At 39.9% G+C, this 285943-nt stretch overlaps 18 protein-coding genes across 39 annotated transcripts in view; 10 read left to right on the forward strand and 8 right to left on the reverse strand.

The window, feature by feature from the left end:
• LOC145493294 (DNA polymerase epsilon catalytic subunit A-like) overlaps positions 1 to 6524 on the forward strand; it is a 45153-nt gene extending 38629 nt beyond the window's left edge. Inside the window, exons 60-66 of the mRNA XM_081472723.1 lie at positions 399 to 537; positions 937 to 983; positions 1817 to 1904; positions 3193 to 3275; positions 3732 to 3870; positions 5147 to 5256; positions 6046 to 6524. Coding sequence (XP_081328849.1) covers positions 399 to 537; positions 937 to 983; positions 1817 to 1904; positions 3193 to 3275; positions 3732 to 3870; positions 5147 to 5256; positions 6046 to 6115 — 676 coding nt within the window. The 3' untranslated portion in view covers positions 6116 to 6524. The remainder of the gene's footprint in view (positions 1 to 398; positions 538 to 936; positions 984 to 1816; positions 1905 to 3192; positions 3276 to 3731; positions 3871 to 5146; positions 5257 to 6045) is intronic.
• A 100-nt stretch (positions 6525 to 6624) lies between these two features.
• On the reverse strand, positions 6625 to 13593 carry LOC145493323 (uncharacterized). 2 transcript variants are annotated; one of them, XM_081472766.1, is made up of 3 exons: positions 13493 to 13593; positions 11914 to 12097; positions 6625 to 9352 (listed from the first exon to the last, which is right to left on the reverse strand). In XM_081472766.1, exons 2-3 carry the CDS (start codon positions 12091 to 12093, stop codon positions 8066 to 8068), a joined length of 1467 nt encoding a protein of 488 aa, XP_081328892.1. In that variant the 5' UTR covers positions 12094 to 12097; positions 13493 to 13593; the 3' UTR covers positions 6625 to 8065. The 2 variants fall into 2 exon arrangements, with proteins under 2 accessions (XP_081328892.1, XP_081328893.1); XM_081472767.1 differs by lacking the exon at positions 13493 to 13593 and having other exon boundaries at positions 11914 to 13482.
• Positions 13594 to 16867: 3274 nt separating this feature from the next.
• LOC145493321 (uncharacterized) lies at positions 16868 to 19330 on the reverse strand. Its single transcript, XM_081472764.1, has one exon. The coding sequence runs from the start codon at positions 19152 to 19154 to the stop codon at positions 17646 to 17648; it is 1509 nt and encodes a 502-aa protein (XP_081328890.1). The 5' UTR covers positions 19155 to 19330; the 3' UTR covers positions 16868 to 17645.
• A 3233-nt stretch (positions 19331 to 22563) lies between these two features.
• LOC145493291 (uncharacterized) lies at positions 22564 to 37178 on the reverse strand. The gene is made up of 2 exons (XM_081472719.1): positions 36769 to 37178; positions 22564 to 31741 (listed from the first exon to the last, which is right to left on the reverse strand). Exons 1-2 carry the CDS (start codon positions 36991 to 36993, stop codon positions 23483 to 23485), a joined length of 8484 nt encoding a protein of 2827 aa, XP_081328845.1. The 5' UTR covers positions 36994 to 37178; the 3' UTR covers positions 22564 to 23482.
• Positions 37179 to 37250: 72 nt separating this feature from the next.
• On the forward strand, positions 37251 to 61107 carry LOC145493289 (uncharacterized). Of its 2 annotated transcripts, XM_081472715.1 has the most exons (4): positions 37251 to 37489; positions 40799 to 41170; positions 47782 to 58119; positions 58477 to 61107. In XM_081472715.1, the coding sequence occupies exons 2-4, from the start codon at positions 40886 to 40888 to the stop codon at positions 58777 to 58779; spliced, it is 10926 nt and encodes a 3641-aa protein (XP_081328841.1). In that variant the 5' UTR covers positions 37251 to 37489; positions 40799 to 40885; the 3' UTR covers positions 58780 to 61107. The 2 variants fall into 2 exon arrangements, with proteins under 2 accessions (XP_081328841.1, XP_081328840.1); XM_081472714.1 differs by having other exon boundaries at positions 47782 to 61107.
• Positions 61108 to 62569: 1462 nt separating this feature from the next.
• LOC145493319 (uncharacterized) lies at positions 62570 to 83695 on the reverse strand. 7 transcript variants are annotated; one of them, XM_081472759.1, is made up of 3 exons: positions 82413 to 83695; positions 81070 to 81137; positions 62570 to 65732 (listed from the first exon to the last, which is right to left on the reverse strand). In XM_081472759.1, exon 3 carries the CDS (start codon positions 65698 to 65700, stop codon positions 64000 to 64002), a length of 1701 nt encoding a protein of 566 aa, XP_081328885.1. In that variant the 5' UTR covers positions 65701 to 65732; positions 81070 to 81137; positions 82413 to 83695; the 3' UTR covers positions 62570 to 63999. The 7 variants fall into 7 exon arrangements, 3 of the variants coding, with proteins under 3 accessions (XP_081328885.1, XP_081328887.1, XP_081328886.1); XM_081472761.1 differs by having other exon boundaries at positions 81070 to 81168; XR_014050123.1 differs by lacking the exon at positions 62570 to 65732 and adding an exon at positions 70689 to 76032.
• A 3026-nt stretch (positions 83696 to 86721) lies between these two features.
• Positions 86722 to 107289, forward strand: LOC145493290 (uncharacterized). Of its 2 annotated transcripts, none has more exons than XM_081472718.1 (2): positions 86722 to 87441; positions 98539 to 107289. In XM_081472718.1, exon 2 carries the CDS (start codon positions 98623 to 98625, stop codon positions 107206 to 107208), a length of 8586 nt encoding a protein of 2861 aa, XP_081328844.1. In that variant the 5' UTR covers positions 86722 to 87441; positions 98539 to 98622; the 3' UTR covers positions 107209 to 107289. The 2 variants fall into 2 exon arrangements, with proteins under 2 accessions (XP_081328844.1, XP_081328843.1); XM_081472717.1 differs by lacking the exon at positions 86722 to 87441 and adding an exon at positions 88070 to 91102.
• Positions 107290 to 113886: 6597 nt separating this feature from the next.
• LOC145493292 (uncharacterized) lies at positions 113887 to 130572 on the forward strand. Of its 3 annotated transcripts, none has more exons than XM_081472720.1 (2): positions 113887 to 114678; positions 118704 to 130572. In XM_081472720.1, exon 2 carries the CDS (start codon positions 118791 to 118793, stop codon positions 127236 to 127238), a length of 8448 nt encoding a protein of 2815 aa, XP_081328846.1. In that variant the 5' UTR covers positions 113887 to 114678; positions 118704 to 118790; the 3' UTR covers positions 127239 to 130572. The 3 variants fall into 3 exon arrangements, 2 of the variants coding, with proteins under 2 accessions (XP_081328846.1, XP_081328847.1); XR_014050116.1 differs by lacking the exon at positions 113887 to 114678 and having other exon boundaries at positions 118197 to 127394; positions 128226 to 130572; XM_081472721.1 differs by lacking the exon at positions 113887 to 114678 and adding an exon at positions 118450 to 118477.
• Positions 130573 to 131620: 1048 nt separating this feature from the next.
• Positions 131621 to 144024, reverse strand: LOC145493561 (uncharacterized). The gene is made up of 3 exons (XM_081473060.1): positions 143833 to 144024; positions 140373 to 140861; positions 131621 to 139393 (listed from the first exon to the last, which is right to left on the reverse strand). The coding sequence occupies exons 1-3, from the start codon at positions 144022 to 144024 to the stop codon at positions 131744 to 131746; spliced, it is 8331 nt and encodes a 2776-aa protein (XP_081329186.1). The 3' UTR covers positions 131621 to 131743.
• Positions 144025 to 148352: 4328 nt separating this feature from the next.
• Positions 148353 to 154427, reverse strand: LOC145493331 (uncharacterized). Of its 2 annotated transcripts, XM_081472775.1 has the most exons (4): positions 154206 to 154427; positions 154008 to 154090; positions 152796 to 152825; positions 148353 to 149705 (listed from the first exon to the last, which is right to left on the reverse strand). In XM_081472775.1, the coding sequence occupies exons 2-4, from the start codon at positions 154044 to 154046 to the stop codon at positions 148434 to 148436; spliced, it is 1341 nt and encodes a 446-aa protein (XP_081328901.1). In that variant the 5' UTR covers positions 154047 to 154090; positions 154206 to 154427; the 3' UTR covers positions 148353 to 148433. The 2 variants fall into 2 exon arrangements, with proteins under 2 accessions (XP_081328901.1, XP_081328902.1); XM_081472776.1 differs by lacking the exons at positions 152796 to 152825; positions 154008 to 154090; positions 154206 to 154427 and adding an exon at positions 150981 to 152783.
• Positions 154428 to 161921: 7494 nt separating this feature from the next.
• Positions 161922 to 173468, forward strand: LOC145493387 (uncharacterized). The gene is made up of 2 exons (XM_081472848.1): positions 161922 to 162708; positions 163306 to 173468. Exons 1-2 carry the CDS (start codon positions 162472 to 162474, stop codon positions 172636 to 172638), a joined length of 9570 nt encoding a protein of 3189 aa, XP_081328974.1. The 5' UTR covers positions 161922 to 162471; the 3' UTR covers positions 172639 to 173468.
• A 69-nt stretch (positions 173469 to 173537) lies between these two features.
• On the reverse strand, positions 173538 to 176953 carry LOC145493351 (rhodopsin-like). The gene is made up of 3 exons (XM_081472813.1): positions 176393 to 176953; positions 175856 to 176276; positions 173538 to 174591 (listed from the first exon to the last, which is right to left on the reverse strand). The coding sequence occupies exons 2-3, from the start codon at positions 176227 to 176229 to the stop codon at positions 173946 to 173948; spliced, it is 1020 nt and encodes a 339-aa protein (XP_081328939.1). The 5' UTR covers positions 176230 to 176276; positions 176393 to 176953; the 3' UTR covers positions 173538 to 173945.
• Positions 176954 to 179807: 2854 nt separating this feature from the next.
• Positions 179808 to 189613, reverse strand: LOC145493326 (inositol hexakisphosphate kinase 1-like). Of its 2 annotated transcripts, XM_081472770.1 has the most exons (7): positions 189427 to 189613; positions 185663 to 185885; positions 185455 to 185543; positions 184244 to 184315; positions 183482 to 183571; positions 182645 to 182820; positions 179808 to 182018 (listed from the first exon to the last, which is right to left on the reverse strand). In XM_081472770.1, the coding sequence occupies exons 1-7, from the start codon at positions 189611 to 189613 to the stop codon at positions 181443 to 181445; spliced, it is 1413 nt and encodes a 470-aa protein (XP_081328896.1). In that variant the 3' UTR covers positions 179808 to 181442. The 2 variants fall into 2 exon arrangements, with proteins under 2 accessions (XP_081328896.1, XP_081328897.1); XM_081472771.1 differs by lacking the exon at positions 184244 to 184315.
• Positions 189614 to 189823: 210 nt separating this feature from the next.
• Positions 189824 to 203052, forward strand: LOC145493378 (diphosphoinositol polyphosphate phosphohydrolase 1-like). Of its 2 annotated transcripts, none has more exons than XM_081472837.1 (5): positions 189824 to 189966; positions 199498 to 199608; positions 199751 to 199795; positions 199910 to 199982; positions 202300 to 203052. In XM_081472837.1, the coding sequence occupies exons 1-5, from the start codon at positions 189826 to 189828 to the stop codon at positions 202398 to 202400; spliced, it is 471 nt and encodes a 156-aa protein (XP_081328963.1). In that variant the 5' UTR covers positions 189824 to 189825; the 3' UTR covers positions 202401 to 203052. The 2 variants fall into 2 exon arrangements, with proteins under 2 accessions (XP_081328963.1, XP_081328964.1); XM_081472838.1 differs by lacking the exon at positions 189824 to 189966 and adding an exon at positions 198852 to 199403.
• Positions 203053 to 207497: 4445 nt separating this feature from the next.
• Positions 207498 to 217898, forward strand: LOC145493359 (transmembrane protein 164-like). The gene is made up of 6 exons (XM_081472821.1): positions 207498 to 208065; positions 209264 to 209313; positions 209645 to 209711; positions 211374 to 211455; positions 212638 to 212738; positions 215871 to 217898. Exons 1-6 carry the CDS (start codon positions 207727 to 207729, stop codon positions 216057 to 216059), a joined length of 828 nt encoding a protein of 275 aa, XP_081328947.1. The 5' UTR covers positions 207498 to 207726; the 3' UTR covers positions 216060 to 217898.
• Positions 217899 to 220087: 2189 nt separating this feature from the next.
• LOC145493308 (uncharacterized) lies at positions 220088 to 235681 on the forward strand. Of its 2 annotated transcripts, XM_081472749.1 has the most exons (8): positions 220088 to 220632; positions 220775 to 220889; positions 225835 to 226572; positions 227118 to 227279; positions 228305 to 228430; positions 229583 to 229691; positions 232656 to 232909; positions 233597 to 235681. In XM_081472749.1, exons 2-8 carry the CDS (start codon positions 220817 to 220819, stop codon positions 234397 to 234399), a joined length of 2265 nt encoding a protein of 754 aa, XP_081328875.1. In that variant the 5' UTR covers positions 220088 to 220632; positions 220775 to 220816; the 3' UTR covers positions 234400 to 235681. The 2 variants fall into 2 exon arrangements, with proteins under 2 accessions (XP_081328875.1, XP_081328874.1); XM_081472748.1 differs by lacking the exon at positions 220088 to 220632 and having other exon boundaries at positions 220677 to 220889.
• A 2576-nt stretch (positions 235682 to 238257) lies between these two features.
• Positions 238258 to 272587, forward strand: LOC145493348 (protein Wnt-4-like). 6 transcript variants are annotated; one of them, XM_081472806.1, is made up of 6 exons: positions 238258 to 240520; positions 244072 to 244823; positions 260982 to 261128; positions 261288 to 261517; positions 262771 to 263063; positions 270190 to 272587. In XM_081472806.1, the coding sequence occupies exons 3-6, from the start codon at positions 261049 to 261051 to the stop codon at positions 270652 to 270654; spliced, it is 1068 nt and encodes a 355-aa protein (XP_081328932.1). In that variant the 5' UTR covers positions 238258 to 240520; positions 244072 to 244823; positions 260982 to 261048; the 3' UTR covers positions 270655 to 272587. The 6 variants fall into 6 exon arrangements, with proteins under 6 accessions (XP_081328932.1, XP_081328934.1, XP_081328931.1 ...); XM_081472808.1 differs by having other exon boundaries at positions 244072 to 244134; XM_081472805.1 differs by having other exon boundaries at positions 238258 to 244823.
• Positions 272588 to 276104: 3517 nt separating this feature from the next.
• On the forward strand, positions 276105 to 284846 carry LOC145492170 (neurocalcin homolog). 2 transcript variants are annotated; one of them, XM_081471510.1, is made up of 3 exons: positions 276105 to 276365; positions 277574 to 278078; positions 282364 to 284846. In XM_081471510.1, exons 2-3 carry the CDS (start codon positions 277835 to 277837, stop codon positions 282708 to 282710), a joined length of 591 nt encoding a protein of 196 aa, XP_081327636.1. In that variant the 5' UTR covers positions 276105 to 276365; positions 277574 to 277834; the 3' UTR covers positions 282711 to 284846. The 2 variants fall into 2 exon arrangements, with proteins under 2 accessions (XP_081327636.1, XP_081327635.1); XM_081471509.1 differs by lacking the exon at positions 276105 to 276365 and having other exon boundaries at positions 276957 to 278078.
• The last annotated feature ends 1097 nt before the right edge of the window (positions 284847 to 285943 follow it).

Here is a 285943-nt window from a genome sequence, read left to right on the forward strand (position 1 = left end):
ATCTTAGAATAACAGCTAGTGCTTCGCTCACAAAATGCAGTGTGGACAAAAGTCCAAACCTCTTGATCTGCACAGAAAGTAGTGTTCTAATGTAACTTTTCAGGATCATGTGTACTAAAGGCATCCATGGTATCAATTGACACTTGATGGACATCTCGATCGATACTCGGTTGACACTCCATCAACAGTCTGCAATAAATTAGTTGACTCTTGTCTGACTGTTCAATTGATCAATTGACGGAGATGTTGATAGAGTGTCAACTGAAGTGTTGATTGAGATGTCCATCGAGTGTTGATCCAGGGTATTGATCGAGGGTATTGATTGACACTCGACTGCAGAAGCATTTAGTACACATGATCCACTTTTCAATAAAGGAATATCATTGTTTTTTGTGTAGGGTAACACAGAAGATACAACACACTTTGTCAGGAGACCGATCCTCAAACACAGACCCTAGTGTAGAGTTCCCTCTTCTACCAGGATCCCATCTTCCTTTGAACAACCCAGCCTTGGAGTTTGTGAAGTTCATTTGTAAGGTAATGCTGGTTGATCTGCTGGTTTACAATCTGTGTTGCAATAAATATTGATCACGATAGCTTTGTAGCAAGTGGTTTGCTGAAAACATATTCCCAAGAAATTACATGTCAGCTTTCAGTGTTGGTTGTCTTATGTACCATCCGGGATGAAGAGGACTTAAGACGGTTTCAGTGTCAGTCAGGATTCACAAATAAGCAAGATCAGAATCCTGGACAGGCATGCCTACAAATTTTAGGGATGGAAATTATTTTTTAAGTATGCAATTTTTGAGAGAAATTTATGCTGATTGAACCAAAGATTGCAATGTAGGGAAAAAGATTTGATTGGCCTCACTTTGATTGATTCTTTTTTTTTTTCATAATTTTTTTTTATTTAATTATTTTGTGATTTTTTTCCAGGTATTGTCACTAGACTCCAACACACAGCATCAAGTGAACAAGCTAAGGTATACAAACCTCCTTTCCAATATCATGCTTTTATCAAGAGTTCTAAGATTTAGTTTCTTAGCAGATACCGTAACTGACTTAAGAACCATACTCTAAATTATTTAATCCTATGGTGTCAGCAGTGAGATTCTTTTGTTATACAGTAGTTGAATTTGTGCAAGAATGATCAACATTTAATTTCTCTTTACAATATCAATACACTGTCATGCAAAATGGTACTGAGAATAAAGTAAATCATCAACTACAGGATATTGTCTTGATGAAATGTGGCCAAGTGGTTTAGGGTGCCGATCTTGTAATCCGGAGTCCTCGGTTCATGCACTCCACTCTTGCCTCTAGCTGGAGTTTTTCCTCTGTGGTGCCAGGTTCCTCCTACCAGTTGAGATTTTTAACAATTGTATGTCTATCTGAGATATTTATTTCACTGTTTGTTTCCATTGGCCCTGAAATATTGGGGAGTGGTCAATTAGAACAGTTTTAATTTGAGTGTCAAAAAGTAATTGGTTTTGTATCACTATGCTACACAATTGACTTAAAAACCTTGCACCACTCTTTCATTCTATCAGAAGTAAAACCTTGTTTGCTCTTGTTTTCCAGGACTTTGCATCATCTAATTTTCTTAATTACCATAACTGATATCTAACGAAATGTATGGAAACCAAAGCGGAAAGTGAATATTCAGCACAGGGCTAAAAGCTTAAAGTTTTCAATACCAATCCTGTTATTTGTATCAGCTATTATGTTTCAAGGAAGACAAGCGGAAATCCCAATCTAGCGCTTACTTCTAGTGGGATGTTTAATCAACTAACATGATGCTCGTGTTCATCTTCAGACGTGACTTGTTAAGACTCCTTGGTATTGGAGAATTTTCTTTAGAAGCAACATTTAGGGATCCTTGCTCTTCACTTGTGCTTCCAGAGGTACGCAGACTCACTAGTTACATTTCAATGTTAACTTCACCCTTAACTCCTGGATATTTTTTTTGGTTTCACTTTGGTATTTATTGTTGGGATAATGGTAACAGCACAATATTGTTGCTCAATATTAGTGGTACTGGTGGTTTTGCAATTTTACTTTTGTGTGGTTACTTGAGGTTCGGAGTTTCTTTCTCGTACTTCTATCTTCTTCCCAGCCTACACAGATGCTCTCTGTGCTCATCACATGCTCCACCACCAGTTGTATTTGTTGGCAGTTTGCCTTTGTTTTGAAGTAACCAATCAGCACTTGTCTATTGAATCACATTGTAGCCAATAATGAGCTATGCTAGCATGGAAATCGACACCTGTAGAGTAACTTCTGCAAAATGATTTATGGAGAGGAGCACATGACGAGCACAGAGAGCATCTCCATAGGGGGCTATCTACTTCCCTGATAGTCTATCTGTTAGCTCTTACAATTGTGCTGTAGTGTGTTGCGTGAGTAACAATACATAACACACTTTGCATAGACATGTCACATGAACATGTCACTGAACTCTGAACTCTGGTTTCTGAAGAAAAAGTGACAAGGAGTGTTGCATCTCCCTCTCTGGGGATGGTCCATCACTGGTTTGCTGTTTCTTATCAGCAATTTTGCCAGGTTGCCCAACATCATATTATGATTTACCACTACCCATGTCTTCTCTTCCTGGGTTAGATAACTGTGATTCTGAGGATACAGTATAAAACCAGTCAGTCACCTGGGTTCAAGTCAGTGTGCACCAAAAATTAGTTTTCCACCTACCTTGGGCTATTGTAGATGACTTTCTTTGCATGCTGGTTCAAGTAGCATCTCAGCCCCTGGGGTAGATTTGTGGGGGAGGGATTGGTTGCCTAATCACCCCCCTTTGAAGAAGCAAAACTTGAAAATATTGCAAAAGGAACTGTGAATATTGTGGCAGAAATAGAGGCAAACTCTCTGGACAGGTTCCTCATTGTAATTTCTACATTGTGACATTGCTACTATTTTTAGTGAAATAATTTTCAATTAGTTTCCAATTGTCAAATTGCTACATTTTGGGGACATGTTTCATTGATTCTTCAACCTCAAGGTACCATACACCCGTCCCCCTGAAAAATCCTGGATCCACTCCTGCAATCCTCAGTCAGTTGGAGAAAGTCTTAATGCTCAGAGAATTCTTCAGAAGCTCACTATGAATGATTTTGGAGGTTCTCCAGTAGCCACCTTGACTGAAATGCTTCTAATATATTGTTTGACATCTTCCAACAGGTTATTTGTCTGTACTGTAACTCATGCCGTGATCTTGACTTGTGCAGGGACCCCTTCATAACTCCAGTACAAGGAAACAATCCGTATGTAATGCTAATGTAATGTAACCATATAAACTCTTAAATTTTTTTATGAATTCTTTGTTACTCTTAAAAATGGGCAAAAACTTGGTGATTTTCATCTCAGCTTCTTCCAAATAGTAGGCGCATGACAGTATTTTACAGTTGTCACAAAATAAGAGTTTATATGATTTTTTTGTGGTAGGAGGGGGGTGCTGTTTATGAGGACTTTTAGCTACATTTCAAAGTCCATAACGTGGTCTCTGTTCAACCTAAAAACATCAAACTTGATCAAACTACCAGTCTCAATGTCATCTTTTTGGTGGTGGCGTCAGGTTATCAATATAAGATTTGAAACTCATCCCAGTTCCTTGCACAACTCCAAAATGGCTGATAGACAGCATAGTTACAGTGGGATGTCACAGAAAAAAAAAAATGAAAAAGTTTGAATAAGATTTTTTTTCCTTTCTGTTTTTACAGTGCATGTTGCAGATGTGCCAATTTAGAATGTGGCAGTGAATATGACATGGACTTCATAGAAAGTCAGCTAATTGACATGGTGCAAAAACAATCAATGGCATTTGTTCTTCAGGACTTGAAATGTGGCAAATGTCATGGAGTGAGTATTCTGGCTTGTGCCTGCTACTTATTTTGCTAAACATTACATCAGACTCTTCTCTTGAGATGGCTTGAGGGAGGGCAACAGACCAATTTCGATACATTAAAATTCAGCCTAAAACAATAGACCTCAGTACAAGGCTATGCGGAATAACTGCAGAGTTTCTGGGGTTTATTCCCCACAGCCTCATGCCGAGGTCTATAGTGTTAGGCTGAATTTTAATATATCACAATTGGTCTATTGGCAGGTAATGGTTCTCTCAACCATACAGGGAGTGGAATACCGGTAATTCACTCCCAGGGGTACTGCCAGTAATAGCCTTTACAGGGAGGTTCTGCCTGAAAGGGTTACCTTTTCCAGGCTTCAGGTCTAGAAAAGGGTAGGGATTTCATAGGTTGAGGTATATGAAAGGGTAGGGAAATATATTATTTAAGTCAGATTCAGATTTTAGATTTTTATTGTTTTGCACTATTTACAAAAATTGAAGGGTTTCACGCAAAAAGGGCGTATGTAGCATTTTGGGCCGATTTTTATTTTTTGCAGGATCAAGCTAATTTTTGGCAGACTGACTTGTTTTGACATGAAAAGCATCGTTGCGTAATTGTTTTTGTTGATTTGCGCTTCGTTATCGAGAAATAACGTATGCAAAAAACTCAGTCTGCCAAAAATTAGCTTGATCCTGCAAAAAATAAAAATCGGCCCAAAATGCTACATACACCCTTTTTGCACGAAACCCTTCAATTATAACTTTAAGTCCAATGTGAGAAAGAACTACATATAAAACTCTTGTTGTCTGGTGAACATCTCTTCTAGTTATGAAGGACTGTGATGTAGGATTGTTCACTAAGTTAATTGCAAGGGTTTAGAAAAGGGATACAGTGTCGGTATTTAGAAGAGTACCTTTTTTCAATAAAAAAGTATATGGGGTACCTTTTTTGTCAAAATGGTTTACAAAAGGGTAAGGGGTGGGACCTTGGGAAAGGGCCTCCCGGTATGAAACTTTATAGAATACCCCTCTCCCTCTCCCTTGGGAATTTGCTCTGATCTAGACATGCCAAACTTGAGGTTTCATGGTTTAAACTTTTTAAGAATGGGATAAGAATGTAATGGAACATGGCTATATTATATCATAATACTTTTTTATACTCTACTCAAGAGTATTATTACAAGAGTCTGCATCAGGCCAATAACTGACACAGTCGGAACTTAACCCGGTTTCTGTAGGATGGAGGGACCAGAAGTATAGGAGTATTGACTGATATATTTTTAATTACAGGTGAAAGCTACCAACATGTCAAAATACTGCACATGTGCTGGCAACTTTGCCTACACTGTACCTATTGATGACTTTTTTGACAAGTTAAAGACATTCAGGAATGTGGCCAGGTATTTATAAAACAATACTTCAGCATCTTATATACGAAAATGGGTTTGATAAGCCTGTCAATACAGTATGGGATCTCTGCCAGTTGTTATGCCACTGAAGATACCAATAGTGCAAACCAACAGGTGTAATTCTGTGAAGGTGAATTAATCAACATGACATGAGCGTGGGACAAAGAAAAATTCTGAGTCCCCGACAGGAATCGAACCCATGACCCCCCAACACCGGGCGGGCGCTCTATCCACTGAACTACGAGAACTCATGGAGAGCAAGGTCATTTAACTGAGTTCATATATGATAGGTGTTCTGCATACTGCTAGGATCAACGCTATCGAATTCATCGTGAGTAGTGATAAGTTAATAAAGATGGTGAATTTTAAGCTCGGTAATGAAATGTGAAGGTGAATTAATCAGCATGACACGAGCGTGAGACAAAGAAAAATTTTGTCCCATGCTCGTGTCATGTTGATTAATTCACCTTCACATTTCATTACCGAGCTTAAAATTCACCATCTTTATTAACTTATCAGGTGTAATTCTGTTTACATCTGTGGGCCAGGGTTTGGTATACAAAGAAAAAATGTTATATGTATGTAGTTATGTAGTAGTAGTGATATGTTAGAAACTTAAAGTTCTTGCTGTGTGTGTGTGTTTTGTGTGTGGTCATTTTGTCTTCTGACCATAAGGAATATTTTTGGAATGTATAAGAATTTTTTTGTCAGCGTTTAGTACCAGTTTACTGCTTGATACCTGGACTTACAATTGTCTTGTTCAAATCTGATCTTTTTCAGGCATTACAAGTTGCCACTTCTGGAAGAAACTGTCAACTGGATTATGCAGAAAAATCCTCATATTTCATAATAGTCTCAGGAAGGACTGCAATGCCCGAGAAAGTTATCTCTGTGACTTTTGTGATGTCTTGTGACATGATCGCCAGGGCCTTCAACCAAGGCCAAAATAATGATAATGAGTAGATAACAGTTCAACTCTAAGACAGGCATTCATTAGCGACAGCTCGGAGACACACTAGCGATCGCTAGGAATATGCAACTGGTATAGGAATTTTTTTTTTTTCATTACAGGGGAGAAAATGGGTGTGCAATAATTTGGCTGCCTTCTCAGGCACTTTTTCTAGAAATAGTGATGTGATTGTGGAAATGGTGTATAATCACAAGTTGTGGTACATGTACAGATGCTGACTAAATGTGTGTAAATAATATATACCAAAGCAAACTTTGCTGCTTCTGTTAATAAAAATGTTGTTACACAATGTTGTGCTCAATCTGTCAAAATTACTCTGAATTAAATGGGAAAATAATACAGAATTACATTAAAATACATAAACTGTAAACTGCAGTGCAACAAATTCTTTCCCCTATGACACTTCATGATCATAATCAGAATTTTATTTCATAAACGTCATCAAAATCTTATTTAACAGTTTGGTGAGAGATACTAATAAGTTATCTCTCTAATAAATTAATAGATTAAAATTCATTTTAATTTTAATTTCCTATAAACTTTGCAACTTGTTTTCATCAAAACAGATCTGGCATTTTTTTTGTAGAGTTTTGTTCACTAAACTCCCGGCAACTATGCACTGTACAATGAGTTGAGCTCAAAAGAAATGTTTCCTCCAATCTAGTACTGTTGCAAAACTTTCTTTTCTGGAGTTCTTTAGGTGATGTGCAAATTCAGAAAAGAAAGTAAAAAACAACAAAAATAATTTGTATAAAAAAGGATATGACCAGTTAAAAATATTGGTCATGTATCTCCAGATCATCTGTAGAATGTCCATACTTTTGCATATAGTTGTTCACTGAAATCAATAATTTATTGGTTTCCTCAAACATAATTATCTGAATCTCTGAGTTCCAGGAAAATATTGGTCAAAAGTAAACTTTCATGTATAGAGGTGACAAAAAATTTGAAATATGGAGGACAATTAGAAGTAGCGAAAAACAAGTTTGTAATGTTACTGCTAAAATACACTCAGTTGAACCCCGCTATCTAGAACTCTCAAGGGAAATGAAAAATAGTTCAAAATAGTGGGAATTTGAAATGGCTGATAGTAAATGACTGAAGATCACTGGCCTCATTTACCTCAGATTGAGGTAACAGGGAATTCAAAATAACTGAGTTCAAGTCTGACTACAGATGATAGAAAACGATGGAAAACAAAAATGTATAAAAAATTGCATAAAGTGTCAGCTAAAATGTCAGATATGATATGTAAGGTAAAGTCGGTGTCAGGCCAAGTTATCCATAGGGCTGGAGCTTATCCCACTTTCCTTGGCATTAAGCAACTACAGGTAGTTCTAAGTATTAATGTTCTTCTCCCCCCTGGGAGGAATGCTAGTCCATTGCAGGTTTACTCCCTCCCCCCTGCATTAAATTTGCAAGTGGCGTGCCCATTTACATTACAATCCTAGGTGGAGAGAGGAACTCAGAGTAAAGTGGCTCGCCCAAGAACATAACACAATGTCCCTTGCCAGGGCGTTAACCCTGACCATTTGATATGAGCTCCAGCATGATAATCTTAGGCCATTGCTCCTCCACAGGTGTGAAATGTACAGTGTATAATATAATGGCTACTTTGACTTGACATTTTCTATCACCATCTACACGTTCAATACCAAACATGTTGGGATTTTAGTGAATTCTGATAGTGCAACCTTATTTTAAAAACTTTGTCATGGAATTCAGGAAGCAATAGCAAAAAAGGCAAAGCTGTGGTGAGGAACAATACAATTTTTCTTTCAGCAAAAGCTGCTCAAGCAACTTACAAAATAGTTTTGCTTCATGGGTATTCTAGTTAGGTCCTTTTGAAGAAATCTTTCTCTTCCCTTTTTCTTCGCTCTTCCATTCAGCTTGAATGCAAACAAACTCACTGTAGTCAATTTCTCCATCTTTGTCAGCATCCAGTATGTCAATGATTTTATCCACCTCGTACTGTGTCATCCCAACGTGTGATTTCCGCAGACCTTCGGCAAATTCCTTGACACTCACTTGCATGCTGCCATCATGATCTAACTTACGAAATAAGTCAACCACAAGTACATGTTCCTTGGCAATGTAGTTACGGAGAAGTGTACCTGGGTCGGGTTCTTCTCGTTTGCTTCTCACTTCAGGTGTCTCATCTGTGATGATTTCAACCTGCTTCAGTTTTCTCAATTCATCTGCAATTAAGTTGAACTCCTCTTTAACGATGACACCGGTGAGGTCAATCTTGGATATTCTACTGTCTCCATTTTTGACGATGGAGTTCAGTATGGCACAGGCTCCATTGTTTTGCAGGTTGTTCTTTGAGAGTCTTAACACTTCAAGTGATGAATTGCTTTCTAAAGATCTTGCAATACTAAAAACTCCTGTATCTGAGATTCTATTGCAACTTAAGTCTAAAACTTGCAGTGTTCCATTTTCAAGCAAAGCTGCAGCTATCGCACATGCTCCATCATCTGATAAACCATTCCATGCCAAGTTGAGAGATTTAAGCTTCACGTTTCCTCTCAGTCCTTTGGCAAGGGCTTGTCCTCCTTTCACCTGAATATGGTTCCAACTAAGATCAAGCTCGCACAAGGTGATATTCTCATCCAGAACCTTTGTGAAGAACTCACAAGCTTTGTTAGAGAATTTATTGCAGCTCAGATCCAAGTTGCTTAGTGTGTTGTTTACAAGCAGTGATTGGCATATCACATCAGCATCTTTGTCATCCAGGGAATTTCCTGCAAGTCCAAGCTTTGTCAATGTATTGTTCTCTTTAAGAGTTTCTGCTATCTCAGCAATGGCTCCTCGACCAAGCTGATTTTCTGACATATCCAGCTCCACTATAAAGTAGTTTTCTCTTAATAGCTTAGCCATGATTGCGCCTCCTTCCTCTCCGATTCCGTTATCCCTTATGTTCAGGCTTGTAACTTTTGTGTTATACAAAAGTGCCAAAGCCATTGCACGAATACCTAGTGGACCAAGGCCATGATGCATCATGGTAACAGTTGGCTCAATCATGTGTCGCACAAAGTAGGAAGCTGGAATGATGCCGAGTTTCTGACAAGCTCGCTGATAGAGAGTACGTCCTGTGGGGTCATACTGTGGCTTACACTGAAAGAAGAAATCTTATTTAATTAATTACAAGAAATTACTATGGACACGTGTAACGTGACATCTGACTCCAGCTGAAAGCCATCTTCCTATGTTCTCTGGTATAAATCTACTAGCATTCTATCACAAATGCCGTCCTCTGATTGGTTATGCTTCTCACTATATATTCTGTCATAGATAGTGAGTAGCTCAGCAGTGTGCACTAATATTAGCAAACTCGTGGCCACTTCTCGCATTTTCAGTGTCTGAAGAGAATTTAGAAAAAGTTTTGAATGACTAGTAGATTTATACTAAGACAATTAGATTATTCACACTTGATTTCTATGCGTGATAGTTGACCCCTCATCAACCCCCTTTATTGATAGCTGCACCCTCATCAACTATCATGTGATAGAAATCTCGAACTCATAATCTAGTTGATAAAAACAGGGAACTCTAATATGGGGTCTTTGATAGGCCTGGGGTGGTAGAAAACACTAATTAAAAACACTCTGGAAAATTTGCTTTTTCCACAGTAGTTACACGTATTATTTTCTCTATCTCTTTCACTTGCATTTCAATAAATTTTCTTATGCCTCACAAGCAGTTGCCAACTGATGACTGTGTCATTCACAAGAGTGTCACGCAGGGATCTCATTAAACTAAGAGCCAGGCACTGGGTAAATTGACTGGCTGCGAAAACAATTTTGCGCGCTTGGTTTGACCATCTAGTGGAAAGTTATTCTGACTTGTAAAAAAGTTCAGTGCAAAAAATTTTACCTGCCTGTGAAAACCAGTTGCCCTCCTGGTAAACATGTTAATGAAATCCCTGTCACGTGTACAAAGTGACACACAAAAAAATCCCAAATGTTTCATTTTTGCAAAATATTTTAAAACAAACAGTGGCACAAGAAAGCAGAGCTCAAAAGCACTCATTTGAAAGTTTGCACCCTAGCCTTTCATCTGTCACAAAATTAAGACATAAGCTAATAGATAATACCATGTGACATGTTTTGTTACGCGTAAACTAAAATGTTATTGCATTTTGGCTATAGAGATGTTTTCAATTTAGTGTTTAAAGTAATCAGACATTTACATTGTACTTTGGTTTTGATTTTGGTTTTACTACGATTTGAGATTGGCTATGTAGTCTACAGTTAAACCTGTAATAAGCGGACCCCATATTAAGCGGACACATTTTTTCCATTTTTTCTTTTCCCACATTCACTGTAAAAAATACCTGTATTGAATGGACACCACCATTAAGTGGACGTGGACAGCTTAAACTTGACTTTTATGGTAATTTCTGTTGTTTGAAACCTGTATCAAAAAGTTTGCCGACAAAGAGCTGTCACAGAAATGCAGAAAACCTTCATATAATTCAAATATCAATATAGATACTGTTGCTATATATTTAAATCACTCTATTGCCTCATATACTTGTCACTGTTTATGGAAAAACAGTATTTCAGAGTTATCAACCATTCACAAAAATGCTACTTGACCCTTTCAAGGTCTTTTAATACTTAGCTCTTATTAACCGAGCAGGAGGTCTGTATGGGAGAATCTTGACCGAGGTCGTGAGTACAGACTGAACACAGTGAGGTCTGTACACATGACCGAGGTCAAGATTCTCCCATACAGACCGACTTAGCTCGGTTAATAAGATGTTTATTATATGGCAAAGAAGAAAACTTTAATTCATTTAATGTAACTGGTTTGCTGACATTTTGCTTGCGAACGGCAATGAGCTTAACTTAAACCTGCCAAAATTTGCTCGTCCTCTTTACCTCTTTTTTTTTGTCATCAGGCTTTTTGGCACTTCCATAAATGATTGAGAAGAAAATAAAAGAAAATGGTGAACATTTTTGTATTTTAGTTTGCTACTTTTTCAATGCAAAATGAAACCAGTCTACAGATGCCGGTCTAGATGGGAAAATCTAGACCACGGTCAATATCGATTTCAGCCAATCAAATTCGTGAATTCGGTAGTTCCCAGTCCTTGTGAGACACAGCCATATAATAATGACCAATATTAATAACCATTTTAAAACGAATTCTGAGGGAACCTGCTGTCAACGGACACTCTGTATTAAGCGGCCACTAGCACGGGTCCTGGGGGTGCCTGCCTAATACAGGTTTGACTGTAATTAGTAAGTAATTGGTTTGGTTTTGGTTTTACGCATTCAATTGAAAACTGTGCTAGAAGAGTTAATGGATCATGTGCACTGCATACTAAAAGCATCTGTGGTCGAGTGTCAAACAATATCCTTGATCGATACTCTTGATCAACCCTCGATCGACACCCAATTGATACTCCATCAACACCTCAGTTTACACTTGATCAACACTCCATTGACAACTTGGCCGAGAGCCAACTAATTTTTGATCAATGCTTATAAGTCTGGCGAAACTCAGCCAGCTATCGACCAACTGTTGATCAATTGCCAATCAAGTGTGGAAAGAGTATTGATCAAGTACTTATCAAGGTGCCGAATGAGGGTATCGATTGATACTCGACCGCGGATGCCTTTGGTACTCATGATCTGAGTTAATAACATGTTTTGTGCAAGCTTGGTTACCTCTTCACACTCCAGGTCAGTTTCCCATCCATCAGAATCATCGCTGTCCTCACTTGCAATGGCTGGAGATACAGCCCCATGTTTCACATGATCAGTGTTTGGAGTGACAGACAGCGTCACAGAACTTAAGGCTTGTAATGTCTTGTCAACTTTCTTCACTGTTGCATTCCGTGCATGCATTGCCCTAATGAAAGCAAGTCTTGTTAAATGCTGGTTATTTTGGGAAACCCTTTATGCTGATAATTATTGTCTGGGGCCATTTGTTAGCTTGGTGAAAGAAAAACTATGACAAGTTGTCATCTGGAAGGTGAAATAATTGATCCTATGCAAACATCCACATCACAATAAAAGAATGTCTAGGGTAAATTGTTAGTTTAGTAGAAATAAAGCTATCAAAAGCCTTCATCTCTAAGGTGAAATAATTGATCCTGTGCAAACAACTTTTGACTGTGTTCTACAGAAAAGTGAGGTGTGATTTTTGCATTTCAATTAAACATGAAACTTCCTTACTAGAATACTACCCAAAACACCTTTAACCCTGCAATGGACTAGCATCCCATCCAGGGGGGAGTAGAACTACTCCTAGTCGCTTCATGCTACCGAAACCCGGATAAGCTCCGGCCTGATGGGCCACTTGGCTTGCATGCAGACTTTACCTTTACCCAAAACACCAACTAAAATTATCCCTCTCTATAATAATATGAACAATGTAGCTTGATAAAGGACCATGAAACCATGAGAAACAATTCACTCAGCCCCCCAAAAAGCAGTGACGAGATTTCGTTTGGAAACAAATCTTTGTTTACCCTACCGTCTACTCCTAATACGTACATTGCCTCAGAATGTTCAGTGCATAGCAAAATCAAAATAATCCGATTTCCTGATTTGAAACGCATTTAATTGTTTACTCTCACAATATTTCATTCCAGTTTCAAAAGATGTTTTGCATTTTTGTTATTGAATTGTGAAATTTTCTTCCTTCGAGAAAGTTGAATCACTTAGCATTTAGCATTAACTGGAAAACAAGCTCGTATATAAAATACCTAGTATTTGTGCCCACGAATTGAATGAGCTCGTCATTTCAAATCCTTTGAAGTCTTAACGCATGAACAATGTTCTCTCACCTGAACTGCCGTTACCATAATGATTTCACCTTAGCCCAAATATTTACCCCAAGATCTTTCCGAAAGCATTGGCATTTGAAAGAAGTAAGAATTGAGGAACCGTGTTAAGTTCGATATAAGCTCGATAAAGCTGACTTAAAGTTCGTTTACGTGATCGATTGTGTCGAAGTCAGCGTGACGGATTCACCACCTTTTGTGAAACAAATTCGACCGCTTTTGTTTCAGTCAAGATATAATCCACGGCATTGATACCTTCGAAGAAGAAAAACTCACGATAATCTACACAAAACTGCATTTAAGACAAGATAGATTAGTAACGGGTAAATTGTCTTCAACGCAGCCACGGAGCCATTTTAAAAAGCTTTAACGTTATTTGGCCACCATGTTACAAATTAATTATTGAGAAGTTCATAAAGCTAAACTTTTGTAACATTAGTCATACGAGCAGACCTTACCAAATCCTTAGATCTCCACTGTGAAAATCTAACTTTCAAACACCATGATCTCTTAACGTGATAGAATATTCAAGATGACCACTGATCTTTTCCAAAATCAGGGAAATACTTGGCAAGTCCTGACGAGTCTTCGCGAGTCATTTCCATGACAACGTTTTATCCCTCGGGAATTTGCTAGGCACCAAGCTGATCTGAGCTCTACATCTGCGATCGGTTTCTTCTTCAGTAAAAATCAATCAGAAATCCTTCCTTTACATCTGGTGAAAACGGAATTTGCACTTTTATCTGACTGTTGGAAGCATCAAAAACATTACAAAGTCTCTTTGAAAAGGCGGGATCTCGCGGGATTGAAAGCTCGTTTCGGGACGCTGTTTTGCAGATTTGCGAACATTTGGCGGGATTTTCAATCACCACTCCATGCGCAGACGCAGCCTACATCTGGAAGGTACGGATCGAGTTTTTTTCCCATCAATTTATGGTCCAAGTGCAAGGAAAAACGAGGATCTGTAACTTGCAGTACGAGCGAAGAGACGAGGTTAGTAAGATGTTTATTACATCTCTACTACACTGTGTGTCTGCCGGGTTCGGGAAAGATTTCTATTCACACGGAACGGCTTCAAATTTCTGACGGATGTCGAAAGCAAAATGAGTCAATTTGTCGCTAGCAGGTTTTAATACACATTATTATATGACTAGCTCCGTAAGCGGGCAAGATGAATCAAATCCTGCGCTGTGATTGGCTACCCGAGCAGGCAAGATGGAGCTATCTTGCCCACTCGGGACTACCCGCCGTGTCCCGCGAGAAAAATTTCCCCGAAAGCCATATAATAAATCCTTTATTGACCAAGCTTGTTTGGTCAAGATGGCTGGATATTGGCCTCATTCTTTTTTTTCGAGTTTATGGACCTCGACTCCGTCTCGGTCCATTAACACGCAAAAAAAGAACTTGGCCAATATCCAGCCATCTTGACCTCACACTTGGTCAATAACCCATACATATTTTAGAAGTAAAAGAAAGTTTTAAACTTTTTCTTGCTGTAAAAGTTAGGAACACTTGGCAATAAACCACAAAACATTTTGACAACAAAAACAGTGTAAATTTTGGCGGGTCGTACATGGAGTACAGTGGAATGCGGCCTGCTAAATTGACCAATCACAGCGTGCTTACCTGAGAAATATAATAACGTGGGTTATTTATGGGTAAATCTGTTTGTGACGCAAGGCTACTCAGTGTAAGAGCATTACCTTGTTTACGTCATGTGTGTGGACAGTATGTGGCCTGATGTGACTTGTTTTCTGGGTTTATGGAGTAGAAACAGCCTGCAGTGAAGTTTATTTCTCATTGTTTGTCACAAGTCTGATAAAATTCTACCTTTCTGCTGAATTGTGGATTCCTAACAGATTGGATCAGATGCCAACACATACATTTTCAACAAGCACCGGAGTCAAGGCAATCATGTATGTTGCTGAAGGCAATTTCAATACTGTGGTTCTTTTGTCTCGATTTCACAAGAAGACTTTTTCTATGGCCTATTACATGCTGTTTTCTTAATACGTGTGTATGGAAGTAAACTTTTACATATTCGAGCAGGTTAAGTAGGCTACAGGTAAAGTATGTATTCTTATCTTTCAAACACAGAGGGATTTCCGCTCAAGGCGGCGGCGTACATGTAACTGAACAAGCAGCTGAGAAATCTGCGCTGCTAAGTGATTCCTTTTGAGACTGTTACCTTAACTTGGTGGGGAGGCTGGGTGGTAGGGAGGTTTGCAATCAAGAAATAAAAATCATATAGCATCTAATGTTTAGAGTATCACTGCAGCAGGAACATCTTAAGTTACGAGGCTGCATTCACCCAATCTTCCTGAGTAGTACTCTTCTCTCTCCCCCCCCCCCCCCCCTAGAGCAGGTGAGAGCAAGAGACCCTGACCAGGGGATCACCAGCCAAAAACAAGAACATCAGGAGGGGTCCCTTACGATGATTATTCTCCCTCTCTGTCTCTCCAGAGGGTGACAAGATAAGAAACCTTAGAAAACAAGGCTGATATTAATTATCCATGAAACACCAAGGGTTCATAATGCTTTGGTAACATGGTTTGGAATAAAGAATCACTGTAACATATTAACTATAGAATGGGATGCCCCCTTGGCACATAATTTTGGTCTCCAATGGGGTGCAAGCAGTCTCTCTTGCTTGAAAATTATTCTGCTAACAGTCTAGGGTGATGCAAAGGCACTTCTTAATAATAATAATAATAATAATAATAATATAATAGTAATGATAATGATAATGATAGTAATTAGAATATTTAAACAAGGAGCCCAGCTCACTATAAAGTGCTCTTCAGTGGAGCCCTGCATATTAAATAAATATTAAAAATATTAAATATTAAAAGTTAAGATTTTCTTTATCATATTTGATGTTGAATAGGGTATTTTTGCCATATTTGTTCTGAAATAAAACAATTCTTTGCCACTTGGAGTCTGAAACTGATAATTTGAATGAATTCCTTACCTATTTCTGTACCTGAGTTGATCATCTTACAGTTGTGCTGTAGTTGACTTTTAGCCTTTTTTTCAGCACTATATACAGCGGATTCTCGATTTTCCAACCCTTTCATTTTTCTGACCTCCTGATAACTTGAACTAAAAGTCACCTCCCCCCCTCCACCACCTCCCAACCCCGTACAGTTGGACACTCATTCTACCCACAATTTCTCAAACCACCTGATTGTTCAAACCAATTTTGTTTCCCTTGGAGGTTTGAAAAATTGGGATTTGACACTACCTATGCAATTGCGACTTGTTTGGCTAGTTGAGCAGTGTCATGCAACATTTCTTTTCAGGTTACCAGCACTTACGCATTATTTAAAGCCCTATTTAATGCTGAAAAATCATGATAAATATTAGTCTACCTACACTTCACTTCCAGTAATTTTTGGAGCCTACATTCCTGGCTAATTTAAGCTAGTGAGGGCAATGGAAACCACTCCAAAAATGATGAAATTGAGCCTGTAATCCACCCTTATAATTTTTTTGAACTTAGTTTTATTACGATCATTTTTTCACACAAAATGCATACACAATAAAATTATATAAAAAGTGGAGTGAACTTTTTTATACAATACTGTATAAATTTGTTTTTCGACAAGTGAAAGAAGTACATTTAAATTTGATTGAAGGGAAGAATTTTTTCTGTTTATTTTTATGAACGTTTTTGGGGCAATTTTGCTTGGCTATTAAGATCACTATTTGATAAGTACTCTAGTTAATCATGGCTTTCACTCTTGAAAGTGAAGGTTTTATCAGTTTTAGATCTGATCATTGATAGATTAACTGTTTCAGTGGCAGATCCAGACTTTAAGCTAAGAGGGGGGGGGGGGGGAGGAGCAGTTTTGTTTTGCTTGCGCTGCCAGCTTTTCTTCCTTCCGTGATTACTTCTTTTTCACCATAAATAGGGGGGAGGGGCTGGTGGGCCCCCAGGCCCCTCCCCTAGATCTGCCACTGTGTTTAACAACAAAAGATCTTTCCTGAGAGTAACAAAAAATATGCTAACGGCAATAAGGTTGTTGAGATTTGTGAAAAAATATTTTAATGAATAGAAACGGAAAGCTGTTGCATTTCACGGTGTAAAATTAGATGCTCAAGGGATTCTTCTAGCTCAGTCAAGGTATTTTGAGTTATTTTGGCCACGTACAAAATTGCCTTAAATTGAAGGAAACCTGAAAATAATAGCTCACTAAGATAGAAGAACACCAAAGAGATAATAAAGAACCACGAAGGAACAAGGATGGTCAAGGATGGAGAAGATTGACACGGATTACAAACGACGAACTTGAAAGATTTAGGTTAAAATTTTTGAGATGCGCAAACCGTGAAGTACCTCCTTTAAACAAAATGTACATAAAGGCTTAGATGCTAGGCCCGTTTAATTAAAACCTTAATCGTATATATATAATTCTATACCATCCCTTATCATGCTGATTACAGCCTGTGAGCTTAATACCACCTGTTTGTTTACATGCGCAGTTGGAATATAAATTCTCCTCAGTAATTGCTACACATTTTCTTCACTGTTTGTTGTGAGAATTTGGCTGTACATCAGCCCAACAGTTTTCACGTTATTGTTAACAAGTTAAAGAACAATCAAATGCTCTAAACTTCGTTGACGGCAGCGAATTCCCCGTAATCGATTTCTCCGTCTCCATCTTTGTCAAGAAGGCTGATCAGCCTTTTGAGCTGCGCGTCTGTAAGCGGCACTTTGAGTTTTTTTAAACCCGTGAACATTTCTTCAGGGGACACGCTTTGCGTTTTATCCTTATCCAAGCAGTTGAAAAGATCCACCGCGCGCAACCTTTTCTCCGACAGGAAAGTCTTCAGCGCAGTCAACAAGTCGTTTTTCACCCTTCTTCCGGGATCGTTGTCCTCGTTGCCATAGGAACTAGCCAGGGAGCCTCGTTTACTGTTGTTGTGGCTCGAGGCACCATACGCAATCTGGAAAGCGGGCCGGTTCTTTGTAAACTCCTCCAAGAGCACTAAAAAGTTTTTCTTTACTGTGATATTGTCCAGGTAAAGCTCTTCCAAAGCTGAGTCAGCGTTAGCGTTGAACGCTTTAATGAGCGTGTAAGCGCCAGTGTTTCCGAGAGGATTAAATCCTATTTTTAGAACGCGTAATGTTTTATTGATCTGCAGACCTTTCGCCAAGCCTAGCGCCCCCTTCTCTGTGATGCGGTTGTGGCTCAAATCCAGCACGAGGAGTGTGTCATTCTTTTTGAGCGACTCACCCATGGCCTCAGCGCCTTCATCCGCGAAACCATTCCAGGACAGATCTAAGATCTCTATTGAGCTGTTTTCTCTCATGCTTTTGCAGATTGCAATGGCACCTTTCAACCTCAAGTGATTCCAACTTAGGTTTAGCTCGGTAATACTGTTATTTTCCGCTAGAGCCGGGCCTATTAGCTCTCCGCCTGCTTCGCAAAAAGAGTTCTGACTCAAGCTGAAGAATTTAATGCTTGTATTGCTCATCAAACCGTCGGCAAGTGGTTTGGCATCCTTGTCAACAAAGTTATTAAACGAAAGATCAAGCCACTGCAAGTACTTGTTTTGCGCGATAACACTCCCCATCACTCGCGCCCCATTTGAGCTCATCATATTCCCAGCAAGGTTCACCCACTTTATGAAACAGTTCTCGAGGAACATCTTGGCGAAACAGTCCACCCCTTCCTCGCCAAGATTGTTCTCTTGTAAGTCGAGTTTCTCCACTGTGGTGCTTTTCACAAGCGCCTTGGCGAGCGCTCTTCCACCTTGCAACCCCAGGCCGTGATGTGCCAACGAAATCTCCGCAGTGTGAATCGTATCAACAATGGCAGTGACTGGCGAAACCCCAAGCTTGCGACAAGTTCTCAGATAGGCTGATTTTCCAGTGGCATCTGCTCCTCTGCGGTTCTTGTGTGTGTCTTTTGGGGGTGCCTCTAAATCAGTGTCCCAGCCGTCGCTGTTGCTGTGTTCGTCAAAAACGTCGTTCTCAACCCCTTCGTTACTTTTGTCTTCGTTCTTTAGCTCCATCAACGTTTCGTCAACCTGTCGAACGGTGTTCTCAAACCGAACGGTAAACGTCATTTTCGAGGGCTCACTTTCCATTTTGGAAGTTGTCTCACGACTCATAATTGTTTCTTCTGTTGAAACACGCAGTTTTCTGAGTTTTCCGGTTTTTTTCTCTTGCTTCTGATGAAAGCACGATTCTCTTCTTTCTGGCTTTTATTCTAGTGTTGTTAGCTTTTGTCTGGATAACTATCGCTTCTACCACCAGCCAAGCACCAAGTGTATTTCAAGTTGTCCTTATTAACACGTAGATCTGTAGTAATAAACTTAGCTCAATAATTAAGCTCAAAAGCTTTGTTCCTTAATTACGTAAAGGAAGGCCTTTGGGGATCTAAATTATCGCTTTGTACATTTGATTATAGGTCTTTACATAAAGCGACGACCATACTAGTGAATAATAGTTCACGTTATTCTTAAAAAAATGTACACCAGCAGCTAACTTTGTTCCTCGTTGGTTGCGTGAAAATAAACCGCCGCTTTTTAACGCCCTTGCTCGTGTAATGGGTGAGAAGGAAACAACAAGCGAGTCGCCATCGCCCCGCTACAGCCTTTCTGTTACCAGTGGAAATGTGTTAACACTTTAAATGACCAATATCTCGTAATTAAACTTTGTAAATATTGGCTATTCTGTTCCATAATCACATATCCTTTATCTTTTGTATTTCCTTTCCCTGATTAATTTTCTTAATGAGGCATTTCCTTTTTGCAGGGAATCGAATAGGCAAAGAAGCTAAAAAAGAAAATTTCAATTGTTTTACAGGACCAACAACTATAAAAGGATGCTTAACGTTTCAGAAGTAGTTTTGATAAGTTTTTTTTCCAGTAATTTCTACAACGATACCGAATAAACAAAATCCTTAATTCACTATTGGCCTTTTAATTCGTCCATTTATTTGGGGTCACGTTGTCCTAGAGATGAAGTGAGTGGATTGTCTGGCAACGAATCAACTATTGATTCTGATGCGACATACCCGGATGGAGGCAAGGCCGCAAAAGGCCCACTGGCCCAAGAAACTAATGCAAAAGTCGTTGCCTTATTCCCGCATGTAAGTCACGTGACTGTCTACCATCAATGGTTGGTTTTCACTGGGGTACTGCAGAACATCGCTTCCAGGGTCTAGACAAGTGACTCTGGCATATCGTTATAAAAAAATCTAGATCCTACCAGTCCATGCACTGTGATTGGTGGGAAGTCATGCACTAAAACTTAATCGCAATCTTACTTAAAGACATTAAATTAAAGAGCGTTTATTTTATGAAGGAAAAGGAAATTGAAAAGGTTGATTTGTTCTTGTTGCCTAAATATGAAAAGACGCGTGGGAGTTTCAGAGGAGTCGGAAAGCCACACATGTCCACCAATGGTTCTTATCCCGTCAATCCTCCACTTGTATTGCTACCTTAGCTCCACAGACAGAGACACGGAAAAGGCTGCAAAAGCTTTGTACAGTCGAACCTGTGTATAAAGGCCTTGTATTAACCGGCCACCCTCTATTAAGCGACTAGTTTTCGAAGTCCCGATTTTTCGCTCATACAAACGCTGTATTTGTTACCTGCATTAGGCGGCCACCCTATAGCAGTCCTATGTTTGTCTTCCTTGCTTATTTTTACCTGTATTAAGCGGCCACCTTAAAAATAAGTCACATGTCATTTTATGCGGTATTTTATTGTGTTTAAAATGCGATCCATCATCACTATTTAACAAATAAAGAAGCCCAAGCCGTGTATTACACTGATAAAACACGACGGGCATTTGGCAACACGAGGGAAATGTAGAAAACATGAGCCGCAGGCGAGTGTTTTCTACGTTTCTCGAGTGTTCACAGTGTTTTATCACAGCGTAATACACGGCTTAGGCTTCTTCATTTGCTTTATGATATGCACGTAATGTGGTGAAAAACAATAAAACACGCTTTGTCTATGTTTTTACTCTGATAAAACATGGGATTTCGACAATTCAGAGCGTGCGCAGGGTCCTATCTATATTATAAAAAGAAAGAACATGAACAAAGCTACTCTAGGCTGATAATCGGCCGTTTAGCATCGTTAACACTTTCCAGATGTCCGCGATGTGTTGAAGGGAGCGAGGTTAAAAATCAATCTTGCATGTCACTGGGTGAGGCCTTTTAAAGAAACAACTGTTTCTGAATCATTTGTTTGCCGGGATAACAGACCTGCCACAACCGCTAGACTACCAAAATGGGAAAATCGTCGACCCTGAGAAAGTCTACCCAGCAAGTTGTTAAATCTTGAATAATTCGTGCGATAACTTGGGAGGGTTTAATTTGAGACTAACAGCATGTGACAGTCAAACCAAGTGAAGCGTACCCCTCGAGATTACATTAATGAATTGATTATTTGAATATTGAACCCGCTAATCATTTCAAGAATGCAATAATGAATAGATTATTTGAATATTGAACTCGCTAGTCATTTCAAAAATCAATATTAAATTGATTTTTTTGAACATTAAACCTATTAGCCGTATTTTTGGAACGACTAGTGGGTTCAATTTTCCAATAATCAATTCATTATTGCATCCTTGAAACGACTAGCGGGTTCAATATTCAAATAATCAACTCATTAATGTAATCTCGAGGGGTACGCTTTACTTGGTTTGACTAAATTATTTAAAAAGTAGTTAAAAAAAAAGAACGTTCTCTGGTTTAAAAGATTAAAACATAAGCTTTCGTCTATCAGTCTATAGCCTTTAATGAAAGAAAATGTTGGCGCGCGAATGGAAAAATGACAAAAAAATATTTCCATTCGCTGACCAGCATTTTCATATAGACTGATAGCCGAAAGCTTAAGCTTTTAATCTTTTTAATCAGAGAACGCTTGTACTACTATTAAATATATCCCGTCCTTGTTACAGCTCTATTTTTGATCGTAAATTATGTTAAAATCTCGTCTCCTACGCAGCCACTCTTATTAGTTTGTCACGCAGTCCCCACCAAAACGTATCGCGACGGCCCAAATAAGGGCCAAGAAAAATACTGCTACTTCAGACGCATCACGCAACTGGTTCTTACTATTATTATCCCAAACGATCTCGGAAGCAAATACTGTCATAAACAATTGCTGTTAGCATCGTGCTTCGTTCTTTCAAAGGCGTTCTTCCCTGGTAAAAGTAATTATTTTTCCTTCTCTTTCGTGTCACGCCCCTCCCCCCCCCCCGCCCTTTCCAGTGTAATGAGCAATACATCTAAATTTTTAAGACATGAAAGAGTAGAAAGAGTAGGAAACATCAATAATAAAAACAATAATAAGCAGTAACTCATCGACAGAACTGAGACAGCAGTTCATATACTTCGCACCGAATATTTCGGTCGTCACGCAACGCCGATAGCATAGACGTACTGCGTGACTGAGAAGAATACTTGCGTGACGTTTGGTATTTAACGCAGGTGAAGAAGACTGTAGCTCGCGTTTGAGTAGTGGCCACAAAATAAATACAACTACTGATTTTAAGATGCATTTATTAGTAGTTTTAAAAAAAGGTGTAACACACTTTTAGTTGCACTTATTAAGCTAAACACTGTTAGTAGCTACTTCCAATTTAATATGAAAGCTGCAGAATAAACGTTTCCTATTTTCATTCTGTTTTACTCTACTGTGACGGAGGACAGCTATGATTTCCTATTGAGCGTTGTTCAGCTCAACCAAACCTGCTTCCTTTCGAATTCTCATTATGTTTTCGTCGGCTTTTCCCGGCTCGTGTTGCCAGAGCCAACTGCATCTTCTTAAATTATGTTCCTAGTAAGGACACAAGTAAGCTGGCAAGATACTACTTTCTATAACAGGAAACATTTGAAATTCAAGCTACTTATACAAAACACATAACAACTAGCTTTTTTGTTTCGATTTGACGGTGTGGACCTATTATTAAACTGGGAAAACTTAGTCCATTTTGTTGTCGCCGCTTAATCAAGCATTTTGTTCAAGAATAGAATTGCAACGACCAGTCAAACGCACCGCGTCACAACTAGAAACTTAAACCTGCCATCTTGCACAGTTTTCCCAGTTTAAGATTGCACTCTTATACTGTCAGGCAATAAACGGTAATGTTGTTAAACATTTATTAGAAAAAATATTAGAAAAATAGTGTTTACTTTTTACGGAAACTTCTCCATCACTTGACTGTTATAGCGCAGATGCTAAGGAGATTCAAACCTCTATTTTTACCAAAAAAGTTAAGAGTGTGGTGCAAAACTAACCTTACACGCCTTCACCTAACGCAAAAGGCTGAACATTTGGCCTATTACCCAAAAAACATTCTAAATGATCACTTGTGACAATTGTTAAGCAGCTACTAGCTAAAGTTTGCAGAGTTGAAAAATGGGATTTTAGTTTTCATTCGCTCAAATAATAACAAACAGTGTCCTTGCATTTCTTTAGGATCTCGTTTTCCTTAAGCTCTTTACCTTCACGGTACGGGTGGTCACGGTTTGTTCGCCCCCCTCGAAATCGTCGTCGTCGAGCTCAAATCGGGTGGATTCGGCTGATGGCCCGAGGTCTGCGTCACCGCCACCTCCCAGGTCGAAGAAAGATTCGATTTGCTTTTTCGTGGATGAGCTGTACCCCTGCGTCTTTAAAGCTTCATTTTCACGCTGTAACTCGTCCATGGTAAGCTTGAGGGACTGGAGTTCTCCAGAGCGTTGCTGTTCTTCCAAGGTCCGGGCGCGTCTGTAGTCATCAATTTCAGTTCTCAGAACATTGATTTCTCCAGCGCTTTCCACGGCCTCTGCATGCTTTCTGGAAAGCTGCCTTTCAAGGTCTTCCTTTTCGCGGCGGAACGATAGGCTGCGTTCCGACAACTCAGAGATCTGTTTGCTTATCTCATGTGCATCAGCTTCTCCCTTGTTGTGCATGGCGGCCAACTGGAGTCTCAGGCTTTCCTTTTCTCGTTCGGCATCTTCAAGTTGTTGTTCAAGGCGCGTTATTTTGTTGCGCTGGTTGGTAACTTCAACAAGCACAACGGCCTTTGACTCTTGGATGGACGCGTTCTCTCGGCTCATCTCCTCCATTCTCTGTTGTAGCACTGTCAGCTCGTTCTCCATGTCCTCGTTTGCTCCTCTGTTGATTTCATACTTCTCCTCCAGTTCTGAGAGTCTCCTCTGGTAGCTGACAACTTCGTCACGTAGTGTCGCACTTCTGATGGTCTCGGTGTTGTAGGTGATTGTCAGCCTCTCAATGGTCTCGTGTGCGCCGCCTAACTGGTGTTTCAACTCTCCGATAACCTTATAGCAGGTCAACAGCTCAGCTTGCACCTCGTTTTCTCTCTCTTGGCTGCGTTTGTATGCTTCTTGCAGTTTGGCATAAGCGCCGGAGTCATCATACTCGTGGCGAGTGCTGATGTGGATTTCATACTCGGCCTCGATTTTTGTGATCTTCTTTTGCAGTAGGTCGTAGTCTATTTTTAAGGTGTCCTTATCGCGTCTTGCAGAGTCCAACTCGGACAACAGATCAGCAATCTTTCGTTTGGCTGATTCCAGCTCGACAGTCAACCTGTTCTTGTCGGATGTTAGGGTCTGGTTGCTGTGCTCTAAGTTATTGATAGTTTTCTGCATGGAGTCTAGTTTGTCTTCTAGGCGTTTCTTGTCAGCGTCCAAGTTGTCGTAGCTGTTTACTAAAGTATTGTACTTGTTTTGCCAGGAGGAAACATCACTGCTAAGACGGTCGCGTTCGCTCTTGGTTGCTTCAAGGTCAGAGGACATGTCAGGAAACATGTCCACACCAGCTTCCAAACCGCCGCCTGAAACTTGACGAATCATTGGCTCTGGCTCGCGTCTGGCCTCTTCCAAAGCTCTCTTGGCGTCCTCTAGTTCCATTTGAAACCTGGCCTTGTCTTCCAAGGCCCTCTGCAGTCGACCCTCGAGGTCCTCAATCCTTGGATTCATTTGATTCAACTCATTTTGTAAATCGCGCTTTTCCGTCGCCAAGTTGTCGAAGTCGTTCCTGTAGCTAGCCAGTTCTCGCCTTAACTTTTCCAATTCGGCCATCAATTCGGCGTTTTCTTTCTCCAGGCCATCAATGGTGTACTTTCGTTCTGACCACTCTTGTACCTGCGAGTCATACTGCTGTTGCAGTTCCCTCAGTTTCTTTTGCAGCTTTGCGATTTCCAGTTTGAGGTCTTCGTTCTTTATCTTCACTTGGTCAAGAGTGCCTCTAACGTGAGCGTGCTGTTTGGCTTCTTTCTGGAGTTCATTATCCAGAGCCTCGATCTTGTCTCGGAGGGTCTGTATCACACCGTTCAGTTCACTCTTGCTGTTCTGGCAAGACTTTGTGGCTGCCTCGAGATCCGCTACCTTTTTGTACGCTTCCATCAGTTCCTTCCGCTGATCTTCAATTTTATCTTGGTCCTCTTCTGCCTTTGCCTCTAGCTGGGCTATCCTTTCCCTCGCCTTTATCAAATCTTCGCTGAAGTCTTTCACCTTTCCTTCATAAGTTTCGTTCTTGGCCTCGAGACGGAATATCTTGTTCTTAGCAGCGTCCAAGTCTTGCTGTAACTGAGTTATTCTGTTCTTCCATCCAAGAGCTTCATCGGAATCAACCATGTCTTTAGACTGTAGATCCTTTAGCTCATTTTCAAGCTGGTCTATCCTCTTTGTCTTCCACATGGAATCTCCCTCTAGTGCATTTTTGGCTCTGTTGGTATCGGCGAGTTCACTTTCTAGTTTGGCTATTCTGCTTCTGAGTGATGCAGTATCTTTAACTCCATCTTCCTTTTCTCGAAGTACTTTCTTGTACGATGATTCCAAGTCCTTGTACTTCTTGTTTGGCACAGAGTCATCTTTAAACTGGAACGTATCTGGAGCTGACTGAAGACTAGGACCAACACTCTGTACGATAACCTCGGACCTGAAGGTGTCCTTTACTTGACGATTTGCTTCCAGTTGGATCTTTTGTTCCGAGATGGTCTTCTTGAGAACGGAGATCTCCATCCTGATGCGATTCTTGTCTGCTTCCAGTGTTTTGATGCGATTGTCCAGGCTTCTAATCTTCTGTATCTTCATGTTCAGTTCGTTCTGTAATCGTTCGATGTCGTTCAAGGCGTTAAGGTACTTCTTCTTAAAGTCCGCCGCGTTAGCATTAGCAGTGGCCAGGTCTCTTCGTAGCTTTTCGTTCTCATCTCGGAGGAGAGTCGTGTGGTGCTCAAGATCGGCAATCTTCGCCTCTTTATCTTGTATCTGCGCGTTCAAGTTGTCCACCGTTTCGGTAAGGTTTTCATTAGCTTCTCTCATGTTATCCAGCTTTCTCTTCAAAGAGGCTATCTCGTCCTTCAGCTGGCGCTCGTTGCTAACATGCCAGTTGATCGTACTCTGCCTATCGTCTAGGTCCCGCTTCAGGGATTGGATTTCTCCTTGTAGGTCACGCACTTGCATCTTGGAGCCATCTAATTCACTGCGTGCCCTTTGCAAACGCTCTCCTGTCTCAGCTAATTCTCCGCGCAGGTTGGCTTGCTCTTGCAGTGCGCGATCTCGTTCAGCCTCGATAGCAGTGTTGTTCTCCTGTGCCCTCAACAATTCCTGGTGGAGATTCTCGTTCTGAGTATTGGCCATGTTGAGCTTGAGTTCGGCCTCGTTCAACTTCCTCTTTATCTGGTAAAGGTGGTTCTCGACATCTGCACGGCGCTTCTGTGAATCATTAAGGCTTGCTTTAACAGCTTCGAGTTCTTTCTTCAGCATCTGGTTATCCCGTTCCAGAGCGTCTTTTTGTGCGCGCAAAGAAGCAACAATGCCTGGAGCATCAGTCTGATCTCCGGTTTTTGAAAGACGAATGGTGAGCTCTTTAATACGCCTCTCTAGGTCCAATATGGTTTCATCGTTATCCTTCAACGTCTTGTCTTGAGTTTGTACTTGGCCTTGCAACTGAGCTTTTGAATCAAGAGCCTGTCGTAGTTGCTTCTCAAGTTGGCCATTTTTCTCTTTCAGGTCTTCCAAATCTCTCTTCAGAAGTTCAACTTCAATTCCACCTCCGACATCCGATTCAACAACGTAGCTTTCTGATTCCACGAGAATAGAGGGTTCCATTGCTGGGGCTGATTCCAAGTTGACAATTTGTTCTTGGGCTTTCAGGAGTTTGTCCTGCAGTTCTTGGCCTTTATCTTCATTGATCTTATTAGCGATGTCCAGTTCTGCGATCTTTCGCTTCAAGCTAATATTTTCCTCATCGAGACGCTTAGCCCTGTCACGATTGCTGTCACTCTTGCTTTCAAGCAATGTCGTCCGCTCATTGGAAGATTGATAAGCTTTCTCCAGTTCTCTTATCTTTTGACGGGCCGATTCATTTTCACTCTCCAAGCGGCGCAAGTTCTTCCTCAGATTATCAAGCTCCTTTTCTAGCACTTCGTCTTTGTTCCTCAAATCAGCTATGATCTTATCTCTGTTCTCAACCTCTTTCGTCAGGAAAGTGATCTTGCCCTCAAGTTCTGTTAGCTGCTTGTCAACATCCATTCTTTCCTCGCGTAAATTATTTAGTTCCTTCTTCAATTCTTCAATCTTCTCTACGAGTGTTGCCCTCTCGCTGTCCAGGACTCTGATATGCTGCTCAAGATTGGCGATTTTGTCTGCATTGATCTGGGCCTCGTCGAGTGCTCGATCTCTCTCCCCTGTCAGTTTAACGATGCGAGCCTCCAATTCGTTTATCTTGTTTTGCAAGTCTAGAATTTCATTCTGCTTACGAGCATCTTCAGCTTTCAATGAATTAATCTCGTCTTGTGCGTTGTCTAAGCTGGACTTGGCAGCGTCAAGTTGGCCTTCTAAGAATTCTTTGCTGGCTGTTAAGTTCTTGATTTCGTTATCTTTTTCTGTCAGTTCCTTTTCAGCTTCCTCGAGCTGTATCTTGTTTTCGACGATGGCCTGTTCGAGTTCGAGATTCTGTTTTCTTGCCTTCGCCAGTTTTTCTAGGGCATCTTCCAGCTGCTTCTTGAAAGAGTCCTTTTCTTTTTCTTCATTATCACATGCTACCTCCAGATCAGCCACCTGGTTGTTGGCAGCTTCTAAGTCTCCTCGAATGGCTTGCTTTTCCTTGTCACTACGATCGCAGGCAGCTTGCAGGTCGCGGACCTTCTTGTTTAAGGCGTTAACTCTAGCTCGGAGATCGACGTTCTCTTGTTGGACTTTGCGATAGTCAGACTCCATCTTCTCCAAGCGTACTTTAAGGGCTTGTAGCTCCTGCTTCCACCGGTTCTCGCGGTCCTGGCTAGCCTTGTAGAGAGTCTCAATCTCAATATATTGGGTGTCGTGAGTGGAACTGGTTCGGTCTCGTTCTTCTCGCTCCCTATTTAAGTTTTGAATAGTGACTTCGAGCTTATTCATGCTGAGGTTGACTTGTTTAAGGCTGGTTTCTAAAGATTTTATCTTGTTCTGGGCGGCGTCGAGGGCATTTCGAGTTGTCATCAGTTCTTTCTTCAAGTTAAGGAGTTCTGCGTCCGCTGCGGCCTTCGCAGCTTTTAGTCGTTCAATGACAGCATCTTTGTCCTGTATCTCCTTGATTCTTGATTCTAAGTCCTTTTCCAATCGTCGTATCTCGGTTTGGAAAGTCAAGTTTTCTTCCTTGAGCTTCTTCAAAAGGTCGCTAAGGTTTGAAACTTCCTCTTTCAAGGCATTTCTTTCTTTTTTAATACTGTTGAGCTGAGACTCCATGAGCGCCAACTTATGCGTCTTGTTGGAGAGGTCAGTCTCCAGAGCATTTCTTTGTGCCTTCAGATCTTTTATTTCCTGGTCGAGTAGCTGAATTCGCTTCGATTGCTCTTCAAGTTTACGCTCCAAATCTTTCTTGTCAGACCTGAGGCTCTCAGCTGTTACGTTTGCAGCAATAACTTCCCGCTTAGCATCGGCCAAGTCGCTTTGTAACTTCTTTATCTTGTCATTGAGGTTGGAGATTACTGTGTCCTTCTTACTATTCAAGTTCTTTAGACCGTCATTGACTTTCTCCAATTGGGATACTTTAGCCTGAAGGTCGTTGTTTTCTTCTTTGGCTTTGACGATCTTGTTGTTGGCATCCTTTAAGTTGTCCTTCAGTTGAGCATTTTGCTTGCGTTGAGCGGCCAGTTGGCTCTCGAGGTTGTCGATCTTTCCTTGGACATTGTACAGGTCGTCCTCGGCCTTTTCTTTGTCTCTATCAGCAGCTTCTAGGTCAGTCTCCTTCTGTGCAAGGTCACTTTGCGCCACGAGGATGTCACGTGCAAGGTCATCTTTCTCACCCTCCAGTTGCTGGATGCGATCGTGTAACTTAGAGATTTCCTCATTGGCAGCATCGAGTTCCGCCTTTAGTTGCTCGATTTCTTTGGATTGATCTCTATCCTGAAGCATTTTGATCTTCAATTTGAGGGACTTGATCTCTTTCTCCAGCTGTGCATTTTTTTCTTGTTCTCCTTCAAGCATGCTATCCTTATCACCAGCCAAAGTCATGAAGTCTTGGTAGCTGCTCTCGACATTCTGCACTTTGTCTGCCACCACAATACACTCGCTTTGTAACTCTTCATTTCGTTTGACTGTAATGTCGATTTCTCCTGTCAGACGGTTGATTTCTTCGTTCTTCGTGTTCAGTGCAATTTGAAGTTTTCTCCTCTCTTCTTCGACGGCTGCAAGTTGTGTTTTTGTCTTGGAAAGTTCCGCTCTTAAATCGTCATTTTCTTTATCCAAATCATTAATCTGAGATCTGAGAGCAGCGATTGTAGCATCTTTAGTGTCACCCTCTCTGCGATAGGAATCGATTTGACGTTGAGCTTCAGCAAGCAGGCCTTGAAGGCGGTTTATTTCGTCGTTAAGCTTGGTCACAACGGCATCGTGTTGCTTAGCATCTTCCTCGAGGACTGCCTTTTTACTGAGGGCGTCACGAAGCTCCGCCTCCACGCGCGCAAGATTTTGCCGCAGATTTAACAGCTGCTCTTCGAAGTCTCTCTTTTCTTTCTCAGCCGACTCCAGTGCGTTTTCCAAATCGTTGTTAGCCTTTTGTGCGTTCATGAGATCTCCCTCGGCGTTCTCTTTGTCTTCCAGGGCCTGCTTAAGATCTTCCTCTAGCTCCGCCAGTTTCTTATTACCATCCATAAGCTCGTCGTGGATGTCGTTCTTTTCATCTTCGAGCATGTTGTTTTGGATGTTGAGCTGTTGGACGTCCTGTTCTTTCTCGTGGATAGTTCCCTCGAGGCGGCGGATTGTTTCTCGCAAATCATCGATGACCTTTTGCTTCCTTGCGTTGTCGTTTTTGTACTTGTCGAGGTTACGCTGCGCTTCTGCCAACTGGGTCTGTAACGCAGCGATCTCTTTCCTGAGTTGAGAGCTCTTGTCCTTCTCAGCGTCCAAGTCTGCCCTAAGCTGAGCTTTAGCTTTGTTTGCTGCAATGAGCTGTGCTTCCAGGTTCGAGTTCTTAGCCTTCAGTACATCAATATCCCGCTCCAGCTCGTCACGCGAATTTTCGCTCCTTTCCAGAGCCAGTCTCAACTCCGAGATCTTCTTTTCCAAAGGAGCGATGCGCAATTTGAGGTCGTCTCTCTCTTTGGAAGTGATGGAGTGGCGGGATTCCAACTCATTTACTTTGCTCTGGTGTCCTCCTACTCTGGATCGTAGACCGTCGACCTCGCTAATGGAAGAGTCGTACGTGGACTGAAGCTGTATATACTTGGTGTTCACGCTTTCAAACTCGCTCTCCAGGTCGTGGATGCGGGCACGGCAACGGACCAGTTCATTCTCTAGTTCTCGTACTCGACTAGTCATCTTACCATTCTGACTCTCGAGCGTGGTCACCCTGCTGTTGGATATTGTAAGCTCGCGTTGGAGATCTTCGTTGGTGCTTCTGAGGCTCTCGATCAGTGCCTCCTGCTCAGCAACCCGCCTGTCGGATGAGCGGATCTCGTTCTCGAGGTCTTTCACGTGTTTGGCTTCCACCTCTGCGCGCATCTCGCTCTGAGAGAGGTCCTGCTTTAGCTGCTCAAGCTGATCTTCCAGTGCCCCGTTTTTCTGCTCCAGGTTGCGGATTTGCCTGTTCTTGCCCTCTGCCTCATCCCGCAGTCTGTCAGCTGTCCTCTTGTTGTTCACCGCCTCCGTCTGTGCACTGGACAGTGCCTCCTTACTCTTCTTCAGGTCGTCTCTTAGCTTCTCCAGCTGCCTCTTGAGGTCCTCTCGCTGCTTCTGAGAATTCTGCAGTTGAACTTCGAACTTCTTGACCCTGAGGTCGCACTCCTTCTTGGTAGCGTCCAAGTCTCGAATGGCTCTATCGTAATCAGCCTGCAATCGCGCAAGCTTCGTCTGGAGATTCAGAATCTCCTCCTGTAACCCCTCCTTTTCATCTGCGGAACTCTTCAGGGTGGCTTCGTACTCCGAGATCTGAGTGTTGAAGAACTCCTCCTCCATTGGAGCCGATTCCTGAACAGTGGTCACTGATTGGCTCACAACCATCTCGGATTTGATTGTTTCCAGTTCTCTTTGTAACGCCAACTTATCGGCCTTAAGAGACGAGATGATGTTGTTCTTAGAAGACAGTTCGCGTTTGAGTGCCTCCAACTCAGTCTCTCGCATCAGGAGCCGTTTTCTGATGGACACGAGCTCTTCATTGAGCCTGTTCCTGTCACTCTTGCTCTCTTGAAACTGCTCCTCTACTTGTCGTTTCTGACGCTTCAAATTCTCGATTTCCAGCTTAAGCTGTTGGACCTTCGATATAACAAAGAAAAATTAAAACGTTAAAAAGACCATTTCTATCACATCGTTTTTGTGTTGTGCCATATATCTGATATTTTTTTTGTTTTTATTTGCACGCTTGTTTATTTGTTTTTGAGGAACTTAACCTGACGCGGGTCTATCCATTTAAAAAGTGTTTTGGCAAATGTGTTAAAATGATCTCTGAAGTATCGGCAGACTGTTTGCAGCATCACTGTTTTCTCGCTTTCCCTGCGATAATCCCTGTGAAAATTTTCCGCTCGCTACACGATCTAAAAATATGGATGCTGTGAACAGTCTATCGATGTACCGTTGGAACAAGCGACCCTGAATGCAACAATTCAAGCGCCGAAGCCATATTGTAAATCCGCAAACAGTTTGTAGTCTCTGAAGTGAGAAGGAATCTATTTGTTTTCGCTTTATTTTTGCTTATACATCTAGACCTTATCACGGTTCATCTTGACGGGTAGGCAAAGTGGTCCGAAATTGAAGTGTTTGTATGGGAATGCAATGGCCAATAACTTTTCCAAAATTGAATTTGTGAATCGCAACGTTAAAACACTAGGCAGATGATTGTATTCACCAAGTTTGTAGGATGGAGCTAGGCTACAAGACGCTCACTTAATTTTTCTAATTTTCTATTTTTTGCGCGCCATTACCAGATTCACGATGCGTAACAAAACAATTCCAGTTCGAGCGAATACTCCCGGCAACTTGTTCCCAACTCTTTCTCTTATGTCTTTCGAGAAGGAAGACACACGTGTACAACTGAAGATAACTGAGCATGCATGAGAGGCATGGCCGCTGTACATACCGATTGTTACCACATACCCGCCGTTTTGAATCTGCTCTGGGTATGGGGGAGGGGTAACCCGAAAACAATGACCCCCGGTCCGCGGACTACCCTACGGACCGATTTCTTGAAGTCTGGACCCCGTTTACAAAAAAAAAAAAAATTGCATTCAAAATGATATCCCGTATTAGAAATAGGTCAATTTGTAATACCCCGTTCTATAAATGGCTGCTGATAATTTGATGAGCTTTCGTGCGTTCGAAATAATATATACCCCGTCCTGGGAAACGTCCCGAAAATGGATAACCCGTTCTAGATCAGGAATCCCTAAGTCACGACCCCGTTGGGCGGCACATACCCGTATAGGTATTGTAGAGAAGCCTCGAAATTTGTGTTCTCTCCCCTCCGCCATTTTGTTCAGCCCATTCTCCCGTGGGTTCGTGAACTCGTTCCAGGTTTCACAATTGCAGGTACAAACAAGTTTAAAAGACCTAAAAACAAATCTTTCATAGCAAGATTGAGCCACGAATGGGAGGTAAGAATTTTCCTTCTTTTTTGCCATCGACGAAAACAGCTTGAAGACGTTATTTTGGGGCTTTTAAAAACCCAAGTGAGTTACATTTGCACTGCGTAATACTCGGAATTTCACCGGCATGAGTAAACAACTCATAAGTGAAATCTTTATTACGGGGAACCATTTTGAATGCAAATTCTTTTTAAAAGAGGTACAAATTTGGAAAACCGGGTGGTAGACCAAGCACTTCCCGGGCCCGGAGGCTTCACGGTCTTTCATATACTGTACTGTAAAGGAAATGGCAATGTGTTATGAATAACTTGCGCCCGAGCCTGAACCCATTAGTCTGTTACAACGTAACGTAGTCTTCAACAACGTAACGTTCGAAATTTCGCGGACACAAGTAATCCGTTAGACAACCCGTAAGTGAAATATTTATTTATTACTTTTATTCCATTTTGGGGTGGTCCGTCGAGGGGATCCGTAGGGGGAGTCCGTGGACCGGTCCGTAGGGTAGTCCGCGGACCCGGTCCGTAGGGGGGTCCGTGGACCGGGGTTCAGTGTTTTCGGGTTGCCCATGGGGGAGGGTGATCGCCAGAATTACGCTATAACATTGCAGGTTTGTAACCATCGAACTTCTTGACAGAGGAATCATCTCTCTATTGTTTGTATGTTTATTTTGGCAAATTCGGCGATTTTTGAGAGATGTTTTTTTAGATTCAAAACCCCAGAGCATTTTAATACATTTGAATTTAACATTAAACAAATTTGAAAGTCATGCTTAAAGGTCACGAGGTATCAAAGGGCTTTTGTCATCAGCGATTATTTCATCGAAAATCTTGCAGGTTTCATAATGTATAATCGCCAGTAATGTAAAATACAGAGCGTATTATTTATAAATTAAACACACCCCAATTAAGGAGTGTTTACTTTCTTATATTACGTATGAAAGAACAACCTCTTTAGATTATTGTCTCGCAATAATCGCAAAAATACAAGGTAATAATGATTAAAGCCGATTGCGAGGCAATGTTCAAATTTAGCAAATAGGTCGGTTGACTTCACGCCTCACAACTCAACAGGTCATGTTAAAATTGAAAAACAAGAACGAGCCTTGAGCTGATCGCACAATTCTTGTAATGGAGTTTCACATACTGTGGAAAGTTTCTATAAAGGGCTGTGAGAGATAAAAAAAATATATATATACGTTTCTTTGTAACAGGTTCGCGTGCAAACGTTTTGAAAGGGCCAGTGTTATGTTTGTGTCAATTTTACTGACGTTGCGAGCGCGTCATGTGCGAGACGAATCGGAACTAAAGTAGTGCATATTTAACAAAAATAAACTCTTCGCTTCTTCTTCACAGGAAGCAGGAGTCTTATTTGGCCGCATTTCCAGCTAAATTCACCGCAACCCGCTCAGACTAATGGTACTGCGTGTCTAACCCGGCGAGTTTCACTTTCCCGAAACGCTAAACGACGCCCTTTGTTTTGCAGAGACGCGAATCCCTGCGTAGCGTTACAAGATCGCGTGACTCTTAGACGAGCAATTATTTGAATCAACAAGATTGAAATTCAGCTGAAATCACGACCAAATAAGACTCCTCTCCTCCTGTGCTTCTTATACAGCCACGGTAATACTAGTGTCTGTCGCGCCAGCTTTCCTGGCTCAAAACAAAACAACCCACGCAGTTCCCACTTATTTACATAATTTGACAACAGTGCTTTTGTATCATTTTGTTGCTTGCGTGTAGCCCGATTTTGTTTGCACCCATGGTCCGCTGACTATATGAGCCGCATGCTTTCCTGTCAAAGCGTTGTTGACTGAGGAAACATATGCCCTTTCTATTATTAGCTCTTCTATTTTTTTTTCAAAAACCTGTCGCGTCAGAAGAATCAACGCTGTGTTGTTTAAGCGTTGTTGATTTCGTGGAAACTTATGCGGTTTCTATTATATTAATCTTTTAGCTTCAAAAACCTGTTGCGTCAGCGGAAACCACACGTGAACCTATTCTAAAAAAATTGACGCATTCTTGTTTTAGTGTTGCTGACCTCGTAGAAACTTATGCCTTTACTATTATTAAATATTCCGGCTTCAAAAACCCCCTACGTGAGCGAAAACCATTCGTGGATCAATTCTTAATGATGCGACTGTCTTCAAGTGTTTAAATCTCAAGAACTCTTAATCCTCGGCCAAGTGGAAAAAATATTTGACTTATACTCCGATTTCGTCTTGTTTTTAACGAAGAGAATTTTTTTTGACGCACAAGATAACCGCTTGAAGATTTCAGCTTGAACCCGCTCCATATGTTTAATTAAGTATTGGGATGCAGCGTTTCCTACTTCACTTTACGAAGGTGAAAGGAACATTTAGTACATTAAATCCCTTGTATTTAGAGGATGATTTCCTTTGCCGTATGATAATTTAAAGACAGACACGACAAACGTAAAATTATTCATTTATTGCACAATGTTCGCGTGAGTGGATTAAAGCATCCGCTCTTTTGTTCCGTTCTTTTCTTCACAGGTCACTTGGGATTCCCTGGGAATTAATACGCGACGTTGAGCCGATGCAACGCATATATTAAGATGGCGTCCCTTTAAATATTATCGTGAGAATTGGCATTTTCTTATTCCGCCTGCTCGGAATGCTTGGAAAAATGCTAGAAATTAGAAATTCTGCTCAGAAATGTAGTCATGAACCAATTATTCTTCTCCGACAAAGCTGTTTTGCTTGGAATTCCGCTCAGACAACTTTTATGCTCGCATTCTACAGGGAGAAATAATTAATAACCTTAGTTACTGAGTTTTTTTCTTTCTCTGTCGCAACCTCGGAGATCGCAGTATTCCCAGGCGGAATTCTGATCGAAAATTCTTTGCAGTTCGCAAAGGATCGAAATAGCCCATTCTCCTTGAAATTTTACCAGTAACGGCATCTTGGCTCAAAGTTTCTTTTCATTATAACAGATTTTTCGCTGGTGTAACGCTTTCTCTTGCTTTAGCTCAGCACGTGGTTACAGAATAAATACGTGCTTGTTGTTAGCCAGCGACATACCGACGCATTTGATCTTTGGTCTCCATGAACGCGCGCAGAGAGGCTGAATTTCAAAGCAACATAACGGTGACAACTGACATATTATATTTCCTAGCGACGCTTTGCCCGCGCGAAGGTTTTCCCCGATCGAAAACCGAGTACACTGGGGTAACGTTTCAACATCGATGTAGCTTCCCGTGCAGAAAATGAACAATCCATTTCGAGTCATAAATTAAACATTGATTTAAAAGCCTTATTAAACCCAGTTGTGTCGAGCGTTGACAAGCGAAGTTGCTCAACCCTTTAGCGAAAATAATATTTACACACGCCAAGTTTGAGCTTTAGTCTGTCTAGAGGGTCACACTAAAGCTGCCGCGGCCAGATTGATTCTGCACTTTGGGTGTGACGCTCAAAGCCCAATTTGCATTAGTGTTTTACTTCAAGCAATATCTCCGTCTGCGATATACGAGAGCGGACTAAACGGAATTAAGAAAGAAACCAATACTTTGTTTACCCTAAGAATAATCGAATGGAGGTGTCGAAATAAAACTTGAGGGAAAGTTTTCTGCGGGAAGCCATAGGCATTAATTTGGAGTGTATGGACACATGTTAACATACTTCAGAGAAACGTTATTGCGCCTACTTTGTAAACATATATGAACGATGTACAAAAAGCAACTTACCTCGCTCGCATGATCTCTTTTGAGGCTGTCGATCTCGGCCCTGTGCTTTCGGTACATCTGCTCAAATTCATTGAGGTAGCTTTTCGCTTCGGAGATGTGCTGGATTGTGATGTCGTTTCCTTTAGATGACATTGCAAGCTCGGACGCCTTGTAAGTAACAGTGCGGCGAACAGAGGCAGAACCAGTGGACGTGACTTCTAACCGCGTCTGCTCCGCCTCGGACATCTTTCCAGTTGGTAACGGCTCCTAAACTCCTGTAACAGTTTCCAAAATGACCTGGTGTCAGCGACTATACCGAGCAGTAGTTTCCTTCGTGTGAGAAGACGCCCTTTTATACTCGCACACACTCAACTGTTCAAGTCAATGCTAAGCTTCACTTCACTTGCGTTGGTGACTGTGCGTAATCGTGCAATCTCGCGTTGTTTTGTACTCACACTAAGTCATTTGCATGCTTTATAAACCGCCTGTCAACACGCCCAACGCTAGCTGAAATACAATAAAAGATAGTCAATGACCTAGAAGTTTCTGATTATATTTGGGCAGGGCGCAGACTTAATGGAATATAACTGGCCAGTCGGATTGTATTGGGATTGTTTTGGCGCACAATGGGGTCGTGACACGACTCGCGAAATTACTCAGGCTTCTATTTCTGTTACGAGGCGCGTTTGAATATTGAGCAAACGAACTTTCTGGCCATCTTATGCGCAAGGCCTATCCAAAGGTACGTATAACAATTTCAAACTGCAAGTTTTCATGCTTTCGTTCAGCTTCGCTGGCATAACACTTTAGTGCGTCATGACAGAACAGACGCCCTTTCACCATTTGAGTTTTCCGTGTGTTTATGGGAATTTAGTTTGGTCAAACGTCCGGGACTTTTCAAGCGTGAAGTGCTAACAATGAAAAAAGCTTTGCTGTACAAAGTCATTATCTAGGAACACTTAGAAGCCATTTAATCAACCAACCGATTGTTGAACTCGCTAGCCGTCCTGGGAACATACCTCAGTGCACTGTTGTTCGAAATTGTCTGAGAAAACGCTGTTGCGGACAATTACACGACGTAAGAATTTTATCACCGAATGTGGCGTGTTCATGTTGACATCACACCCCAGTGCACATCCATTGTTTACAACTGTAAATTGCTATGCTAATGATCCTAAGATATAGCTATGGCGTGGGAACTTTTTTCAATTCAACTTCTTGAGAGATAACTTATGCTTGAAGTGAAGTTTTAATCAATCATTCGTCTTTTTATCTCTTGTTTTCCGTAGTGCTCTTTTTCTGTTTGGTTTCCTTTCCAGACCAGAGTCACGCGAGAGGATATATGGGCCTTGATTTATTCAGTACCTATTTCAATGATAATGATATTTCCCACACATTTCCGGTGATTAAACACAATGCTAAAGGCTTTTATGAAGTGCTTAGTAATTTTTCTTCCAAGTGGAAAACAGCTATTTTTATAGAATGTGGCACTATATGAACTGACCCTTGTTCTAATTATGTATAAATTATCCCTTGATCTTTTCCAATCTGTCAAGGAAAGTTCTGCGAAAATACGCAAAATAAACATTTCCTGTGCGCAACAAAACCCGGAAAATTCTACACAGGGCTACAAAAGGACTTCTCGAGTTAAAACCGATCGCGTCTTGAGCATCGCGGTTCACTGGTTCGTGACAAAAACAATTTGGTTCATGAAACGTCGATTTTACCTCTGCGTCAAAGAGGCCTGTCTAAAGGCTAAATATATTACTTTCCCAGCTTAAATATCATGAAGCTTTTAAATGGCACAAAACGAAATTATATTATTGAAACGTTGTATAAGAGCTGTAGGGTGTTGTTTAACCTCTTGTCAGGGGCTTGATAAGGATTAAGGAGCTTTTGCTCGGTGGTATTGCAACCGTTTTCATAGCCTCGGCCAGGATTAAAACATGCTTTGCCGAGCAGTTTTGGAGAATCGCAGATATCCAACAGTTTTTTGCTTCCCTCAAGAAAACATCAATTTCCGGTTCACCTACAGTGATGTTTCATGTGCGTGTTTTCTCTTTTCTTGTCCCTTGAGAGCTAGAAAACGCGTATTGCATTCCTAGAAATATTGGCTTGAAATTTTTTCGATATATATTTTTTATGGAATCACAGTGTGCTATATACCTCGCTTTTAACCCCCTATCGGTGTCACGAAAACTCTAATCACAAACTATCAAAAGTATTCTTATTAACTGAAGTAGAAAATGTTGGACTGCACTATATCTGGGGATTTAAAAATGCCTCCAGATTTTTGCTCCCTCTTCAATGTTCTCGTTATCTTGAACGACCTTGAACAGCGACCGTGTAATTTAGTGCTTAACTCAACAGTGCCGTTTTTAATTCAATATTTAGAGATATATTTACACCCGTCCCTTTCTTAACACCTCTTTTCAGATGATATTGCTTCACAGCATTATTAGAGGTAATTAATTGCTGAAGATTACTATGGCTTAAAATCCACGTCGCAAAAACTGAAAAACCTGGGTACACGGAAATCGAATTTTATTCAGTTCCCTCATGTTGGACCAGAGAAACAAAAACACCTAAATTAGGCCTTGTTGTACCCCCCAAAAATGTTGAAAAGTAACATCCAATATATTTTCTTTGTTTTACTGATTATGAAGGGAAATGTACCAAAGAACAAAACTCCTCGCCCTTTCGTGGTCTAATGTTTTTATTGACTTTCATCCACTCAATATAACCCACGGAAAATTTGAAACAAAACGTTAATGACTTCATCGCTTTTGTTTTTTGTTTTGTTATTTTACGTGATTTGCAAGTTAAAAATCTAACGCCCCTTTTGGAGTCGAGTGTCTCCTAGCCTCTTAAAATTATTAGGAAAGATACTTGTACATAGTTGACAGGTTCTTTCTGCCCCAGATACTGTTTTTGCTCGTCTTTCTACGCTGAAACAAAATTTTGTCTTCTAATTTTCACATGGAAAGTGCTACGTTTTGACCTGACAAGACTGCATTTCCATTAAACTCATTTTGAACCGAGAGCTCTTTATAACTCACAATTATGTTCCATTATTAGCACTAACTTAAAATCAAATGGGCTGTCTGATTATCCAGGCCGAAGGCATTTAACTGCGACGATCATTGTCTCAAAACACAAGCAGAGCTTGCACTGGCGCCAGAGCAAATTTACACAAAACAGGCGCCGAAAAAAAAATCAAGCGACCGTAAAATGAATAATGGGCTTGTAAAAAAAACAAAGACGCTTGAAACGATGCGAAGGGTGTGCCAATTCCTTCGCTTTGCCTCACTGGGTTTGCGTGTCGTTCCGAAGGACTGAATTTTTGGAAAATATTGCTTTTATGTAGCGTCTAACCAGGCGAAATTGTTTGATTTTTTTTTCTTGTATATGTAGCGATCGCTTGCCAAGGCCTCTCTATTAATTAAATTTTGATGTGTTCTTTTAATTTTTTATTGTAGCTACCTAAGCAATAAATAATTTAATGGTCGCTAGATGATCAAAACCTGATCAAACTTGTTCAAGTGACATAGAGAGCGCTAAGTTAACTGCACTTAGGAGCATCGGCCTCCTCACCTTAAGATAAACGATTGAAGTGTATTCCCGCAATATTTGATTTCCGTATCAGCGAGATATCAGCCTTGAATATCTGTGTTTTCAATTGTCGCACGTCGACCCTTTTTATTCATCTTTGAACATGTAGGTTACAGTCTTCGAGCTCAAACGATAATGATGCGCGCTAATAACTCCTACAGAATTAAAAACTTTTGGTTCTAGGCGACAGAAATTTCCCTCCGAGTTTGTTTACGACCTTTCATGTCGCAGACCCTCACACCCTTCGAATGCACTGAAGCGATACGTGAAGTTTGCCGAATTAGCATATTAGTTATACATGTGTGTTGACTGTTGGGCAACGCCGCTTGCTCAGCGAACTTGTCATTACATTAGCATAGAATTTACGTGCTTCGGAATGTTGTTAGTGGCATAAATTAAGCAAGAGAGCAGAGCGTAAATACTTGTTCTTTCCTTGCAGGCGTGATCTGTTGTTCGCCTGCATGACAGTGGGCTCGCTACCGACCACACTGCCACTATTGCCAAGAGGTCACCCACCAATCTAACGATGAGCACAAAGAAGGGAGCGAGCAGTTTCTCGAGTGTGTCTGGCGCTGGCGAGCGAACAGAGTCTTACAAGAGCGACACGGCTGAAACTACGAGTAAAACCAAGTTTGGAGACGATGTGTATTCGTACACTCGAGTCTCGAGGATTTCACAAGGGTTCTTCGACAACGACGACCTGGCTTTGCGGCACTATGATGAAGCGAAGGACACCTTCACTGCGCTGGAGGCCGCTTACAAGAGACTTCTTCTTCAAGTGGAAGCCACCAAAGAAGAGCGAAGATTCGAGGTAAATTGTAATTATTCCTCCTTTCGTTAACTTACTAAATTTTAAACCCCTCAACTGAAACCGAACTTTAGCAAATTTGTTTACAAGTTAAAAATTGTAACGGTGAACGATAGCCACATTAAGAATCGTGCGTTGCTCAAATTTAAGTGTTCTAAAGTTTTATTCTCACGACATTTTAAAGTTCTTTTGCAATTTACTGTTGGTAGGTTAATCCAACACATTTATATTAATTCAAGCAATTCACTAGGGACTTCGTGTCAGTGTTTTGTTCATAAGCGTTCTTACAAAAGATTACTTTATTCCCGTTTAATTTGTCAGACAGTTCGTGTATCTTGCATTTCATTGCTTACTTTTTTCTGGTGTGATCGATTGGAATTATATTACACATTGTAACACCTTCCTTTTCTAAAACATTCAAAAGCGTGTATTTAATCATTGCCAATTAACTTGTCAGCTGAATTGTTAATACCAATGCAATGTCAGTGATCTCTTTCTATCGAAAAAGAACCCATTTACTTTTGTATATGCCGTGCGAACGGTTTAATACAATATTGTGCACGAATACATTGAGTCAATATAAATTAGGTGATAATTGAATTAGATAAACTAATGTGGACGCAGTATAGAGTTTTAAGAGATAGAAAAGTTCATATTCTATTCACAAAGTTTTAAAAGAAACTTATATTCAGTTAAACAAGGCGAAGTAATGAGGGAACCCGCTGGGTCAATACTAAGGGAACAAATGATCAATTTCTAAAGCACGCCAAGAAACGTAATATTGATTCTATTCGGAGTACGCAGACCTTTACTAACTTCAAGTTGGGGAAAAAATTCAAACGTAAAAGATGACTGCATATGGTGTTTAGTGTTGTGTGACACGTTTTTGAAGCTCGTCTCTGATTGACATATGTCTGCACCAAATGGCTTTCCGTACTTCAGTTACTTTAGAAAAGTTGTTTCTATCTGTTGTAATAGCTTCACTTTGTTTCTTATCTGTCGCAACTTACCCTCAAAACTCTCTGACTTCTTTTACTTTAAGACTGAACCACTTCAACAAGCAATGGTAGACTGAATATGCAAGTGACTTTGAAAGAAACTGTACTGAAAGCTTCAGCTAATGGAAAAAGAATGTTAATTGCACTTTCTCGCCATTTTGTTAAAAACACAATTACATGATAACGAAATAAACTAGAAGAAACGTAACGCAACAAAAGTATGGCAGCAAAATTTAGTCCAATAATCGATGAACAGTGTTTTTAAGGATTAATTACACGGCTTGTATGCACGATCAGCGTCTGTCTACTTAACTTCTTATCGACTAGAATTTGACACGAAGGTAAATAGGACATTGTTTCTACATTCTAATCTAACATGTTACCTGCTAAAACGAGTGAGCCATCTCGTCAGACGTTGAACCACTGACAAAGTAGCGAAATGGTTTCCTTTGTTGGGGGAGGTTTAATCTGCTTGAGATTATCAACAGATAGACATTTATTCAGACGTAACGTATTTACTCAAAAACTATTTACATAAAAGAAACATATGCCTCGGCATGTTTTAATTTGTTTCCGCAGAATATGAAACTCTAGTTCCTTTTTAACTGGCGGATAGTGACAGAAACCTCCGTGACATCTTTATAGTTTTTAGTAAAACTGTATTTTTCTTTTCAACTTGAAACAATTTAGCTTTCCCTGTTTTAATTTGCTTTCAACCCGAATTTGAGAGTTAAGAGCTTAACTTCCACCTTTTTTTTAAAAGTTATTTGCCACCTTTTCCTAAACGTTATTTGCACAAGGGTTGAACTAGAGAGTTGGAAACTTCTGCTCAAATATGACATGATTTTCTAACAGAGTTCCTATTACAATGCTAAATTCAATTCAAATCTTTTCCGGGCTGGCGAGTGAATGATCCGATAGAACTCTCCGTTGAAAGGTAGATCACATATCATTGTCAAGAAAAATTTTCTCATAAAGTGATGTATTGCAACCTTCGAATGTCACTTTCGATACCTTACTTCCTGAAAAACCTGCTGGATACACCTGCTTAATCACGTTTTGAATCTGTTTTTTCTCTGAATACAGAATTCGCCTGGCTAAATCCTTTAGATGGTTAAATTTTGGGCTCGTGCCTAATCTTGGGGATTGCTAAATTTAGTGTTTGTGAGAGAATTGTTTTACCTCTTTGTTATTAATTGTCCCTGGTCGTTTTAAGGGAATGTGTCTTTCGGTCACGCGCGTATTGCACAAATACTGCAGGCGTATTAGAACGTCCATTGTTTTAAGAGAACAACATACGTGCGAATGCAAACTTGGTCTCGAAACAAAAGTGCTTGACACGAAAATAGATACCGGTTCAGGTTGCATTTAGTAAACTTAATTTACTTATTAGCTTTGGGGCCTAAATTTTACATTCTTAGGAAAGTTATGCCGAAATAAGGAGCATTGTTTGAACATCCGCCAGCATGGTTGTGCAATCGCTTTAATGACCCTTAATCACAGCTGTGGATAAAGCTATTGTTTTGTTTTGTTTTGTTTTGTTTTCCCTGATGAATCGTCAAGTGCACAAAACTCGAACGTCGAGAAGATTAGCTGCAGAGTAAATAAATTTGCTGTTATGTAAATAGGACTAAATTGAATGCAGTTGAAACTCTAGACAGGTCTCACGGTAACTGAATGCGTTAGGTCACGATAAGCTACTCTCTTTTTTTTAAAAATAACAATATTGTTTTTCCGGCTCAGGCTGAATATTCTTATTTTTCTGCCGATTTTAGGCTGAAAATTTTCTTGTGAATATTCTTAGATCATGGCGTTTTCCATTTCCGTTTTATTGACTTTGATGGTGTTAAAGTAATAATAAATTGAGCCACAGTTCAGGCAATAAAGCCTAATGACACGCACAACTTATTGCAGAAGTGTCATGAGCATCGACAGAAGCATATGCTTCTGGCATCGAACATACGGCTAGTGCTTTTTTGTTGTTTTTTGACTAGTTTTACCGTTCAGACAAAGAGAAATTTTTATGCTGTTTAGTTAAAAAGATGTAATTGTATTTGTATGTACAAATTTTCAACACAATTTTTTTTCCCCAAAATTTCAGCCTAGGGTTTTTTCTTAAAATATCCTTAAAATTTCGCAAATTCTGTCCGCGATATTCTTATAAAAGATATTCTTATAGAGGAATCATGAGTGCTACATGAGTTAGAGCCAAAGCTGGCAAATTGAGAGAAACCAGCAAACACGATTACAGTAAATGTCGCGAGTTACTTTAGTCTGTTCCGTTCTTAGATCGTTTGATTAATTTTCTATGAATCGTTGAGATACAACGTACTGTTTTTGCTTTTGTATGCCAAATTTATTGGCTTTAAAAGAATTGTTTTTCTCTCAGAGATTATTCATGAGAAATAAATGAGGTAGCAGTTTTTTTTTTCGACCTTAAACAAGTCCTTTGAAGTTAAGTACTTTTTATTTCTCTTTCCGAAGCTCTGCAGATGTCACGGGTATGTCGTAATACGTCACGCTTGAGTGGAGCGTCTTTCATCATATTTGTAGTCATTTTTCTCATGGGCAAGACTGAAGATTCTGTTCTCAATGTAATCAAATCTGTTACTGAAGCAACCAAGCGTTTCACTAAGAAATGAAATAATACTAAATTTGGTTAGAATTTAAATTAAAATGTAAGCACACTGACAGAAACAACGGCGTTAGAGAACTGCTTTATGCTTGTAGTCCCTTGGAATTTGTTAGCCTACGTGTAGGCATCTGATATTCCCTTTCACACGGAAAAAGTGAAGCGTAACAGTACACTTCTGTCTACACGCAGTAGACAGTAATTTAGTTATTGTATATCTGTAAATGCCTCCAGCAGTGGGATTCCATTCTGTAATAATAAGATTTGTTTGACCTATCAGTGAAGTGATTCGCTCTAGTTACCATAGAGACAAGGGGCGTGATCAGGGTGTATAGAGGGCGCGTCCACTTTGTGCATGATTTACTCAGGCACCCTCCACCATACCGGAGAAATTTGAAAACGGAAGTTTTTACTATCAAAACGCAACAAATGTTTTCCGTCCACACTACGCTTGAGGAATTTAAAATTAAAACGCAACAATCACTGGCCATTTTGGATTTGTTTTTAAGGAAAACTTGATCAGAGAAATCGCATGATTATCGTGACGCCATCGGAAAGTTCCGTTTTCAAAATGTTGTCCGTCCACACGAGAATGAAAAGGCGGCGTTTTCAAATTCGTCCGGTTTGAGGAGCGTTTTTCGAAAAGCTCTGTTTTCGTGACGGTTTAGTGTGCACGGTAGGCCTAACCGTAGAAATCAAGCTGCGTTTTCAACTTTCTCCGGCGTAGCGTGGACGCCCTATGAAATCGGTTTTTTGTTGTGGAAATACAAAGCGAAAGCAGATTGGTTTCAACATAAGTTGCCGTTCCCATGAAAGATTTCTAAAAAATTAGACGGGATTTAACACCCTATATGACAACAGAACTTTCTGGTTTCCAAAGGGTCTTGATAGTAGCAGACAAGTCCAGAATTTTAAGAAAACGACAAAGCGTTTGAGTTCATACAACATGTTTCGATACTGAGTTGCAGACAAGTCAAGAACTTTAACAAAACGACAAAACGTTTGAGTTTATAAAACATGTTTCGACAGTAGCTTCTCTCATTCTCAGTTAATCCAAGTGGCAATATCAAACTAGTCTTTTCTTCTTTTAAGATTGATAACATGTTTGGCGTGAAAGACCCTACACCTGGCGGGCTCCGTTCACGTGTGGTTTACAACGGTTTGCATGTCCGGGCTGTAATGCCTGTTACGTCGGTGAAATGGTCCGGCATTTTTCCACACTTGTGCAAGAGCATTTAGCCAGTGATAGGGCCTCTCACATTTTCAAACATCTGCAATATTGTCACGCCTGTGTTCAGCAGATTGTTTCCATGTTTTGGATCACGCCTCCACCAGTTTTCAACTTAAGACAAAAGAGGCTATTCGTATTCAGAGAGAACAAACCTCTTTGAATCAACAATTATACCATATTAATCTGAAATAATCTCTAATAATTTTGAGCGGTTTTGGTCTGAAAATGGGTATAGATTTTGACCATTTTGGTCTGAAATGGGGTGTGCTTTTTACTCTGGCATGGCATTGTCTATTTTGTTTACAAGAACTATTTTTTCGGCATCAGGTTTGCCAAATTTGTCGCCCTTCTCAAATGTTTACGCAAATGGAAGCATTTCTGGTTAGCCGCGGTCATATATTAGAGCCGCGTGTTAATTCTTGGAGGTCTGAAATGGGGCATCGATTTTGGGGGAATGGGGTATTCCCCTCCACCGGGTTTTTTGGCCTATTATATATGCGTGTCTCGTTTCACGTGTCTCAAATCAATCATATCCCATACAATTTGCATGAAATTAGCGAACCCGAAGAGCTAGTGATACTCTTTGTTCAAACAATGCATTACATTGTAGTGAAATGCAAGTGGATTACAGTATTATATTTCGTGTTTTTTTAAAGGAGGTCGGCCACGGTGTTTTGGGTTATTTTGACCACTTACAAAATTATCTTTAAACTGAAGTAAATAATAGTTTAGTAAGACAGAAAAACACCAAAGAGATAATAATAAACCACAAAGGAACAAGGATAGTTAAGGATGGAGAAGATTGACACGGATTAGAAGCGACGAACTCGAAAAATTTAGGCTAAACTTTTCTAGATGTGCAAACCGTGACGTAGGTCCTTTAAATGCGAAGTATAAAGTAGGCGTTCTAGAATATTGAAGTCTGAACACAGTGGTTTCAAGTTTCAGACGTTTCCATGGTTTCAATCAAGCTTGTAGTGGCTTTTGTGAGGAAAACAGAAATTACTGGAAAGCTAAGAAAAAGAACGAGTAATGAAACTTGAATAATGCCAGAAAAAGATTGAAGAAGATTGTACTGCCATAATATCTAAATTTAATTTATGTTTAAAATATGAAGTTTTTACTCTCAGCTTACAATAATTATCTTTGCTGCACCATTTGAAATGGTTTTCACGAATTTTGAAAGGTTTGATTGACAATTTCTGTATTTGAACATTGTCACGAGTACACAAGAAATAGAGAACAAATCGAACGCGACCAAACTGATCAAAATCTGTTTTCTTTTTGTCAAGTAAATGATAATAGAGTATAGAAACTCATCAAGCGCAGTAGACTGTCCTAATATACCAGCTCATTGTCCTAACTAGCATGAAACAAATGTATTGTTCTTGTTCTTGTGTTATTTTTGCCATTGATAAATATATTTACAACATATCAATGTAGAAGGCAAGGAAGCCTAGGGAAGCCAATAAGGCTTATGTAAAGGACTAACTTAAAGATATCTAAGACTTAACAAAAGAATAAAAATGTTGTCATCGTCACACAAAATGATCATAAATTAGGATAAAATGTAGTTAAGCAAAACTAAACACGCTAATGCGCAAAAGCAAAGGAGGGGAAAATGTGTAGCAGTACCTCTACATAAGGGGAATCAATATGCCAAGTCCGCATTTTTCGAAGGACTCTTGGGAAGTTGCTCCAAGTTTGCCCCTGTCCTTGTTTAAAATCCAAATTTTATTTTCCCTTTTTCCAGACTGAGAGATGGAAAACCAAGGTTGATAACCTTACTCGACAAAACCAACAGCTTCAAGAACAACTGCTCGACTTCAAATCAAGGTACAATAAACAACAGGAAGAGCTCTCCTCCATGCAACGCCGGCTTCGCGAAAGAGACCGGGAAGTAGAGTCCCTACGACGCGAAGTAAACACCAAGAACAGCAGCATGGAGAAGCTCAGAACGGAGAAGGTGGTCATTGAGAAGGAGCTCATGATAATGCGAGACCAGATGGCCAGTCAGGTTAGTCAGGTGCAGGTCCTGGAATCGTCTCCTGACACAGAGTCTTCGTTCCTGCAGGAAACGATCTCTCAGCTGGAAATTGATTGCAAAAATGCGGCGGACGAGAGGGACATGCTTCAGGGCGAGCTGTCAACGCTACAGACGAAGTTTAACCAACTACAGGCAGACTGTGACAGGTACCGTAGACAATCGGAGATGGCAGGGAAGACAGGTAACTTGACCATCAGTAGGTATGAGATGCAGGTGCAGACTGTAGTGAAGCAGAGAGAGTCATTCAAGCAACAACTGGATGACCTCCGCGAGGAGCTCAAGAAGGCCAGGGAGACAATTTCTCGATTGCAACGTGAGGTACTGCAGAGTCAGAATGACGCTAACAAGTACAAAGAGGAATCCATCTTGAAAACGCACAGGATAGAAACTCTTCAAAACCAGAACACGACACTTGAAGATAGTCTGGAGAACGTTAAAATGGAGTTCTCTAAGTGTCAAACAACGGTGGATGTACAGAATCGGCAACTGCTGACACTGCAAGAAACGATCACGCTTCACGAGAAGACCATCCAAGAATACTCAGTCACGGTGAAGAATCTACAAGAAGAAAAGGAGACTATCGAGAGAGAGCTGGTCTTGGTGACTGGAAAATTTTCCAACCTTGAGTCATCTCAGGCTAAGCTTCAAGAGCGAGTAAAGGAATGGGAGTCGGTGGAGGTGCAACTGCGGAAGAGGGTAGGTGAACTGGAGACGGAATTGGAGGTGAAGAAAGAGAGAGCTCCCGACCAAGTTGATGGGCAGCTCGTCAGTAAAGTTGATGATCTCCAATCAAGGCTAGATGAGTCCGTCATGTCAGTGACCGACCTTCAAGGAAGATTCGACATTGTCATCAAGGAACGAGACGAGCTCAGAAAAGTTGTGGAGAATCTGAACTCCAAAGTGGTAACAACAACTGACTCGCTGCGTCGTGCACAAGACGAGAAAGCAGAACTAGAGCGAACGGTGGCTGCAGACCGTACCAAGATATCAAGGCTAGAAGTTCAATTGGAAAGTGTTAGTAAAGCGAGAGACAGATTCAAATTTGAGTTTGATTCGGAGAAGAACAAAGTGACGCAGATGAAAAAAGAGCTAATGGTAGTGCAGCAGGAGTTATCTGAAAGCCGGCGAGCCATAGAGCGGCTGAACGGAGAGCTAGACAAACGAGACAAGACGATTGACGAGCTGAAGACCAGAGTGACCTCTCTTGAGGCGAAGGTTGATGACTACCGCGAGGAATCAGAAAAACTGGAAAGGCGAATCCATCTACTGGAAAGCGAGAGTGAGGAACTTCGGTCTGAACAGATGGAGCTCCAGAAGAGGCTAGGAGATTCTGAGTCCAATTACAAAATCACAGCGGAAGAAAGAGATCGAATCAATGAAGAACTTCAAACTGTATACAAGGACATGTCAAATTTGCAGTCTAATTTTAACATCGTGGAGCAACAGAGAAACGAGTTAGAGCATCAGGTGACGGTGCTAACAAACAAAATCGTCAAGCTAGAAGATGAACTTAGCAAGGTTAAAAGAGAGAGCTCTGTTTTAGATATCGAAGTGCAAGAGCTGCGGTCTGTTAAAGCTCGGAATGCAGAGGAAATCGAATCGTTCAAGAGTAAGCTTTCAGATTTGAAGAAACTAACAGAGGCTTACAGGAAAGAAATTGTGGAGAGAGACAACACAATTGAACGATTAAGAGGAGAATTAGCTGACGCGACATCTGACAAGGATAACATCCTCGCAGAAGTAAATCGACTAAGAACTGAGAATGACTTTGTGAAAGAGGAAAACAAGGCACTTCAGAAAGAGCTCGATGCAGCCAAGGAAGAAATCTTACGTTTGTCCTCTTTGTATGATACCGCAACGCAAAGCAAGGAGTTGCTTCAGACAGATTTTGAGGTGGTCCAGACAAGGGTGTCTGATCTTGAGTCGACGTACATGGACTTTGAGGAGCGTGGTAAGGACGCTGGAGTTCTTTTGGAAGAGGAACGAGCGAGAAATGCGGACCTAGAGAAGAAAATACGCGAACTTACTGAAAAAGTGAGATCACTGGAAACCCAAGTCAACGACAGACAAAGGGAGATTGACAAGTTGGAGAATGACATGGACGTCGCTGAGGAAAAGATGCTCACGTTAAATATCGAAATTGAGCGAATCAACGAGGAGAAGAACAAAGAGTACCAAAAACTACTGGCGACAGAAAGCAAGTTGAAAGAAGTGGAAAAAGACCTCGACACTGCCAGAGTCGAAAAAGATCGGGCTGAAAAAGAGTTGTACAATCTCCAAAACAAGATATCTAAGCAAGAAACTCAACTTGAGACCTGCCGTAGACAAATCACCCAACTTCGAGAACAACTGGACGCTGCCAACAAGAAGATTTTTGACAGCCAAGAACGCTTCATTCAAATTGAAAGCAAGTCGGCGCAGCAGGAGAAATTTGGTGAAACCCTTAACACCATGATAGCACGAAAGGATAAGACAATCGACGAGCTGAATAACAAAATAAGACAGATTCAAGATGAGTTGGACAAAACCAAACGACAACTGAACAAGAACACAGCAACATACGACATATTGAAGACTGAAAAGGAGGAGCTGCAGAGGAGGATTGTCCACTTACAGGGAAGACTTGATGATACTGAGCTGGAAATTAGAACACTGAAGCAAAGTCGCCAAGAGCTCCTACGTGATGTAAGTTCAAGAGATCACAAAATCACCATCCTTGAGACACAGCTCACTAGCGTTACCAAGGAGAGAGATCACTATAAAACGGAAGGTGCCACAGTAAGAGAGGATTATCGTAAAGTGAAGGAAGAGCTGATAACCACACGAAACAGTTTAGTAGAGAAAGACCGGCTCATCAACAACCACGTAAAAGAAATTCAGGACAAAGCCAACTTGGTAGACACTCTCAATAACTCTAAGAAGAATCTCGGCGATGAGTTGCTGAGCCTGAAGAAGGAGCTTGAGACAACTCGGTCTTCCAGTCAAGAAAGGATCAGAGATTTACAAGGCCAACTCCAGCAAGCAAATATCAACATTTCTAAGTTGGAGGTTAATGTTACAACGTTGAGCAGAAAAGGTGAAATTAGCGAAAAAGACCGCAAAGAGTATGACGATAAGATATTTGAAGTTGAAAACTTATACAAGTCCACCCAGGGTCGAGAAGCTGACTTGAGAAACGAGGTCGTAGCCTGTAATACCAAGATCCTGAAGATCGAAACGGATTTCAAAAAGTCGCAAAAGCGCGTGTTTGAACTAGAGCACGAGACAACACAACTGGAGAGGACCGTGAATGAGCTGCAAAAAACACGGGAACGAATTGACCGAGAGAAAGCTGATTTGAAAGAAGAGCTTGTCAATGCCAATACCAGGATATCAGAATTGGAGCTGAAGTCTGAGTACGATGACAAGGAGATCGCTTCCCTGAAAAAGCAGCTAGACGGTACACTTCAGAGATCTTCCGGCGTGAGTAGAGAGGATTATTTAAAGCAAGAACAGCAGCTGGTCGAATTGAAATTGATAGCAGAGACAGCTCAAGACAGGTTGAACGAGAAAGACAACCTCATACGACAGCTGGAATCGGCGAGAGCTTACCTAGAGGACCAACTGGAGTCCGTAAAGAGTGTCCTTAAAACTACCGAAGAAGACTTTGAGAGACTCAAGGACGAGATCGGCAACTTACAGGCGGAAAATATCGAGCTCAACAAAGTCATCAACGAGCTTCAAGGAGATGTAAGGAAGTTGACGCTGGAGAAAGAACGTCTTCAAAGCGAGCTGGATAACCAAGTAAATAGGTTTACGTCCTTGGAGGAGCAACTAGCACAGCTCACTCGAACCGATGAGACAAACAAAGAAAAGATCGCAGAGTTAAGATCTTTACTGAACGAGAGTCGAGAAAAGGACATGATCCAGCAAAAGACCATTAACGAACTTCAAAGCAAAGTTGACTACTTAGAAAAGGACATGGATGACAAAAATAAATTCATTGAAGATCTCAAAGACGCGAAGACAACCCTAGAAATTGAGATAGATGAGTTGAGAAAAGCACTCCGCGGGTTGCAAAACGACCACAATATCGTGGTGAGAGACAAGGAAGATGTGGAGAACAGTTACAAGCTCATCTCCGAAAAAACAACATTGATAGAGGATTCGTTTGAAACCAGCAAAGGTGAAGTTAGGAGACTCACGGAGGAAGTTAATGTTTTACAGAGACGACTCACCGACGCAGAAAGCGAAAATAGAGTATATCAGGACAAAGAGAGAGATCTGCTAGAGAAACTTAAGAACTACCAAAGCCAGCTTTCCAAACTGGAGTCGACTAACGAAGTTCAAAGTGAAAGAATCATGGTGTTGGAGCAAGACGTGATATCGCTGAAGGAAGAAATCGCCAACCTCTTGAATGACCGCGACCGGGCAGTAAGAGAGTTGCTGGTCGTAAACAAGGAAATAGAGGAAAGAAACACGCAGCTTTCACGACTAAAGAAAGAACTTGATGTCGTCAACAAAGAAAAAGCGGAAATGGAAGTGCAAATAGAGGAACATGTCAATGTTGTGTCTCAAAATGAAACGCAGCTTCTTAACGCTGAACGCCAGCTTCAGGAGTGGATGGTTCGTGGTGATGACACCGATGCCCAGCCGGCGGAAAACATCAAAGCAGAAAGAGACTCCCTTCAAAAAGAGGTTTATGTTCTCAGGCAGGAGATGACCACTACGAAAACTACGCTGGACAAAGTTCAGAGGAAGAAGGACGATTTAGAGAAGGATAATTTTTCACTGAGGAAGCAAACAACGGAGCTCGAGATGAAAGTCAAAGCTCTAGACCACGAAAACGAAGACCTGAATCGTGAACTAATCAAGGATCAGAAGAGAATAAGTGTTTTAGAAGGTGATATTCATCGGCTCAACGTAGACAAGAACAACTTGCTCAGCGAATTGGAGAAAGCGAGGGGCACGCTGGACAAACAGCGTGATGAGAATGTGATCCTTCAAAGAGAGATTTCTGAGCTCAGAGCCATTGTGGATAATTTCGACAAGGCCACGGAAGAGAAGAACAAGCAGATTGAGTGGTACCGTTCTGCTAACAAGACCCTGGAAGAAGAAGTGACAAACTTGAAGCGAAAGATTGCGACTTATAGAGAGGACTTCGATAAGGCTCAACACGAAGTAGCAGCCCTTACGTTGAAAGTACAAGAACTTGAATCCAAAACTGATGGACTTCAACATAGCCTTGAACTTTCAGATAACGAGAAGAACAAACTCAAACAAGAGAAGACGACCCTCCTAACCTCCTTGAATGAGTATAAGACCAACTTTGCAAATGCCAAACGAGAGGTAGACAGGCTGCAGAACGAAATCCTATCAATTAACCGCAAACTGACCTACCTCCAAGCACGGAATGAAACACTAGAAGAAGAGAAAGATCGTTTGAAGAAAGAGATTGCAGAATTGAAAAGGGAGAACACTGAGCTGAGAGCTCGCCTCAATGCTCTGCAGTCGGAAAGAGATCGATTGCAAACTGACATCACCATGATAAACAAGAAGTATGTAAATATACAAACTGTACAGTCGGACAAAAGAGAAAAGAAACCAACAGATGCAGCCACTCTAAGAAGACTAAAGGACTTAGAGGAGTCGTACCAAAGAGTTCTAAACGAGAAAGAAGACGCGGAGAGAAGGTACCTGGACGGAAAAAGGAGAGCATCAAAACTTGAGTTGGAGCACGGAGATAGTAGTCGAATTATCCAGTCATTAGAGCACGAGCTTTCTTTGAAAGTGAAGAGGATATCTGACCTGGAGGACAGCCTTTCGGAGCTTCACGGAAGGGATGTAGTGGACGAGGGAGACTACAAAACGTTGCGTAAGAAGGTGGTTAGTTTAGAACAAGAGTTGCAATCTGCCAAGAACAAAGTGTTCCGTTTAGAAGCCTACAAAACGTCCTACGAAGAAAAGCTGAAGGACTTACAAGACGATCTCTTGGCCAGTCAGCAAAAGACCGCCCAGACCGAGACGATGTTACAAACCAGTCAAGATCAACTGAGCGCACAACAGAAGGAGCTTCTGGAGGCCCTCAAGAAGATGGCCGACTGGGAATCGGCTTACAAGTCTGCGAACAACGCGAAGATAGAGCTTCAACGTACTGTGCAAACTTCACAGAGCAAGATCATATCCCTTGAAGAGGAGCTGCAGAACCAAATGAAAGAAAACGCCCAGCTCAAGGGATCTCTCGACCAAATCAGAGCTTGGAATGACACACTCAGAGAGGAGATCTCCAACCTACAGAAAAAGTTGATAGAACAACAGAAGTACTACGAAGAGCAAATTCGCGAGCTGGTGGAGAAGAAGGCGATAATCGAAAGGCTGCAGGAAGAGAACGAATATTTAGAAGTCGACAGGGCCGAGCTGAAGGAGGAACTCGATCGTGTTCGAACAGAACTGGAGAAAACTGTCATGGAACATCGCGACACGAAGTTTGAGCTTCAAAAGCTTCAGATTCAGTACAGCGAACTAGAGGGTACTGTGCGCATACTGAAGGATGAAAACGAGAGGCTTAAAATGGAGCTTGCGTCTCTCCAGAAGCTTTACGATGAGCTTAAAGTTTCCCGCGAAGAGACCATCCGTGTGCAAAGCATTTCAACTGTCGAAGCAGCACCTGACATGTTTTCTGTGGATCTTAGCGCTGAGTATGAAACCATTAAGGTAGAACGAGATACCCTCAAAAGAGAAAACGACGCATTGCGAAACAAAGTCAGTGGATTGGAAAATTCCCTCGAAGAGGTGAAAGAAGAAAGACGCAAACTTCAGGAGAAGATCCTTGAACTACAGAAAACGGTATCTGAGAGAACCCAAGAAATACAGATCTTAACGGCAGAAAACAAGAAGGTTACATTAGAACTTCAAGCACTAAGACGCCGTTTTGAGGACCTGCAGCAAGAGGAAACAGAATGGGGACAGGAGAGGGACCTATTAGTGAAAGAAGTTGAATCTATGCAGAGAAAGCTTCACGACCTTGTGTTGGAGAGCCAGAAAGAAAAAGTCACTGAAGTTTCCTCAGAACAGATATTTTCTACCATGGAGGCTGATTTCAAGAAACTTCAAGAACGGGAAGCTCAGTTGCAGCTAGAACTTTTAGCTGCGTTGAAGAAGGTGTCCACTCTGGAGCATGAGTTAGAGACAGAAAAAGAGAGGAACAATGGGCTACAAGGTTCAAATCGAGTGCTTGAAGAAAGGGTTACCACACTCAAAAGAGAAGTTGTTGAATACCAAACTAGGATCTCCAAGGTAGAGATGGACTACGAACATATCCAGGAACGAAATAAGGAGCTTCTCAACCAGTTGGCCGAGCTTGAAGTCCAGCTAGAATCTATCAAAGACTCGAGCAAGTTGTCCCAACAAGGAAAGTCTGATCTAGAGAACGAGGTAATTTCCCTCAGGACTAAGGTGAAGAAATTACAGATTCAAGTTGAAGAGGACAAAAAGGTACAGGAGACCTTAAAGGCTCAGCTCGCCGATTATAAAAATATGGGAGACAACCAGTCAAGAGATTTCGCAGATCGTGTCAACGAACTACGAATCGAGATTGAAACGTACCGCAAGGAAGTTGTTGACAAAGAGCGCATTATTAAGGAAATGCAGAATAAATACGCTGATTTAGAGGACGACATCCATAAAGCTCGAAGGGATTTTCAGAACAAACAGCTAGAATGCGAGGATTACATCCGAGACCTCGAAGGAAGTAACCAGCAAAAAGCAGACATGGAAATCGAAATCAACACACTCCGTGGACAAATAAGAAACTTCGAGATTCTTCTTGAGGAGCACGAAAAGGACAAGAGCGAGCTGAAGCAGAACATCAACGAGATTGTCAGCAAGGGAACCAATCAGAGCAATGACCTTAGGAAACAAATTCAAGACGCCACGAATCAAGTGGAGATTTGTAAACGAGAGATCATTGAAAAGGAAACCATCATTCGTGAACTCCGAGAGCGGGTTAACCAAGCAGAACACCAGCTTCACATCACCAAGAGTGAGTTAGACACAAAAGAGAAGGACTGCGATGATTACTGCAAAGACTTGGAGGATGCCAAGAAAGAGAAGGCGGATATGGAAGTAGAACTTCTTGCGCTAAGAAGCAAGATTACTAAGCTGACGGTCCACATCGAAACTGAGAGAGCCGAAAAAGCGCAACTTCAGGCGCAGTTAGTGGACGCGAGGACCCGCGGCGATAAAGAATCAAGTGGTCATGCTAAATTCGTGACTGAGTTACAGACCAAGCTTGACAATGCCAAGAGAGAAATCAGCATCAAGGAAGACGAAATTGAACATCTAAAGTATGAGTTGGAAGTAACCAGAAGAGACCTTCTTTCCAAAGATGGCGAGTTCAAGATATCCTTAGAAAAGATAGAGCAGATCACTAAGGAAAAATCTGAGCTGACTGTCGAAATAATGTCGCTGCGGGAAAAGGTCATCATTCTGGACGGCGATGTACAGAAAGAGAAGGTCACTAGAGAGGGCATTGAGAGACAACTCGTTGATTCCACAGCTAAAGGAGAGACAGATGCCAAGTTCATGAGTGAACAGATCATTGAAATCCAGACGAGGGTGGAGAGCTACAAAAAAGAAATCATCGAAAAAGAAACCATCATAGAGAAGTTGCGATTCCAAACCACATCATATGAACAGGAAGTCGACCGGCTCAAGAGAGATTTCTCCTTCAAGAAAAGCGAATGCGAAAGATACTTGCAGGACATCGAGACGCTGAAACATGAAAAGTCCGAACAACTGGAGGAAATCAGTTCACTTCGGAATACAATCAACAAGCTGGAGATTCACGTAACAGATATTCGAAAAGACAAAGAAGTCGCAGTCGCCCAAGTGGATGAGCTGAAAAGTAAAGGCGAGAGTGAAGCCAGCGTCATGCATGAACAAATCATCGAGATTCAAACTCGCATCGAAGAGTACAAGACAGAAATTATCGAGAAAGAGACAGTCATCGAAAGGCTCCGCGTCCAAATTTCAAACAACGACGGCGAGATTGATAAGCTGAGACGCGATCTGAACACCAAAGAAATCGAGTGCGAGGGTTATATCCAAGAAATCGAGAAACTCAACCAAGAGAAGTACGACCTCGAGGCACAACTTTCCACGATTCGAAGCAAGTTTGACGTACTTGTAAAGCAGATGGATGAGGCGCGTGCCGACAAGAATCAAACAGATAGTGAAACGAACGTCTTACTGGTAAAGATTACCGAGATCGAGAGCAGAATAGAGGTGTACAAAACGGAAATCATTGAAAAAGAGACCTTGATCGAAAAGCTACGCATTCTCAACAATTCCAACGAGCAGGATTTGGAAAGACTGAAGCGAGAACTCAGCAACAAGCAGGTGGAATGCGACGGTTATATAAGTGAGATCGAGATCCTGAATCAAAAATTGGCAGAGTTAGACATCGAGCTTAACCATCGAAACAGTCGAGTCTTAAAGCTAGAAGGATTTTTGGAAGACGAGAGGAAGGACAGGGACATCCAGATCAAGAATGTAAGATCGACACTCGAAATCGACATCACTTCGTTGCAACGTGAGCTTGAGACGAAGATCCTTGAGTGCAATGGCTACATTAAAGAAATCGAAGAGCTCAACCAGGAGATTTTCCGGCTGAAGGGTCTACTGAGACCAGAGAGGGAGGTGGAGGCACACTACACGACATCCTACATCATGCCGCCGAAAGGAGTTACGGTAACCCGAGAGGTTGTCGTTCCCCAGGAATCCACGCAGACGGAATCGTCGTCTTCCACTTTCGGTCACACTGAATTTATGGTCGATGTCAAGGAGAAGACGAAGCCAATAGAGATTTCCAACTACGAGATGAACCCCAAACGAATGGTCAAAATCAGAAGCCCGTTCGAAGCGGGTAGACAAGACAGCGCGGGCAGCAGCGAGCAAAGCAGCACCAGCACTGTCACAACAAAAATTACCCGAATTCAGAGAAGTGTCAGTCCAATCCAACGCATTCAGGTCGGCGCAGGATCTGACGAGCCGTCCATCACTGTTGTAAGTAATAACGGTGAGACTAGTAATACTCCACCCAGCGGCCCTATTAAAATTAAGCACCTGGAGTCGAGTACCAGTCCCAAGGCTAACGTCTTCCTAGACCCCACAAAAACATCAAGCCTACAACGAACAAACAGCAAGCCTACTACGTTAAATGTTGCAGACATTAGAAGCCAAACCACAACTTCCACCAGCAGTTCTGTTATGACCAAAATTACTCAGTTGCAGACAAGTTCTATGTCAGGCTCAAACTCTTCATCTTCCCCGACCTTGTTAAAATTACAAGCGCAGTCCCCGACGGGGAACAACTTCGAGACAACTGAGAGCCAAGAAAACAATCAAACTGTCATTTCACAGGTCGAATCATCTCACGGGTCAGCGAGCCCCATTCGTGTGAAAGTAGAGGCGGAGGAGAAATTACAATTTGAGCCGGTGCAGTTTCACGTTGACAGGAAGCCTTTGCAGTCATCCTCTTCCAGATACCAAACGGTGAGCACACACTCCTCTACGGGTGGCGAATCCGCATCGGGGATGACCAGGGAAACTAGCACACGAACAAGGAATGTCCCCGAGTTGAAAGAACAGCGGGTCGAATTTTCGCGAAGCAGTTCAAAAAGCAGCAGTCGTCAACAGGGTTCCAGCAAAACGTCAGAGCTGTAAAAAGTAGCCGCTTAAAAACATTATATTGAAGGGAACACTTGGGTATAAGGAGGAACACGCCGCGCAGGTCAGAAATAACCATTGTGGAGTTGGACTGCGATTTGGACATTGAAGGATTAAATGTTATTGCCTTGGTCGCAGTCTTATGACAGTTAAAATGGACCGTAAGGAGCTGTTAAGGTGCCAAAAAGTGAGCACACGTAAGTTATTTTCAACTTGGAGATGACAAGGTAAACAGTTACTTTTGACCCCCGGCTTTTGACCTGCAATAGATCGTAACAGTGGGCTAAACAAACCAGAACCATGCACTATGTTAATGCGCTACTATGCTCAAAAGAAAAAAGAACATTTTCGTTAGGATGAAAACTGCTTGCGTTTTGAGTTTTTCATTTCTTTCCGAGAGCGAACCAAATGACTTTAATCTTTAAATATCAGCTGTGTTAATACCAAGCAGAATAAGATTGCGGGTACATAAAGCGTTCCCATCTGTTGATTTTAGTTATTGGCCCTCTTAGCTGCCTCAGTCGTATGATAACTTACCTTGTCACCTCCAACTTGACATTAGAGTAAAAGGTATGTGTTTTGACAAAGATACGTCGACAAAATACGCCATAATTCATGAAGGTCCGAGGGCTAGGTATGCTCCAGTTTACAGAACAATTAGGGTGCAGTGCAAAATCATTTTCTCAAGAACATCGACTAATAATATGCCAAATATGGGATGCAGTCATAAATGGTGTAGATAAACGTGGTTTATTGAATTTTTTGAAACACTCCTATCATTTTAGATCATTTGAAATTCACAAAGGAGTTCAAACAGATCACTGCCTTAAAAACGTTTCAGAGGGACAAAACCGTAAACAAACAAACAGACCCCGAGGGCATTACTAGTGAAACTGACGTCAGAAGTAACATCACCAACTGTGAGATCAGACACATTTCGATGCAAACAAACAAACGAACAAACCAACAAATGTATGTATCTGCGACTTGACAATCTCTCGGGGTTAAGAAACGTTTGTTTACGGAAGTTCTCTTTGTAGTTTAGCTTAGTGTGACATTTCTCAATTCTTCCCACTCTAATAATAAGATTATTACAACTTAAAAGGTAAACTGATGTATCAACGCTTCGATAAATAATGCTGCGTAGTTTAATGGACGTAAGAAATTGAAGTTTCTTCAACTGAGTCAACGTCATGAAATTAGTCATTTTAGCTTAGCTATTTATTTTTCTAGATCTAAACAAAGTGCCTGATTATTAGGGCATTATTGTAAAATTCAAAGTTGTTGTAATTTAAAATCTTACTTGGTGTCAATTTCAAACCATGCAGAGGATCATGAGCCTCTTCAATTCGGGGTGAAAATGTCGAATCCATTGGTGGTTCTATCTTCATTTCCTCAAATGAAATCTGAGCAGTCCTCTTATATGGCGTTTTTCCACTCTGAAATACTCGTACAAGGTTTCCTCGACAACAAAACATCGTCTACAATTTGAGGTGATAGACGCGCCTTTTATTGGTGCAAAGGCCTGTTTCAACTGATCACTTTGATGGTTCACAATTTGACACTGTGCAAATACTAAATGTCTACAAAATTTCTCTTTCTTGTATATTGTTACAAGCAAAAAATTAGAGGTTATAGGCAAGTTTCAACTTTGGGAAAATTATTAAAACAGGACTTGTTGGGCTAAATGGCCTTTACCATAACACTAATAACTCCAAAATTGGAATGAGCCATAACAGCCTTAAAGCATCCTTTAAAACTGAAAACACACAAAATTCCAATTTGTAGTTTGCAATGCTTCAGTTGCTTGTTAATTTCTTGTGGAAACCTGGCAAAACAAAACTCAGTGCAGACAGTTAAAAACAGGTCTACACAGTTAAGTGACCGCTTGACTTTTGCAGACGATGACAGAGGAGCTTTAAAACAGTATAACTCAAGGTAAAACAATTGGGATTGTTTTTTGGGATTATTAAGATTTCGTTATTTAAATATAGATAATGTAAAAGCTTCGTCAAATGTCCAGCTTCATGATAGTTTATATGTGAGAATTTGAGATTTGTTGCCTCAGTTGCAGCCCAAGAGAATTGCTCACAAACATGTAGTGAACACTGTCTCTTGCGGCTGAACTATTTTAAGAGAACAGAGTCCAATTCACCAGATGTTTCTCTCATAAAATGATTTAAGATATTTTCTTTGGAAAGGGAAATTTAACATTGGCTTAAATGTTGTAAGTAAATAGGGCGGCCACAAAACACAAATTAAACATTTCTTGGTATATATTGTTAGTGTCAACAGGTGTAATAAAAGATTAAGAGAGGATTTAAATTTGGTTTCTGTTTCTGTTTTGGCAATGTCCCACTCTCCCTTTATTCCTTTACCCCCTAAGGCGAATGGCAGTTTTCCTAAATCAGCAAATAAAGACTCTCTGCTTGGGTACAATATACCATTTGAAAGGTAATGTCAGCTTATTTAAGAACTGACATCAGCAGTTATGAAAGAGAGTAATCATTTTGAGAGAAATTGTTTTAAAATGTGAAACTGAAAAGCATCCAACACATCAATTCTCAAACATTATAGGTATGCCCCTGACCTATAGCTTATTTAGCAGGTCTTAGTACATATCTTGATGTGAAACAAGTCTTGCATTCTATGTGCATCTCAAAAAAGAAATTGGAAAATAATGGGGGTGGTCAACCATGCCTTAGATAGGAGGGGGTCACAATTTTATGCCTTCAATGAGCAGATCTTTACAAGGCAACTTTCGTGGCAAAAATTCATAGAAATCTCTCAAATATTCACAAAGTTATGACGTTGTGTGCCAAATGGCACTCTTAGGGAGTAAAGGGTTATAGCACTCTTGCCACTGGATTTGTCACACAGTGCTCATCCACACCAAAGGCGACGGGTGTAGACTGTAACCCTTTTGCTCCCAAAGTTTCCCAAAGAACAGCACATGCAAGGTACAGAACCAGTTTACTTTTTTTCAGCTGGACAAAAATGTGAACTACTGTACATGTACTGTTAGTTAATGACAAAGTGACAGGCAAGGATTTTACAAGCCAGAAAGCTGCAAGCGATCGAGATGTTGCTAGACTCATTCAAGCCTGAATTTTTTTCAGGCTTTAATTTCACATCTGCTTAAGTTGTGTGTATAACTGTGATGATGAATCATTTCATCTCTTTCTCAACAGTTCAAATATGATCTTTCATATATTCACTTGCAGAAAGCAGCAATGTTACAAAGTCCTTTACAATTATCTAACTGTTGTAAACCAAAACCCTGGGTTTTACCTCTATTATCATTACTCACTGTCTGAAATTCAAGATGGTTGTATAATAGGTAAATGGGCAACTCATTGAAAATGTATTAAATTTTCAAAATAGCAAATTGCTAGAGTATTCATTGCTAAAAATTACATGTTTACTCAAGTCAACTGTGGCAGCAATGAAGGGAAACCTAAACATTACAGATCATGTGCACTGAAGGCATCCATGATCGAGTGTCGATCAATACCCTCGATCGACCCTCGATCGACCCTCGATCGAGTGTGATGTCGATCAACACTCAGTTGGTTGAAGCAAATGACCGTCACAATGAATGTTGTACCGACAATCAGATGTTGGTTTGCGCTCCCGTGACAAGACGCTAACAACTGAAAATTTGCGCACAGGTTTTCCAGAAGTGCGTTTCATTCCCAGAGAAGAGAAAAGGTATTGTTCTGAGGTACAAACATGGCTGCTGTGACGTCACATGAAAACCAACCATAGTTATTCATGCACTGATGGATTTTTTGGGAATTCTCTCCATAATTTATTACCTCACTATTCATTTATCTATTTATTCATTTATTTTATTTATTTGTTTATTTATCTATTTGTTCACTTCTGTACGTGTGTTTCATAGCGATCAATTTTGCAAGACCACAAAGTTCATCCGGTGTAGCACCTGTAAACTTTAAACTACTTTTTAAGTTATATATTTTTTAAAGTATTGTCGTTTTATGTATTAAAGAGAGTCCACACCGTGCCTTTTGACCGACAGAACCGCGTATCAAAGATAACGCCATTTTGATGTGCATGGGCGTCCACTCCTGATAAACGCGATGACATCTCAGTTGTTGTGATGGTCACAGTGCCTTCATGAAACTATAATACAGATACGACCGTTCGCTAGCAAAACTAACTAGTTTTATAGAAACCGTGCTATGATGAAACTGGACGTTAGAAATGGTGTTTTAGGAAGCGCGAAGAAAACTAAATAGCAAAAAGAGAACTAACACTGAACTAATCCATATGCGATCAGTTATTTCCTAGCCGACCCCATAGTAAACAATTATCTTGCGAAATCGTGCGAAATATGTTAACATATTTACCGTTCCCAATGTTTTGTCGAAATAAAATTTGGTATGCGGAGTGGGTTCGCCCTTCATTAATCCTTTTCGCAACAAATGATTGTTTGCGCTTTGAGAAAACCTCTCTCGATGACCTTCCTATCGTCCTTGATCAAGACGTTACATATAGATCGTGAGAGTAAGCGGGCGAGACCATACATTATTATACGGTTGTCTCACAAGGACTGGGAACTACCGAATTCACGAATTTGATTGGCTGAAATCGATATTGAAAGCGGTCTAGATTTTCCCATCTAGACCGGCATCTAGACCGGTTATGTTTTGTGGTGAAAAAGTTGCAAACTTAAGTACAAAAATATTGACTACTTTCTTCTAACAATATTTTTTTAACGAAGTGCCAAAAAGCCTGATGAGAAAAAAAGTAAAGAGCACGAGCAAACTTTGGTAGAATTAAGTTCAACTCATCGCCGTTCGGAAGCAAAATGTCAGTTCCCTACAAACCAGTTACATTAAACGAATTAAACTGTTCTTGTTTCATTGCCATATAATAAACATCTTATTAACCGAGCTTAGTCGGTCTGTATGGGAGAATCCTGACCTCGGTCGCGTGTACAGACCTCACTGCGTTCGGTCTGTACTCACGACCTCGGTCAAGATTCTCCCATACAGACCTCCTGCTCGGCTAATTAAGAGCTAAGTATTCAGCTGAACAAACACTTTCTTTTTACTAAAAGTCGCTACTTTTCAATGACTTGTCGTCGTTTTTACTCTTCCACGACTGCAGTCCAGCCAGAGACATTTTTGGATTTCATCTGTCAAAGTAGCTTTGTCACATTGATCAAACGTAGAGACGACCGCAAGACCTCTAAGCGGAAAATAACTGAAAACAAAGACAACCAGGATTCTCTGCGTATTGTTTCCTTTCCTGGTATTCTGTCTCCCTCAAAGCTGTCAACATCTCATTTAAGCGGTCAAATACCTCGGGTACACACCAGTCACTTTCATGAAGAAAATGAAAGTAATTCTGCAAAACTTTCTTGGAAATTGGGTCTTCTTTGAACAGGGACTCAAACCTCTTCATTTCAGGAATGAAACACTTGTTTTCCTCATCAGAAGGATCGCTTTGAAGATTCTTGTTTGCAAGCACGCCTTTCGCAGAGTCATACTTCTTCCAAGACTCTCGTAGTTGTATGATATAAGGTATAAAAAAAGCCGAGATCTGACTGCAGTTGACTTTCATGCAAAAATTAAGAATGGCATAGACCTCGCAAACTCGGTTGCCCAGCTGATCCACGGTCCACTTCTCGTCGTCGGGATAGTTATTTGCCATGAAGAGAACGATGTTTTTAAGAGCAAACGACGTTACGAGACGATCTTTGCATCGCGAGCAGTTGCCCTCCTTCTGGATAGTAGGCATAAAGAATTGTGCAATGCATTTGGCACACTTGAAGCACTGGAGGCGACCATTTTCGGGTCCATACTTGTTTAATTCTTCGCGCTCCTTTAGAGACATTGCAAAGCGGACCGTGTTCAAGGCATAATCCAAGTTGTAGTCTTTGGGCAGTATGGCGTATAACTTCATCTCGTCATCAAGGCAATTGTCCAAGAGGTAGTCCTTTTGTTGGAAGTAATCACCTTTCTCTTCAAGCGTTGACTTATGAATGGGTACCCAAAAACAGATATCAATATCCGCAATAAATCCATCTGAAAGACGAGTAAGATGGAATGTTCTAGCGACGCTTTGTTCCTCTCCAAGGCAACTCAATTCCGAGAGCTTCCATCCCTCCGGGATAAAGTCTACCACATACAGAGACCAAATGGTCTTCATTACTGACTGGAAGTTTTCTTGCACTTCCTTGGTATTACCTTCCGAAGCGATGTCATTCGTGAGGGCGACGTAAGCAGGATCATCATACAACAGCGATTCGTCTTTCTGGAAAATTATTGGGAAGAGTTTGTCGAAATGTTCGAAGTATGGAAGAACAACGGCGTAGTCAAACTCATCTGCTTTTCCAATTTTCGTGTTCTCGGCCATACTGCCCACTGGAATAACGTAACATTGTTCGAAAACAACGTAGCATGATTCTAGCCTTTTGGATGTTTCTCTCACCATTTTATTCATCTCCTCGAGGATTTTCTGGCTCTCGATCCCAATAGTATTTAACTGCGGTTCCATGAACCGAAGGAGATGATACAGCGGCGCGTTATCATCAAGAGGAACCGAGAGATCATCTGCCCAGTGGTCCGGCTCGAAGTCTTGCGCCTCGTCTAGCTGAACAGGTTGGCCTTGGGCAGATTTGTCATGTTCACTCGCCAATTCCAACGACGAAGCTGCAATATTCTGAGCGCGGCGATCAGCAGTTGTGTCACAGCTGTTAGCTGTGTCTCCATTCTCATCTTTGATCGGGATATTCGTGGTATTTGGCTTATCATCAAATTCTGGAGAAGTAGAATCGCTTCCTTTCCTTTCACATTCCCTCTCGATGCACGTCCATTCTTCATATGGCCATTCAGGCCTGACATAGCTCTTGTAAGTCTGACATACATTGGCTTCTTTACCTTCCATTTTTAACCAGATCTCAGTCCTGCTGAACTAACCTAGTGAGGACCACAACAAGTTAGCCTTAGAAACTATGAGAGAATACCAACATATTGTTTTACGCTGTCGAGAATAACGCGCTTTTACTGTGCAAGCTGTGCCCGCGACAGTACCCAGCATTTTTACGAGCGTTAGGCGAGCCATTTGCAATCTTTACCAGGGTTTTCCCAACATTCTATTAAAAAGTCGGTCTATTGCTTTTAAATCACAATTCTATTTCAGTGTAACGCGGGCGGGTTTCTCTCTAGCAATTCACTTCTCGGGTAAAGATGAGTGAATTCAGCTCTCCTTCCAACTGAATTTACAACGTAATGTCTCATTTCTTCTAACCTGTAAAAAAAGGTTAGAAGAAAAAATTAACTCAGATCAATCAAATCGTAAACAATTGGATTTTAGGTGACAATCGTCCCATTCTTCGGTTGATCTTCGATGACAAACGCATTAAAATTAATGCATCCTTTTTTAAAATGGTAATGTACACAAATTGTATGCAATACCAAAATATTTAACAACGTTACTTCTACTCAATAACTCGATTTTCTCTCGTGTACTTATTTTCAACACTACAACCTTTTTTCTTCACCCTTTTTATATCCATAGGTTGCGGGGAACAAGAGTTTAATTCAATTCCTAAATCCTGGAAAGCTTTTCTTTCGACATAAATTTATATTTTTTTAATTCCAGCATTTTCCGCAAGTTTCCATTATTTATGAAGGTTATATTACTCAACTCAATTCCACAGAAAGATTTTTGACAGAGGTCTTCTTTTGTCAACGCATCAATATATTTATACCTGTCTCTTTTGTGAGACTGTTTTGCAAAATTTTCTTAGGTGGCAGACCGTTGGACTTTTTGAGTGGCTGAGGGTGTAATCAGGTTGATCAACTCTGCCTTATTTGATTTCCATTACTGTTTTAAACCCATGTCTTTTGCAATTTTACTCAACTCGACAATTTTTTTTGTTCCATTTTTGTTATTTTTTTAACTTTCCTTAAATTTCTTTAACTGACCACCGCGCCCCTGCCAAAGTCGTTTTATTTTTCTAACATATCAAAATTTCGCTGTCCAGAAATTCTGAGTTAAGGGTTGTGGATTTTAGCCAAATAGGAAAAGTTTTGATATTTAACTACATTGAAGAAATTTGGTAACAGTGCGCTGTGATAAAACGATATTTTTTTTTCTGAAAGCCACCCTCAAAGTTTAGAGTGTAACATGTTTTCTGGAACGATTGTCTTCCAGTTTGTCGGGTTGTAAAGAATCAGACTTGCTTGTTTTTCTTGTTGGCTTTTGAAGCCAATTAAATGCAGAGCATGCGCAGTTAACCAAAAATTGCGATTTCCATTTTTAAACTCGTGGATACGCGAAGCGTAGAAACGTGTTTCTTGTGGGGACTCCGATATACAAATGTGTCACTCCCTCCCTCCCTCTCTCCCTCCCTCACTCACTCACTCACTCACTCACTGTTCGTAATTAGTCGGCTCGAACGAGAGCGTCCGAGGCCGACGCCATTTTGAAATAGTAACCGAGCCCGACGCCATATTGGAATAGTAACCGTGCAGTCAGTGCGAGCCTCGCTATCGTGTTTGCGCGGTTACCACTCAAAGGATGCATCGTGCCAGCTTTCACACGACCATTAATGTTAGGTGTTTCGCTAAATTAAAGTGGAGTTGACTTCGAATGTTCGAATTAGTACCATGGCCAACTTGAGCGCTGAATTTCATGAGTATTTGACTCGTCCGGGCGTTCAAAATGACCAGGAGATGAGCATTTATTTGCTGGAAAGTGACCTACTAATGTGGTAAGCTTTGATGAAAATGTGTCTTATTCGAGGACCTTAATGAACTTATATGAGCGAAACGAACACTTCTCAATGAACGAAACCAGGACAAACATCGGCACCATTATATAATATTGTAATTTCATTTTTATAATTAGTAACATCTAAACCTGAGGCCAGCCAAAATATTGTTTTGAATATACCTTGTGTCAGCCTTGCAGTAGTCCTTGACTTATTATCGTTTTACTTTTCAAGTTTGGCTGATTAGATCTCCTGTGAGATCCAACGTTGAATCAATTGAGTAGTCCACGTTCAACCGACATCGAGTTAAGTTTAGATTAAAGTTGTGTTCTCTATACTTGTCTTGTTTATTTTAGTATATTGATCTGAACTCTGGGTGGGATGTGAAATGCACATAAACTTGGAAAAAAATTCCCAAATACTTGATTTTGTTAAGCTTAAATGATTTTTACCTTGTCTTGTGTTCACACTTTTGCTTCCTGATTGAAAAGATAACAAAGGGAAAGAAACCCCTCTGTGAGCTCGTGATGATGATTTGACCATAACCCTAAGTGAGCTGTGAGCTCGTAGGAGCACATATTTACGGGTGGACAGATTTTTTGGATCAACACTGAAAATGCTTGCAAATGAGGCTACTTATTTTGATGTACTTTACATGCAATATATATAAAGAGACAAGCGGTTCTACATTGGAAAAGAAGTGCTCTCTGATAAGAAACCTTACCTATAGCGTTGAGTGAAATGCAATGAAAAAGGTCTGTAAGCTCGTAGGACTTGAATACTTGTAAATTTCCCCAGCAGGTAGACAAATATCAACATCAAGATCTGGGTGTATGTGTGTGTGTGTGTGTGTGTTGGGGGGGGGGGGGGGGGCGGGGGAGAGTACTCTATGATTTCTTTGGCACGAGTGTCCTCTGTGACCCAAGAACCCTTAGCCTTTACCACTCTCTGTTCAGCTGCAATTTTGCCACCCTAGCTATTCTGTAATATGTGTGCAACAAAAGCCAACGAAAAAAGCCTACGCTTTGTGAGATAAGTGCGACCTTGCGTGGTACGAACCCGGCTTGTTTTAACAGCCTTTAAAAATACACCAGTAACTGCAAGTTCACCAACATGTTTCATCTCTAGATTACTTAATCCACGATAGGTCTCCTTTGATTGCTACCTTTCTCGGGCCTTGTTTTAGCACCGTTATCTCCCGAACCACTCGATAGAATTAATGAAATTTGGCAGAAATATTCTTTAGGAAAGGCTTGAGACACCGGCTGCACAAAACTTTAAATTTAAAAAAGAAAATTTCATTTTTTTCTAATTATACTCGAAAAATATGAAAGGACAAAAAATGAAAAAACCCTCCGTCAAAATTTGGCAAGGCCACTTTTAATACGTTAGCACTTGGTGGACATAGTTACAAAAAAATGGTGGAGCAAATCTATCAACCACATATTCGGCAAACAAACAAAACCTAATTTTTGAAGACTGGTTTTTACATAGCCTTGTTGCCATGATAACTAATATTAACACTGAAAAAGTTTAAAATAACAATGCCTGTAGTTTGGGCTTCTACTCTGCCAATTTTGAGCTTCCTGGAGTAAACAGTGTTATAGAAATGCCAATTAACATATACGTTCTTGAAACTGTGTACAGCCACCCCAATTGCCTTATACCAGGGGCGGGCGGCGGGGCGGGGAGAACACTCTGCGACGCCTGGCACTTTTTTTGTGTTTCGATCATCCAACAAAAAGTGACCTCACATCCGGTATAAAAGCGGGCTGAGAGGCAAAATAAAATTTGAATGCGACATGATCGTTCTCCCTGTAAGTGAAATAGCAGTATTTCGTAATCGGCCGGATATTTCTAACGTTTTATTTGGCCACGATAAACAATATTTCGTCCTCTTCCTCGCCATATCGTTTGTTTGAAGAACAGAACAATTATTTATTAAAAAAACCGCCATTTTGAAGGCGTGTGTTTTTACGAAATGTCGTCGTTTCTTCATCGCTGAAATCGACAGGAGTCATCGTTTGCGTGGGAATAATGAATTCTAGGTAAGTTGCACTCAATTCAAACATCCTATTCACTTTGGTAGGCATTATACTAAGAGAGAAGCGTAATGTCAGTTTTCTGGACGCGGGAGAACCTAATTAACAGAAGCTCATTTTTGAGTTATTTCTTTCTTGTATAAAAAAAATACCTCTTAGTCGGCGCGTCGGGTATGTTATGAACGGGTCAATGGATGAGTGAGTGAGTGAGTGAGTGAGAGATGTCTGTATGTCACACCAATCAGATTGGATCTACTATAAACAGCCAATCAAATTTCTTGTTGTAAAGGTAAATGGTATGTGAGAAGATTTGATCCCGACACAATTTAGAACGGCCATAATTATTCTTCTATAAAAGAGGAGGAAGTATTCATATATTGGGCTTACTTCGACATTTTCTGTGGGTTAGGCTGAGGATTTTAGTTACGAACGAGATGAGCCTTGAGGTTTGAAACAGTTCGTGAGTTAGTAGTATGCAAATGCAACGAGATATTTTTATTTTTAGTTACAAAGGTAACTTGATACTTTTGTTTTTCACAAGGAGTAAATTCAATTAGAGGTCACGAATCGTCGCTTCTAGTTCTTAGGACATGTTTTAGAGGAAACGAGACTATTTAGATTAGAAACAGTTCTAACGTTTACAATAGTAAGTGCAGCTGACGATTGTTTTGTTCTTGTGGCATGCAAATATAACGAGATATTTTTATTTTTTAGTTACAAAGGGTAATTTGACACTCTTGTTTTTCACACGGGAGTAAATTCAATTAGAGCTAACGAATCGTCACCACTCTTTCCCACGAGATGTTTGCTATCTTTAGTTACAAATGGTAACTTAACACTTCTGTTTTTTATATGGGAGTAAATTCAATTAGAGCTGACAAGTTATCGGCTATTGTTCACAGGATATTAAACAAAGAAAAGCTTTCATTTCTGGACGGTTTCTACGTCTCTGTAGTAGCAGTTTATTTTTATTTGATGGGCATTTTATGACATTCTTTTCAGTCCGATATTTTTAAAGGTAAAAAGTATCAAAACTGCTCAAATGTTCTTTTAAGATTGCGTGGCACCAAGTTAAAGTGCAATTTAATTAAATCAGACTTTCCATGTGTTAGAGGTTCTCTTTCTTTCTATTTTCGGTGAAGTAGTGTTGTGTAAAAAGGGTAAACTCACGACTCGTATAAAATGCGAAAAGGTCTCTTAACTTGAGTACTTTTGAGCAAAAATTCTTCTTGGGGGTTGGACGGGCTATGTGATCGGTGAGTGAGGGAGTTATGCATATGCACGTGTCACACCGATTACAGTGTGGGTTTTATCAAAGAACGAATCAAAGAAAAAAATAAGATGGTATCTACATTAATCTGGAGACGTGTCAGATTACTGTAGTTTGTTCAAACATTTTATGAGATGTTACTAAAATTGGGAACGGGGAACGGGGAACGGACAACGGGCAACGGGGAACAGGGAACAGGGAACAGGAGTCTGGGAACGAGTCACGAGTGTACAGCGGTAACCCGCCTGAGAATTCAAAATGGCGGACAAAGGAAAAGGAAAGGCTCGAAAATTAAAGAGAACAATTTGGGGAAATATGAGAAAGTGACACGGCTGTAAACGCGAGTTTCTACCGGCTGTGTCCCTTGATGACCAGTACGTTCTTGTTAGAGCAGAGTCTGATTGGTACTGAGATAAACAAACAATGAAATGTCGCCTGGGGAAAAATGGAATCGGAAACATCACATGCTACCCCGATCCTTCAGCACAAACTGCAGCTTGCAGACTGCAGACTGGGTACAAAACTGAGAATATAGGCTGTTTCTTGTCTTTCTTTTAGTCTTTAATAAAGCGGGCAGGCCACAGGTTATTTATTTGCTGCTTACCTACCAGCTGAATTGCCGATCCCCGAAAGGCAGACATGCTGCTGAATGCGAAGACAGTCAAGACAGCGGACGACCCTCGTTCAAAGATAGTCATGTGCTATGTCACTTGTCCTCGATATCCAATTGTGTGTTGCTATTTTAAATATATTGACATGACAGCTCGCGCACAAGGTGAGAAGATATGTGAAAACTATGAAGGCTTGAAAAAGGCCGAAAGTCTGTGGCCTGACCGATTAGGGTAGCATGTGATAATACCGATTCGATTTTCTCCCCAGGCGCCATTTCATTGTTTGTTTATCCCAGTACCAATCAGGACTCTGCTCTAACAAGAACGTACTGGTTATCTGGGGACAAAGCCGTACTGGTCATCTGGGGACGTTTACAAGCGCAACACTTCCTCATATTTCCCCAAATTGTTCCCTTTTCGATTCCTTTGTCCGCCAATCTGAATTCTCAGGCGGGTTACCGCTGTACACTCGTTCCCAGACTCCCGTTCTCGGTTCTCCGTTCCCCGTTCCCCGTTCCCAGTTTTAGTAACATCCCATTTTATGGCTTACTATTTAGCTATCTTACCATTACCGATGTAACATCGTATGTACATCATAAATTCCCAGTTTCTTTCTTGCTGTACATCGCAACCAAAAAAACTTGTCAAATTAACCAAATCTTTATTGTAAACAGTTCCGTGAATGCTCCTATCTCCGAGACTTCACGGAAAAAAATAACTCTTGTACGTCTTGCGTGCCTATGTTTTCAAATTTACCGTTGACAAAGAAACACTTTGGAGTACTTGAGAGCTGTTAATCGTATCACACTGCAAGAACAGACCCACACACATAACGCGGCGGACCTTTCTTGCCCATCGACACTAACACAAGTTCATGTTCTTGCTTGTGACTCAAACCGGTGTTATAAACTCTGTTACGATTGGTTAAGAACCCTAAAAAAGATATCTTAACTTTTCCCTTGGCAATCGCTTAATTGGTAAACACTTCCTTTAACATAGGCAGGCCGTGAACCCCTCAAAAATAAACAAGAGGATATTTTTGTGGGCGATTCAGTAATTCAATTTGTTACTTGCTATGGAACTGCTGTGCACATTAAGAATGAATTGAATTGTACTAATTAAAATTCCATACAGATGTAAGTTTAATTTGGAAATTACTGTTATGGTTTTAAGCCAACCAATTCCAAATAATCATGTCATTGGTATCTATCACTCGAAAAGTAAAGTTACAATTTCACACTTTGCATTGCGCATCTTTACTGCGCATAATTTATGGCGCCATTAGCGCGTGCTCGTGCACATGCACATGCACATGCACATTGAAAACATGGCGGATTTGCCTTGATGTTGAGTTCTGTCAGTTGAAAAATGGCTATAGCTCACTAACGAGGTCGGGCACCCCCAATTTTTCCAGTCGTTTTAATTAACTAATCATTAGCTTTGCGTGAGATAAGACTAATTTGATTTCTATTGTTGAAAATTGAATAAATAAGGAAAATAGCAGCTGCACTATAGTCCTCTCTATTTTGCAGTTTGATAGCCGTGGCAAGCAATTTGGTTCCAATATTTTAACAACAATTCAGCTGTCTGTTAAAATCAAAATTAAAAAGTTTATTTGTATCCGACACAAGTATTGACTGCAGTTTGAGGCGTGTTTTCATGAGTCTGGGCACACAAAGATTTTACAATGACTCCGAATGCGTTCTTGTAATAAGCATTAAATGCCAAATTGGGATATTTTCAATGCCTCACTGCTCCAAAACGAGCATGGGCACTCCCCCTTTTTATTTTACAATCGAAGTTCTCATATGATAAATATTCAGTGGACAAAGTTTGAACAAAAATCTATTGACAGTTTTATTTCAGGGGAATTACCTTAATTGACGCTCTTGCTCATCTTCACAACTCAGTATTAATAGAATCTACAATTCAACTGTACTGCTTGGGGATTGCAGCACTGATCTAATGCAGGCAAATCCAGAACAAAAGGCTTTAACAAAACATCTGATAACAGACAAAGGATACACTCAGTTGATTGACCAGTATACTACTGACTACCGTACACAGACAGATCCTGTACCACAATGTGTACAATCAGCAGATACCCTTGAGTCCTACTACAGTGATCATAAGCCTATTTAATATATAAATTTCCATGAAACCTGTTTGAATATTTGTTAAAAGAATTCATCATGTGTATCATATGAGATCATCAAAATCAATTTAGCTGAATATGAAACTTTACATACTAAATAAATATCTAAATGCATCAAGCAACTATTTCAATCACATATAGAAAAGTCACAACATTTATTGGCAGAACGTACATGCACACATACACGCATACATACATACATACATACATACATACATACATACATACATACATACATACATACATACATACATACATACATACATACATACATACATACATACATACACTTTATTTCCTTCAAGAGAAACAAAGAATGGTTTGAATTTCCTGTGCTTTTCATGTTCCTAAATTCCTAGTCCTTATAGAGATTCAGAATTACATGTAACTCTACCAGAATTTGCAGATGCTGTACATAAGAATAAATTTTTCAGGTTAAAGGAATTATTTCAGTTCCAATGTTTCTTGAAGGAAAGCATGCCACTCATACCTGGCATTTTCGTTCTTAAACCCTTTCCAGAAAAGCAAGAAATATCACTTGGACATCACATTTCGGTAAGTATAGCTGTAGCTTATTTTTATTGGGGTTAGGTAGCGGGGAGGGGAAAGGGCAGCAAATTAAAGATATACATGAATAATTTTTCTGCATTCATTTTTATAACCTTTTAAAATAAGTGACTATTATCTTTATTTCATATTGCAGGTGAAGTTGTACTATTGTGCATATGCAAATAACCCAGATGAACGCTGCAGTAACAACTACAGTATAATATGCAAGTGGCAGTGAGCAGATGTTAATATTAACAACACCATTACTGATGCTATATGTGTTTATCAGCTGCCAAAAATGATATTGAAAGACTTCGTAGAAACTGGCTTTAAGTCACCCTAAAGACTTCATGGAACTAATCTGACAATTACAGATGAATGTGGAATACCCCTGCTTACAGAGAGAATAAGATATGCTGCCACTTGAGCTGTTGAAACTCATTGTATGCAAAAGATATTGGTTACAAGCACATATTTAAAACTGCACGTATAATTGCAGAGTTGGAAACACTTTCGAACCTCATGTAGGTTTCATAAAGTCAAGAATCTCAACAAGTGAAATCCACCTGAACTCACCTGTGTCAAAACTTAACTCAGAAATGAACCTAATAACTTTACAGTGGAAATACAGAAATACAACTTCAACTTAAAATTAGCAGCTCTGTATTATGTTCCTATACATGAATATATACACGTAGAGTAACATCGGTCCTTTATATTGGGACTACAATTAGATGAAACTATTAGACTCTATCATAAGGGAACACAAAAGTAGAATGCGTCAATCTGTCTCTATTAATTAAGTACAAATACTGCAATGTTTATCTGAAGTATGAGCTATCCTAACTGTTTCAGCTTACACCTGTTGAATTTTCATTTTTTTGAAATGGTTATCATGCTGTACTTCTACTACATGTGTGTCCTGCTGCTGTAAAGATTATGTTATTTATAACTCAATAAAAAATGTATAATCTGCCTGTATAGGAGACTGTTGGTTACAATGTCTCCTCTTAGCTTTTATGTGCTACATTATGGTAGTCAGTATTTCAGTGGACTTAATAAGAAACTGTTCCTATTAAAAGAAGTGTTCATCTTGATTTTTGTTGTTGTGCTCAGTTGAAGTCTATTTCAAATATGTAATAAATAATTATTTATTATAAAATGATTTCACCAAAGAACGAATTCAGCCACCTAAAGGGTTTCAATAAGCAACCATAATATTATTTGGACATCAGAACCTATGCATCACGTTTGACCAAAAGATGTTCATTTTCCTGTTTTTGACTGCAGCACCAAGAAGAACTCTACAATGATCAATTCCTCTTCTCTTTTTAATCAACTACCTTTTCTACATCAATGAAAAAATGAACAGAAAAACACAACTAACAATTTTTTCAGAGGAGCTCCCATATTTCTCAACTTACATGTGGCCCGTAATAGAATTTGTTTTCACACTTTCACACAGAAGAAAACACTGCAGAAAGGAGAATTATTGTTATTGTGCCTGAGCTGGATATTTTTTAAATGGAAACATTTCCCATAAACTTTCCAAATTACATTGTTACCAGTAAGACAACATACCAAATATATTTTGGAGAGAGGAGTACTTATGAAATTAATACAAATTGATGTAGTTAAATTTTCCATTTAATTTTTGTAAATCTCTTACAGAATGCAACTTTTGGTTAGGTTGCATTTCACTGTCGAGGAAGAAATCACACCAGAGTGGCTCTGTATCTTTATTGTGATTTCCATAATCAGTAGAAAAATCACACTTGGACAGGTCCACTGACACTTTGCATGTATGTTAAAGATGTGAAAGCAGGTTCAGCATTATCTAAATTATGGCATTGTATGCTGGTGGAGGTAACCACCTAAGAAAATACAAACATATATATATTATGGTATCATTTCAATTCACTCACCCTAAATGACACATTCACTAAAATTAAACAACAACTGAGAACTTTAGAGACCTCCATCAGTCCCAAAAAGACCAACAACCAGATCTTTTTCAGTTTAACAATTTGACGTCAGTTTTTCATGCATCTGTCCTGGGATTGATCATGAATTTTGTCATAACGCTGTCAAAATGGTTGTGGATCCACGAGGCGATAGCATACACTCATACACTCATCTGCAGATGCACAAAAAACTGATGTCAATTTGTTCTTTTACGATAACAAATTGCCAAATTGCACGCTCTCGCTTGTTGACGCATCTCTTAAATTATAAATTTATGTGGCTGTCCACTTACTGACGATAAAAATTAGCCAATGAGCGTGCAAGAAGTGCTGCAGTTATCATAAACAGTATAATTTTCGTCAGTAATTATTATTTTGTTAGTAAGGGTTTCAGAGGAAAAAGTCCACTGTAAAAATGCTATGAAATGTTAATTCTAACAGAAAAAAACAATTTAGTTTAACAAGAGGAATTCAGAAGAGCACTGATTAAGAAGAAAAATAAAGTGCTTCTCTTGTTTGTATTTCTCTTGTGGGTATTTGCTCATTTACCACCCATAAAAAACATGATATAATGCATAATTTTAACCTCTGCTGTAAATTTTTCAAACCAGTTTATTTTCACTTTCAGAGTGGTTTTCAAAAGAATCACAAGCACACTACCGACCCCCGTCTCTATTCCTACCCTACATCAGTACAGCCACAATCCCATATCAACCCCCAACATAATTTATTTACCATAACACTCCCATACTACAATACAATCTTTTTTTAATTTTGTACAGAACGACCTAGATTCAAATATCAGATCTCTGACATTTTGGTCCACTTCATCTCCATTAGGCCATAAAAGCAATCATTGCAAATTTCCTTATACTTGTTGGTCTAATTTATTACTGCTCTCAGATTCCCCCTTCCCCTTTGATGAAATTAAATTGGTCTAAAAAATTGAACTGGTTTAAACAAATTAAAGCAGAGGTAGAAATTGAGCCATAAAATTACTATAATTTTGGTATGAGGATATTAAAATATAACTATACTATTAATATCCATATGTTCTGTTGTAAAGACAGTGTAACTACTTAAATTGACCTTCACTGTCAGAGACAAAAACCTAAAAACATCTAAACACAGGTCAGTGAGGATGTTGCCAGTTTTGCTTTTGCCACCAGCCACTCTGCCTCAAAAATATAGAAGATAATGACAAAAGCAATTAAACACCAACCTCTGTCAGTTCAATAAACACACCAAATTCTCCTCCAAAATTCTCTTCCACATCTTACAGCAAAATTTTGACAACAGCTTAAATTCAACTCAGTGCTTTAATGTGCTTCTATCATTAAATTTTTGCTCCTTGAGTCAGAATTTTTAGGTGTATCACATAAAATTCCACAAAAGATTAAAAATGCTGTTTACCCATCAGAAATACCTGCATTGGTTCCAAAGTGAACTATGCAAATGAGGTGACTGATGATAGCATACACTCAACCCAATGTTACATCAAGTTGAGACCATGCAGCAGAGATCATTGAAACTTGGTAGCCTTATAGATCTACAAGCAACACACCTATGGCTATAAAAATTATATAAAGCCTGTATTTTCCCATGGCAACTCACTCTTTTCCAGTCCCGGGCTCTAACCTGATTTCAATAATTTTTCAGTTCAAAAAATGTTAAACAAGGCCACAACTTCGACCTTACATATTAATATGCTTGCTGGATCATGCAGATGAGGCACTATTGGCAAATATCAAAATGGAAAGCCAAAGGTGGCCAGAAAAGCCTATATCAGGGAAGGTTGAAACCCAGTATGTTGCCATGGTAACAAAACTGCCAAGTTCATATTATGGAGGACATCTGCAAATTCCATCATAATAGCACTTTAAACACTGTCCCTAGCAGCCCATGGTCCCTTGCATCTGGACAGTAGCTCATAACTTGTCAGGGGGACAGGATGATCTAAGTGGTACAGATAATGAGTCTGATAAACAAATGTCTCGATTATATGGCACACGCACACAGTTACACATCTTTTAATTATTAAACAGAGATCTCCCCACCCCATCCCTCTGTAGATTCCAGTTTTGATTTACAAAAAAACGTTTGGCTTTTAAGGTCCCCTCCCCTCTGGAACTTCAAGATCAATATAAGAGTCTTTTTAATTTAAGATTACCACCTAAGAGAAGACATACTGCAGGGCACTTCAATGCATGCTTGCACTACACAATCTTCCAGGGCGAATAGTTACATGTACAAAGTCATATACATAATATATTTTGTTTTTGGATACATGTATACTGTTACTGATCATACAAGAGGCACCTTGCTACTGAGTAAAGTCTTAATGTGTGTATTTTAAACTGAAAATATGTGAACTAAATGCAACAAAATGTATATTAAACATGGACCAGTTCAGTATGATTTATTACAAAATTTATATCAGCCGCAAAAAAACATTTTAGCAGCTGATATTACTTTGTGAAGGCTTCTGGAAGGGTTATACTTTTATGAAGCACCTGACAGCAAGTACTATTTTGGTTTACTAAAGGAAGACTGTTGTAACTGCTTAAGGAAACTGTGTTTGGTACAATAGGCGTCAAAACATTACAGCTTTGATGACATGATAATAGAGATTTTAGCTTTGGTAATTTCAGGGATTGGGGATAACCAGTCTCCAAATAATAGAGTTATGGGCCTTCACTATCAAGCCTGATGTTTATTGTAAATTGCATACATCACTCCTAACATGTATGGTCCAGAATTTTGTTTTGTGGGTAATAGCTCAAATTCATTTTCACCTCTATGAGGTACAGATATTCTAAAAACAACCAACACTGACAATCTTAAATTACAGTGGAACTCTGTTAATCCGGTTGCCAACAGGCCATAAAGATCTGACCATATTAGCAGTGTGGCCATATTAAAAGGGGTTCTTTAAATAAGAAAATGACTGACTGACTGAGCTTTTGTTCGAGCCAGAATAAAGTGGCCATAATAACAAGGTGGGGTTCCACTGTAGTGATGAACATATATGATGATCCTCTCAAACACCTACCCATAAAGACTTTGGAAAGTAAAGTTTGTATAATCAGTTAGACAACACACAAGTTGCACCCAGAGCTGATTAGAGATATTCCATCCACCCCTTCCCCCCCTTCCCCCGCCCCCACCACACTCACAAAATAAGTCAAAATTTACCACCTAACAGAAAAGGTAAAAGTGCAGAAATAACAGTTTCATAGCCCCTTCTAAAGCTCTTGTCAACAGAGGAGGAGGAAGTGTGGAAATAAAATAGAATGGCCTTTACGGCCCATTTATATGGTCTTTGGGTACCCAAAACAACCTTTCTCCTGAGTTACCCATGGCTGAGCTAACTTTTCACTTATTTCTTTGAAAAATTCAACCAGCTGTTTACATTTAGGAACATGAACCTGTCTTGCCCACAAGACAACAGGGGTGGGCAAGTTGTCTTGTCTTGGCTAGTGTCACAACTTGGCACCCTGGCAGGCAGGCCAACTTTTCGTTACATAAACACTTTGGCTCGGCTTACCGGGACAAGTCTTAGCATGGTGAGTGTCACATGATGCCTAGATTTAGAATTTACAGCAGAAATATCAATTTACAAAGAAGAGAAAATTGACTCAGCAAAACCCACTGTGATAGAATATTTGCACATTTGATTATTCAAAGGGTTATAAATAATCATGCAGGGTCAAATTCAGCCAAATGCTCAGGGAAATTAATGGAAAACAATCACTTTAAGATCAAACCAAGCTAGAATTTTCAGCCCACCCACAATGGAGCAATCACAACTGACCTTTCTGAATTATTTAATGCATGCCTATGAGACAGCCATTTTTCATTCTTTCTTGATGAGATGGAAGGTAGATGCCATTTAAACATCGATCAAATAATGCATGAAGGTCCTGCTCCTACAGAGCTACATTGAATCCCCACCAGATTAACAGAATTAACAGAACTAAAAAAAGCTGTGAAAACAACCACAAGCAGCCTGTGCTCCCACAGCGTCTCTTGTTGAGTTAATGTGATATAGATCATAACTTTAAAATCTCAAAATAGTTGAATTAACTAATTATGACTACAAGTATGAGAATTTCAGATTGTCTGATTGCACTTATTGAGTGTAAAGTTTGACAGAGAAACAATCATATGGTAAATCATGGTTTGAAGAAAACTTAATTACAGTTCTACGTAACAATATTATTGGATTGTGAACTTAATGTTCCCATCAGGTGATAATACAGTTGATACAGCCTCAAACTATCACCTAAAAGAAGTCTTGACCTCAGAGTCGAATTGTTGAATAGAAACACAGAAGATGTTCTCCATTTTATTATTAATTGATACAGCTTAAAGCTAATTACAGGTTATTAAGCATTTATTTATGAACCACTTCATGTAGGAGTGGGTATCAGGGGTGATGCTATGCATGCAGGGGGAAAACAACCTACAACAGGTGGCTAAAACGACATGACAATCTGGTGAGTACCCTCACTTTGACACAGTGTGACCCCCCCCCCCCCCCTTTGAAAAATCCTGGCTACACCCCTGCGTATGTCAAAAGAGGGGGTAAAGTTAAGGGGTAAGAATGTTACGATACCATTGAGAGCTACATTGTAACTAAACATGCCAACCCCCCTCTTTTAGAACTGCCAGAAGAAGATAATCCCCAGGTCAGCATTATAGTTCAGACAATATAGAGGAATGTACAATTAGCCACTGGGTAACTGAAGGAAAGTTGCAACACATAACAGGTCGTAGAATTGGTCATGGCCCATAGATGTACTCCTGGACTTCCTTTGTTGATCATTTCAGGGAAATCTGATATCCCCAAAGCCCGCATTTACGATGAACTCTAACTCTCAACCTTAATTATTTCTTACAGAGAAAAACAGTATTCAACAAGAGATACAGAAATACGATACTAACCTTGAGTATACGATACAGCTTGTCTTTTCCACCACATGCACATGGATACAGAGCTTCAACTGTGTTCACTTAATTCAGAAAAAACAGCCTCTGTTATCGCTGAATCATGAACAAGAACCAAAAGTCGCAACAACACCAGTTTTGCAAATGTGTGAAATCTGCCATTCGATGGCAGAAGGCTCTCCATTATTTTCTTCAAAACAATACTAAACTGTTCTCTTTTGCCAAATTTGCTTAAAAAGTCGAAGAAATGTGCACGCAACATCTTTCTATCCTCAGTATGAAAGGACACAAACCTGATGGTTTGCAAAAAGAGGAAATCTTCCCCAATCGAAATGCCATTTTTTCACTTTGTGGAACGAGCTGCACAGCGTAGTTTAAACCGGATGTGATCTCACTTTATGTTGGATGATCCAGATACGGAAATTTCAGATTGGAGTCTTCTACCCCTGCCTTACACAAAATATGTCTCATGCTACAACCGACACTGCAAATAATTTTTGTTTTCATAACTCGTATCTCACACAGTACAATTGGGTACCTTGCAGTTTGTCAGTAAATTTTAGTCATATGCTTGCCAGAATCAACAAGTACATTTTGCAGAGGGTGTAGGATTCTCAGAACTGCCATTGTAACTTGGGCCACCTAATAAGCCAGTGTTGTATGTACAATGCTCCTTCTATGAAGTTAGTGAATGTAGATTTTTCTTCTGGAGAAGAATGTTTAAGTTTTTGGTTCTTATTAGATAACCCTCTGCCAGTTGTCTTGCAAACCAGCTGCATTCGTCTTAACAAAACTCAAGTTACCTTAGTTACCAATGTTAGCTTTGTGAGTAGTCGTGTTGTAGAATGAATGCTTTAGCAATCTGTTTGTATGAGCTGGTTTTCATTACACCATATTCAGTGTAATCCCGTTTCTTAGGGGAAGGGGGTGTAACAAACAATAGTCTTTATGCACTTATCAGTGTCTTCCCCCTGGAGGGGGGGGAGGGCAACCCCAGGAGATTTTGACATTTTCAGTGGCAACTGATCAATTTCTCCTCCTAAGGAAAACCCTAAATGGTCAAAATCCCCATCCAGGGAGCATGTTAGGCAGTCCAAACATTCAATATGCATTGAAAAAAACCGGTTGGGGCCAAAAAGAGGTCGTTTATAACGAGTGGCTGAGCTCAAAGTTCCAAGTGATGGAGTTTGCTTTCGTTTCTCCTAAGCCGATTATTTGTTTGTGCGCTTAGAACTACCAAAATGCATTTCTGATCTCTTCGAGTCTTCCTTAAAAGTGCATTATTATGACTCCTCTTTTCCCTAGAATCCACGAATACCTAAGAAATGCGACAAGCTTACCTCGGCGCTAATGTTTCAACTCCTTCCTCCCACAGGCCGAAGCCACCATTTTGTTCCATTTTGCCATAACAGTTCTATAGCTAGTGCCCAATCTTTCCCGAGTGGAGAATTTTCAGCACGGAACTGTGGAATCTGAAGTTTGGAATAGCACTCATTCTTCACCAACCGTAACACACACATATGCTGACTGTTCTCTTTCACTTTAAGTTAAGTGAGGGACGGCTCATTTTAAACTTGTGTAATAAAACAAATGAGGAAGAGAACTGCCGTCAAATTTGGGTATTTCCCTTCCTGAATCGCTTTTATATCTAACCAGATAGTATTAACACCCCATCGCGGAACACCAGAGCGCCAGATTAAAACTAACATGGCACTTGGAGACGGGTGTCATTAAAACGCGGGGTCGGGGTCATTTTTTTATTTTTATTTTTCTTTCTTTTGTACTTTGTTTGTTTCAAAATTTTTGTTTCTTTTCAGCTTGGTTCAAGCTATGTATTTTGCTCCTCGTCCCTCTCCTCTTCAGAACGGGGTAAATGCCTCATTTTGAAACCGTGGCAATGGCCGGTTTCCCATAGGACTTGGTAAACACGGGGAAAACCATAATATAAGGACTATACATTCTAAATGGCTAAGTGATAAGCATTCATTGAACGACCAAAACAAGATCGAGTCAGTTGGCTCACAGGATAATTATCAAAGTTGAACAAATGCTAAGACTATATTACAGGGCTATCGCAGATGTACTGATCAGAAATGAATGCGAAAATTTTATCTGCAAAATAGTATGTCAATGGTGATGGATCCAAAATTGCAAAGATTTTCATACGACATCACTCAGAATCACGTACTAAAATGAATAATTAAAAACTGGACTACGGGCATTACGTACATTTCCAGTATTTTGACTGGCAAAACGGATACGGGTCATGAGCTAATAATCCTGCTGCGACAAATATGGTGAACTAAAGCTTCAAGTTAACTTTAGCCTGTTCCAGGCTCTCGGTCAATGGGGACGATCAAAAATGCGGCCGGGCGACGAGCGAGGTCTGGTAGAGAAAGAGGACTCCTCCTTCCCGCGCCCTCTCCTTTTTCTTTACCAGAGCCCGCTCGTCCCGCGCCCGGGAACAGGCTATGCTACATGTAGTTTCAGATAGCAACATCGTGATCGGATGGTTAGCTTATATTAAGTCACGAGATGATATATTGATATCCCATTGTAACTACCCAAACCAAATCGGATATTTGATTAATCAAACTTTATTAAACTCAATTTCACTTAAGGTGGTCTTATACCTAAATTTTTTTTTTTTTTTTTTTTTGCAAAACAACTCTGTGGAACAGTTTTGGTATCACGTTAAAGGACTTTGCATTCTGACTTCAAAAATGAGCTTTTCCAGCTCACGTGCCACGATAGTTAATGAATAACTAGCTCCTTAGTGTTAAAAAGTGGTGTTCATTATAAACACGATAACGTAATAATGAATGGTTCGAGAAGTATGGAATTAAGTTCATCCTGTCCATAAGCAAGTTGTCCAGGAGACAAACCTCAGAAAACAGTGTTTTGAGAGGGTTTTTCTCGTGAAATGTTGAAAAAGTATATTAATATTAACTAATATTAACTATATTAACTAAATAACAGGAAAAAATTTCATAAATTGCAAATTTTGGAGGTTTAAGACCTAGATAATTGTGTCCTTCATCAATGTTGAAAATTTGACAACATTCGGTTAAAACCCAGTGGAGATATCGTGTGCGAGATATTGATGATCCGTCTATTTAGTCATTTTGAGAAATAAGGCTTTAAAGTTTTACTTCGGTCTCCGAGAGCCCAAATTAGCCCTGTAAACTAGGGGGGGGGGGAGATTAGGGGCAGGGGGAGGGGTATATTTAAAGGTTTTACATAAATGTTTCATTGAACACCCGAATACACACCAGTCATAGAAATGTTAACCAAGTATAAGGAGCGTATAAGATGGTAGAAGAAATAATGTTCAGGACCATGATGCAAAATTCTCGTAAGTACACATCTTTAAAGCGTTTGTGTAAAGTATCATTAAAATGTACTGAATTGAATCCATTTTGTGAGTACTTTTAGACTGTAAACAATGGTTTCTATGGGTGTTGCTATGTTGAAATATAGCTAGAAGTGTTCAGATTTCTTAATTTAAACGTAAATTCAGGAGTAATTAGAGGAAAATCGTTTCAAAATACGATTTACAAATGGACAGGGATGTTGAATCTTCATGTTCCAAAAAAATGGTTTTCTGGAGAAAATTTATATCTGAGAGTACAATATCCCCTTAATGGAAACAATTAGGTTGGACTGAGTTTGGCAATTGAACTCTCACAAAAAAAAAAAAAAATTGGAGCAACTGAATGCAATCAAATTTTGATTGAGTTCAATGAGGTTCAACAGTTCAAAATGGAATGCACTCAATTAAAGTTTGCAAAGAAAGAATCCAGTTGAAATGGAACAATGCCATACATCAGTGTTACAAAAGATGGCACAGCGAACAAGAGGGCAAAAAAACCACTGGATGAAGATCAACCATTGCATTGATCAACAAAGATCTTGAAACTGTCGAATGCCATTTTGAATTCATATATATTTTAACTCCAGATGACATCACTTACCAAGATATTGATCAATATTTTATTTCTTTGAAGTACATGTTCATTGAGGGATTTTGTGTATGCATCAAGCTGTTTAAAGGCCTCTTATAATTATACTGAAATAACAGAGTTCATTTTACGGACTATCACACTGTTGATTTAACTCTGTTATTGCTTTTAACTGTATTCCTAGCATACATTGTGTATGTAGGAGCCTTGTAATTTACCTCATAACGTCGCTTGACAACCCAAAACAAGATTGCTCACACCAAATCAGCGTATTCATATCGTAACTGACTCAATGAAAAAACAACAACAACAACAACAAAAGAAAACATTAAATTCTACCGAATCAGCCTTTTTAAGTTCATTGCATTACTTGGCTTGTTATGCTCGTATCTTTTGCCCCTTTTTTCTTTGCAATCTTGCCCTAATCACCCATGTGGCAACTAAGAGAGTGAACACGTCTATTAAAATCTAATGCTGATAGCTTTTTTTAAGCTCATAGCTTCAGTTAAGTTCAGCAGCTTTCATCCTTTGGGGGAAAAATATTTTAAATCTATTAATAAATTCATTGAGAGATTCAATTTTTCGGGGCCTTTCTTCTCTTTTTAATAGTACGGGCACTTAGGTCGAAATTTCCTCAGTGCCCAACCACCACTTTTCTGCCTAATTACCAATGGATTGAAGGTTTCTTAATTTAATAATACTCACGCATAGATTAGAACATAAGTTAAGTGTATAACCGCACCATCATTATCAACCTGTCCGACTTGAAACCTCCAGAATCCATGGCAGACATACCCCACTTTTGTTTCGAGTGATGCCTACTGTTATCCGCCAAGATCGCCGCCATGTTTTACGATAACTGCAGAACTTCTCGCGCGCTTATTGGGCTAATTTTCATTGTCAATAAGCGGACAGACAAATGAATTTATAATTTATGCGTTGCGTCAACGAGCGAGAGCGGACAATTTTACAATTTGTTATCGTAAAAAACGAATTGATGTCAGATTTTTAAGCGTCTGTCCCCTTAAAGATGATAAATTTCGTCATAACATTGTAAATGTTTACCACGGAACCACTCGCCTGCGGCTTGTGGTTCCACAGCTACTTTTACAATGTTGTGACGCAATTTATTATCAATAAGAGGACAGACGCATAAAAAACTGACGTCAATTTGTTAATTTGATTGATTATGTTAAACCGCAGGCCAATGCGGGCTCAGCCCATAGTACATTGTACAGCCCAGACGGGGGAGGAGGCGAGAAGTTGTCTGTGTTTCCTATTTACTCGATGTCCCGGGATTTATGTTTTTTAAAACATCCTATATCCCAGAAATGCTTCCCCCAATTAACCGGGAGAGTTCAAAGGTCCATGGACCCCCTCCGTGGACCTGGTTCATCGACCGCGTCCATGGACCCCCTATTTTTACTACCCCGAAAATACTATAGTAAACAATAATGAAATATAAATAAAATAAAATAAAATAGAACAAGTCAGTAAATTGAAAAAAAAAAAAATGAATTCACAGTAATATTTCAATTTTATATTCAACTACTTTTCAACTTTGTAATTTTTCATAAAGTCACATTTTAATAGGATTTCGTTAGTCTTCACTTACATGTAAACTAGAAAAAAAAAAAAGAAAAAAAATATCAAAACTATAAGATAAAAAGACCTACAAGGAAACTCATAGGAATTATAATTAAAAGAGCAGTGCTTACTTTCGTCCACGTCGGCCATGTGGGGGTCCATGCGCCAGGGGTCCATGTTTTGTACTCTCCCCAAATGTCCTGTCCCGTTTACTTTTCACCTAACTATATACACCCTCTGGCCCGGAAACCACAAACAGGGCCTCACGGGGGCCTATTTTTCCCTACTATTCGTAATTTTGTAGTCCATTGGCGTACGTGCTAAGAGCTCGAGTACCTGTGGTTTCATATACAAACACTGACAGAATCACTGTTCCACCGCTACACTCAGGTTTACACATCGGGTTCATTTTAATTGCTTGTGGATAACTCTCTTCCGCTACATGTCATTCGAAACGTTACTAAATCCACCAATCGCTGAAAGCATATCTAAACCCTTGTCATTGTTTACGCATGATTAACCAATGACAGCCTGAGAACAGGTTGACGTGTACATTCTTCCAGTAAGGTCGTGAGAATTGACCTTTGATCAGGTTTTTTCCTTTTTTCGCTTGGTAAACTATATCGGGTCAAAATAAATAAAGTACTTATGAAAAAACGCGCGTGATTCGTCCAAATTGAGCCACACGCATAGGCACATTTATGTATAATTTTCTAGTATCAATAATTAACGTTCGCAAGAAAACTCACGTAGAAACATGAAGCTTTATCAACATAGCAAAATTTAGAGGAATAGAGGCGCACAGAAATTCAACACAGGGGTAAGGTAACTCATTTTTGCTACGCTTTCTACCATTTTTCTGGCAGCCAAGCGTGTTCGTTGCATTTCCATCCAAACTCCGTCACGTGTACACAGATATACATGCCGCTCCCACAGAATTAACCTGGGCTGCCTGTGCCTTAAGTAGGGAAATGTCTCGTTACCATATCCCATGAAGACAACAACTAAGATACGAATACCGCGAATCAGTTAAGGAATACTTTCCAAGACCTGATCTTGCAAGAAAATTGCAAGTTTCATTAAATATGCACTGATTCTATAATTGAAATAGTGAACAACATTGGGTTGACAAGATCAAGTATACCGTAGCGTGGGTACGAAGGTCAGGTGGGGGGGGGGGTACTCGTCGGATTTTTCGGAGGGGATATGTCCCCCGGGTTTCCATTTCCCCTAATTCTTCAAGCCGACCTTTCGTGCACCTTGTTTTAGACTTGACTCTGTTTAAAAAAAAAAAATTCTATACCCAATACATTTAAGACTGTAGTGAACGTCTAAATTGTGTTTGCTGTTGTTTAATCTCAAATTTACTAGTTTAGAAAAGACCTACTTTCCATTTTCCTGAACTCGTTGTGAAGTTATCGCAGCCCCGCCTCCCCCCGCCCCCCCCCGCCCCCTCCCCCACCGAAAAAAAAAAACGGGACTGCAAATTCAACGAGCCACTCACCAATATAGCAAAAAAACAAAAACAAAACAATGTTGAATCAAGAAAGGCCCCGAACGCAAGATGATTTTCATTGTGTTGCCTTAATTTTAAATCTGTTATTCCAATCCCCTCAAACCCACCGGAAACGATGAGAGGCGACTGCATTCGCCGGCTAATCAAACAACAGAGTAAGAAATTGAAAGGGAAAGCTTCTCAGACCATGATCTATTTCAATGATAACTGGAACATATGTAGAGTACAGAACAAGTCTATTTTGATATTCAGTTATGCGATAACTAAGTCACGGCAGCTACTTTCAAAGGCTGAACCACAAACAAGTAAACATGCCATTTTTGTCAATGTTTTTTATTTATTTTATTTTTATTTTATTTATTTAAACATATTTGTTATTGTTTTCCCCCAAAGCACCTAGGCTTATCAAGGGGGATTACAAAATTAGAATTCCTACTGACTTCATTTATTCAGGCTCACACACAAACAACACACAAAAATTGCACTGAAAACAACAGCTTACATATCTAGAGATATGTAACAGTGGCCACTGATTAGTATTAATTATAAAACTTTGTACTTCTCGAAAAAAAAGCACAGTTGACATCGTAAGTCACAGACTGAACACCGTACAATAAAAAATTTAGTTTCCCAGCGTCGCTGCTCGATGACCATGTTTCACGGAGAATATTAGCAGTAATGAGCCTCAATGTTTAGTTTTCCATGTCAGAATTTACAGTTTACCAGGGCGAAGAATGACAATGTCAATTGCTGTTTGTGAGCATAATTCGTAAATTATGGTTACATAAACTAAATGGCTATTTCTCTGAGCGTCAAAAGTAATTGAGTCGTAGTTGACAGTCGTTTTGATTCAACATTACCGCGCTTAGTGATTGGTTTAAAAACACTCGCGCCACTTTCTCGTCCAATCAGAAATAGAACTGAAACCAATCGTGAATCACTTGTAAACGTTTAACCTGCGACAAGTGTCGGCTACATGCACTTGCTTTAATTATAAAGAGCTTTAAATTTTGGTTTTGAGTCGGGGTTAGGAAAACAAAGTTAACCGATTTTTTGCTACACACAGTCATAGGGTCGCCATCTTGAACAATTTGGCGAGGCGAGGGAAATCTGAGAAGAGGACAAAACTGCTCCTTCTCGACTCCTACTACAAGAGTTTTGTTCGTTCGCCATGCATTATTCAAGTGGCGACTCCATGATCGAACGTCACAGTCGGACGATTTCAGCGCTAAAGCATTTGAGCTGTTTGCACTCTAGTTGAAAAAATGTTGCCGAAAAGTTTCGATCAAAGCAGATATATATTTAATTTGTTTCGAATCAACAACCGTCAACCGGGAGCGAAAAATTTAATGAAAGCTCCCTGCGTTTTTCAGTAAACGGGAACAGAAACATAGCAGGGGCTATTTCTTCTCCGCTCATGCATAGCCTTTGCTCAAATTACATATTTAGTATGCACAACAGAAAAATTGACCAATAACTATTTCTTTGTGATTGCTTCCCCAGCCAAATCCACTCGCATAAAGTTATCTTCTAAACAAAAATGTCATTGTCAAGGTCTTTTTTTGCTGTAATAGTCAACGATAAACGAAGAATTAGGAACATTCGCACAGTCTATTTAATCAAGCTTATTGCAAACGCCGAATTCCTGTAGTGAAGAGCCTTGTCTGACCGGTGGCATCTAGAGACCGACTCATTTTCATGTATATTAAGGTTATCATTTTTCATGTCTCGCACGTTGAGGGGGGTAAATACGCGACATTTTTGCAAGCTCGCCTAACAGGATTTCTTTGACGGTATTTTTACTGGGTTCCTTCACTGCAAGATCGATAAACAACACGAAATCTGCCTGCCACTTCACCAACTGTACTGAGTTGAATTCTCGCATTTTCAAGAACTTCAAGAATGTGAAAATGAAGGAAAAGAAAACATAGCAAGCCAGCGTTGCGCTTGCAAGCCTACAGCTCTCTTCTGACCCCTTTGCTAAGGAATTTGTTATTTATTTTGTCGACTTAAAGATGGCCTTGATTAACAATCGCACAATTTCTACAGAGCTCTTTTTGGAAACACACAAAAGGCTTGGAGCTCCTTTGTTAGCAAGTAGAAGTGGAACCGGAAAAGTTTCCAAATGAGATCACATCACAAGCGAAACAAGAAATTCAGAAGTCAGTGACTTCGTGTTTTTGAGAAAGAAATCACTTTGCTTTGAGTTCAGTTCCTTATACTTCCTCGGTATAGAAGGCTAGGAAATCGTAATAAAGTTAATGTTTATTTATTGGTTGGTATTGCATGTTTGACTTGACAATTAAATGCTTTGCTTTTCGATTATTATGGCTGAGCACGAAAAGAAACGTTAGCAACCCTTCAGCAAATCGCTTTCTTTTCAGATTTGCATAACAGCAGGTCAAAAGTTTAAAATAGAAATACAATGAAAGTTTTTTAAAAAATCAAAAAATATATTCGTTTGCTTGAGTCAAGTCAGCATGGCCTAAACTTAATTTCGCGTAGTGTCTCCTAAATGTGGTTGTGAGATTAGCTTTCGAGTATGAAGAATGAAGTTAACTTCTCTCCGATGTTAACCATTGTCCGTAAATAAAGGCACATAAAAGAATGCAAACGCCATTCCACCTTTTTGATTCACAAACCCTCAGGGAGGACAAATTCTTGAAATGTTTCATTCCCTTCGAGGCGTGTTCATAGATGAGCTCTTTGATTGCTCTTTAAACCCAATCTTTCGAGAACCTTTGTGATCTCGGGCCTTGCTTTGTCCGTAGGAAGCGACGCGGAACTACATAACATATTCAATTTGAGCTCTACAGCCGTCTGCCACGCAAGTGGGAGCTTGTCTTTGAACTTGCGTGCAGCCTGCAAGCAGCTCGAGTAAGCTCGAATAGTGACGTGCAGGTTTCATCCAAGCGAATTCCAACGACTGTAACCTTACATTTGGCAAGGATAGCGTGACGTTTGGGTAAGTGAAAAATCTACACATATGTTTGTGATCGAACATTTCTTGCAGCCCTGTAAAACGGGGCGGTGGTTTGCGTTGCCGTACAAGATATCTTGTCTTCGGGTAAAGCGGAGGAATTTTCCCCGCATTTCTTAATTTGGAGGGCTAGAAATTAGCAACTAGTGTTGCCCAGGAATACCCACTGATCTAATTGGCTGAGCACGCGGAAAAATGTTTATTTTTTAGCGATTTGTGCTGCCCTGAGAAAGTGCTGATGCAACTTTAGCGCGCAGCGAGAAATTATGTCTAAACGCATTTGCTATGTAAAAATGTAGTTCCAATCTCTTTTACTGCGTTCTGCAAATTACAAAGCGTTTCTTTCTCTTCCCAGTCGCAAAACGAGATGGTAACTTAATGTTCCACGCCAGTTTAGTTTGGAGTGAAAATAGAGTAAAGAAGACCGCTATAGTTTCTACTTTTTTTTCGCTGGGTTTAAAGACGACTGGAAGGTATCTTCACGCATGGCCTTATGACTCATCAGCAATTTTTGGGCTTGATACTTAAACATTGCGTACAAGTTAATTGCGTTATTTGAACCTTGGCTCTCGCGCAAAAAATACCCATGTGCAATATTTACAAGTGATGTCGATATTTATTCAAGGAGCGTTGTTTACTTACAACTAAATTTTCACGTATTAGTCATCAAATATTTATCCAGTCTGGCCGTTCTTCCAACAAACGTAGGACTCTTTCATTGATGAACTCGACGCAAACAGCTGTCTCAGATATTTCAAGAAACCAAGTCAGCTCTGGAAAATTCTCGATGCAAATTTCGGAAGCCATTCATTTTCCATGCTTAGTGAATGTGTCACAACATTTGTCAAAAGTTCTCGAAAGTATCTCTTTTTGTAATAATTAAATGTTGACGAGTTTTAAGGAGTGAAAGATAAGAGTTGTAAACAATAAGAACAGATTGCGTGCTTTTACAGGGCCCTCGTACTGCAGCACATTTTTTTGTTTTGCTACACAGTAGTTGTTTCTAAGGAAATTGCCGAGCAGGTCACCGAGAACAAAACTTACTCGCAGTGTTATCGATTATGCAAGTTTTCTGTTGAAAAGCGGAAATTTGTTTTTTGAGCACCCCTCAAACTTTCACCATCTTCCCTGATCTGAATAACACGAACCTCTCTCGTCAATTAGCCTTAATCCTATGAAGCAAAAACACACACGAAAGGCTCGATCCGTTTACCGATGCTAAACTTAAGCTTATTCACTGTTTCATGTTGTGAGAATGGGCAAAAAAAAATCGCTCAAGTGTACCACATTCTAAATTTATACAAGTCTGGTCAAAATGTGAACAAGATATTCTGATCACGTTTGCAGAATAACGGTCACTTAATCTTGAAATTTGCCATTGTAGATGAAAATACAACTGCTACATTGTCATGATAATGTAACTCTTGATGTGCAATGAAGTTCTTATTCAACCCATAAACAAGTCCCATGAGGCACTGTGTTTTATGGCCGGTGCAAACCATTCTTGCTTTGAGCGGGGGATAAACATGCACACCAGTGGTTCTGATATACCAGTTGCAAACTTTTTTTTTTCTCTTCTACTCTGGAAAGTAGAAACTTAATTGAGTGAGCATACCTTTCAACCAAGACGGTTGAGCGACATGTTTTGACAAATTCCCCACTATAAAGGAATTCGGCTACAATAATTATGCTCTTAGATAAAATTTTTTGGAAGCCAAAAACTCGGTATAACGTCGATATTTCTAGCTCTTGATTCTTCAAACCTCTCGATTATTCGAAACAAACTTTGCTCCCTTGGCAAAAATTGAAAGTAGAAATTTATCCTCGACGTTTCAAACCTCTCGAGTTTTCGAACCAAGTTTCGTTCCCCTCGGTGGTTCGAGAAGTCGAAATTGCGCTGTGAACATACTTTTCCGAAAAGGCTTGAAATGAAATTATTTAACAACACGCACATCTATGCTTTTCGATTCAAAAAGCCAACAGGGATTTTTGAAGATTGAAGTTCAAAGAGATGATAAATAACTCACCTTTAATTCGAAATTCAAAAGCTTTTTCCAGTGTTTTTCAAGTCTTCAAACTTCCCAAGTTGTTCACTGAACCGGCACGCCCAAGGAATATCTTTGCATATAATTTCATGTGGTTTACCAGAGATACCGCATTCAATAGCTATTGATCAGTAATTAATCTGGTGGGCACCGGCATAAATTATCTTAAGACGAAATCCGACGGGAAATGGAGCAATTTCAGTTTTTAATGGACAAAAATCTTGTACCAGAATAACTTTAAGTAAAGTACAGTCATTTTTGCATTATCTAAGAGATAAAGATATAAATAGTTGCCTGAAATAACACCAAAAACAATTTCTCATAGGAAATCGAGAAAACAAATTTCAAAGTTCAGACAAACTGTGTAAACACAGGTAAAATTTCAGTTTCATTTCACCAGTGCTTTCGAACGTTTGGCATATAAACTTCAAAATTTGTTTTCGACGTTTGGTGTTTCGTGTAGTGTGATCGCCCGGGTGAGGGTAGTTCTGAAAAGAACTGTTGGTTGTGTTGGTGTTGTCACCAACAACAGCTCTTTTCAGAACTACCCTCACCCGGACGATCACAATACGAACTACTGATACTCCTGGGTTCAAACCATTTACTATATATGTAACGATTGGTGTTTTTAGAAATAATTCCTTTTGAGAAGATATTTAACACAGTCGCACAGAAGTTTGCAATACAATGCAAATACCCTCGGTACAAAGTTTGTGTCCGCTTGTTTATACTCGAACTTGAGAAGGATTGATTCCTTCTTAACTTGTAAAATTGAGTAAACTTGTAAAAGTGAGTAACATACTTATTGCCGTGTAACATAACGTAAAGTCAGATACAAAGAGTGTTCATAACAGAGAACAGAAGTCGCTTTGTTTGATGCAATCCTGCTTTAAATGCTAGGCTCGACGACAATTCAGTCCATAACATTAAAGGTCTCTTCTGCACGTGATCAACAATAATTCAGTCTTTCTTAACTGTCAGTAAAAATTTAGGTCGAAACATGGTCCGGTACTACTCACATCCTCCTAGCTACAATAAATAGAAATCTGTGGAGTGGTGTAAGGAGAATCTGTTTGTTGAGACATGAGAGCGAATACAACGGCCAAAATCACGCGCATCACGCTTGACGTAGTATTCATGCATGCGTATCAATGCGATTCACGCCCTAATGTAGATTGATTCATGATATCATGGACTCCATAGCCAGTGGTGTAGGCAGGTTGTGTAGGCGTATTTTGTTGGTAGGCCTGTCCCGATAAGGCGATAGTGCTCGACAACTTTTGAGCAACGTTTGGCGTTTGGAGCAACATTTTCAGCGGTTCTAGCAACCTCGTTTTACCTTTCCAAGCAAATTTTGAGCAAAATATAGGTTCAGAGCATATATCAACATGAAAAAGGCAACGATTTCATGGAAAACTTCCATGTATGCGGATTTTTTTGAATGCTTATCAACCTTTGGAAGTTTGCACAAATAACCTGTCACCTGACAACGTTGGGCTAGACATCAAATGGACCATGTCTTTCGTTCCGTTAGAGTTAAGGGTGTCCTTAAAATTAGCCCGTATTTGCAAGCAACTCTTTAAAGCTCAGTTTCAAGCCATTTTTCTTGAGCGATGTTAGCCATTGCGAGGAACAAAAAATAAAACTTTTCATTAACGCTGATATAAAAATATCAAGAAATTTAAGTAGCAACTTTAGAAATGCAGGTAGCAACGTTTCGGCATTCCAGTTAGCAATTTTCCAGCATTCAATGAGCACAATCGGAGGAGTGACGGGTGGGGCTTTGCTGCCATCGAGGGTTTTCGCCAACACCCTGGGTTATGAAAACATTGGAGACTGGGGATAGTTTGAAAATTAGCCACCTCACCGAATTGAATGATAAAGCATAGGAAAAGTTCACTCGTATGGCATGAAAATTGCACTAATCGCTGCCTCTCATACGGCCGGTGCACCTGAAATTTGAACTGACCAATCAGGATTCAACAGGCGGCAAAAACCGCGCTGTCCTGACTGACGTCAAATGCATGTTAACTGGAAAGGCATAGAAGTCGGCGACTTCTCTCACTGGATACGGCTTTTAATAGTTGTGAGAAGGGATTTATAATTTCAAAAACCTTATCAGATTGTAAAATAAGAAAAATGTGAAACGTTTTGTCTCCAAGCTAAAAATTTGGCGCCAAAAATAGGTCACTCACGTCCGGCAACTGGCTCTTCGATGGCTGTCGCCAGGTAGGATGACAGTTGTGTTAAATGAACAAAATGTGCGGTTTCTTATCAAATTAAACCCAGAATTCTCGAGTTAAGCATTACAAAAGGCCAAAGAAACTATAGCATTTTCTTTATGTTTTGTTAGCTTCCAAGAAAAAGACTATCGTCGTGTCATTTCGGTAGAACAACTCTGTTGTTACTGCCGATCGTATTGTGGGCGCAGCCACCGTGTGCAAGATGCAAGTGTCTGTAGAATTTGACATTTCTAAAAGCCTAAAGGCCCCAGGGACAGATTTAAGTCCTCTCATGGTTAAACGTTGACATTCTTTGTTAATAGCAAAGCTATTCTTACCCGCCAACCTCGTTTTCAGGGATTTTCACCTGACGGAAAAGCTCTGGGAACGAGATTGCTTACCCGCAACAGGTAGTGTCCAGTCCTTTGACTACTAAAAGCCTAAAACGTCTGCTTATTCCAGAAAACAATGACGCGCCTACTCTGATTAGTTGAAAGCCATTCACGAGAACAACAAAAGTTTCAAGAAATAAATTTTACTTAGGTAGAGAGCAAAGGCTGAGTCTGCGTCCAGAGTGGAAAAACGTACTGCGCAGCTTCTTGTGCATCCCCAGCCTACCTTACGGGCTCAGGCAATAACTCGGGTTGCAATGGCGGAGAGAACGGCGGAATGTAACAAGGAATGCGAGGATGTCGTCTAGCTAGTTACCGATACCTCGCTTTAATTTTAGTGTTTTTAAATTTTGTCATACTTTGTAACCGTCACTTCGGAAGATGTGTGTTGTAACATGTGAAACGTCAAGTTGAATATACCATGTGCTATCTATTTGTTGTGTTTGTTACCGCTGTTTATTTTATCTTTCTCCTGATTTATTTCTACTTGGGCAAGCATGAATTTTTTTTGGCATTGTCTTCGCACCGAAATTTCCTGGATACCGCCGGCGGAGAAATAAAGGGTTCGGAGTTCCGTCTTAACTACCGATTTAGAGCAGTTGCTTAGGGATTTCTGAGGGCGATATTTAGGGGAAAGCTATATTTTGGAGTGTTTTACAGTGTTAAATGGCAAATTTTATATGAGGGAACGTCGCTTTGAAAAAAAAAAAAATGATTTCGCGTGTGTAACTATTGCCAGTCCCAAACCATGCGTTAGAATTTGAAATCCCTAAAAGTTGGAGAAAAGAGGAAGAGTTCCGATGTTTCTTATGAATCAGAAATAACTTAGCCTTCTTTATAATCGTAAGAATGGAATTACTGTTTACACGTAAAAGGGGAAAGTTACTGTAGAAAGTCTGTTGCCGGGCGGATACGGGTGTTTATTACCTCATAACGTTTATGGTAATGCAAGTCTCATAAAACCCATCCGTAGCATTAAGGTGTCCGAACACAGTTTTTGCGCGCGCTTTTGCTGATGCAATTCAGCGCGCGCACAAGGATTGCAAAAAGCAAACATGCCGTCAATAGAGCGATCATTTTATTTACTCGACACCCGCATTATCTGTGCTATTTTTCTCTATAATTGAACGCAGTGTATTGATGGCTTTAGTCTTTTATTATAAAGGTATGTTAGCCGAAAAGGTAACGATGCAAAGAACCCAGCAATTCTCAGCTTTTTCTATGTTACCGAAAGAACCCAGTTAAATGCAGCGCATGCGTAGTAAGTCAAAAAATTGCGATTGAATGAAAAATTGCACTCTCGGAAATACGCCTATTTCTCGAGAACCACTCATTAGAATTTCACGAAATTTGGCACAAAAATACTTTAGGAAATAAGTAACTGGAGTATTGGAAATAATTGCACTTTAACAAAGGAAATTCTAGATATTCCAGTGAACCCTCAACAAGGGATAATTTAAGATCTCTCTGTTAAATTATTAGCAAAATGGTGTTAAGTTGTGAGAATCGTTACAAGCTTGTTGCATGTAAATTATAAAGAAAATCTAATGACTCGATTTTCTACAAATAAACAAAACCGATTTTAAAGGCCTGTTTATATTTATTCATGTTGCCATGACAACGGCACATACGTCAGCCATCAAAAAACCAAAGTTTGTGTCGGTAACTTGCTTGCTGCCATTATTGGCGACCGAGGGATCAAGGGTTTTAGAGAAAAAGGTGAATGAAACACAGGTATCAAAAACTGTGTTTAGCCACCTTAAGCACGTGGACACTTAATCTATTGACACTGATTTATATATTTGGATTTAGATGCCTTTTAAGTTTTAGGTTTTTCTTACATTCCGGTCAACGTGACTGGCCAAACATGGCCGTGATTTGAAACTTTTGAAGGAATCTTCAATGGAAGAAACCTGTGCAAAAAGCTTATTTTTCAAAATGACGGTTAGAAACCTTACTTAGCAACAAATTCATGACCAATTGGTAGTTAAGAAGGACTCCTAAATGTTTGCTTTGTTTAGTTTTGTCCGAAAAATACTGATTCCCCAAGAAAACATTACACCAGCTTTCCATAAGTGAAGAGAAAATGTTGCTACTTACCAGGGAAATTAGGAAAGCATGTTAAGTTCGTAACCTTTTTTGTTTACATGAACGACGAAATTCCCGCCCTTTTTTCAAACTTGGAGCCTAGCGTGCGGCCAAAAATCGCGCATGATAAAAACGACTTTCCGCTCTGAAGCCTAGTGGCCCATCAGGTTGGAGCTTAAGTTATGTTTCCGTACTATGAAGCGACAAAGAGTATTTTGACGACCCCCCCCCCCCACGTCCCCACCCCCAACCTGGATAGAAGGCTAGTCCATTGCAGATGTTTTCATGGAGGTACGGAGAGGGTCGTAAATAGAAACAGTTGAGAGAGAATTCGAAACAGCCACTCTTGTTTCCAAAGTTACCATAACTCGAAAATCAAAGACGCTGCATGTAACAATGTTTTCCCGACTTAGAAAGGATTACATACGAACAAGAAGCTAAAAACTGGGCGGGTTAAAATTTTGGATGTTACGTGCATGTTAAAGGTTACTGCTTTTCCTCTCAAACAATAAAAGAATAAAGGTTGCATACTTCACAATCCACTCCACAAAACGCACACCAAAATAGAAGTGGTTCTTAAGCTCGTTTCCCGTAAATTAATTAATCAAATATTTTCAGGCACAGAGGGAGACCCAAAAGATAATTGGTCATTTTTTCATTACTTTGCATTGCAGATTGCCAGACGATATCCTTTCATCTGGAGTCGAGGAAGCTATATCAACTCTTCAAGGAAAGACCGAGAGAGTGAACTTAGCATCATGTCTTCTCGACGCCGTAGTACTGGCAGGAACTTGCCCGCAGACCCTCGGACCACAACGGTCATCAAAAATGAAGAAGCTGGCATTGCGTTGATAACGGCGACCAATCACGAGTGGGAAGAGGAATACCAAAGATTGCTTCTCGAGCACCGAGACTTGAAGGAAAACTACGACAAAATGGAGAGCAAGTACCAAGAAATCCAGAAGGAAAATGTGAAAGTAACGAGGCATATGGAGCTCTCAATTGAGAAGTTCAACCGAGAAAAAGACGGCCTCATTCGACAAAAAGAGGAGCTTAACATTCAAAATGAGAAACTGCGGAGCGATGTTCGCGAAAAGGGTGGCAAGATTGGCGACTTGCAAAAGGCTCTAGTGGAAAGCCAAAAGAAGGCCGATTCTCGCAAGGAGGAGCTGTTCACCAAAACCAAGCAACTAGAGAAGTTGGAAATTCTCATCAACGGTCTTCAGAACCACACCATTCCAGAACTGAAACAGAAGCTCAACAAGTCTGAGGCTGACATGGAGATATTCAAGGAGAAAAGTAAACAGCTTAACGTGGATCTTGATAAAGCTGAAGAAAAGAATGATGAAGATCAACAGACCATTGAGAAACTACGCAAGGAGAAGAACGCACTTATCGAGAAGCTGGCTAGGGCCGAACGCGAGACGAGGGAGGCCGAAGACGCGCGCCATAAGGAAGAAGACAAGGTAGTCAACCTGCAAAACAAAGAAATATCGCTTCACGACAAGATCAGTCAGTTGGACGCGGAACTTCTCGCTGCGGAATCAAAGATAAGAGACTTGGAAAACGAGCTGAACAGGCGGCTGGCCGAACCAGTCGAAAAGAGTTACAACATCAATGTAGTGGAAAGTGAACCAGCACTTCAGTCAGCTCCACCTAGCTTTTCATTTGGAGATCACTACGACAAAGAGCAGTTCGAGATGCTGGAGAAAAAAGTAAAGGACCTGGCAGATAAGAACAAGCGATTTGAAGACGAGAACTTAGGCTTGAAGGGGAAACTCGATATGGCCAGTAAGGATATCAACAAGTGGGAGAAAAAGTATGAAGACGAGAACAGGGAGAAGAGTAAGATTGCAGCTCTGCTTGAAAATGAAAAGGGGAATTATGGACGGCTCAAGAATGAGTACAACGAGCTGAAAAGCCAGCTGGCGAAGGCGGAGAGGACGATAGAGCATGATAAGAAGGAGATGGCTAGAAAGGACAGAATCATAGAAGAACTGAGGGCGAAAATTCTGCAGCTGGAGCAAGACGTAGAGGATCGAGAGGGCACCATTGCCAAGCTTGAAATGAAGCTAGAGCAGTTGGAGAAAGAAATGGAAAAGCTGCACGAGGCCACTTTGGAACATCAGAAAAAATATGGCGATCTTGATAGTGATTATAAAGTCAGTGAAAAAGAGAAAGAGTCCGTACAACGAGATCTCGACCAAGTATCCATAAAAATTGCTGAGTTGGAGAGTAAGTTGAGAGAATCTGAAGAAGAGAAAAACTACTTGCATAAGGAGAACGCAGATCTTCGACAGAAGCGGTTGCGCTTGGAAGATGACTTGGACACTATTAACAAAGATAAAACAGTGTTTGAGAATCAAGTCCAAGACTGGTCTGACCAAAGCAGCAAACACCGCAAGGTAGCCGACAATATGAAAAAGAAACTGGCTCAAGCTCAAGACGAGGCAGAGCAGTACAAGAAAGAACTGGCGCAGAACAACAACAAGATAGACGAGTTGAATAAGAAATTGTTCGACCTCAACTCGCTTTATGATACGAGCCAGACAGACCTTTCAAGTGCCCAGGACAATAGCGCGTTCAAAGATGACGAAATAAAGCATTTGAATAAGAAGATTGACAACAAAGAGAATGAAATTAGCAAGCTTGAAGCTCAGCTAGAGAAGACGACAAAAGAAAGGGACAATGCTGAGGTTGAACTTGCTGGTGTCCTGGAAAAACTTCAGCATATGGAACCAAAACGAACAACAAACGATGAAGTCTTCAAACCAGCCGAGGTGACCTATTCTTACCAGCAACCAGACTTGGAAACTGACCTAGCACCCCTCCGTCAGAGAATCTACGAACTTGACAATGAAAACAACAGGTTGAAAAAGATTGAAGAACATCTCCAAAGCGACATCAAAGACAGGTTAGTCCAAATCGCTGCACTGGACAGAGAGAATACTAAGGTCAAAGCAGAAAATGAAGACTGGGAGAGAAAAGCAAATGATATGAAGAGAAAAATACACGCCCTGGAGAAAGAGGAAGATGAACTTATGGACACCAATACCGACCTACGCGAAAGACTAGATGACCTGAGTCCAGAGGTTGACAAGCTGCAGAAAAAGGTAGAAACGTTAACCCTTGAGCGCGACAGACTGAAGGAATATCTCAGCGAGTCGAACTTCAAATTCACCCAGAGCAAAGAAGATTACAACAAAAAGAGTCTGGATTTCTCGGAGCAGGTAAAAGTAAACAGCACGCTTGGGAAGACTGTTAAGAAGCACGAAGCTACAATGGAATCATTGACCCAAAAGTGCAAAATGCTGGAAGAAGAACTAGAAGATTTGAGACCGGAATTGAAAGCAGCATTGGCGAAAAATGAAACATTGGAGACCGAAAACAAAGAATTGGATTCTCGCAATAAAATACAAAAACGCAAGATAGACGACTTGCAAAAAGAACTACGAGAAGAGATCGAAGCAAAGGAGTTGCTGCAACAAGATGTCGACTCATTGGGCTACAAGTTGAACGTCGCAGACGCAAACAACAAGGCACTAACCAAGCAAAGAAATGATTTGCAAAGTCAGATCGACGACCTGGAAAGCAAACTAAGGAAAATCAAGCCAGAGCTCGAACAATGTCGAAACAAGCTTAAAGACAAAGATCGCATCATAAGTCGATTGCAATCAGATTTGAAAGACAAGGATTCGCAGCTTACCGCAGCCAAACGAAAGATCAATACTCTGGATGAGACATGCACCTCATTAAGAAAAGAGGCAGAGGCTCATAAGAGTGCAAGTGAAATTAACCGAAATCGCGTAAAGGAGCTTCAAATTCAGCTTCAGGAGATGGGTAACAGCATGCAGACAGCCGTGGCGAACGTCTCCGTCGTTCATTCAGCACCACCACAAAGCTTCAGAGAAGAAAGGCTCCGCAGTACACCTGACGAAAGGATTCACGACTTGGAGACACTGCTGAAGAAGAGCGAGGCTCGTGAAGATCAGTTAAGGGATCAGCTGCAACGCCTTGAGAACCGTCTTCCTATAGCAGAGAAGGACGCTAAAAAAGCTCAAGACAAAATAAGCGAGCTTCAACCTAGTGTAACCAATCTACAAAGGAAACTGGAGGACCTAAGAAAAGTGTTAGACAGAAGCAACCGTGAAAAAGAAGATGCCAAAAAAGAGTTGATGGAGGCTCAAACACAACTGACAGTTTTGAAAACAAAAGGCGAGGCGGACGCGAATGAAATCTCATCCTTGAAAAGTCAGTTAGAACAAGCCAACCGACGTCTCGCAGAGAATCATGAAAAACTGCTAGCTATTGACGAGGAACATGTGCATCTTCGCTTGCTTGCAGATGGTCATAATAAAGACAAGGACGACCTCAAGACAGCGTATGAGAGATTGCAAATAAAAAAGAACGAACTGGAAAACACGGTGGAAATAAAGGAGTCCAATTTGAAATCAAGCCAACATGCTTGCGACACGTTAAGAGAGGAGAAGATTAAGGCACAACAGGAGCTTAACGAACTTCGGCGGACAACTTTAGTTGACTTAAAGAGAAACCTTACCCGCATGCAAGGTGAGCGAGATCGTGCTTTGGAAGACGGCAGGATGGCTATGTCGAAAATAGAAGATCTTGAAAATCAGTTGGCAGAGGCCATGACGAAACGAAAAGAACTAGAAAGGGACAACGACGACCTCGAAGCTGAGATACGCCAACTGAAGAACGAAATTGAAACGAATCGTAAAAAGATTGAGGACCTGGAGGATAAAATAGAAGTATTAAACCTTGAACTCGAGAGAGACGAGAAAGATATAGATTCTTTGAAGGAAGAAAAAATCAAGCTCGAAGATGAGTGTGCAGACCTCCAAGTTAAACTGGCAGAGAAGCAGGATGTTATTAACATTGCTCCGATGCAAGTCGCCAATGTAGAAACAACCTACGCAGCCGCCCCCGGGTTTGATTTCGGTTCAGATCCAGACGCTTTAAGGGATCTTGAAGATGAAAATATGGATCTAAAAGAGAAGCTACAAAGAGGTGAAATGGAATACGACGTTCTGCGAGAGCAACTAAATGACTACAAGAACAAGCTGGGAGACTCGGAGGGCAAGTGCCAGCGTCTTGAGACAAACCTTAAAGACAAAGACAATCGCCTGCAGGAGCTTGAAAAGACGTTGCCAGAGGCTGTGGAGGAGCTAAATTTGGTAACTGATAAATATCATTCAGCGGAACGCGAACTAGAGCTCTTAAAGGATGAGTTACAAGACGCACAGACCAAGTTAAGTTCTGCTGAAGCACAACAAGCTGCTGGATTTGCCAAACTCAGAACACTGCAGCAACAACTAGAAGCTGCCCAGAAGGACTTGCTTGACAAGAATGACGATGTTATCGAAAAACAACGTAAAATCAACGAGCTCTACGCTATTCTGGAGAGCGGAGGCAAGGACTCAGATCGCTTGAAGCAAGTTATTGAGGAGTTGAGAGAAGATGTTGACCTTAAAGACAGAGAGAACGCAAAACTACAGAAGGATATTCGCATCACTCAAGAAAACCTCGCTAAACTTCAAGCAGCCTTGGAGGACATGGAAGGCAGGTTAAATGACACAGAGAATGAGCGAGAAGAATACAAAATGAAAGCCGATGGTTTAGAGGTAGAGATCGAAATGCGCGATAAAGTACTGGAAGAGGCACAACATGAAGTAGACGAAACCAGGGACAAGTTGAAGGCAGCCAAGAAAGAGATTGACGCCCTTCGTAGTCAACTAAAAGAAGCAAATGTCAGCTTAAAGGCAGCCACTGATGAGAAGAGGATCCTTGAGAAACGAATTGCCGAACTGCAAGCAATAATTGAACAGCTGAGGAAAGAATTATCTGCTAAGAATACAGCGATTACTCCTAAATCTGGAACAAGCGATGCATATCTAAACGAACTTAGGAATAAACTTGCAGAGTACCGAACAAAATATCAGGAAGTTTGCAACGAAAAGATGAGACTAGAGCTGGAACTGCGAGAAAAAGATGTCAAGATTTCACAAGTTTCTGGTCCATCGGATACATTACGCGAAGAGCGAGACCGTCTTAAAGACGAAGTTATAAAACTGCAAGGCACTCTCAAAGAAACAAAGAAAAACTATCAAAAAGCTCAAAGGGATATAGAAGAACTACAACGTCGCTTGGTGTCAAAGGACAGCGAAATAAAGCGCTCGGAAGATAAAATTGCAAAACTAGAGGAGGAAAAAGAAAAAATGAAGAAAGACTACGCCAACTTGGAGAAAAAGAACTCGGATTTGAAAGTTGAATACGAGAAGCTCAAATACGAGAAGAACAAGGCAGAAAATGAACTTTCTCTGCTAAAGAAGAAATTCCAGGCTCTGCAAAACCAGATCAACACAGTGGATGTGCCCAGGCAGAAGCAAGACGTTGTGAGCAGAAAGAAGTATCAAGAATTGGAGGCAAGTTGTCAGGATGCACTGCGTGAAAAGGAGAGGGCAAAGAGTGATATGGCTGCTTACCGAACTAAGATGGCAAGGTTGGAAGCCGAGATGAACGAACAGAAGAGAGAGAAAGACGTTTTGGAAGATGAAAAGCATCGTCTAAGGAACAGCGAAGCTGAGCTTAAAAACAAGCTCCAAACATCGAGAGACAGACACAAGGAAGACAAAGACAAGATGCTGGAGTGGCGTAAAAACAATTTCTCACCCTTAGAGCAAGAACTTCAGAGAACCAAAGGACTCATCAAAAAGCTCGAAAAGATGAACGCAGCCAAAGACCACGAAATTGGAGATTTGAAGGACGATCTTGCAGATCGTGATAGGAGAATTGCCGAGTTGGAGGACGAACTGGAAAATCAGGATGTCACTGACGCTGGGCCACTAGACTCAGTTAACATAGACATCAGAGGAGACTCAGAAGCACTTCAACGGGCTCTGGATGAAAAAGCAGATGCGGTGAAAGAAGGTCAGAGGTTGAAAAGCAAATTGTGGACTATAGAGCACGACATGGAAATTCAGAAGACAAAAGAAGCTCAGCAAGAAAAAATGGTAGCTGAAGTGAATAACATGAACGACAAATTGAAGGACGAAATACGACAGCTAAAGAAAGGAACTTGGGACCAACAAGGGTCATACAACAAGCTCATTAAAGAGAATAGCGAGCTCGCCTACCAAGTTAACACGTTGAAAGAAGACAAAGAAGACTTGGACAAAGACATTCAAGAACTCCGCGATGAGCTGAACGACGTAAGAGGAGAAAATAGAAAATTAATGATAGAGAACAAAGACCTCAAGATGGACCTGCAGCAGTTAGAAATCAAGCTGCACGAATTGGAAATTGGACACAAGCTTGCAAAGGACGACAACGAGAAAATCAGGAGTGATCTGTTACAGACTCAGAGCGAGAATGCAGATTTGAAGGACAGCTTGAACAGGCGTGATGATGAAATGATCCAGGTGCAAGCAGTAGCTACAGTGGAAAGTGCCCCACCCATGATGTTCGAAGATGACGTGGATGGAATAAAACGGGACAAAGACAAACTGCAAATTGAGCTAGAGGCGGCGGAAGATCAGGTTAAAATGCTGCACGACGAACTTGACGACAAGCAGGCCAAAAATGACCAGATTCAAGTCGAGCTGACAGAAGCCAGAAGAAGACTCAAAGAAGACGAAGCAGACATCAAGAAGCTAGACGCTGAAATCGAAAATCTACGCCACGAGCTGGATCTAGCGAACCAAAACTGCGACGATCAACGAACCGAGAATCAAAATCTTTTGGAAGCAAAGGAAAATCTTCAGACAGAGGTGACCGATTTGCGTGCAGATGTGAAAGATATGGAGACAGAACTACAAAAACTAGCTAAGGTGAAAGCTGATTTGGAACGAGAGCTGAAGAGAGCCGGTCAAGCACCCATAGAAAGGCGACCTTCACGAGATCTTCACAACGAAAAAGAAAAGAAGATCAGAGAACTGTCAGAAAAAGTCGTACAGTTGGAGCGGGATATACAGAAGGGTGGATACGAACTGACATCACTGAGAGAAGAGAATGATGACTTGCAAGAGAAGATAAATAGCCTAAGGGATGAGAACAACTTCCTCCATTCCAAGTTGTCCCAGCTTGAACATGATAACAGGAGAGATAATAACAAGATCGTTGAACTCGAAAAAGAGAAGCAAGAACTGCAAGATATGTTAGACAACAGCAGTGGCGGAATCGATTCCGGGAGAGACAAAGACCTGACGACAGAAGAGAACAAGACATTGTTAGAGAGAAACAAAAAGCTGCAAAATGATCTAGAACATCTCAAGCAGGAAAAAGCCAACATGAAGAGGCAACTGGATGAGTACAATAGGAGGTTAGATGATAACTCGAATCAGCTAGCCGTTCAGATTACGAAATTTGTTGGAGATCAGAGCGAGACATTCAGGAAAGACGCCCAGGAGAAAGACAACAAAATTGATAAGCTGCAGCAAGAGAAGTTGGAAGTAGAAAAGAAGTTAGAAAGTCTGACAGAGGAGTTGGATGCAGCACAATCTAATCTCAGCGACATTCAGAACCAAAATGAAATTCTTCAGGAGGACATAAAGACCTTAAAGGAGGACAAAGCCAAGCTGGATAACAAACTTATTGAAGAAATGAACTTCAGCAAGGTCAAGACCGCTGAGCTGGAGGCCGAACAGGATATTCTTAAGAACAAGATTAAGGACAAAGACGATCTTGTCAAAAAGTATGAAAAACAACTTCAGCAGCTCCGAGAACAGTTGGCCATGTCTGTTCCCAGCGACCAGGCCTCAACCACTTTGATACTGGATGTAGACAAGCGTCGGAAGCAGCGCCAGCACAGCCTGATGCTGTCCTACCAAGAGGGTTTGATGAACAGGCCAGGTGGACTGTACCGCTCGACAAGTGAAAGCAGTCTCCCCAACGGCGACATCTCCAGGTCAAGCGACAGCGGCAAAAGCGACTTAGAGCACTCTCAGATTGGCGAACTCCTCAGTAAAGAGATCCCGCAGAGTAGACGAAACAGGGACAGCGCACCCAGAGACCACGTAGGTGAGACGGTTGAGGCTACCTCAAAGGTCACTACAGAGTCAGAGCCTGATTATGCCGCACAGTTACGCAGCAGCACGCCAGTCGACGATAATGAAGATATAAAGAGCAGCAGGAGACCATCTGATAGAGATTCTGGAAGCCAACGTTATGGAGGTTACCGGGACAGTGACAGCACTCGAAGCAGAGTCAGTAGCGGTAGAGACAGAGACCGAGATTCAGACAGCATCAGAGGCCGTGAGTCAGACAGGGCTGACAGGCGTTCCGAACGTGGAAAGGACCGCAACAGATCTGAATGCCAGCAGAATTAGGTACAGGAATCAAATAACTGTTGTCAGGATTTATGAACTCTCACAGCAGTGTTCATCTAAACTGTAGTTCAGCACACCATTTCTTACTTAGCTGTCCAAAGAGGAAAGCAGCAGAGCAAAGTGCCAGCAGAATTAGGTACCAAAATTACAAAACTATATCTAATCACTACCGTAGGTTGTACTTCAAAAGTAGTCTTGACTTGAGCTTAAATGTGTTACGCCCTTTTTGGTTAGATGATAAGTCGTTTTTTACTGATTTGGTGGTCAATGCTGATCACAATGAAAGAGCGCTCAATAAGACTCGAAAAGACCAGAGAAGAACTACAACTACTTTTATATCTTAGGGTCTTTAATATTTAGTTACACTGTCACCGGATAGACACGACGACCGTAGAAAGTAAAAAGGTCCTTAGTACATAATTATTAGGATCCTCGTAGTCCAAGCCATTTTAGTTGGCTACAAGTATTTTTTTGAATCATTATTTCTTACACAGTAATAGGGCAACGTGAGATCAGTTGAATGTACCTGGGGGTCCAAAAGCGTGGGGCTGCGAGACTAAAATCTAACCTTGCGCTTGGTTTATACGTCCTCTTTAGAAAGAACAGAATATAAGGCAAGGAATTTAACCCTTCAGAAAAGATATTTCTATTAGATATCTTCAGTTGGAACTACAGGTTCAAAACGTAAATTGAGGATGCCTTTTGAAATGCAAGATTCCAAATTATATTTCTACCTGTTCAAGCGGCGTCCAACTAACATGCACGTTGACAACAAAGTCAGACTTGTTTTTATTACGCTAATGTAATTTCGCCGTATTATGGCAAATTTTTCGCATTATTTTCATTAATATCTATCTCGATGTTATAGCCTTAACCTATTCGTTTGGCAGGATAATAGAATTCGAATGCAAACTAGGAAATTCGTTCGATCTAATTATGCAATGACTAATTTCAGTACACAGTCCGTAGTTACTTACTGCGAAGGAAGATCGACTTCAGCGTGTACTATCCCCTAAGCGTTCTAGTGATGCCCATCCAGTATGTTTTAAGGCGTGTACGTCACCCTGTATCACAGAAAATTGCAGTCGGGTGACGTTTGTATCATAAGTTCATAACATGAAGAAAGAATTGCTTCAGAGGAAAATAATCTCGGAATGAAAACAAAGCTTCTTTTAATCCTTCCTGGCGCGTGCCTTGATCCCAGTAATTCTACGTGTAATACTGTGGGCACACGAAACAAAGCACACTTATTGAGGGATGACCTTTGATGAAATTTGTTTATGTATAACTTAGAACTCCATTATCCTTGTAGACGAACTAGTTTTTAAACAACCTCGTCCGCGTAGTGGGCGAAGGCTGTGCTATACTTAGAAATGAATATAGCATTTTTTGCTGATGTATACTAATAAAAGTCTTTTGTTTTCTTAACAATGCGCCTTTGGAAAATAAGTCTGCATACAAGCCAAGTGGCGACCATCAGATGCAGGCCTGCGCTTACTTCCGGTTTCAGTAGCATGAAGAAACTAGGAGTATTTCTACTCTCCCCTGGATGGGATGCTAGTCCTTCGCAGGGTTATCCCCACAGCATTAAATTCGCCGGTATCCATTTATACACCTGGCTGGAGAGAGACGCTGTGAGAGTAAAGTGTCTTGCCCAAGAACACAACACAATGTCCCCGGCCAGGGCTCGAACCCGGACCGCTCAATCCGGAGACGAGCGCACTAACCATGAGGCCACCGTGCCTCCTGCCATGATGAGGTACAAAAGCATTGTAAAAGTAACTTCACCTTCTAAGACACAAGATCAAAATGATAAATCTCCTTATAGGCTGAAAACAAACTTATTAACTACAGACAATTATATAAAATCTCCATACCCATCTTTCGATGCTTGCTACGAGAAGTTCCCAGTTTACCAAGACATAACTGCATAATCCCCTGATTAACAGTTTTGTGTACTGCTGCTGCCTGTCAAACAAGGGAGAAATTAGATTTTCATCACTTTCAACAAATGAAGTTAATCTTCTAGTCCCTTACTTTGTAATACAAACTAAAAGACATGAAGTTTTGGCAAATATGTTTTGATTTATCTGGACTTAAAGTTGTTAATAATTGAATGTACATGTATGAGCTCTGGATATGGTTTGACTGCCACCCGTGGGGGGGGGGGGGGGGGGGACTCCCAGAAAAAATTGGGTGCGGGTGTCTGGCCCGCGTCCCAAAACCCTCACCCTTTTTCTGACCAAAATCTGCGATATTCCCTACCCTATTTATGACCTGACCTGTAAATCAAAACTCTGTTTCAGACCTGCGTTATAATTACTTCCCTAGTTCAGACCAATGTTAAATTACTGTAAACATATTTTGTGAAGGGCTTTTGTTGATTTTCTTTTCGATAATGATGAAAAAGTGGCTTTTTCTTAAAAACATACCCGTATCAAGGCTAGAGTGCAAAAATCATACCCTATTTATGACCAAAATGGCCAAAATCAGCTAAAATCGATACCCTATTTATGACCAAACCAGCTGAAAAACCATACCCTTTGGGGCCGGACAGACCTATATAGCCCATATAAGGGAGTAACCCCCTAGCCCTGCCCCCCTACCCCACGGGGACTGCCACTTATATAGTTTAGCAATAACAAAAGTAATGAAATGAAAAATGAATTTCAGATTGATTCTTTAAGTTTTCATGAACTACCAGAATTTTTAGGTGTGGCACATTCCTCAATTGTTGCTGTTTTTCCTCAATCAAAAACCAAGCACAAACTGGTTGAGTTGCATGTGTCATCAGTAACATACCGATGTACTCGCCAAATTAGCGAGGCAAAAGTTCATTTCAGATTTTGAAAACATTCAAGGTTAGAAATACTCACTCAGTGAAATAATTTTGTTATCCCTCTGAATTCAATTATTATTCTGTTAAGGCAATTTAGCTTTGTTGTCAGTGGTAGCTCCATTTGATGGGCCGAAATAAAAGACACAATGAACCTTTGTCTGGATAAACATTTGGCTATGGGTGAAGAACCCATAGCCGCTTTAATAATCACCATTGTTTTGAAAAACTACAGTAACAATAATAATAAATGCTCTGCCCATCAAAGGTGAGGGCAATGAACCCACTTTAGTAACGTGGGCAGCCCCACCCAACCAGTGACAACAAAGCAAGCTGAAAGAAAAGCTAAATAAAAAGGGGCTTAGCTTGGCAACTGGTTAAACAGACTACAACCACAAAATTTAGGGTTGTAAACAAATTGCCCCTTGCAGAACAGGGTTATATTGAGTGAAAACAACCCATAAGAAAGCGCAACAGCCACCCCTGTAGACCGTTCATCACTGCATAAAAACAGCCATACTACAAACACTATCAAGGCTGAACAGTCACCCCTATAGACTGCTCAGAGTGTATCAGAAAAGCCAAACTACAAAAACTATGAAAGCTTAACAGCCACCCCTGTAGACTGCTCAGCAGTGTATAAAAACACCCACGTTACAAAAGCTATTAGAGCTGAACAGCCACCCCTGTAGACTGCTCAGCATTGAATAAAAACAGCCATATTACAAAACTATTAAGGCTGAACAGCCACCCCTGTAGACTGCTCAGCAATGTATAAGAACATCTATACTATAAAAAATATGAAAGTTGAACAGTCAGTCCTGTAGACTACTCAGCAATTTGCATGGAGCAGCCGTATTCCCAAACTAACAGCTTGTGCTAGAAGGTGCACCGTGAAGACTGGGAACACTCAGTAAAGTGATTATTAATTTATTTTCATTTCCAACACTTTGAACAGAGATGGATTATGAAAAAGAGAGGCTATTGCAGGTTCTTTTTCTTTTTTTTTGGACAAAAATTTCTCTCAGATCCTGGAGTAATGTAATATGACATTGTGCAGTTCCACAAAAATATCCATACTCTCCCCACAAAAGGCATTGGAACTTTCTGAGGGTAAGGGTTTCTGTAAGATAAAATAAATTCACTAAATGCATGAAACTTAATTGGAATTTCCTGACTGGTGGGGGGTCTTAGAAAAACATCTTTCTGTGGGGGAGGTTATGGATATTTTTGGGAACTACACATGTATTGTAATAGAGTATAAAATCAACAATTTGAAAGAAAACACTGCACATTTTAAGTGGTGTAAGCTAGATTTCCACTCTGGTTATTTCCTTTCTCTCATCACATTGACTTCCAGTTTGCATTACTTCACCCTAGGTAAATAAACATTCAAAATCTATAATTATAACTAGCTTGAAATTATTTCAAGTCCTTTATCAAATCACAATGGATAGTTCAATAAAATTCATAACAGGGTATGGTCCAACAGAAAATATGCTGAGCTGAGGCTAGGATCCTGTGAGAGGCTATGTGTTACAAAAAGAAGCAGGTATGAAAGAAGGGACTTTTTTCTGGTAATGCCTCCGTAAAACTTTCCATCTGGCTATTGACCCAGACATGTGCAAATGCACACTCCACTGATATACCATTCAACATTTTCTTGACAAAGTTAGTTCTTTAACCTGTAAAAAAGACCTCGTTTAGTGCCGTATATATAATTATATCTTATTGATCTGGCATGAGGGCCATACTCAGGGAGAATAACAACATGAGGTCTTGAAAGTACAGACTGAGCACAGTGAGGTCTTTTTAAAAAGATGAGAGGTTGATATTTCTCCCAGTACAGTCCTGAGCAAGCTTGGTTAATGAGAGATTTATTACACGACTGTAACTACCCAAAAATCTTCTTTAGTGATCTTACGCAGGGAAAGGTACATGATGTAGGACAGTGGAATGTAGGGAGTGGACCTGCTGGTCACATGCCCCACCAACTCCTCCCACTTACAAGGGCATAGCTCTGGAAATCCAGAAATATTACATATTTGTATACTAATTTATGGAAAGCATCTTCAATAATTAAACTGGCAAGTTAAACAGTCTCTAGCTAGTTTTTCCTATCAATTATCCCAGTTGACTTATAGGTAATATTACTGAATGACTAAATAAACAACGTTTTCCATGTTCTGTTCCAATTGGAAAACTTGGGAAATGGCATTTCTGAGCCACCAAAAATAAAAATCTCTTTGGGGATTCTGTCCTCAAACTCTCTTAGCATTGGTTACAAATAAACACAATTGCAGAGATGAATGACCAGGATGGTTTTTGAGTTTTCTAAATTACAGGGGCAGGAGCACGACAGAAAATGGCAGGATTTGGGAGATGAAGGTACAGGAGGTGGGACAGCATGCAGGCTACAGGAATACCCACCTGGGTGTATTAACAGATATGCTAAAAAAAGCTTCAATACCGTAAATTCTTGAATTAGCGCCCAGGGAGCTTATTTCAAATTTAGGACAAGACGGGGGGCGCTTATTTAAGGGGGGGGGAGGGCGCTTATTTAATTATTGCCATATCGTGGCCTGACATGACAATTTTTTTTATACATCATGCATCTACTCGTAAACAACAACAATTATGTTTTCAGATCGATGGGTTACCACATTTTCTAAGGTATAGGGTTCCGCTTGCGCGCCTTCGGCGCGCAGGAGCTCCGCTATTAAGCTTAAAGGTGCGTAGTCACTCTTACCTCATCAGAGACGCAGGCTCACCTACGATATGGCGCGGAGTTTTACCAGGCCTCTAAGGCGCTCGTTGATGGGTGACCGAAGAAAAATAGGTCTGCAATGCATATTTATGGTCGTCAAAGGGGGGTGTGGACAAAACGTGGGGTAGGCCATGGCCTACCCTATGGCCTACCGGTGGTCAGATTTTTAACAACATAAGAGAGTCGAATGAGTAACAGATGTATTTACCTATTTATGAAGATGTTAATATAAATAATTTTAAGACTATTGCTCTTGCAGCCATTAAATCTTTTGTATAATGTATATTCAGACGTCCTAACTTATCTCGACAAGATTATACTTAATCTATTATATTTTATCTTTTACTAACTTATAATTTTTACTGTATATATACATATTGTAATTATTTATTACGTGCTTTTATTATGTTGTTTTCAACTCCTAGTAAAGTTCCACTGTTTCAGGAGTATACTTATTAAAGATTTAAAGATTAAAGATGTATCCCTTTTATCAGCCACTTCTGATAACCAAAATTATCTTCTCAATTTCGTAGCCACGAAAATAAATAAATGGACTGTGAATCTGTTAGAGAAAGTAATTCTTTGAAACTTCTCTTAAATGAAAAAAAGAACTTTGCATTGATGGATTTGATTGATTTTTGGTTGATTGACCGATGGTCACACCTTTTTGTCCTCTCAGAACTCACATTTCGTCAAAAAAAATAATTGTATTGATGGATTGATTGGTTGGTTGATTGATGGTCACACCCTTTTTGTCCTCTCAGGACTCACATTTTTCATCAAAATTTTTAAACCTGAAGGCTAGGTTTCTAGGTAAAACTGACAAGATCGACCATGCTTTTTTTTTTTTTCTGGCAAGCCTTACGTTTGTTAAACTCATTAGAGATAATTACTACCTTACGTTAGCTCGACGAAATTTTTTCTTTGAGTAAATATTTTAGAAAGTTTTTCTCCTAGTTGTCAATCAATTTTCAAAGGGTTTTCAGCTGACAAAAACAATTAATGCTCAGGGTCCCGAGAAACTATATTTCATAGTTAAACTTTTAGTTGCCACGAGAGTTTGAATCATGTTCAGGGCGCTTGAATCTGCGAATATGCCATTAATACAAAAGTACAAATTTACATTTTGCGCCCGAAAGGCCCAAAGGTGAAATGCAGGCGGTGCCATCCTTTTGATAGTGCAGCTACTGCTCGTTCAAAAGGGCCTGTTTATAAGAGGAAAAAATGTCCCTGGCAGGAGAATGACCCTATTTCCCGGTGACCACAGGACATCTTTTAACAAGAATTGATATGAAAACAGCTGTTCTCGCCTGCTGAGCCCAAAATTTGCCATTCCGGTTACGCGCATGCTCTATATGCCCCGAATTGTTCCTGCTACGCAAGTCCAACTGATACTTTAAGTGGTGACAGAAGAAGAGATGGCTTGCCTCCCTCCTTCCCCCCGCCCCCCACAGGGTCACTCTGGTTACTCTGGTACCCGAGCTTACTTTCTGATTTGTCATGTGAACAATTCTGACCGATCCTGCTTCTCATAAAGAAGAGCGTGAAAAGCTCTCTTGGGTTGGTTCAGTTTAGAAGGTGACCCTGACCTGCCAGGGATAACTTTCTCCCTTATTTTCGACTGTCAATCTTGTTTTCAATCAATATATCTTGTCAGAAGCTCTAGGAAGACAACGTCAAACATAATTACAGTTGTAAGCTTGCCGTTTAATTAACTTTTTTAAACTATTCTGACGTAATAAAGATCTCTTAGTCGTTGTCATCACAGTTCTTCACAGAAACCTAACCTGCAATGAAGACGATTTATCTTATCCCTGAACCGTGACCTTCAACAATTAGGAAAGTTGAACAAAAAAGCATCATTGTGGTAAGCTCTTAGTAACAAATAGTTCTTAGTAACAAATAGTTTCCCGGAATCATGCGCCTATTGGCTTAGCAAAAAACCATATCACCACATAACACATCAGGTTTACACAAAAAATCGAACTATAGGCAAATGATCAACGGAAGAATATGAAATATCCACCGGCGTATATTTAAAGTTGTCATGTTACGATCCTGTTTTACTGTTGAATTATGTTCGTGAGAATTAGTTTTTTCTTTTTCGCTGCACGATTTTGGCTAAACAGGATCGCTTTCGCCATATTTTCTTCTCCATTTCTGCCTTGAAGTCCGTATAAATCAGAATTACCGAATAACAACCAGCAGAATATCGCAAGATACCCTACAGGAAATTACAATTTATTTATATTTTCATAAATTTCATAAAGGTATACTCTATACGAAATTTAGTACACTGATTCCAACGCATATTCATAGGTGACTTTTCTTTGATGTAGCGAAATATTACGAGGAGCACGAACTCCCACCTCGCCGACGCCCTTAAAGATAACTCGCAACTGCTCGTCGAAATTCGAGACAAAAAAGAAACTTGCAATAGTTTAAAAAGCTGTTCACCACTGCAAGCCAGCTACGTGGCGCTAAAGGAATATTTGTGTTAAGAATTATTTGAAATGGAAAGAGCGTTTAGAAAGAGCATTGTTTCAAGTGCGCCGGGTTCTATAGAAAGTGCCCTACAAGCATTGGTTATGACTTACAACACTGTCAGTACTGTCTTCATGTGATTCGGCGAACTATATACTAGTGGAAATTGCTATCTTATTTTCGGTGGCTGAACGCTATCCAAACCCCTATTTGGAAATTCCAACTCGAAACTAGTAATCAAAACGACATCAAAATTCTTGTAGTTTAAGATCTGTAATTAGAGACTGCTTTTTTATGGGAAAACAGGGTAAAAGTGTTTTTATACAAATGTTAACGACGGAACGGCATTTGTCTACAATAATTGATTACAGAAACAAAAAAAACAAAAAAAAGCAAACATTTGGGAAACAATTTTGAATGTTATCGTTACAGACTTCTACTAAACAGCGTTTAGGAAGGACTTTTTAATTCATTGTTACCTTATCGTGTACATGTGCACGTTAGCTTCTTTCATTCCTAGCTTATTTTTCTGTTCTAGTTGGTACGCCCAGTTGCGTCCCATTTTTCTTTTTTATCGAGCACTTTAATGTTCTAAATATCTTACATGTATGTAAACAAGCATATTTGAATTCCCTGCTTGACAGATAATTCGGGCTATTTGTTTCATGATGGGCAGAAGTGCTCCAAAATGGTTATCTCTTGAAAAGTAATTATCACAACTGTCCAGAAAGTGGTTATTCACAACAAAGATTTTGTTGGCAGTTTCCGAAAATAGGCATTTCGGAGAACAAATGTTTGATTTCAAGTAACCTATAGCGATCTACTTTCTTAGGCGGCCTGTCGCGAGCAAACGATGGATGTCACATTAGCACTACTTCAATACAAGTTTACGTCTATTACAAAAATTATTCATTTAAAACGTCCCTTAAATTTTGACAAGGCCTTTCCACAAATGTCATCAAAATTCATTTAAATATATTTCTGGAAATTCTCAAACAATTGTCTAAATATCACAAACACATTTTCTTAATATCTCGAACAAACCTCTAAATATCCAATATTTTGTTGTAAAATGTTCTGATTTTGAATCGCTCGGACCAAAATTTTCAAAATTGTCTTGCAGCCGTAGTAGGAGTAGAGCAAGAAGGTTCAGGCTCCTTGATGTTACCAGCATCCGCCATCTTGAAAAACTGCTGGTTTAGTGCTTAAGCTTTTATTGATATGAAATATATTTTTCAAGAGGGAAATCTCTTAGCTGGATTGTTTACGGCACAGAACTGGTTATTAGTTAGAAAAAATAGCAAGGAACACACAGGGCACGGCCAAAAAAGCTATAAATTTTCAGTTTCTTAATATCCCTAATTTTCTAAATATCTTAATATTTTCTAAATATCTAGGAAACATCTAAATATCTCAACGAATATCCGGATACTCGTGGAAACTCCTGATTTTGATGTAATGGTTTGCCCTATTTACGTTTTGTAAATATATTCTTTTATTCTTATAAGACTTGTTAGACATATAAGACATGTCCCTGCCATATTACCAACAAACTGAATAACCATGTATAAAAACACCTGCTTCTTTTATTCTTAATTTTCTTTATCTTCCAGTCGATACTTGTATCAGTTCGATACTTTTCATAAATTAGGCAGTTACTTGAGAGATATACGTTTACACTGTGTTTTGTTTCCCTAGAGGGCATGTATTTGTTGTTGCCAATTTTGTGGCATTTTATTTGGTACAGCGCTGGTATGTAATCGTGCAATTTGACAATAATAGGTAGACGAATCGTTTTGTATTGATACTCCTCTCTCGCTCCTCCGATAGATGGATAGACACCTTTATTTAAAAGTAAAAATCTAAAGGTAAGAATTTTAGGGTAGTCCCTTCAGGGAGCTTACAAAGCATCTCTGCTATCAATAGCAGTCCGAAGCTATTACCTAACATAGATTACACAATAACAGGATATATACAAAAATAAAAACATAAATATAGGAAATTATATTACAACAAATAGCAAAAGCCTATAACTACCATAGTAATATCTTCAAATTTATATACATTTACAGTATTTATTAAAAACCGTACTTCCATGAATTTCGAAGCGTTTCTTCCCGTTAACTGGACACATTTCTTGTCGACAAACTTTAAGGGTTAAACACGACTTTCAGGCACGCTTTTTATCGCAATATATTTTGAACAGAAGCGCTCGGTTTTGGTTCGAAATTATCAGCGCTACTGGGAATACTGTTTGCACAAAAGGCAAAAAGAAACGGGGAGCATTCTTATATTCGAGTTGCACGGAAGGAAAAGAACGGGACTGCAAGTGACAGTTAAGATGAATTTCTAAATTCAAAAATAAAACAGAGCGTAAAAACTAAAAAACACAAATAAAGAAATGTCTATCACTTCAGCAATACGTCAAGATAAAGAATTTTGTTCAGAAACGGTGAAATAAATGCTGTTGACACATAGACGACTCATCTCAAGCCCTTTCTCTCGCAATGAATTATTTCTATCGAAACACAGCAAAAAATAATTTCGAAATATTTTGATAATTGCAAAGCAGGCAAGGTTTGTCAATAGGTTTTGACGTTGAAATTTTCCTCGTTGTTCGAGACAACTATTGTTGCCCCCCGACAACCGTTTAATCATTTCCAAAGTCGTTCACTGTAAATACTAAACAACGAATTTCCACGCCTTCGTTTTCGGAATTTACCGAAGCAAGTTTATCGGTTTTGTTACCACTGATAGTATGTGGAAACAAGGAAAACATTTTCTATTTCTAAATTGTTAAAACTTGGATCATTGGAGAATGCAATTCAAAAGTTCTCATTGGCTTAGCCATCATGTTATATGATCAATTGTACCATGCTCTAAAAATATGGTAAGTGCGCGCGTAACCTTTGGGGCGTTTTCAGTTTTATTTTACTATAGTTTCTATATTTTGGGTGCGTTTTTAATAAAACAATTATTTCATTCACGCTTGTTTGATCTGAGATGATAAAAGCTAACTGGGCGCTACGCGCCTCATTGGCTATCTATCATCTCATATTCAATTTACGCGCGCGGAATAATTGTTAAATATAAAGTACTTTAAATTACAAGAACTGTACTACCGAGAAACTTCGTGTATAAAACAGACCGAGATATTTTCATGAGCTTCGCAAAGATTTCAGGTAAATTGGTAAGCAGCCGGCATAGAAGCAGAGCAACCATTGTATAACGTTGGAATGGCTTGCGCAATCGATCCAGAGAAACAAAACAAACAGTTTAAAAACAAGAATATAAGTTTAAAGACGACTTGCCTTAGTTTTATTAACAAAGTACTTAATTTTTTCTCGCAATGAAGAAAATTCATAAGATATTTTTTTAAAACCACTAAAGCCTTATTTTGCATTACAGCCTGCCTGAAGATACAGTTGCATTTCAACTCCAGGACGCCAGACTATCACGCTTTCAGCGACAGACCGTGTAGGTGAGCTTAGCACCATGTCTAGTGCTGGTGAGCTCGAAAGCTTACTGACGGAAAGCGTGACCACAACGGTCATTAAAGACGAGGAATCGGGTATTGCGTTGATAACGCAGACCAATCATGAATGGGCAGAAGAATACCAAAGGCTGTTGCTCGAACATAAGCAGCTTCTGACCAGCTATGATGGCAGGGAGAGCAAGTACCAAGAATGTCAGAGAGAGAATGTTAAGATCCAGAGGCATATGGAGCTGTTAACTGAGAAGTACAATGTAGAGCGAGACAGCCTCACGCGGCAGAAAGAGGACGTTAACATTCAAAACGAGAAGTTACGGGCAGAACTCCGTGAAAAGAGTATCAAGATCGGCGACCTGCAGAAGAGTTTGGTGGAACGTCAGAAGAGGGTCGACTCGCAGAAGGAGGAGCTTCTTGGCAAAGTCAAGCTGGTCGAGAAGTTGGAAACTGCCATCAACGATCTTCAAAACAAGACTATTCTAGAGCTTAAACAGAAGCTTAACAAGTCCGAAGCCACCCTGGAAGTCGTTCAGAAGAGAAGTAGCCAACTTTCCTTAGAACTCAATCAGGCTGACGACCAGTGCGAGGAATATGAACGGTCCATTGAGAAACTGCGCCAGGAGAAGATAGAACTTATGGAGAAGCTAGCCCGAGCCGAATACGACATCAGAATGGCCGTTGACGCGAGAAACAAGGCAGAGGAGAAGTTGTCGTCCTTAGTGGAAACAGAAAGATCGCTTCGAGACAAAAACAGCCAGTTTGAAGCGGATCTTCTTGCTGCACAATCAAAAATAAGAGATCTGGAAAATGAACTCAATAAGCGGCAGGCCGAAGCAGAGGAATCAGGTTACAACATCACTGTTGTACAAAGTGATGTGAACCTTCAGTCCGCTTCACCTGAAGTTTCCACGTTTGTCTCTTTAGGAGATGATGTGCTTAATAAAGAAAAGGAAACACTCAGGAAGAATGTTGAAGAGCTGGACGTTAAGGTCAAGCGATTTGAAGGTGAGAACTTCGATCTGAAGAGGAAACTCGATATGGTTTCTAAGGACGTCAACAAGTGGGAGAATAAGTATGAGGAGGAGATTAAGGAGAGGAACAAAATTACCATTCAACTTGAAAATGAGAAGGGCAACTATGGGCGGCTTAAAAACGAGTATAATGAACTAAAAAGCAAGCTGGCTAAGGCAGAGAGGACAAATGAACACGACAAGAAGGAGATGATTAAAAAAGACGACATGATAAACGATCTGAAAGCAAAGATTGTCCAGCTGCAGCAAGACATCGATGCTCGAGAAGACACCATTGCCAAGCTTGAAATGAAACTGGAGCAGCTGAATAGGGAAATGGAAAAGCTTTATGAGGACGTGTTGGAACACCAGAGGAAATATGGCGATCTTAACAGTGATCACAAAGTCAGTGAACAGGAGAAAGAATCTGTACAAAGGGATTTCCACCACGTGTCCATAAGAATTGGGGAGCTGGAGAGTAAGTCAAGAGAATCGGAGGACGAAAAGAAATACCTTCAAAAGGAGAACGCCGATCTCCGACAGAAGCTATTACGACTGGAAGACGAACTGGACACTACGTTCAAGGATAAGACAGTGTTTGAAAATCAGTTGCAAGAATGGTCTGACAAAAGTACCAAGGAACGCAAGATGGCCGAGAATTTGCGGAAGAGGTTTGCACAAGCTCAGGAAGAAGTGGAACAATACAAGAATGAGTTGATACAAGTGAACACCAAGATCGACGAGTTGGTTGAGAGATTGTCGGAACTTAACTCTCAGTACGATACTAGCCAAACAGACCTTTTAAGTGCTCGGGCCGATTGCGAGTATAAAGATGACGAAATAAAGCGTTTGAAAAAGGATATTAACGACAAAGAAAATAACATCAGCAAGCTCGAAGTTCAGTTAGAGAAGGCAATAACAGAGAGGAACAATTCAGAGGTTGAACTTGCTGGCGTTCTTGAAAAGCTCCAACACGTGGAAATAAATCGAGTGGGTAACGAAGAACAGCTCACATCCGTAGACGTGACCTACTCGCACAGTCAGACACAAGAACTTCAAGGTGACTTGGCACCCCTCCGTCGAAGAATCTATGAACTTGAAAACGAAAACAACAGATTGCAAACAATTGAGGAACATCTTCATAGCGACATCAAAGACAGTGAGAACAAGATAGCTTCATTGCAGAGGGATCTGAATAGGGCCAATACAGAAAATGAACATTGGGAGAGAAAAACAGCTGATTTGGAGGATAAAATCAACATCCTGGAAAAGGAGGAAGATGATCTGAATAGGATCAGCACCGATCTTCAAGGACGAAAAGATGAACTGAACGTGGAAGTCGAGAAGCTGCAGAAGAAGGTGGAGACGCTAACTCTTGAGCGCGACAAGTTGAAGGAATATCTCAACGATTATAACTCGAAACTCACCCAGAGCAAACAAGAGCAAAACGACAAAAGTCTAGAATTCTCGGAACAGGTTAAAGTCAACACCACGCTTAAAATAATAGTAGAGAAACACGAAGCTACCTTGCAATCACTGACTCAAAGATGTAGAGAGCTGGAAGAAGAACTGGAACATTTGAGACCGGAATTAAGAACTGCATTGGCCAGAAATGAAACACTGGAAGCGGAGAGCAAAGATCTGGATTTTCGTACCAAAGTACAGAAACAGACGATCGAAGACCTGCAAAAAGAACTACGAGAAGAGATTAATAGCAAGGAGTTACACGAACAAGATTTAGACTCGTTGACCTACAAATTAACCGTGGCTGAGGGAAATAACAAGGCTCTGACCAAGCAAAGAAATGATTTGCAAAGTCAGATCGATGACTTGGAGACCAAACTGAGGAAAATCAAGCCAGAGCTTGAACAATGTCGTAACAAGCTAAAAGACAAAGATCGCATCATAAGTCGGTTGGATGCAGATGTGAAAGACAAGGATTTGCAGCTTAACGCCGCCAAACGAAAAATCAGCACTCTAGAGGACAATGTCACCTCCACAAGGAAAGAGTTAGAAGCCCAAAAGAGTGCAAACGAAATCAACCGTAATCGCGTACAAGAACTTCAAATTCAGCTTCAGGAGATGAGCAGTACAACGCAGACAGCTGTGACGAACGTTTCTATCGTTCAGTCAGCACCACCACAAAGTTTCACAGAAGAACGTTCCCGCAGCACTTCAGACGAAAGGGTTCAGGACTTAGAGATACTGCTAAAGAAGAGCGAGAGCCGGGAGAGTCAGTTGAGGGAAGAGCTGCAGCTCCTTGAGGACCGCCTTCCAAAAGTAGAAGTTGACGCTAAGACAGCTCAAGGGAAAGTGAACGAGATTCAACGCAATGTCAATACGCTTCAGAAGAAGCTAGAAGAGGCCAGAAAAATGTTAGAAAGAAGTAACCATGAAAAAGATGCTGCCAAACAAGATTTGATGGAAGCTCGAACACAGCTGACACTTTTGGAAACCAAGGGCATGGCGGACGCGAATGAAATCTCATCCCTACAAAGTCAGCTGGACCAAGTCCACCAACGTCTCGAGGAGACTCATCAAAAGCTTCTTTCTCTTGACGAGGATCATGTACACCTTCGCCTGGAAAAAGATATCCACGATAAAGAAAAAGAAAACTACAATGCAGCGGTTGGGAGATTGAAGGGTAAAAAGCTCGATCTGGAGAAGAGGGTCGAATTGCTGGAGTCCAGTTTGCAATCAAGCAAACAAACATGCGACGCATTGAGAGAGGAGAAGTCAAAGGCTCAACAGGAACTCAACGAACTGCGACAGACAACTCTAGCCGACTTGAAGAAAAACCTTACCCGCATGCAAGGGGAGAGAGACCGTGCTTTGGAAGACTACAGGGCAACTATGTCGAACATAGAACACCTTGAAAATCAGTTAGCTGAGGCCGCGGTGAAACGAAAAGAGCTAGAGAGGGACAACGATAATCTTGATAACGAGACTCGGCATCTGAAGAACGAAATCGAAACAAATCGTACAAGGATTGAGGAACTAGAGGACAAAAGCGACACATTAAATCTGCAGATCCAGCAATACGAAAAGGGTATAGATGAGTTGAGAGAAACAAGAAGCAGACTCGAAGATGAAGTTGCGGACCTTCAAGTTAAGTTGGCAGAGAAACAAGACGTCATTAATATTTCTTCTGTAAAAGTCTCCAGTGTAGAAACTACATATGCAGCAGCCCCTGGTTTTGAATTCGGTTCACAACAAGATACTTTCATGGACCTTACTAATGGAAAATTCGATCCCAAGGAGAAACTTAAACAAGTAGAAATGGAGTACAATGTTTCAAAAGAGCAGCTGAATGATTACAAAAACAAGCTGGGAGTCGCAGAAGAAAACAATTACACCTTGGAGTCAAACCTTAAAGATGCAGAAAATGACCTCAAGGATCTTGAAATGAAACTGCGAGAAACCGTAGAAGAGTTAAATTTGATGACTGATCAATATCAATCAGCGGGACGCGAACTCGAGCTCTTAAAAGAAGAATTACAAGATGCACAGACCAAGTTAAGTACTGCTGAAGCACAGCAAATTACAGTAGTTGCCAAACTGGGAACAGTGCAGCAACAGCTAGATGCTACCCAGAAGGACCTGCTTGACAAGAATAGTATTGTTATCGAAAAACAACGCAAAATCAATGAGTTCTATGCTATCCTTGAGAGCGGCGACAAAGACTCTGATCGCTTGAAACAAGTTATTGAGGAGTTAAGAGAGGACATTGACGTGAAAGACAGAGAGAACGCAAAGTTACAGAAATATCTTCGTGTAACTGAAGAAAATGTTGCTAAACTCCAAGTGACCTTGGAAGAAATGGAAGCAAAGTTACACGATACCGAACATCAGAGAGAGGAATACAAAATGAAAGTCGATGGGTTTGAGGTAGAACTCGAAATGCGAGATAGAGCACTGGAAGAGGCACAACGTGAAGTAGATGACACCAGGGGCAAGTTTAAAACATCTAAGAAGGAAATTGTCACCATACGTAGTCAACTAAAGGAGGCCAATGCCAACTTAAAGGCCGCTGGTGACGGAAAGAGGATCCTTGAAGGACGAATTGCTGAGCTTCAGGCAGTTATTGACAAGTTAAGGAAAGAATTGTCAGCTGGGATTAATTCTAAGCCTGGAAATGGTAATGTACATGTAGATGACTTGAGGAAGAAGCTTCAAGAATACAGAGTAAAATTACAAGATTTCAACAACGAGAAAATGAAACTAGAGCTGGAACTTCGAGAAAAAGATGCAAAGATTACGCGTGATTCTGGTTCTTCGGATACATCACGCGAAGAGCAGGACCATCTTAAAGACGAAGTTATAAATTTACAAGCTACTCTTAAAGAAACGAAGAAGAATTACCAAAAAGGGCAGAAACTTTCAGAGGAACTCCAACGCCGCTTGGTGTCAAAGGACAACGAAATCAAACGCTATGACGACAAAATTGCGAAATTACAGGAAGAAAAAGAAAAACTGAAGAAAGACTGTGCCAACCTTGAAAAGAAGAACTCTGATTTGAAGATCGAGTATGAGAAGCTTAAATATGAGAAAAGCAAATCAGAAAATGAATTATCTCTGTTGAAGAAGAAATTTCAGGCTCTGCAAAACCAACTGAACGTAGCGGATGTTTCCAAACACAACCAAGATTTTGTAACCAGAAAGAAGTATCAAGAGTTAGAAGGAAGCTGCCAGGATGCACTGCGAGAGAGGGAGAAGTCAAGGAGTGAAATGGCTGCTTACCGCACCAAGATGGCAAGTCTAGAAGCCGAGCTCAACGAACAAAAGAGCGCAAAGGATATTTTGGAGGATGAGTTGCATCGTTTCAGGAACATCGAAACTGAGCTTAAGGCTAAGCTCCAAACATCGAGGGACAGGCATAAAGAAGACAAAGACAAGATGCTGGAGTGGCGTAAAAATAATTTCTCTGCCTTGGAACAGGAACTTCAGAGAGCCAAAGGACTTATTAAAAAGCTCGAAAAGATGAACGCAGCCAAAGACCACGAAATTGAAGATTTGAAGGACGATCTTGCTGATCGTGAAAAAAGAATTGCCAAGTTGGAGGACGAACCTGTGGGGGAGGACATTATCGACGCTAGAGCCTTGGACTCAGTTAACATCGACATTAGAGGTGATTCTCAAGCCGTTAAAAGGGCTCTGGATGAAAAGGCAGATGCAGTGAAAGAAGTTCAGAAGCTTAAAAGCCAAATCTGGAATTTGGAGCACGACATGGACATCCTTAAGACAAATGGGACTCGACAGGAACGACTGGTAGCTGAAGTGAACAGCCTGAACGACAAGTTAAAAGATGAGCTACGACAGCTGAAGAAAGGAAGCCGGGAACAGCAGAGATCATTCAAGCTTGATGCAGGGAAAAGCGAGCTCGTCTACCAACTTAACACGTTGAAAGAGGACAAAGAGGAACTGGAAAGGGACAATCAAGAACTCCGCGACGAGCTGAATGAAGTCAGCAGTGAAAATCTGAAATTGATAATGGAGAGCAAAGAACTCAAGCTCGACCTGCAGCAACTAGAAATCAAGCTGAACGAGCTGGAAATGGGACACAAGCTAGTAAAGGAAGACAACGATAAAATTCGAAGTGATTTGCTATTGTTCCAGAGCGAGAATACGGATCTGAAAGAAAGTCTTAATAGACGGAATGATGACTTTATCCAGGTGCAAGCAGTAACCACAGTAGAGACGGTAGAAAGCGCCCCGCCAATGATGTTTGATGTTGACCTTGACGAAATAAAACGAGAAAGAGATAAACTGAAAATCGAGTTAGAGGCGGCAGAAGATCAAGCTAAGATGCTGCAGACGGAACTTGAGGATAAGCAGACCAGAAATGGTAGGATTCAAGTTGAGCTGATTGAGGTGAAAAGAATAGTTACAGAATATGAAGTAGACATCAAGAAGCTAACCACTGAACTAGAAAACCTACACCATGAGCTGGATCTGGCGAATCAAAACTACGAAGATCAACGGAACGAAAATCGTGTTCTTTTGGATGCAAAAGAAAATCTCCTGGTGGAGACTAACGACTTACACAAGGAGGTGAAGGATCTGGAAATACAGCTTCAAAACCTTGCTAAGGAGAAAGCAGAATTGGATAGACAGATAAAGAATGCCGGCCAGACAGCTACAGAAAGACGATCCTCGCGAGATCTTCACAATGAGAGGGAAAAGAGGATCAGAGAGCTCATGGAAAAAGTCTCACAGTTGGAGCATTACATTGAAAAGAGTGCATACCAAGTGTCAACCCTGGAAGAGGAAAATAGTGACCTGCAATTAAGGATCAATACCCTGAAAGATGAGAACAGCGAGCTCTACACGAAGTTATCCCAGTTTGAACTCGATATTAGGAGGGACAATAGCAGGATCGTGGAGCTCGAGAAGGAGAATCAAGAGCTGCAAGAAATGTTAGGAAACAGTAATGCAAACGGAATCGATTCGGGGACTGAGAGCACAGCACTGTTGCAGCAGATCAATACATTGAACGACAGAAACAACAAGCTGCAAACTAGTCTACAACAAGCCAAGCAAGACAAAGCCGAGTTGAAAAAACAACTCGATGAATACAGTAACAGGTTCGACGACACCTCTAGGCAGCTAGCTGTGCAGATTACTAAATTCGCTGGAGATCAGAGTGTGTCATTGAGAAATGTGGCCCTAGAGAAAGACGAAAAAATTGAAAAGCTGCAGCAAGAGAAGCTGGAATTCGCAATGAGGCTGGAAAGTCTGAAAGAGGAATTAGAGGCAGCAAAATCTAGCTTCAGCGATATTCAGAGTCAAAATGAAACTCTACAGCTAAGCATCAAGACCCTGACAGAGGACAAAATCAAACTGGATATCAAGCTTGTGGAAGAAATAAACCTCCACAAAGTCAAGATTGCTGAAATGGAGGCCGAACAAGACATTCTGAGGAACAAGATTAAAGAAAAAGACAATCTGGTGAAAAAGTTTGAAGTACAAGTTCAGCAGCTCCGCGAACAGTTGGCAACATCTGTGTCCAGCAACCAGGTGTCTACTACGTTGGTCATTGATGTCAGTGACAAACGTCGTAGGCAGCGACAGCTCGGTCAGTCGTCGTCTTATAAAGAAGGCTTGATGAACAGGTTTGGGGGACTGTACCGTTCGACAAGTGAAGGCAAGATGCCTTCTGAGCACTCTCAGTTTGGTGGGACGCTCAGTAAGCAGCACTCTCGTGGCGATCTCAACAACGTTAGTTCAGCAGAACACCTCTTCAAAGAGGCAGTGGTGACCACCGAATCCCAGCCGGAGAATAGCACCCAGGATAGCACCAGGAGACCAATCTCCGATGATGAAGACAAAAAGAGTGGAAGGAAAGTATCTGAAAAAGATTCTGAGAACCAAGTGCAAGAGAAGGAAAGGCGGCCTTCCGTTCGCGGAAAGGATCGTAACAGAGCCGATTGCAAACAGAATTAGGAACCATGATGGGCTCTTGGAGCTTGCAATAACAGAACTGTTATTTAAATATGTGAATTCTAACATCGGTTTTAATTTGACTCTCAAGACACTAGTCGACTTTGTGGGGTAAACCGTCTCAGGGGCCTGGACTCAGCGGAGGACTGGCAGATATAGGTACAACATTGAGTTACAAAGTAGTTTACTTAAGTGATTTGATAGATCGGATCTATTTTTTGCATAGCAGTCTAAAAGATAGAAGTTTCCATCTCCGATAATGGGGTCTTGTGGTACGAAATTTGCTAGTAGGTTTCTTTTGGAAGACCTCCCTCTACAGACGCCTCAGCGGAAAGGGCATAAGATAAGCAAGGGATGCTAAGGAATTGGTGTTAAATGATCTTCATAAATCAGGTTTAATGAAGACTAAGTTTTTGGAAGCGATACAAAAATTTGTTTTTGCTCTTTTAGATGATGATATCATTTAGTGGCAGTTAAGATTAAGCTACCTAAAACTAGGTCTACATCCACATTTTGCAGCCATATGGTGCTAGAGGGCAGGGAACTCGTGAGAAACTGCTTTAGGCCCTGTCCACACTACGCTGGAGAAATTTAAAAACCCAAAAATCAGCAGTGATTTGGGATTTGTGTTTGAGGAAAACTCGGGAAATCCCATAATTATCGTGACGTCATCGTTTTCAAAATGTTTTCCGTCCACATTAAAACGCAAAGTTGGTCTTTTCAAATTCCCACGGTTTGATGGGCTTTTTGGAAAAGCTCCGTTTTCGTGACGGATTAATGTGGACGGTAGGCCTAACCGTAGAACAGACCAGACACTTAGTTGTCGACAACTATTTGTTTTCGACAACTAAATATTATCGACAACTTAAAGGGGGGAAGGGGGAAGGGGAAAGGGCGGGAATTGTTGCCAAGACGCTTGAAAATAGAATTTTTACTGCCGAGCGTCTCAACACTTTTGTCGCTTATTTTTGTTTCATTTTATTTTGGTAGATTTTGAGAAAGGGACTATAACTGACGTATTTATGCTTAATCAGCGTTCTTTGAAGCCTGTGCTTTTAGCAGTTTCACTTTGATCACGTGGTACGGCTCTTAGAACGTATTTTTCAGTTGCTAATGTTAATCCGAGAATCGCTGGCTAGGTAATTGAACCATCTCTCACGTTAGCTTCAAAATTGAGTAAACAATTCCGTATTGGGAGTTTAACTATATTCCTTAGTATGGAGCGGTTTTCAATCGAGTGTCGTTAAGCCAAAACCCAAGTATTCACTCTGACCAATTCAAAAGTGGCACAGACTGAGTCCAGTGGACCAATCAAAACTCGAAGTAATTACATGTGGCTGCTGCAAAGCGCGGGAAAACTTGTGTTAGCGAGTTAGTTTAGCGAGTTACGATTTGTTTTGGTTTATCTTCTGATTGGACGAAAACGTGACGCGAGTTTTTAAGCCAGTGGTATAGCGTAGTTGATTCAAAACCAAATAGTTTTCGGCGCTCAAATGAAAACCTCTCTATGCTATCAGTCTTGATTTTCATAACGATCACCAGGTTCGGTGAAGTACTTAGCTTTCTGTCAAGGTTACACGCCATTTTCACGCGCGCAATATCCGTTTTTTTTTTCTTTTAAAAAAAAGCTTATACTCCAATATCTGTTGGCATAGGACAGAGATACATGGACTTCAGTTTTTAGTCGGCATTAATCTTCGTGGTGTGTGGGTGGAAAAGTGCCTTAGTCTGTCCCCAGAGTTATTCCCCATTCCCACCCTCTTGCCTTTTGGCTTGTTTATATGCAATGCGCTGAGTTAATATTTTGCTAAGCTTTCGACCTTGACGAACTCAAGACAAAAATAGAGGGTCTGTGGACATACTAAAAGTGCCCTCGTTTGTGATAAAACTTGAACTAAAAAGAGGTCAAGAAAATGAAAACTCTTGTCGACTTTTCGTGAAAGGTATCGGGAAACAGTACTAATACAGGCTGTGCTGTTTGAACCTGGAGGTTTTCTTGTTAAGCTTTTGTTTTTAACTACATTTTGCATAGTTCGCTTCGACGCTCTTAATAACTTAAGCATTGTTTTGTTATGTTTATTTGTGGCAATGTCCTGAGAGATGGGATAGTTGGAGCACTTTCTTCCATCCCTCAGGTCTACATATTGAAACAAAAGCAGTGGTGTACAGCAGAGCGAGCAGAATTAGATGGGGCAATCATGGAACTGATATTTTGTCCGACTACAATCGGCGACATAATTACTTGACACATTGTCTTTCAATAGTACTTTTAGTGCACCAAATAACACCACTCTTTTCATCGCGCAATAAACTGTGGAGAAGACCCCGCTCCCTCACTCAATGTTGCTTGTTTGTAGCTCAAGATCACAGCAATTGCCACATAACATTGTTTGGAGGGAGAAGGGTTGAAAAGGACAAGCGAGTGGGAAAAAGGATTCACAGTGGCGAAATAGGGGGTTAAAAAAATGAATGTGTGAACAATTTTGTCACCGATTGTAGCTACAATCCCCGGCAGACAAAAAAGTTGGAACACGAAGTTCTCCCCTCCCCCCACTTACAATGTTGATAATCAGGTGATTTTTTCCCTTTTTGTTGGAAAAAAACCCCCACATTTTCCAACATTGATTAAGGAGGATGGAGGATACGTGATCCAGCTCAACAGTCCCAACTTTTGTCCGGGATTGTAGCTTTACATGAGCAGACATCCTTAGTTTTGTGTCATGCTAGATATTTTTACGTAGAGACTTTTTTTTCGCTGCAATCGTCAAAATCAGTGTGGATTGGTGGTGTTGTTCTTAATTTTAGAAAGTTACAAAGCCTTTAAGCTAGAAAAATCGCATATCTAGCTTTCGTTTTTAAGTTTTAAACCTTAATTTTATATTGATAGATGTCTAACAGTGACAATTAAATGCAGACATGACAGATGCGAATGCAGCCATAACAATACTGGAAAAACAGATCTGAAAAAATTTTCAGGCTTTGAACGGGATTCGAACCCACGACCTTTGCTACTGTTGGACATCTATTACTATGGAATTCACACACTCGAGCCGAGTGCGAGTGTTACGTCCACTGAACATAAAGGGTTCTAGTCCCGTTCAAAGCCTGAAACTTTTTTTCAGGTCTTTTTTCCAGAAGGGTTATGGCTGCATTCGCATCTATCATCATGTCTTAATTTTATAGTTAGACTCTATGGCACGATTGTTTGATTAACAGTTAGTAGTTAGTTGCAGCGAAAGCAAAACTTGTGCGTATATTTCCATGTTATAGGAACGCTTGTCCAGTGCGATTCACTGGTTTGTAAGCAGTGGGTGCATCTGTGAATGCCATTATCTTTAAGTTTCCGATCAAGGAATCAAAGTGCTTCGTCCGCATAGAAGAGGGCGGTGCGTTATAAAATTGTAGTATTTGTAGCCGGTATGAAATAAATAAACGTTTTTCCTGCTTTTAAAACATGCAATTTATCGAAGTTGATTATACTGAAAAATAACCTAAAGACAGTTGACGAACAATGGGGATGATACGCAACAGAGCAGTTTGAATCGAGTAGCCTTCGCAGCTATAACTTGGGTCGTCACGCAAGGTTGCGTGACGGCAGCGCAGCTCAAGAGACTAATCGGAATCCGTCCCAGTTTCATAAAAGGTCAAAGTCAGAAGAATTTCGTCCGCCAGAATCTGTGTCCGAGAAATGACATTACAGTAAGTAAAACAGGTATAGGGAGAGGAAAGAGGGAAGAGGGTGTGGAAGGGAAAAAAAGAGAGAGAGTAGCTGGAAAGCATTAGCCTAGTTGGGTTATAAATTCTTGTTGTTCATTGCCACACATTTCTTTTGCTTTCAGAGGTGAGAATTTGGAGGTAAATCAAGACAATCTCCAAGTTGTTTTCAATCCAACTTTTCGGTACAACTGCACAAAAAACGTAGAGTTTTACTTTGTAAAATATGTATTACCTTGAAAACCGTTACATATCTCTACCTCAAACAAAAGTAAACATAGAATCGCTGTAGACATAACGATGCAAACTGTTTTAGAGGACGCCTTTGATTTACGAGTTCAAATCAAGGAACACACTTTTTGTTGATAAATGATTAAGTCAGTTGATCAAAGTTCATCATATACATCAGTAGCCTGATACTTGCGCCTGACAAATTGTAGCTTAGCAAAATCTGAACGTATTCAGACGAAATTGAAAGTTTCCAAAAAAATCAGTTCATATCCGAGCTAAGACAGTGACTTCATTTGGGCTAGTCTAAAATTCCTATTTCTCTAAGTCTTGAAGACTCTCAGTCGGTTTCTGTTTAACACTGCGCTAGCACGAATCTCATTTACGAGATACCTAATCACATGTCGGATTTAAATTTATGAAAAAAACATTGTAACAACTATTAATTCCAAAAATTGTTTGCCACACCCTTTTCGTTCTGTAAGTTCATGAAAGGTTTCTCTGAATTTGTACTTATTAGCGAAATTCACATCATAGGCCCAATCTCTTTCTAAGATCAAGCTTGTCTACTTCAACTGTGATTTAAAACTGGGATGAATACTGCTTAAGCTTAAGCTATGGTCCTCGGTTACTCTTCTACCAGTGAAGCTGTGTTCCGCTACGGACAAACTGCGCACACTCAGAACTGGTGAGGAGCTAACAAGAGAGCGAAGATCTTCAATTGTCAGCAGCTCGTGTTCACATTTGAATATTTCTCTCATCCGTCGTTCGGATTTCTCGTAAGCTTCTTTAGTTACGAAAAGTTCCTTTTCTAGTTTTCCGATTTCCTTTTGCGAGGACGCTATTTGCAAGCGCAGTTTGCTCAAGTTGGTGTTCTTCTCTTCCATGACGCGCTCGTGATAATCATTTTCTGCTTTTAGTTTTCTGGCTTCTTTTTCCAGCTCGTAGATACATTCCTGTTTACTCCAGAGTTCTGTTTTTATTTGTAGTTCCATTTCTAATTTCATTGTCTCATTTTGCTGCTTGACTTCTTTGAAGTCGTTTTCCAGTTTGGCGTATTTGCTCTGCACAATGGAAAGCTCTTGATCCTTTCTAGAGTTTCCAGTCATGGCAAGATTCTGGGCTTCAGACATCTTCCTCCTTGAAACTGACAGGTCATACTCTAACGAACACTTGTTCTTAACGAGGAAATCCCGCTCCTTGCAAATATCGTTCAGCCTCAATTTCAAAGTTCCGTTTTCTTTCACGTTCTCAGCAAGCACAGCTCTCAGCGAATCTGCTTCCTTTTTAAATTCTTCTACCTGGAAGCTCTGCCTCTCAGAGAGAAAGGACTTTTCGGCGAGTTCTTTCTTGGTGCTCTCAATTCCCGCTTGTAGTTGTACAGTCTCCGTGCGAAGGTTGTCAATCATTACATTTTTCTCATCGATCTCTCGCCTATAACTATCAATGCGGCTGTCAATCTCAAGCGAGGTGTGGATTCCATCATTCAAATTATAATCCAAAAATTGCTTTTGCAAACCATCAAGCATGTGTTGTAGATAATCCCTCTCTTTTGAGACCTTCTCCAAATCGATTCGAAGCTCAAACATTTTTGCGGTCTCCTTCTCTCTGTCTAGTTCTTTCAGACCCACGTCGCTTACCTTGTTTGCAATGGAGACCTGTTGTTCGAGTCGACTCTTCTCAGCGATGAGGGTACTGTTGGTTTGTGCAAGACTAAACATTTTCTTTTTGGATTCCTCAAGTTTAACGTGTAACTGTAACTTTTCTGAGTGAAGTGAATCAAGTTTCTCCTTATAAGATGAAAGCAATATGTTGAGGGACGCTACTTCGCCGTTCAGCTTTCCTTTGTCTTCCTTGAGTTGCTGCATTTCGCTACTTTGTGGAGTGACATCAGCGGAGCTAACATAGCGACTTTCCTGTTTCACAATTCCTGTGGTTTCTTGTAGCTGGGAGAAACGTTGTTGCAAAACGCTAAGTTGGAAGTGCAGATCACCATTCTCTTGCTTTATGTCATGGTAGCTTTTTTCCCAGCAAGAGATTTGCAGCTCGAGTTTTTGAAAATCAGCAGACAGATTTTGCTTCTCCTTGTATATTCGCTGGTAATCATCTCTAAATTGTGAAAGCTCCGTCTTAAGCCTGTCCATTTGAAGGCTATTGGTAGCTTTATTTTCTGCTAGCATAACTTCAGATTCTTTTCTAGTTCTCTCGGTTTTCTCAAGTTCCTCTCTTAAGTTGCCATTACTTCTTCTGGCCTCGTCTATCAATCTCTTCACTTCATCTTCTTGCCTTAGCAGTCCTTTCAGTACATCATCTAGCGATTCGCGGCGCTGAGGAGATGTTTCTATTACAGATAATCTTTTTTGAGTTTCGAGAAATTTTTTGTGTACGAAATCGCAACTTTCCTGGCTCGAAAGGTAAGCTGACTCCATTTGAAGGGCTTTCTGCTCAGCTAAGCGAAGCTTTTCTTCCGTAACCTCTATATTCTTTTCGCAAGAGTCGCGGTATTCTTCCAACCGCATGATTGTGTTCTTAGAAGCGTTAAGTTCCTGCTGGAGAGTTTCCACATTCAGTTGTAAATTATTCCCGTCAGAGTAGTCCTGCTGTTTAGTATTTTTCAATATCCGCCCTTCTAGATCTTCAATCCTTCTTGTTCTCCAAATCACCTCACACTCGAGCTTTTCTTGCTGTCTTCTTGCTTCAGATAGCTTGGATTCGAGATCAAGTACTTTCTCCTCCAATTGAGAAATCTCGCGCACATGTTCTTCGTTTTTCCAAATGAAAGACGATTGGTGTCTTGAAACAGATTCTTCGATACGTCCAAATGTCTTCTCGGTTAACACGGTGGATTCGTCGTGTTGGACAATGCTTTGCTTTGCTTTAGCCATCGCTAATTCCTCCCGTAATTCCCGGGTCTGTCGTTGAAGTGATTCGTATTTAGACTTGATTCCAAAATTACTTCTCTTTAAGGCCAGTAATTCCTTCTTGCTATCTCGAAGCTCTTCCTCTTTTGTAGAGTTCTGAGCTTCTAAGTATGACATCTTCTGACGCAAAGACATGATTTCTTCTTGAAGGAAGTCGGCTTTGTGTTTTGAATCGTTCAAATTCTGCTTGTGCATCGATTCGAGAGCCTGACTGTCAGATAATTCAAGTCGCAGCTTGTTATTTTCTTCAAGTAGTTTCTTGATGTTCTCTTCGGTTACTAATATACACTTGTCTTTCTCGTCAAGCTGTAGCTTCAGCCTTGCTAGTTCTTGGCTTACGTTGTTATAGTCGTCACTCCCACAAGCAATTCTCAGCTTTGACGATCGAAGTTCATCTTCTAAGAGCTTGATTTTGGTGCTTTGTTCTTTTTGCCAGCTATCGTTCTTCGCCAGTTCCTTCTTGTAATTTTCAACCAAGGCCCTGAGGCTGAACAACTCTCTTTGCTTTTCAAAGAATTCTTCCTTACTGTAAACCATCCTTTTGTTGGCCTCATCTAGCTGTGACCTGAGTGTAACTTGCTCGATAATTGCCTTTTGCTGCCCTTCTTCAGAAGTCGTCATCTTTCTTTGGCAAACGTTGACGCTATTTTGGAGTTCCTGAATATGTTGTTGCGATGCATTCAGTTTTCCTTGCATTTCTGTAACAATCCTCTTCATGTTAAACACCTCTTTTTCCGCCTCATCTCGGTCCCTAGTTGCAGCAGTTAACAAACTTTGCGTGCTGATTAACTCCTGACTTAGCACGAAGATGTCTTTTTCTAGCTTTTGGTTCTCCTTCACCACGTGCTCTGTGGACGACTCTTTACCATCCAGGCCTTTGTGTTCCAATAGCACGCGAGCCTCTTGGAGGGTTCGCTGCGTACTTAACAGTTCGTCGTCTCTGTTCTTCAGCGTTTCTATGTACTCTTGAACTTGTTGCTCCAGTTGCATTCGTGCATTTTGTGCATTGTTGATCTCCATTTCTAATTTTAATATCTTTTTTCGTGCCTCTTGTATTTCCGTATTAACAGTCTCCAATTTAACAACTGAATGACGGTGGTCATCTTTCAACGGAGTGAATTCTTTTTGAAGCGCTATGAGGTCTTGCTCAATTTCGCTCTTTCTTGCTTGGATTACATCGTATTTCGATTCCCATTGAGACTCTAAAGTCCGAGCAGCAAAAAGATTTTCTTGGAGCTCAGCTTCCTTCTCAAGAAATGCTCGGCTGCTTGCTTCCAACTCGACAATTTTTCTCCTTTGCATCATGACTTCTCTTTCTAGAGTTTCAATTTTTTCTTGAAAAACAGAATTTGCATTTTCACTAGCTTGAAGTCGTGGAAGAGATTTGCTTTGAAGTTCAAGGCTCTGATACCGTTCAGCCAACTCTTTGTATTCCACTTCTACCGTATGCAGCCTTTTCTTGAAAGAATCTGCCTCTATTTCTAAGTTTGTGTTCTTCGCTTGAAGCTCTCTAACCTCTCCCTCTTTCTTGATTGCATCGGTCTTAAGAATGTTGATGGTGCCTTCTAGATTAGCAATCTGCTGATCAGATGACATGTGACTGTCTTGGTGCATCAAGGAACTGTTCTTCCATTCTTCCACTTTACCACATAGTGCTTGTTTCTCACGGTCCTGTTCCATTATTTGATGTTCAAACGACGCTAGTTTTGCCATAGCAGACTGGTACTCAGTTATGAGTCGGTCTCTTTCAATGGCCACTTTTTGAATTCGCGCTTCATAGTCAGCATTAGATGTTGTTAAGGATAAAATTTCCTGTTGTAATCGTTCTTTCTCGAGCTTCGTTCTTCCACAGTCTTCGCGAGATTCCGCTAGTGTGTGTCTCAGTGTTTCGATGCTTTCCTCTAAGTAGAGTTTGCTAGCTCTTAATTGGTCCATCAAAAGCTCTTTCTCGTCCATCTCTTTCTTCATGGCGTCCGCCCCGATTCTTTGCTCTATAAGCAGTTTGTCATTCTTCAAAAACTCATCATGGCTACTCGATACTCTTTGAAGAGCACTCTCAAGATGGCGTTTGACCGAATCCTTCTCGCGGATTTCATAATCATATTTTACCTCTAAGTCCGTCAATTTACCGTGTAAGGTTACCAGCTCCTCTTTGAGATTTTTCTTCTCTAGGTCGTACTTGTCAATAGCCAACTCGTACTCCTGTATTTTAGTCTGAAGCGTTCCGTTTTCGCGGCTGTACTCCAGAGTTTCTTGATGTGCCGCTTTATTCTCCATCTCAAGTCGTTTAATCTTGTTTTTGTGGTCATCAATTTTTTGTCTGAGTGATCTTTCTCTGTCTTCACTTTGTTTGTACAGAGCTTCAACTTCCCAGATCTTCTCATAAGATGTCTTTTCCAGCTCTCCACTTTCATCATGGAAACTGCTTAACTCAAGCCTGGAGATGCTCGCGTTAGCTTCATCTAAGCTATCTTCGAGCTCTTTTGCTCTTGACTGACTCCTTTCATAGTTAACTCCCAAGGAATCCAGGTCCTGTTGCAAAGCTGTCACCTCCGTTTCCAAGGCCACCTTGTCGTTAATCGCCTTTTCCAACGCGATATCTTTTTCTTTTAACTCCAAACTCAGACTTTCGCAAGCTCTGTTCTTTTCCTGAACCTGATTTTGACACACTTTTAATTCTTTTTTCATCTGCGTAATGCCTGTTTGGGAACTTTCCCATTGCGTTTTGTATTCATCCTTATCAAAATGAAGGCTCGACACTTGGGCCTCAAGGCTGACAATCTTAAACTTAGAAGTACTTAACTCTTGTTCCAACTTCATGACAGAGTCTCTAAGAGCAAACACTTCTTGCTCACGCTGTTCCAGTTTCTCTTTGTATGAGGTCAACCTTCCTTCGTATTCACTTTTCTCTGCACGCAATCCCTCAGTTGTAACCTTAAAGGACATCAGCTCGCTTTTTGCCTTCTCTAATTCAGCCTCTGCAGATCTGATCTTCATATGAAGTTCTTCCACTAGTTGATCTTTCCTGAGGATTGCTTTGTTGACAGTCTCGTTTATCTTCTTTTCTTCGGTAACTTGACTTTCCAGTCGCATAATGTTCTCCTTGTCATAAATAAGTTTTGTGTTGATCTCATCTAGCTGGTCTTTAAGCTGTGTCCTTTGATCTTGCATGGTCTCGATTTGTGATTCATACTTCGCGATTCGAGTACGCATTATGTGGAGTTCCTCTTCTGCTTTTTCTTTCACCTGCCTGCAAGCCAATACCTCCTGTTCAAGCTCCGAGTTTCTCTTCTCTAGAATGATCAGCTTTTGCATTCGTTCTTCCTTGTTTGCAACTGCTTCCTCTAGCTCTTGTTTCAAAATTGACATTTTATTTTCTGTTTCTTCTAATTCATCGAGAGCACCTTGTATATCGTTCTTCGTGAGTGCTGATATGGACTCCAGCGAACTGACTTTGCTCTTGTATGACGCAAGTTCTCTGGCTAGCTCACTCGATCTTGAACGCTCGTGATCTAGTTCTCTAGCCTTCTCAGCGGCCACAGACCTCTTGAAACTAGAATCCATGTTAGCAATCTTTTTCTGTGCTGCAAGATAGTCTGCTTCAAGCTGCTGCTTGCGTTTCAGCGTCGTTTCATACAAGCCTTGCGCTCGAGAATGTTCTTCCTGCTTGACCATAAGTTGGTTGTGTAGCATTTTCTTCTCCTTTTCACCCATTTCGCGCATACCCTTCACATTTGTCAGCTCTTCTCGACAAGCATCGAAGTCAACGTTTAACACGTTCAGTTTTTCGTGAAGTTGTTGTAACGATGCCTCCCTTTCTGCTATTTCCTTACGTAGCTCGTCGTTTACGCGCTGTTGCTCCATGAGCTGCGTTTTAAGTAAAGTAGCTTCTTGGCTGACAGCACTGTAAGTAGCAGAATATTCTTGCATTCTAACTTCGTAGGTAGAACGTTGATTGACGGCTTCTTCGAGCTCAGCCTCCAGCTTTGTGACTTGTTGCTGTAGTGCCATGGTTTGGTGTTGAAAATCGTATTTCTCATGCTCGCATGCGTTATAGGACGCTTGTAGCTCCGACAACCTCTTGTAAAACGACTGCATTTCAAGGTTTAGTTTCTCGTTTTCTTCTGAGTTCTGTCTGTTATCGGCAGTTATGTCTCGAATTCTCTTGTGTGCATCTAACGTCTCTTCTTGCAGTGCTCGTTTTTCTTCCTCAATGATCTCCATCTGAGCTTGAAGCTTGCTAACTTCACTGAACAAGGACTCAGTCTTGAGTTCGTAAGCAGTCATTGATGCTCTGAGATCCTCGATGATCTCATCCTTTTTATCGGACGCCTTTCTGCTTGACTCTGAGTTCCTCTGAGACTCTTCATAACGGCTCTGTGCCTTTGCCAGCTCTCTTTTCAGTCTTGTGACGTTTGATCGTTCCTCTTCTAGCTCCGCTTTAAAATTCGTCTTCTGCTTTGATGCACTCTCAATTTGACCCTCGTACTTGAACATTTGGCTTTTCATAGCCGCCAACTTCTGTTCAACCTCGTTACTAGCATCCTCAGTCTTCTGCAAAAGAGATTTTGTTTCTGCAATCCTTCGCTCGGATAACGTGAGTTCCTCTCTTACATCATCTCTTTCGCGTATTGCCGTTTCATAGCTGGACTCCAGTTGACTAATTCTAATTAAGGATTCCTCGAGTTTAACAGTAAGATGTTCGATTTCATCTTTGGCTTGAACGTAAGTGGGCTGCAACTGCGAGAATCTTCTTCCTTGGGCAAACATATCCGATTCCAGTCCAGCGATGTTATCGCGCAATCTAGAGTTTTCCATGTCCAGTTCTGCAACTTTGTCCAAGCTTTTCCTGTTAGCGTCTTCCATGGTTGTCAGTTTGCTTGACATGGCAGATAACTCTCTTTGAAGATCGTCTCTTTCGGCTTTTATTGACTGAAGACTTGTGTCTAACTCGGCGATCTTTACTTGTGACAGGTTCATTTCTGTTTCTACAACTTTACTCTGGGTTGCATGTAGTTCCATGGATATTCTCTGCTTAGACAGTTGCTCTTTTAGATCTTCAACCCGTGACACGAGGTCCTTATTGGCCGTTTCTAACTTTTCAACTTGGCGCGTTTTAGCAACGAGTTCTCCTTTGGAGTCCTCAGCTTGTTTCTGTATCTCAAGGACCTCCCTCTGCAGCAGAGACTGAGTTTCTTTGTTTTTGCGGAGTTCGTCGCGTGATTCACCGAGCTGTATCTTAAAGTTTTCTCTTTGCTTACTTGCGTTTTGAAGCTGCATCTCCAGTTTAGAAACCTGTGTTATGAAAACGTTAATGACAATATGGAAATCTATCACACCAAGAGATTATGATCTGTTGGTCAAACGTATTTTCTTACAAATATTATCAGCCGAAAGGAGCTAATCATTTCTACAGTACACATGACTTGTATATCGGAAAATATCCATCGACTGACTTAATTTTCCAGTATATGCACGAAATTAAAGCTTCAGAAAAGTGTATGCACAAAGAAAAATCGAACCGCGAGTTGGATATTAGGGAGCTTAAGCACTGACGACCGCGACGCAAAGGGCCTGACGGACAGCTAGTACAAAATGAACTTCCATTTTAGTACTATACCTTGGAATTTCGCAATTGTCTACAGAAATGGTCGGTACACCGACCTGTTTTAAAGCCCGCTCAAACTAAATATAAAGTGCCAGCTATCAGTCCCATGAGAAATTAACAAAAATTAGTCGTCGTCCCTCACGTTTTCCAAAGTATACAAAGCTTGTTCAGTTCACGCTTTGTTTTGCCAAAGACAGCCACGAAATGTAAAAACAATTCATTACGCGAGTGCATTATTATTGGTCTGCTCATTAAACATTTCCATTAAAACGTTCCCGTTGCCGTCGTCTTCGGCTTTTGCTTAAGCCCCCTACTCACGCAATAACACGAGATAGCATAGCTGTGTAACGTTCTGTTCATATCAGTCCATGGACTTCGGCCTGCGATTGTGGACTTGCTATGCAAAGATTTCCGGCTACTTTCAGAAGAATTCCATACATTATCCAAAGGTTATTCTATCTTCGACTGTCACAGATCATTTCACTTCGATCACCTCCGATTATTTAAGAGAAACAAACGAATGTTCCTCGACCAAGTCCTAGGTAACATTTATTTCAATCTCAATTTCCTGAACCAAATATTTATGCACTCTTTCCCCTCCAGGTTTGGCTATTAAAATAGTGGCTCGAGAGTTGAACACAAAGGAAACGCTTAAATTTCACAAACCTTAATGCTGTAATTTTTGCTGCAGTTCACTAGCTCCCTCTGTGACTTTTCGCACTCTGCTTGTATCCCAGCCAGTTTATCTTGTAGCTCCATCAAGTCGTTCTGGATAACTTCCTTCTCCTGGACTAGGCAGTTATAACTCTCTTCCCAATTGGCTGCCTCTTGTTTTGCTGCAAGTAGCTGCTCATTATCCTCCACCGTACTTCTGTGGAGAAGTGCTGTCGTACTGGACGACAGCTCCCGCTGTAAATTGGCAAATTCCCGCTCCAGTTCGTCCTTTTCCTTTTGTAGGACATTGGTGACGTTTTTACATGAAGTCACTTCTCGCTCTAAGGTTTCTTTCTCCCAGTCTCTCTCTGCTAGGGCGTGTTTAATCGTAACTAGTTCTTCTTGGTATTTTCTGCATTCGTTTTTTGACTCACTCAACTGATCATCTAACGCTTCCCTCGCCTTCTGAAGACTCTCTATTCTGGTCTGAAGTTGGTTAACCTGGATAAAATTACGTGAAAGGTTATAATCCACGAAACATATCTTCGTTATTAACAAGAAATAACAAGCGTGCAAACAGCGGTGACATACATCTTCAGAAGTGACCGTTGAGACTAGAAGTAAAAACTAAATTTCAATTTTAAGATAAGTAACTAATTAATATTTGTTGGTCAATAAGAATGACAGAAGCCGAAAACATTTGCATATTAAAAGATACAAACTAATAAAGATAAAGCTTTTCGCTGCTAACATTATCATTTAGGGTAGGTTTCACTGAATTCTCTAATTAGCAGAGTCTCCTTTATCTTACAATGGGTATCTGACCGTTCTCTTGCTAAATCTTCGTTATTCATTTCAATATCGTATATTGGCTGGTAAAAAAGGTTCTTTGAACAACGGTGTTACTTATTTATTTGGAATAATAACAAAAAATAGAACAATACTTTGCACAACAGCTATACCTTGACGGATGAATACTACCTCTGTTCATCAATTGATACTACAATATTGGTATCACGTAAATGCCTAGCCATTGGTGAACCAATAATGGTAATCCTTATGTCATTATAGGTTACCATAGCAACAGTATAACCTGTTAAAAACACCCTTAATTTTAGCTTTTTATAAGCTCTTAAAAGAGCTTATAACTCAAAAACGAGTTCGGTAACCGCCATTTTTTATTATCGAATTGTGATAGCGAGATAAGTTGCAACTTTTTGCAAAGTTTTAAAAAAGTTCTGTATTGTGGGTTCAGAGGCACTCTAACTTTTTGGCATTTTTGACATTTCGGACAAATTTCGAACACCTTGCTGACACCTACAAAACATACATTAGACTAAAATAGAGCGATATTCCGAATTGAGTGTCGTAAAACCAAAACCAAACCAATAACTTACCAATTAGACTACTCAGCAAATATCAAACCGCAGAGTGAAACCAAAACCAAAACCAAAGTGATTGCCTGATTACTTTCGACACTGTAACATCTATGAAAATGATAGTTTTACTGCAACCTCAAGATTTTTTATTACAGATACACCGAAAAAAAACAAAACACAAATTCTATGAAGCCGTTACGTATCTCAAGGAGTGTCTCAACTAAAGTTCACTCAGAGCTTTGGAACAATTAACAATTATTCACCGAAGTGTAGGTGAATGGTGGTGGATATTTACCGAGCCGCGAAGCGGCCAGGTAAATATCCACCACTTTCACCGACACTGAGGTGAATAATTGTTTTAGTATATACCACACGAGCTGAATAACTAGCGGACCAAAGAGTAACTTTATTTGTGTCAATATGCCGACAAATGGTCAGACAAAAAAATTGGCGCGCCGTGCGATGCTCGGAGGTGGATAGTACTTGGCTAATCACCTCCGAGCTAGCCAATCAACGTGCGCGAAAAGTACTATTCACTTGTGTGGTATATACTAACTTAAAATATTTATGCTTTACTGTTAATATTTCGGACACTTAGAAATTACTAATCGGACGCTCAAAAATTTCGGACGGTTTAATTTGGCCGAAATTTTTGCAAGTAATGTATCCGGTAGTAATATGGCCACTGCGTGCACATGCAGGGACCCTCGCGCCATTTCAATTTCGCCCTGATTAAAACCGATTAGTGAAAGTTGCAAATTGCATAGTATGTATCTGCATAGTTAGTGGAGGGGACTAACTATGGTACCTGGTTCAAGTTTATTGATGATACTATACTATAGAACACTATAGTAATAGTTTTTTTTACACGCTTGAGATAAACACACCAAAAGCCCACGTTTTGGTTGACTTGGATACGTGTTTGCCCAAAAGGCATCACCGAAGTTTTTGTACATGCCTAACATTAATATCTTTTCAGAGACCCAACATCAAATCAACTTTCCTACACGTTTAAAACTTAATTATTTTCATGCAAACGTGGGGTCACTAATTCAGTCTCTGGGGACTCAACCTCTTTTATGTTTTCTGCGCCATTTTATAACTGCTGTCACGGTTTTCATTTGCTTTTCCGTAATTCAGTTTCACAGCGAACAAGTGAAGATTTAAAAGGGCGTATGTTCCTCGCTTCCTTGAAAGTGCTTAAAGGACGTTTCAGTGTTTGGAAAATGAACTACAGGTCCTAATAACTTTATGAATTAATAAGGAGTAATGGCGGACACAAGAAGAAAAAACAATGGTGCTATAATGAAAGATTGCACGTATTGTAATTGAACTAAGTACAGTTTAATAAAATGCAAATTGAACTTTCCACTAGCGCAAGGCGAAGCGAAGGTTATACGACAATTAAAATTCACGTCATGAAGACAAGCTCAATATCAATTTGTACTTTGTCCAAGTTATTTACTGATGTGTTGCAATGCCTCTTATTTCTTACAGTTAGACTTGCGGCTCTCAGTTTCAAAGGGTTTCGTGTATATAGATAATTAGACCACATTAAATCTGTGATAAAAGACCGTGCCCCAGGGAATATGGAGTAAAAATTGAAAGAATTGATAGAATAGGTGAAAAGTGTTATATCGTCACAAATCTTACTGGGTATAAGTCCTATCAACATTGAATGAGGTCAGAAGGAAAGGAAAAATCGTTCACATCCTTAAGATTTAAATACACGAAACGTGGTGCTCCCAAAATTTTTTGAGTGTTGCTTTACCCTGCCAATTGATCTACAAGGCCCCAGACGTGATCAGGCAGAAGCGAACCACATTGGTCAGGAACAAACAACTATTTCAAAGAGGACTGGGCACTGGGCAATTTGACCGGCTATGAGGACGAGGATTTTGCCCGCCTGGTTTGACCATCTGAAAGAAAGGTTTCTCATAAAAAATTTCAGTTTAAAACGTTTTGCCTGCCTGTGAAAAGCAGTTGCCTTCCTGCAGAAAAAGTTAATGAAAACCCAGTTACAGCCTAGGAAGTTGTGGCTTAAAGACACAGTTTTCGACCTCAGGCAATAAAAGAATAGAAAATGTACTTACCTGGGCTGCATGTTCCGTTTTGACTATCTCCAGCTCGTGTTTAAACGTCCGATAAGCTGCTTCCAAATCACCAAACGTTTCCTTTGCCGAGGCGAGATGCTGCAGTGTCGCATCCGCAGCTCCAACCGACCGCTCGATCGAGTTGGAGAAGCTTGTTTCTTCTAGAGATTCCACCCGGGACAAACGAGACATCTTTGTCTACAGCTGCGCCAGGGCGGGTGTCGTTCCGCAAAATTCATCCAGTTGACATAACGAACGTATTTCGAACGTTTTCGTGCTCTAGCTTGTACGTTCTAAACCCACTGCGTTGACTCGTTGAAACCTAAATGCTAGACTGGTTTTTTGTTGTACGACGCTAATTTGGCTTAACTAATAAAAACCAACTTTTCAATAGTTACTCTTGGCAACAATTGTTCGCGATTACATCAAATCGCGAGAGAACAAAAGATAAGGTCCCATAAGGTTTGGCGCGTCTTGTGTTGTCTAACTCTGTTAGTTTGACGCTTTAGGCTTAATTTGTTTGTTACAAACATTTGAGTAAGAAAGATTGCTTTCGATTGGTTGCAAGGAACGAATGTAAACACAAACATCAACACATCAAATTACTAAAATGCATCTGTTAATACAGGATGTGCTTACAAACGGTAAAGCAAAAATACAATGATACACTGTACGATCAGGTCAAGTCATTGTGCCGTTTTTTTCGAGATCAAATTCGTTTTGTGATCATAGGCACGTTAATTTCGAGTATACAAACAAAGAAACGAAAAACTCCTGTTTAGGGAAAGGACTCTTTTTTTCACACAAGTAACTACAAGGTTTAAACAAGCTATCAGAGCTGTTAGAAACAGCCTCTCTCCTGCCATGTTTGAGCAAAGCAGTTACAATAGAGGTTCCATAACTATCTTTTCCTCTTTCCTGTTTCCTTATTAATTTATTTAGTTATTTAATTGTTATTTTTTTGTCTTGAGCTCTTCAACCCAGATAAGTATAGGTAATCAAATGATTTTGTGTGCAATTTGTAAAAAACACGCACAACAAGTGAATTTTTCAGACTTAAAAAACATTGCCAGTGCGAGTGCAATTTGTAGTCTTTCTGAAAAAAATACGAGTGCTTATATATTCCTAATAATATACCTGCAAAAATTTCAGCATGCTGATTGGGTGAGAGCACGTCAATTAATTCCAAACAGTGTAGATAGTTAAAAATTTAGTGCTAAAAGTTGAAATTGAATGCAGAAAGCTGAAATTTAATTCAACTTTCTGTTTGCAGCATGCTAAAAATGTTCGTGTGTATTTTATTATGTGGCAAATAAAAGGTTGGTTGTTAAAAAAGAATGTACATATCTGTCTGTCTTGAAGCTTCTTTAGTCTTCTTTGGTTTCAATAGTTTTCTAACGATGTCATCTCTGATCAGCTTTATAACCAAGTCTTATTGTTTGATCTTTGATCTTCCACCACCTAAATTTTTTTTTGCTATCTTTTGTGTATTAAACGTAAAAATAGGAATGCTTATGGTAATACTGGGCCGTGTGTTTAGTCGAAATCCATGTCATTTTTTACGAAACGAAAAAAGCTTCTAATAAATAAGAAACGACAGAAATCTGGGAGCGCAACGCAGATCTGAGTAGGAGTTGAATTTTGCAATTTACACGGCAAATCTCTTTGCGAATACGAAAAGACCTATAACTGAATGTTACCACATTTAGTATGTGGTATCGCGGAGGATCGAAAGAGAATAGTAAACTTAGCCTGACAGGGGCTGTTGTAAATATTACTCGAGATCAAACAATCACTGGTCCAATGACAGGCTTTTTAATTAGAAAGGACGTTCAGGTGACTTAAATTCTCGTTTATGCATTTGTTTTAATTTCGTATTTTTGTTCACCTTTACTAGACACTCGTAGTGCTACAAATCTGCAAATTTGATGAGTTCCATTTACTGACCGACCATAATAACATACAGCACCTATTGCCATCAAAAGAGGGAAAATTATTTTTTTGTCTGGTTTTAAGATATCCAAAATTGTACTGAATTTATCTTTACCGTTAATGTCTACAAAAACAGGAAGCGCGCTTGTCGCTGACTATTTTAATATCTGCGGAAATGTAGAAAGATGTTTTTTGAAAAATTGTTTCTTGAAAAATTTCCAAGATCAACTTTCTTTCCACAGGCCATCCGGCCACAGAAACACTCTATTGTCTTTATTATTCACCACGAAATATTTCATCAGCGACCAGGACTGAAGACTGAAAACGACATGAATTTATTTACGGTAAGCTTGTCATTCAAATTTGTGTGAGCGTTTAAATTTCACATTGCCGAGGTGTCGTTCCTTGTAGCTCCTTGTTGTTTTAGTAATTTGCTTGTTCACGCGTACAACAGAAACAACTACGGTAAATGAGCACACAGTTAGGCCGAAAAAAGTTTGCGGGAAGATCTGAAAATTTCTTAGGGAAATAGTTTATTTAAGCTTAAGTAAGGCTACCTCATACCCCGAAGAGGCTTGTGAATTCCCACAGAGTGTTCAAAACAAGCACCATTGAGCTTCTTGATAAGAGACGGCACAATCATCACCTCCGACTGAGAAATTTTCTTTGAAGAACACTTGTTTCCTCTTCATTTGTGTGGATGTTTTCTGTCAGTTCTTTTGTCTTTTAATTCTTCTGTAAATGCGAGCAGTTTAGTTTTGGGCTAAATTTCCGCAGGTTTCAACAGCGACTTCACTTTGTCAGAGCGACATCAGTTTCCTTCGTCCTCTTTCCTTGTATGAAGAATATAACGTTCACCTCAAAAAACATTTCGAATCTTTCGTTTATCTTGATCATTTGGCTTTTTCTTTCGGAATTCAACCGGATTTCAATAGTTTCAGAGCGGATTTTTGAGGATATCTCAGACGAAATTTCTGCCTCGTTCGCTTTCGCAAATGTTTTCATTTACGTGCTATCTGAACACTGCGTCACATGTTTTGATTTTGCCGCCTTGTTCCGTACCAATCATATGATCTGATACAAGGAATCACGTGAACAGATGCATTCAGTTTGCTTACAAACTTTCGTTAAGATTAAATCTGAGACATAACCTACTTGACTTTATAGAATTTTAATAATAATTAACGTAATGCTCTACGGAAGCAAGTTAGTGGAGTATTTTGAGGGATAATTTGAATTTAACGAGTAATTTCTTAGAAATCGATTTGTAATGAAAACTATCGATAAAAAGTCACGACGTTTCGACCTCTCGGAGATCATTTTCAAGTGCGAGTAAAAAATACAAAATTAGCATAATTAGATTTTTAACAGCAGTCAGCTTAAGCAGTTAAAATTAATGTCACGAACGGTGAAATTTGAATTTTGTTCAAGTGATTGCATGTTTATTAGAGTGATTCCAAGTCGAATTTGGGGATAGTAATGATCGTGAAACCATATATTAGCATGGATGATTTGGGAGAGTTAAGTATTAGTGGGCCAGATGAAATAAGGGTTCACCCCTTCTCGGGGTCCAGGTTGATGGAGGAGGAGATAACTGGCGTTTCAGGCTAATGTTGACGTATTTGCGCGATGGAAAGTGCACGCGTATATATCGTGGTCATGCGAGGTGTGTTGTGTCTTTGTTTGGCACTCGCACGTCACAACATTGTGTAACACTTTCCACAGTGTCGGTTTTTATTTCTGAAGAAGTGCGATACTGACTGAGGCACAATTCTCCATACAAAATCTTTGCTGCTGGATATTTTTAGTTTCTCCAATGATTTATTTTTGTTTGTCGCACAACACTCGTGCAGATATCTGGGTGTTCATTCACGATAAGACATGTTCGGAAAAGGGGAAGAAATACTCAAAGAAAAAAACAGGGGAGGAGGGAGAAGGTGAGAGTAAAGTAGTAGGTAAATACCCAAACAAACAGATCCCCCCCCCGGGCCGCACCCACAAGAGACACATAAACGTCCATGATGAACAATATCACTCCAAATTATACTTGTCATTTTTTTTTGACTAGCTCACAGCTCTTCTCCAAAAAGTACCGTAGTCGCCAGTCAAATAGTTCTACGTACCTACCCGTCAAGCCGTTTTTCTTTAAGTAGCCCAACTCCCCCTTTTTGAAATCAGGTACGATGTAGAAAACTGTTATCAGTCTTGATTCCATACTAGTTTGTATAACAAACCTAATCAGGGAAGAATGGGTTCAGGGGTGGGAGGAAGGGGGTTGGGGGGGGGGGGGGGAAGGGAACGTGTAAAAATTTAAGGATGGGACTTTTATTATATGGCTAGCTTTGTGGGCGGACAAGATGAATGAAATCCTGCGCTGTGATTGGCTACCCGAGAGGCTAAGATGACGCTATCTTGCTCGCCCGGGATTACCCGCTGTGTCCCGCAAGAAAATAGTGTTCCTTTTCTATGTAATGAATCCTTTATTGACCAAGCTTTTTCGGTCAAGACGGCTGGATATTGGCAAGTTCTTGTTTTGCTTGTTTATGGACCTCAACTCCGTCTCACTCGATAAACACGCAAGAACCGAACTAGCTTGGTCAATAACTCATATTTACTGCTTCATGTTATAAGTTCTGCTATGCCGTCTAAAGAAGAGTTTAATTATATTTTTAATCGTCTTCTTCGTCAATGCTGCGACACTGATGATAAGTGAGTCTGTTCCTTTTTAAATAATCATCTAGCACGTTCATGGGATTCTCAGGTTTGACAAAATGATAAAAATCACCGCTAGCGGTGGACAATTCCAGAAGATTAAATCGTGGTTTACGAATCTTCAATCTGAAGTATAATTCTCTAATGTCACTGTTTACTTCTACTTCTGCCATGCGCACCTCTTCCACTGCGCTTCCGGAATTTTTCAACAGCGACCGCAGAAGCGCGCATGCGCCTTCTACAGTGACGAGATTGTAACCGATCTTGACAACTTTCAGAGTTTCATTCAGTTCCAGACTTCTGGCAATCTTTTCCATTCCCCGGTCAGTGATGCGGTTGTTGTTCAAGTTAAGCTCAAGAATCTTGCCATTGTTTTCCAACGATTCTGCCACACATCTAGCACCTTCGTGGCCAATTTCGTTCCAACACAAATCCAACTTTTCCAACGTTCTATTCTCCTTTAAACCCGTGCAAATTTGTTTCACTCCTTCGTCTCCCAAACGGTTCCAGCCGAGATTCAACTCTCGCAGTGAAGTGTTGTTTCCGATCATTTCGCCGAGGTACTCTCCACCCGTAATTCCGAAAGAATTGTGACTTAAGTCTAGAACAGAAAGCGAATCCTCAGTTTGTAAAACGTTGCTAAAGAATTGAATGTCGTCATCGGACAAGCGGTTGCGCGACAAATCAATCCTGACCAAACTATCGCTTACAGTAAGCATGTTTCCAAGTGCCTCAGCGCCATCTTTGCCAATTTTATTCTCGGATAGGTTCACATCATTTATAAGACTGTTAACCTCGAGTAACTTAGCCACGGCGGCAGCCCCCTTGTCTTGAATGTTGTTGAGTGACAGATCTAGTCGCGTGACCGACTTGTTTCGCGCCAAAGCGTCGGCGACCGCAACAGCACCCGTGGGACCAATCCCAAGATTCCTCATGATCAATTCCGTATCTGCCGATGCCATTCTGTCGAGAAAGTACGTCATGGCGAGGGGCGGAATGCCAACATGTTCGCAGCTTTTTAAGAACGATTCCCTGAGAGACAAATCGTGTATTTGACAAGCATCTTGAACCTCTTGGTGTCTGTCCTTTCTATCTAGACGATGGATGGTCTTGCCCGTCTTTAACGTCGCGTTTTCCACGATCACATCGTCCGATTTCAAATCTTCATCGTAGGTGTCCAATATTCGGTTGAGATTAATCAACAAATTCGTCTCGGATACTGCCCGGCTCTGTGGAAAAACATAAATTTCTTCAGTCCAGCGTTTTGACTTTCTCCCAATTTTTATCCGCGGAAAAATGCTAAAAAACGGATGTTTGTTTTTCGCTCGCGACGAACGCATTGCTGTCGATATCTCAAAAACGTCTGTACGAAGGTTTTTAAAGATTTCCTCGACACCAAATGCAGAAATACTGTCGATAAAATCCCTCCAGAATCCTCTACGATTTGAAGTCAGTTTATCCCCATGTTCGATTTTAGAAAGACGAATAAATCAGCTGATAACTTGATAATGTTCTGGAGTGTGAAAGGTGAGCTAATCACTGTTTCACAATCCTCGCGAAATTCGAGAAGCGGGAATGTAAAAGAAGGGCAAAAGGCCGAGTACTTCAAACTGTCAAAAAACACGGTTGTCACGTCTTAGAGCCGTGAACGTAGCTAGGATAATGAACGATGCTTTCTCCAAACAGAATTACGAACGTTGAACGAAAAAGCAGATGTTTTTTTCTCCTTATGAATAGTGAAATGGTTCTTAGTTTAAATAAGCTGGTTTCTCGAGCAAATAATTACTGAAAAACCCTGCTCTCGTATTGGAGCAACGAAAACTTGTTAATTTTAGTTCCGATGCAATAGTTTTTTAAATACGTGTCTTGATGAAAACAAGCTTGCCCCAAATTTCACCTGGTAGAATAGATTACCTTAGAAAATTTTTGTCAATACTACAAACGAATGTACCGAAATGCACCTCGAATGATAAACAGAAAAATCATTAATTAAAGACCAAAGTAACTGTACGGCAGGTAAATGGACGGCTAACTTTTAAATAGAGAAAAAAGACAAAAGGGCCGTCATTTCATTTTGTACTCTGACGCTCTGGTTCTGACGAAAACATCTTTCATTTCTTTGACATAATTACCCGCTGTAACCTCTAGACAGACACATGGAAATTAAGCTACAATTTAATTTTCACTGCGTAGAGAAAAGACCACCGTGGTTGTAGATTGAATCAGCAAGTAAGTAACATACGCTTAAAAAATTGTGGCCTGACGAAAGGTGAACTCCATTGCGAACTCTTTGATACACTTTCATATACGTATAAGGAAAGAGTTTTATCTCGGCTCTTTGTGGTAAAAAAACGTTTACAGTTTAAACCTGGAGCTAAAACAGTCATTTGTAATATTCTACTTCTGCTTATTTCAATTACATTTTGTTTCCAACTCAAAATCGAAAGCGGAGGCGAACTTGTTGTGTAAAAATAAAGTGGTTCATGGCGACAATTATGACTTACCGTGCCTGATTTAGTTCCGTTGTTTCGACGTACGAATAGTTCTGTGATAATGCCAGACATGGCATTGAGGTGGACAAAATTCTCTCTCTGAATATTTTTGGCCTTTTAACCTCGCGTTCTCGTCTTCACCAATGGATATTTTGTAAAAGTAATCAATATCTGCTTGCTAAGCTTTTGAGCTCGAAGAAACGGTTTAAATTGCAGGACTTTCCGTTTGTATCGCTGTCACCACTTCTCAAATCCTTTGCTGCGAGGATCATGTGACGGACATGTAATTTCTCCTGGGAGTGTTGAGACTTTATAAAGCAGATAGGTAAGGAGATTAAAGAAAATCGTCAGTTTGAGCTTCCGTTTTGCTGTACCGCTTAATTCTCAGAAACAGCCGTAAACGTCTGTGGCATTAGATAAAGGAGAATTTAATTTTGACTCTGGAAAAGAAGGGTCAAAACCAATTCTTAAACTTTTCATGCCATTGAGGTACACGACCACAGATGCTTTTGTCTTTAGATAGAATGTTTTGTCTTTACAGGATATCAGGCCAATCCAAATATTATTTCAATAAATTGATATAGATATCCTTGAGCGCGGCCAACGACCTGTTTGCTAAGTAGCGCGGTCTGCCACAACGTGTGTCCCGGGACGAGATGCGGAAAGAGATAATGAGTACCATGGGAACGGCGCGCGATCTGTAACGCGTCTCTTCGCGCATCTAATCCTAACGCACGCGAAAATTAAATTGGTCCAGTCGGCGCAGTCCCTAAGCTCTCCCTTCCCCACTCTAAAGGGGCGTTGAACCGTGAACTACGCCATCTATAGCAGCAGATGACAGTAAATTGGCTTGTTATCGATCAGTTACGCGTGGTTAGGGTTAATTGTTTGCAGCATTCCTTGTTTTAGTCAAAGTTCCTTAAAAAATCGTTTGTAAGTTGTGTACTTGGTCGCGTATTCAGAGTGGAAAAACATACTGAGCAGCTTTCTGCGCATCCCTAGCTCTACTTGCGGGCTCAGGAAATAATGCGGTCTGTAATGATGAAAAGAACGGCGGACTGCAATAAGGTACGCGAGGATGTCGTTTGATTGATTTATTTATATTTGGGCATGCATGAATTTTTTTCGGCATTTCACTGTTAAGAAAACAAGGCTCCCCCTGCCTGCTCAGAGGTTCTCTTGCTTATATATTCAGTGAATTGCTTATATGGATGCAATATGTAAAGAGGGTTTGTGAACAAAATGTGTCTTCGCATCGAAATTTCTTGCATACCGTGGGGGAAATAAAGGGTTTGGAAACCTTCTTTAGGTTAATTTTGTCCGAAAAAAATCGATTCTCCAGGCAAACAATACACCAGCTTAACATTAGTGACGTTAAAATGTTGCTGCTTACCGGAAAAATTGGGAAAGCATATAAAGTTCGTGATTCTTTTTGTTTACACGATCGACGAAATTCCTGCCATTTTCTCAAACTTGGAGTCTGGCGCGCAGCCAAAACTCGCGCATGCTTATTGCGTTTTTCCGCTCTGAAGGTCGCGTAGCTGAACATGTTGAATTCGCCATTTGAACGAGCAATTTATATCCTTGCGCACGCAGTCGCCAAATGCTCTGATTGGCTCGATCTGAGCAAGTGCGTTCATGTTATCCTTTCTCTTTCCTGGACTCTCTCTGCCTGGATTCAACCCTTCAGAGTCCAAGGACTGGACCACGAATAATTATGTGTTTAAACAGCCAACATTGATGCGATACAAGTTGCACGAAAGTCTCTAAGCATGAAAAATAAATTAAAATACAAATAAAATAATACAGTACAGTAATCACTTTTACCTTCTTGTAATTTCTTCGTCGAGTGGCAGCCTGAAAGTGAACGAAACGTAATGCAAAAGATTAGACATGAGAAATTATAGAAAATGGGAAATTATTGTGGGAAGTTCTCGCTATAAATCTTCGCTAGTACTTCATCTGACGATCCAAACGTGCGAAAATCGCGCAACTAAAGTAGTTGGCAAGGTCTGGGGGCTGGGATTTGGGGTCGTTTTCTTGTGCTATATTACGTTTGCTTTATTATTTTCTTCAATAAATTCCAGATAACATAACAACAAGTAAGAATCGCACCACTGAGACACCAGCGAGCCAATTCTTCTTGTTTGTCATTACTGAGGTTAGTGTTTGCAACTGGTTGTTTCTAGGAGATTTGATCCTAAATTACAGGCATAGAATTTTGCCACTTCATTAAAAATTTCTTGCCGAAATATTTATTGCTTCTACTCCGTCCGTGGCTAGCCATAAATTAATTTGGGGAAATAAATCTTGATGAATTGACACGTACATTACAGGAAATCAAAACTTTAGTGCACCCTTTAAATAATATTTCAATTAAGGTTGAAGAAAGTGAAAGCACTTTAGATCCATTATGAGCCAGGATTGGTCACTTGATGGTTACCATCAACTCGACCGTCTTCATAAACAAATAATTCCAACTTTTTATCATTAAAAATGTATAATTTAACAACCAACTTTCCTCTCCTGTCAATAACACCGTTTTCTTTATTTAAACCTTGCTTAGGGAATTTTTCAATTTACCTTCAGCCTCGAAAACCAGTATCGAGTTAAATATTGCTTAGGGTAGAATTTCCGATTTTTGTACATTGATTTGTTTTTTGTTGTATTCATGAAAGCCATTGACGACATCTTTGAGTATTCATCAGTTAAATAATACATAAATATGTTTCATTTTGACTTTGCAATTCAGTCAAAAAATAAAGCAACAAAATATAAAACTTCCCCTCGAGATCCTCAAAACTGGGAGTAAAATGTAAAAGTCAGATTGCACTTGTTAAGTTGTCTTTGATGTAATGTAGATCATCAAAATATTGAACTCGAAAATCCTTGATCTTTAAGTAAGGAGACACAAGTGTAAAAAAATTCATACTCAGAACTCAGGACAAGAAGGAAGAACTCATAAAAAGACACCAAAAATATCATACAAAAAAATATAATAAAAAAATCCAAAATTTACATAGGAAAAAATCCTCTTACCCTCAATAGTTTTAACCAGCGTTCTCTCGCTTCCGTCATGTAGGTTTCCAAAACGATAAATAAAATTACCTTTCTTGTTCTCCCTGTGATATTAATAGCGGGATGAAAAGTTCTGCTTATTCCAGTTAGGACGTGAACGCTGAGAGATCCTTAAAAGGGAGATTTATCGTAATTGCTTTTCTAGAAAACCGCGCAAACCTCTTTCGTCTTATGTTTCGCGATGTTTCCACGCAACGACTTAAAAGAGAAATCTTCATTTATCATCAATTGACCAAATTGCACTTTCAAAGCAAACACTGTAAAGAAGCACTTTGATGCGATTCGCTTTTTCACACAAATTCATTGTTTTTCTATGGCCGCTTCAAACAATCAGAGATTACTAAACGATTCTTGCCGAATCAGAAATGAATGTTGAACAAATACTGCAGCTTAGCATTCGGAACCGAGTAATTTAGAGTGTTAACACGAGAAAAAGATTGCTTTGAGAATAATTTTAAACCGCAAAAGTAAACTTTAAATGAAACCTGTCAAATCAAACTTCCCATGTGCGTAAACATTATGCGGCAAAAACCTGTCAGTGTATCATATCTTTCCATACATCTTCATTTAATTTTCAAGGATGATCAAAATCTTATTTCTCTTTACAATATGAATACTTACTTCAGGAGATATGTGAGGAGAATAAAGAAAATCATTAATTATGAGATATTTTCTTGATTTATCACCAAATTCTCAGAGCCATCATTAAACAAAAAGTACGGCAGACAGTAAGGGGAACGTAGTTTTTCAATAATGCCAGGAACTTTCTCCTGCTCTTGGCGTGTCTATTTTCGCGAGAACGGAGGTTTTATTTACGCTTTCAGTCAAAAGAAGGCGGCTTAGGTGAGGCAAACCACTGATATATAGCCTCCAGCTCCAAGACGAGTGAGTACGTTCAGGCGAGAAAACTTATAGGGAGTAGGATTAGTTTAGGAAAAGGAAAACTTCATGTTTCCTGTTTCACAAAAGGCTAAACGGCAGTAATTGCATCTCGACACAAATGTGACACTGTCAGTGGCCAATTTTACGGGCCGTATTTTGAGGTAGGGCAGCTGAACTTTAACTGTGTCCTTCATCTTCCTTGTCCGTACTTTACGGTACAAATCCTCGGGGTTTTTTGATCGATTTATGGCTCATGTAGTCGGGTCGTTAATTGCCCAGAAAATTGGTCTTTTTTACTATACCAACCTGAAGCTCGATTCCGGCAGAAATAAAAGGTTTTACACGGGTCCTTGAGTCTCGGTTATCTTCACGAGAAAAAGTAAGATAGTTCGATTTATTGTATTTCTGTTTTTAGCACTCTTTCTGTCCAGGTTATTTCCTCGTTGTTCTTCTGTAACAAGACTCGCGATTATCAACTTTATTTCGACCAATGAAATCAAACAGCCCTGTTAACGTTAATCATTTATATCGACAGGTGCCGCACGAACGGGCCAAATAATTCTTTATATCAACTCCATGCCTGTCACAATATTTTGTTTTTCGAAGCTGTTTCTATCCTGTAGATCTTGAAAAGACATGGAAGATTTGACAGTTGGTCAATCGCAGTTTAGACTGTGTATTGCCACGTCCAAAAATGTACACAATTTCTTTCTTGTTTTTCTAAGACGAGCAAATGAACTTACTGATAATAAATACATATTCAATAGTTTATTCGTAGTAGAACCAAGAGAACTCATCGTTTTGGAAATTTCGTCCTGATATTTATACGTTATTTTATTCTGTGCTCGCATTCGCTAAACTTTTCGACCAGATATCACTGGAAATGACTTCGAAATCGAGAAAACTTACAGCTAACTGAATGAAAATATACGACAGAAAATTAAAAGAAAAAACGAATAATACACATTTAGCCGCCGTTCACTTTCCCATCATATGTCAATATTTGATCCAATTTTCATTTTAGATATATTTTTTGTAATTCTCGTGTTTTTACAATCGGGCGATAATTTGCCGGGATGTATGCCGAGCGTTACTGAAAACAAATATCACCATGCGGGATACTGAATTTATGCATTTATACTATGAAGCAAATCGCATTATATCTGGCATTTTACAACCACATGTACCATTTAAATTTCATTCCTAGCAATAGAAAGATTAAGCGATTTGTACCTACCCAGTGAACGATTCAGAAAATTCGCCCAATTCTAGTTTCAGGATCGTTTTCGAACTAGTTTTGTTTCGATATAGAGTTTCAAGACTTTGTATTATGTTATTGAATGAAATTGACTACCGGGCGTGAGGCAACGGTTTCCAAGGCCATCAGACATAAACCATTTGTTTCACATAGATTCGTAAAAACAGTAAAAAACGTTATCGAATACCATTAACTCCTTGCTAATAATTTCTAGGTCCATAACGAAGGAAATATACTCACTTTTGCCTGCTCCTTCATTTTCCCAGTAAATAAGTGGAATCTATACCACGGGGAAATAACGCTGTTATTGTATACACAGGCAGCTGACAGAGTTTTAATGGTTTTCTGTTAGCTGTGTTATTTGCATAGCATTCATGCGAAATAAATTATTTATTTCTGGTAATGATCGACACTAATTCTGTAGCATAGAAAGCAACTAGTTGTTAGTGTAAGCTTTCGAACTAATAGTGATTTCTAATTTTTAATTTTATGGAAAGCGTAAGGCGAGAAAAAATGCGACAGAAAAAAAGATCGCGCACACACTGGAGACAACAGAGAACGAGGGTATCTTGCATGTGTAAAGATGCTTAGAGAGAGTAAGGCTGTGTTCACACCTGGTGCCCGACACTGGTGTAGCAGCTCTCGTAAGGTCTCACATGAATGGCTCGCTACCCTTTGACAGAACAACAATGGCCTCTAGCCCCCCAAAAATAACAGCTGCTGCAATGACAACAAATAGAATGACAAGCCTATGAGCTGAGCTGAGCTGCTACACTTCCGGGTGTCTGGGCATTGGCACAAAATAGTGTTCGGCGTTCAGACACTGGGTTTTCCAAAGACCCAAGTACCATTTAGTGTCCGATTGCAAGATCGAGACCCTGTACCCTGGCACGGGCACTGTGCCCGAATTCTGGTGTGAGTACTTGGAAAAAAAGGTGTGTTCACATTATTACCCTGCGAGAACCGTACTCGAGCACTAAGTGTGAACGTGTCCACAGTAAGTAGCAAAAATGTTTCTTTTTGAAACCTAATAACTCTAGAAGCTCGGCCAAACATGATATGCGTAGTATGAATCAGTAAACTGCTGCTTCAGTGCAAGGCTCGTTCCCAGATAGAGACCGCGATCCTTTTGGTAAGTAAAGTAAAAGTAAAGTAAAATCCTTTATTTGGAACACGATTATCATTTAAGCGCTACATGCTTGAGGGGTCGTGTACCTAATTAATTACCTAATTATCTAATTACCAACTGATAAAATGAATGAAATATAAGAAATTAACTTACTTTATCGCAAATCTGATTTCCCTAAATATCGGACTAGATTTTGCCTTTGAATAAAATTGTTTAAAATTACAAGAATCATTAAAATATTCTGAAACACAGTTCCACAGTCAGCGGCTGAGAAACCCCTGAGAGAAACCAGAAGGTGAGCCAGCATTGGTCACCGCGGCTACTCTCTCAACGTATGTTCAGAAACCATTAGTGGACTTAAACGCATGCACGCAACCAAATTTCTGGTTTAGTCAATAGCATCGGGCGTACGGATACCAATAAGCAAAATCGCGCGGGCTCTGGGAACGAGTGATAAGAAGTAAGCCGAGAGTTGCGCTCTTAGAGTTTAACGTCAAACGACTGGGCACCGGTTTTTGAAAAACAAACAGCAACAACAATAATCTTTATTTTCTTTCATTGTAAAATTACATGTTATTTGGCCCGCGGATAGCAAGTGCTAATCTGGGCGGTCCATTTATCGCTTATGCATATAACTAGATAAGTTAAATAACAATAATAACAATTAATTTAAGATTAACGATATAGTTAATATTATTATCGTTTCTGTATATTAAGGCTACTAAAATAAAATCATGGGAGAATAATGAAAGACGACATTGATTTTAATTACTTAAGCTTAGGGACCGTTCATTTTTTATGAGGGAGGGGGGGCTGGTGGGATTTGGGAAGCACCATTTAAAAATCGCATGACCCCCCCTCAGCTTACCAATTTTTTCACGTGGCCCCCCCCCTTATAGCGGTCATTTTTTGGGATGACCCTCCCCAAAAAAAAAATTGAACAAACAATACTTAGATTTCAACTTTTTTAATATTTCTCTATTATCACCCTACTTCACGTTTTGTGCTCACTGTGAAGATAATATTTACAATCCCTATACTACAGAGAGCTGTTGTTTGAAAAACAAATCAAAAGAAAGAGAAGTCAATTTCGGATCTCCTCGTTATGGCTCGCCCTGAGCGTGTGGCATTTGGCCTCTCATTGGCATCTCCCTCATCTGAATTGATGAATGCCTACAGTTTTAATGTAAAACAGATCAAATGTATAGAAGCTAAGTTGACGAAGGTCACGCGGGACATGGAAGCACTAGAAAATAAGAGCAATTATAACAGCATATTCAAGGGCATACTCAAACAGCACATCAACAAAAGGAGAAGGAAAAAAGAAAACCGCAGAAAGTCAAATGAAAGAAAGAGGAAGCGGACTGAAAACAATGTCCAACGAGTTTATGGAATCTGTGTTGGAAACCCGCTAGGAAATGATCTTCCACAATGCCTTGTGTACCCTCTTAGAACGGCCGTCTCGGAAGAGTGTATTAAAGTTGAGGATGTTGCCACGTCGTTATTTAGAAGAGATGGGCCATACATCGCACAGCTCTTGGAAGGGAATTATTTCACCAATGCTGCAAGAAGCAGAATCACCACCAACCTTGAGCAGGAAGTCAGAGATTATGTTTACACCTTCATGTACCCTGAAGAGTACACTCTGACGGAAAGCATTGCTGCTTCTTGCAGCATCGGTGAAAGAGACTCCCATAGCAGCACAAGCGGCGACGAAGAACTCGACGACAGCGAAGATGAAGATGAGTGCCAGTGAAAGTTGCATTCGAAAATAACAGTGTTAAATACTTCTTTTCAGTAGCTACAAATGCTTTTTGTCGCCCAACGTTTTTTTAAAGCAGAAGGAAAGTTTGTAACAGATTTGTATCCTGCCTGCTATGTTTATTCTATAGCAATTTTTTTGATATTCAAACATTATGCCATTTTAAAGTTTTACTAAAATATTTCACGTGACCCCCCCTTTTTCCCTTATTTTTTTGGGATGGCCCCCCCTCGAAAGCCATTTTTTTCGCATGGCCCCCCCCCCAAATCCCACCAGCCCCCCCTACCTGATAAAAAATGAACGGTCCCTTACTTAGAATATTTCAATTTATGAACAATCTTGTGTATCTGAAGAGAGGCATTTTCTTTGCCCAGCTTTAGTGTCATGAAGAACATCTGATTTTAGTTTTTCTTTTCAGTTTCCTTACTTTTCTTTAGGTTTAAAGATCCAGATATCTTTTATACACGATATTAACACGAATATAGAGACGCCTGTCTGTTATCCTTCTTGCGTCGGAAAATTGTGGGACGCTTTCTCGTGCCCGAAGTCAAGGATAAAAGAAGACTTTTGCATGCAGGCTACATGAGGTGCCTTGTTGTCTTAATTAGACTTTCCCAGATTTTAGATTGAAGATGGTTAACTAAAAACGGCATTATGATAAAAGTCATACTCATATCAGAATTCTTTAACTTACTTACATCTAAAATTACAAGTGATGAAGTCTTATTGTCTCCCTACAATACAAATACATTGTTAGGCACAGACGTGTTGAGAATAATAGAAAATAATCGATTAGTGGACGATTTGGACTATTCTTTTTATGTTGAATCAGCAAAATTGTATATGGATCTAACCACGTGTCGTTTTGTAAACTAGCTGGCTGGTTTTCTGTTGAGGCCGTAATCGCACCTTTCTCGTAAGTTTTCGAGGCAGCTTGATCGAGCCAGAGGAGCCAAAACACCCATGAGAAACAAACGAGAATGAATATTGTTTTTTTCCCCCGAGGCTGAATTTTCTAATTTTTCACCTGGTTTTAGGCTGAATTAAAATATTCTTGTGAATATTCTTAGATACGTTAAAGGAATACAAAGTAGACTGTGCCGATACGAAAAAAAAAAATAGACTGTTTGCCAACGAATCATACCAGAAAGGTGCGATTAGGAATTTACTGCGTCCAAATGTGGCCGTGAGTCCGGCCATGTCAGGTCAGTGACTTGATATCGCACGACAACCTCGTTTCCAGGGTCTTTTCCCTTGCTTGGGGGTGGGGCGGGGGAAAAGACCCTGGGAACGAGGTTGATCGCACGATATTCGGGCAGTAGACCCGGTTTGTGATTGGCTAATTGCGAATTCGGGTACGTCCGTGCGTAGTCTGCGTAAAGTCAGGTAAATTGTAGTGATTTAGCATACAAGGAATGGTGTTTACTGTGTACATTACATTTACTCAATAAAGTCTACATGTATCATCAAATACTTAGAAGCAACGTAAAAACAGATATATGCGAATAAATTAAAATGAAGAGAAAAAGTTGATATTTCAAGCACAAAACTGAAAGGGTAACCGAGGTCATAGGGATTATTACATTACTTAAAATTTACTCCACGAATATTCGCGTTTTTGTCACACGAGTATTAAAGAACACGCTACAGGAATCTCTCTTAACAACAGTGTAGCATAGAGTTTGTGTCTTGAGTTCAGACGAATAAAGTACAGACAAAGCGGCTGGAGGTACTGCTGTGCAAGGTTATAAACTTTGCAGACTAATATCACGCAACATTTTTTCGTTGCTTTTCATTTCAGTTTTACGGTTGTCAAGTAGTTTGAACTTTCTGACTGGGAGAAATGTATCTTTGGCATTCACACGGGTTGATCCCACGGGGATTTTAACGTTAAACTCGCAGTTTTAAGAGTGTGAAACTCGACGGATCCTGTAATTATCAAACGATTTCATAACCCAGCTTTTAATGATTTTGCCTGGAAATCTTAAATGGCTTGGTAAACTTGAAATTCACTCGCACTGTGAATCGTACTGAATTGCGAAATCAAACGTCATCTGAAAATAGAGAAAGTCGCCGATGAATTTGTGATTACACTTTGCCGGTACTTTGTCACACGCCGATATTGCTCAACGGACATCCAACAAAACACTGCACCCATTATAAAGTAAATGGCGAGTTTGGATGTTTATCATTGTTGGCATTCTTTAAGAAGCCCTTCAGTTGCTCACAGTAGTGTACATATTTCAAGCAGAAACAAGAAAGCCCGCAAAGTTTCCCGGTTCTAATGTTTATGTTGTTAGTTCCGTTGCAGAATGATGGGAAATTTGCCCAAAATCGCTCATTAAAGAATTTGCTCGAGAAAAAGGCTAATTACCTATTGAGGGTCTTAAACACAAAAACATTGGTTTCAATAAATTAAACCAATAATTGTGTTGCTGTACTGTTTTATAAGCTATAATCATTCGAATACGTATTCGGATAACGTTCTGTACTGTCAGTACATGCTTATGCGACAAATACGGAGGTTAGATCTGAACAGAGAAAATCACTTAATCATTTCGGCATCTTTTATTTCCTTTGTGTCTCGGTTCTTTTCAGCAATACATCTCGTAAACAGAATATGATTAACGGGCACCTCTAGGAATTGCTTTGTTTATAAGTTAAGAATGATGGCCATTACTTTTACTCAGTTATTTCACGCGGCTAATTCGCTTTTTATAGTAACAACGATCTCAACTATAATAGCGTCTTTGACATAATGATGTAACGATGTCAAACCGACTTCTAGAAATTGCTTTATTTTATCATTACATCTGAAGTTTTTAGTTTTGTCTTAATGCGGTGGGTCGTTTAAATGTCACTATAGGCGCTCATTGTAATGAAAATGTTCTCCTTGAAAACAACGCACGGACCGTAACTGAAATGTACACGAAAGGCCGTACACGAAGATATATTGCCTTGCAAACCGCACTTTTACACTTCACTTAAACTGTTGCTTTTTTTCCCTCAGACATGTCGGCCGGATCTCTGTATACATCATTCATATTTTATAAGCAAAAACCCGGCCGCCAAAATAACCTATTATGACAAATCCAGATCTCTTGGCGTTTGTTGTGCTGCAGGAGGGCGGGCTTCTTTCTAAAACACAAAAACTACCTGAAACGCCATTGTACAACGCCAGCAAGGACAAATCCGATTGGCTCTTCATAAAAATTTTAACAGCTGGTAATTCAACTGGTAGACCTCAAGGGACGTAAAGTTTATGAGAAATCGGTTCTTACACTAGAATACACACACAATCTTCATTTCGCTCGCTCGCGAGAGTGAAAGAAGGTGTGCCAAATATCGTTTACTCGCACTCGCGGACTTTCACCTCCGTGAAGGAAAAAAAAACATGGAGAATCGTGTTGTCACGAGTGAGACTACGAGTCGCAGGACTATGTCTATGGTGGAAAGTTACAGTTCAGTGTCATCCTCTTACAACACGAATAGTGAACCTTTGGCAGTCTTGGGCGAAGATGTTACCATGAAACAGCTTGCTACAGCCAGAGAAACGTTCAGCGACTTGGAAACTGCTTATCGAAAGTTCAAGTTGGAACTGGAAAACGTGAAAGAGGAGCATCGAAATGAGGTTTGATTTTGGTTTATTTCGATCTAGTTTATTTTGGATTGAAGAAATTTGCATAGACGCGCAACTCGAAATCTCCGCCACCTACGGATCTATAGAAATCTAAAAAAACAAAGATTTCTCATGCTTTAAGGCGCATTCAAGGTGAAACACCTTTAGTTATATGTGCGGTACTTTTCGCACCAACTTTGCACTGTAAATAATCTTCCCTAAGGCGTTATGATGTTGATTTAGTCCAGGTAAATGAGGTCTTGAACGTTGGCACTTTGCAGATCTAAACTAATTATGTTTTTGGCTGCCTGCATAGAGAGACACACCGGCTGAAAACGAAACGGCTTCCTGCCAAGTTTCTGGCTTTGTAACTACAATTTACTTGCGTTAGATTTTACTCAGTTTGTTTTATTGCCCTTTCGTTTACTGCGAGAACGAAAATCAAAACGTTAGTGCCTGACTTATTGTAAAACAATTGAGGGGTTTAATCGGTTTCGCTATGCAAACAATTTCTACTTTGCATAATAATTAGTTTATAGCCATGCGGAAACAAAGCGAAAAAAAAAAAAAGAAAACAGCAAATAAACGAAACAATCCCTTGCTTTTTAGGTCGATAAGTTACGTTCACAAATCGACAATCTTCAAAAACAGAAAGCTCATCTGCAGGAACAGTTGAAAGATTCTCGCACTGACGCGAAAAAACACCAGGACGAGCTAATCCGCGTTCAGCGAAAGTTGACCGAGAAGGAATGGGAGTACGATGCATTGAAAAAGGATTTCGACTCGCAAAGAGAAATTATTCGAAAACTGCGAGAGGAGAAAGCTTCTCTTGAAAAGGAAAACGACGATCTGAGGCGAGAACTGTCCTCCAGCCAAGCGCTGGTGCCGTCGTCTGGAGGAAGGAAAGATGAGAGCGACGAACTCGTGGCTGTACGACAGGAGATTACGGAATGGGAAACAAGCTATAAATTCATTCACAAAGAAAAGGAAGATTTACAGGAAGAAATGTTGTCTCTCCAGAATAAGCTGAATGATTTGCAAGCAGATCACGACAAAACTCAGAGGGAAATGCAAAAAGAGCTCAAGATCAACTCGATGAAGGCGTCCAAACTCGAAGCGCAGATGCAAAATTCTGTCCGACAGAGGGACAACTTTAAGAACCAGTTGGAAGGGCTGAGAGAAGACTACAAGAGGGGTAAGGAGGCGTATAATCTCCTGCAGCGCGATTTCTTGGAGAGCCAAAAGAAGGCAGACATCTACCGCGAAGAACTCACCGCAAAGAACAATCAGCTACAGAAACTGGAGAATTCCAATAAGGCTCTTCAGGGGAAACTAGACGCCCTAAAGCAAGACTTCTCAAAGAATCAACTCTCCTCTGACATCTATGATAGGCAGAAAGAAGCTCTGGAGCGTGACCTTCACGAGGCTGAGTGGAAAATTAATGATCTAGTGGAAGCTAATGAGGGTTTGTCGACACAAAGAGATGAAATGGAGAAAGAGCTGGCTCTGGTGAAAGCGCGCATCCCCACTTTAGAAAATAACTGTGAAAAGGCCAATGAGAAAGCCAGTGAAAATGAACAACACGTCAACCGTCTTCGTCAGCGAATCGGTGACCTGGAGACTAATTTGTTTTCCCTCCAAAACAAGAATGTCCAGCTGGAAGCAAATTGTCAGGAGTCCATGGTGGAAGCACAGGATCTCCAGAACCGGTGCGAACGGGCGAATGAGCGCGTCGCAGAATTAGAATCTCAAGTGGATCTCCTCGGACGAGAAAATGAAGACTTGAAGAGTCAGCTGGGACATTCAGAGCGAAGAATTTCTGAACTACGAGCATCCTTGCAGCGAAACGAACAGGAGAACGAGGAGCTTGAAGTTTCCACTGCCGGAATGAAGACCCATTTGTCGAAGCTAGGCAGTCAACTGGACAATATTAGCAAGAGCAAAGCCCAGTTGAAGTCAGAGCTTGACGAAGAAAAGAGCAAAATTGCCAGACTGCGCAAAGATCTGGTCACATCTCAAGCATCCGCGGCTGAGTTTCAGCGGACTTCAGAGTGGTATAAGAGAGAGGCGGCCTCCAAAGATCGGACAATAGACGATCTCAGAGCCAACATAGCAGCCATGGAAGGAAAGAACGAGCCATTGTACGAAGAAATCAACAAGCTTCAAACGCACATGGAAATCCTTGAAGAAGAGAAGAAAAGTCTCCACGGGGAAACGCTACAGTTCCAAAAAGCCCTCCGCGAGGTCGAGGCTGATTTGGGTCTGGCCAATGAAGATAAAGATCGCCTGAACGACGAGCTTCAAGAGTATTACAAGAAGTCATCTGAGCTTCAGGCCTCTTACAAGGTGTGTGATCAAGAGCGAATGGAAAACCATCAACAAGTTTTGATGCTTACCAAAAAGGTGGAACGCTTAGAGGCTGACTTGGCCGAGGCACTCAAAGAGAAGAACTGGTTGGAGACCGAGCTTGCTAACTACACCGGAAACAACCGCAAGAATGTCGAGGAAGCGGACATTGTCAAGACGCAGTTAGTAGAGGTGCAAAGCATGATGGATGATTATCGCCGTGACGGAGCAGACAAGGAATCCACTATTGAGCAGCTTCGCGAGCAAGTCCTTTTCCTGACGAAAGATTACGATGATCTCAAAGGAGAGCTCAGCTACAACAAGTCGCTCGTGGACGACGTGGAAAGTGATAAGCGGCGACTTCTAGAACAAGTCACAGCGTTAAGCGAGGAGTTAACCAGAGTTAATTCATTGCACGATTCAGCCAAAAGAAGAGGTGACCAACTTGAAGTCGATCACAGCATTGTAGTCAAGAAGATGAATACCCTGGAAGCAACCTACAAGAAAGACATTGACAAGAACGCGCGACGTGAGCTGGAGATTGAGCGCAACAGAAATGGAGAACTGGAGCGAGATTTGTATGCTTACCGTAAGAAGATCGCGGAGACTGAAGCAGAATTGCAAGCGGTAACGAAAGACAACCAAGAACTAGAAGAAGAGTTAGATGAGGCAGAAGGAAGGATAGGTATACAGAACCAAGAGATCGAAAGACTGACGCACGATAATACCGACTTGAGCCAGAGGCTTACCTCTGTGGACCAAAAGTTAAAAGAGATGGACAACGAAGTGACAACTGCCATGAGGCTTAAAGATAAAGCAGAAGAAGACCTTTATAACGCAAGAACCCGGGCAAATAAACTCGAGTCCCAGGCGGAAATTCTCCAGCGGCAAAAGCTACAGTTGAAAGATCAGCTGGACGAGGTGAACGGCAAGCTGATTCAGTGCCAAGAACAGATCATGATCCTCGAAAGTCAGGTGCTGGAGAACAAGAAGATCAACGAAACTATGAACAAGGTGGTCGGAAAGAAAGACAAAGGTATTGAAGATCTTAACAACGAGCTTAGACAACTGGAAAGAGATTTCGATAACACTAAACAAGATCTGATCACTGCCAGGGTAAACTGCGAGGGGCTGGACGCTGAAAAGAAAGATTTGGAAAGAAGACTGGCTTCCGCTCAAGGCCGCGTCGACAATTTGGAAAAGGAACTGAATAACCACAGGGATGGGCGAGGCGCTTTGGAGCAAGAGATCAGCACCTACACTTTCAAGATTACGTCTATGGAGACGCAGCTTATCAACACCACTAAAGACAAAGATCATTTCAAGAACGAGTACGACAAGCAACTGGCCGCCAACAGAAAAGTGAAAGAGGAAATGCTGAACATACAGAACCAGGTTCGGGAAAAGGAAAGAACACTGGAAGGCCTAAAGAAAGATCTTCGCGACAAAGAAAACGCACTTGACAGGTTGAGAACGACAAAAGGTGGACTTGAAAACGAGTTGCTACAGGCCAAGAAAGATCTTGAAACTTACAAGTGGAGGAACGAAAATTTGGAAGACAATGTGACAAATCTCACTGAACAGATCCAAAACTCAAACATTGAAATATCCAAGATGGAAATTACCTTGTCCACGCTGGAAAAAGAAAAGGAAGACAGGGATAAGAGTATCGTCCCAAGCGAGGATAAATATCATGAGGTGGAAGCCATGTTGAGGCAAACCCAAGATCGAGAGAATTCTTTAAAACAAGAGCTGCAATTGCAGAAGGCGAGAGTAAACAAAGCAGAGGGCGAATTCAAAAGGGTTCAGCAACAGAGTATCGAACTACAACACGAGATCAACATGCTAAACAGAAAAATTCACGATACAGAAGAGAGCAGAAACAGGGCTGACCGCGAGAAGAAAGCACTGAGAGATGAACTCATGACCGCCAGTGGCAAAGTGTCGGATTTGGAAGTGAAGTTTGAGCATGAGTACCGTGAGAAGCTTTCTCTTCAGGCACAGCTGGAAGATGCCAACAACAGATCGGCAGCTAATCGCGAGGAGGTTCTTAAGGTTGAACAGCAGCTTATCGAGCAAAAACTAACTGTGGATATACTCAACAAAGACATCGCCCAAAAGGAAGATCACATCGATCAACTTAAGGCAAGCAAAAAGTATCTCGAAGAACAGGTTCAGTCGCTAAAAGGAAGCTTGAACAGCAGCCGAGAAGATTGTCAGCGACTGAAGCAGGAACAAGAACACCTACAGAAAGAGATTCTACGACTGCAAGGTGGTGTCCAAGACGCTGAGGGCCGCATACAGAAAACAGCTTACGAACGAGATCGCGTTCAAGAGGAAACCCGCGCAACTGTTATGAAAATTTCAAATCTTGAACAACAGTTAGCTGATTCTAACAGAGAAAAAGATTCTCTTAAAGACAAGTTAGAAGAGTGGAAAGACTCGTCAGCACGATACCGAGAAGAAAACATTTCCTTGGAAAACGAGATCTCATCACTCAAGGCAACTATTGACACCCTTACCGCGGATGTAGAGAGCAAAAACAGGCAGATAGAAGATCTGAAGCAAAGAAAAGCTATAATAGAGGATGAACTAGAAGAAACCAAGAGGATTCTTCGACGCAAAGATGTCGACCACGGTAACTTGACAACAAAAAAGAAAGAGGTTGAAGAATCATACAATATTGCTGTTCAAAGAATCGAGACACTGGAAAGCAATCCTTTCGGTTCCGACGAAGAACGAAGGTTTCTTGAAGAAGATTTGGCTGTCACGAAACGAAAACTCACAGAAACTGAAGTTGCTCTTAGAGGACGTAATGACCGTGAGAAGGATCTCCAAGAGAAGTTGCTTGCTGTTCATTCACAGTTGTCAAGACTGGAGTCGAGCAGACAAACCCTGCAAGAAAAGAAGGTAGAACTAGAGCACGACTTATACGCCACACAGAAAGAGTTAGCGCCTTTGAAGGAGGGCTACGAGAACGCGATGAATGAAATAGATGCTTTGAATCGCGATCTAAATGAGGCAAACACAAAGATCACCCAACTGGAGTTGCTACTGGATAAAGAACAAAAAGCGAGGTCCAAAATGGAACTTGAGAAAGAGGGCGAGCTTTCCAAGCTTAGCAAGAACGATGAAGAGCTTCTCCGAGTGCAAAGAAAGCTGGTTGAGTATCAGACATTGTGGGACCAGCACGCTAAGGAAGTTGGTGGAAAGGATGCGCTCATTCAAGATTTGAGGAACGAGAAGAAGACTTTGGAAAGAAACTTACAAGTTGCACGTGACGAACTGTCAAGCATGCACGGTTCCATCAACGATGCCTTTAGAAAAAAAGATGTGAGTGACAGCGACGCGTTTGCATTAAAGAAGCAGATGGCAGATTGTGAATTGAGGCTGAAATCTACCCTGCTTGAGAACGAGGAAATGCACAACGATTTAATCAGTTACAGCAACAAGATGGCTGACTTAGAGGGAGACATCCAGAAACTGCTGAAAGATAATGCTAACATGAAGGCAGAGTTACATGACGCTCGAGACAACATGGCGAGAAGGAAGGAAGATTATGATGTCCTGCTAAGGAAAAACAATGATTACAAAAACACCTTGGAATCACTACGAAATGAAATAGTGGATAAGAATGCGCAAATCGACTTCTTGAAGTCAGCAAACAGCTCCCTGGAAGGTGAAATTACTTCACTGAGGACGAAGATCGACCATTTTAAACAAGACTTCGACAAAGGATATCAAGAAATCACGGAACTTAACGTTGTCATTCGAGAGAAAGACTCTAAAATTAACAATTTGGAAAACACCTTGAGGTCAGTGCGTCGAGACAACGACAAGCTATCACAAGAGATTGCAGCATGCCGAGCGTCGACTACCGAATACAAGAATTATTATCAAGGGGCGAAGAAAGACGTTGAAAAACTTCAGATGGATTTGTTGGCAGCAAACAACAGGATTTCTCACTTGGAGACACGCAATGAAGCTTTAGAAGACGAGCGAAACGACCTGAAGAGCGAGATTGCACACTTGAAGAAAGTCAACGCCGAGCTGAAAGGCAAGGTAGAAGCCTTGGATCGTGACAAGAAGAAACTGCAGAACGAGTTTAACGTTATCCAAAAGAAGTATCAAGAAATCCATAGCAGCTACATCAGCATCGAGAGCGAGAAGGCAAGGATCAAAAGCGACGCCGCACTGCAGAAGAAACTCGTCGATCTCCAGTCGCAGCTGCAGCAGGTTTGTCAAGAAAAGGAGGATACCGAAAACCAGCTAGATTTGATCAGGAAGAGGCTTTCCAAGATGGAACAAGACTTCGGCGAGTGCAACCGTGCAAAGGAATCGTTAGAGTACGAAGTCAGCTGGCGTACCAACCGCCTCAGAGAATTAGAAGACGTTATAAAGACCATGGAAGAAAAAGATCAGTTTGGGAAAGACGAGATTTTGTCCTGGCACAAGAAAGTCACTTTGCTGGAGCAAGAACTACAATCTGCTAAAAACAAAATCGCTCGGTTGGAGGCATTTAACAAAGCATATGACGATAAGATTCACGCATTGAACGATGACCTGGTTGAAGGACAAGAGGTATTAGCAAAAACTGAAGCTGCCCTAGCCAACGCCCAACATGCTCTCGACGATAAACAGCGAGAACTTATGGATAGCTACAAGAAGACCTCCGAGTTACAAACAGCTCTTGATGCAGCCGTTCAAAGTAAAAACGATGTTCAAAGAGACCTTCAAGGCGCTAAAGCCAGGATTCATTCACTGGAAGAAGGGCTTCAGGAAGAGCTCAAACGACAAGCTCAGCTAAGGGGTACATTAGAAGAAATGAGGGCACGTAATGAAGAACTAAAGGATGAGATTACCCGGCTTCAAAAGAAGTTGCTGGAACTTCAACAAGAGGTGGACGAATTGCAGCGAGAGCTGTCGGAGAAAGCCTACACTGCGGATCGTTTGAAGAACGATTACGAGGCACTATTGAGTGAATTGAATGTCACTAAAACGGATCTCACAACAACAAGATCTGATCTAGAGAGAGCCTTAGCCGACAAACGAGAGCTGCAGTACGAAAACCAAAAACTACAGCTACAAAATTCAGAGCTTGATACTTCGTATTCGCTGCTAAAAGACGAAAACGAGAGACTGAAGTCTGAAGTACAAGGATTGCAAATACAGCTCTCTGAACTCCAGTTGACTTACAACACACTGCAGAGGGATAGCATAAATGTGGTGGACCAAAGCACTCTTGACGCTGCACCAGAAAACGACTTTGAAATCGACGCTTTACGAGGTGAATGCGATCGTCTGGCTCGTGAGGTGTCGGGATTGAATCGGAAGATTGTGACATGGAAAGACAGATGTGAAGGTCTGGAACAAGAGAAGCTCCGCTTAGAAGACAAATTCTCGTCAATGCAGAAAACCATTAACAATCTCGAGGGAACAAACCAAAGCCTGATCTCAGAAAGGAATCGACTACAAAATGATATTGACAGATTACAGAAGAAGCTCGTCGAACTTGAAGCTCAGTTAAGTAGTGCCGAGAATGAAAAGCGCACTCTCCATGACGATCTGGAAGATACTCAAAAGAAGCTCTTGAAACTAGAGGCGGATTACCAATTGCTTAAGGGACGGAACACACCTTCCAGTGGATGGAGTTCATCGTCAGAGGCAGCTTTACGAAGGAGCAAAGAACGGGAAAATGAGTTGCAAAATGAGGTTCTGGAGGCGCACAAGAAGAATTCAACTCTAGAGCATGAGTTAAGATCAGCACGCGAGCGACTGGAAACGCTCCAGGCTACATGCAACGCTGCGGAAGATAAGGCGTCACAGCTGAGAGAAGAAGTCATCGTTTACCAGAAGCGAATCTCAGAGTTTCAGGCCAGCTACGAAAGCAGCCGAGATAGGAATTCGCAGCTCGAGCAAGAAATATTTGACTTGCAAAAGAAAATGGAAGAACTTGGTGACAACAAGAAAACAAGCCAGAAAGACAGGTCCGACTTGGAATATGAAATTAACTCGCTCCGTTCAACGATCGGGAGGTTAGAGTCCCAATTAGCAGACGCAAGCAGGGAGAAAGACAGCCTCAAGCTTCAGCTTGTTGAATCCCACAACAAGAGCGACGAAGCCTCAAAGGAAGTTACTCGACAAGTAACTGAGATCCACACGAGGAGTGAAGTCTTCAGACGAGAAATCATTGAAAAGGAGACTGTTATCGAGCAGTTCCGGACAAGGGTCATTACTTTGGATAAGGAGCTAGACGCTCTGAGACGCGATTTGCAGAACAAGACAGACGAATGTAACGCGCTTCAACAAGAAAATGACCAACTGAAGTTTGAACTTGGTCAACAGAAGCAATCCAGATATGCAAGTGAAGACGGGCTTCGAGAAGAAATTGAATCACTCAAGCTGAAATACGACGAAATTGAGAGCGAAAAAGATGCACTGCGAAGAGAAAGGAACAATCTTCAATACGAGCTTCGCTCGGTGAGAGAGCAACTCGATAGCGTGGAGACGGTGTACAAAGACAGTACTGATGGATTGCAACAGGCTAACAGCGACCTGGTCTCCCACCAAGTTAGGATATCCGAACTAGAGAGTGAGCTGCAGAGATCAGCAAAGGACAGTCACAGCCAACAGCATCAGCTTGATAAGGCCAACAGGGAGATCATAACCAAACAGGAGCAGATCATCCGGTTCGAGAAGGATCTGCGGACGCTGAAGACAGAGCTAGAGCTGATGAAGAAGAGCTGTGACGAGAAGGACGACAAGATTGGCGTGCTGGACCGGAAATGCGTCACACTAGAACTTGAAATCGAAAGACTGAAAAAGGAACTGTTCATTGCCCAGGAAGATCAACAGCGAAGCGAAAGAAGGCTGAAGGACCTCCAAGCCAGATCAGAGATTGCTAGAGCAGAAGTCAAACCCACCTACGAGACGAGCTTTGAAGTACGACGCAGCCGAAAACCGTCCGATAATAACGTCCAAATTCAAGGACGTGGGAGGAAGACTTCGACACTAGCCATGGAGATTGGAAGTGGAAGTAAGCCGTTAAGCCAGCCTGGATCACCTCGAACAGAGGGTGCCCCAATGTCTCGTAAAGTATCGGCACCCGTGACTCAGAGCAGCCCTCGTTTTGACACCCTTTCACGCCCTCTCTCACAAGAATACATCAGGCCAGAAAGAGATATAAGTGCAACATTTGAAGAACCAGTGATAGAGGTGCGAGCGAGGCCCGTGGAAGACGACCCCGTTCCAGACGACGTTTTCTCCACAGATGGACCAGTGGTTGTCAGGTCCTTTGAAGGAAATCAGCTGGCAAATGGCATGACCTCGTTTGTGCTTGCTCGTTCCAGTTCACGAGTCAGCGAGAGCCGTAGCGAGTCAACGAGTGAGCGAAGAAGTACCTCGCGCGGTCCTATGGGAGGGCGGAAATTTAGCGAGGAAGTCGAAGTGAACCAGAAGACCGTAACGAGCATGGTAAGCACTCACAGCGTCTCGGAGGACCTGGCCATAGCTGAGGGCAAAATAACCACACCTCTAAGTGGTTACGGCAGCAGCAGTAGCAGAAGCTGGGATAGGAATTCAAACTACTATCTTTAATTCATAGCTTTCCTATTGACACAAGGATACAAATGGAGCGATTTTCTAATGACAGTCGTTAATCTAACATCGCAACGTAACCATTGCAGAGAACAAGGCGGGAAATTATGTCACAATGAACCAATCAGAACTCGGAACCAAAACATGCCACCAATGCAAAGCGCGGGAAAAGTGTCACGCTTTAAAGCACGCGTGACATGAACTGCCTAACTGAAAAGACTTCATACTCTGCTCTCATCAGTTACATGTCGTTGCGTGAACAACAGTCACTGGGAAATCGCTAAAAAATCAGATCTTAAGGAATTGGCTCAAGATGCGATAGGCATTTTGAAACTATAAATGTATAGATATCAAAGGTCAGAAAAAGGAATGTTTACGGAACAACAAGAGTGCTGCAGAATATCGTTATCAGATTTTTGAATACCTGTTATATATAGCTATATATCGAAGTTTAATTGTTTTATTCACTCTGAGGCGTGCAAATAATTTTATTGCAATTTCTTTGATATAACCTGTGTTTAACATTGTTTCATTATGATCTAGGACGGCTATTTGATAAGTAACTTTTCACTCTGGATGTGGGAGATTTACGTGTTTTAATATATTTACAATTAAGCATTGTAGTGTTTTCGCATGGAAATAAGATAATATTTGCTACATAGCTATTTTTGAAAACTAGTTTAGAGACAATGACTTTATAGTGCTGAAGTGCAAGTTCGCTAACACATAGGTCCTAATGCCTTTTGGCGATGTTAAAACTCTTGCAATTCTTTCAATATTGCTTGTACATCGTTGTTCAAATTTTTCATTAAACGGTAATTATTACTGCATCATTTAACCATTCGTTTATTGTGAGCAGAATAATGAAAAAAACCTTATTCAGTTTGTGACAAGTGATAAACTTTAGATCGCAATTTTGAGGTGTTTGCTACTTCTTGGACAAAATTTCCCTGCCACACTGTGACAAGAAGCAAATGGGCGCATTACGTACAGCCAAATTTTTTGGATTCTTGATTTACTTATCGTAACTAAATTACAATACAGCAAACTGGTGTCATAGTTGTCCGCGTTACAGCCTTGCATCACGATTCTCCTGACGCTTGTAGCGTCCAGGGTTGCGTTACCTTCTACCGAGAATACTTCTTGAAGTTACATTATGCTCCTTATGATAGTAGCTCCTTATGATAGTAACTTTATAGCGTTAACGTTTCACTCCACCTCATTATCAAAGTTAGTATGTCTCTCCTGACGAACCCAGCGTCACAGTCTCGTTACCCTAATGTAACGCTACAGCGTTACTTTATTCTTCATGATCGTAGCGTGACACTACTATCAAGGTTGATTGGCCGAACAAGATTATCTCTTGCAAAGCACGTGACATGCCCGCATAGCGCGCACGGGCAGACTTGGCGCAATTCGTTACGAAATGTTCTGTTCATCGTAGTGTAAATGATCGGGTTAATGGCTGAATGCAAGCCCGCGATAAGAGTAACGGAATGAAACACAGCCCGTGAAATGTTGATAGTTGGAAAGGACTGGAGAAAGTGCACGAGAACAAATGGGCTCCAACACACGATGAAAACAAAAAGCACCGTGAAAACGACTTGCGCCGTTTTGGTTTCGCGCCTAAAATTTCTCTGCGCGTCTGAGTTGTGGTTCCACCGTTGTATCTGCTTCTTGTGGGTTCGAACCTTCAAGAAAATTCGCAAGTAGCAGTAAAACATTACGAACAGCGGAATCATGAAACACGTGACGATCACCAACAAAATGTAGCCTCGGCCCTCGGTGAAGGAAATTTTACACATGGTGTTGAGAGCGGTGTGGGAGTACTCGTTCCAACCAAGGACTGGGAGGACGCCAATGATTATGGACCAGACCCATGTTAGAGTCAGTAGTACCCAGGCTTGTTTGAGGGTCAACTTGTGACCTGGAGGAGATACAATAGCTCGATACCTGAAAGGGTAGAACAAGTAAGCAACTTTATTATATAGCTAGCTCTGTGAGCGGGCAAGATAAACTGAATCCTGCGCTGTAATTGGCTACCCGAACGGGAAAGTTAGCGCTATCTTGCCAGCTCGGGATCACCCGCCGGGTCCTGCAAGAAATTTATGTTATTTTTCCATAAAATAAATACTTTATTGACCAAGCTTGTCCGGTCAAGATGGCTGGATATTGGCATTATGGACCTCGACCATGTCTCGGTCCATAAACACGAAAAAAAGAACTTAACTTGGCCAATATCCAGCCATCTTGAGTTTACACTTGGTCAATAACCTATATATATTACTAGAACCATACACTTAACTACGTGACTAACTCGTGATTGGTCTTTTTTTTTTTTGCAGTTGATTGGTTTGACTGGTGCATGACCCGAGTTTATTTACAGCGTAACGTAGCTCCTTTAAAAAATTCCCCAGCGGGCTGCCAAGTTAAAGTGCAATGTACTAGAGTGATCGATTTGTCACTAGCTCTAGCGAATACTAAAAAAAAGAGGATGAAGGGAATGCGAGATAATCTCCCTTTTTGCCCTTACTTATAAAGTAATCCTTCCCAAGTTAATTTTAGACATGGTGCTCAGTTCTTGCGCGGAAAATGTCACCACGGGCAAACACGCGCGTTGAGTGAATTTTTTCCGAGGAGGATGAACAAAAAAAAAAGCATTCTAGCTATCAATACCCTCTCCACTGTTATTTCAACGAGTGCCGCAATGTCTCAGATCTGTTCAAAACACAGTTCTCCCTTCAGCTAAGCTAACCAGGATTGCTTATGGGTTACAGTAAAAATTCGTATGTAAGAACCTGGCAAAATAGGTTCTTGTATTTTGGGGTAGTTATTGGGAATTTAGGCTAAGTAGGTTTTAAATTAGGTTCTTAATTTCTATGAAGGAGATATAGTTGTTGATTACCAGAAAAATATATAAACTTGGGTTTGGTCCTTAAATATACAGTACTTATTCACAACTGTATTGTGATAAGCCTAACACAACTGGTTACAGCATGTATATATAGGTCTACTGATATAGTGTTGCCTCTATAACAAGAGTTCATAATTTAACTGTCACCCACATATAAGAACCTACTTGATCTTCCTTGGCTAGACAGGTTCTGAGAGTTTTGGGTTTTAAAATGGCAAATTTCTGCCAGCCGGTTCTTAAATCACTAGGTTCTTACACGCTGTGTTTTTACTATAGAACGAACAAAAATAGCTTCTTTAATACCTGTCTATGCTTATAACCGCCATGGTGAGTATGGAAGCTGCTCCCGCTGTCATGTTAGTAGCGCCATTAAACTTGCAGGCCGCATCCCCCAGAGCCCATCGTTGCAGCAAAATCGTGACCATGGAGAAGGGAAATAGCAACAATGCAATGGACAGATCCACCACCGCGAGATTGGCGATAAACATGTTGGCCGCGCGCGAACTCGCTCGGGTTCTTTGTCGGTAAATCACAAGTAGAACGAGAACGTTTCCAACAATTATTACAACCATTATAAAAATGATCACAGTGGCGTGAAGGACCGAAGTCAAGTTGCCAGGATCTGAATAAGAAGTATTACGCTGCGCGAGCAAAGTTTCGTTTTTGAACGAGTTCATTGTTCGTAACTTTGTTCGTTTTGATGGAATTTCTTTTCAGTGTTGTTCTGTAACGAAAATAGATATGAACGCACCGATTGAAATTATTTTAAATTCGCTCAAATTAATTAACAGATTGAAATAATCGACTGAAACGTATGAATATAGGTAATTGAAAAGTTACCTATTTTTTAGTACAACCTTTCCTTTAGTACAATCATTGAGATAAGTGATTTGGCGATAAGACGTTTCTCCTAACAGGGTCGAAAATGTGACTATGCACTATATACGTGAAATTTTATGCCTTCTTGTTACGGGTTCCTACATCGTCGTCAAAAGATCACGTACTGATCTGTTTGTTTCGAGACAACCACGCATTTTATTCTATTTGTTATTTGACTTTTCTTTTCTCGGGGCGGAAGCAGGATTTCTCTCGCGGACAAACATGTCTCGATTGGTGTATAAACTAGCCTTGGAGAAGTGTTAATTGTATTCTCATAACTCTTACGTTCGCTCGCACATGAGCGAGCCATTTTATGTCCTACCTCAAAACACAGGCACGGTAGTTGGTTCTAATTTAACTTCTTCATTTGTCAATATTATGTGAAGATGGACAAAAACGTGAAGATGGACAAAAAAACCCTTGAAGACACCAAAGATATCGTGTTTGTACAGTTGAAAGTTGAAAGACAAATAGACAGATGTTTCGAAATTGCTTTTTTTTCGGTGTTAATTGCCCCGTATCGTGTTCATAAAATTTTCCTTGGAATTTTCTAGCTTTTACTTTTCTTTTGCGTGAAACCGTTAAGCTTCGAAATATTTAGCTTTTCAGTTCTCTTGCTAATGAAATTATTTTTGTAATGGGATAGCACTTACGTCAAAAGGTACAAAGCAACCCTGCGGATGTTTGCTACGTAGCAGCTTAAAGTAATGGATGTTTGAAGCATGTTTTATTCAAAGTGGTCATCTTTGTCAAGATAACTGTCATTTTTTCTCCGGCGCAAGTTGATTTGTTAATATCTTTTTTTTAAGTCATAAGTCGAAAGAAATAGAAATACCGCGCTTTAAATTGCCAAGTAATTGAGAAAAATTGGGCAATGGATGTCAATTTATGAAGAAATCAAACCTGATTATGCGTACCTACGTTTTAGCCGAATATTAGTCATAAACTTTTTCATAAAGTTGCCCATAGAGACTCGAAGGCGCAACGAAGCAAACGTTCTATAGTACCGTATGACGCGATGAAAAATCAAAACTCACCAAAAATAAATTTCTTTCTAAGACAACGGCTTCTCTTAAAAGAACTAGCCGCTATCTTCAAAGCAACGCCAAGAAAACCCCGATGGAGAAAGGAATGTTTCAGTAACAAACTCGATTCTTGGGACTACATATCTTCAAGGAAGATTCCCCAAAATCTCCCCGATCATATCAGCCTCTAAAAGCAACCAGTTTATAGCCTGCTTCAGCGGCTTGAAACAGTAGAAAAAAAATCAAAGGACCCTCTAGTTTATCTCGAACAACGGCTTTTCCCGTCATGCAAACCGCTCCCTCGATCAGCTTTCTCTTGGAGCTTCTATCACAACGACACCGTTATGCTGAGTCGCCACGCAAGGGAAACACTTCGTGTGTGATCCGACGAAGACCTAGCCTGCGAGCAGGCTCACGTTGTGGAGCAAAAACGTACTCCGCGAGCGCGAAATCGAGCGGCGAAGCGCGATCGCTTTCAGTCTTCGCCCCTCGCACGTGTGACTCAAAGGTGAGCCTAGTCGCAGTTTAACGAAGACCTAACGCTCAAATCGCCAGCTTTTCCAAATAATTAAGGGCCCATTAACCGATTCATGCGCGCTCGCGCGCGTTGCTAAGGAGATGAAAGTTCGCTTCCGGTCGCTTACGTCAGCCTGAGCACGGAAAATAAAAACAACCCAAAAACTTGCAAATTCGCACACATTTTAGATGTTTTTCTTTGTGTTTCGCAAAATGCAAAGTAAAAAAAGTACAAGCAAAGACAAAATAAGAGAAAGACAGAAAAACAAGTACAATAGAAAGAGAAAAACTAACTCCGTGTGGCTTTGCTTGATCTTACCGAAGTGCGCTGGTAGTGTAAATTGCGCACGCGCTGATAGGGTAACTTCCAATAGATGTCGGGCGCACCTCCGGTTTCTTTAAATGCTAAAGGAAACGCGGTTTTTGATTAAATCCAGCTTTTTTCGACGAATTTCGATTAAAGCCAACGTTGGCAACATAGCTATACATTCCTTTTTCGAAATCATGCTTTTTTCAGAAAATTACGAATTTTTCAATATTTTGAAATGCTCTCAAATTCTGACCTTTTAGAAATGAAACAAAATCGATGCATAGCGTAATGAGGATTTAAATTAAAGTATTAAATCAATGAAAAAAATCCCGAGAAAGTAATTTGCCTGGGAGCCTTTGCATTTTTTCTGTATTAGTCACATGACCATGGGCGTGGCCTGATGACGTAATCACCAGTGTTTCTAATCATGAAAAAGTTGAAATACATGAAATAACTCTGAACTAACTAAAAATGATGAAGTTATATAAGACTAAATTTTCCTTAGCAACGGCTCGAAAAGATCGGTTAATGGGCCCTTAATGTGCTATGGCAGTTTAGTTACCTTTACGAACTTCAAGTTACTAATCAACTAAGTGGTAACCATTTAGTCTCCTGACAGAGGCTCTTTAAAAGTAAAAAGACAATGGGTCGAACCTGGACCGTTCCAACGAACTTGAGTATTAGTGAATCGCCTGTCCCAAACATGTTTATTTGACGACATTGCATTACCGTTGATGACCGCAATGAACTCGTTGCTATAAGAAAGTTCCATAAAGAGACGTCAGCAATGAATTGGATTTCTTATTTTTTTATGCACGAAGTGTTTATAAGAGGGAGCAATTAATACCAACAGCCGATATATTTTGAAAGCCGGAAAATCAACTGTAGTCTTGGTTACGGTTTCAGAACCAATAATCTGTACTTTGGTTTGTTTTACTTTCTTTTCCATTTTCTCTTCCGATGGTTTAAATAGCAGCCCTAAGTTCGATTAACGTGGAGGAGGTGAAAACAGCTATTTATCTTGACTGTGAAATGTATAGACCATGCACCATATGAAGAGGTCGAGAATGCTCGTCGAGAAAATTGGATTAAACCCCTAGAGGAGACCAGTCTGGGTGTGGCTCGAGCTTTATTTGACTCCTAAAAGATACCAGTTAAAACGGGATAGGCTTGATTACCAGCCGCTGTTCGGGAAGAAGCCTGCGCTAGTAGGCCGGACTCGAGAGAGCGGCGGAAATCGAGGAACGAGAGGGTCATTCTATATTTGAGAGGAGAGAGAGCCTGGGAACGAGGTTGGCGACGAGAGCCTGAGAACAAGGAATTCGCGTGATTTATTGTGACACCATCTTTTTCGTAAAGCTCCGTTCCGTTCATCCGAAAACAAAAACACGGCGTTTTCAAATTCCTCCAGTTTGTTTTTCGTGACGGAATAGTGTGGACGGTAGGCCTAACCTTAGAACTAAAGCCGAGTTTTCATATTTCTTCGGAGGGTAACAACCAAATAAAATTAACAACACATGCTTAATTTAAATGTGTTTGACGAGTGTCTTCTTTAATTTTAGGAATATACATATTTACATGGCTTAAATACAGTTCTTTGTGAAAGTTTTAAAATATATATTTTTTTCGGTTTACAAGAATTGCAACAAACCCGATGCGAACCAAACTATAAACAAATTTTACCCCCAAACAAGGAATTCAATTTGACCACTTAATAATTATTAAATATTAACCCGGTCAGTCATCAGATTTAATTATCGATACAACAGAATGCACAACACGGCTCCTTGAAGCTGCCGTTTAAGCTCCCTCTACCAAGCAACTAAAAATTATATTTATTATCTATTAATGTGACTATCACTAACACCATAATTCATAATATTGTCAAAAGCTTTAATCACAAGAGCGCTACGGTTAAACCCTTGAATATCAAGTTTTAATCTGAATTGTGTTTTTGTAATATAGGTAATTTGTATTTGTGCATATCGCGAAAATATCGGTGAATTTACAAATTTGGAACTTTGTACCATTATCGCGAGCTTTTGTTGATTTTCTTCGCTTTTCATGAGTATTTAGTAGAAGTGTCGTAGCCACCTCAACCACAAGTCTAAAGCCATTTCTGGCTTAATTTCTGCTGTCAAGATATCACCACGCCCTTGTAAAACGACGTTATATTTATATTGTGAAGTTAATTTCTAGCATTTGGATTGAAGCCTTTCAATTAAATTAAGTTCTTTAATTTAATATGATTACCAGAACGTAAACTGTATGAAATGACCTGGAGAGTAATGTGAAAAGGCCATTCTCAGACTCAAAAAGGTTCTGAAGAGAACGTGCAGATGGCTTTTCAGTCCACCAAGATGGAATAGATGGAAAGACAAAACTACATTTTGATACTGTAAAAAGGAAAGAGGTATCACATTTATAGTGACAATTTTATATTGTTTATGAAGTAACTTGGAGTCCCTTGCACACTGTATGATTCCATTCCAAATTAGGGGATATTTGTAAATCAAAATTCATAAATAACACGGTTAAACTTTTGTCATTTTGTAGTTTCATAGAAAAGAAAGATCATTAACAATTTAGCCCCCAGAACTTCTTCATAAATCACCAAACAATATTGAGAATAACAAATGACAAAATTGCAACTGTGAGGGACATACCTAAATGTTGATTATAGACTTAGCAACCTGTTATTTATAATGTTTGAATAATGCAGTTTTAATCCAACATGTACTGCATTACCTTAGCACCTTAATGTACTGCATTTATTCAGACAAATTGCCTGGTCATTTATGACAAGCTTTTTTTGGCCAGACCCCTTTGGAATTATTAAACAATGCCTTGAGCAAATACTGACAAATCCACTGCAGTACATATTATTTAACATTCACCTTTATAAGTTGGCCTCAAACACCTACTAAAATACTCAAAGAACTTATCACACCTATTTTATCAAGCTGTTTTTTCACTTTTCCTGTTTGCCAGTTTTCCCAAGCTGATAATTTATTAAAACCATATGACTAACTAAATTATTGCAGAAGATTTCACTTTTACTAGTACAAGTTTGTGTGCATTGTCTAGAGAAATATTAGCACAGCATTTATTCAACTTTGTTATCATCATTTGATACAAACCCTCTATGTCATAAAATACCTTAATTTACTTGGCTTTTATCGGCATTAATTATTACTTCTTCTAATTCACCAGGAGATTTGTGGTAATTCTCTTGGATCTCATCTAGAAGTCTTATCAGGTTCCTTAAGCCAAACAAATAACCCGTGTCAGGTCCAGTTCGAGTTCGATCCCCTGAGAAACCACTGTGCGTCGTGTGAGCAAAATCAATCATGCGCACGTCAACCTTACAACGATGACTGGGGCACTGACAACTCTTGTTCAAATGACTTGAGCTGTTATTGCGACTAACTTGATCCTGCTTGCTTCGACCATTTTCTTGCTCTTTGGCAGAACAGCAACAACTGTTTGTTGTCTCATCAATGTGTCCTTCATACATTAAGAGCAGTGAGCTTGAGTAAAAACGAAAAGAGTGTTGCTTCTCTATAACTTTGTGAAGCTTTCGAAGCTTATGAAGTAAAGGTTCTATCAACTCTGTTCTAAACTGTTGTCCATTGTGAAGAAAAGTAATGAGTTCTTCCTTAAAACCTTCTTCACACAACTTTAATCCATAGTATTTGTTTCGGCACATAAACCTTCCTGAATTCTGCTTATACACCTGCAAAGAAGAGAATGTTTTTGGTGACCACACGCGCACCAATAAAACTGCAGCATACAATGTAGATCATTAAATTAAGTAACACACATCACTAACAAACAACAATAACATAAAAAACACACTGGTTGCAAATACACATTTGCAAAGGTTACAAGTTTGAATCTCAATCTGAAACTTAAGTCCTAATCTTGTTCAAACTTGCTTTGTAACTAGGTAAGTTGCAACATTTATAAACATAACAACATCTAGGTATCTTTGTCTTTTCTGTTTTAGCTGAAACTAACAGGTATTTAGAACTCATAATCAGTATTTGCTGTTTACCTTTTTGCACACAAGCATAAATTAAACAGAACTTTTACTAATGTTTTTCCACTGGCTTCAGTTCAGTAGTGCGCATTTCCACTGGTATGTGCAAAAGTCAACATTAGGTGACCGTAACTTCCAAAAAATTGATGTTTTTCACACGCAAGGAATTTTTACAGGCTCTCTTTATAAATGCTGCCTTCTACAGTACTTGACTTTGAATTTTAACCAGAATCCCTGGGGGATAATGGGCCGGTGCTACCAACTATACCCATTATTAAATAATTATTATGCTTTAAACCAAAGAAAGTATATTTTTTTACCTGCATACCACATGCCCTGATTCCAAGTGTTTTTGATGTGGATTTTTCAACTTTAGCCATTAGTCTGTCCCTCTTCTCACCAGTTGCGTCATCTCCATGTTGCCGTGTTCCCATTTTTAAGTCCAGAATACAAGGATTAGAAAATTGGTAAGCCACATTCTCCAAAACAATAAACTCTACTCAGAGTTAAGGTTTAAACACAAGATGACGTGTGATAACATGAAAAAACTTTGGGAGATATTTTGCCACAAAGATTACATCCAGGGAAACATGGCTAGCCCTGTGTAATAGGGAAATGCATGTCTCACACCAACAGTCAGTTCCAGTTTGTTTTTGGATCTGAGGATCTTGGATTTGAAAGTCAAACTCTTGACAGCCATCAGGGGCAGTATAAACTGATTGCTATAGAGGTGCTTTTTGTACAGAGCTTTTATGATGGAAATGTGAATAGTTTGGCCGACAGTTGGGAAGAAAAATCATGGACATTGTATCAAAGTGCTGTTATTGAGTGGTGGCTGGTAGTGGAGGTTCGACTGCATATCTTCCTAAACAAGTGATAGCGCTTTTCTCCAAAAACATTCACCAAAGGTCTAGAAGACAACAAGTGCTGCGAGGTCCAAATAGAGTAACTGGCTGATTTGTGGGTTAAATATGGTCTTCTTAGCTGTCTTAGTGAAGTATAAAATCATCACCCTTTTTAAACAAAGTTGACTGATTGATTGACTTAATTATTGTTAATTTCAATACAGCTAAAAAGTTCAAGGTGACACAACTCAAAGTCTAAGATGAAGATGTTAAGATGTGACAATTCCAGAGGCACATGCAGTAAAAGGATACTATGTGTTTTAGAGGATGAACCCAACGCTCTCATTTTGTTTAACTCTTCTTTGTGACAATGCAAACTCCAAGGGTTTGCACCTGCACTTCCTAAAATGCAACAAAAAACTAATGATTAGTCATGTGGTAAGTCCTCTTAATTCAAGCTCTAGCTAAATGCCTGCCAGGAGATGTCTACCTTGGAGGTAGAACATTGAACCAACAGTTGAACCCCACGTGTTATCTCAAATTCTTAAGGGAAATGAAAAATGCATGCAGGCAAATGACTGGAAAAACATATCCGGGGGATGGTGGGAGGGATGGGGATGGAGGAGAATTTGAGATAGTGTGGTTCAAGATAGCATGGAATTTGAGTTAACTAAGTTCAAGAAAGCAGGGTTCAACTGTAAAGGATTCAACTGACTACAGTGGACATCTCCTCATCCTGACCTCCATAGGAAACACCAAACTTAAAGCAATAATCTAGCATTTGTTGTACTGTTTTGAAGGCATGAGAAGAAAACAGGGATGAAAACAAGTAAATGTAAGAATCAGGAGAGAAAATACTCCAATGCATGAAATTATACATGCACGAATTACTTGTACAACATGCAACAGTTTGAGCAACAAAGAAATTCCCCGCAGCCCCAAACAGTAAAAGCACATCTACGTGTGCTAACTCTTAGCTCAGTCAGTTAGGAGGTGTGCTTTAAGTATGGTACAATGTTGTCGACTGTAAATTCAAACAAGGCAAATTAGTATCATTTAGCACACATCAAGTACCATAAGTGTTGTTCCATCTGGCATAGGAGCTTGTGCAGTTCCCAATCTCAGGCCACCCGTGGGAGGCATTATCTAGAGAAGTAATAACACATGGTTTGTTCCACAACCAGCAATCCCTACCCTGAAGCCCATATGACAAGGGATTTTACATCGCTTTTACAACAGCAAATGAATTTGGGACTTGCAAAGTAAGCTTGAATGGTTGGTATTGGTGTTACAATGAGGTATAATAATATTACATACGTGGACAAATCTATGGTGTTTTCCAAATTACAGCTAAACATAATTTACTGCATAAAGGCCTAAGGCTTGTCCAAACGGGAAATGTTTCGGAACCAAACACTATCAAACATTGTTTGGTGCCCAAACATTTTACTGTTTGGCCACCTTGTTTGGTGCTGTTTGATCATGTTTGATCTTGTTTGGTCGTGTTTGATAAAATTTGAAGACCACTAAACATTTGATCAAACAACTTAAAACATTTCTTTTGTTCTCGTGTTTGATGGGCAATGTTTTGTTCATTTGGACAGCCGTATCAAACATGTTTGGCACGCGCATGCGTACAACGCGTGCTCAGACTGCGGCTTGTATCCATAGTTTGATCTGTGTTTGATCACACATGTTTTAACCGTTTGACCACTCACTTCAACATCAGCATGTTTGGTCACCAAACAATGTTTGATGATGTTTGGTCGCTGAACATTTCCAGTTTGGACAAGCATTAAAATGTATGAATCAAGTTCCTTTTTTTGTTAGTTTCTTTGAAATTCCAAGTTCAAGAGATTTCAGTCGGGAACTTGCTCTTTTCTTACGCCATATTCTATGATAAGTGTAAACCATCCTTGCAAATCCCAAATACATATTTGCTGGCATGGGCAAGAAAAAAACATCTGGAATGTTTGACGCAGTCCTCATCAATACATGTACAGTAGAACCCTCCTTTCCTTTGACTTTGTCACTGTACAGGGCTGTGCTCTAGAAGTGCCCGGTTGACACAGGCGACTGGAAAAACTTACTTCTTTCAAATAAGCTTAAAATGAGCGCTAGGCACCCAGGATATTACATGGTTAGGAACCTTTGGGCTCCTTGTAATTTTTGTTAGACCACAGCCTTGCTGTATAACAGTCAGTTAATAACAGGACTTTAGTGACAAGTTGGTAATCGGATTAACAGGATTCCACTGTACTCTATATAAAGGCAGTCCTACACACCTGCAGAATGTTCTGGCATATCTCCAGCATCAAATAAACCATCCTTTCTACTGCTCACTAATTCTAGCTTTCCACTCCGAAGTCGTACTCTAAATGGAAACAAAAACATAATTTCTTCATTAAGTTTTACTGACCAGTACATCCTATGGAAAACAAGTTATCGTGAGAAGTTCATTCCTAATCAAGATTACACAGCTTGCACACATACCTGTGTGGACCTTTATCCACTGTTTCAACAAAACCAATCCGTCGAGACCTCCTTTGCGGTGACCCTAACAAGTCTTCCCCACTGCTGTCACTGTCAGAACTAGAGTTACAACTGTATTTAGATGAACCTTCTTTATTCTGACATTCTAAGGCCAACTTGTCTGGATGAGCAGTCAGATGAATGTAACCATCCTCGTCTTCTTTAAAGCTCACATAAACCACCCCTAAAAGAAAAATCAAGAGAGAGCTTCTAAAAAAGAGAGCTTATACAATGGCTGTGCATGTGTGTTATAAATCTTGAATGAATGACATGAATGGTCATCGCAGTTGTATACACAACTTAAGCAGCTGTGAAATTAAAGCCTGAAAGAAAGAAATTGATACAATTGTTTGCCATTCTCTGCAGAACAACAAGTTAACATGGAATGTCCACATTTTGTGTATCCTGGAGAACATGTACCAAATTTCTTTTGTGAATTTAATGCTATTCAAGATGTTCAGTTTTGAGATAACTTGGATAGTAATAGACTAATAGAATAGACAGTAATAACTCTGCAGTATTGCAAGATTCATAGATTAAACAAAAATTCAGCTTTTTCTTTATCAACACTATCCTCAGTGTCACTGCTGTGGTGACTTAAACTCCATTTTCCTTACAAAATACATAGCTACCCAGGTCCACACATGTAAGTTATGTATATCACAGTTATACTTAAGTCAAGTAAGGCCAGTTGCGGTGAGCGCTAATATTTATTTATTTTATTTTTATGTTTTTTTTTTTATAATAGCTCAAACAATTACAATTAAAATAATACTACCGTTACAAAACAGCCTTATCTACAGTTTACGTATCCACGCATTACATACAAACTTACAGTATGCTACAGAAAATACATTACAGAATTCAAAGAGAAGCTAACTCCAAGAGGGCTAATAACTAAATTCAGCCAAACAGAATTCTTCAATATCAGTCACATACTTTCCAAGTATTAGAATGGGTAAAGTTAATAATTATTCTACAGTACTAGAAAAAACATCAACTCTCATTCTTTTCTGTATGGACTTCAAGGTCAAAACTACTGTTCACATGTTTTAATGGCAGACAAGTGAATTAGTGATGAACCACAGTGCTGCAAATAATTGTTTTCTCTTGAAAGGACATATATCCAACTAAGACACCACCTTGATCGGACAAAACAAATTGTGTTTGGACATCACCAAGAAAAGTAAGATTTACTCAAGGTAGATTTTTATTCCTCCTTACTGTAAGATGATTTAGGGTAAAAAAGTTGTCAGGACATCATGTGCGACCACAGTTGGGATTTTGTCGAACATAAGCGAATTTTGGTCAGCCAATGTCCAATGACCGACTGTTATTTGCAGCTCTGGAATCAGGGAAAAACCTATGAGCGATTATCTATTATCTTAAGAAATTCTACATAATCCTGAAACTATGCATGTAGCTCTAACAAAATGGGTCAGGAGGGAGAGGGTAGAGGGGAGAGACCACTCTAGGATCCAGCTGCGTATATGAAATGACCAAAACCTCTTAAAACTTCCAAATTATTGATAGCCTGGAAACTCTATGATCACATTCATCTCTTTTCATGGTAAACAGAGGAGTGTTCCTTTCTAGAGCACAATATGAAAATTGAACTTCCTTTCACACTTCTGCCCCTCAGATGAAGAGTTCAATATTGGAGCTCTGGGAATTGGAGTTATGGAAATTATTATTATTATTAATATTCAAAATGGGACTCAATTTGATGGGTGAATTTTGATTGGGATAACAACTTTCGCACAGCTTGATTTTCACGAACATTGGAATTTGCTAGGTTTTGTTTCTGCTTTTCTCTCTCTAATGCTCTTTTTTCAAAATGAACCAATGGATTTTCCTATCACTGGTGTCTGTAATTACATGTCCGAACACATCTGAAAATCTGATGAATTTTAATGACTATGGAACTTGCATATTGAAACAAACACTTGACCTGTTTGAATGTAACTGGTGCTTTTCACTTAGTTCGATTATGTTTTACATAAGGGTGAAACTGTGCTACTGTTATTCAGAACGATATATGAAACAACAACAGTGTCCACCTGAAAAAACACAAACAAACAAACAAACTTGACTGTCCAGCACTCTCTATCATAAATGGCTGACAAACAGGGTTTTTTTTGCATGGCTCAGCATCAGGTTTGACTAAATGCAGAACAAGCTGACACTGACATCAAGAGGGGCCTGACAATCAATTCCTCATGTTACAAATGGGGCAATCATAGTCCAAATTACAGTCAGGGCCATAGCTAGTCACAGGCAAACCGAGGCACTTGTTGTTTATAGTCATCATAATTACCGTAAATACGTATGAAGAGAATTTAACCATGGACATTTCTAGCTATGGCCCTGACAATGATGGTGTGGGAATTTCACATTAATGTCAAAAAGGATGACGCAGCTTAAAACATCAAAACGACCCAATCCAAAAAAGAATATTAAACTAAAGGCAACTTCCTGCAATCAATAACATTTTTAAGCACTACTTGAATCTGTTCAAAGGCTGTTATTAAATCCATTATATCTGGTCACATATTAAATTTTCAGAAGTTTTTCGGAAATCCTGCAATGCAAGATACCACAAAATGATATTATGTTCTGCTCCAACTGGGCAGTTCCTATTTATAGCTAAGTGAAGGAGAAGAAAAAACAAGTGAAACCAAAGTTTACTAGCAAATATTAATATTAGCAAATTTGTACTTTTTCCAAAGGAGGACATTCGCAAACACATAAAAATGAAGCTGAAAAATCTTTCTCTAGTATCTTAACGAGGGCAAGAAAGATGTGGGAAAAATAACAACAAAATCAGCTGCATTAAAATCGAATTTGATCACAAAATATCTTGCATGTTATCTTTGTTACAATATTCAGTATGAAATGTGTGAAGCCAGCACTAAAATATATATGAGGACATTTTCACAACAATGCCAAACGAGATCGAAACAATTTCGCGTAAAAACAACGCCGAAAAGAATTGTTCATTATATAAGGCCAATATTGATACTTTCGTTATGGTTGAATGCAAAATCGATGCACCATAATATTGTTCTTTGCTAATGGCTAACTGCTTCGTCATTTAACTTCACAACTTCACCACGACGTGGGGCAAAAACGTTTCGTTTCAAATCGCAGGCAAACACAAAATTGGATTTATAGGAGACCATGCGAGTCGGCGAACGGTGTATCACGTTGCAAAATAAACGCCGGGTGTCCTGCATCGAGCGATGTTGACAGGAAAACAAGACAGACAACGACCCAAATCAAAACAACAAAATGCAGACTGGCCGTCCTTGAGAAAAGAAAACATTGATGGCAACGCCGGCGAAATAACACGGTTGCACATTCGGCTTATAACCCACGTTGTTGTTTCTAATCTCTCGCGATCCCCAGATAATCAAAATCTAGGCTTTATATTCAATTTTTCACTGTTGGATTCGACGCGACAGTGTCATATCACTAAATTCGACGTGACTAGAGTGTCTTCGCAAAGCTGTCGTATAAAGAAGAATGAATTTTCTGAACGATAAGCTTAACCGATTTCAACCGGACAAGCATAGCAGAAAAGCATAAACAGCGCAAAATCCTTAAGAAAGGGACGATGACTGACAAAAGGTATGATGAAATTGCAAACGTTGGACACTTAAAACTACGTACAACGATCGCGACTAAAAAATGCGAAAAATTAAACAAGAGATTATCAGTCTTACCTCGATATTCCGGTGTAAATGGGTGCATCTCTGATGGCAGCTCTTCGTAAAAGCGATGCTCTCGTTGATTTAAGGGCTTGCAAACTGAAACATCGTCAAATTTCATCATGGAGGAATGCCCTCCAACTTGGTGAACGAACGGTTCCAAAGGGACAAAATCTCGTTTCGTAACCGGCATAACCGCCATAAGCTCTTTCTCCCTTGAAAAGACACAATTAACACAAAACTACTACCGAGAAAATTGTCTGTTCTTTATAAACCAGGTAATCGCTTTTAAAATTCAGTAAAGGAGGCAAGGAAACGCCACAAAGAACAATTTCCCTTTCTACTGTCACGGGATTTCGACATGTCATTATTGAGGAGCAACAAAATTTTTTCTCTCAAGCCCTCCCTTTCATCATGACGTCACTAAGTCAGTATCCACGTGATTATCAATGCTCTAAATTGATTGGTCAACGTCGTAATAAGGCCGGCTGTCCGCCCCTCAGGGGTGCCGACCTGGAGTCGATTACTGCAAGCCCCGGACATATCAACCCAACGGCAAGTAAATAAGGAAATAAGAAGTTATGCAGACTATAAGAGACCTAACTCTTATTTGCAAGTTATAAAACAGTAGAATTAGAAGCTAAATCATCTATTAGCACAGTATTAGCTATGCTATAATTCTTTACCAGCCTCAAGTACCACAACGATTTAATACTTCAATGCTTGCAACTGAGTTATTAGTGGCTACTTTATCGCGTGCTAGGCAGTGAACCGAAAATTCTCCTCCTCTATTCTAATTACACCAACACAGGAGAGTTGTTCACAAGTCGAGCTGCGATGCCTGCGGAAACTGAGTTCGGAATGAGAAAAATGTCTGCGACGCTCAAAACCGGCCAAGCCGGCGCAAAGAGTACATTAGGTTATTAGAGAAGCGCAGGCTCCAAGCTCACGCCAGTGACTACCTACATAAGTCTTTGGAAAGCTATAAAATCTTATAGAAGCAACATCATCTGTTTTTTTTTCCCCGTCACGATCGAGGCTTCGCCGCTAAAAAAATTGAAATTTTTATTTTCCCTTAGCCTCCAAGCTAAGTAAGAATTTTGACGGGGACGGATCGTGCTCGATTGTAAGTAGAGCAGCTGTGATTTTAAATTAATACTTATCCACAAACAAAAATTCTAAACAAAAGTATGCGCTGAAGTACAAAAATCCATTTTACATGTACGTTTCCAAGATTGCGTGTATAACTACTGACAGCGCTAGCGTCCTGCGGTTGAGTGAAGAGTGTTGTTTGGAATAGTTCCAAACATTCAGGCCTTGACACATTTTTTCTCGTGAATATGTATATTCAGTCTTAGACTCTGAACCAGCAGCTTTGAACAGCACCAGATCTGGAAACCAATTTTTTGACGTTCTTAAGAGTTTGTAACAAAGCAGCTTTTGAAAGAGTTGGGAACTTTTTAAAGTGTCACAGTCAATTATAATAATAACCGTGAACTGATGGAGCGAAACCCCGTGGCACTTTCTTCTACTAGCCTGAGATAAGGAACCGTTATTAACCAAGAGTAAAATTGTACCCAGTATGTCACAAAAATGCGAGCTAGTAAAGCCGTATTTCAATGGATCTCCTTCTTTAGCAATATCTTCAAGTGTTCACAGTTCACTAGAAAGTTGATTAAACTACTCTTAAAATGTCTTAAATTCTCGCGTCATAGGACGTAAAGATATTTTAAAAGGACTTAAGTGACCTCCACTTGACAAGAATGAAAAATATTTTAATCTTTTGCTGTGAAATTACCTTCATTATTGTTTAGACATCACAGCGATTTGTTAAGTGCAGTAAATAAATGCAAAAGGAAAACGATTTAGTGCACGAATTTGCCAAAAGACCGCCTCGAAATCAAACTATCGCATTCGACGATCTATGGCAAAAAAAGTTTGTTTGGAAGGAAATAGTGCTTCAAAGGGACATAAACATCTGTATTTATATATTACAGAATAAAAACAAAGATCTTTTAACAACAATCCTAACAACAATGAGAGCGAACTGAGTCGGTTTCTCCCCTGCGTGGGAGTGGGGTGGGGAGGTGGGACACAAGAGTGACAGTGGAGTGACAGCTAACTCGTCCCAACATAACCTGGGAACGGAATAATTGGAAATATTCGAATTTGTGCTTTATTTCTCCATCGGCCTCTCGGCCTAATTTCTGACCGGCAACGAAAACTAAATTGCAATTTAATAGTCTCGCCAAACAGTCATAACAGCCAAGTGTCACATTCAATGACACCAGAATATTTTTAATAATCATTTATTTGAAAACAGTGGACACATTTACGACACATTTCCAAGGGTTTTACAGAAATGTGTTACTGAAGCAAGTGCACAGCCAATGGGCTTGCAACTGATTATTTCAAATATTTTTATCGCAACAAAACCATTATTTTCAGTTAAGTGTTCCAGAGATTTCGGAAATTTGGGGGTGTAGGAAACGGAAGAGGGCGAACTTTTAAGGGAATTAGCTATTGTTTCATATTTTGGGTCCAAAATAGGGCGGTTATATATTCAAAGTAAGTTCGCGTTATTCAGAGTGATTATTTTAGTGAATAAAGTTCTTACATAGTGATTATTCCTACTACTGCTTGGTCGCTTTTGCTGTATTAGTACGGCAACCACAAAATCTTCAGTTCTTCAAAAAATCGTTCTGGCTCCAATGCGAAATGGAGAAGTCTTTTCATGTGTGCTAAAATTTTTTCCTTCATCGCGTGTGGGTCTGACTTCGTTGCGCCCTCATTTGACAGAGTTAGCCTCAATTTTAGCCGTGTCCTGTGGTTGCTTTGGAGACGGCTAAAATTCACTGAAAGTTTTTGAATTTCGTACTGCGACACACTTGGAACAATTCAACAACTCAATGATTTCGGAATATTTCTACACAAGCCAGTCTACAATAATGCCTTTGCACAAAATTTAGCCAGGTTTGCCGCACTTTGGATATACTTTTCCGAAAAACCTTTCACAATTCTGGACGTGATTCTGTTGGTGACAGGTGTAGAGCAACTTACCTCAAGATTAAAAATCACTGACAAGTCTAATATAGGCCGTACAAGCCCGTGAGACTTACCGTGTAGGTGATGCCAGTTTGTGTCTAGATAGCCAGTTTGAGTACCCCACCACTTCACGGCAACGGAACAACGGAAGAGTCACGGAAAATTAATGCAATTTACGATTGCTTTCGGGCCGATTCTGCGCCACTGAGCGAAAACGAAACCCCGTATATTTAAGACCACCTACGCTTATGGTTTGTCGGAAAAATTTTGTCAGTCGAGACTAATGGAACCGCGGACAGAATTTGTCCCGGGTAAAAACTGGACAAAACTGACTAGGCAAACAAAATTGTCTGCTAAACTTGTGAATCACTAACCATCGATAAAAGCTATTATTCCTTCAAGTCAATGCTATTTACTTTTGTTGACAGATTTGACAAACCGCATAGTGGAAATGGTTTCGGGCAAGAAATAAAAATTGGCTAGTCGACAAAATTTGTTATTTCCTGTGTCTAGAGAGGATCGGCTCTCAAAACTGAAGGACATTTTGGTAACATTACTGACAGCTAGGACAAGTGCTGCGGAAATCACTGAACTGCTTGTCCACTGAACAATTGGAAATTAGTGGGCGTTCAGACGGCCAAAACATGGTTTGAAAATCACGAAAGAGTGTTCGTGGTTTCCATTGTGAGCAGACGTTGCTTCTGAAGCAGCGCTGATTGAGATCGCTCTTGATATTTAACGAAAAATGTTAAAAAAAACGTACATAGTCGAGAGAAAGGCATTTTGACGCATAACAAGGTCTTAGCTAGCTTGCGAGTAGAAATTTCCCATGTGCCCTTACCTCACGATAACTCGAACCAAAAGGCATTTCCTTTGGGTTTGTTTCATCGTAATTTCACCTCAAACTTTAATTTTAACAAATTAGAAATACGGGTCTCACCACAACTGCTACTATGCTTGTTAATCAGTCTTGTCCTTATCTGATATCGGTAAGACCAAACAGGGGTTGGGCCGGTACTCAGGAAGGACGGCGGTGAACAGGTTCGCTAAATAATCGGCGAGCGGTCTGGGGAGCAAACCTGTCCACTTCTGTTGATGCCGCTGACCCACCGTCTTGTAATCAACCTGTAATAAATATGTCAACAAGGTAATTAGGCACGTCTAAAATGGATGAATTTTACGTTCAAATATAACGGCTTTTCAATAATATTCGCCTTCATATGAGTATTTCTGTTATTTCCTTTTATCGATGGTAAAATTTAGTGTTTCGACAGACTCGCTCCTAGAATCGAGAAAGAATGGATGACAACGCATTGCATCAAGGGAAGACTAATCCTTTATCCATTTTTCATTCTTCCCAGGATACCCCGCAACCCTAACCAGTCTTTTATCACCTCAGGGTAACAAATAAGTGGAGACTGGGAACCAGTCTGCTTCGGCGGAGCGAAATAAAGATGCGGTTAATTACGGTGTAAACTGGCAGTTCTCTTAGCTTGAGCGGCGAAGAGAGAGCAAAAACAGGTAAATCGTCACGGAATGTTTTCATCTTCTTCTCCAGAAAGTTCTAACTTCAGTGTCGTCAAGTAAGCTAGGGAGAAAATTAAAGAGGGATAAGAAACTCTTACCAAAACTTGTCGGCAGAATTCCGAATTTTACCTTCCGCTTCATAAGATCCTCAGAGCCTAGCGTAGCGTTTGCCCTATTATTATCAACATTACACGTTTGTAGACTGCACGAAATACGAAGACTTCCAGGAACTAAATAGTTACCGAAGTGCTCCATCTCCGCCAAAAATCAAATGTATATAAAAATCAGTATGTAAAAATCAGTATGTAAAAATCAGTATCCAAATTTAAATTAGAAACTCATCCTACAGTTCACAGTTGTCAACATCCCAGTTTGCAGACTTCTCAGTCGTTAACTTCGGACTTTGTTCCGGTAGCTATCAACATTGGGTGAAAGGTAAGGTAAAAAAAAAAAGTGTAGTCCTATCAACATTGGACTACACTTTTTTAATAAGAAAATTGTTTTTCTGTCCCAGGCTGATTATTCTGACTTATTTTTCTTCCGATTTCGGGCTGAAAGTATTCTTGGGCAGGACATTTCGGTTCGACTATGGCCGGTCGTTGAAGTAATTTTGGAGCCAAGCCTGGCATGACCCACATGACTTCTTGCAGAAATGCTATTAGCATCGAACAAAGGGTTAATGCTTTTTTTGGCTAGTTTTTAATGAGGTTCAATTTTTCTGTCATTTTTTTTTCTGGTTCATTTATTATTAACCATCCTCGCGCCTTGGAGCCCCAGGAGCAGTTTGTAAAGGCGATTTATTTTACGGCTTTTTCCCAGGCCTTGACCGGGAATTCGTTTCCGTTCTTACAACGTCAACGTGATAGGCACGTGACCAGTATTACTATCAATTCGTGATCGGGGGCCTGGATGGGAAGTGCTAGATTTCTCAGCATTCAGTTAGAGTTTCAGCCCATTTTCCAGCTATTAGTAAATTTTGCTGATCTCAGGTGTAGATCGATAGTAAAGTACGCGTGTTCTCGGCTGCTAAAATTTAACTTTCCGACCAATTCTCAGCTGTCAGTTGAGCCCCATCAAGATATCCTCGTGTTTGTTGAAATCTGGTTTTTGGACTGACCCCGTGTGCAACCCAAGAAGCGTGCGCAATTTAGCGGTATGTGTACTTTGGCCTTATCGCTTCGAAAAAGAAAACAAAAGGCTAAGAAAATTCATTTTACAAGGAAAATCAGTTCAAAATCATTGTTAAGAAATGTTGCCAAAAGTAAAGCCAAAAGTACAGGGATTATCGGCCGAGATGGACGGAACTCCCGGAAATGAAGCCCGGGACACTTTGAATACTGCAAATAGCAGCCATTAAGAATCGCTCCTTTAACTGGCTTACAGCTAAGCGTTTGAAACTAACACCCTACCGTACTGGGCTCTGGTCATTCTCATTGGAAGTTTTGTTGGTCTCTTTACGGTTTGGAGCTGAATGCAATATATAGGACTTCAGTGGAAGTAAATTTCGCTGTCGGTTGTGATTCTCGAAGAGGTAAGGTAGGCTGATAAAGTAAGTGCATTAAATTTCGGATCGAGAGGGCTGAGTTCCATACCTGTCATGTAGTCTGTGTCTGCGCCCGTCGTTTTCTTGGGCGGAAAAGTCACTTAAGTCTCAGCTCATATTATACTTAACTATTGATTATGATTTTCTCCGAATAATCACATCAGTTAGGCAGACTACGACTTTCTGCTAGATTTCGAGAGGTCCCACATTGTTCCATTCGTTATACGGGTGAGTGAACACGCGAGGGCGCGTGGAAGTCACCCTTAGCTTGCGCGTCACATCTCCTCGCGCGATGTGATTTTCGCCTCGCGTGTTCGATCGACTGCTCCGATCCACTTGTAAATCAGTCTTATGTTATATCCGTAACCTGGGTTCGACTGAACTATTGCCGTTTTGGAACTTTCGGATATACTTCTTTCACAAAGCATATACTTCCTTTCCAAAAGGACTTATATACTTCCTTCCCAAAAGGAATCGATTGTGGCAAAATATAGCGTCCTAGGAACGAGGCCATATGTTTGGAATTCGTGCGCGGATCCTGAACTGGAGTCTTCACTTTTTACTTTAACCTTACGTCCGACTCTCACGCCACCCTCCCCCCCCCCCCCCGTTTAACACAAAAGAAAGACAATGGAAAATGAAAATCTCTACAGAATCTTTATAACTCTAAAATAACTCTAACCTACGATGTAAACCCGAGCAGAGGAATTTGTACATTTGAAGGAGCGATTTTGAGAGTAATATAAGACTTACTTACTTAGTCCTCTTCATTCCTGTTGGGACCTAGGTCTTCTGAACCAGCGCTCGCCATCTGTTTTGTGAAGTGCCTTTTGCCTCATGCCACGTAAGCGGTCTCTCCTCCAACTCTGTCCTTCTGTTGCGCCTCGAGGTGTGATGGGGTCCTCCTCTCTTGCGCTTTCCCTGTGTGTTCCACCCCAGGGTCCACTTGTCTACGTGTCCGCTCGGTCTTCTCAGGGTGTAACCAATCCAACTCCAAGCTTTCTGTCTTATCTCCCCCTCTATCAGTCGCTACCCTGCTTGGTTCCATAGCTTCTCATTACGGATTCTTCTAGGCCACCAAATCCGCAGGATTTTCGTCAGGTCCTTGTCGATAAACACCTGCAACTTTTGCTTCAGTCCCTTGGTAAGCCTTCAGAACAACATCAAAGAGCACCGTCCTTACATTTGATCCAAACACCCTCAACTTTATACTCTCGGTTGTTACACTCTCTTTTTTTCTATAAGGATATATTTTATAAGAATATCGAGGCTAAAATGTCCGAAATTTTAAGAATATTTTAAGAATAAACCCAAGGCTGAGATTTTGAAAAGAATATAATTTTGTGTGTTTATTTTTAAATACAATACAATTATATGTTTTTAACGAGACGGTAGAAATTTCTTCTTTTCTCTAAATTCTTCCTTCTCTCTAGTCAAAAAAGAACACAAACATCAGCGTTCGACGCTAATAACATTTCGGTAAGTAGTTATGTGTCTCTTATCGGTCTTTAAGAGGGGGGGGGGGGGGGTAAATAGGGGTATGCAAATCTTCCGATCCGTGCCTTTGTTTCGCCAAATCCGTCGATCCACCAATATTTTTGTTCAAATTCGAAACCACAACTACATCCGGAAACAGAAGTGTAAAAGTTCAAAGGTCAACTGCTAAATGTTAACGCCAATGTTTAATTCCACATAAATAGTAAAGAGGGCAACATGCTTGATGTACAATTCCAACAACTGTCTCACACCTGCGTTTAAATGAGCTTCGTTCGAAAAAAGAAATAATTTGGATGAACTCATTAATATAACGATCAAGGCTGAAGAAAGATCTATGATCCAAATTTCGTTTACGGCCAGGAGCCCATGATCATGGGCTCCTGTTTAGGACCCATCCAAGATCCGAACATCAAGACAGGCACAATCCGGAATCCGAGCCAAAATTCACAACTTAACCACAATTCACTGTGTTTTCAAAATCCGCGAATCCACTCGATTTATGGTAAAAATCCACAATCCCTGCGCTTTTTAAGGCCAAATCCGTCGATCCGAAAACCTATTCACCCCCCTCCTTAAATGCCTGCATGCTGACTCCAAAATCACTTTATCACCATCCAGACACCAAATGCATTCGAAAACAGAAATGTCATACGCTTTAATCTAAGAATTTTGGCAAGAATATTTTCAGCCTAAAATCGGCAGAAAAATAAGAATATTCAGCCTCGGCCGGAAAACAGTATTCTTATAAAAACAAGATTGTAGTGCCGTCACACCGCCATATATCTGGGTCTGAGACCGGACACCTCTAAGTTTTCCCTAAAATCGCAGTTTCGCATAGAGTCCAACAACCTCGATATAGTTTCTAAGAAATGGAATCCTTTACTTCCACTTCTCAACATCACGGTACCATAAAAGCCATCTATCTACTTTCTGCAAGCGAACCAAGGCCAAAGTGCAATTGAGAGTTAGACATACCACCAACATTTTTAATTTAAATTACTTATCTCGGAAATTTTTCTGCACTGCTTATTTCTTAATTGTATCTATGATTAATTATTAATTATTAGTAATTGTTGTTAATAAAATTACTATATCAAGTACGTAGTTATTGGATAATATTTAAAAAACTAAAAACCGGGCAGAGGAGTCGCCTTTTATTTATTTATTTTTATTTGTTTATTGTTACCACTAGTTTTATCGTTTGTTGTTAAACCTGTTTTAGGTATTTTAATGTAAGTAATTATGTAGCTTTTTTGTATGTTATTCTGTATGTGAACAAATAAATGGATAAATGAAAAAAAAAAAAAAAAAAAAAAAAAGATTGTAGTGCCGTAGACCGCGGCCATGTCTAGAACGCTTGTCTCGCCTTCTCGATGCGTGCCTGGATGTTCTCATCAGTTCCTCCCGTCTTACTCACAACTTGTTCTCGAGCTTGGTGAACTCTTCCTCCACCTCAATCCGCTCCCCTGCAATCGACACACCATCGCCACGTATTGTACCTATACATAGTGTCTTTGCGTGACATCAATCTGAAGTCAGGCCTACCTCCGTATCTTGTTCCTCTAAGGCCCGCGTCGCCATTAAGACTAACGTTCCATAGTGCCACGAATCGGTTGCTGGGCATAATTTCTCGCGACATTGTGAATATTCGTTGAATGGGTTGAGGGCAGTCCAATCATTAAAAAAAAAATTGCAGTGGAAACTTCTAAAACCGTCCGAAAACCCTGTCTTTAGTATGGTCTGGAATATTCTAGATGCAAAAACTGGACACTCCCGTATGTAAAATTACAAGCGAAACACACCATATCAGACAAAACCAAGTTTTATTTGATACACTGATGTTTTCCTGAGGCGGGCAATATCATGTCACGTTACAAATCACGACCTGATCGCGTGCGCCAATTGAATTTCAAAATAATTACTTCAACCCAACAAATATTAAAACATGTAAAATGTTTTGTAAGAGAATAAGTATTAAATCAAACTGAATCAGTCACGGATTTATGGATATTGAATATATATCAGGTCTTTGGAAATAGGCACAGTTGAATTTCGCTATTTTTGAGAACAAATTTTAAAAATATCTCAGGAACTCGTCTGCATAATACCTTTTCGTCAAGTCAGGGACTGAAATATCCCACAATGCAACAGTTTTGATTACAAAGCCAGCGGCCCTCCGCGATTCTTCAGCAGTCTTGTCATGGCGACGAGGGTGCTCGTGCTTTCTCCTGGCTAACCGAGCGCAATTTTCTCGTTTTTCTATCGCTTTTTACCCGAGAGAATGATAAAGAACCGGACAAACAGTATCAGAACGAAGGATAAAGATGGATACACGAGACGAGCTGGCTGTATCTGCTTTAAAACCGAACAGGAGAAAGAGGTTTTGACAACATTTCCCGTTTAGTTGCACATGGCCGGTCGACTTTTGCTGCGGTTCGATTTGCTAATGTGGCGTGTATGTTTGTTCTTCGTAGGTGTTGTTAGTTTCGAGTTGTCGGCATCCTGGTAGGTGGATTGTGCCTTCAGGAGGGGTTGAGCCTGGCGAAGAATCGAGTGAAGCTGCCATTCGGGAAGTTGAGGAAGAAGTTAGTAACAGACTAGAGCTGTTTTGTTTTACACACAAGCTTGTTCAACTAAACAAAAGGGTGCATTCGTTTCGCTAGGTTGAGACAGACGACTACCTGTGCTTTATTTGTTTTTTCACTTTTGTGTTTCTTCTATTCGTAGGCTGGAGTTCGGGGTAAACTAGGACGTTTTCTTGGCGAATTTCAGGTCTGTATTCTACTGTGTTTAGCTTGTAGTGTCTTCTGAAGTCTGCTACTGTTCAAGTGTTTACTTTCAGAAACTTGTGCTCATCCGTTTACGATTTGATCATTTTCTTTTCAGAACGATGTAAATCAAACCCGAACCTCTGTTTATGTCTTAATTGTAACAGAAATGCTCGAAACATGGGAAGAAGGTTTGTGAATGCCATTATGGAATATATTGATAAAAGTTCTGTATGGGGAGCAGATATTACGAACGTTCATGTAGAAGAGCTTTAGTACGTCAACAAAGTAGTAAAATTGCTTTAATTACGAGTTGTGTATTTTAGTCGGTGAATTTATAAGTAGTAGCCTTCAGTGTTTCTTCTCTCAGTGAGCTTTCGGTCACACTTGATACGATCAGACCTTTTCCTTGCGTGAACTCTCGAAACCCAAGCCTGCGTCGAATTCACTCTTGTTTTGAAATCTGCAAAAGGTAAAGGCCAAAGTCTAAGCTCCACTTTGGTTTTCTATTTTGCAATTATCGTAACGTAACTGTAAATGTGGCTTTGGCGACATATTAGATGCCCATGGATGTTTTAATAACAGAATTTAAAACGGCTTGTCTCTCGGTCATGAATTTTAAAGGAGTGAAAATACTTTGACAGTATTAATTTCTGTCATCAATAGCTAAGGTCCTTCTTTGTCAATCTGTAATCCCTTTATGCCCACAGTGGTGAAATGAGGTATTTTTGTTTCACAGAACAAAGATCAACACTGAAAATAAGACATGTTTTGGGCTAGATTTTTAGGAAGGGGTTATTCATTATTAACGAGTTGGAGACCCCTCACGGGACATGGACCTTGATGAAACGTTGTTTTCAAGTCTGTGATGGCAAAAAAAGATGTTGACAAAATATTTTAAGTCACATGTGGAAATCCAGCATGCTTATGTCTATGACAGTTCAGCTTAGAGGCTACATCTTCGCTGCTAATTTCCAAAATTCAAAATCAGTTCTCAGAAGGATTTTATTGTTTATGTAGTGCCAATCAGCTTCAGTTTGAGTGAGTTAGTTTCGTGCATTTGGCAAATTTATTTATAGAAATGTGGCACATTTTGTTGTTGTTTTTTTGTCCAATCATGATAAACAGTTCTGTTAAAATTTGACAACCCAAAATATCAAGCTGCTTCATCTCAGACAAGCTGGTCTTTGAAGAAAATAATTGTAATATGTTGATTCCTCTGCAAAATGGAGATAGAGATATATTAAGCCAAGTTAATTGTTATTTACTTACTCTAAACCCCTTAGGGACATTAAATGCTGCTAACGTTTTTCAATTACAAGCTACCACATGTAAGGAAAATAACTTGCAATTTGTTTTGGACACAAATGTTTTTATTTTGAGAAAGTCTACAAATGAGGATATTAAAAAGTTTCTGAAGGAAGAAAAGGTCACATTAAGGATTTATTGAGGCGTTAATCTATGAAATATTGGAGGTGTGTGTTTCTAAGGGTGACTTTGTTGTGCTTTTAAACATAGAAATAAACCCAGGTGTTAAAATTTTATTACTGAGTATTATGTTTAAAACATAACTTCTCGGAATGAATGTGTGTGAAATCAGCATATAAATGTACACATACATTGTATTTGCCATCAATTTGGTGTTTTATGGAGTGTTGCAGGGCAACCCTAAAAGAAGTAATGTTTAAGGCAGCTAGATTTTCGTGGAAGGGGGTGGGGGACAGTTGGCTGTTGGCTTGTCATGCTTACTTTCCTGACAGACAAACCCATTCAAGCTGGGTGCTAAGTAAATAATGATTTCAAAGTAAGCAAGTAATAATATTGTTTAAAACTGTGCTGGGCAAGCAAAATTTGACAGTTGCTTGTCTGAACGGTGAGCAGGAAGACAAGTTTTTTTCCTAGCCCTGGTGTTATATGTGTGTAATTTATGACTTCATGTGAAAACCAGTTTGCTTTTTAAAGTAGTTTCGGAAAAAAAAAAAATTGGTAATGACATTGTGATCATTATGGAAATATTATTAGTGGTAAAGATTTTTGTACAGGCCAGCAAATGATGCATTATGGTTAGTGAAGAAGTTATTGGCAAGTCAGTTCTGCAAGGTTTTCCTTTTTTTACTATGAACATCATCTGTCCTTGCTGTGCTAAGGGACGCGCAAGGCCTTACTATGAACAATATAAGGCATCGCGGAAAAAAAAAAAAAATCAATGCACACTATCATCCTTAGTCTGTGATTTAAACTGAACTTGCCTGTACCTGCTGAAAATAACTCAAGGAGATACAGCACAACCTTGAATGCACAGTTCAAACTGCTGTGGTAGAAAAACTTCACTCAGTGAGGTAAACAAAACAATGAAAATCTCAGCGGGCATACTATTTTTTTTAGCTAAAACCCTGTATTGACATTTTTGGTTTGGTGTGGAGTTACTTATGTGACTTAGTTGTGTATCTATTGATAGCTTATCAAATAATAATATATATATTTTTTCTCCTTTCCCTTTTGACACAGACCGCACTAGGTCTTGGTTTCCAGTGGAAAAGGCAAAGAACATGTTAGAAGCCAAGCCATATCAGCAGAAATACCTGGATAAAGCTTGCAGTGGCAGGTGACACATCATCTTCAACCAGAAAAGCTGGTTTGTCCTGGTAGATGTAACGTAAAATAGCAGAGTGCCTTGTTTAAAATATAGTGAGTGTTTAAATGTTATATACAGCACTCATGCCTTAGATAAAGTGTCATATCTGACTTGCATATATAAGCTGTCATAGATGAAAACTACTGCAAATGTCTGGAAAAGCGGCTGAGAAAGAGGAAATGGCTGTTCATTAATCCCGCCTTGAAAAAGAAAATTAACTCCATGTGCATTTTTGCATTTTTACATTTTTATTGGCTCTAGCTGTTAAACAGAGGATATTACACGGCAGTGCAAAGATATGAATTTTATTTTTGAGTGATAAGAACAATGTTTTATGAATGAGCCCAGCAAGCTATTAAAATAAAATTCATATCTTCAAGCCACTGTGTAATTTTCTTTTTATTATATGGACAAAGTAACTGTTTGCACAACTGGCTGTGAGAAAGCAAGAACTGACGTCATCAATATCTCACCAGTGAGGATATGGAAAAAATGCCACCTGCGTCCTGGATGTAGTTTTGTATGAATTTTACGAGCGGTGTATTTTCCATTAAAGTGTATATGACAGAAAAGTATTTTCCTTCCTTGATATATGTGATAAATGAATAATGTTTTGAAAATGCCAATTTCCCTATAAAAGTGTCCTGGGAAACTGTGGTCGAGAATTGTGTTTGTGACGTCACAGTGTTTGATGACATTGCTGTCACGGGAAGCTGCCTTGTCATTTCTCTTGCACATGGCTTCAAATGTGCGAGTGATTTACTAGCTAGTAACGCTAATTTTCAACCCATTCTGTTTAATTTGGTGATATCAAGTGACTTGTTTGTTTGTCAAACACAGTGACGTCACAGGTGTAAATCATGTGACATTTTGGCCGCGTGATCTGTGGGACAATTTCAACATGAAAGTAGTGCGTATTTTGAATGAAAAAAACTGGTTTCAAAATATTTCCATGATCTAAAAACTTTACAACTGTTTTTCTAACATTATTAACAACCAGAATCAGTGGGAAAAAAATTGTGTCATATACACTTTAAAACACTTGTGTCTAATATATAATTTTTATACCTACCAACCTTACCTGAGTCAAAGGCATGAGACTTTTAGCATGGATGCACTGGGAGTTCTGAAGACAACCTAACCATATCCAAATTTCATTCGAAGATTTGTGAAGACATTTCAAATATTACCTAGTCACAATCCTGGGATGTGTTTGGCCAACATAATGTTGTCACCATTAATGTTTTTCTTTTAAAATTGGAGAATTGAAGGAGTCTATTCTTGCATTAGTTCTAATTTACATATCTTTTGTAAATGTGTCAGTTAAGGTTGTAAAAGTTCAAATTTTCAACTAAGTTGGATAAATCAGACCATAGCTGTGTGATTGAAGTTTTGACTCGCAGGCAACAGACTCATGCCTTAGGTGGGAGGGTTCGCAAGTGTGTAGTTTACGTCCTGTGATATGATGTAGAAATTGCTTTTTGGTTTTGTGCAGGAACTTTGCTGCAGATTATTCCTATTTGTATTACTCTGTTTTGGAAACCTTAGAATATGTTTTGAGATAGGAAAAATTGATCCAGCAAAAAGTCCTCCCCTTCTGAATTAAATAACCGTTTTTGGAACAAATTAGAAGCTTGCTCAGTGGCAGGTGATTTTCAGAAGTTTGTGGCATATTCAATTTGACAGTTTTAATATGACACTTTGATGACAGAAACAGCATGCAATATCAAAGATACATCCAGATATATTGTATGCAGAAACCAATGGGAAGTTAATCGGGTTTATTAACCTGTATCCTGCAGTTGTGACCCTTCAAGCCCTAATGTGTGTACATCAGTAATACAGTGGAAGCCCTCATAAGCAGACACCCTTGTGATGCTAAAAAGCTGTCCATAACTGGAGCTGGCCACTTAAGAGAATAGTTCTTGTACATGGCCACTAGTGTTGTAAGGGAATGCAAAAATACCTGCAAATCATTTTTGGTTATGTTTTTTCTTTTGCCTTGTGCAGTGCCGCGATAATGGTGATAACTGCATTTACACATACTTGCTGCCAGCGAGCCGGTAAATGCAGAGTTTGTATGGGAGTTCAAACTGGATTTTGTGAAGGCAGTTGTTAGTAGAGCTGTCTGCTTACAAGAGTGTCTGTTAAGAGAGCTTCCACTGTATTCTTGTTGCCAGAAGAGTCTTGTAGATTATTAGTGAGAAAAATTTGATTTTTGTATGACAGTTTTGTTTTTCTTTTTACTACTTTTACCGTCATGACATGTCAAAGTTTGAAGGTATTCTAAGTATTTTTCTGGAGAACAATCTTGTTAGGGCTTTAAAGGTTAAGTTTATATATATTATTATTATGTATTGTGAGAAGGACACTATTTTGGTGTGTTGAACAGCAATTAGTGTAATAGTATCTAAAAAAGTGTTTAGCAGTAAAAACAGTAAATTAAAATAAGTAAATGTTTTTCAGTTTTTGTTAATAAGTTACGAATTAGTGTGTGCGTTATTGGTTGGCATGTTTCAGTGATTGAATGAATAACAATCTTAATATAAATAAAAAACATGATTTTCAGATGGAAAATTACCCTTAACTTATTTTCTTACTCTCAGTTAATATTAAGTAGTTATTAATTTACTGTGAAGTCTATTATCCTAGTTGTCCCTGGTCTCTGTGCTGTGTGACTGCATGGCTGAGTTTCTTTTATTGTGGCAACAGTTTTTCTCAAATGAAAACAGTTCCTATTAATTCCATCATGTTGTGGATGTTATTTTCTCAGTTTCTGAGTATCAACTAATTATTTTTGCCAGATTTATGACATGTAAATAAGATATTCTGTCTGAAGTTTTGTTAGTAGAAGATTCAGATTATATTATTAACTTCTCAATAATTTATTGACCTGGGGCCAGATTCACGAACCTCTCATTAGTTAAGATGTGTCCTCAGCGTTGTTTCATAACAGCAGGCTTTTGTATTTGAATGATACTTACGAGACGTCTTAACCTTGATGGCCTTTGTGAATCTGGCCCATTATTTGTTACATAGTCATTCATTCTAACTTGTGTGCTTAAGTTATTGTGACATGGACTGTTTTATGTTATTAATAAATCCATCAGACACGCACACTCATTTTGTTACTGTTAGTCCAAGTTTAAACTGTCGTCAAAATAATGATTATTGTTTTTCATAGTGATTTCTGTGCATCTCTTTGAAATACTGTGTAATTTATGGTAATGTTTTGGTACATCAACAATTGGGTACAATGATATTTGGAATAATTATGATTTCAGAGATTGGGGAATGATGTAACCTGTGATTAATTACCACTGGGCTGAGTTGTTTGAAAGCCAGTTACTATAATTATCGGTTGAGTAAGGCACGACGGAAGTTTGGTGACAAAGTTTTGGCCTAAAAATTACAGTGTTGTCATGGGCAACTTACCTCATTTCCATTGTTAACAATATCAACAGCTGTGCGTCGCCTGTTGTGTCACCTACAATTTCACATGCTTTGCTGCCAGTGATGTCAAAGGCCTACAAGTTGCCACTGGAAATGGAGCCAGTTGTCCGTGACAACAACGCAATTTTCACATTAAAACCTGGTGACCAAACTTTTGTTGCACCTTACACAACTGATCATTGTACTAGCACTAACCCAGGATTAAAAGTTAACTGAGACATTAACTTTTTGGTGTCTAAAAATGTTTCTTGCTGCTTATGGTTTGTGTAGTTCAAGATTATTCCATCTCAAAAGTGAGTGACAAAGAGTATGAACAGAAAACCTCACCAAAAAGTAGTTACAAAAATGAAATAAGAACTCTTGTTAATCCTGGGTTAGCTTAATTTAGAGTTGAACAACCCAACCCTGGTTGTTGTGCATGCTTTTGAAACAGGGATAAGCTCTGACTGAGTGATTATTTTGGACCAAGGGTTTGATTTCAGTTGTTTGTTGTAAAATGACCTACTAGGCTTGTGTGTTGTAACACACAATGCAAAATTAGTTACCAGTTTATACTTAACTAGCTGTTGTGACCTCTTCTGCTGGTGCTGTTTTAAGGGTAGAAAGACTAGTAAATGCATGTACTGGTCATAGTTGTGGCAATTATGCAGCAATGATTTTGACGAAGTGCATGTTGAGAATGTTAATAAGGACTAACAGATCACAGCAAACAGGTTCAATATCCAGTTAAAGGCAGTCAGTCGAGGCAGACCTACAATCCTGTTTTTTGTTTAAGTGCCTATGACTTTTGAGGTGTGAAAAGTAAATGTCAGATTGTAAGAGCTATTAAATCATAATCTTTTTTCAAACTCTTCGTCAGATTGTTATCGTGATTACGATATAAATAGCCATAAAAATGTCTCCAGGCCCCCATTGATCCATAGTTTACACTAAAACGTTCTGGAAGCTCCCCCGAGTCCGTTCTTTCCGATATAGCGAAACAAACTTGGCATGGTATTCGGTTTGCAGTCAACTTCGTTATAATTCATTTCATTTTGTCCTTAATGGAAGGGGGGTGCGGTTGATTGGAGGATCCTTGCTTATGTGAATTGGGTAGCTGTTTGTTTATGTTGCAAAGCTGTTGAATCACATGGGGAGGTTAACCTGCCATCTTTTCCTCGCGGCAACAAGAACGCCTGATCGCAGGTTACCCGCTCATGGCTCGTCACGCAATCTTTCAGAGGTTGCGTGACGAGACATAAGAACGTCCACGAAAACAGTAGCTAACAGTGGGTGGTGAAAACTCGGAATTCCACCAAGACAAAACGACTTCTTTCTCCTACCTTAGGCTTGACCCATGCTTGCTCAACAGATCCTATTTTGCGTGTCTTCCCAGGCGGGATGAGAGAAAATGCCATATGCTGTAGCGTAGATAATAATGATAATAAAAACATCGTTAAAGGAAGTAGCACAGTATTCTTCAAGCATATGTTACGATTTAAGCCGTTGATAAGACAATCCACGAGAAGGCTATCGCTCAAAATGTTACATGCAATCGAAGATTTGGCTCTGTCCTCGTATACCGATTCACAAGAACCGATACAAAAGACCCAGCAATGTTCAACTGGTTAGCTGGTTATTTCCTCTGTGTACCGGTACACCAGGTCCCAACCGAAGATTTGTTTTAACACGTGAGTCACGCGATCTTATAAAGGCTCGGCTGCCAAGCAAGTTAAGACAACAGGCCGAGTACCGTATCTACGAATACGAAAACCACGCTAAATATATTATGAATATGGGTATGCAGATAGGATGATCTTATGCCGTTTTCCTGGTAAACTAGTCAACGTTTGACATCCTTAACCAGGATGATAGACGTAAATTACATAGCCGATGTTTTATATGGAGGTGTAGACTTTTCTCTGCCCGGAAATGGCGGAAAAGAATGCGCGGCGTTCTTGTCTTCGAAGCAGAGAATTGTTGAAACTGCGGTTTACGAACTCTTCACCTGCTTCGTCTTGTGGAAAATACTGGGCAAAGTTTCTATTCCTGAGAAATTGCCGGTATACAGAGAAGGTACTGGAGTCGGTAAAAGACTGCTTTTAGTTGTGCATTGTTTGATTTTTGGCATCGAAATTGGTTTCAAGTTCGCCACGAAGCAGGTCATATTTCTTCTGAACCCTTGCCACGTTTTGACAGCTATTCAGGTAAGCTGTGTTACCATCCTTCCAAAAAAAAAAAAAAAAAAAAAATCGGCAGCCACGTTTAGAACGCCTCAGGTGAAGGGTCACACGTGAAATGTGTAAACTTCTGTTAATCCGAAAGGATAGAAAAGCTTTTAGCTCAGAAATTTGTCTGACCGTATTCCGAGTCAACAATCATAAGCACGCACTTCAAATATATCAAGACTTATGATCTATTCATCAAACTCACTGACGTTATAATTGTATAATTTGGGCCATGGATAATTCATCCTTGGCTGATCCTTGGTATAATTTTGGGGGAATTTTATGTAGGTGGTGCTGTGCAATACGTTGTCTTGTGACGCCTGTTTTCGAAACTGCATGTCGCCTGTCTTTGATTTTTAGAGAAGTGTCACAGGAAGGCGTGGTAGGAGTGGTGGTGGTGGTGGTGGTGGTGGTGGGGGGGGGGGGGGGGGGGAGGGAGGGAGGTGGGTTTGCTGATGTGGACTCCCTGGAGCTGTGGTGAATGGTGCCTAGAAATCACCAAGAAAATAGTGGGTCTCAGAAACTTTTGAAGCAGTCTTAAAATCCCAGGATCTTTTGTGATGAATCTCAAATCTCGTTTTGTGTGTTTCCTTTTGTCTTGGACCCTGAAATTGTGAAGTCTCTGTCTTAGATTTTCAAACAAGGGTCTTGACATCTGGGCAAGTCTCAGATTTTAACATTTGTGTCCTCCCCCTGGGGATGCTTAACAGAAATTTTTAAATATGTCTGTTAGTGGTACAAGAATCCATTTCTGGCGCTGTGGCCAACCTGCACACAAGGAGAATATTGTGGAGAGAGCATCTGATTTCTGCAAGTTATACAACCAAAAGAAACCAGCAATACTGCAACACTACAAATACAATTCAGCAGTTTTCTTATGAGCCAAAAATGAGTGGTAGAGCTGTGAAAACAATGATACAGCTACTTACTGGTTTTAAAATGATCTTGAAAATTGTTAATTAAGAACAATTACCTGAATGTATTTCCAATCATTTGCTATTTTAAAAACCTAATTGATGTTGTGAAGCTCTTTCAGCTTGTTTCCTACTATATATTTACCAGAACCTGAGAAGGGTGAGAAAATGTTTTAAATAGTTTGAAAAAATGTACTATTTACTACAAACAAGCCTTAAGTTATATGCCTGTTAAGTAATATTGTTTCCACTTTTCTTACTAGATTTATTTGTTAGCAGTTCCTCCAAGTAAACATGTCTTGTGTGTTTTTAGGTGAGTATCTTACATTTTCCCAGATTAAACACTTGATTTACTTTTTATGTAGGGTTGCTCCATGGTAAATTGTCTTTGGTCACTGCCCTATCTGATACGAGCACCCTGTTTGACCGCGTTGAATGAATTTGTTTAAACAAAGTGATTCTATTCTTGTAAACACCTTCACCACAATACAATTAACACCTCTTTCTTAAAAGTTAAAAGCATTTTGCCACCTCCACACCCTTAATTTGTCGAGGGAGAAAAGATCTGCTTTCATTATGGGTGGTTCTTTGTATGGTAGATATAAAATTACATCTGTTTGTGTGTTTTGTTTTCTTGATGGCAGGATTCACAATTATTTGCTATTTGGTGCTTTTCAAGCACTCCTGTTTCCAGTGGTTAATACAAGATTGGTGAGTTCAAAATAATATTTACTTCATCCTTTGTGAAATACAATCATGCACACCAAGGTGCATGATCTAGTTGGCCTGAAAGCTCAGGCAGGATCAAGTTGCATATAACGTTGACATAATATTGATAGTTTGTTTTCTGGTGATGGACTTCATGATGCAGACTTAAAAGTCAGATACAGTATGACATCCTTAATGAAAAATACATTTATTTAAATACTAGCCCACTTATTTTTCAATCCTATGGGTTTCAGGGTTCAGATGTATGTTGTTTTAAGGCAGACGTTTATTAGTAATTTGATGTTCTTAAAGGAGCTCAGTCACGGTTTGCACATGTTGAAAAGTTTAGCCTAAATTTTTCAAATTTGTCGTTTGCAATCTATGTCAATCTTTGTCATCCTTAACCATCCTTGTTCCTTTAATAATATGGTTTATTATTATTATTATCAGTCTTTGATGTTTTTCTATCTTACTAAATTATTATTTTCAGGTTTCCTTTCATTTAAAGGAGATTTTGTGCGTGGCCAAAAAAAAAGACAAAACACCGTGACTGGGCCCCTTTAATACTGCAACATACATGTACTCTGAACAGGAGTGCCCATGCAAATTTATAACCAAATGAATGTAATTGAGTTGGACTGACTAGAGATGCTGCTCAAATGCTGAAATCTCTTAGTGTTGTTTTGTTTATTAAGAGGACATGGGAGAAGTAATCACGTTCAAGAATGAATACTGTCAGTAATTAACATACATGTAATTAAGGATGGTGCCTACTTTTGTTAGTGCGCACATGTTCTGTGCATCGTGCAAGGCATGGTTTAGGCGCCATGCGCGTGCTGGGGTTGACATTGATGCAATCAACTATGCTACCAAGTACAGGACTAAAATGAAAGCAAAATATTCCTACTGTGACCAAATTAAGTTAATTAAAAAATGAACCTGTACTTAAACCAGGAGCACCAGTATGGCAGCATATCACTAACCACTCTGTTGAGGTCTTCCAGCTGAAAACCTATCTGTAATCTGTTGAAAATTATACTGAAATCCAACTGTAAACATGTACCTGCAGATGGCATAGTGCGCACACAAAACTAGTGCGAGAGACGCAAATGTCTTACTTACTGGGGAGGTGACAGGAAGTAATGTAACGGGCAGCGTAAAAGTTCTCAAAAAAGATGAATAACTTTAAAAAATGCGTGATTACCCCTACATTTTATGTTATGAAATGAAGGTTTCAAGCATATTCAACACATCATTAGTTTCTGGTTGTGAGCAAAAGGTATTTAGACTGTATTTTAGCTGATTGAGAGGAAGGCTGTCAGAGACACTAAGAGCACTGTTGCAATGATTTCGTTATTAAAAACATACCAAAAATGGTTTTTGCTACCATTTGCCATGTAGTTTAAAGATCTTTTTAAATGTGTTTACTTTTCTGTATGTTAAGGCAAATTCTAAGGAAATCTGTGAACAAATATCCTTTCCTTCTTTTTTCAGAAAAATGCTGATGTCAGCATTTTTGTTGAGGTTCGAGGCTGATTATCTCAAAAGAATGCGTGGATACCCACATTTTTCTTTGTGGATTCCAATAGCCCTTGGTTCTAACTTGGCGCAAAAACCTTTGTATTTAGTAGGCACCATCCTTAATGACATTCTGTTTGTTTTCAGTTGCCTTTTGAGGTTGCAGCATACTGGATACAGCACACCCTTATTCTAATTATTGTTCCTTTTTTTCTTGTCTCATGTCAAGGTATGTTGTATTAATAATTGTTAGGGTACAGGATTGTTACAAAGATTTGAAGTAGGTGGCTTCATTGTCTTGCAGGAGTGGGTGGCCGATTTTGCCCAACAGACTGGCCGGCCAATATCACCAATAACTGTCTAATTTCTTGTGTGCTGATTGGCTCATTTTTATCATCAATAAGAGTACATACGGATAAAGTTTTAATTTATGCAAGCTTTCAAGTATTATTATTATTATTATTTTGAATAAAATACACTTATCTTTGTTTACGGCAAGTTTACGGCTTCTTTTCCCCTTCATTTATTCCCAGCATTTGACCATTTTGGGGTCTTGTTATTGTAAAAAACAAATTGACATCAGTTTTTTATGTGTCTGTCCTCTTATTGATGATAAATTTTGTCATAACATTGTCAAAGTTTACTGCGGAACCACTTTGACAATGTTATGACACAATTTATCATCAATAAGAGGACAGACACAAAAAGCTGATGTCAATTTGTTGAATAGATAGGACCACGAGCGCGTTCTGATTGGTCAAAAACCCATGTTTTATCAGAGTACAAAACATAGAAAAAGGGTATTTTATTGTTTTTTGCCACATTACCTCTATATTATAAAGCAAATGAAGAAGCCTAAGCTGTGTAGTACACTGTGATAAAACACTCCGGACATTTGAGAACACTCGCGAAATGTAGAAAACAATCGCCTATGGCTCATGTTTTCTACATTTCCCTTGTGTTCTCAAACGCCCATTGGGTTTTATCACAGTGTAATACACAGCTTAGGCTTCTTTATTTGTTAAGTAGATGGTGATAATCACCTGCAGCTGAATGGATTTGACAACGCCAAGGGCAGTTGTGCAAGATTCAAACCTGATGCTAATGGTTTTGATTACAGATTTCAAACCAATCACATTCCAATAGTCACCTGTCCAACTGGTCAGCAACAGATAGAAGTAAGGGCCCTGAGAACCTAAAGGCAATGAAATTCAAAAGTCATACTTGTATTCAACCTCACGATCAATCTCTTTTGCTGCTATCGAAAGGTCCCTTTGTAGTATGTTTAGCTTAGATTGGCACCAAATTAAACATTTGTTAATGCTTGGCTGACCTCTATCAGGGAGAAACTCTGATATCCTTATACTGTGTATCCTTTCTTATTAGTGTTCTTCTAATGTCTCTACGACAGGGCCATTTACTTTAGAACCTGTTTGGGACTTCACCTGGGCAACCTTGACGTTCACTGTGTTTTCATTCTACATGCTACTGTTTCTTCAGCCTTTAGGAATGGTAAGTGATGGTAAGCTGTTTAATCCATGTATAATTTGCAGGAAAACAAGCCTTCATGCAGCTGAACAGTGAATGAATGGTGAAAAAATACAGCAAAAGTATGATTTTTTGATCATGACCAAGGGAAATAAAAATTTGTTTGAAAAATTGGGTAGATCAAGAGATCTCGGGTAAAATTACAGTATTTGACTTAGGGGAGGGATGCAACTTTTGGTTTGAGTTATCAGGAGGTTCCAAAAGTCAAGGGTTTGAGAAGTCAGGATTCCATGGTATGTAGTCATTAGTCAGTTTGTTTAGGCTAGCTGTAGACATTTCTGATTAGCTACGGTCTGATCTGAGGTAAAAGTTATTCAGAGTTATCAGGGACTTGTCATTCTGAGTTACTGGGGAATTAATCAGTAAGTAACAGCTGGTTGTGGGAAGGCTATTTTGCGAGCCTGCGAGCCCAAGCCTTGAGCTGCAAGCCCAAACCTCGAGCTACGAGCCGTGAGTCTGTTTTTGTGAGCCCTGAAAGGGTCCTGCCAAAAAATCCAAAAATGGGCATAATGCCCTAATATGGTATTTATCACATGCGGGGTACCAATACCCGAAGAAAATGGATCAAACCAGGCCAACCAGGAGGAATTGGAGTCTTACCATTTTTTATTCCTTTTTGGAATTCCCTACATAAGTGAAGAGAAGTAGGGCAGTGAACCGATATGTCAAAAACGGAATGGCAAATTTCGGTCAAACCAGCCCAACCGAAATAAGTGGACAACCTCCAGAGGCGACCCCAAACATTCTGATATACCAGTCGGAAAAAAACCAAAATGGACCTTTCCATTTGACTTCTGACCAAAATTTCAGAAATCTTTGGCATAATGGTAAACACCTGCAGTCTTCATGTGTTGGTACACTGTAGCATGGCAAGTGAGGTGATGGAGAGTTTTCCTCTCTTTTTGTAAAATTTCTACCAATTAAGCAGATATTATAGGACGGGCATTTTTCCCATCTTGCTTTTTGGTAGCTGCAAGCGAGGTAAACGGAAGTGTTGTGATAGCGTGACATTTCATAAGTTGACAACTAGGATCACAAGATTCGTAAACATCTGTAATCGGAGACACGAGTGATATGTGAAATACACATAGTTTTTTTTTGAGAGAACACAGAAAATAGGACGCGTTGTAACACTGGGGGAGAATTAAACAAGGATTTGTCGAGTACAAGTGAGGTGTACCCCACAACTTTGGTACAGAGGTAAACTTTTGCTAATCTTTAATTAGTTTGTGAGGAGTTGTGATTTTTTTCAGCACAGTAAATTCTACTGACTTTAACTGGGCTGGGCAGATGGGTTTTATCCCCAAACTTTTGAATCGCTTAAAATAAGCAGTCGTCCAGTCCTTGGCCTGGTTTCCCAGGAGTCAAAACCATGGACAACTCGGAGCCAAAAAAAGAAAAAATTATGAATCTTTCGTGGCGGTGCTTCTCGATATATCATCCTTATAATTACCTAAAATTTGCCTCACTTGAATGTTTCCCTGTTTATATTTGGATGTTAGTCAATTTTACATAATCGACATTTTGATACGAAAATTTGTGAGGGAAACTCAAAGTTTTACTCATATCTGAAACTATAAACTGACCTTCAAAATCTGTTTTGATACAGATGGAAAAACTACTTGTGTGGAATTTCATGCACAAAAGAAAATGGAAAACTTTTGTTTCTTCTGCCAAGTGTAGCATTTACTGAGTAAAATGTTAACGTTAAATTAAAAACTCAAAAAACAGAAAAAAAAGCGTAGTGGCTCGCGAAAGTAGGCTCGTGGCTTGCGGTTCGTGGCTCTGGCTCGCAGGCTTGCACATTAATTACACTCAGCTGGTTGTGTCCTTGAACATGGAAAGCACCTGACCATTCATGAGTGGTTCAGGTCCATAGCTGATCTGTTTATGATCCCCTGACCGCTTACTTGTCTAAGAGCTGGGGCCCGTTCCTCCAGGGTCCCCAAACGTTTTCGCACCTGAAAAGCCGTAGCAAAATCTCAAATCTTTTGACTACAGAGCTGTTTTATTCATATATTCCTGATAAGAATAGAGGTTCTCTTCATACAAGAAGTTCCAGGTGTATTCACCTCTCCGTCTTTAAATACCGATTAACTAAAAATGGCTTTTTGGGCCTGAGAAGATTATGGGGCTTTCGAGAAATGGGCCCCTGGTTTTCACTAGAGATGAAGTGGGAGATGGAGTCAGAATCATAACAACGCTTATGAACATGTAAAAATAAAAAATGGGAGTCCTTAGGGGAGCCATAAGCTTGAGGGACTTGAAGTCAGAAGAATCGGAATGTTTCTATTTTCTTCAGATTCCACTTACGAATCCAACCCGTATGATCCAGTGCAAACAAGATTGTAGGAGTCCTAAGGAGAAGTGGAAGAACCTACCAATCAGGATGCCTGGAATCGAGCATTGTAATTGGTTGTTCTTCAGTTTCTGCTTGCGAATCCAACAATCTAGCAGAATCAGAATCAGTGTTTTGCTTCTGAGTCCATCAGTTTGATTTTCGTGAGGCTGTATCGCTCTACACTTCTGATTACAGCTCCGACTCAACTTAATGTAAATGATCATAAGAGAGAGTGAATGTTATGTCCAAGAATAGTCTATCCAGTGGCATACAGCCATAACTTGCAAAGGAGACTACTCATGAGTGGTCCCTTTTTCATTTAGTTTGTTGTATGATACGAAACAAAATTGTGAGCAAAAAATGGCGGCACAAAATCTCGGGGGCAAGGAGCGCATGAAAGGATGGACTACTGACTAAGCCAATGAGTTAGAATTATGTGTTGCTCTCACAAAGCAAAAATATGATTGGCTAATGCTGGAGCATTGATAACTAGTTGTCAACGCATCGTTGACACTTGGGATGCTTCATATGGTTTTGATAATTTTGATGTGGGACGTTTTGTTGGAATGTTTATTTCACTTTCCAAAAAACAGAATCCTTGAAACAGGAGCAAATTAGCTTCTTGCCCAAGGATTTCTTTCATGTCGTGAATGACAGACTTAGTGAAAGAGAGACCACTCATAGTCTACTTCCAAAGTGACACAAGTACTCTCTGAATCAACGTTGGAGATAACAAGGTTTCTTTTCTTTCACAGCTGCTTCATATCAACCTCAACAACATGGTGTGCCCAGCAGTTAGCGACCCATTCAGTGGTCCATACTATCGAATTATTGCCTGCTGCCATCAACCTGTCATGATATTTTTAATAGGAAAGATATTTTGTTTGGTTGGGCACAAATTTGTTGAGGCTTTGTATGCACCACAGTCAAAGAAAGCAGAATAGTATTATGACAAAGCTTGGACCAAGGGAACTTGCTTGTGCACTTTTCGCAAATTTTGTTAGATATTAATTGGTAAAACAGTTTTGCTATTTGCTGTACATGTAAATAATAACAATAATTATTACTTAAAAGTGCCAAAAACCCAAACAGCTGAGGGATAGAAACTTCGTCTAAAACCACTAACTGTGCCCTAACTAATTAACGCACAATTCCCATTTAGCTGAACACTCAAAGATTGAATAGCCCAGTAAGAATCTCAGCTGGGAGGCAGGGACTCCCATATAAAAAAGACAGGGATTCTTGTCTTGCCTTTTGGGGGTTAAAAAGTGGTTCAGTTTGCTTCCTCTTAGGGTGTTCAGCCTCACAAGGTCCAAAGCAGGAGACTTTTAGGGTACTGACCTGAAAAAATATGAGAGGAGATAATTTGTTGTTTTTAAGAATTGGTATCTCTTAGGGGTCAAAACAATTTCTTGAAGCCATGCTGGCCACAAAGCAGCATCTTGGTACCTCTTTCGGGCGAAAGAAATGTACAAAGATTTGTTGCATGTGCACAGCTATTGCTTTGCCCATTAACCTTTCGTTTGGTAACATTCTCGTTGCCGTTGTCATCCCGGTTTGCTTTAGCTCCCTATTAACTGTACATGAGAATTACACAGCCAGGAGCTGTGAAACCACAACTATGCAATGAGCTAGAAATAATGTTATACTTCTTGTGAAAGTATCAGTTGCAATTATGTTTGCTCAAGTAAGTTTAATGGATTTTTTCTAGGTTAACCAATCAGCTATTATTTAATAATAATTATTAAATATTGAATTGACTCCTGTTCAAAAGAAAAACAAACTTGGTACAAACATGGTACAAACATAACTGAGTTTACATCATTTATTTTTAATATACTTTTAAAAAGTATTTAATTTACTTGTAAAATTCAATTGATTTTAAGTTATTAGAATCCTTTTTTTGAGGTAGTCTTCATACAGACAATGTTGGCCTTTGTTGCAAATTGATCCGTGTGTGAATCAAATTCTGAAGCCAAGCAAGGTGCAAGTATCATAATCTATCCAAGCGACTGTTGAATCTTCATAATAGAGCATGTTTTCTGTTTCAGAAATTTTGAATGAAGATCTTATCGTTTTGCTAATCTTCAGAAATCTTTTGTTTGCCTATTTTAGGGAGGGGGGCTGGTAAATATAATACTTTGTGAGATGTTAGATGTAAGATCGGACCAAAATTTTGCAAGACATATTTTCTGAAGTACTGTTTGCCACTCCTTGTAATCGTTTATAGTAGCCACTCAGCTGTGTTCTATTGAAAGTCCATGAATCTGATTGGTTTTCTAATTGTATTCTATTTAACAATTAGATTATGAGCTCGAGATTTCTATCGTGTGATAGTTGATGAGGGCGCGACCCGAGTCAACTATCACGCATAGAAATTGTTTTAGTATAAATCTACTAGTCGTTCAAAACTTTATCTAAATCCTCTTCACAGACACATCGAAAACAAAAAGAAGCCGTCAGTTTGTTAACAAGGGCACACTGCTCTGCTACTCGCTATCTATCACAGAATGATAGTGAATAGTGTAGCCGATCAGAGAATGGCATTTGCGATAGAAAGCTAGTAGGTTTATACTAATTTCTGATAGACAGCGATCATATTAATATATGCATGCTGCTTTTGAAACTGAAAATCAGTCTTAATTTTAGGATTAAGAAGACAAAATTGAGGTTTTTGTGCAGTGATCCTTTAGAGTTTCTACTTAAACTAAACAATTAGACTACTCACCCATATTTTCTATGAGTGATAGTCAACTTGGCTATGCCTCAGTGACTACTCACTCATAGAAAATGAGGGCTAATAGTTTACTTGTTAAATAGCCTTTAAGCACTGGAATGGAAGACAAAAGAAGTGAAAAGATTGATGTAATTGAATTGTTACCAAATCAATGATAGCAGGAACACTTTGTTTTGACACTTTAGTTTCTAGTTATGTCAATGATATATTTATTTTCAATTGTTCATGCTTCATCATTGAAGATAATTTGTTGGCAACAATATTTTTTTGATATCTCATTAGTAGATTTGAATTTGACTGCGTTTTAACTGCTTTCTATTTGTCTGCATTTTAACTGCTCTGTAGTAAATACCAAACTGATGAATAGTCTAGTTTAAGTTAGATTGAGGGAACTTTAATTTCACGCCATTCAAATATTGTAGAGATGTTTAACCACACCAGAAGCTTAATATGTAGGATTTCTCTAGCATCAATTATTTGTTGAAAACCAGAAGAGTGCAGGACCTCAATAAAATAATAAATCAACTTTGTGTAACAAGGATGAGTGCATCATCATTTCATATATTGAGTATCCTGGGTTGCCGTTTTTGTTAACTTCCAACATTATTTAAGCCCAGTTACCAAGATGTTTCATCCCTAGCCTGTTCCAGAGACATTCAGTCGGTTGGGTAGCAACTTTGCAAAAACAGCAAGAGGAGAAAACAATTGGGGGAGGGCGCCTGTTTTTTCTCTAGTTGATTTTTGTATTGATCCCAACTAACCAAACAACTGGAACAGGCTATTTCAAACCTTTAAAAAGTCACCACAAAACTTTAAACCCAAACAAGGTATATCGCAAATGCCAAACCCAAAAAAGGGTTTCACACCTGTGTCACTATTACACACAAGTGCCCCCTCCCCTTGAGGGCTAAACAGTCTTGTAACTGTCAGACTTGTTCTCTTGGATCAAAGATCAAAATACTGGATTATATTGTATTGGGGTACTGGGTTCATACACGCTATGAAAACTGAAGAATTCTGTGAGAAACCCGAAGGAGCGTCGTAACAGCCAACACAACATGTACAAGTAAGGTGGCTCCCTAGAGTATTTATGAACACCCTCCCTATAGAGCACGAGTTAGAAAAGGAAACTTAGTTAATTTCTGTTAAAGCTTTCCCTGTGGAGATTTACCAGTATGGGCACTGTTAAAATAAGGCTATTCTTTTTGGTTGTCAAGGTGTGGATTAAGGCCATTGCCATGGCAACATCTCATCTAATGACAGGCAGATCTATTCCTCATTTTGGTATAAACTCCTTAATATTTTTTCATACTTTGCCACATTATGGAAATGATATTGCCTGACATTTTGAATTGGTAAAAAGTCAAGGTTGGTCACACAGTTTTTCCAATATTCCGTAATTTGTCATTCTTCTGAATATATTAGATTAGCTCTGACAGATTTTAGCAAAAATAGGGTATGTTATAGGAATTGTATGTGGTTACGACTGAGCCAAATTAAAAAAAAAATTAACTGAAGGAAATGCGAGAAAATTCACCGTCAGTTTTGCTTTTTGTGCTCATATTGATGTCATAAAAATAAAAAAACACTCACGTGTGCGCAGATTACTTGAGCTTTTGTCCTATGCGCATGTGCATTTGTAAAACTATAGGGAGCCACCTTAACAGGCATTATACACTGGAGCCTGTTAGTTAATCAGACACCCACATGGCCCAGGCTAGTGTTTGCCTAATATAATTGTCTACTTATAAATTCATGTTTGCTTTAAATGTGCACTTCAGAAACTGGCAAGAAAAGTTTGGAACTTATTCAGGTTTGAAGGTACTCTTATGTGGTGATTGTATAATAAAAAAAATAGGACAAATCTTGGCTTTGTCTGGCATATTTGTTTCTTTGTGGGAACATTCAAGGGCCTTTTTGTTTTAAAAAAATATAAATAAATAGAAATTGTAACTTTCAGTCGTGCTTGACAGAAGAAAACTAGATTCTTCCAGGGGATGGGTATTGGCCAGAAAGGAAAGATTTACAGGACTCCAAAAACCCATGACTTTACCAAGTATTGTGTAGTTCCAGAAAATATCCATACCTCCCCCACGGAAGGATTTTTTTCCAAGACCCCTCACCCCTCTGGAAGTTCCAATTAAGCTTCATACATTTCTTTAAATTATTTAGTCTCACAGAACTCCCTCCCCCACCCCCAGGAAAGTGGTGGCGGGGGGGAGTATGGATATTTTCTGGAAATGCACATTTGAAAAAAAAAAGAAAGAAAGAAAAAAGAAAAAAAAAAGCAAAAGGAAAGGACAGAAAAATCTCAAATTTTTCCACACCTAGTCCCATGACTAAACAATCATCTTCCTAGATCTGTACTTCCCTAACCAGTCGTACCTAGCCTGCATTCAGGCCAGGGTGGCTCCCCACCTCCCCTTTGTAGCTGAAGGGCCCAAATTTTTGTTTGAATCTCTATTCCCCCACCCCACCATTTTTGCTATTGCTACTATACAACAGGATTTCCAAGGAAGAACAATGAAACTTTGTTTCTTTTTGTTATTTAGGGGTGTACGCGCTATTTTTGGCTTCAGAAAAGATCATGAAAGTCATTTATCTTCCTTTGCAAGGCCTTCTTTGAAAAAGAACCCATTTCAGCCAATCACTTAGCGCAGATGTGATCACGTGATCATATACATGGCGGCCCTACCTCCCCTCACCTCGTGCTTGTGATAGATGCTTTGGTTTGTCGTCTCATAAATAAACTGAACTCTGAGGCATTTGATAGACGAAAGGTATCTAGAGAAATGTTTATGGAGGGACAAATCTTCAAATAACGTTGCCCACCATTCGACAGCGTTTAAATTTAACGAGCAATTGACTTATGATTGCAATATTTTTGTCATTTACTTTGACGATGGCGTCGTTTCGTTGTAGGTTGTTCGCATACTGACGCGTCCTTCTGGGAAGTGATTAAAGATGTCGTTTGAAGACGGAGGAGATCTGGCATCTTTCGCCGCGATTGCAGAGTCCACGATTGCTAACAAAGAAGGTAAGCTTAGAATAGCGATAAGCCTCCGAAATTGGCTAATCGAGTAAGCAATCACTTTGTCTCGCTCGATGTCCGAGTTGGCGAGTATTTCGTCATCGCTTTTCGCGTAGGTCATCCTTACAAACACACCATTTTCTTCGCCAACGTTTACCGATGTTTGGACGCTGTGTTCTCTGCAAACTGAACGAAAAGTTTTGTTGTTTTCCGGGACCCAGGCCTTCCTCTAGAAAGCAAGTCTTTCCCAGGTCTTCAAAGGATTAAGACGTTATGGCGGTCGCCCCAGACTTCTTTCTATGATAAATATCCTTCCCCAATCTTACTCAATCCCAACAGGACGCCAGATTCTTGTATCTTCTTAGTGGAACTAATTTGCTAGTGGTAAATTTACAGTAGTTGCTCCCCGACAATGTGGAAGCAATTTCGTTGCAAATGGCGTTGTCGAAGGTTCTTTCTTTTCGTTCAGATGGTGTCACATTTACGGTTTGATTTCGACCTATTTCACGCAGTTTAAGTCATCCCTCGCACGGAAAATGGGAAACCAGAGTTGTATTGTGTTAGGCTACAAGTGCTTATGTTGTGCTTTAATTTCAAAGCAAGTTTTCAAACGTCTTTTGCTTGTAAATATAATATATGCAATAATACTGTACATTTAGCGCCATTTTTCCGAGAAAATTTGCATATTTGGCAATGGAACTGAGATACAGTTGGCATTTTGTACAAGCAAGTTCTTTGTGGTATGATGGTTGTCAGTTGTAGGGGAGCTTACAAGAAACCCAACTGGTCAATTTAGCTTTCCAGCTCAAACTCTGCTGTTTTTATCTATAGTTAGAAGGTCTTAGAATCACACTTTTATGTGCCAAGTTTGTGAAATTGTTTGTAAATATATGAATGAGCTAAATAAAGAATTATCTAATAATTGTTATCTTGTCTAAAGAACAATTGTCTTTTTTAATGTTTCTCTAAGCCAATATCCATTCAGTTACTTCATGCTCCAAAATAAATAAATAAATAAATAAATAAATGATTGGTGGCTTTTCAAATCTTTCGGTCTGAACAGACTGAAGTCTTTGTTTAAAGTAAAAAGATGTAAACCTAAAGGCAAATTTAGTAAGAAGTTCGTCTTACTGGAAGAGCAGAGCAGTAGGGTTTCCCCTCAGAGCCCATTCTCCCCCCACCCCTCCCTACCAATAGCTAGGCATTTGACCATGTCTTTATCCCGGCGGTGGTGCATTTGAAATTTTTTATCACCCTGGGAGTTGGACATTTGCCTACCCCTGGGACAATGCTCCACTCCAAATTTGGAGGAAAACTAAAATTCCTAAAGTCTATGAAAGGACTGCCTACCTGTGTTTTTGAAGAAATCTATTACAAAGGCATTGTTCCAAGCATAACCTACTGCATTGCCGTATGGGGATCCTGTTCATTGTCTTCATTTAACGACCTAGAGCATTTACACATAAAAGCTGCAAAACTAATCCATAAACTCCCTAGTGGAACTCCTGATTGTGATGCCCTTAAAAGGGCTAAATGGAAGCCATTGAGTTACATCTACAAGCGGAGGCTCGCATTGATAATGTATCAGGTGCATAATGATATTCTACCAGAGCAGCTTATGGCCCTACTTGGAACTCGCACAAATGAGACTAGTTACAAATTAAGGCGCTCGAACGACTTCTCGCTAGCACGTTATCATAGTGAACTCGGAAAAAATAGCATAAGGTATAGAGGCCCTATAGTGTGGAATTCCATCCCAAAATTCATAAGAAATGTTACTTCTCTTCAGCTTTTTAAAGAAAAACTTAAACTAGCCTCAAAAACATCGGCGTGCCTTATTAAATTTAAGAATAGTGCATTTTTATATTTTTAAAACACTCTTTTTAATACTTAATTTTAATAGAAATGTAAATTTTAAGTCATTTTAAATTATCTTTAGTAGCTTTTGAATCCTAAGGATGTTTTTTTAATAATTTTAGATTTTAGTTTTTAGGTACATATTTTATGGCAGGTCCACACCAGCCCCCTGGGTTGCCAAACGCAGACCTGCCTCATCAAAAATATATGTATGTATGTATGTATGTATGTATGTATGTATGTATGTATGTATGTATGTATGTATGTATGTATGTATGTATGTATGTATGTATGTATGTATGTATGTATGTATGTATGTATGTATGTATGTATGTATGTATGTATGTATGTATGTATGTATGTATGTATGTATGTATGTATGTATGTATGTATGTATGTATGTATGTATGTATGTATGTATGTATGTATGTATGTATGTATGTATGTATGTATGTATGTATGTATGTATGTATGTATGTATGTATGTATGTATGTATGTATGTATGTATGTATGTATGTATGTATGTATGTATGTATGTATGTATGTATGTATGTATGTATGTATGTATGTATGTATGTATGTATGTATGTATGTATGTATGTATGTATGTATGTATGTATGTATGTATGTATGTATGTATGTATGTATGTATGTATGTATGTATGTATGTATGTATGTATGTATGTATGTATGTATGTATGTATGTATGTATGTATGTATGTATGTATGTATGTATGTATGTATGTATGTATGTATGTATGTATGTATGTATGTATGTATGTATGTATGTATGTATGTATGTATGTATGTATGTATGTATGTATGTATGTATGTATGTATGTATGTATGTATGTATGTATGTATGTATGTATGTATGTATGTATGTATGTATGTATGTATGTATGTATGTATGTATGTATGTATGTATGTATGTATGTATGTATGTAGGTAGAACCCCAGAACATTTGACACCATTGAGGTTTTGGTCTCGCAGTTGGCGGAGAACAAAAACATCATGCTCTTTTATCAATTTCATGTCATGTTGATCACAGAGTGTAGTTTTCACTGATATGTCAATGAGGTATTGGTTTTCCTTTAACACTCTGCATGACTGGCTTAAAAAAAGTTGCACCATGTTTTCATCCAATTAGAAGTAAAGCCAGATTTTAAAACCAATCGTAACTCTCTCACACACGTTTTCCCGTGCTTTCCACTTAAGCTACATGTATTTTCTTTGTTCTTTGAGTGTTGATTGGTTCATTGGGTAGTCTTATGTCCTACTTAAGTCTGGCCAGAGTGATTACTTCGGGTTTGGTTTTATAACACTCAATTTAAAACCACTTCAAATGAAATTAACCCCATATAAGATCTGAAACTATGTTAGCCTGCGAGCAGGCTCATGTTGAAGCACAAGTGTGCATGGTGTAGCTGCAAGGGTGAAATTGAGCAGCGAAGCCACAAGACCAGAAAGTGAGCCTGCTCTGATCTCTGCAAATTTTTCATTTCCATCCCGGAAACCGCAGAAATAATAAGCCAACTAATTTTTACCTGAAGTATGAACTTTGGCAGCTCAGATTTCTCGGGACAATTGTAAATCTTATTCATAACAACATGCAGGTGCAATATCCGTTGCTGATAAAGTTTTGCCAAAGAAAAACCTTCAATGTTTATGTCTAGCAAGGACACACACTTGATTCTAAGTAATCTTGCTTTGGCAGTCTGGTCTTTGATGATGCTGGTAAATGGGCAAGCGCCTTCGTGTTGTTTCATTGCCTGCTTGCAATCTGTACGTTTGTAATGTTTAACTCCTCCCATATGCAGTCGGCAACACGAAAAGTACCTCTTGATTCATGAACATGCTCTCAACTGCTATTTCCTGTTCCCTCTTACTGGAACTTTGTTAAAACATCAGTAATACGTGCACTCAACTCTTCCTCTGACGCCAAATGTGGACAACTTATTTTTTACTGTGAGAATGTGCGGTAAATTACTGAATCCATGGGGATGTAATCACTCCTCGTCAAACATAATAGATTGACAGTTTTCTTGCCTTTCCTGCTTTTCGGCCAATGGTATTTCACTTCACACAGGTGAAGCAGAAATTAAAAGATTACAGAGATCAAGGCAGGCTGCAGCTGCAGGCTGGCTCACTTTCTTGGCACCTCTTCACCAGACTCCTTCCCACCGGATCGCTTTGTTCGTCGCTGCTCGCACATGTGACGCAAAGGTGAACCTGCTCGCAGGCTAAAACTATGTGAGATGATTAGTTTCATGAACATCTTTCACATTTTTTGTTTGTTAGTAAAAGATCATAGTACACTTATGAAGTCTAGCTGTGCATGTCAAAATAGGACATGGCTTTCATAATAAGAAAACAATAAACCAAAAGTGGCTATCGTATATCGCTGTCAAGGAAATTTTTACCCAGTTTTAAGACTGATGGAAGTATGTACTGTAAATAGAATGACATACATGTACTACAAAATGTTAGTAAACAGTCCTAAGAAAATACGCATGCTGATTGATTCAAAATCATGTTTCTATAACTTGATAAAAACACAGAACTAGCACGAGGTGTTGACGTAATGATGGCGTGAGCAAGGAGAATTTACATGTTGATAATCAAAGTTAACAAGTTGTTTCCTTTTTTTGTCGCAGTGTTTTCTAAAAGAAATAGAAAACATGTTCTCCGTGTTTCTATCAAGTTGTGGAAACAGCATTTCTCATTCTCCCAAACTTCCACTCGTGTTTCTATAAGTCGATAGAAACATGTCACATGTTTGCAATTTCCTAAATGTTGGTGAATAACAGCTTTCCATATGATTTGTAACATTTTAAGCAGTGATATTTTCAGGATGAGCTTGGCATGGGGCAAGGCGTTTGCTTTTTTTTCACTCTTATCCCAGGGCAATTGACCCACTTATTTGCCTCAACCCTTGGGAATTTGCCATCTGTTTGAAAACAAATGCTAATGCCTTGGAGTTAGCCTTGAGGAATGGGCACTACTAGAGTTGACTGTTGCATTATGTCTTCCTGATATCCTGCTCTAACTGAATTGGAAGGCTTTTGCTAACCATACACTTTTCACTGTAGGAGAAAATGTTGGAGCTACCACAGAATCAGCTTCTTCTAAGAATGAAGAAGCATCAGATGTAAAGGAAGAGCAAACTGCTAATGATCAAAGCAATGAAGGCAACACAACTGGTGAACAGAGTGAAGCACCTCCAGCTGAGGCGGCAAATAGCAGTGAAGACACCACTGAAACAGACAACAATGCAGCTCAGTTGACCAGTGAGCAGCAGCGCACTTACGCTAACCTTCAGCCAATTTTCCTAGCCATGGAGATGGGACAGGAAGCTGTAAACCAAGTGCAAGAGCAGAATGAAGAAAACACTGCAGTAGAGATAGGACAACAACAAGCGGCTTACATTGCTACGACCAGTGAGCAGTTTACCCAGCCAAACCAAGGGGCTAGCGTGTTGCTTAGTAATGTCACAACTTCAGGCTCGGAACCTCCTGCTTCGTTAGCCTCAATTCTCCAAGATGTCGTATCTGGAATGCAGAGCGGTACAGGAACAGTCCCAGCAGCTATCATTACAGATCCAAACTCGGGCAGTGGCTCTTTCCTAATTGTCAATCAGAATGGTGTACCAATAGTGCGACCTGTTCTTGTTTCAAATCTCCCAGCAGGTGGGGTTGGCCAAGGAGGTGCAGTGAGTGTGTCTGCTGAAACCCTACAGGTGTTAACAGCAGGTCTTCATGCTGTTGATGATGGTTCAGCTGGGAGTGGCCAGGAAACAGTGACTGTAGATGTCAGTGCGGAGACTGAAGGTATGTTTTGCCAAATTTGTTCAGTTTGATGACCTTGGGTGTTTGCAGGTACAAGAGGCCCTTTGTAACTAAGCCATCGTGTGACCTACTTTTCATAAAATTATGGGCTATAACTCAAAGAATGCCAGAAATGGAAAAAGCACGTCGAAAATACCAAAATGGCCAAGTTTGAGGCCCCCATCATCAGAGAATGAGATTTAATGACGGTATGAATTTTTGAAAGAATAAGAATGGATAAAGTATGGAAAAAGTTGTTGGAGAGCAACACCTTGCTCTCCAGCAACATTTTCCATACAAATCCTCTAAATTTTCCAAAAATTCAAACTGTGGTATAAACTTACTTGTTAATTCCTGGGGCTTTAAATTTGGCCATTTCGGTATTTTTGATGCGCTCTTTCCATTTCTGGCATTCTTTAAGTTATAGCCCATAATAAGAAATTTTTTTAGGAAAAATTTGGTCATGTGACCCCAGCTGCAAAGGGCGTAGTGTAGCTTGATTTACTTGTGTGTGTGTAATTCTTCTTTATCGTGTTGTTATCTTGTAGGTTCAAGTGGAGGTGGTGATTTGTCAGTGGAGGCCACTGTTGATATTGGTACAGACACTGTTGCCATGGTAGCTGGAACTCAAGCAGCTGTGGCACAACCAGGGGGTGACAATGTGGCTGAGCTGGAAGAAGGTGAACTGGAGGCTACAGGTGCAATACAAAGTAAGTTTGACTCTGGTTCTCAATGCTGGTTGCTTCTTGTTCTCATTTTTAGGGTGCTGTTCATCTGGGAGAGTGCCAAATTATTTACAAATTAATATGAGAAGATTATAGCCTTTCTTCTCTACGCAGCATTTCATTTCACCTAAATCCTTCTTTCCATGTGGAAGAACTGTGCTGCTTGTCTCGTTTGGACTTTGCTGCTGGTTTGAGAAGCAGCAAACTCCATTTAGTTGTTAACCATGTGAAAGAGAGTTTCATCACATATCTCCAAAACATGAGAGGAGAGTTGAAGATACATAAAGCTCAGAAATTTAAGGTGTCTGGAAAATGGAAATGTGGCTAGAAACAGTGTCTTCGCATTGGTTACATCTCCATCAAAACTTAAACTCATGAACTATATCATACAAATTAATGCTAATTAACAGTATACAAAGGAAGTCATGTTTGATAGTGCAAGGCTAGTAGATTTTGCAGTTGGGCTAATGGACTCTTACTTTGAACACTTGCCTGATAGCAATGTGAAGTTTCTAAGGAAATTTCTTTACTAGGAAATTCAAATTATGGAAGTACTGTCGGTACACATCGTCATCATCTATCCTATCTGTGCCTAGGTGGCACATAGGGCTTCGGTCAGTACACATACAAGAGATAATTATTCTTATTCTTATTCTTATTCTTATTCTTATTCTTATTCTTATTCTTACCATTACCATTACCATTACCATTATTATTATTATTATTTTTGGAGGGGAAGGGGCCTAGTGAGAATGACTTTTAGGCTAGCACATCATACATGTAGTAACAGCTTGCCTGAAAAAACCCAAAAAGCCCTACGTTTTCTTTGCACCCAGTTGAAGATCAGATATCTAAAGTACCATCACAGTTATGATCTCCAACTTGCTGAATTACCTTGCCTGTTTTTTTACTCAGCATAGTAACAAAAACATTGCAATGCTTGCGTTCAAATTAGCTCTGTAGATGTTACATAAATAGTAACAATGCCCAATGGTTTTCATTGACTACAGAGCCCATCACTGTCAGGAACCCTACTGGAAAAAGGAAGTTAAGTGATGGTCCTAGGGTGTGTGAACAGTGCAACAAAAGCTTCAAGTACCCATCAGATCTGAAGAAACATTTACAGATCCACACAGGTCAGTGTAAAAAAGTACAATGGGAAATATTTCCAGTATCTATACATTTAAAAAATGTTTCAAGTGTCTGTCTTAGTCAATTACCGCCACTCTTTAGGTTTACCTGGCTGAAACTGAGAATTCTGGCCCGAAGAAGGCTGTAAAATCAGTCCTCTAAAATTTTTGTCAAGGTGTCAGTGAAGAGTTTATAAGTTCAGATACAAAAAGAAAATATTAGGTTCTTTACATTCACACATGAATGTGGTATTCACATTTCACAACCTCCAAACAAGGGAAGACTATCTAAGTTATGGTCCTTTCCACACACAAACATTCAAATGCTACATTTTAAGCTTCTAGCATTTGTGAAGGAACCTCTTTTAGGGTATAAATGATTCCAGCCTAGTATAAAATATTCAAGCACTTTCTAACCTCTAGTAAGTGTACACTTACCATTAAGGAACAATGATTTATGGCCTTTTTACCACACACAAAATACTACACCAGTGATCTCCGGTAAGTGTTGACCCATTATAAAGGTAAAAGGTAAAGTCTGCATATGAGCCAAGTGGCCCATCAGGCCAGAGCTTATCCCGGTTTCTGTAGCACAAAGCGACTAGAGTATTTCTACTTCCCCCTGAATGGGATGCTAGTCCATCGCAGGGTTACCCCTGGCATTAAGTTCACCAGTACCCATTTATATACCTGGGTGGAGAGGGGCTCTGTGAGAGTAAAGTGTCTTGCCCGAGAACACAACACAATGTCCCCGGCCAAGACTGCTCGATCCAGAGTTGAGTAAACTAACCATGAGGCCACCGCGCCTCCACGAAAGGGACATTGGTTTATTTCCCTCTGGCTACTTACTGCTTTTGTGACCTCCACTAAGGGACACCTCCCACAAAGGGACATAAATTTGTGGGCCTCTAGTCACACACAAACACTATATTTGTGCCCTCCAGTGTGTGCTGACCTCCTCAAAAGGGACATTGTTTTATTTTCCTCTGGCCGGATGTACTTCTTTTGTGACCTCCACTGGGAGACATCTTCCACAAAGGGAAATTAATTTTTGACCCTTTGTCCACACTCAAATTCTACGCTTGTGATCAGTACTCTTGTCAAAAGTGCCTCATATTGGGAGATTCAAGTGTGATATTCTTGCACCACTTGTTGTAGATATCAAGAAGTTCAAGTGTGAAGACTGTGGCAGATTCTTCCGCCGGCTTCATCAACTGAATGTACATCAAAGGATCCATTCTGGTGAAAAGCCTTATGTCTGCAACAGGTGTGGTCTTTTATGCTATTTTAATTAATATTTGCAATTTAATTAACAATCACACGCTTGCCAAAAGATATCTAATCGACTTCCAGTGAGTTGATACCGTGCTGCCAAATAACACTATCATGATCACAGGGTCACAAACTACTGCAACAGTGGAGCATTGAAATGGATATTTTTAAAAAAATCCTTTCTAACAATAACATGTAAAGTTCTTTAGTGTGAACACTGAGGTGTATGTCCTCTACAGTAACCCCCAGTTATTACGGTATACTCGAATTTTCAAATCTACTTATAAACTAGAGTGAACTTATAAACTCCATGTCTGGAGAGAACAATAAGGGCACCAAAAATCCATAGCAAGTAAACCTACTTTGTAGCACTCGTGCTTGTTTTGCTCTCAACGCAATCTTTGCGCGCCAAAAATGCGGGAGAGCTTGTTCTGCAGGACATGCGGGCTATGGAACAAGATGAGAACAAACCGTTAACTCAAATCGTGAGTGCTAGATTTTAACCCGAATCACTGTTATGAGAGGAACTTCCCTAAACAACCTTCCATGGTGGTACTGAAATTCATCTGCAAACTTGCAGATCACATTTATTTTGTTTTGTGTTTTTGCGTTGTTTTTTTAACAACAGAACACCGAACAATCTAGCTGATTGTTGTCTGGGCGAAATACAGTTGTAGTCTTGTGAGGTGCTGTTTTCGAATTTCTTTAATGCCGTCACTTTGCGGTTTTCTCAAATTTACCGCTTAGACATGGAGTGAATATGTTTCTAATAGAGGAAAAATGCGATAGCCACTTAATTGAATTACTTCAGTGACCCGGCAGTTATCGGGCGCGAAAACCTGCAGACATCTCAAGGGTCTCATGCGCTCTTGTCCCACCCATAGAGCCCTTCTGTCTCGATACATGTCTCATTCTGGATAAGTTCAATTAACTTTATGTGTAATCGGGCGAAAAGTCTTTCAACTTAATGCTTGAAAGCAGGGACGTCCGTATTTCCTTTCGCAATTTTTTGTTGTTTATGACCGGAAACACTCAAATGTCTTAAATGTCTTAAATGTGGCTGACTTGCATGCAAACACTGGTAAACAGTTTTATCTTTGTTAAAGATTCTTTTTTTAAAAAGATAACTTCAAACGTTGCTCTTTATCTCGTCGCTTTGGCGTAGGTTTTTAATAAAGGGATATTCCACAGGCTTATCTTATCGACAGCCTTGAAAATATCGTCGTACATCGCGTGCCCAGGGAATTTCAACTTCTAATCCGGTGTTCAGTTGATACGTACGTGAAATAATTCTTGATTTACGACCCGGGAGTCCGGTATGATTTAAAATGTAATTTGGCCAACCATCAGTCTTCTGTAATGATAATCGGGGATAATACTTTAAGTGTGAAAACCGCGACTTGCAAAAATTTCCGGTAGTGTTTTTTTTCTTGTGATACAACTTTGTCTATCGAACTTTGACAAAAACCAAACGAGAATGTACATGTATAAACCCTTTCATTCCTGACAGTGACAAAATTTTTTTATTTATGTATTTGTTTATTTATTTTTAAAACTCTAGATCTCGTTTTGTAAGATTTGAGGGAAAAAAAGAAACATGTAAAAGCAGCGCTCGACAGCTTTTATTTGAATGGTTACACACCAGGGTTTCATTCATTGACTCAAAAGTTAGAACAACACCTTGAACAGCATAATAAACAGTAAATGCACATGATACACCCTAAGACTTCACACAGGGTTAAAATTTAGAGCTACGCGGTATAGACTTGGCGGAACAAGTTAAAGATGTGAAAAGCACTGCGCATCTATTCCATTCTAAGAGATTGTTACCATTTTCATCGACCGTCTGTTACGAGAACCCGGAGATACTTATAGGGCGCGTTCCTTTGGGGTGATCTGGATCAGGATCAGTGATCCAAGATCACTCGGATCATGGGGCATCAAAGGAGCCGATGAATCCGTAACCAGAGCGGATTCACCGGTTGTTTTGATGCACCATGATCCGAGTGATCTTGGATCACTGATCCTGATCCAGATCACCCCAAAGAAACGCGCCCTTAGTTCTTCGCAATGGAGAGAGTCCTGTCAACGGCCTCTCCTTTTCTCAAGCTCGGGGAATGGAAATGAAGGAGGATGGAAAGCTAAAGATCCTGGGTACGAGTTTCTGATTGGTTGTTACAGGCTTTTAAATTTTCGACATAATTGATGACACTTTGTTGATCAAAGTCAAAGTCTGGGGAGCAGTGATGGCACAGTGGTGAGAGCGCTCCCTCCCACCGTGCAATGTGGCCCGGGTTCGATTCCGGCCCGGTGGGCTGAGCTCGTTTTTACATCTCGCCTTGCTCTGAGGACTTTTCTCCAGGTTATCCGGTTTTCCTCCCTCCACAAAAACCAACACTGTAAGGATAGAGGACTCACATGAAAACCAGCTAAGGCTGATGTGGCTTCCTCTCTAAATATTGTAAATTTATCAAGATAGAGATGTTTACTCTGGCTATTACCATGTGAAAAAGACGGGTGTGCTCCTCGTAGTCTTTAGGGGTTAAAAAACCGGTTTTGGTACCTCTTACTGTTGGGGTGCTCAGCCTCAAACAGTCCACAGCAAGAGCTTTCTCGGTACCTTATAGGGTATTGAGCCGAAGAAATGTGTCAGGAGATATTTGACAATCAACTTATTGCTAATTTCGTCTCATTCACCATCGTCTTTAAACAAATTGCTGTTAAATATTATGAGTGTCAGTTAATGTGTTGTTTTAGTATTGGTACCTGTTATGAGGTGAAAAAAATTTCAAGCCACGCCCATAAAACACGATCCTGGTACCTCTGATGGGTTCTTCTCAAACTTCCGACGAGCACCCGCCGTCCTTTTTATATGGGAGCTCCCCCCTCCCCCTCGGGGGAGGCTATTACCTACGATGTTTGTTCACCAGTGTTTTTTTTTTCTTTTTTACTTGTCTAGGTGTGGCATGGCGTTCCGGCACGACTCCACAGTCACCATGCATATCAGGACTCGCCATGATCACCTGCGGCCGTTCAAGTGTGATGAGTGCGGCAGTCTGTTTGGACGACTCTCTCACCTTAAGAAACACATCCGTAAAGTGTGCGGTGACAACAAGAACAAAGAAAAGCCCATTGCACAGTGTCGCTTCTGCGACGTGACCTTCCCGACCAAGGGAGACCTGCGCAAACACTTGCTGAACTGCGAGAAGAAAGGTAGGGATCACTCTGCTTTAAAGAATTAATTGTTTCTCTTGTATTTCTCAAACTAGTTAATAATTCATCGCGTTTAATAAAAGAAAATCATGACAATGATAATGTTTGAAAATCTGATCTTTATTAGCGTAGATTTTTACGATTATATTTCTCCGTTTTCTCCTTAGATTCAGATTCGTTTGAGAACATATATCAAACACTCAGTATTTGATAGTATTTCTAAACACCTCGAAGATCAACAAAAATACTGCGCTACGCGTCGTACTTTCCACTCTTTTCTTGGTGTTGGAAATCTGGTCAAACACGATCTTTCGTGTTTGATATATTACGTGATGATAAATCGCGCTGTTGATTTGTGCAGAGTATATTTGAGACCTGTGTCGCAATTGAAAATCATTTGAGTCGTGGACTTTCAGAGATGGTTTACTCCTGCTAAATGTTCACACAGCTTTCTTGCTGTTGGAGTAAATAAATCAATAAAGTAATTGTGATGACTATTTACTCTTTCCTCGTAATTCGCTTTTTATGTTTCCAGGGATATTCACGTAACATCGATGTTGTGTAGCATTGACATGTAACATTGATTGACGAAGTTTTTCGCATTTTCCTACACAGCTAATGGACGTGTAAAAAGTCAAAGAATTCGTAGCTTTATCTTAATAGCTTTTGTTGTTATTTGCTCCTTAGAGGCCAAAGTGAAAGCTAAAGAAGTCACTCTGCACATCTGTGAAACCTGCAACAAGGAGTTTGCCAGCCCTTACAACCTTCGCCGGCACCAACTGACGCACACAGACGAGAAACCTTACCAGTGTGACGTCTGCAACAGGCAGTTCAAAGAGAAATCCTCGCTCACCAAGCACATCAAACGCAAACACACCGGAGTGGACCAAGGCAGTCAGACTGACGAGACTGGAGAGCAGGAAGACGGCTACGTCAACGTTGACGTCATAGCCGAGTCTGCAGCAGCCAGCGGTGTTACCATGGAAACAGAGGAGACCGTGGAGGCGGGTATTGCGGCTGAAAGCGTCGAAGGGACCTCAACCGTTGATGCCAGTTCGTTGATATCGGGAGAAGACGCCCAGGGCGGTGGACAGCAAGTGACGGAGGTGGTGCAGGCGAGCGGCGAGGTAGAGATGGCGACGGTGGAGCTCAGCCTTGCCAATGCTGCCGCGGGTTCAGCTCATTCCCACGACTCCGCTCTGCAGGCCGCTGTGGAAGCCCTGGTCTCCGCCAGCCAGCATCAGATGGGGGTTACCCAGGAAGCCATGGAGGAGGACTCTTCCTCGGGCAAGGAGATCTTCGAGGGCGTCACTTCCCAGGATGCCGAGGGTGCTGCGGCGCTAATGGCGGTCTATGTACCGGAAGTGAAGCAGGCGGAAGTCAATTTGGAGCTGGTAAACGTGGATGGGTCCAAGGTGGAGTTCGTGGAGGCCACCGAAGAAGGAGATCAGGAGATGGTCGATGAAGAAGTTGACGAAGAGGAAAGTTAACTGTCCGAACAGAACTCTTTAGTGTTATCTTCCTATAGCGAGATTACACGCGTGTGAAGTATTCTTGAGTTAATATCAGGACTTGTAAAATGTAAATTTAGTTGATGAACATCGAAATGGCGTCCTTTTCCACAAGGCTTTTGACCACAGCCGTGAAACCAAACCAGTGTCACCTTTCGATGAACATCCCAGTTAAGCCTCAGTCATGCAGTAATCAACCATACGTAGCGTTAGATAAGTAGTGTTATTTTATAGTGTGAAGACCATCTTTTACTTGTAGATTTTATACTTAGTTAACTTAATCCTGCGTCCAGCGGGACATAACTCAACTAACTGTAGATTGTATTCTTGCATATATCTAAACAGTGAAACGTGAGTGGACATTATCAATAACCCCTCCCCCCCCCCCCCCCCCTGGATTAGTAATTAATCTCGTGATTTGTTTTAAGTTGTTTTTTTGGACTAACCTCGTCGGAAGTTGACAGGGAGCCCAAAGCGAGCGTTTAGATCTTGTTACAAACGTAGTGTTAAATCACTGTGCGGACTGGAAACCAAAGAGTTGTGGTTTGACTTTGTAGAGTAAAACTCAAAAAATGACAGGAACCATTTAGGAAGCGGGGATGAGAAATGATAACGAGCATGAAAATGGAATAAGCTTAGAAGAACGTTGAGGCTTACATGTTAAAGGAGCTACGTCATGGTTTGCACATCTAGAAGAGTCCTTCGTTTGTTATCCGTGTTAATCTTCTCCATCCCTAGCCATCCTTGTTCCTTTGTGGTTTATTATTATCTCTTTGGTCTTTTTCTATCTTAGAGGTATTTCAGTACGTGGCCAAAATAACCCAAACTACCATGACTGAACTCATTTAAGATTTGGTGCAGATTCCTGCGAACATTCTACAAATAACCTGTTGGAAGATATTTTCAACATTAAGCTCTAGTTTAGAAAATTTTTAGTTCAGAGAACATTTGTGCCTTCATTTGAGTGTTAGCAGAGCAAATTCTACTAATCGGAGTCAAACGTAGATGAAAGAAGTTAAGAACGGACACAGCATTACATGACATTTAAAAATTATATTTCTCGGCGTATGAAACGTTAACTGATATTTTTTATTTCAGTTGGAAATTGTGTGTAAGTAGACCAATGTAATGATCTGTTGTACGTTATAGATTATTTTATTCGGTCATTGTGTATCATTTATCAACAACTTGTTGCATTAAGTAATAGTAAAGTTTGAAGTAGATTTAACTGTGTTTAAAATAAAGTGAGACCGGGAAAATACGACTTAGTGAAAGAAACGATTGGGCTTGAAAGGGGAGTATTTTACCAGGTTTGGGTGGAGAAGTCAGGGGTCAGTTTTTTTTAGGGGGAGGGGCGCGTGGATAACGTCCCATCGACTTGCCCTTATCATCTTGCAATGTTCAACACATTCTCATTATGGACGTCAAGATTGATTAGGATAGAGACCTTACATAAAACAATACGTCAACGGCAACGAGAAAATCGCCAAACAAAAGGTTTAATGAGCACAACAATGGTTCTGCACGTGCGTTTTGAATCTTGGTACATTTCTTACCCGTCATCTGCAACACAAGGACGTGAAATGACCAGCCATTTTTCACAAGGTGGCGTCCTCGGCGTCGCCGTCGTTATTGCTAAAACTCCCTAACAACGCAAAATGACGAATGTCCAATATTTTGGAGAATGTGAATCACTGAGGCCCCGTACACACCACGCCGGAGAAATTTGAAAACGGAGGATTCACCCTGAAAACGCATCAAATGTTTTCCGCCCACACTACGCCGGAGGAATTTAAAACGCTACAGTCACCGGTCATTTTGGATGTATGTTTGAAGAAAACTCAGGCAGGAAAATTGCATGATTATCGTGAAGTCACTGTTTTCAAAATGTTTTCTGTCCACACGATTGTTGCGTTTTCAAATTTCTCCGGCGTAGTGTGGACGGAAAACATTTGATGCGTTTTCAGAGTGAAAACGCCGTTTTCAAATTTCTCCGGCATAGTGTGGACGGGACGGAAGGCATTTGTAGCGTATTTTTATACCGACAGACAAACGGAACTGCGAAATTTCAAGGTAAAATATAAATACATTTTCTAATAGGCGTCACCTCTCGCTGTCGCAGTCGTATACGAGTAACGTTCATAAACTTATCAACGCAATCAAAGCCCACCAATCAAGAACATAGGCAAGTCATAACATAGCACATGGAAGGTACTGGAAAAACACTACTTGAACATGTTTTAGTCTGATTCTTTCGCCTTTCACCTCGGATAATGCATTTCTAGCTTTTTACTGATTGGTTTTCTGGATCTCGGTAATCAACCATTATGCCTATGTTCGACTGTTATGATCTGTTATGTGGGCGTGAGTTCGGCATTTCAAGGGGCGCTAAACTTATAAAAATGTTTCGGCCGAAAGCAAAGGAGCTGATAAAATTTTCTCCTGCAGAGAAGCAGTAACTACAAAAGAATGCCGCAATTAACTCAACTAACAAGTAAAGCCTAATACGAAAAATTTAATTGACAAGGGTTTGCAACAAAGCTTGCAACAAAAGCGACTGAATGAAGAAGAAAAGCAGTAAACAATTTCCCGTAGAAGATGCAAAAACCGACACAATTTCGTTCAGAAAGTAAAAACGGCGTAAAATTATGTGTAGCATTTCAATAAAGTTTGTTACTTTTCCTTGTTTTGACCTTTTATACCGCAGAGAATTTGATCGACGCGCAACACACTGGCAACACAACGTAGTGCTTGATGAACACTGGAGTCCTCGTTATTGACAGTAAACTCTTGCTTCCTTTGACTTCCACAAGGCATATGAGGTTTAGCAGCTCTATTTCTTCGGATCTTCCATCGAACTTTTATGATCTTTCACAATTTCCCAGAGTAAAGACGGCTTTAGAGGAGATTCTGCGAGGAATATTTCGCAAGTAAACTCCATCTCGCTGTTTCATTCAATTGAAAAAGTGAACACGCGTCAAAAATTTTCCCGCCTTTTCATATCATGACTTCGTTTAGATCAAACTGAAATGACCTCATCATCCACTGTGCTCCCATAACGATTGCCACATACCTTCTAATGAGGACCCCCTGAGGACCGCGATTCGGAAAATCTTTAATCCGTAAACGAGATCACAAAAGACTAAGAGATGTTTCAAATGCATTGCGATAAGCGAAGATAAACAAAAAGTGAAGGATACTCTTTTGATATTTATCAACTGAAGTGGAATATAAATATTATAAATATCAAATAAGGGACCATTTTGATTTTTCAATTGGGTGCCATAAAGCCAAAACCAAAGCACCAGTCATCACCCAGGCCTCAGACAATCATGGACACCCGTGGACTCAGGCAATCCAGTGAACCAATCTAAACCTGAAGCAAATACGCGTAGCTGACACGAAGCACGGGAAGACGTGAGGGAATTAGTCACGATTGGTTTTGGTTTTACTTCTGATTAGATGAAAAAGGGGCGCGAGATTTGTAAGCTAATCTCTGAACGTAGTAATGCTTAATCAAATGCGAACATCGACATGCAGCCAAGTGAAAGCTGACATGATTTATTTTTTCTGGGTTTTTTAAACTATAAGAAGAATTAGATACCAGACAAGGTCTAACAAGAGCGAGAAATAGAAACAGCGCCAATTTACAAAGGAGCAGAAACAAACTTTGAAAAGAATCCATACTTCCATTGGCTAATCAGGGCAAAAATAACGTATCGTAGATATATCGATAGATATTGCGTGAGATTGGTTTCCCTTTAAGGTTAATTAGATTTCCGACCAGATTATCCCAGACAGTTGTTCTCACCGCAGATTAAATTTCCCGCACTTACATTAACAGGATCAGTTGGTCTTTCCCGAGTAAAAAGGGTAAGTCTGCACACGAACCAAGTGGCCCATCAGGCCGGCGCTTATCCCGGTTTCTGTAGAATGAGGCGACTAGGAGTTCTACTTTCCCTTGGAGGGGATACTAATCCATCGTAAGGCTACCCCTAACATTAAATTTGCCGGTACCCATTTTTACACCTGGGAGGAGAGAGGCACTGTGAGAGTAAAATGTCTTGCCCAAGAACCCTGACCGCTCGATCCGGAGTCGAGCGCACTAACTATGAGGCCACCGCGCCTCCCCGTCTTTCTAGTAGCCAGCTTGGAATTAAAATGTTGTTTAGCTCATATAGTCTGTTTAATATAGGAAATTTAAAATGCCACAACAACTGAGGAGTGAGCCTTTCCAAGGAACTACAGTAACGGCAATTGCCTTTTAAGACTCCAAGCCTGTGAACAGGCTCTCTAGTCGAGGATGGGGGCGAAGAGAAAGCGGGAAGGAAGATGATCGACCCTAAACAACTTCACTCGCAGGGAGTTGCCCTTTCAGCCGCGGTCAGACACTTCCAGCTGGAGCCTGTTCACAGGCTTAAGGCTCCCAATGACACATCACTAAGCCCTCTTTCTATCTCTTCCCCCAAACCCTACCACAGGAGGACAGTTCAAGGCAATTTCGGCTAAGAAAAATGAATTATTTCGTTATGAAGTTTTCAGAATTAAACGTGACATCTTGTTCATCGTACTGTGGCTGAAATGTCGCATCAGCTAAATCAATTAAAATTCAATAAAGATGCGGTGAAAAACCAACATCATTGTTGTTCATTGCCTTTCCGGCAGTTTAACACCGGAAATTCAAGGTATCATATGTCGAATTTCCCCTTTGTTCAGAACCGCCAGAACGGTCCCGCAAATATGTTTTCTTAAAGTGATTAAGCGTTCCAGAATCCTTAAGGTCGGCACACACGAGGCTAAGGGACAAGTCCCTGCGACTCGTCACCGCAACAAGCCGCGGGGACAAGTCCCATCTTGTGAACTGGCCATTTTTGCTCCTAGTCGCAGGGACCAAACTTTGGTACCTCCGACTAGTCCCACGAATTCAAACCAGTTTGAATTTTTGGGACAAGTCCCTGCGACTTGTTCCTCAAAACGCTTCGTGTGAACTGTTCGAGGGACAAGTCCCTGCGACCAGTTCCTTCGTGGAAACTCTTCAGTGGACTAGTTGCAGGGACTAGTCGTAGTGACTAATCCCCTCGTGTGTGCCGACCTTAAAGATTTCAAGTGCTACCTTCAAAAGCAGTAGCAATCCGGTACGCAGTGATCTGCTTACCCCAGGGAGAGCGGTGTTATAAAGAAAACACACCACTTGAGTAATTTTGTAGGAACACTAACAATTGTGGACATTTGAAAGTAGCTTTGAAGCCGGATCCTTATAAAGCAATTTTGAAAGCTCGATTAACTCTCTAGATTTTTCTTTAGTGCTCACTATTTTAAAAAATGCATGCTCTACCCACCTATATTTGGAAACGAATACGTCTCACTAAATTAGGTGGTGAATCTACCGCTAACTGGATGAGCTAAAAAAACATGACTAACGTATTTTTAGTTATAATTGAGCAAGATTAGGTTTCCTGAAAATTGAATTTAAAGTAGTTCTTAGGACGATGCACGTGTCAAAGGAGATTAGCAGTGTTATTAATGACTAAATGCTGACTATCCGCGCAGATTTAAGTAAGAAAAAGTATTGCTATCGAGTTAACTCTGCAAAGTTGGAAAAATATGGAAATAATTACATCGAGCACGAAATCTTAGAATTCAGACGTCATGGATAACAGGGCTACTCAGTGTTGTGCTCCGGACCTTTTTTTCACCTTCTGTTTTCTTTAGATTGCAGAGGAAATCTCTTTTTAAGTTGTATGGTTGTGTGGTTTTATTTCAAACAGAGTCTGACAGACTCAGTCTGTATCTCTTACATAACAGAAGGAGTCTATTAACAGTGACCCAAGGAGATAACAAACCCAAGATTATGACCCTACGTATCGAAAAACACATCAATGCTGGCACTAGTATTAGACTGACTGACTGTTAATCTGCACTGTTATAATACAGCAGCAGCATCAAAGCTGCGAGTAAAATCCGCGCGTCTTATCAATCTGCAGTTGACGGTCTTGACGCCTTCAAGTCGAGGGTTTGGTAAGCGGTGTGGGAACAAGCATCGTGGTGTTTGCGTCACGACCTTCAGTGCGAGTTTGTAAACTTTAAAGTCAGCATCAAGGTAAGAAAAGTTGTTATAGTACTGTATAAATCCACTTTTATCGAACTACTCTCGGTGCTTTCGCCAGAAGACTGAAGTATCTCAGAAATCTGTGCCCTTAGGTTAGCGGCTAGCTGTCTATGCCAAGGTCTACTATTGTCAAAGAGTAAAAACTCTTTATTTGAAAAACGATGATTCCGCAATTAAGGTCCTGAAACTGTTACTTAATAACGTGTCAGTAAAATAGAGTTCGTTTGGTCGAAATCAGGAAGACCTCGTTGCTGATTGGGCTAACCAGGAGAAAAGTTTCAAAGTGTAATGTCCCTGTATTGCCACGTAATATGAATACGGTCGTAAAACATTGCCATTTGACAGTGATTTGATTGTGCTTATCGCTATTTCTGTCTCGCATATTAGCTCGTCATTTCAAAAACGTTGAAATTTTCGCCGAAGATCACTGAGCTTTTGTGGTTACAAAAATGTCGGTTGTGCACGTCCTTTTTATTCTGTTTTTTTTAATTGCGTGGAACATGTTAATGTTGTCTTACATAATGCCCATGTGAACTCTGACCAAGAAATGAAAGCGCTACATTTGCCATTTATTTTGGTCTTCCAAACAAAAGCATGAAAGATTTTTAAACGATTATCTTATTCAGTTAGACTTCTAATGATGTTCTGTGATCGGTAGAAGGCGGTGACAGTCATAAAAGCATTTGTTCTTCGTCTCAAAAGGAAAATAAAAACGTTCTCAAGCCAGAGTATTTCACCGATCTAATTTCTCAGTTGCATGATATTTCACCGCTTTAAATTTAGAACAAAACCATGACTTGCGGTTTTTAAAACTTTCTAAGTATGCATTCCATGCGAAGCACTGTGGATTGACCGTTAGCACGTCGAGGAGAGGGTTACCAGAGGAGAGGTCAAAATTGGTATCTAGCCATCATACCTCGAGTTGCATTCTAATTGGGCGTGACATGTTACGGTCGCGTGCCTCTGGGCTTCATCCAGTGGCATGGTAGATAGCAGAATACTGTTTCTTTTTCCTCGAGAGAAAAATGTGGCGGGATACGCAAAGCAAAGTGATGATTGTCGCGAGTGAAGCCTTAGCCTGCGTAGCAGGCGTTTCCGAAAAAGCGCCCAGAGAGAACGAAACTGTCAGCGAGTGCAAAAAATAAGTAGCAGGGGGAAGGCGTGACCCGCTCGCTCATACCCTCCCCGCTTCTCCCCAATTTTTGCTCACCACACGCGCTCATTCGCTCACTCACTTGCTCGCTCACTTGCTCGATCTCTCCGCCTGCTAAGCAGGCTAGTGAAGCTTGCGCATGAACGCCTTCGGAGCGCGGTTTCTTTGTAACTTCGATCAGGGGATTGAAAAAGAACTCCTGATCGCATTTTATGCTCTGTTAACTGAGTTATTTCAGTCTCGGAGGTCAATTTTTAGTGTGGAACGTTCGTGTCATGAAGGTGGGGAGGGTGCTAGTCTGTCATTTAAACTATTCTAATGATGGTAGCCTGCGTAACCACTGGTAACTGGCGGGATTCCGAGCGCGAGTGCTTTTGTGTTGGCCGCGAAGTCGTGCGTGAACGCGAGAGGCAAAAACGTGAGAGGATTGATGAAGAGTCGAGTGGTTCCGCCACTAAAAATCTCTCTCTCGGTCACGAATCCCGCCAGCTGCGCAAGCTATAATGATGGCTCCGATTAATTAACCAATCGATCGATATCGTTTGCTATCGATTATCGACTTCATCCATACCGTTCATATCCGTATTTATCTAAATGTCAGCGCATGATCGATGCTTGTCGTCCAGACCTAAACAAAACTACTCTCCCTCCCTTCTCCTCGTTAAAGCCATAAACCCTACAACCTCGACAAATGTTTTAGTCTGTCCACAGGCTCAACGAACTCAAAACAAAATAGGGAGTCTGTGAACAGACTACAAATGTTCGCCCACCAGAGCGCAATGCTTGCCAAGAAGCGCACTGTAGGCATGAAAGTACAATGCTTGCAAGCGGAATTTTGGCGCCATTTCTACTAGTAGCTGGTAGTGTCACACAGTGCAACAAAGGCCACCAACTGTTTGAGCTTAGCTAAAGGTTAAAATATCATCTTTCTTGAAGATGAGTTGGCTTTCCCTCGAGAAAGTATCGTTCTCGCGGAAACGACCATTTTGCGATAAATTAACTCACTTAAAATTCCCGCAACCGGTTTCTGTGGTCTGTGGTAACCCGTTTTGGTGTGAAATAAGGAAATTATCTTTTCCGGTTCAAGTCTGTAAAGAATTTTTGTTTTGTTTGCTATAAACTTCATGCTGATTTTTGAGCCTCTGATAAGCCGATAACGGAAACATCAACTTCCTCAAACATTTCAAATATGGGTGACTAAAATTAGCCTTGATATTATACAACCATCACTCTTTTCTTAGCAAAACCGCATTAGCAAAGATTAAAGGGAATGGAAACCATAAGATCATCTGAATTAAATTATATAATCTTTAACGCCTTTGATATCACCTTGATCACAGACTGTTAATTGTTTGTTTCCGAGTTGTTTATCCAAACCGACAAATGGCAATATCAATATTTATTCTTAAGCTGATTAAAAACCGGGTTTCGCGTCATGGAAATTTTGTAGAATTCTTTGGTCAAAGTTCTGATATTATACCAAAGCTGTCTAACTGCGGACAAGTTTGATTTGTGTCTTGAATTTCTCTTTTAGTTTTGTTGTCTAAAAAGAAGATGAACTTTAAATCTTAAAAAAAAAAATAGCAGTTTTAAAATTATTCCTTCAGTCCATTTTTGTACCCTTGCAGCTGAAACACATATTGAGATATTTCCATACATGGGGCAAACTGATTAAAACTCGTGATTTACCAACCAAAACTTATATAATAATATGGCAATTACTCCTTCAGAAAGGTACCATGAACGCCTGGAAAAATACGAGCTACCGCCATCGATTGCGCGAATTTAAACACGGGCTAGAAGAGGGATAAAAAATTTTGCTTCAGATGCAATGCTATCACGTTTAAACAACAGTTTAGTCGCTTTTAGTTTGGGATATGCTCTGAACCATTGCTCTCATTTTATTTGGACGCCCTGCTGTCGAGCTGATTGTACTCCCGTGTAAGGCAAGGCAGCTCATTTGAAAGTCACTCAAGAATCACAACAAATTCCTCACAGCAGGCCCGAAACCAAAGCCACAAGCTAGGAACTAGAACTTGCGTGAAGGTGCTGCCGGTCGGTCGACTAAACGACTCTTTTTTCAAAAGCTTTTAAGTTGCTCTTGACGTTATTATCAGCGCCTAAAATATTGCCATTGAACAGGTAAATTACAGTTTCATAGCGGTTTTATGTAGCATAACGAAGTTGATCAGCTGTCTAAAGTGGTTTATTTGAAAGCAAAGAGGCATTGTTTAACAGACACGTTTGTTTCGGGCTGCCGCGGTGACAGAACGGAAATTGTATGCACAAGCTGTTGGTGGGAACGTCTGGTTCGCCTAATTTTATTATCCTGTTTATGTGTGCAATGCAGAAAGCTACGGTTCTAGACAATTTTTTTGTTTTATGACAGGGTAATCTACGTGGATTTGGTACAGCTTACAGCACTGCACACGAGGGCTCCTAAAGATCAAAGGTAAGGCTTTTTTGTCATTGAAGTTGCAGTGCTTCATCGAGCATTACAATGTTTGATGGGATACACTTGCCGGCTGAAAGCAAGCGAAACAGAAGCGTTTATCCAACTCGTTTTATCTCCCCATTACATCTTACACTTTATACCTTAATTAATTTGAGGATAATAAACGATCAGACGATTACTGTATTGCCGGAAAAGAGATAAACGAGAATATCTTGAAGAAAGAAAAGCTTTCCCGTCGTTTCAGTCAACACTGTATTATAAATTAAAAGTATTCCTTTTCTGCAACTGCTTGGTATTTGTCGTGAAAAGCAGCGAACTTAGCCACAACCCCAAGAAAAATCTCAAGAAGATAGTGCCCTCGTTCAATGTTCTTTTTAGTTTGTTAAGTCCATGTAATAAAAGTGATAAGGAATTCAATAAGTGGCGATCGTTTACTTCGATGATGTTTAATGGTATTTAATAGACGCAAATATATTGCGGTTGTGGTGGTCTCTATCTGTCTGCATCAATTTCGCGCTGCTCGTATTTCGTGATACACTTACTGCCCGTATCTTGTAATGCACACGGATGATTTTGAGGTTTCATGGTGTATTTTAGCCTTCTTCCGTGAGAAACGAACGGTACAATTCTGAAGCTGGTGATCAGGCAAGTCGCCCGGATAGCACTGATAATCTAGAGGCATTTAGGTAAGATAACGGCATTTGTTAAAATTGAATGAAAAAAAGGACGTTTTCGTTAAATCAGGTAAGATTTTCAAAAAGGCTTTTTGTGTGATCATAGCTCAGAAACAAAATGCTTTCTACCAAGTACAATTTATTTGTACTTGACACTTCGCTTGTACAGGCCCTGTACAGTAGGAAGACCGGTTTGCAATGTCTTTATATTTCTAACTCGGGTACTCTCCAATTCTGTTTTTCGCTTGTTAACACTACTTTAGCACGTCTTTTTAATGAGACCGTCCGTTTCTGTTATGAGCTTGTGTGTGTAGTGTTTCCCACGGTGTAACCCACGCAGCAACTTGAACAATCTGAACTCAAACTAAAAATCAACTAAACGATAAAGAAAACTAGTGCAATGTGAGCACAAGTATTTCTTGACGTTTTCCAAGATATCACGGGGAAAAAAAGGCCTAACCGATCATTAATTGGAAGCGTACCCGTTATCTACTGTACCTCGATCTGTTTCATCTCTTTTCTAATAGACTTGAAATAATTGAGCGTGTCTGGGCAAGATATCAGATCTAAATATATCTGAACACATCTGTCATAAAAGCAAAATTATCCTTCCAACGAAAACACGAGCTTTATTACTGACTGACTCTACTGCCTACTGTCCTTGGTGCGTCAATTCCATCCCAATACTCAGGCAGGGTTAGCTCTAATGTTATTGCAGACGTGCCTCTCTGCATCTCAGCTGCTCATTCATTTCAACCAGACCTCCCTGCTGTTCACAGGTAAAACTCCCACACACATGTACAATGAGTTCGTCATTTCAAGTCAAAATTTCGTAGCCGTTTCCATGGTTGCTTTAGTGGCGCACAACGAACTACGTTGGGACCATCAAGGCCTCAAAGACAAATAAGCATTTTTAAAACGTTTTTTCTAGTTGATGACAAATTCAAATCTGTCCCTTCTCCCAATAGCAATGCCTCAACTTGTACTTCACGGCGATTTCCGTATAAAAATTTGCCAGCCGGCTGATTTATACACACAAAATATATTTGGGGTGAGGATCTAGGGCCATGTCAGCACTTCAGTATGGAAGTGAAGGTGTTGTGGAGACGATGTGGATGTCGCTCGGTTGATTTATTTATACTTGAACAAGCATGACTTTTTTTCGGCATTTCACTGTTAAGAAAACAAGGCTCTCCCTGCCAAAGGCGACCCAAGCGTTCAATGTTATCCTTTTTTTTCCCACTTTTATGCGAACGTTCAGCCTAACGTGACATATGGCATTCACTATTACATAACGACCGAATTTGACTACGCGAAACGTGACTCTGGCCTTGTAGCATATGGAGGTGTTGTGTTACAACGGTTTGAATTTATAAAGGTTTGTATGAGAATGCGGCGGCTTTGCTTGGAAAGTCAATTATTCTTACATTTTGTGAGTAAAATCTACTTACCCTGTTACTGTGTTGTATTCTTTGTTGTTTGCCTGCTCCTCAGGCCGATCTAACGCGATTTCGGCGAGTTATCGTTCTGTGGGTTTCTACTACTAAAAGAAAGTCTTTCTTTTAGTAGTGGAGCTTGGGTCACCTGTGTCCCTGCCTGCTGAGAGGTTGTCTTGCTCATATATTCTGTGGGTTGCTTATATGGATGCAACATGTAAAAGTGTTTGTAGAGAGAATGTGTCTTCGCAACGAAATTTCTTGTACACCGCGGGAAAATAAAGGGTTCTGAAACCGTCTTTAAGTTAATTTCGTCCGAAAAAAAAATTGATTCCCCACGAAAACAATACACCAGCTTTCCATTAGTGACGTTAAAATGTTGCTACTTACCGGAAATATTGGAAAAGAGTATAAAGTTCGTAACCTGTTTTGTTTATCCGATTGACGAAATTCCCGCCATTTTTTCAACCATGGAGCCTGGCGCACAGCCAAAACTTGCGCATGCCTATTACGTTTTTCCGCTCTGATTTTCGAGATGCACTGCCTTGACCTCCTTGATGTGGTGATGAAAAGCTGCCTCGTCCCCAGTCGCCTGCGCCAAAGAAAATGAATTAAAAATTAAGGCCGTTATTATAATTGGACATGTTTGGAACATCTAAATGCGGGAGAGAAACGGCCTTTATCCAGACAAAACGCCATGAACAAGAAAACTATTTCTTCTTGTCAACGATTAAGAGGCGAAGCTACTTTTCATCGTATCTGCGAAGAAAGAAATAATCGTTTGCACTTCCCTATTGGCGCGTGTTCATCTTTGAATTATCACTAAGAGAAAATTTAAGCTGTACACTACAAAAATTTCTAATCGCGTTCTCCTAACTTCCCGAATCAAGACAAGTCGATTTGTTGCTGTTAAGGGAGCTCAGACACGGTATTTTGAGTTATTTTGGACACAAACAAAATTACTGTTAAATTGAGATTAGGGTTCCATTCATATCATATTCTCTTGATTGAAGTAAACCTGAAAATAGTAGTTTACTAAGAAAATAAAACAAAGTGATAATAAAAAGCCATAAAGAAACAAGGATGGTTATGGATGGAGAAGATTAACACGGATTACAAACGAAGAACGTGAAAAATTTAAACTAAACTTTTCAAGCCGTGCAAATCGTGACTTAGCTACTGCGCGCCGGAAACAGTCTCAATGGAAAATCCTCAGCATCCTCTCTGACACACACAGGGCCCCACTTCCAGGAGCGATTACATTGTGCAGGGGAGTAAAGACGACTTCCTGTTTGTTTTTCCTACCCATAAAACTATAATCCGGCCTGTTTAATTTGCTGGTTCAGCTCGGATCACTGCACTTTTCTGTGAAGCTTTCGGCGTGGCGCCCGCTTAACACATTTAGCGGAAATGGTTATGTTTTCGATAGCGAGTTAACACTCTTGATCGCAGCGTGACGAAACGACACTATCTGAAGAGAAACCCTGCTGTCTGAAAAAACTGTTAAACTGACCTCCTAAAATTTCGGAAGCAAAGCCAGCTTGCGCGTGCGTGTTACTCGTGCACGGCACCCGTTCTAACAAACACCCTCGCCAACGTGTGTCCGGCGAGAACTGAACGAAAGTAAACGGCAACTTATTGGTTTAATTAAGTGACCGAGTAATGGTACCATTCAGTCTGTGATCTTTACCTATTTGTCGTCAAAGTAAGCTTCAGCTAGGAATCTATGGGTTACATTCCATTTCGTTTGATCAAGCTGACAAGCTCTGCACCAAACTAAGCATGATCACTGAGACGAAAATTCCTGCTACTGGGACAAATAGGGTTGAAATTTCCTAGGGTGGTGTCGTGAATAAAAACAAATATCCAGGCAATCTCATGATCTTCAAGGTTGAAACACCGTTCATAAACCGCTGACTCAATAACAACTGCAGGAGTCCATTAGTGAGAGAATATTGCAGCGAGAATTCCAGATAGTCTATTTTTGGGGTATCATGTCCAGCGAAATGTAAGCGCTTTCCCCAGTTTACAGCATTCGCCTAACTTAGCTGTTTGATCTGAAGCCTCTCCACAATGAAACCAGTCTTTACAAAGCCCTTCCGTGTGCAAAATCCCATTCAACCAACTTTAGCGACTGTTTGTTTGTAAACTGGCTTTACAGCTTTATTACCAAAAAAGAGTTAATTCTTCAGCTTAAAATTTCAACTTTAATCTTGGCTGAGAGCAAAAGAAGACAGTGTTAACGGCAAGCAGCGATAAGATAGTAGCCTTCATTGATTAGTTTTACCAGAACACCTGCGTGCTTTATGCTCGATTTTGCCCGCTATTAATCGTCTTTTGTTAGAAGATAAGAAATCCGATTAAAGAGGCCAGTTCATCAGCATTTAAAAATGAATAGCACACCACGCTTGGTTTGCTCTGTGGTCAGCGTGTTTTGGTTTCAGGAGTCGTGGTGAGCTGGTCCCAGCTCGCAATACTTCTACCCACGGGACACCGTTTGTGTGAGTTAAACAATAATTGTATCTGTTTGCCAGAGAGGACGTCTTGGTTGAATTCCAGACTGTAGAAAAACAGCAAGCTTTGCCATAGAGCTGCAGTTATTAGTTGGAGAGCGGTACTGTTTCCAAATTCCTTCGCAGCAAACTTTGTTCGACTCAACGCGCACTCGACGCCATCAAAGGTAACATTGAACTTTACGCATAGTTGACTTGCTTAGTTTATAATCAACTCTTTCAGAAAAGGGTTCAGCTAGGTTCGATTTCGAGAGCTCGAAAGAGAAAACTTTGACAGTGCGTTTTCGTTCACTGTAACTAAGTTACCACTCTTAGGACCTAATAGTGCTGAACTGAGTTGTCGTGGAGTTTAGGCTGGAGTCATGCGACAATTTGATCACCCGTCAAAGTCACGTTATTCTTTAAGATTTATTGTCTCACGCCTTATGTCAGTATGTTAGCATTAGCTCGTTGGCAATTTCCATGCTGAAGGTCTTACGGTCTCGTTAATGCGAACCACTAACATTCCGCAGTCCGACGAAAATAGTTGAAACTATTTTAAGCGTGGGTGCAAAATGGCCCACTCATTAAGAAAGAATCATGATTAAAATCAATGCCTTGGGGTCACACTTGCTCTTGAATTAGAAACAGCTATAATCAGTGTGTTACAGGCCAGGTTAAGGCTGTGTAGAAGAATGTAAACTTGAGAAAGACGCGCTGTTTCGTTTAGTTTTGCCATTAAGCGTGAGTTTACATGTCCTTTTCAAACTCAGCTGTTTATCAGCGTGTAAATTAAGGGAGTTTGCGGTATACTTCATAATTCAGTTTGTTTACTTAATCAACTGTAAATGGCTATTATTCTTTTGCGGTTTGTTTTGTTGCTCTGTTATATTATATTTTTGGCAGGATTTAATCTTTAGCACGAATAAATTTTCCAGTTCTTTGCACAAGAGGTCAGCAGAAAAAAATAATGCTCAGTTCATTATGTTTGTAACTTTGCCATGATGAATCTCGAAAGCAAAGACGGATACTCTATGCATGTGTCATATTAACGTCAAATCGTTATACGCACATCAAATGTTTAGTCTCGGACTAATTATGACACGAAAACTAATGGGGACTGATCTTAGCAGGCCCTCAGGCAATGCAAAACACGAAAAAAGAAAAGAACAGAAAAATGCCGGCGGAAATATCTGACACTCGCACGCTTCCAGTATGCAACTGAGCTGCATTAACTTAAAATTAACTTTTACAATTTGTCACAGTTCATTTTAGAAAGCTCACCATGTTAGGGAAGGAATAGTCTACCGTTTTACGGAAAAAAAATCGCAAAAGTGCCGCTAAAAAAATAAACATTATTGAAATTTTATTGTAAACCACACTGTATATTGACGTTGTTTAACGAGCGCTAAATGAACTTGACATTCAATTGATCTCCTTTTAATTGTTTCTTTTGCTGCGCAGTGTTGCCACAACCTCTAGGAAATTCAAAGTTTCATTGTAAAGGATGTCATTTACAAAAGAAAGAAAATTGTGAAGTCATTTGTGAAAATCAACTGTGTTTGAACGCGCCGTTTTGACAGCCCGTAATGGCCAATTGAGGATTGTAATCTTCGGTAATCAATCTGGTAATCAATTTTAAGCATAAAAGGCGTACCCCATTGTCTTGTCCGAGATTTCTAGAACAAGAACTATGTAAAAAAATTGAAACTATTTCGAGGTTTTTAGAAGGTTGGTTGATAGCATTAGAGGTAGTAGCGTCTTTGGTAAAATCTGTAAATTTGTGAATGACTTCTTCAGATACTTCCAGCGTGTTGGTTCGATCCGTTTTGCACATGGAGTGAAAAGGTATCTATTTTTGATAACGGATAATTGCATGAACGAATCCTGCATTTTAACTAACTTGCAAGTAAAAGCAGATAGAATTAGAAACTCCCAGTTGCTGAACTGAAACTTCGATATCAAGTTTTCACTTTTCAGACTTTCTTTTTTTCTGATACATTAACTACCGTATTTTCTCGTGATGTTTAAAATCACTTTCAATTAGAGAGAAACCTCAAAATAACTACTTAAACAAATGATTAACCTAAAGGAACACTTGTAGTTAAGATGATCTTGAGAGGTATGAGTCAAATTTCGAGGGACATCAATGTTTGTCTTATTTTACCCTAGCAGTATAAAATTAATTAATTTTTTAAAAAACTTCAGTATAAATATTAAAACATTTCGATGTTTCTAACATAATTTTCGAGGCAAAAGTGAAAATATTGAGGTGACACAAGGATTTGAATAAATGAAAAGCATAATTTACAATTTTGTTTTTGTTTTTGTGCATGTTATATAAATAACTTAGCGCGGATGGAATCTGCTTGCACGTTCAAAAATGATCTGCGTTTGAGTCTGAATTCGTTTATTATTTGTTTAGACTGAAATAACTTTGCGGTGAGTCAAGATAAGTTTCTATATTCTTATTACCTCCTGCTTGTCAATGTATCGGAATTAGAAGGAAAAAATTAGATTTTGATCATTTCCTCTTCGGTTTAAGCGACATTACCAATCGTGAAGCGACTTATACGTTACTATGTGCTGAAGCGTTTTCTGTTTCAGTGTCTGAATTATTAAAACCATGCGTGGAATGTGCGAAGACTGAAACAGAAGTTGCAAAGTTCGCGTCTATATTTAGCACAACCAACAACGGACTGTTGGCAAAGTCGCAATCTGATTGGCTACGATGGAAAGAAACGTCAATCATTACCGAGGTCTGTCAATATCACGCGCGCGTCTACAGACCAAAATAACCCAATGAACTCCGTGTGAAGAAAACAAAACTACGTTAGAGAGAGATCAAATCTTCTGCTCCGTGGCTTTCATGAAGCTTGAAGGCTACAACTTTCGCCAATCAAACAGCTGATAGAAAACTCGGGTTCAAAGTCTATTTTCTAAAACTTCTCACAAGGATTATTTCAGATGATCGAAGGGAAGAGCTAAATCTGGAAACATCCAAATCAATACGCCCAGCTGGAATATTGTTACAACCTTGTTCCGGTTCACGATACCTAGTGTATATTTTAAATAGTGAAAGAGTAAATTAAAGGTTCCACCCTCGTCTGTCATGATCAGACAGTACGTCAACATTAAGCCTTACCTCAACACCCCGGAAGACGCTTATCTACTTTCTAAATCGTGTATCGGTTTCCACAATCTTCTGAAATAGCAGTGTTCCGCATTTCAGTCAAGAAGAAGACACAGACATGACAAGGCAATGACGAGAGATGACTTAGCTGTTACTGTCGATTGATAGAATCAGAAGTCAGTCTTTGATTTAAAAGAAATTTAACAGCAATTTTATTTAAATTCAACTTTACCTTTTGGAGGCGCGGTGGCCTCATGGTTAGTTCACTCGACTCCGGATCGAACATTCTCTCGTGTTCTTGGGCAAGACACTTTACTCTCATAGAGCCCCTCTCCACCCAGGTGTATAAATGGGTACCAGCGCATTTAATACTGGGGGTAACCCTGCGATGGACTAGCATCCCATCCAGGGGGGAGTAGGAATACTCCTAGTCACTTCATGCTACAGAAACCAGGACACGCTCCGGCCTGATGAGCCACTTGGCTCTTATGCAGACTTTACCTTAACTTAATAACCTGCTAAAGCTTCCAGTAGTTTTTTAGAATTACAAAACAAGACTACTCCACCAAAAACCACTTCAGGTCATTACTAATGAAGAAATAATAACTGAAAATCTAATTACTGAAGTTAGTATTTAGCACTGGTGTTGATTTAAATATTTTAAAAACAACACAACCCCACTGAGTTCCAAGTTTAAAACGCTTGAATTTTTAATCATTTGATCAACCTCTAGACAGACTGCACTCTGGGCAGAATTAACCAATAGCAAGAAGATTAAATAGGTGTGTTATTGGAGTGTTGAAAAGAACTTCTAGCTATTTTGATTTGAATTTTCATCTTGTTATCGCTTTGTTTTTAATGAGCTTTGGCAGAAATGCCATGACAAGTCTGATCAATTGGTTTTAATACGATAATCAGCGACTTTCTAACTTTTAGGTCGCTTTGTTGGGGTCAGAAAAAAATAAATGTCTCATTTAGCTTCTAATAATAACATTACTAAAGATTATTAAGCTGATAAGAGTCGACTGGAAAAGAAAGAAAAACAACAACTTGATGTAGAAAAATTGTCTTGATATGCTATGGAATCCACATTACTGTCTTTAAGGAACTGTATTTTAATTGGTAAAGAGAATTACTAATAGGTAGGGGTGTAATATGACACCTGTTTCGTCAGTCGTTGATTAACTGGAATTTGTCGAGAGGTTATTTTGGCAGTGGTGACGAGTTTTAGTAATTGTTGGCGTTGTCGAGAGGTGTGGCCGTTGTAGAGAGGTTAAAATAAGAGTGAATGTATGGACCGTCCACCGGGATGACAAAAAGTGGCCGTTGTAGAAGTTCGACTGTAATTTTGATACACTCCGCCTCGTATTTGTTATTGCCTTTGTTTCTCATACGTCACAATAAGCCAAGTTGACTTTGAGTTCGCTAGCACTACTCTCGGAATTCGCTGACAAAAAATTTGATCGCTTCTTTCAGATCGTTTCTTGTTTAGAGGGTACGGTTAACTTCGAAACTTAACACGGGTATTTGATTGAATGTTGATTAATTTGATAAGTCATTTTTAGATTAACCCACGTGTGCATTCAGTTGCAAGCTTCTTTATAGTGTAACGCCCGGGTAAAGAGATTACCTTGTAGATACTTGTATATGAAGTTTGCCATCGGATAACAAACGAAAATCTTGGTTGCGAAAAGCCACAACAAAAGCCACAACAAAAGCCACAACAATACAGTCAATTTGAAAGTGATTTTCACACTAAAAAGGTGGCCTTTGACTGGTTTCACATCAGGTGAATATTTTTAACAGCAAAAATTAGCATTGCAAACAAACAACATTTTGTGTTTAGACTGGTTGCGGTATTTTCACGAGCTTGCAGTAAACTTGGCTGAAGTTTAATAACACTTCAATGTTAGTTGCTGAGAGAACTCAACATGCGGTAGTTTGCTCTAAAATGGACTTTCGAAACGCAGTGAGAAGAGAACTAAGTATTTCATTTGTGAATTAAAAACATCTCTTGACTTGCAAATGCCGTTGACCTAATTCAACTTGAGATCATGTGGTTTAATACCGGTAACAAATTTTAATGGTGTCCTTCAGTGGAGAGACGTCTCGTCGCAGTAACTTTAGCATAGTATGTTGTTTGCATCCAAAAGCGCTAATTTAGAAATTTTCCTATGGGAAGAACATATTTGTTCACTGGGTAACCACATCAGAACTAAAAGAAATACACGTTCACTTATTGTTTGCCGCTTTCATGAGCCAATGCAACGCAGCTGGAAGAACCAGGAGCGCATAAAACACAGCTTCATGATTTAAATAAGAAAAGGAAAATCGCTACGAGGGCGAAAGGGTAACAGTGATATGAACTGCGGGATGTTCAAGATGTAAAAAACAGCTATTGAATGCAGATTACGTAGCGAGGTTTTGCTTCGAGCGGTGAACGTTTTGTTTCACAACCGCGTGTTGGCTTCGCCTGTCCGCAGAGAGACGTAAGTGTTGTGGAGAAACAAATTCGTTTCAAAGCTAAAGCAAATACTTCTGATCTTCTAAGACAGGTACAAATAAGTTTAAGTCATTTTGAACAAATGCAAATCAAATTTGTGTAAGTTTAAAAGATTTAGCACACTCCTCCAAACTCCGAAGCGTGCGATATTTAGTTGCAATTCAGTATTCTCGGCTATAGTATTTTCTTGAATTTGGATCAAGGAGGTCACAACTAAGAATGAGTGGGTACATTCTTGTTACTGTCTTCTCAAAACAGAGAGAAATCGTGTTCGAGAACAGAAATATCTGGTAATCGCCGGAATCAAATACTACCAAGCTCCAAATTAATTCAAGCAAAATATTGTTAGCAAATCACTAGCGTCAATTGAGTCATCACATGGACGAATCAATTCTCCATTTACTTGTGTTTTTTTTTAGAAGTGGTTAAATTAAATAAATGATGCAAGGTTAAACAATTAGCCTTAAAATGTATTTCTTGAAAATCCATTATCGTTCTTTTGTGGTAAATCATACAAATGGGAGGAAAATTTTGTTACTCGCTGTTTGAATATAAATGTCGACCTCATATACGAGAGATCTGTTTTCTGTATTAGTTTAAACAACGCGCATTGAAAGTCGAGATCTGATGGAGCTATTAGCTCTTTGTTACCTAATACTTCGAAAAAACATTACTGGAAACATCTTTACAAATCCGCCATGTGCTTCATACAAATATCATTTGGGCCGCGCCCTAATATATCGACCGCTGTTTCAACATTTTATTCCGCCGTTTCTGTAGAGGAGAAAAATATTTAGCACTTACTAAAATGTTTACGCTATTATGGTCATCTAGTTAGCGCGTGCAAACTTATTTCTATTGCTCAGTAGTGTTTTGGCTTCATGTAATGATAAGTTAAGTTCTGAACTGACCACAATCACAATTTGCAAGGTCATTTGGAGTAACACTTCGAGCGTCCAACTTCAAAATCTTAGGCGCGAAATAGTAAGATACTCTGAGAATTCTTCAGCAGTTTGTTCTAATCTATATAAACTGATCTATGTAACTGATAAAACTGATTTATATAAAATGAAATCCTGCTGATGGGACAGTTTTGGGCTTTTCTTTCGTTTCTAACTATTGCCGTATTCGAAGTTCCGCTGTGATTTAATTTTCAGATCATTTCGTCCGGCGAAGTCGTCTAGAAACTAGCATTATTATAAAACATTTCACAACTTTGCAAGACTTACGAAAGATTTTACACGTCGCTCGCTACCACTTTCACTTTATCGCGTGATTCAGTTCTCGCATGAAGATGAATACGCAGAACCGTAACAACTTTAGGCCTCAATAACTAATCCATTGCCATCTGTGTCTGGCCTGTGTTTAATTTTACAAATCTTCTCGACGTTCTTCTAGACTAAAGAGATATTTCCTGTGTATGAAACGGATATGTCAGTAAGCTCAAGATTGTTTTTTTTCTTTCGTCGGAATTTGGTCACTCACACAGGGACGAGAACTGAAAATATCACAGCAAGCTATGCCAGCGGGAGTTTCTCTTTGCCAAAACCGCAAAAAGCTCACTGATTTTTTCAGTTTTACCGCAAATCTGCTATCCAGTTTGCACAGGATTACACATTTTATCGGCAGAACTACTTTGAACGTGCATGCTAATTTTAAAAAACTCACAAGTTGTTTTTACTGCGCAAACTTTTCACAAAGGAAGTGCCTTTTACAAACCAATTAGTCGTTTGCGCTCTTTTACTTTCCATTATACAGATTATTAAAATCCGATAATCCGCACTTTTATTTGCTGGGATATTCTTAATCCTGTATCTTAGCTAATAGGAATTTGATTGCTGACCTAATTATACTTCTTTGTTCAATTTTAATGGACGTTTGATGTTGTAATTTCGAAAAAAGGCAATGATTACATTTGAACTTATAATGTGATATAGAAAACTTGGCCTTTTGAAATCAGGTAGTCACATATTAAAGCTTGTACTCGATTCCAGCCGAAAACAATTGATTTTCGCGAATAGCTGTAATTGTTTAGTGAATAAGTATAACTTTAGTGTTAGTAAATAGCTTTGTTTGTTGCTTGATATAATGCCGTCTTTAATAATAATAATAATAATAATAATAATAATAATAATACATTGTCATTAGAAATTCAGGAAGATTTTGAAAGTTCCGTGACGAATCTCATCATAAACCTATTTCTTCAGACATCCAAAATTTAAAAATGCCTGTGATTTTTAGTGAATCGTCGTGGAATTTCCATCATTGGTCTGGCAACTGCTGTTTCTATTTATTGTCGGTATCTTTGGAAACACGACTCGGCACCGCTGTTGTTTTGGCCGAGTTATGATGCATCCATTCCTTCCAGCTGAGATTCATCGTGGCTTAAGAGGAAAATTACAACGCTATGTGAATTGCTGTGGTTTGGTTATATATTTCCTACTGATTCAGTTATAACTGAAAGCGGCTTATAGCGAGATATGCCGAAAAATTATATATCTGTTAGCCCTTGAAAGACCCGGAAATCCACATTTTCATATTTTCCCAGATATGTGACAGGAAGCTGTCATTCAGTCGCTTTTTTTAAAACTTTATCGTGAAGGGCTTAAAATTTTTTGGTTGTCTGACTACTGCATACATTCAATACTCTCTAGCATTTTCTATTTTTTGAAATTAGTTATAAAATTTCTCTTAAAAGCGTCTAACGGTATGAGTACCTGCAACATTTTCGTTTTCGATCATCTTCACATCCGCAATTTTTTTGCTTATCACGCGAAGCAACAGTCATATAACCAAATCGAACTTTGATTATGTTTGAGGACTGCGAAGCCGAATCTGCCACCAGAGTAATGTGGTTAAAGAAGGCGTAACTCTTACGAGAAATTCGAAAATTCGGCTAATATCTTAGCCGCAGCACTCGCTGATGCAAGTCACAAGTCGATTCGAGTAGAAGACTCGACCTATATTCTAGAGTGTTCTAAAAAGTACAAGAATGCTACAGGAAGTGTAACAAATTCTCTCCCACAAAAGGCTACAAAATGTATGTTTTGTAGACCGACTAGTTAACTATTTTTGTAGCCTTTTGTGGGAAAGTTCTTTCCTATCTCGTCGTTCCTGTATCCATCTCGCTGTAGACGGGTGTCTGAGTGACGCATTTGGGGAGTGTCCGTAGTATTTTAGAATCATCCCCGCTTCCTTCCCTGGATTGCGGAGGTTTCGGATCGTGTGAGCGCGAATGACAGACGATGGTAACGTAATTGAGCGCTGAAAACCGCATGTTATTGCATTGGCATCATAACAAAATAATTTTTTTTGTTGAAAAAAAAAAAAAAAATGCATGAGCTAAATAGAATTTTTGACGGCTTAGGTTGAAGTTGAGAATCAATTGACCTTCGTTCGTAAATAGTCAATTATTTCATGTTTTTGAAGAAAACCGGTAGAATTGTTTGCTTTTCATCAGCTCTTGAATATTTGTCGAAGGACTTCGGAAGACCATTTCGTGTTTTTAAGAAAAGAGAAAAAACAGTAAAATTTGTTACTTTTCACCAATTCTTGAATATTCGAAGGACTAAGCCTTTCTTATAGTTCACCAGCTCTAAACGGTTTATATTCAGCGCTCTTTTTGAAGTACACTAAGTTGTTCTTTTAATTTCAGAGGTATTCTGATAAACCCGTCGGACTGCGGTTTTGCTGAGTGTGTACAGCACCGCAAAATACCTTAATGCTCAGCTTAACTCACGTACTCAAATTTTTAAGGAAATATTTACAACCGCGGATAGTAGCACACAACAGACAGGAGATGAACAATGAGGATTAGCCTACGTGTTTCTTAAACGAAGCACGTTCCTGAAATAAGGAGGTTTTATTTCTAGAGAAAAATTCCCTTTGAGAAAAGAGGCCATCGTAGCTTGCTTACAGCTCGTTTAAAACGAAAAGTGCTTACTGGACTTTCTTTGGCGCGGTCGAATGCCAACGCTAACACTGGTTTCATTGAACATGCGTTAATAAGCTTAAATTCGGCCGTTTTCCTTTTCGTAAACGCCGTCTAATCGGAATTTTCATAATGAGTGATTTCCTGTTAATAACCGTGTTTTTCTTTAAGAGCGCGATGTTCTTAAAGCAAACTTACGTAACATAAATCTCATGTTGCTCTCTTATATTTAGCAACTTGTTATCTACATGATCAAAAGCCTTCTTGAATCTCGCTTCGTGTTTCCAAGAGTGCTCTCTCCTACGGCGGTGTACGGTACGTGGCCGGAAAAACTCACATGGGCAACGAGTACTTAAGAAAATTTATCCTCCCTCGACGGAGCTTTTTCCTTGGAGACGACAAGCTTTTCTTCCAATCGTAACTGACTCCAGGAAGCTCAGAAAATGTTGGAGAAATACCAAAGAAACTTAAATAGGTTTATCAATCGATTCGAGTTACAATATTAAAGCTCGAGTGCGTGTCGTACTTAAAACTTTAAGCCTACCGAGCTCGGGCTACTCAGCAATCTGGCCAAAACATCGATTTGTTAACCTGTATTTACCTTGATTTGATTGTTATCTTTGAATGAAAAAAATAATGAAATTACGGTATATTTAGAGTCATTGAAGAACAGTTTAAAGAAGAGCCGAAGACAGAAAAAGATCAGTTCGTTTAGCGGGGCGAGTGAGGAGGGCTTAAGTGGATCGTTTTCAGACTTGCATGGTTATCGTTTCAAAGGACAGATGAATGAAAAATCTTTGATGGCTGCGTTAATGAGGGGTGCACTATCAGGAAATGTTCGATACAGCTTTATCTAGAAGCACACACACTTATAACGAAAGGAAGGCGCGGACGACGCACAGACAAACAACTAGAACATATAGAGCAATCAAGTCATTTAAGATACTCCATTTGAACAAATCAAAACATTGTTGACGGCGCAAATAAAAGCAATCGTTGGCTTATTAACTTAGCAGTCATACGTTCCATATATATTCAATGTTCGATATTTTTACATATCGTGACCTATTTATGTCGAACTGCACGCAATTCGTGTGGAAACAGTCTTAGCACATTATCACACATCCTCGATTTCGCACCCGTGTAGTTCTTAAACTGTTTTTTAATTAGAAGCAAATAAATTGTGGTACTTGTGTGCTCTGTTACAACAAGGCTCGGGTCAAGCTCTATGTGACATTCTCGAACATTCAGCTTTATAAAACCGCCTCAAAAGTCAGAAGAGAATTTTAAAAAAAATCAGTGCTAATTCGCGACAAGAAGTCAAGACCAGTTGAAATATGTTGATCAGTGACCTCCCAGTTTTCACTGCATGATCTCTTTACGCTAGCCCGACAAAGCGAATAGGTATCTGTTCCTTTCATCAAAAGCTGGTCCCGTTTCCTCGGGGCTTTGCTGCAGTGTCTCTACGAGTTAATCAATTCTTGATTGTCCATAGCCCTAGAGTTCTCTTCAGCGATGTTTACCGATCCTCTCGTAGAAGAACCTCAAATACATTTGCTGTCAACAAACGTGCTTTGCTTTGTACTTTTTCCCGATTACATTTGGTGAGAATTCTTGCAGTCGTTAAGTGGTTTAATTTTTTTCCAATTAACAGCTTCTTAAGCCCGTCCATACAGCCGTCCGTGCGTTCTTTACTGCGAATAATTTTCTCTCAGCACGCCGTACAAGATCTCACCTGCCTTTCATCGCGCGATGTCATGCAAAGAGGCCTGGCCGGCAGGGAAACAAAATCCGTATTGACTCTCTAATCCACTTTATCTATTAAATTTCACGGCCCTTTTGTGACACCCGAGGACTCTTTCTTATCCAAAGAGTTGATCAAACGCTCAACAGAGTCTTATTGCAGCGAGGTTTTCAAGCACAACTGTAGAAACGCGCGCGCGCGCGTGCGCGGCAAACTTGAATTTAGGGCTGTGCTGGGGAGACGGAAAGGCGTTTACTCGTCAAAGATGTCAGACAACCGCACAAGATGAAAAGCGCGGTTATTTCGAAGTGTGGTCTTTCCTGATCATGCCTTCGTCGATTCCGTCTGAATAGTGTAGGTGGTAGACGTACATACACACGACATTGTTGTCATACTCTCGAGATTTAGCTCGTCGCCGTATCCCTGACCCCCCTACCCCCAGCGGAAAACAAAGCAAGGTAAAACTCAACTCAAGGCTGTTGAAAACGATTTAAAAACAGCTACTGACACTCGGCAGGGCGGGGCGGGTAGGGAAGTGAAATGCGTAGTTAATTACTCGTGCACCTTTAGCTATAAAACGCTTGACGACCGGCCGCCATGCGATCATTAAACAACATCTTCGTTCCGATTGTGAACACCGACGCACTGACGCTCTGAGCTATTTAAGTCAAGACTGAAGTATTTGACCATTCTTCGACAAGCTGTGTCCTATTTGGGCTTCAACCATACCGCGTGCCAAAATTATCGAGTATGTGTGTTTGTCATAGAGCTTGGTAGTTATTTTCGACGCTTTGGTATGGGTCACGACCGCATCGATGTAACCCAACTCGAGGAGTCATCGGGAAATTTTTTATCACTTGATATGAAAAGTACCCTCTGCATGCTATTAATTAGCTTAGCTTATTTATACTCGTGCTCTGTTACTTGGCAGGTCCAAGAGTAATCGCTCTGTGAACTAATCAGTTGGCTGTTTGCGTGAACGGACCTTACACGGCAACATGCAGAATCTGTTTCGCGCCGCTGCCATTCTGCTCGTGTTGAGCGTGTTTGCACAAAGGCTACATGGAATTAGATGGCTGTAAGTAGGCTGAATTGCTTTGCCAACCCTGTTTGACCTCTTGGTGTTTACTGTATTCGTTTTGCCAACTTGCATATCTAAGTTCTGCGCTTTTAGCAAAAGGGAACATGCAATTGGTGCCTCACTCAATTAATGTTCACTTTGTTATTTATTGTGTAGGGCCATAGGACTTCCCTCGGAGCATAACTGGAACAGGTCCGATTGCAACAAATACCAAGGATTTGTTGGCGATCAGTATAAAATGTGCAGAAGAAAACTCCCGATAATGAAATACGTCGCAGAAGCTGTCGAAATGACCAAGTCGGAGTGTAAGTCACAGTTGACGAACAGGCGTTGGAATTGTTCGACCATCGACAAAGCTCCTTCGTTTTACAACGACCTGAAGAGAGGTAGGGATTTATAAAACGTAATCTGCTGTTATTATTTGTTAGAGGTTCAGCGTTCAACGGGTATTTTTGTAAAGATCGGTTTATTTGTGGAATTGATTGAGCTTAATTGGGCAAGGGGTAGCTTTATGTACACATTCTAGCTGACATATGATTGTTTGATTGTGATTTGTGAGTTCTATGGTCAGTGCTGTAACCCGAAATGGCCTCGAGGCTCGAAATCGAAACCCAGCCATCTTGGTGCGTTATCTCGAACCTTGTCTTCAAAGTTATGAGAAAAAAAAATTAATAACAAAAACCAGGAACTGTACTTCAGCAAATAATTTACGACAGACAACGTGACAACATCAGCGTGTTCTGTAATCCATGCAATTGATGTGCACTTCCATGTTCAAAGTAATAGATCTTTTGTTCTGGTAATCAAAATTGTTTTTGCTTTGTTTTAATTCTCGCTTATCGGAAGTCACAGTTTTATTATTTAAGAAAACCAGACGGATAATTCAATTGGACGGTAAACGAATGAGTTCAACATTTATGCACCGCCCTGTCAGTTTTCGCCGACCAGCTTTTGCCCTCCTTGTCCAATATTAGACTAAACATTTTTTCGCAGACGCGCCGGGTATTTTGGAGCTTTGAATTACACGGGACACCTTTGCCGTTTACAGACTAATCAGCCTTAAATATTTCATCCCCTTAATCACTTTGACGTAGAAAACAAGACGTTTACGTGATGTAGGGCCCACCGGATTATCGAAAATGCGTCTTGCGTTCTGTCGTTTAAACGTTTAAAGCCACTCTAGAGCCGTAGATGGCTTTTTTAAGGAAGCTATATCGGGAACAGGATAAATGATAAATATGTTGTGACTTGTCTTTCCGTTCACATTTACGATAAAAAAGGCGACCCTGGGTTTCACTCAGGAAATGACCAAATTAGAGAGGGGTTTTGCGGAAATCTCACGGTTTACCACGTTGTCAAAGAGATAGTTTGTTACTAGACTTAAAACACGTTTATGCACAACAGATCCTAAATTTCCCGCCATGCCAAGGGTTTCCACCTGAGAAACGAGTTAACTTTAGAAAAGCTCACCTTACACCAGGGATATTTTAATTTCCTCAGAAAAGGAAATATTTTTGCTGCGGCAGGCGTTAATGGCCGCTAAGTAAACAAATAAATAATGAACGAGAACTCAGACACTCGAGATTATCTATAATCAATGCGTATCTCACCGCCAAACGCGTTCTCATTTTGTACACAGGAACTAAAGAATCGGCGTATGTTTACTCGCTCTCTTCGGCCGCCGTGGTTTACAGCGTGACGCAGGCGTGTAGCATAGGACGGCTGGAGCTCTGCGGTTGTGGGCGAACGCCTAAGATGAAACTAGAAAACAAAAACTGGCTCTGGGGAGGTTGCAGTGACAATATCGCCTACGGTGTGAGGTTTAGCAAAAATTTCACAGACGCTGTTGAGAAAAAACGCATGAAGGGTCAAGAAGCCTCCGCGACCAGCCGCGCGCTCATGAATCTGCACAACAACGAGGCTGGAAGAACGGTAAGACGGTCTTGATATTTTGCCGTATTGACCTATAAGCGTCATAATACCCTTTCATAAAAGGATTTTGTAAAAAGTCAAGGCTAGATTGAAAGAGCTAATCTGGTTTTGGGGACTGAAGTGTGTTCGCTTCCGATTCGATGTAAAGCCTCTTTTAACTCCTTTTGTGGAGCGTGTTTACAACACAACAAATATTCACCACAGATGCTATATATAACTCATTAATCCTCGACTTGATTAATTTGTCAGTTCTCTAAATGTGCTTGAAACAAATTCAAACAGACGACTTATGAGAATAAATGAAGTGACACAAAAGAGCACTGATGTAATTCTCCAAGGATAACTATACTCAGCGACCTTAAACGTTGAGGGCAAGTATTCCCAGTAGCTCTACGAAGCAAAGAAAAGGGTAATTGTCTTGCTTTACATCACTAAAATCAGTGACAGAAGGCGCTTTGAAAACTTTGAAATTATCGTTGTTGTTTCAGGCGACTAAGAGATCAAATCTCGATTGCATTTAATAGCTAGAGTAATGTGGAAAACAGATTTTAGCCAGGCTCGCAACAAGTTGCCTTGTTCTATTTGACCCTGCCGGCCACAAGTGTGGTTCGAAGTTTCTCCTAAAATAGAGATCAAGAGAAAGATAGCCTATTGAGAAGACGACTCGAAGTATTTCATATCGTAATCTAGCGCATATGACAGAGTGACAGTCCTGGAAATCTGTGGTTTTGATTATCGCGCCATCACGTTCGAAGAATTCCACTGTCTCCCTCAACATAAACACTCTGTATGCTGACTGCGGAAAAGCTTATGAAAATAAACCTGTTCTCTTGTTTTCTATGCAAACAACAACTCTCTAAGTATTAATTATCATTAATGAAAACAGGTAAGCTTTTGTGTGATAACCTGAATGTCACAAAGCATCAACCACATTCCTTTTCATTGAGCAGTATTTGAGGAAATGTTCTTCAGAGCAGTTGAACAGAAATTAAAAGTCGTGTATAGTACTGATTTCAGCGGAAGGATTTGTCCTCTAGTTCATCATAACAGAAGCCGCGATATGTCAGAAAACCATAAATTTCTATAGAATTTCCATGAGTTGTTTTAATATAAACCTTAGAAACGAGAAACGACTTATTTGACAAGGTGAGTAGGCGACGACTAGAACTGTGTTTCTCAGTACTCCGTTACCAGGTAAAACGATAAATAGACTGATCAGCTTAGCAGTTTTCGAATTCTCAGACTTGAAGGTAAATACTAGTCCAAAACAAGAAAACCTCCTTTGGCCCGTTTGCTCAGTTCTAAGCCTCCTCTAAGCCCTTTGTTTATTTGCTTTGTCGCAAAAACCACGGTAGCAATTTTTTTCAGGGCTCAAGCGCCAACAGCTCTTTCCATTTGGCGTTAATTTTTGGTAAACAAGAATAAATGTTTTCGAACTATGAAAAATAAACTGAAAAATTACTGACCTCCTGCGAAAGAAAACATGCTCAGCGGAAGTGCAACTCCACACTTGAGCTTATTAACCGTAGTGTCTTTGATAGCCCAATCAATTTTTGAGAGAAAATACGGCTAAAAGTATAATATGAGTACACGATAAACTCCCTTGAAATCAATACAAAAAGCTGGCAAAAAAAACATGGGTTTATCACAGATTATAGTCTTTGGTGTATCATGATCAAAGCAAGACGTTCTCGACCAGTCTACAAAGTCTGCGGAGCGTTTCTATCCCGTTTGTTTTTGAAAGGTTGCCAAATTTACCGTTCTAGTAGTAATGCATTACGTGCACGAAAAAAAAAAAACAGTTTGGCGTGCAGGAATTTTTAACCCTTGCTGAGACTTTGGTACTAGATTAAAGAATAACAAAAAAAAAAACCTTGAGAAACTCGGCGTATAAGATTTATTCCACCAAAGTTTGTTAGGTAAGCCGTTTGGATTTTTGAGGACCGTGTGCTAAGTCAACAGTGAAAGATTGCCTGCGTGGTTTTTGCTCGGTTTGACTTTGCTGGCATTGAAAGCGGATGCTCGGTGGAAAAGATCTTCGTTACATATCGGCAACATTCAGTAATGCCTTAGTTAAGAGGTGACAAAGATCACTTAGCCGAAGGAAATATATGTTTGGAAATATCTTTGTTAATAAAGCTTGCCGAATAAAATGCTTTTAGCCAGAAGTGTATTCATCTCGCTTTGCACCGTCGATATGTGGAGAGACTCAGTTTGACGGGTTGTTTATACAAATAAATACGTGAAAGTTTGCCTTGTCCAGAAGCCAAGATCATTATCGCTGTTAAGATAACATGACTGACTGTGAACATAGACCTTTTTTTCCTATTCATATCTTCTTAATCAGTGCCTCTGGGGTTTCGTGGAGTGAAATTATCATTAGAAAAATTTCAGCTGATTTGTTGGCCTCTTCACAATTGAAATGTTAAGAACAGAGCCGCAAGTTTTGAGATAATATAGTCACGAAATATGCTGTTGTTGACCGTGTTTATCAGTTTGGCGTGGGCTGTGATGGAAGTGCAGCCGGTAAAGAGTCTTAAATGATGAACTTTGCTGTATAAGTAACTTGAGTTGCCGCAAAATATGTCTGGTGTCAAGAGATGCCGACTAAACAGCTCTACATCAAAGTCTCTACAAAAAAAAAAATATAGATATGGATCTTTTGTTCAAGTAATTAAGCAACTTTATCCACGAAGGACCATTCATAACTCGGTCTTGGAAGATACTTCTTCAACCTAGGAAAGCTTTAAACCGAAATTTTAACCGTTTTTTCATAGATTCTGGGAATAAAAAAACGGGTACGACGCTTTTTTTACAAGGTTAAGCTCCAGTTTTGAAAACCGGATTCTCCCAAGATTGAGGGTAACAAATTTGTAGATTGTTCTGCAGTTGGGGCTGATAACTGGCTTTAATAAATGTGTACAGGGTCATTCAAATCATCGTGTGTCTCACACACGCTGTTAAGCCATTTCGCAGAATGCTACACGAAAGTGAACTACGTCATACTAAGCAATATGTTTATGTTGATTACATGACTTGAAGGAGCTCTTATAATCAATCACTATAAAAACTGTTCCTATTGCTGAAAACTATTCTTAATACGAAATGCCTAGCGCGAAAGGAAAACCTTCTTATACTGTTCCACAGCAAAACAGCAGATGAATATCACAACTCAAGATGTCTTTGTTCTGGATGGTGGGAGTCACTTTACCACAAAATTATCAATATTCTTTTCACAATTACAATGAACGAAACCCAAAAGACAGATATTTTACCTAATGAGCAATCTTCGTGGGGTACAAAGATGCGAGATCTGCTTCAGAGTGCTTGTCATCTGGAACACTTTGATAACTGAAAACATGTGGTCGTAAGCGAGAAACATAAAGTGGGCTAATCCGACAAATACTGCGTGTTTTTAATCTTTTTAAAGATTACAGATGTAGATCAGAAAGTCTCCCAATAGTGCCTGGGTACAAAGAATGTTTACCTTTGCGAAAGGAAGCCAATAAAATGCAAATCATGTGTGAGATTGACATGTGATGTCACGTGTTTGTTGCGCTCAAAATTTTGCAGTTTCCTGGTTTTGCATATGTTTCTTTGTCTTTCCTATGAATGTAAACGGAAACACCGAGGTCGAAGTAAAATGATTTCTGTTCGTTCTAACAGGTCTACTTATTGTACAATTCATTAAATCTCATTTAAAACTTTCGAGCAACTCAGCTCTTCGAGTCTGGAGTAGCGTGCTAAAAACTGTACAATTTTATAGACAAAATCTTTACTCGACAATATTCTGCAATTTTGCAGTTTTACAACGTTTTTTCTTTTCGCGGTTCTTTATTTCATTTAACTTGTCTCGTAGTTTTCGAGAAAGTTTCGTGAAATGTTTTTCTCAGTTTCGCGTCAATAATTATTTCGGTTTTCTCGAATTAAAATTTTACCTGAAAAAAACTTTTCTAGAAAATGCAGGTTCGTGAAATATGCCTTTGGCAACTGTGTCTTGGTGATGGCAAACTGTGAACAATAGAAAATGTGGATTTCCTTTGAGAAAATTACTTTCGATTGATGATTTAAATTCGTACCAGCGAGAGCAAAAACGTGTTAAAGCAATTATCATCATTACTCCGCACAACGCACCTTCTTTGACTTTTGCCTAATTTCGGACATGCCTCTTTAAAGTGTGAAACGTCTATAGGGCACACTTACGACAGTAGTAACTCCTGATAATCGGGCTATAATTGCTTTATTTTCTTTAATTTTTTGCTAATGCGAATTTCTTCTGGCTTTTGACCGACCTTCAGATGCGGTTTGTTATCTACTGCATACCGTGCCTTGGTTTCGATCTCTGAATTTTTAATTGTTATATCGCCAGTGCAGAAGCTAAAAATAGTGTGAAACCTTTGACTTCCAAGAGCATAGGAGACACAGCTATTGATAAACCTCCAAATTATCAATAACAAAATAAGAGAAATGTATGGACTCCAACAAAGATGATTGGCAGTTTCGACATATTTTTTTTCTAGTTTGCATCTTCGTTCAAAATACTAGTTCGTCGCTTGGAATGTTTCTGTGTTTCTGGTTCTTTAAGAAGGACTGACGGAAAGAACAAAGAAACAAGAGACTGCAGCTTCATTATTCAAAAGAAAAATAAGATCACACTCCTTTGCGATACGTCTTGTTCTTTCTTTCTTGGGACCTGTCGATAAACCACACTGGTTGCATTCTTGGGCTTTGTTTATGGTCTAATATGACATGGTCAGTTTGGACATTACAGGTCATTGGTCTGTCTGACCTTGACGTGGCGTCGCACAAGCCTTTTTTTCAATTTACAAGGAGAAATTCTAACATTGTTAGAAGTCTGTACACTTCTGGAACTGTATAATATGCCAGATTAAAACCATCCCTTAGATTAAGAGCGAAAGAAGCTCGAACGGGTGTTTAATTGCGAGGCCTTCGTGCTGATAACCTTTACATAGAGCCCATTAAATGAATAAAAAATAAATAGGACTTTGCAGTGGTTCATCCCACGGAGAGGCTTTTCGTCCAATGTTTCCAGATCGAATTGGAATTTAAAAGCCATTTTATTGTCCGACCTTTCATCTCTACACGCGCAGTGGAAAAAATACTTTTTGCGCAGCTCCAGCTCGCAAAATTGGCCAAATCGAAATTAATCAGATTCAATGCAGAACATTGGGTACGCCCCGTTCTTGTGCCATTTGTGGGTTTAATGGATACCGTCAGGTATTGATCAGTTTTAAAAAACCGAAACGAGCAAAATTTCTCGACTTTCTCAGGTGATTGACTTAGCGTAATATTTGTAATACAAGTTGCTATTCCAGTAGAAACTGTGATTCTAAGTAATTTGCAAAGGACTGAAAGATCTCGGAATTCTTAAACTCTAAACTCTTCTGTCTGCACATTGTCGCCGCAAGCGATTTCACACTTTCCTTACATGGAAGAATTATTTTACACCATAAAAAAATGAACTTGTAGTGTATCTTTTCGTTTCAAGTTTAATGACCTTTAAACTTCAAAAAGCTCGAATTGATTGAAAACATTTCACAACAGGGTGCCTTCGAAGTGTCAACCATTATTAACATTTAATAAGGGGACTTAAATGGATGGCTTGGATTCCTAGAGAGAGATCTAGAATGGTCGGCTTAATTTGAAAATTGAGAGGTTAAGCACTTGAAATTGCTGTTGAAAGGTTCGGGGGAAAATGTGCAATCCAACACGTTTTGACAGGAACAAGAGTGCACATGGCTTGAATTGTCTGGAAAAAAGATGAAAAACCAAAACACAGAGATTGTGCAAAACCATCAACACTCAGGAGGAAATACTCAGTCCAAAGATGAACATTTGAATTCTTCCAACTGATTTTCATACATTCCTTGCAATGCTCCTGCAATGCTCACGTCACTATGGTCTTGTTGATTATTTGCTTTTTTCTCTTTACCTTTTATCTTGACAAGGAAGTCATGTTGTATAGAGAAATAATGCTTTGATCACTCTTGGAAAAGTGAAGGACACAGAATACTTCGTCTTGTCTTTATTTCTTATATCAGCGTTTACATCGTCCACCGTTTTCAGCTCATCGCTAATTGTCGATTTATAACATTTTAAAAAAGCTAATGAGAAAGGCTAATCCTGCAGAGAAACAATACCGTCACATTATGTCGTTTCTACAGCGTAACTGAATGCTCACAAACCGTGGAAATAGTTCTGATCCAAGTCTGTTCAGTCTCGGGTCATTTGTCATCATCTTGCTGGGAAGCCTCAAATGTTGTAATCCTCACAGATACTTGTTGAAAGTTTACTGTTCCGGATAGTAAAGCCACACTGAAAGAGTAGCTTTTCGCTACGTTCCTGAACTGTGGGAGGTTGAAGTTTTGAACACGTGCTCAGGCCACGCCTTTCAAGTTCATTCCCCGCGTTCCAACGTGTACTTTCCGGACTGGCTATTTCATCCGATGTCATAGTGCAGTGACTCGGGGTAAAGAGACCCAGTTACGAATGCGCCAGCGCTTAAGTTATCATCACTTTCAGAGATTTAAAGCAAATTAATGGAGTACCAGTAGGTTAATTTGAAATAAAATCTCGGGGAAATGCGGAAGGGGTAGGGGAGGGGGAGGAAGGGGGCGCGCTGCGAAGGGAAGGGGAATGAATATAATGTGTTAGTGTAGTTGAACGCTATCAAACTTTTGCCCAAATTCTTACCTAAATTGTAAGTCCTGATTGGAAGGTAGTAAGTTCTTTACAAAGTGTATTTAATCATGCTTGGTCAATTTAAGAGTAAGAGTGTTAGCTTTCATAGGGCGACTTTCAAATAATTGAAGCAAACTCGACATTCAGTCATACAAGGCATGGCTAGTGCTGGAAAACTAGTTAAGACGCGAAAACACACAACCGTCGAAAAACCCGGAAGAATGCGGATAAAGTAAGTCCAGATGGGTTTAGTTTTGCTCCATATTGGTCGTACAAACAGAACTTTTTATTAGTTTCAGAACAAATTATAGCAATGAAAAGGAAAGAAAAAGCAAGCACATAATTATTTCAAGTATGCAATTGAAGACCAACCTATCAATATTACGCGCGGAGTCCTGATCTTTCACTGACTCTCTTTTTTCAGGCTGTCCGAGACAAGATGGCAGTTGTCTGCAGATGTCATGGCGTGTCTGGCTCGTGCCAGACTAAAACGTGCTTCAGACGTTTGAGCGACTTCAAAGAGGTAGCAACGCTCCTGAAGAAAAAGTACGACAAAATCATCAACGTTGTCAGCAAGACTAAGGGCAGTAATAAGCACATGCTCAGACCGAGAAGAGGAAAACGATACACTCTCCGGGACCTCATCGCTCTGGCCGCTTCTCCAAACTACTGTAGGAAGAGTGAAAGTCGAGGAACTCTGGGTACTGTCGGGAGAGAGTGCAACCCCGAGACCAGTGGGAAGGGTAGCTGTGCGTACATGTGCTGCGGACGCGGCTACAAAACCTTTACGCGGGAAATAGTGGAGCGCTGTAACTGCCAATACGTGTGGTGCTGTTACGTGAAGTGTAAAAAATGCGCAAAGACAATCACTGTTAGCACGTGCAAGTAAGGGAGAGAAAAAACTAAAGAAAGCCTGTGAACTGAATCCTAATTTAAACAAGCAAAGAAGATGTACGAAAGTCAAGTTTATTGAATGGCATGCGATGAAATTTAGATGGAAGATATATGGAACAGAGATGATTCAGAAAGCTCGTCAAAAAAGTAAGAAAGTGGACATTTGTAAAAAGATTAGAATAGCGGACTACTGCAACAGATATTTCACTGTCGTTGTTATTCATTTGGCATTCGAGACTGCTGCTATATTAGCGGTGGACTCAGCCTTTGCTGTACAGATTCAAACCTCAAATATAGTAAAAGAACATTGTCTTTGGAGATAGATTAGCTTCGTATATGGCGTTGCACAGGAAGAACACCTTAAAGCATTCACGGACACAACAAACTTGCACACACGGACCCTCAGGGACTGTCTGTTTGGATCAAGCTACACGTGAGAAGAGTCATTGAGACCGAGAACTGTAAATGAAATGTACAGAGACACACCTAACTAAATAATTTTAGGAGAGAGGTTTCTGGACAATTTCTGATTGCGACTGTTGAGCATTTTCAATTTCTTAATATAACTCCTGGACATTAGTCTAGTTTGACTCTTGCGATCAACTTATATTTTTATTAATTAAGTTCCTTGTTCTAAGTAACAAAGTTCACCGAAGCAAATATGCAAATTTAACAGTATAGGATAATGTCAGTGAGGGAAAGCCCTCACGAGTTTAAGCTACCTTAACTTTATGAATATTTATTTATTGAGACACAACTATTTACACGTTTATAACACGGTGCTACAGTTACTACTTATAAATTCTTAAATAAATAACTCTTCGTGTCGAATGTCTCATAACTTTTATTTCTAGCGCTGGTTACTTATGAAAATTTGAAAAAAAAAAGAAAGAATTCTGTCATACGTGTTGGCTTGCAGTCTCCCATCTCTTGCCCTTGCCCTTCTTTTCGTCCGTCTAGACTAAAACTAACAGGATCGCCGGATTTTTTTTGTTTTCAATCATAGAACATCCAACCTTTGCCAGAGCTCGAGTTACGCCACGGGCAAATGGATCGAGCACATTAGCCAATCAGAACGCGCGCTTCGCTAAGGCTATGTTTTTAAGCTATTTAGAAAATTCCGAGCTATTTAGAAAGGTCTGGGATATTTTAAGCAGTTTAGAGCCTTCCTTTCAAACCTTTGCCAGAAATACACCAAATATCTTGTCCTAGGTTGCACGCTGACGTCAGTTTGTTTCATTTTTCTTGGCAATTTTTTTCATCGATGTTGACACTTTGTAAAACATAATTCCTACTTTTCTTCTCCTAAAATATGGAAAAATCTAATAATTTTTCCGGAGATGAGGATTTTTATTCCTGCGAGCTGGTCTGTATCAACCTTTCGAGGTTAGTAGTACATAGCCGGAATTTTAGAGAGAATTTTTTCACTTAGCGATTTGACGACAATAAAATTCAGCACAAGCTTTCAGCGTAAAACTTTTCTGGCATCGCTAGCCATTTGCATGCTTTCGGCGAACAAAACATGAAAGCTTTAACTGAATCTCTGTTTGTGAAGTCTTACATACGAAATCCTATTGCTCACAAAACGTTAAAGGTAATAGTGTTTCTGAGCTTGATAAAGGAAGTTTTGTCAAATATCGGTAGACTCGGATGAATTATTTCAGTTCCCGGGTTTTAGTTTTGCTCGAACGCTCGTCGTCGTTCGATCGTGAATTGAACTCTTGAAGAAACAGCCGCTCGAAGGAAAGATATATCGTGCTCAAATATAAGCTTACATTTCTGACAATTTCCTTTAGGCCTTAGTCTTCTGTTTATTTAGGCTTATTTTATCAAGTAACAAAAGTGACAGAGATCATTTTTAAAAGCCATTCATGGGTTCAAGTTCAGCCTTAGACGCGCAACTCATCAAATTTCAAACGAAGTGGAAAGGAAAACGAAACCCACAAACCTGCTATTGAAGTAGAGCATCTCAAACAGCTCAAAGCGAGGGGTGTTTGGTCGCTTTCTTCTCCACTCTCGCTTTTAAGAAATGTCTGGCTCCATATTGTTCTTTTCTTTTGCCGAAGAGGCCATATCCAAGAAAAGTTTTGATGTGTCGCTTTGTCATGTTTCCGAGTGAATTTTCACGCGGTTTATCGCGCTTTTGACTTCATGAAAGCCCGACGAGATTCAATATATACTATCTCAAAGTCTCAATGTTTATAAAAGAAATGGTTAGCGTGCAGTGTGCAACTATCGAGCTTTTTGACAATAACTGTCTTATTTCTTGCGCGCTGATTGGCTCATTTTTATCATCAATAAGACTACAGACGGATAAAATTTTAATTTATGCCAGCTTTCAACAGTTCAACTTCAGCTGTCTAACTGTCAACTTTTTAACCAATTCGCCATTTCCACATCCCCCACAATACACCTTGTTTGCCCCCCCAAATTTTGCATAAGCATTGTCTTCAATTTCTCTTGGAATGACTGTAATACCCAGGAGAAATGGGAAACAAAGGTTATGCAGAATTCGGGGGGCGAACAAGGTGTATTATGGGGGATGTGGAAATGGCGAATGGGAATTGACTTTTTTAAATGGCTAATCAAAAAGCGAGAAAAGCTATTGACAGTGTCAAAGTTTACTGCGGAACCACTCGCCTGCGGCTCGTGGTTCTACTGCCACTTTGACGATGTTATGACATTGCTTGCATCCTTAACTCGATAGTTGCACGCTGCACACCTACCATGACCAAAACACAGTGAAAAGTTTGGCGGGGTGAGAGAATTGAACGCTGAATATTAAATTTCTTACTCGTAATTTGTTTCCTATGGGCTCCCCAAAATAATTCAAGACCTATAAAAAGGGAAACTACACTCTAAAATGTCTAACGCTAATTTTTTGGCTCGCTTGCCATTAATTTTTGTCGAATTGTGTTCCTGCTGGGATTGTCTTCCAATCCTTTGCAGTGAGTTGATCTTTCAGTTTGCTCCCGACAAAGTTAAAAATTTCAAAATGTTAACTGCTGATCCTATAGAGCTGCACTTTTGAGATATCCTGGACAGCAGATTTTTTGCTCTTTTTTTCACCTCGAGCAGTCCTTTCTATGTTGGTAACACAAAGGGTAAGATTTAACTTCCTCTGACTACGTGGAAGGGAAAGGCAATTTTTTTATATTTTTATCGCTTCAGAACGATAATTTAGTTTCAAAACGAAAGCCAACGAATTCATAACCAAATTCTGCTTAAAATATTGTGAAATTTTACGGCGATATTCACGGCAAGTGACTCGATGTACAATTATGTTTTAATTTCCCTCTAAGCCCTATGTATAACGATAGAAACACGTAAAACAAAGTGAAAATTTTGTTTCTGGTGAAATAACCGTGAACGTTTAATACTAAAAATTGTATTGGACATTTTATTTTACAATGTCAATTGATGTCTTTGCTCGTCATTTGTTTCCTCTGGGCTCAACAAAATACGGCAAAACTTGTAAATATAGAGAGAAAAAATAGAGAGACCACGCTCTAAAATGTCTAAAATGTGTTTTTTTTTTTTTTCATGTGTTTTGGCTCGATTGCCATTTGGTTTCGTATTACGTTTTTGGCGAGTGTTTCATTTCTTTTTAATAGATGAGTCATATTACAGGTGCACCGACGGTGACACAGAATGGGGGTAAAAATAAACGTTCATTGTTCAAAACCATTTTTAAATGAGGAATAATAATCAAATAATTTATTTACTTGTTTCATTTGACGTTCATGCGTTCAGTATTTCGTGCTTTTAATCACGAACTAATCTAGAGTTTGAAAAAGGTCACAGTTGACGCTCGAATTTCATTTTTGACGCACCGGAAAAAAACTGATCTAGATGCTTATTTCGTACATGAAAATTCCTAGAAAATTTAAAGAGTTTTTCTTGAGCGAGAGCTGCAAGAACAGATGTCCATCACATGAATGCAATTCGCGAAAGTTGAGAATTCAGGGCACGGGCTGTAGACCGCTTGACAGCTGCTAATAATCATACCCTATCTTACTATGCTTCCAACAAGGATTTTAAAGAAGCCAGGGAAAGTAATTAAGAGTTCACTTCGCCATGTTCTGCTAGTCAAAACTTTTCACAGTAAAAGAGATCCATTTTAAACATCCGTCAGTAATAGCCTTGCATTTCTAATTATTTTATACGTGTAATAAGAAAATTATGATGCATGCAAAGTATAACAATTTCCCAATATGACATTTTACCATTAAGTTGCAATTAGAAAATTGTCACGTAATATAAGGTTTTATTATTATTATTTTTTGCCATGCAGTCACAATATACTTGCGGTGTAAAACACGTTAATGGAATTTGGGGCGAAAAGATGCGACACCCCTTAATTAATTGAAAGGAGCATGAGACAGCTATGAAAACTTTATAACATCGCAATTCTCATATTCAACCATTGGCTACATCAACCTCACATTTAGCTTGAAAAACGACAAACCCTTATGAGAAAATACCTGTCCAGCTCTTTAAACCAAAGAAAGTAAAATTTCTTTGCTAGTAATTCCTTCCTTAGAATGTTGCGCGAATCATGTTTTACAGTGTCAATTAAGAATTAATATTCAAATACACCGTATACCACTTATATTTACCTTCCTGTCAGTCGTTTAAGGCGTTGTTTTATTGTTATTAGAAGACGCTGTTTTAATAGCGCTTTCAATGCTATCAAAATAGCGCAGAACTTTCTGAAAGGGGCCCACAAAAGAATTTACAAGCCTTTCTCAGCTTGCAGCCATACCGGATACTGCGTGGACGTTCTTTTGTAAATATAACCTTTATTATAGAGAAGAATCTTTAACTTTGTTTTGTTTTTCAATACATCAAGCAAACCCTCAGAAAGCGGGCTATATGTTTTATCAATCATCAATTTATATCATCAGACTACACTTTGTTTTTACGGTGTTGTTTCGTTTATTAAAAATGAAAACCATTACAAGTAAACACAGCGTGCAATTGAGAACGTGTTACATGTACAGAATATACAATGTTCTTCACAGTTCATACTGTTCAGATGAGTCCTGATATACCGAAAATAAAAGCGTTCAGGTGTTTCCTTCTCCGTCTTACTAGAACAGAAGTTTAAAAATGCTAATATGAAAATAGATGAATGACGACCTCTTTTTGCTCGGGGCAATTGTTTTTTCATCCATTTTAGATCACTTATCGCAATATAAACCAGAACACTGATAGGAAAACAAAAATAAAGAAATAATTTGAATTCGGATAAAAAAAAACTTTTTCAGTATAGAAACTTATCTGTTTTTTTTTCAACGCCAAATCTGTTTACCACTTTGACGTATCTCAAACGCATTGACGTACTTAGATCGATATATGGAGCACAACATGCGGTGAAGTAAAACCAAAACGCTTGAGGTCTAACTTATCTTGCAGCAAAAGCGCGTCACTTATTCCTTATCTGGATGTAAATTTGGTTTTAATTAAACATTGCGGACTGGAAGATATTTTCACCTAACTTAAAAGCCAGGGCCGTGGCCAGAAAAAAATTATGACTGAGGTAGCGTCCATGGTTCAATTCTTTCCCAGGTATTTAGCAGTGCTTCACTTTCCCCTTCAAAAAAGGAACAACAGAAACGAAAAAAAGCAACTGCCTCCGTTTGCCTCATACTGGCATCGGCCCTGAAAGCATTGTACAAATAGTATTCTGGAAGGACCATGAAGGTAATTCAAACTCACAGAGTTTATTTCCTGGCTTTCAGCGATGTTTGCAAATCATTTGCTAAAATAGGTCGGCCCTGGGTACGTTGCACTATAGTTCTATTTCACTTAGGTTGCTGGTTATTTTTCAGAAACATCTGCATTTGAATCGCAATGAGTTGTTAGTTATAATTCCTTTTTCTTTCCCCGATTTAGGGGTGTTATAAAGAATATGTCGTTTGTAAATTCCAAACATTGAGGTTTTCTTTTCTATCTTTATGCAAGTTCTGTACACGCCTTACAGCAAAAGCGCTCGCCGCAGGCTTTGGAGCCTTTCTCAGAAAACAGCTTCTAAAATCGTTCTAGCCAAATAGATAGCCAAAAGTAAGGTTTTAATGAGTGCACACGAAACAACTTGATATGTCCGTAACGCCTCCCAATATAGGCACGACATATTGGAATAATAAATGACGTATACCAAATTATTTTACGACCTTTATGCTCTCAGCGAGATGAAGTTGGTACTTTGACATCGGCGTTAAAAAACTCGAGCAAACGGCGTTCGCAAAATACTGAACTTTTTAGAAAATTATCTAACTTGTGTATTTGCTGCACCAGGAATTAAGATTCATCTAGGGAAACAAAAACACGGTTCGATCTAGTTCTTAAATGCATTCTTAATTTATTCAACTCCTTGCCGGATGGCGAGGGCTTAAAACAATGGTAGAATAGTCACTTAAATTAAAAATCGCAAATGAAAAGTGATATATTAATATATAAAAGAAAGGGGCACGAAATTATCCCGCCAAACAAAAACAGTACGATTTGTCGCGACTAGAAATCGCCAAAATAAAAGCATAGAAAGTTTCATTTAGTGAAGTTCCAATTTTATAGATCTTTGAAATTTTTGGTCTGAATTTTTTTTTATCCAGGTCAAGGGCTGTTTCATATTGTCAATCAAACAGAGAGGGTATCTTCAGCTTGCATGTTCGCCATTAATTTATGCTGAGTATCTGAAAGGCTGTTGTTTTCAGTTTCCGTGGCCCATTTCTACCACCGCATAAGTGCATGACTCCGTGGTCGCTGGTGAATATAGTATTTGTATAACGGTTTATAAGAATTCCCAGTCGGTTTCCCGGTGCACATAAACAGAAACCCCGTCACGTCAGGAGCCTTGCCTTTTTGATGTAATTGGACCATGTCATGACCAGCTTTTGATTTGGCTCCGATAGGAGGCCGGTGAAAATAATTGTTGTTAATGCGATAGCAAATGCAGCCGTGCATCTGGATGCTCGCTGGTCGCCGCACGGTCACACCGAGAAACGAACGCTGAACAACGACCTTAGCAGTCACAGAGTCAACCTATCAAGTTCCGCTTGGGAGCAGAAGTGAAACGGCGCACGCCATCTTGGTTTAACTGCCTTGACTTGGGCGCGGCGCTCCATTTTGCTCGCTCTCGACTCGTTGCTGATTATTCCAGCTTGAGCTTCGGTATGGGGAAAAAACAGAGTAAGAAGCTAGATCCCGAAGTCTTAGGCGACCTTCTAAAGCACACGAACTTCGACGAGAAAGAACTCAAGTCGTGGTATAAAGGTTTCCTTAAGGATTGCCCAAGCGGATATCTAACAAAGCAACAATTTATAGAGATGTACAAGAAAGTTTTCGACAAAGGGGATGCTTCGAGGCTCGCCGCTTGCGTTTTTCGACGGTTTGATGTCAATGGAGATGGAAAAATAGGTAAGTCAGGCGAATTTTGATATTTTAAGGTGATTTTCGATTAATCTAAAAAAGAAAGAGATTCACAGTGTTATTTGATCCAATTGCTTTTCTGGCCAACTTTCTTCACTTCGATGAGAATACCCTCCACGCCTGAAAACACGAATAATCTTTTACACGAGAAGTCAAATTAAAAACAGCACATCGAGGATGTAAAGGCCGGCGAGATTATTCTATTGTCATATTAGATCAGGAGAAACGATATAAACGGGTTTTATTGATTACAACCTTTGTGAATTGTCGCCAACTTTTCCGCCTTAGTGTTGCGAGGAAAACCATTTCTTCCCCTAGCACATTTTTCGGCATTCTTCGCCGCGAGAAAACTTTTTTCGCACTGAAACAATCGAGGGGAAAAAAGTCTCCTGTTTACAGTGTATGTCAAAGTGTTATGAATAATTAAACACAAGTCAGTAATTGGATTTTCGAGTCGCTTATTGAAGAGGCTTCTTTCATTGGAGAAGTTTTCTGTTCTGTAAAGTCAATGTTTCAGAAATGTTCACTCATAAAGGATACAGCGACGGGACAAGAAACAAAAGTGTTTATTGTATTCAAAACAGCACGAGAATTAAAATCAGAATATTAAAAGTTCTGTACGAAATATATTCGCGCGGAAATGGCAATGAAAACATTTTATCTCTGTGCAATACGTAGCTCAGATGAGTTATCTAGCGCGCGCAACAAACGTACCGCCCTTGTTGTCAACTGCCTAATTTTCATAAAGAAATTTTGTAAATATGCATTTGGCTGACGTGCGAACAAAATGAATGAAACTCGATAACTTCTGAAAACATTGATGTTCGTTTCTGAAACAGGTGCAAAAGTGAAGCGAAAGTTTTTGTCGCTTAAGTTTTCCCAAAGTGAGGAAACTAGTATGTTCTGTGGAAAGCAAAACAGCGCGCGCCTGCGGGTTTTGTCTAAAGTCCTAATTTAGAATTGTAGATGTCTTATTTTACCATGGAAATTCACCGTCCGTATGATCTCGATACGATTTGATACGGTTTTCTTTGGACGTTTTCTTTTAATTCTTCGTTTGGTTTTGTTTCTGATTGTGATTCTTAACACATCCGAACGCCAACGCCGCTTTATGTCGCCAAATAAAATCCGTGCACGATTATAAGCGTGTTCTTCATTAGCCGCTGCATTTTCACATGAAAAATGCAAAGTAGAACGTAGCCATAATACAAACAATCGCGCTTTACGGCGACACATTGTCGTTTTAATTTGACGCTATTTTGCAAGATGGCAAACTCACTTTGTACCAAATCGAATACTTGATGTAAAAAAATACACTTTTATTCCTTAATTGACTGCCGGATTTAAAAGGAGTGCATCTTGTTACTTTATTTTGGCTTATTTTCAGCTTTAACGAAAAAAGGAAAAGGATTAACATGGAGAAGAAAAAAAAATTATAACCTCGAGCCACGTTATGTAATATTTATTTTTACCATCATTGTTCCTATTGAAAGCAAGGTTTCTAATTCCATATGCATATGTTTGAGGGCGTTTAGTAGAAACTGCATTCGGTCAAGATGTAAAATATAAAAGCAAGGGTTTTAATAGTGTAGGTTGCAATTGTTATTAATGTTAAGAGAAGTAATTTACAAGCGCGCTTAAAATTAAGATTGGCAAGCTTTTAGCCTGCACCCAAACACACAGGGACGTCCATCTGCAAAGCTGAAACGTGAGTGGAGACAATTCTTTTTCGCATTTCGGCGTGTAAAGATTTCGTCATTTTCATCGAGCAAAAACGAAACTGTACAAGCCACTTTACGGCATATCACATAGGAACATTAACGAAAAGTTTGAGTTATTTTAAGTCACAAGACGTTTGTATCGTATACAACTTTAAACAGCTGAATATTTGCTCTCGCTTACAATCACTTTGTATGCAGCACAACCATTCTCAGGTTTTTTCGTTGATGCTTTGAACATCAAAAGAAACTGTAATTAATTATAAAAGAAACAAGAACCGAATTGCAATTAACACAACCGTACTTAAATGTTCGTTCTATTATTAAGAAGCACCTTGTTAACGATTAAGTTTAAGTGCTTCGCCGCTCGCACACCGCACCAGAGAATTCTCGAGAAAGATTTAGTACCAAAACATTCAAATAAAGAATCATGGAAAAGTGAAAATGTCTATTGCAATAATTACACTTTTATCGTAGTTCGCTAGTTGCGAATACAACCTGTTATCTGCCCCATTATCAAGGATTTAAACACACATAACGAGGTCTATTCGTCGATTTCAAATACTGTTTCAGTTTTCACGAGTTTAAGTGACCATGGTAAGATAAGATGTTTGTTCGAGGCAGATAAGTTATGCTTGGAAATTGTTGGCCAATGTCAACCGATTCAGAGTACAAAGCACAGAGCATAGACGTTTCTCTCTAGATATGTCTTGTCAACCAAAAAAGCGTCGTTCTTTTTCTTAAAAACAAGACAGCCCATTCACTCAGCCTCACTCAGTGAAAGCTAGATACCCGGGAGGTACTCTACGGACGCTCCGCCCCGAGGTCTAATCCCTTACCCTTTTGTACACCATTTTCACAGAAAAAGGAACCCCTTTCACATACATCTACAACTAAATTATAAAATATAATACCTTCATAACTAGCACGTATTATGAAAAACCTGCCAAACTGAAAAAAGGAAGTCTTCTTACTATTTTCATGTAGTGCCAGGAGCCATAATCGGGGACGGAGACCGTAAGCGCGCGCCATTTCAAGTATTGGGGTTGTCCCCATGATATGGGACAATAATTCTATTTTTAGAACAAATTGCGCCATCACCTGCGGCACACGCGCGTGCATGCTAGTTTGAGTTTCGCTTGAATTGTAAGCAACGCTTGATGTTTCATCGAGGCTTAATAACTTTACGTCCGTAGATACTGCTCAGTTTTATTCGTGTAAAAATCCAGTAAATTCTCTGTTGTCGATGAATGAGAGCGCCCGCCGATGCGTGTTTTGTACAGTCAGTAAACATGACAAATCGTACTTCCGCCGCACTTTCGTGTGAAAGCGTACATCGAACTCAAACAATAGCTCTATAGTTTTTAAATATGTTTAAGATTGATAAATGTTTGAGAACATATTAAAAGCTAAGCTGAAAATATGTGAATAAAGCAGAAACAATCAGCAAAGTTACGATGACGCTTTCTTTAATCAACTTGGAATAACGATTTCGATTTTGTTGATCGAGTTATAAAAACTCCTTGTCTATTTTCATTTTCGCAGTGTAAAACTTCACTATGCTTATGTTGAAGAAACACACATGATGTTTGTAACCTTTTTTGCATTCGTGAAATTTGTTGCAGCATCTCAACACAAAAGATAACGAAAGAAATCTTTGTCAAGATTTGTTGACAATTGAAAACACCGACTCGGACTTGAAAGTGCACGAGCTGCACTATGCAAATGAGCTAATTGTACGCGTCAGACTTTCCTTTCAAAAACCTTTGCAAACTCACCAAACAAGCAGAGACAATAAGGAACCATCAAAACAGGTTTTGGTTATGATTAAACATTGTCTGAGAAACTCACAAATTAACTCGATACCAGAGTAGAGAGTTTTCTTGCTATATTCTTAAGCATACGCGTGAGCTTACAACTAGCGTGCGCAGATCTTATTATTCATTCCCAGCGCGAGATTGAAGTCTTGTTTTCGACCCTGAAAAACCCACCTTTTCCGTTAGCTCAGAGCATTAAACTACATATAAGCGCCCTGGTTCGTATTCTCTGCCTTATTCCCTGCCATCGATGTGAAAAATACGCAAGAGAATCTCTAACTCTCACCATTTGATCACGCAACGTGACAAAATCCACGCGAGAGCCCCTGACATGTGCGTGAATACGCGCGGATGTATGACGTCAGGATGGCGCAATTTGTTCTAAAAATAGAAAAATTGTCCCATATCATAGGTGCGCGCGAATCCCGAGACTTACGGTCTCCGTCCCCGATTATGGCTCCTGGTAGTGCCTAATAAATTAAATGATGCAGCCATGATATTTTAATCAAATGCTCTTTAAATAACCAAATGAGAGATTTCCTTACCCTTTGATATGCAACAACTTGTCAAGTCCCTACCCTTTTATATACCCGAAGCCTGAAAAAGTACCCCTTTCGGGTGGAGCCTTCTTGTATGGGAGTAGCCCCCGGGATTTGAAGATCTTATTTTCGAAAAGGGAACGGTGCTCCCTGACGATGAATTTTAAATGGTTTTTTTTTTTTTTTTTTCTGTTCGCAGACTTTCGTGAATTCATGTGCTCCCTCTCTGTGTCGACTCGAGGTACAATGGAGCAAAAACTCCGCTGGGCGTTCAGCATTTACGACGTCAATGGCGACGGATTTATCACAAAGCAAGAAATGTTTCGAATAGTGGACGCGTTGTACAAGACAATGGGCGACAATCCGGAAGAAACCGAAGGCATTCCGAACTGGGACGAACTCACACCCGAAGAACGCACGCTGAAGGTTTTCCATACCTTCGATTCCAATAGAGACGGTGTTTTATCGTTGTCGGAATTCATCGAAGGAGCGACGAAGGACAAAACTCTTGCGCTTATTCTAGAGCAAGGGGCGGAGAAGACATGAGGGATTAGGACTGTGTAGGCTTTCTGTTGGAAAGACGAGCGGCCGGTTGAGGAAGATACGTAGGTCAGGTCATTTTAAATTAGTTAAGTGACATTGAATTTTAATATGGATAGCTTGAAATACGTGTTTATTGTATTAGGCACCCAATTTCTTTATCGAAATGGACAATTTGATGCGAAGGAATCCCTCTTCCATTCGAAAAATAGTCCATGGTATAGGTCACTAACTAGTTTTCTATAATTATAAATCACTTAGGCTCGGACCATTGTGGTAGTATCTGCTGTAAAAAGACTTTTACGGTGCGGCGATATAAGCGTTTCTTTTGTCATTGGCACCATAAGCACCAATTTTGACTTAGTTTTTCCAAGCCGATCAATGGCGATTGCGACGAACATTTTTGACTGATATAAGCTTGTGTTAACTTCTAATCTGAGAAGGTTAGTATTGAGTATCTCCCGCACAGAGTAGGTCTAAATGCGACGAACATTTTTGTCCTTCATTTATGCCCTTAACTAATCCCCCAACTACAGCTTTATGAAAATTTGCAGCTTCCATTAGCAAGACAAGGATAAGTTTGTGTTTAACTATTGATTTTAGAAAGTTACTATTGAGTATTTCACGCGCGGAGTAGATTTAAAGCTGGCTTGTTAATTGCCGGACATAAAGAAAGCATTGCAGTTTATTGCTCTCTTATCTCCCAAGCGCCCTTGAATAGGACGCTGGCCAAAATAGCAGTTGATAAAAAAGAAAGATCTGAAAAGGCATCGAGTACTGTCGTGGTGTTCAAGTCCACGCAAGGCAGGTTATTGATTCCTGCTCAAATTACCAAGGCCCCGTTCACACTACGCCAGGGGAGTTTGAAATCGCAGCTTCATTTCTACGGTCAGGCGTACCTTCCTAACCGTAATCCGTCACAAAAACGGAGCTCTTCAAACCGGAGGAATTTGAAAACGCCAGCTTTGCGTTTGAGTGTGGACGGAAAACATTTTGAAAACGGAGCTTTTCCAAAACGATGACGTCACGATAATAAAGTGATTTCCCCGCCTGAGTTTTCCGCAACCACGAATCCAAAATGAACGGTGATTGCTGCGTTTTCAAATTCCTCCGGCGTAGTGTGGACGGAGCCTAAACCAAATTACGTCACGTTCGAGCATGCCAACAAGTTGTCGAGATACATCATCAAATTCTCCTACCCAACGTCATTAGAAATGCTTCGAGACCAATAAGGAGAATTTGTATGCTGGGGACTCCCATATAAAAAGGAAGGGGGTGCTGGTCGTACCTTTTAGTGGTTAAAAAAGCGGTTTTGGTAACTCTTAGGGTGTGTATCCTCAAAAGGTCGACAGTGGAAACTTTCGCGGTATGTTTTAGGGTACTGATTTAGCGGAAAAAACATGACAGGAGATAAAGTGTTGTTTTAGAATTGGTGCCTCTTAGGGGTGAAAAACATTTCAAGCCACGCTCACAAAACAGGATCTTGGTAGCTCTTAGGGGTTCTTGTCAAAATTTCCGACGAGCACCCCCATCCTTTTTACATGGGAGTCCCCCCCTCCCCCCCCCCCTCCGGGGTGTCTCTAAAGAAATAGCTGAGTTTAAAACCGGGTATATTGATACAAAATAACCTGAACCCAAAACTGACTTAAAACAGGCTGATGGTTGGTCACAATTTTACAGGATAAAGATCATGAGTTTGCTAAACTTCAGTTGATTTACGTTTAGCTTAATTTATACGTAAAACGAGTGCTACTACGACTCAAAACAACTTTTTGGCTCTCTATGCGACTAGAATTCCAAAAAAAAATTATCACGATTAGTTATTGGACTGCTTTATAATTAACAAAAAAGCTCTATTAAACCCCCTTAGGCAACTTTAATTCTTTTAGTAAATTTCACTCCCTATTTAGTGAAGTTTGGAATAATAATACAATCCCCAGGGGCTTAATAGAGTATTTTAATTCTTTAATAAATTTCGATTTTGTTGAATAAATTGTCAAAATTTAATTCAAGACAACTCACACGACGCAATCGTGCTGTTGTCTTTTTAGAATATCAGTTGATTTTCTTGAAGGTGAGGATGACCTTTGTTAATGCTCACTGATTCTAACCAGTGTTTGTATAATAAAGAATCGAAAAGAATCATGTTTCTGTTTGTCTTTTTTGAAGTAAGTAAGATCACAGCGACCTCCTCTAGAGTATTTACATCCCCCTCCCCTACTATTTATCCGTATTTCCGATGGAAGACCTGACGCCCATTTGAAGGCTATGAATATTTCTAAATAACCCTAAATTTTCTAAATATCTTGAAAACTTCTAAATATCCTAAAAGATATCTGAATATTTGTGAAAGGCCTACTTAGAGGCAACACAGTGGTTCTTTCGTTTTGCAATAGATTCCTTGCGCGGTTCAAAGAAGTAAACTTACGTCTCTCATAAAGTGACAAAACTTTTTTCTGGAAACTGACTCTTTTCACCAAAAAGACTCTCGGGTGTTGGGAAGGGTAATCGGTGGCAAGGAAACTTCCCAAACTGCAGAGTTCATGGCATCTTATAAAATTTATACAGTTTTTCGTTTGTTTGGTTTTTCAAGGCTCAAGTCAGGTAACGTGTTTACATTCAATAATGTATTCTTGTTTAAATGGGTTTTGAAATCGCATAGGCGTACGGGTACCTTCGGCCTTGGGAGGGCGGCGGCAGGGGGGGGGGGGTGACCTTATTGTCTGAAAAAATTACACAATGCCCGAGAGCGTGAGTGTTGTTGAAACGCACCCAAATCGCAGTAAAAACAAAAGCGTCCACAATTCTCACGTCTGATGAAACTGTTATTATTCCGAAAGTAGTCCCGTAATTTGAAACCTCGCATACTCTATGACCTCGATCGACAGCCTAGTAAAATCAGAAACTTATAAAAGAAACTTATTATATGGCTGTGTCTCACAAGGACTGGGAACTACCGAATTCACGAATTTGATTGGCTGAAATCGATATTGACCGCGGTCTAGATTTTCCCATCTAGACCGGCATCTAGACCGGTTTCATTTTGCGTTGACAAAGTAGCAAACTAAAATACAAAGATGTGCACTATTTTCTATTATTTTCTTCTCAATCATTTATGGAAGTGCCAAATAGCCTGATGACAAAAAAAAAGTAAAGAGGACAAGCAAATTTCGGCAAGTTTTAATTAAGCTCATCGCCGTTCGCAAGCAAAATGTCCCCAAACCAGTTACATTAAAAGA

This window comes from Orbicella franksi, chromosome 7 (assembly GCF_964199315.1).
Source record: "Orbicella franksi chromosome 7, jaOrbFran1.1, whole genome shotgun sequence".
In the NCBI taxonomy this organism is placed as follows: Eukaryota; Metazoa; Cnidaria; class Anthozoa; order Scleractinia; family Merulinidae; genus Orbicella; species Orbicella franksi.

Excerpts from the sequence above, each read along its gene's own strand:
- LOC145493323 (XM_081472766.1), bottom strand. The coding sequence starts at position 12,093 with ATGCATGCACGGAATGCAACAGTGAAGAAAGTTGACAAGACATTACAA. Across the intron at positions 9,353-11,913 it reads CTGACCTGGAGTGTGAAGAG|TGTAAGCCACAGTATGACCC; the intron begins GTAACCAAGCTT and ends TTCTTCTTTCAG.
- LOC145493321 (XM_081472764.1), bottom strand. The coding sequence starts at position 19,154 with ATGAGTCGTGAGACAACTTCCAAAATGGAAAGTGAGCCCTCGAAAATG.
- LOC145493291 (XM_081472719.1), bottom strand. The coding sequence starts at position 36,993 with ATGTCCGAGGCGGAGCAGACGCGGTTAGAAGTCACGTCCACTGGTTCT. Across the intron at positions 31,742-36,768 it reads AAAGAGATCATGCGAGCGAG|GTCCAACAGCTTAAGCTGGA; the intron begins GTAAGTTGCTTT and ends GTTATATCGAAG.
- LOC145493289 (XM_081472714.1), top strand. The coding sequence starts at position 40,886 with ATGAGCACAAAGAAGGGAGCGAGCAGTTTCTCGAGTGTGTCTGGCGCT. Across the intron at positions 41,171-47,781 it reads AAGAAGAGCGAAGATTCGAG|ACTGAGAGATGGAAAACCAA; the intron begins GTAAATTGTAAT and ends CCCTTTTTCCAG.
- LOC145493319 (XM_081472760.1), bottom strand. The coding sequence starts at position 65,700 with ATGGAAGGTAAAGAAGCCAATGTATGTCAGACTTACAAGAGCTATGTC.
- LOC145493290 (XM_081472718.1), top strand. The coding sequence starts at position 98,623 with ATGTCTTCTCGACGCCGTAGTACTGGCAGGAACTTGCCCGCAGACCCT.
- LOC145493292 (XM_081472720.1), top strand. The coding sequence starts at position 118,791 with ATGTCTAGTGCTGGTGAGCTCGAAAGCTTACTGACGGAAAGCGTGACC.
- LOC145493561 (XM_081473060.1), bottom strand. The coding sequence starts at position 144,024 with ATGTCTCGTTTGTCCCGGGTGGAATCTCTAGAAGAAACAAGCTTCTCC. Across the intron at positions 140,862-143,832 it reads AAACGGAACATGCAGCCCAG|GTTAACCAACTTCAGACCAG; the intron begins GTAAGTACATTT and ends AATTTTATCCAG. Across the intron at positions 139,394-140,372 it reads GCAAAAATTACAGCATTAAG|GTTTCTAAACTGGAGATGCA; the intron begins GTTTGTGAAATT and ends TTCATAACACAG.
- LOC145493331 (XM_081472775.1), bottom strand. The coding sequence starts at position 154,046 with ATGACGGAAGCGAGAGAACGCTGGTTAAAACTATTGAGG. Across the intron at positions 152,826-154,007 it reads GCTGGTTAAAACTATTGAGG|GCTGCCACTCGACGAAGAAA; the intron begins GTAAGAGGATTT and ends GTTCACTTTCAG. Across the intron at positions 149,706-152,795 it reads GACGAAGAAATTACAAGAAG|AGCCGGGCAGTATCCGAGAC; the intron begins GTAAAAGTGATT and ends GTTTTTCCACAG.
- LOC145493387 (XM_081472848.1), top strand. The coding sequence starts at position 162,472 with ATGGAGAATCGTGTTGTCACGAGTGAGACTACGAGTCGCAGGACTATG. Across the intron at positions 162,709-163,305 it reads AAGAGGAGCATCGAAATGAG|GTCGATAAGTTACGTTCACA; the intron begins GTTTGATTTTGG and ends CTTGCTTTTTAG.
- LOC145493351 (XM_081472813.1), bottom strand. The coding sequence starts at position 176,229 with ATGAACTCGTTCAAAAACGAAACTTTGCTCGCGCAGCGTAATACTTCT. Across the intron at positions 174,592-175,855 it reads GCGGTTATAAGCATAGACAG|GTATCGAGCTATTGTATCTC; the intron begins GTATTAAAGAAG and ends CTACCCTTTCAG.
- LOC145493326 (XM_081472770.1), bottom strand. The coding sequence starts at position 189,613 with ATGGCGGTTATGCCGGTTACGAAACGAGATTTTGTCCCTTTGGAACCG. Across the intron at positions 185,544-185,662 it reads GTGGATAAAGGTCCACACAG|AGTACGACTTCGGAGTGGAA; the intron begins GTATGTGTGCAA and ends GTTTCCATTTAG. Across the intron at positions 182,019-182,644 it reads TCAGGGCATGTGGTATGCAG|GTGTATAAGCAGAATTCAGG; the intron begins GTAAAAAAATAT and ends TCTTCTTTGCAG.
- LOC145493378 (XM_081472837.1), top strand. The coding sequence starts at position 189,826 with ATGACGTCACTAAGTCAGTATCCACGTGATTATCAATGCTCTAAATTG. Across the intron at positions 189,967-199,497 it reads CCGGACATATCAACCCAACG|GTGTTGTTAGTTTCGAGTTG; the intron begins GCAAGTAAATAA and ends TGTTCTTCGTAG. Across the intron at positions 199,983-202,299 it reads GCTCGAAACATGGGAAGAAG|ACCGCACTAGGTCTTGGTTT; the intron begins GTTTGTGAATGC and ends CTTTTGACACAG.
- LOC145493359 (XM_081472821.1), top strand. The coding sequence starts at position 207,727 with ATGATAGACGTAAATTACATAGCCGATGTTTTATATGGAGGTGTAGAC. Across the intron at positions 209,314-209,644 it reads CATGTCTTGTGTGTTTTTAG|GATTCACAATTATTTGCTAT; the intron begins GTGAGTATCTTA and ends TCTTGATGGCAG. Across the intron at positions 211,456-212,637 it reads TTTTCTTGTCTCATGTCAAG|GGCCATTTACTTTAGAACCT; the intron begins GTATGTTGTATT and ends TCTCTACGACAG.
- LOC145493308 (XM_081472749.1), top strand. The coding sequence starts at position 220,817 with ATGTCGTTTGAAGACGGAGGAGATCTGGCATCTTTCGCCGCGATTGCA. Across the intron at positions 220,890-225,834 it reads CACGATTGCTAACAAAGAAG|GAGAAAATGTTGGAGCTACC; the intron begins GTAAGCTTAGAA and ends TTTTCACTGTAG. Across the intron at positions 226,573-227,117 it reads TGTCAGTGCGGAGACTGAAG|GTTCAAGTGGAGGTGGTGAT; the intron begins GTATGTTTTGCC and ends GTTATCTTGTAG.
- LOC145493348 (XM_081472805.1), top strand. The coding sequence starts at position 261,049 with ATGCAGAATCTGTTTCGCGCCGCTGCCATTCTGCTCGTGTTGAGCGTG. Across the intron at positions 261,129-261,287 it reads CTACATGGAATTAGATGGCT|GGCCATAGGACTTCCCTCGG; the intron begins GTAAGTAGGCTG and ends TTTATTGTGTAG. Across the intron at positions 261,518-262,770 it reads TTACAACGACCTGAAGAGAG|GAACTAAAGAATCGGCGTAT; the intron begins GTAGGGATTTAT and ends TTTTGTACACAG.
- LOC145492170 (XM_081471510.1), top strand. The coding sequence starts at position 277,835 with ATGGGGAAAAAACAGAGTAAGAAGCTAGATCCCGAAGTCTTAGGCGAC. Across the intron at positions 278,079-282,363 it reads CAATGGAGATGGAAAAATAG|ACTTTCGTGAATTCATGTGC; the intron begins GTAAGTCAGGCG and ends TTCTGTTCGCAG.